The 288,358-nt window shown below is 45.5% G+C and overlaps 2 protein-coding genes, 1 long non-coding RNA gene and 2 pseudogenes across 12 annotated transcripts; 4 read left to right on the top strand and 1 right to left on the bottom strand.

Moving 5' to 3' along the window:
- Positions 1–13,724: 13,724 nt before the first annotated feature.
- LOC143441709 (uncharacterized) lies at positions 13,725–44,106 on the top strand. 2 transcript variants are annotated; one of them, XR_013109336.1, is made up of 4 exons: positions 13,725–14,089; positions 17,304–20,613; positions 33,581–33,915; positions 42,733–44,106. It is a non-coding gene; the product is annotated as an uncharacterized LOC143441709 (long non-coding RNA). The 2 variants fall into 2 exon arrangements; XR_013109335.1 differs by having other exon boundaries at positions 13,735–14,089; positions 20,379–20,613.
- Positions 26,004–32,441, bottom strand: LOC117705594 (serine/arginine-rich splicing factor 5 pseudogene; annotated as a pseudogene).
- Positions 44,107–63,806: 19,700 nt separating the features above from the next.
- LOC143441708 (M-phase phosphoprotein 6 pseudogene) lies at positions 63,807–71,595 on the top strand (annotated as a pseudogene).
- A 73,888-nt stretch (positions 71,596–145,483) lies between these two features.
- Positions 145,484–268,316, top strand: Spata13 (spermatogenesis associated 13). 8 transcript variants are annotated; one of them, XM_076930906.1, is made up of 13 exons: positions 145,484–145,640; positions 196,971–198,674; positions 213,071–213,433; positions 215,712–215,856; positions 249,989–250,125; positions 251,944–252,123; positions 252,455–252,640; positions 254,811–254,990; positions 256,471–256,703; positions 258,086–258,215; positions 260,302–260,674; positions 263,460–263,534; positions 264,598–268,316. In XM_076930906.1, the coding sequence occupies exons 2-13, from the start codon at positions 197,112–197,114 to the stop codon at positions 264,771–264,773; spliced, it is 3,741 nt and encodes a 1,246-aa protein (XP_076787021.1). In that variant the 5' UTR covers positions 145,484–145,640; positions 196,971–197,111; the 3' UTR covers positions 264,774–268,316. The 8 variants fall into 8 exon arrangements, with proteins under 8 accessions (XP_076787021.1, XP_076787018.1, XP_076787020.1 ...); XM_076930903.1 differs by lacking the exon at positions 145,484–145,640 and adding an exon at positions 145,688–145,808; XM_076930905.1 differs by lacking the exon at positions 145,484–145,640 and adding an exon at positions 147,399–147,463.
- Positions 268,317–269,026: 710 nt separating this feature from the next.
- On the top strand, positions 269,027–285,360 carry LOC117705874 (complement C1q and tumor necrosis factor-related protein 9). 2 transcript variants are annotated; one of them, XM_034498627.2, is made up of 4 exons: positions 271,676–272,241; positions 276,591–276,777; positions 279,931–279,993; positions 283,299–284,998. In XM_034498627.2, exons 2-4 carry the CDS (start codon positions 276,612–276,614, stop codon positions 284,072–284,074), a joined length of 1,005 nt encoding a protein of 334 aa, XP_034354518.1. In that variant the 5' UTR covers positions 271,676–272,241; positions 276,591–276,611; the 3' UTR covers positions 284,075–284,998. The 2 variants fall into 2 exon arrangements, with proteins under 2 accessions (XP_076787025.1, XP_034354518.1); XM_076930910.1 differs by lacking the exon at positions 279,931–279,993 and having other exon boundaries at positions 269,027–272,241; positions 283,299–285,360.
- Positions 285,361–288,358: the final 2,998 nt, after the last annotated feature.

The raw sequence follows: 288,358 nt of genomic DNA, 5'->3' as shown, positions 1-288,358 counted from the left end.
AGTAAATCTCTTTTCTTTGTAAAGCAATCTAGCCTCAAGTATTTGATTAGAAGAACACAAAAGGGACTAATTCAATAGTAAGAAGAATGGAAATCTGTATGTGTGTGTGCATATGTGCATGTGTAGATATAATACATACGTCACATGCATGTGTATGCTATGATTTAAGTCTCCATAAGTTCATAGAGTCCTCCCTAAAAGAGTAATAGTAGAGAAAGAAGTGTGAGATAAGCCACTCAGAAGTAAGGAGAGATGAGCAAATGCACAGGCCACAAGGATGGAGGTGAACGGCATCAAGATTGAAAGATCTTGATGATCTTTTAATTACATCAAAAGCATCAAGATTGCTTCTTAGGTGGGTATGTCATTTTGTTTTCTGTGAGTGTTTGTGTCTCCCAAGTTTGTATTGAAATCCCCTCTTCATTGGGCCTTTAAAGAGGGATTGTGTTATGAGGGTTGAACCACAGAGAGCAGTGCTCTTTTCTCAGGAGAGAGCACAGCAAGAAGCTTCCATATGTGACCTAAGAGCAGTCCTTACCAGCTACAGGCTCTGCTGATCTTAAACGTTCATCTTCCAGAACTGTGAAAAATAAATCTCTGCTGTTTACAAGCCATCTAGTCTAAGGTATTCTGTTTTAGCAACTCAAACAGACTAATAACTGTGCCAATAGTACATTTCCACAATTCTATTCCTCTCTGGGTCATACACACTTCTAAGCTGGATAACTATCCTTCTATGTACATGAGCTATGAAAACAATTCTCCGATGAGATGTGAGAACAGGTTTCTAGCATATGCTTTTCCATTCCAAAGTGTGGCTGCACACACATCTCTTAGCAGGGCAAGAAAAGCCCTTTAGCTCCCAGCCTTTGGAGCAGGGGCCTTGAGCAAGTATGAAAACTTAAAAGAGGTTTTTGATGGAGCAGACACAAACTAGACTTGCAAATGATGGAGCACAGGCTGCTCCTTGCTCACAGTTATGTAGTACAATGGCTTTGGGAACATGTCTGGCCTTGGATGACTGCACATGTAGAGGCAGTTTAACTCCTGTGCATGAGAATACAGCACCTGTTCCGCACCACTAACGTGGCACAGACTGATAAATGATTTGTTTCTACAGGTAAAAAGGAATGACTTGTGACCTACTAAAGTGGACTGGGGACACATGGGCACATGGTCTTGTTAAAGCCATATACCAAACGAGAAAAAGAAGAAGAGGAGGAGGAGAAAATAGAAAGGAAGGAAGGAAGGAAGGAAGGAAGGACAGAAGGAAAGAAAAGAAGAAAAGATAAAAGGCCCAAAAACTTTTCTAATATACCAGACCAACAAACCAAACGATACTTTGTCCTAGACTCAGTAAAAGAAGAGACAACCCTGCAGCGGCAAACATCCATATCATCCTACCAATGCTGTGTGTCAGTCAAGGGACAGATGGGCGAGAAAACCTGCTCTGGGGCTTCTGCTAAGCAGTGCCTGCTATTTGACACAGTTTAATTGCTATCAGTCTGTCCCTGCACTCATCCATTTGACAAGACCCATCCAGAACTCCCCTACCTCATGCTGTGGCTCTGTGCTTCCAGCACATCACCTGAGTTCCTTGGAGTTCATGGCCATCTTGTCTACCACCTCTAGTGACTCTCTGTCTATGATGTTTTTTCTGTCTTCAGTACAACCTTTCTGAACTCTGCTGGAGATTCCTTAACACCTTTATATTCATTATGTAACCTGTATACATGTACATATATAATACAGTGATTGTATATAATATGTTATATGTGATATAATTATACTTCATGTGATATATTCATGCTTTGTGAAATATCTGAGAGTTAATATTACTAAGTAAGACTAGAATAAAAGAGACTGTGATTTCCTCAAGAGAAATTGGGATTATTTGGTAAGCTATAGCTGAAGAAACCAATGTAGCTTGTGAGTGTATTGTTATTTGATAAATTCTGACATTGTGGAGAAACTCAAATGCATTACTTTATGTTTCTGACCGAGTGTGCTCATGGCACAAACATCTGAGAGGCTATCCATATTCCAGTGTGACTCATACTTGCCTACATGCCTATAGGTAAACCCAGGAAACACTCCACAGGATACAGTCTCTGGTGCTGTCTATGTCCACTTGACTGATGCAAAAAACATATGGCTTTTTGGGAAGTCAGCTGTCTTGGATTTCCTTCTCATGATATTCATGTGAGGTAGGACACCAGTGGTCATGGAAGAACTTGAGCAATTTTCACTTCAGTACATGAAATACACACACACCCTACAACACACACTTTCACACACACACACACTCCTGCATACCCCCTTTCTGTCTCTGTCTCTGTCTCTGTCTCTCTCTCTCTCTCTCACACACACACACACATACACACACATACCCTGCAAAGGTTAATTTTAACTATCAGCTTGTTGCAATTTGAAATCATCTGGGAAGACAGACTTAATGAAAAATTATCTAGATCAGATTGACCTGTGGGTCTATCTGTGGGGGATTTTCCTGCTTGTCAATTATGTAGAAAAAGCTGTTACGTTCCTAGGCAGGGGATCCAGTAGAGTACAAGAGAAAAGAAAGCTAGCTGAGAACAAGCAACCAAGGAAGCAGGAATCCATGTCCTTAATTTTTTTAATTTAAAAACTTTTTTGAGAATTTCAAACACGAGTACTGTATTTATGTCATTTTCACACTTCTCTCTCACCCCCCAACTGCTCCTGAGTCTCTCCCACTTCTCAAATTCAGTACCTCTTCTCTGATTATTAGTTACCATATGCAAATGTATATATTATGTGGCATACACATGCTTATAATCTGTTGAGTCCATATAGAATTGCTCATATGCACAGGTGTTTAGGGCTGGTACATTTAAAAATGGCTATGGAAAATTGAATGCTTGGGTAAAATATGTTAAATTAAAATAACTTGCATGGCAGAATGCCCCCAAGGACCAAGTATTTACCTTGAATGGAGCACAGTCCTATAAAAGTAAGCTACGTGGTAGCCACATTATAAGGATGTATAGAAGATAAGACCTCCCAGAAGTCTGCGTCTGTCTCTAGCAATGTAGGTCTGACAAGAAAAACCACCCCCCTCTTTATCTGTAGGGAAGATGAATTACTCCCTGTGTCTCGCATGACAGAGGAATGGATTCTCTTGTCCAGTGGAAGTATCTTACAATCTGCACAACATCCTCAATGTCTTAAACAACAGGGAGGCAAAAAGCCAATACTTTGCCCTCATACTGACGTATGAGGATGCTGTGAACAGGGCAATCTTGTACCTACCACTGGCTGATTAGGACTTGAATCCTTTCAATTGGCCATGCTCTTTACTCTGGCTTTCAAGTCTTCCTCTTAGCACAAGCTAATTCCAGGGTCTACACTCTACCCACTCATATTAAAGGAGTTAAAAGGAGACTTCCAGATACTCTCTCATCAAATTTATAGCTTTGGAAAGTTATTCGGAATATAGAAGTGGTGTCTTTTGAACTTTGCTAGACAATTATAATGACTCAATAGATTTCTATTCCTTTTAAATTGTCAATAAGGTGCTGGCTTTAACTGACTTCTCTTATTTATTTATTTATTTATTTATTTATTTATTTATTTATTGGATATTTTATTTACATTTCAGATGCCATCCCCTTTCCCCATTTCTCCTCCCTAGAAAACCCCTATCCCATCCCCCCTACTCCTTTTTGTTTTTATACAATTTTTAAATGTTGATCAAAGGCTTTATAAGTTTGGTAATGCTCAATAACAAGATGCCCATACAATCAGAAGTGTAACCCAATACCCAACCTAGATATACAAACTATCTTTCTATCTTTGACTGGTGGAGACACTCGAACATCTGCCTCCATCTCTCTCTCTCTCTCTCTCTCTCTCTCTCTCTCTCACACACACACACACACACACACACACACACACACACATCTCATCTCCTAGCTCCTTCTCCTCTCCTTACTCCTCCCACCTTAGCTCCTACTACAAATCACCCTTCTGGTTAAAATAAAAAATTTCTCTCAAAATACAATTAGAGTATCACTATATCAATTTGTGTCAGTAATGTACAAGATAGACCTAATACACAGTCCATCATTTTGTTGATTAACCAGAACCTCTGTCATCTCTCTTAACTAAAAGACTTAGTTCTGAACCTGGCTTTTTTCTTGGCTTTAGAATGAATGTTAGCTGTAAAACATCCTCTCAAATCTTTTCTCTCAAAGTAAATAGCCAGGATTGGCTATGAGACTATAAGTTTTCAACCCCATCAGAAATCCAGAATGACTGAGTTAACTGAAATTATGGGAATCACAAAGCATAGCTTCTAAAACTTAGCCAATTTATAGAGACCACTGAACACCTGGACAGTCCCTATGCTACAAAACGTTGGAGCATCTGATCTTCAGCCCTCTGGCCCAGGATCATCTGACAGACCTAGTGATGCAGGCCTTCTTAAAGGGAACGGGGGACTCTCTAGAAGGGTTAGGTAATTTCATTGATAGGCGCCAGGGGGTCACAGGTAGTCAGTGGTCTTCGCTCCTTTGTCATGAACATTTAACCGTAGGATGAGATAGGGCTGCCCAGCACAGATGGCCTGTCCTGAGGTAAGATATCTCTCCATTTTTGTGGTTATCCCCAGGCTGTTCTTTGGGAGGAGCTTTATGACATTGTTTCTGGATTCTATGGTCTGTTCCTGGAGCTGGTGCCTCATGGCCTTCTTTTCTAAATCAGGCCTGGTCCTTAAATGGAGACAAATGGGGTTCATGTTGTCCTCGTACAACAACAGTCCTCCTCAACAGCTAAGAAAGAATCCATGCCCCAACCCCTCTCCCTGTTTATATTTGTTTATTTAAATATCTCTTTAGGGTTTGGGATGATAGTCCTGCTAAAAGAGACTTCCCAGCCTCCCTTGCTGCCAGGCAAGGCTAAGGAGGGCTGAAGAACAGAAAACATGGGCTGTGTGCTGCAATCATTTCTGATCCTCACTCCACCCCCTATAAAGGGTTGCGACCATCCTTTTCCACTGGCAGATGGCTCAGCTTCCCATGGGTTAGAGTATGGACCCTCGCCATGTGTACCATTCTTTCGTTCTTTCACCACCTTATAGTTCTTCTCTCTTCCACCCTTATTCCAATCTTTCAACCCCTAACTTGAGGTAGGTGAGAAGGAAGTCCCTGAATCTAATTTTTTTCTTTTTGTTTCTTTGACCACAACTATCAAACAGCAACCAACCTTCCCAAATGACCATCTACGACTGACCTGTCAACAGCAACCCCACCTCTCGGAGCCCTAGCCTTTACTTATCCTCCGAAGAGTTCCTAGAATTCCAAACATCACACCATTGCAGAAACTATCTGCAGTTGGCAAACATCACACCCTACTGTAGCATGAGGCAAATTATAGTCAGCTACTGTGAACAATATGAAGCAATCCCATATCTTACACCTTGGACTAAAATGAAAACATATTCCCATAATATATGTGTTCTCTAAAGAAACCAGAATTCTCACTACAGCTGTGTATGCCAATAAACATGGTCTCATCTATTGAAGGTCAGGTGATGGTTCTGCCTTCCATCTCTTAAAGCTGCCTCAGAAATCTAACACTCATTACCTCTCAGCTTTGTGGCCCTATTTCATTCTATCCAAATTGCAACTTAGAATTAACTGAAGACTTTTGTAATGTAATTGTAAAATAATAAAATATGCTATTCTTCAAATTATGGCCTGTGCAGTCATTTTGAAGTAATAAACCCACTGGAATTTATCTGCATATACATGTTATCTACTGTATGAAAATGTCCTTAAAGACATTTTGCTTTTTTCTTATATGAGTTTCCAGGATACCTAGCACCTTGTCTCAAACTTAGCTCCTTAAAAAATAGCTGCTGAGTAGACAATAAACAAGACTCAAACTGAGGAAACAATAGTAGGGGCAATGTTCACAGCTGGTCACAGTGTTCATAGCTGGTCACAATGTCCACAGCTTGTCACAATGTCCACAGGTGGTCACAATGTCCACAGGTGATCACAATGTTCACAGGTGATCACAATGTTCACAGGTGGTCACAATGTCCACAAGTGGTCACAATGTTCACAGTTAGTCACAATTTCCACAGGTGGTCACAATGTTCACAGATGGTCACAGGGTTCATAGCTGGTCACAGGGTTCACAACTGGTCACAACTGATACTTTAGGGGAAATCAAAGGAACTCCTTGGGACCTAAGAGTTTACCAAAGAGTAAGTTCATCAAGAATCTGCAATTTACTCTCCACCCTGTCCTTATCTGCTGAAAACAAGGAGAGCATGTCTGCAACAGCATGTCGTGCAGGCCTACTGTGTGGGATATCAGGGGAATGACACTGTCAGTTTGCCTGTTTGGTTTATTGCTATATCTGGTGTATAATAAAAGTGATAGAAAGTGATTTTCTTAGTTGGGGATTTATTTCTATGAAAAGATACCGTGACCAAGACAACTCTTATAAAGGCAAACATTTAATTGGGGCTGGCTTATAGTTTCAGAGGTTCAGTCCATTATCATCATGGTGTGAAGCATGGCAGTGTGCAAGCAGACATGGTGCCGGAGAAGGAGCTGAGAGTTCTACATCTTGATCCAAAGTCAGTAGAAGGTGACTGTATCACACTGGGCATAGTTTGAGCATAGAGGATCCCAAAATCTACCTCTATAGTAACACACTTCCTCCAACAAGGCAACACCTCCTGATAGTGTCATTTCTAATGGGCCAAGCATTCAAATACATGAAACTATGAGGCCATTCCTATTCAACCCACCACAGTGACTATAAATGGAATCCTAAGGGGCATTGTATACTGCATGTTTAGAAGAATTCAGTGCAGAAGACATGAGGAACCTTAACTTTGATTCCCCACAGCCCCCACCCCCCCCCCACACACACAGCCTATTTCCTTTTATTTAATTCAAGGCCCAACAATGCATAAAAGGAATTCATGGGGTTGTATTACAATTGGAAATTCAGAAAAATTTCTGGGCCTATACAGTTTTCAAAAGGAAATCTTCCCACAAAATTAGCCTAATTCTCTTTGTGTATTTAATTTAGGACCCAGTAAAGGTACCTAATACATTTCTGTGTTTCAAGCACAGGAGACCTTTTCCTCCTAACTGGATAAGCATGGGTAATGGAAGCTCAGACAGGAATTAAACTAAAGCAACAGCAGAGACGAGAATCTCATAATACAGCACACCCATACCAAGGTATGATTTTCCAGCCCAGTGAAAAAAAGTTTACTCTTTGGTCGTGGCTTCTGCCAGCCCACTACAGGTAGAACACATTCAGAAGAGCATTGTTCTGGTGTTTAGCACATGTAAACTTCTCATTATTATTACAACACAGCATGTAACCAATTTACATGGCATTTGCATATAGTAAGTGGTCTGTAGACATAATGCTATTGAAAGACATGTGCAGGCTGTGTGAAAACACTATGCTACTTTACATAAGGAAACAAGTCATCTTGTATATTTGGGAATTTACAAAGGGTCCTGTACCCAATCCCCTGGGAATACACAAGGGACAACTGCACCTGCTGTTGTCTTTAGTGCTCTGCCAACCTGGTGAGCTATTGGCTTGGGAAGTAGTTGACACCTCAGGTGTGGTGGGGTGATGGGTAATTGCCGGAGGTCGGGCAGATCCATGGCATTCTCTGAGGCCCCTATAAAAGGACAAAGGCAGCACTAGTTCTGTGTCTTTGCTCAGGGGGTGACTTAGTAAGGTCTTGTCTGGGGATGGAACCAGAGCCTTGAAGGAGTTAAGTTTTTTTCTTCCTGGGAACTCAGCTTTCCCCTCTGAAGGGTTGTGATTATCAGCCCTAAATAAGCTGTACCTGAGGTGTCCTATGTTCTAATGTTTGCTAACATTTCTTGAAGTACCTTTCCACTGATCTTGGTCCAGTTCCCAGTGAAAACAATATATAAGATGTTCCACTTCTTAACAGTATATAAGATGTTATACTTGTGTGGTATAAGGTATATTTTGTGCAAGACCTCCTGACCCCAGCCTTCCTCTCATCTCTACCTTCTCATGGTCCACGCTCCCTCTCCAGAACCTGTCACAGAGGTATGGCCTGCTGGCCCAGGTCAGATGGTGATGACAGTCTGGTTTGACATCCCAGACTGTTTCCCATGAGGCTACATCACAGAGCTCATCACACCAGGTTTATCTGACATGCCAGCCCCCCAAACAGACAAACACCACTACTTCTCTGTTTAAGTCTTTGGGTGAAGCTAAAATCAAATCCAGAAGTTCTGTCTAAGCACATTCCCAGAAAACGTATACCCAGCATCAGAGACATCGTCCCCCTTCAACACTGAAGATGGTCTTGAATGAAGACAGAAAAAGAAGCATCTAAGAATGCCCAGTGTCAAAATCAGGACCCCAAAGGAAACAGTCCTGAGAGATCAGAATTATTAATATGAAAATCTATCATCTATGGAGTACATGCACATACACGTGCTCGCACATCAGATTATGTCTTGGGGAATTTATGGTGGGAGTTGCAATGATTGAATAAATTTCTTTTTGTATTGACATAAAAGTAAACCCTTAGGGGCTGGAGAAATAGCTCAGCAGTTAAGAGCACTGACTGCTCTTCCAGAAGATCTAGGTTCAATTCCCAACACCTACATGGTACCTAACAACCATCTGTAACTCCAGTTTCAGGAGGTCTGCTACCCTCTTCTGGCCTCTGCAGGCACTGTATGCATGTAACACAGACCCACATGCCAGCAAAATACCCATCCACATAAAATAAAAATAAAAATAAAAACAAATTCTTAGCAAAAGAAGTCTGTTCAAATAGATTGTGTAAGTACCTATGTGTACATAGATGAAAATATATTAGAAAAGGCTTTTTAAAAAATACTTATTTTATTTATATGAATACACTGTAGCTATCTTCAGACACACCGGAAGAGGGCATTGGATCCCATTACAGATGGTTGTAAGCCACTGTGTGGTTGCTGAGAATTGAACTCAGGACCTCTGAAAGAGGAGTCAGTGCTCTTAACCACTGAGCCATCTGTCCAGCCCCAGAAAAAGACTTTTTATTTGCTAGATTTTAATAATAAAGTTTATAACCGTTCTTAAAGCTTAAGAAAATAAGATATATAGTAAGTTGGAAAAACACCTTATTGCTACATTTTTCCCATGTGGTTCTGAGGTGGTCCTCACTGCAGCCCTACATTTATGTTAAGACTCTCTGGGCTTTGCCTCCATGTGGACCATAGTCTTCATGAAAGGCAGACAGAATATTCTCTTCTATATTTAATTTTATTCCTAATAATATTTAGTCTCCTAACAAGTCCCATAAAAGATTTTATAAACAAATGTTATTCTTATTTTGAATATCTGCAGTGTACCATGCTACTAATTCATGAGAGGTATTCTCTATCACAAATCATGATGCTGTGTGTTTTCTGCTTGCATCCTTTCAGCTCAGGAGATGTAAAGTGTACAGTAACAGTTAGAAACTTTCAATTCATCATATTCCTTTTTTTCTTGCAAATTTGACTACTCTGAAGTACATTATCTGTGTTGCTTGTACAATATAGATCTTGTGTAATATAGATCTACATTTTTGAATGATAAAACGTCTTGAGATCTCAGATCCTCAGGTGACTGTGTGCACAGCAATGCCCCATTTCGAAAAAGCAGTTTGGAGGTACATACTTGTGATTTTTGAGATGGACTGGTTGCAAAACTGGTACACACCAATTTCCATCCATTGTGATGTGTGTTTATACATTGTGCCTTGTGACACATTTCCTTAGGAACACATGGTCTTTTCACAGCTGCTCCACAGTGTGACTGTCATAATATCTGAGCATATGTTACTGTTGCCTGTTTTATTATGGAAAGGAGCCTATGAAGTGATCTGTTATGTCTTTGTTTCCCAAATATAACCCACTCTTTTTAAAAATGTAACTAAATATCTTAAAGGCATTTACAAAATCACTTTCAGCAGTAGTTTTAAAATGTTGGTGAACTTTTCTTATTGCTTTGCCAATATCTATCAAGAAGCAACTTAAGGCAGGAAATATTTATTCTGACTCACAGTTTGAAGGGACAAAGTCCATGATGGTGGAGGAGGCATAATGGCAGGTGACTTTGTGGTGGCAGGAATGTTGTGCAGCTGGGACCCTTTACCTTACATTTAGACAGAGCAAGAAGCTGAGAATAGGCAGTAAGTGGGGTCAGGATGTAAAGCGACAAGGCCCACCCCTAGTGAACCTCTTCTTGTAGGGAAGTTTCTTCTCCTGAAGGGTCCACAACCTTCCAAAGCAGAGCCACCAGCAGGTTATTCATGTGCAGGTGCCTACTGGGGACACTACACATTCAGACCACAAAACCTATGTAAAAAGAAGCTTTCCTCACTTTTCTATTGCTGTGAAGAGATAACATGACCAAGGCAACTTGTAGACCAATAAACATTGTTTAGTGTGGGCTTGCTTAGAGTTTCAGAGGGTTAGTCTGTGATCATCATGACTGGAAGCAGTCATGGCAGGCAGGCAGGCAGGCAGGCAGGCAGGCAGGCAGGCAGGCAGGCAGGGTGGTGGAGCAGTAACAGAGCTCACATGTGGAAACAATTACAAGGCTATGAATGGCTTGGACTTTTGAAACCTCAAATTCTACCCTCAGGGACACACCTTTTCCAGAAAGGCCACACCTCCTAACCCTTCCCAAACAGTTCTACCAACTGGGGCCTTCTCCACTGTTCCCTACAGTGGGCTCCAAAGACATGAGAAAGTCCATGGTTCCAAAAGGGTTTATTTTCATGGCAGATGGTAGATGAATCTTGCTGTACCCCTGCACCCCCAGGGCAGGCCTTTGGTTAAATACCATTTGTAAGGAGGAGGGTCTGGGAAAGAATACTTAATTGGCTACACCCTCTAGCCTTTAGGTATCTCATTAATATGGAAATATCTCTAGGCCCTGAGACCTGTAGTCACTCCCTTTACCTGTGGAGGGGCTGGTAGGGGCATTGCCCTACGTGGCTGAAAGGTGCGGGTCAATGGAGATCTTTGTCACGTGTCAGGAATCTGAAATCTGGGAACATGGTGAGATATGTGCTGTCTCTCACAGGCATAGACACCTGTTGGGTTTCCGGCTATCTCTAAGACAGTGCTCTACCAGAATCAGACCATCCTTTCACAGCCCCACACCACCACATACACATATACACACATACCATATACACATATGCATACATACCATACACACACCACACACACATACATATAAACACATACACATAACAAACATACTCACACACACTACAGACACCTACCACATATATACACACACATATACACACATCACATATACCACACACATACATACACATGCACATACATACATACATACATACACACACATACACACACCACACACATACATACAAATGTGTTGGGAGCCGACTCCTAGTAGAAAGCGGCTATCATCTTTGCAGCCATCTTGAGCCATATACCCTGACAAGAGACTTGTTTTTCAACAGCCTATAACAGCTGAGCACACTCAGATAAACATCTTGTTTATCCCACGTATCTTGTTTTACTGTTTAGTGGCCCCAGCTGCATGGTGTGTGTGGTATCCACGCCTGCAAGGCACATGGTATCCACGCCTCTAAGGCACGTGGCAAAGTATATAAATACCCCAGATTTCCTTTCAATAAAGGAGACTAGATCAGACCCTTTGTCTTGCCTCCATTCTTCACATCTCTTCCCCTCCATCCCTACTCTCTCTCTTGCTAGACCCTGACCTGCGGACCAGAGCAGCAGCTCCAGCTGGGACACAGTGGCCCCCAAGCCAGGTAGTGTGGGCCTCAACATAGTGGCCCCCAAGTGTGGGCAGAATGGTTGGCAACTCACATGTACATATATACATATACACACATACATACATCATATCATACCACACCACACACACATACACACACCACACACATACTACATACACACCACACACATACATACACACATCACAGACACCGTACACACATACATATATACACATACATATATACACACACCACACACATACACACACCACACACATACACACACCACACACATATATACACACACCACAGACACCGTACACACATACATATATACATATACATATATACACACACATACATACACCACACACATACACACACCACACACATACACACACCACACACATGCATACACATACACACATGCACAGAGAGAGAAAGAGAGAGAGAGAGATAACTTAAACTTTTTAAAAAGTGGCCTATACACTTTTGCCTGTCTTCTTCTAAACCACAGGGTGATGGCCAATTTAGAGAGGGCAGCACGTTTCATTTCTGCAACTGAAGGAGAGGTTTGTTCTTAGGTCTGTACAGGTTTATTTAAGCTCAACCCTTGCACTGGGAAAATCTAAACTGGGTAGTGTGCTATGTATTGCTGAAAAGGCAGTCTACTTCCAAGGCTCCTTTTGAACCCATATGTGCCTCCAGCAGGGGCTAAGACAATGATTAAAATATTCAGAATTCATGACAGCAAGGTGCCTTCATCTGCATTTCTGTGGTCATTGCCTGTGAACCTGAAGTGGCCAGCTGAATTGAATTCCATGATGTAAGCTAGTGACAGTTCCTATGATGAATGTTTCAGGATGAAGAGAGAAACTCCTGGAAGATCACTAGGTCCCACGTGGTGTTTTGAAGGTGATGTCATCATAGTGTAAGGCCATGGCTCTCAACCTGCGGGTCGTGTGACTCCTTTGGAAGTCACATATCAGACATTCTGCATATTGGGTATTTATGTTATGACTCATAAGAGTACCAAAATTATAGTTATGAGGCAACAGTGAGAGTGATTTTATAGTTGGGGGTCATCACAACATGAGGAACTGTATTAAAGGGTTAGGGAAGCCGAGGAACTGCTGCTTTAAGGCATTGGAACAGTTGGTCCCCTGTTTAGGTGCTGTTTGGGAGGTCTTGTTGGGGGGACTGGTGGACTCTGAGTCCCGGTTTATTCTCTCTGCTCACAGCCTTCAGCTTCCTGCCCCTGCCGCCATCTGCCATTTGGAAATACACCCTTCTATAAGTTGCCTTGTTCAAGTCTTTTTATCACAGCTCAGACACTGTTTAGAAACAGCTCAGACAGTGAAGGTCCTCAGGCCCTGCCATTTTTCTTAACCCCCGACCCCACCCCAAAGCCCATTTGAAAGCAACTTGACTGTGCATCAGAAATCCAGGCTGGGACGGAAACCATAGTAGGCTGCTCTATGTTAAAACTGAGACTAATCCATTACAATGAGTCCACTGAGTTCATGCAGTTACTAAGTTCTGCTCATGTTTTTCTTTAGCATGAGAGGCTCATCGTGACATCATGGACAAGAATGGAAAATCCTTCAGTTTCAATCCAATACCAAGGGATTTAATCAAGACTTACTTGAAACTTCATTTGCTCAATCTGGACATTGGGTAGGGGCGGCGGACAGTGTACGGGCACCCCGGCCTGAGGTGGAAGAAGAAACTGAACCCGAGTTTCTGTATCGACAATAGTGTCTCCCCACCTTACTCCCGTCTTCCTGATTTCTTCAGACATAAGTCTTCCCCGGTTATTTCCTGCTACACGTGAGACCCTGGAAGATCCCAAAGAGATGGACAGTGACCACACCTTCTTATGAATATTCAACAGCAAGGCTGGGAGGGAGCGTGAATGAAAACCCTTTGGAAGTCTCCCTGAGTCCAGGCAGAGGACGGCTGCCCCATCCTGGGCTGGTTCCTAGAAGACCAGACAGCAGACGGGAGTCTGGATGAGCCTCAGGGAGCTGCACCCTTTGTAGCCCAACTGAACTCCGGCCACCGGCCACCGTTGCAACAGCCACTCGGATGAACGACTTGGGGACGGAGTGGTCAGGCAAGTCTCGCCTTTGTGGAGCAGAGGAGGAGGGCGCGCGCCCGGAGAAGTTTGTGCCCATCTTCCGCTGGTGACTTTCCAGACTCTCGGCTCTGAGCACGATGGTTCCGTGGACGCCCTGCTAACGTGGAGAAATGCTGAGCAAGGTAAGAGGCGTTGCCTGCCGGCTGCCACCTCCCCAGTAGTGTCTAGCCGAAATCCTGAGTGACGTTTTATTTCCTGAAAAGAGGACATTAGTGGGACCTGGCGACTCTAAAGTCCCTTCCTTGGAGATTTGAAAAGTTTTGGCGGGCACAGCAGGTGCGAGGCGCCAGGGCGGAACAGCCCAGCACAAAGCCTGCTGCCTAGCAGGTTGCCATGGCAGCGGGAGCAGCGTCAAGCCACCGCGTGCCTGCGTTGCTGGGAGACCTTGGGGCTCAGGGGACTTGGCCCCTCTGGCCATTTTGAGCCTTCAAGTAAGGTTTCATTTAGCACGCGTGTCTGCGCTCCCTCACACTGTATGTAAGTAGCGCCTTGTCCTGTGGTTAGGACATTAGGCTTCTAGGCTAAGCCGCACATTCGCTCTGCTTTTGAAATCAGCTTGGATTGTAACCTGATGGCATGAAAAAGTTAGGTGGTCTTTTCTAAAGTTTAAAATAAGGCGTTCTTGGGGCGGGGCAGACGGCTCAGAGGTTAAGTACTGCTCCTTGCACCCATGTCAGTACCCAGTCCAGTGACTCACAGCTCCAGCTCCCCTAGTGCTTTCCTCTGGCATCTGTAGTAACAAGCCCTCCCCCCCCCCCCATAGTTTACTTTAGGCTTCAAAAGAACAAGGTTTGTTTGCAATTAAACACTGAAGTTTCCTGCAGTCAATGATTCTTCCCCTATGAAATCAGAGAGGTGGGGTTCTTTCAGATGAAGGACTCTCAAAGAAATTATTCACAGCTTTTAAAATCAGAAGCAATTTGACAAACATTTCAGATCCGCCATGAGAAGACAGTGAGGTGAGGGGACAGGGCCGCCTTTTAGGTGCATCATTTGAGTCATCCTTACACCTGGGAGATTGTAGAAACCCCAAAGTCCAGGGTCAGGCTTTACACGTTTACTGCAAACCTGATGGTGGGAAGGAGTTCTCCGTCTAACTCTGGGTCATTGGGCAGCTGGCCTTTTGGGTGACTGTGACTCTGATTCAGAACGTTTTGGATTTGGGGCCATCCCAGGTTTCAGGCTTTTGGGTTAGGAATGCTTGTCCAACTTTGCTCTCTACTGCTGTGGTGAACAGCATGAGCAAAGCAGCCTGGGGCGGGGGCGGAGCTAGGGGAGGGGGGAGGGACAGTGTTCTACCTTACAGCTACAGCCACCTGGGAGAGAGCAGGAGCTCAAAGCAGGAACTGAAGCAGAGGCCATGGAGGAGCGCTGCTTACGTGTCTCTGCTTCTTTTATACAAGGGGAATCACCTTCCGTGGAACGCTACAGTGGACTAGCCCCACCCACATCAGTCAAGACTTGCCTAAAACCAATCTTACTGCAGGGTTTTCACAGTTGAGGTGCCGGTTTTGTTTTTTTCCCCCAATGACCCCCGCTGTGTCAAGGTGACAAAAAAAAATTTACTAGCACACATGCGGGCATGCACACACACAATTACAAATAATAAAAATAAAAGATATTTTGTTTTCTTGTTTTCAAGGTTGTCCATTGCTTAAATATTATTTAAATATAATAAATAACACAGTTTCTATCCATGGCAATATTTTTGTCTTCCCGACAAAAGCACAAAGCCAAGATGGGGGGGAAGGGGAGTTGGGGGGGGGTTGAGGCTACCTTCTCCAGAGCCTCAAGACTGGCTACCGTTTTAGTTTCTTTTCCTTCCTTATTCTCATGAATGAAGACACTGTTGTTTTTAATTTGCTTTTTCAGAGTTTAATTGTGCTTGCCAAAGATACTGCTCTCGGCTGTTAAAGTATATTCCCTTACTGTAGCTGACTGCTTTCTCTGCCTGTTTGTTTGTTTGTTTGTTTTTAATAATGTGTAATTCACTCAGTCATTTTTTTTTAAAGCTATCTTAAATGCTCAGTGCTAGATTTGTGAGCAGTGGCCTTAGTGGTGAGGGTGAGATAAAAAATTCAGGTAGGAAAAACCTGACTGGGGACAAGGAGAGGAAAATGAATGGACAATCTTTTTATGCATGCTATTCAAAATCATAAAGTTTCTTATTTATTGAATGGTTATTATATTTTTCATTATTTCATATCATAAAATGCTAGGTTAAAAAAACTCGTTACAGTGATTATAACTCAAAATGTTTAACAATACATTATGTTGGAATTGTTTGGTTTCTGAGACAGAATCTTATGTAACCCAGGCTGGTCTTAAATTTCCTCCTGCCTCTGCCTCCTGAGTGATGGGATTACAAGCATACTCAAGCCCATGAGGGCTAGGCAAACACTTAATTGTATCCCACAGAAATCATACAAGAATGTATATTGTCATCTAAAAATATGGCTGGAAAAACAAATTCAGAAATGCTGAGTGTGCAGCCAAGGTGGCCCCAAAAGGGAGAGGCTTGTTAATGATGTACTGGGCTGATCCGACCCCTGTGAACCAGATGTACCTGTGAGCTTCAGGGGACTGACTTACCTCTCATTGCACCTGGGGGTAAAGGACGCAAGTGTCCTCACCTTTCCAAGGCTCCATCTCTGACTGGGAAGAGGAGTAAAAGAGAGAGCAGAGTGGATAGGATGAAGGAAGGGAAGTCAATAAAGAACCCATGGGTCTCAAAATGGGACAATGAGAAAGGGGGCAGACAAAGCAGTGAGTGGAATTCAGGCCTATTGGTCAGCATGGGCCACTGCGGCAACCAACCACAGGCCAGGAGCCTCCACATCTGCATGTGCTGGCTGGGCCTTCGGTGCTGGGGACTAGAAGCTGAGAGGTCTATTCCTCAGGTGGTCTCTTCTGAGACTTGTCTTATTGTCTGCCTTCCCTGCATGTCCTCACAGGATGGTCCCTCAGCTTGTTCTGTCTGTACCTTAATTGTTTCCTGGAAGGACATGGGTTCTATTGGATTAGAGCCTACCCTAATGACCTTTTTACCTCAGCGACCTTTTCCCAGGCCTTGCTCCAAACACAGCCACATTCTGAGGCACTGAGGATTAAAACTCCACCCCCAAGGGTTTTAAGGACCAGGAAGGTGACATTGGCCCATTGCCAGGAAGACTGACCTACATAACCATTCATATTCCTTCCTGGTGCACATGAGTGGTTTAGCTACATGTGGTTATCTCTATATACTAGTATGTTACTCTGACTGTCTGTTTTGAAGAAAAGACGTGTGGACATGGATTCTGCATTCCTGGTTTGGTAATTTGCTTTCATTCTCAGCTCTGCAGGAATGGCTTCAAGCCTTGGAAAGTTTGGACAAGGGCAGATGAAGTTAACAATGACTTGGTTTTCCGTTAGACATGACCTATCTGCCTTCCTTTTTTGAGCATTGGAGCCACAGTCATTGGCTGTTCGTCACGTTTAATAATAATGAAATCAATTCAATGGCAATGCCATGGGGATTGGAAAGAAAAGAAGTGACAAGAAGTGAAGCCAACAGTCAAGGCCACCTCTACCTACCCGATTCCACACTTCTTTCTAATGAAGTGTATCAGCATCCTGCTTCAGAATTCTGGGAAGATGGCCAGGGAACCTTGTGGGGTTTGAATAACTAAACAAGGTTGTAACTGAGATGTGTTCTAAAGACTTCAAATTGTTGAAATATGGTCATAAAATAACAGGAGCTAGGAGAAGCCTGCAAGTCTCAGGCCAGATTTTTGCTCTTGGCTGGGTCACACAGACCCTGCTTTGTAAAAGGAGTAATTGATACTAGACATCAAGGTAGCCAAAGAGGGTTCCAGAAATTTCCACAATAAGGGCTTCACTATCCATTAATACTATTCATCAGTCACCAGAGTCTCAAAGGACTTGTGTTTGTCTCCTCAGCATCCTTCAGTTCTCCGTGCTCTACCTTCAGTGAAGATAGGATGTTGTCTATCCTGCATTTTTGAAAAGAACTTTCAGTAGGTAGCTCATTGGCCCTTCTTCACAAGTTGCCTGGAAACCTTGTCCACAGTTTTGGGAATGTTCCTATGACAGAACTGGCCCTACACTGATTTTCTTGTGGAGTTGGCATCTTTATGTCTCTCTTGCCTTTCCCTGAGTCATCCTCCTTTGAACACTATGCTAATTTCTTTTGCATGTGAACCCCTAAACCAGTGATTCTCAACCTTCCTAATGCTATGACCCTTCAATACAGTTCTTCATGTGCTGGTGACCCCAACTATAAAATTATTTTCATTGTTACTTCATAACTGTAATTTTGTTGCTTTTATGAATCCTAATATTAATATCTGAGTTTCTTGATTATCTTAGGCATGATCCCAAAGGGATCATGACCCACACACAGGTTGAGAAAGGCTGCCTTAAAGTACTCAGGAATGTCCCTAGAGAAAAATTCCGGTCTGTGTACTTGGTGAGACCTTGTCAAAGAGCACTTTCCAAATGTGCTCTTTGGATGCAGTCCAGAGCCTGGATGGGTGGTTTTAGAAGCAGGCTTTTATGTGGACAGCTATTGCTATGCAGCTAAGAAGAATGCCTGTTCCTCAGTACAGCACATTCTTGACCAGTATGGGGATCAGTATCATGAACTTGTGTCTTAGTTAGGGTTTCCATTGCTGTGAAGAGACACCATGTCCAAGACAACTTGTATAAGTGACAACATTTCACTGGGGCTGGCTTATATCTTCAGAGGTTCAGTCCATTAACATCATGGCAGGAAGCATGGCAACACCCAGGCAGCTATGATGCTAGAGAAGGAGCTGAGAGTTCTACATCTTGCTCAGAAGGCAAACAGGAGAAGACTGGCTTCCAGGCAGCTAGAAGGAGGGTCTCAAAGCCCACCCCCAAAGTGACACACTTCCTCTAAGAAGGTCACACCTCCTAATTATGTTACTCCCAGGGCCAAGCATACTCAAACCACCACAACTAGAGTTTGAGATGTCAGGTTTGACAGGTGAGATAAATCTTGAAGGACAGTACAAGGTTGTTCTCTTTCTCTGAGCCAGAAGTTTGCTCAGTTGGTCATTATGCACAAGTGACAATTTTAGGAGATTGATAGGGTACTCAGTTGCTACTACTTGTAGCACCTTGTCACTAAATGCTCACCTCAGATGATGGCACAGAAGATCCAAACATGGGGGATAAAGGATGAAGAGACCCAGCTGTTCCTGATGTTGGTGGTGGTCTCAGAGTTGGACAGAATGAGCTACCTTTCACTGTCCTATGCCTCTGAAGAAAGTAATGGCTGAAGAAAGAAAGTGGCTTGGAGGCTCCCACTCATGTGCTGACTAACAGGGGCACGACACACAAGGTCACTGACTTTCTCCTCCAGTGATTTACAGTGTGGCTCATGATAAAGGGATGTGAGCACACAAAAGAACAATGACAGGCTGTGTCTCTATATACAATGACTTGTGAGCTCCTCTCCCCTCCTCCATTCATTTTTCAGCTAAGGTTTTGCTATATAGTCTATGCTGGCCCTGAACTCACAATCCTCCTTTCTTAGTCAAGGTTTTATTGCTATAAGCAGACACCATGATCAATACAAGTCTTATAAAGGACAACATTTAATTGAGGCTGGCTTACAGGTTCAGAAGTTCAGTGCATTATCATCAAGGTGGGAGCATGGCAACATCCATGCAGGCATGGTGTGGAGAGAGCTGAGAGTTCTACATCTTCATCTAAAGGCTGCTGGTGGAAGACTAGTGTCCAGGTAGATAGGATGAGGTTCTTAAGCCCACACCTACAGTGACACACCTTAGGGAACTTTGAGAATTGGGACATTCTCTACTCTGTTTTCTTTGTCATACTACTTTGTTTTTTTTTTTTTGGTCATACCACTGTCAAATAGTCTCCAAGTAGTCTTGGCTTCGATGACAGGGTGAGAGACCTTAGCTTTGAGAGAGCTTTGGGGCCATTCAGTAAACACATGGCCACAAGAATGCCACCCAATTCCTTTAGGCTGTTGACATTGTTATATCCCACCTCAAGTAGACTCTCTTACCCACCAGATACCTTGGGCTCCTTTGATTGGAAATGAAGAGGCACCTGCTACACAGTAAACAGCAAGACATATGGGTTCTATGGTCACCTGTCATTTTCCCTGCCGATAAAATCTCAAAGCACTGCAGATCCAGATTTATATTTGTATTGTAAATGAATGACGAATTTCAAGAAAATAAAACATTGAATTTGCTAATGAAACAAAACATTCATACATAATAAAGTGGGCCTTTTGTCTTAGAGACTGTCCATTCCTGGGATTGTATTTGGGAGAGTTCCTTTATGTAGTTAATTCTCTATTTAGATAGTAAGTATTTTGTTTGAGAAAGTATTGTCATGTCTTGCTCTTAGGATATGTCTGTCTCCTAAAAAGCCCTGCCTCCTGGAAGATGACCACATTTTTGGTGGGGTGGAAAGATAGATAAAACCATGAAGAAAACAACAGCTCCCATGACTGAAGGACTGTGTTATTTGGAGAGAGTTTAAGGACTTTTGAAGTTAACTACTATATTCACGTCTGTTAGTTCTGGAACCTGCCCCAAGGAGTCACTCTTCAACAGGATTCTTCTGCAGCCAGCTCAGGCAGGTGACTTTGAGTTTTTATTTTCTCTATCTAAAACACATACTGTCCAAAAATAATTTAGTTGTGCAATTGTATGTTAACTAATAAGAGGTAAAAAGTCTAGCATTTGGAAAGTTTGATATCTCGTTTTTCGTTTTTAAGTAGCAGTTTATTGAAACTGATCATATTCGTTATTTATTGTTCGGTCACCAACACCACCCACCTCCAGAACCCCACTAGCAAAGCCCTGCTTCTATAGTTATCCAAAGCCCCACCTCCATAGCCATCCAAAGCCCCGCCTCCATAGCCATCCAAAGCCCCGCCTCCATAGCCATCTAGCACTAACTCCCTTGTAACAATGGTTGTCTTCTGTAGCTCCGGACAGATATGATGACACAAGGAGCCTCAGGAGGTGCACACTCATGTCTGTCTCTGTGTATCTGGATTATTTCACTTACACGATGTCATTAAGCTTCATCCATGTTGCAGCATCTGTCTGAATTTTATTTCCGTTTTATGGCTAAACAACACACCATTATATGTATATCAACATGGATATGTCGATTGTTGATGGACATGTGGGTGGCTTGCACCATTTTTATTGGTGTGGGGGGGGGGAAGGGAAAAGGGGAGGGAAATGAGGGAGAGAGAGACAGAGACAGAGACAGAGAGACAGAGAGTCAGAGGATAACCTGGGCAGGGCTCTTCCACCGTCTTTGAGGAAGTGTCCCTTGTCCCTTTGTTGTCCAGCTCCAGGTACATGAGGTTAGCTGACCTGTGAGCTTCTGGGCATCTTTCTGTCTCTCACTCTCATCTAAATAGGCACATTGGGATTACAGATGTGCAGTTCACAATTGGCTACCTCCATAGCCCCCTTCTTCCTAATGACAGTGTAGAATTCTCTTATGTGGCTATAACACATTATATAAATTAGTTCTTGCTGACAGAATCTCAGTTTTTTCCATGTTTCAGTACATCATTGGGAACTTAATGTGTGGAAGGATATCCATAGACAGAATTTCTTGATATGAATTTGCTGGGCTGAAAGTGTTTGGGGGTACTAAACTTGGGGATGTTGCTAAACTGCCCTCTGTTTTCCCTGCTTTGCACCCTTGAGGAGAGAATCTGTCTCCTTGTCCTTCACCAGCAGCCTGTTGACACACCACCTGGCTCACTTGATGACGGGAACCGATGTCTCGGTGTCGTCTGAATTCACAGCTCTCCTGCGTGGTGCTTCATATTTCCAGGCTGTTGCACTTTACTTACTGTGCTCACTGTCTTTGTTCATCTCTCAGGCTATTGAGGATTTCTCTCCTTTCTTCTTTACACTGGCTGTTGTTGAGAGCTGTACCTTTGTCTGTCATCTTTCACATTGCCTTGGAGTCTTTCGGAGCTGGGCAGTGAAACAGGGACTTTGTCTGAGAATAGTCAAACCTGCATTTCATGACCACTGAGCAAGTGCTGGCTCGGTGACAGAACATTTTATTCAGAGGAATAGCTGGTGCTGTAGGGGGCTCTGCTCCAGGCAGGAGGCTTCTCAGAACTGGGATTGTCTCTGTAAGAGCATTACTCAGCGGGTATTATAATATCATTTTAGACCTATCCAACTTATTTTTTTACAAGTTCAGTCTGTACCTAAGATAATAAACAACAGTATAAATGAGGGAAAACAGCTTGCCATTAAGTTTCCTTTTGCTAAATCCATATAACTACATCCTGCACAACTAAACTCAACATGCTCCTCTGAGCTCATTTCTCTGACAGCAAAGTAATGACTCAATTCCTGATTTTGTGTAGATTTTCCAAGACACACACTCAGGCTCTTCCATGGCTAGCATATCACTGCAAGTGCTTTGAATGTGTCTTTCCAAAATTCTTTTGGTGGTACCTAATTTTAAGATGATGATGTTGGGATATGGGGCCTCTGGGGGATGGCTAGATCCTGAAAGTAGAACACTGATGAGGGACACCAATCCTCTTATAAAAAAGCACCAGAGAACTACCCCGACTCTCATTATGAGGTTCTCTGCAAACCAGAAAGGGGTCTTCACCAGACACCAAATCTGCTGGTGCCTTTATCTTGGATTTAGTGAGCAATTACTGTTGTCTATATGCCACCATATTTGTATTTTTCTGTGGCAGTATAGACTCAACTTTCCACCAACCAGACTTTACTTATTAATCAACATTCTTGGGTGTCATGGCCCCATGCCCCATTACACCCACCCTCTCTGCACTCTTCTGCCTTACACCCCCCAAATGACCCCTTACCCTATGCAGACTTAGTCACATCCAGTAGTTCTCTAAACTGTAACCAAGATTAATTTATAAAATGCAAACCTGTTCTCTGTATTTTTCATTAAAACCCTCTGATGACTGCTCCATTGCCCCCAATAAGCAGGGCTCTAAGGCCAGCATCCCTCCACCTGCCTACTGCCTCAGTTTTCTCACTGGCTTCTTCCTCCTGTTCTCCCAATGGTCCTTCAATTCCTTGAGCTTGGGGTTGCAAATTCTTGCTTCTGGGCTACAGAATCTGTTCTTCTTTCTAGAATACCCTTGCCTGTTCCTCTCTCCCAACTCTGTCACTGGGCAATGCCTACTCAGTCTCTTTCTAGTAATTTTTCCACCAAGTTCTGTTAGTGGCATCTCCTATGACCCTTCATGGCCCTTAGCATTTGTGAGTCTCAGTATTATAACTACCAGTTTCTTGTACAGACACTTTCCCAAGGGCCAAAGGGCAGGGTCACCCCTGCCTTGTTTCCCACAATCACCTTGGCATCTGCTCATTGCTCATAAACAGCTATTGATGATGATTGTTGAAAGTTTGCTGGAAGATGGAGGAGAATGTGTCCTAACATGGGAGATTGCTGCGTGTGAGTGGGTGGTAAGACAAGTATGCACCCAGCATCGCAGGATGAGTCTGTCGGCAGAGTCTGGAACCTGGAACAAAAGACAAGGCAAAGGTACTAGTCTTAATGAAAAGCCATGTAAACAATTCTGCTGTAATTCCTGAAGTCATATCGATCTATGACACAAACTATTGTCTTAAACTTACTATGAACTTATGAAATGTAAAAATACTCAGAAAACCATGTGATCAATTATCCTGAGAAAGTATAAAAACTAAGAACTACAGCCAAATTACGATGCAGCCTTCTTCATCTTCACCAAGGATGTACGTCACTGTGTGTGGCTAAAGTTTCCTCCCCTCCCCTCCCCTCCCCTCCCCTCCCCTCCCCTCCCCTCCCCTCCCCTCCCCCTCCCCTCCCCTCCTCTCCCCTCCTCTTTCCTTTCCTTCCCTTTCCTTTTCTCTTTGGCTCATGAAGAGTTAATGAACTCTGAGCCTCTTGCCTGATCAGCAAAAGGGCCCTTTCAGTGAAAGGGAAAGAAAATCTGAGTAACTAAACTTCTTTTCTTAATCCCCTGCTGCTATCAGCTAGAGTTAATTGCCAGAACCCAGGGCTTTTAGTCACAGAATAGCAAAGAGTTAAAGAATTAATTGCCAAAAATTATAAGGTTTTAGCCCCAGATCACCAATACCACCCTTGCTGCCTTCCTTAGGCCGGGGTGCCTGGCTGGACCTTGGCATCAAACCCTTCATGCCAGGTTCTGCAATGGCATTCTCAGCCAGGACACTGATTTCACATGCATTTGACCTGTACAGTTCCAACCTTTCCCAGACCACCTGCAGCGTAGTTAGTCTTTTCAAGTGAGGTAGCACTAACTCAGTATCTGCTCTGAAAAGCCCTTTCTTTGTTGTTGTTGTTGTTTTTTTTAACCAGTAGATAAATATTATTCCCTCTAATTACAAACCAGATTTTCCTTTGTGAAACCATCTTCTCAGTGCAGAGATTTTCCACAGGACTCACCTTCCTTTGGCTAGAGGGCATAACAGTACGCTTAACTTCCCAAGGGTCTTGAAATGTGGTTTGCTATAGAATGCCTCACTTGACTACCAGCTAACTGAGTTGACCCCAAGAGCAATGTTCTAGCTATGGCAAAGGGCTCACTTAGCCAAGACTTTTATGGCATATGAGTGATATCACTGGGTATATGAATAACCATGTGATTAGAAGTTCAATTCACTTCTTAGGCTCCAGACATCTTGTGAGGCGCAGCCTGTTGGTATTTGGGAAGTTGCAGGTATGCTTCATGCCCTTGGATCTTTTGTTATCTGTAAGAAACAAGGGGTTAGTGTGCAACAGCATCTCTTCTCAGTCATGAAGAGACTGCTACACTTTGAGTCAGCCCATTCTGGCAGACTGGGCACGTTCTTAGAACTCTTGAAGACTAGGGTAAAGGAGATGTCGTTCTGGGACTCTTGAATTCTAACTTGGAAAAGGTTTCAAAGGGAAACACTTCCTATGGCAGCCAGTAGCTATAAAGGCGATATGGGGGGCGGGGTGTCATGGTGTTGGCTGCTAAGAGTTTGAAATGAATCTTGAAATGGTCCAAATGGAAGGCAAGTCTTAAAGAGCTCCACTGTAAAGGAGGAATTTTGTGGATCCTGTCTGCATCTTAAGAACAGACTGAGAGTGGAAGCTAGGGATGACATCATCTTCCTGAAGCAAAGCCACAGTTCCTTTATGACAATGAAACAGGAAGCAAGGATTCCAGGCATCTTTTGGCTCTGATGTCCATGATGCCTTGCACTGGAGTCCTCCTCTGTATCTGGGAGCCTGACCTCAGGCATTGCTTATGGAAATGGTAGCAGTTGCAGTTCTTGAGTGAGAAGAAACAAGGAGTAAGGATGAAACTTATAAGGATGGATTTTTCTTCTCTTCCTCCTCCTCATTCCTCTTCCTCCTCCTCTTCCTCTTCCTCCTCCTTCTTCACTACCTTGAAAAATCAGTGTCTGAGTACAAAAGAATAAATTGCACTAATTATTAGAAATAGAATAATAGAATTTTTATAATACTTGATGTTTTACTATCAATAACAAACAATTGCTTTGATGTCTGTTTACAGCTGTTAATGGGTGAGAGGACACCCTTGACCCTAACAAGGGAAATTCATATTAGGCTTTTATGTACAAGTGAGTTTAGAGCTCTTTGAAAGTGTCCAAAGCTATTCATTAGTTTAATTGAGTAATTAAACTAATCTGGAGTGAACATATCTGAACAATGAACTAAAATAGTTAAAAGTTTTTTAGTACAAAAAAATAAATGATTTAGTTATAAAAGAACTCTATCAATATACACAAACTATATACTTCAGACAGTCACAAAAGTGTAGACAAAAGACATTTAATACAATTACTTTCCAACAACCCCTTGGTGGTCTACATCTACAAAGAATACAGCCCAACCCCCTCCAAATCCCATCCCACAGAAAAGCACATATATACCAGAATTTTTAGCAAGTATGGCTTGGAAATTTTTTTTTAAAAGGTCACAGGGCAAATTATTTACAGTTTAATTGCCACTGTCAACTGATCTGGACCTGAACTGAGACCTGGACCTCTGTCAATCCACAGATGTTTGAGATTTTTATCTACCTCAAGAATCATGTTTCTGGCTCTTCTCAAGCAGAGGAAACTGACTACCAGAACTGGACAGGCTCCAGCTCAGACTCCTGTTCCTTGGCCAGCTAGCTGTAAGACTTGCTCCTTGATTGGGAATGAGGTCAGCTATGGGACCTAGAGGAACTCCTGGTCCACGATTGTGACCTGCTTCTTGACCTGTGCCTTTTGCTGCTTCAATTAATTAGATTTTTCTCCCGTTAGTTTCCTTTTCAGGGAGTTTCTCAATAGCATTCTTTAAGTCACAGTAAGAGGCAAACTCAACTACCCATTCACTTAGTTTAGGTCGACATGCATGCACAGAGGTTACTTCCCCAGATTGTCTCATGAAATCTTTGAGATCCTGCCAGCTGACTCTTAAGGATAAATTCTCAACTATGGGTCTATGTTTTGTTCTTACAGGTGGAGTGTTTCGCTTATTGTTTCAAGGTCTGCAACTACTAAAATGGGCAGACCATCATCCTCTACCTCATCCACCTCAAGCCCGAGCCCAAACATGTTCAATAGTAACCCTTTCATGGTAAAGTTTACTCCATCAAGTTTGTCAACAGGACCATCTGCATCCCTTGGGACCATCTCATATTCCACAAAACCAAAACCTCTTTTCCAATCAATATATCCGATCTGTCTGTAACCCTTAAGAATCTTCCCACATCTTTCTCCCACACTGCTGGATTTAGTCCCCTGATGATCAGTCAGCAGCCACTTGTGATACCTGGCTAGTGTGTCCTACTGGACAGGGTCTTTGACAGCTGAGACATGGAAAGGTCTGTATTCTTCAATGAAGCTGTCTGCCTCTGTGCAGACCCAAACTTAACTCGTCTATGTCTCTCCACAAATGACTGGCTATAGGCTTTTAATGGTCCTTAGGCAATAGATTCTTCCCCCTCTACAGTTACTTGGAAATACTGAGAAAATAGCTTGTAACCAAGCCTTACATTTTAGGCTAAAAGGTACATTTAAGAGTTAGAATCACATCAAGTAACTACTACAAATGTTTGTTTTGATCCTTTAAAATAGAGTTTGTTTACCTCAGTGTTCCTGTAGGGGTGATTTTGTCTCCCAGTGGACATTTGTAAATATATGGGTTTGTCATGATTATATGTTAGAGGGTGTTAACTGGCACTTGAAAGTAGAAGCTGGGGTTAGTGCTAAACACTCCATAATGCACCAAGCAGCCCTTAAGAATCATGTTGTGTAAAGTATCAGTAAGGACAACTGTATCATTCTGTTAGATGTAAGGATGAGGCTGGGAAGACAGCTCACCAGCTAAGAGCTTTTGTAGTGCCAAGTATAAGGACCTGAGTTCAAATCCCAGAAATCCAAGTGGGTTTTACTTCTTTGTTTAGGTTTAAAAACCCAAAGAAATGGCTTTTCAATTAAAAGCATATAATGCTCTTGTAGAAAGCCTGAATTCAGTTTCCACAAACCACATGGGGTGGCTCACAACCATGTTTAATTAAGTTTCTGTTATGGTGATTAAAACAAAAACATAACCACTAGGTGGTGGTGGCACACACCTTTAATCCAAGCACTCAGAAGGCAAAGGCTGGTTTCCCATCATTTACCCCGTGGGTGTAGGCTCTCCTTTTCCTCATATGTGACCTACTTACTCAAGGATTGGGTAGACGTGTTCAGATTTTTAAGAGACTGCTAAACTAACTTTCAAAGACATTAATGTCATTTCACTCTCCACTGACACTGTCCCAGTGACTTTGCATTATTTGAAGTTTTATGTGTGTGTTATTGATTTCCTTTATCCTGTATTTTGTATTTGTTTTTTCACTAATTTCATATATGACCACTGTATATACATCACTCCCAATCTTCTCTCTCATGTCTCACTCCTCCCATGCCCCACTATTCCTTCCCAAATTCAAGACCTCTAATTCTTTATTATTGTTATTATATAAAGCATTGTAATATAATAAAATATTATAGCTATATTTGTTATTAATTAAATCATTATAACATAATGATTAAATAGTCATATAATTAGTAATTAAATAATTATAATAACATATAAGTAATGTGTTTGTTGATATTGTCAGTTTTCAGGTAACCATACTGTTGAGATTTTATGTGCGCATTTTTCTGTCATACCTAAAAGCAGGTGTCCTGGCTAGTTTTATGTCAACTTACACAAGCTAAAGTCATTTGGAAGGAACTTCAACTGAGAAAATGCCTCCATAAAATGCAGCTGAGAGGCATTTTTAAATTAGTGGTGTTGAAGGAGGGCCCAGTTCATGGTAGATGGTGCCATGCCTGGGCTGGTGGTCTCAGGTTCTAGTCTTTCTGGGCCTTCAGCTTTTTTGGTGGGGAGACTTTTAATGACTGCTGCTATTTCTTTAGGGTTTATGGGACTATTTAGATGGTTTGTCTGCTCCTGATTTAACTTTGGCACCTAGTATCTGTCTAGAAAATTGTGCATTTCATTCAGATTTTCCAGTTTTGTTGACTGTAGTCTTTTGTAGTAGGATCTGATAATTTTTTTTAATTTCCTCAGTTTCTGTTGTTATGTCTCCCTTTTTATTTCTGTTTTTGTTAATTTGGATACTGTCTCTGTGCCCTCTGGTTAGTCTGGCTAAGGGTTTATGTATCTTGTTGATTTTCTCAAAGAATCAGCTCCTGGTTTTGTTGATATTTTATATAGTTCTTTCTGTTTCTACTTGGTTGATTTCAGCCCTGAGTTTGATTATTTCCTGCTGTCTACTGCTCTTGGGTGTATTTGCTTCTCTTTGTTCTGGAGCTTTCAGATGTGCTGTCAAGCTGCTAATGTATGCTGTCTCCAGTTTCTTTTTTGGAGGCAGTCAGAGCTATGAGTTTTTCTCTTAGCACTGCTTTTATTATGTCCCATAAGTTTGGGAATGTTGTGCCTTCATTTTCATTAAATTCTAAAAAGTCTTTAATTTCTTTATTTCTTCCTTGGCCAAGTTATCATTGAGTAGAGCGTTGTTAGCTTCCATGTGTATGCAGGCTTGCTGTTGTTTTTGTTGTTACTGAAGATCAGCCTTAGTCTGCGTTGATCTGATAGGGTGCACGGGATTATTTCAATCTGTTGAGGCCTGCTTTGTGACCAATTACATGGTCTACTTTGGAGAAGGTACCATGAGGTGCTGAGAAGAAGGTATATTCTTTTGTTTTAGGATGAAATCTTCTATAGATAGCTGTTAAATCCATTTGGTTCATAACTTCTGTTAGTTTCACCGTGTCTCTGTTTAGTTTCTGTTTCCACAATCTGTCCACTGCTGCAAGTAGGGTGTTGTAGTCTCCCACTATTATTGTGTGTGATGCAGTGTGTGCTTTGAGCTTTAGTAAAGTTTCTTTTATGAATGTGGGTGCCCTTGCATTTGGAGCATAGATGTTCAGAATTGAGGGTTCATCTTGGTGGATTTTTCCTTTGATGAGTATGAAGTGTCCTTCCTTATCTTTTTTGATAACTTTTGGTTGAAAGTCAATTTTACTCACTATTGGAATGGCTACTCCAGTTTGTTTCTCAGGACCATTTGCTTGGAAAAGATTTTTTCCAGCCTATTATTACTCTGAGGTAGTGTCTGTCTTTGTCACTGAGGTGCATTTCCTGTTTACGTATCCAATCTGTTAGTCTATGTCTTTTTACTGGGGAATTGAGTCCATTGATGTTAAGAAATATTAAAGAACAGTGATTGTTGCTTCCTGTTATTTTTGTTATTAAGGGAGAATTATGTTTTGTGACTATCTTCTTTTGGGTTTGTTGAAAGAAGATTACTTTCTTGCTTTTTCTAGGTTGTAGTTTCCCTCCTTGTGTTGGAGTTTTGCATCTATTATCCTTTGTAGGATTGGATTTGTGAAAAGATATTGTGTAAATTTGTTTTTGTCATGGAATATCTTGGTTTCTCCATTTATGTTAGTTGAGAGTTTCTCTAGGTATAGTAGCCTGGGCTGGCATTTTTGTTCTCTTAGGGTCTATATGACATCTGCCTAGGATCTTCTGGCTTTTATAGTCTCTGGTGAGAAGTCTGGTGTAATTCTGATAGGTCTGCCTTTATATGTTGCTTGACCTTTTTCCCTTACTGCTTTTAATATTCTTTCTTTGTTTTTTTGCATTTGGTGTTTTAATTATTATTCTTTCTTTAGGTTAGGGAAGTTTTCTTCTATAATTTTTTGAAGATATTTACTGGCCCTTTAAGTTGGGAATCTTCACCCTCATCTATACCTATTATCCTTAGGTTGGTCTTCTCATTGTGTCCTGGATTTTCTGGATGTTTTGGGTTAGAAGCTTTTTGCATTTTGCATTTTCTTTGACAGTTGTGTCAGTGTTTTCTATGGTATCTTCTGCACCTAAGATTTTCTCTTCTATCTCTTATAGTCTGTTGGTGATGTTTGGGTCTATGACTCTTGTTCTCTTTCTATGTCCAGGTTTTCTATGTCCAGGGTATTCTCCCTTTGTGATTTCTTTATTGTTTCTACTTCCATTTTTAGATCCTGGATGGTTTTATTCAATTCCTTCACCTGTTTGGTTGTGTTTTCCTGTAATTCTTTAATGGATTTTTGTGTTTCCTTTTTAAGAGCTTCTACCTGTTTACCTGTTTCTCCTTTATTTCTTTAAGAGAGTTATTTATGTCCTTCTTAAAGTCCTCTATCATCTTCATGAGATGTAATTTTAAATCTGAATCTTGCTTTTCCGGTGTGTTGGGGTATCCAGGATTTACTGTGGTGGGAGAACTGGGTTCTGATGATGCCAAGTAGCCTTGGTTTCTGTTGCTTAGGTGCTTGTACTTGCCTCTCGACATCTAGTTATCTCTGTTGTTAGTTTGTCTTGCTCTCTCTGACTGGATCTTGTCCCTCCTGTGGGCCTATGAGCCTGTGATCTTAGGTGTATCAGCACTCCTGGGGAGACAAGCTCTCTCCTGGCAGTATTTGGGATTGGCAGAGGGCAGTGGAGTTCTATTTTATAAGAAAGTAGGCTGAGCAAGCCATGAGGAGCAAGCCAGTAGGCAGCACCCCTTCATGGCCTCTATATCAGCTCCTGCCTCAAGGTTCCTGCCCTGTTTGAGTCCCTGTCCTGTCTTTTTGATAATGAATGGTGATGTGAACTGTGAGCCAAATAAACCCAGGGTATCTCCCCACCCTTGCACACCAAATCTCTGCAGAAGTAGGCGCATCCTTTCCCACTGAGGCCAGACAAGGCAGTCCAGCTAGAAGAACATATCCCATGCACAAACAACAGCTTTTGGACTAGCTTTCCTCCCCCCCCCCACACGCTTCAGTTCGGGACCTACATGAAGGTCAAGGTCAAGCTGCACATCTGCTACAGATGTGTGAGGAGGCCTAGGTCCAGCCTACGTACATTCCTTAGTTGGTGGTTCAGTCTCTGAGAGCCCCAAGGGTCCAGGTTAGTTGACTCTGTTTGTCTTCCTGTGGAGTTTCTATTCCCTTTAGGCCCCTCAATCCTTCTTCCTATTTTTCCATATGAGTCCCCAAGCTCCATACACTGTTTGGCTACAGGTGTCTGCATCTTTCTGAGTCAGCTGCTGGGTGGAGCCTCTCAGAGCACAGCCAATCCAGACTTTTGTTTGTAGGCATAACAGAATATCAATAATAGTATCAGGGATTGGTGCTTACCCATGGGATGGGTCTCAAGTTGGACTGATTATTGGTTGTCCACTCCTTCAGTAGCAGCTGAAATTCTCAATCTTGATGAAATTCTATGCTGTTAGGTGTTGCTATAGACAACCCAACATGTGCCCCTCCATGCTCTGACACAGAGCAGTAGAAGCCATTAAGGGAAATCTCCTCTGGTCAAGGAATGGAATCTCTCTGGCCAGCATGGAGACCTGACATTTCAGCTGCCCATTAGTTATCTAGCCAAGGGACTACTGTAGGAAGATGGGTTCATCTCAAGTCATGCTAAGGATGGTAAGTCTACTGGCTTTTCAGAATTACTCAGAAAGGCATAAGTTGTAATTTCCTTCTCCCTCTGTTCTGAACATGTTTTCCCTGATACTTTGGACTTCCTTGATCTTTCTTTAAAGCACTTTCCCTCCCAATCCCTGCCATGTGGCTGCCTGAAATCACATGGCAGACCTCCACCCAGCTTAACTCAAATGACATGACCGTTTCCTCTCTTCTCTCTCCTCTTCCAGGTGGAGACTTGCCTGCCCTGGTCTTTTAAAACCAAGTCTAATAAAGTTTTCCTCAAGCTCCTATTTGAGGTCATTCTTAAATTCTTTTATTATGAGACTAAGATTCCAAGAGGGGACACCAGTTTCCTTAGTACCAAATACACTGCTAGGTTTCGCCTGTGAGCCTGTGATGCCTCTGAGCTGATTTTCACATATGGCACAGACATGATTGTGCTTCATCTTTCTGCATAAGAATGTCCATCTGGTCCACCATCATTTTCTGACAAAATAATCTGTTTTTCTACTGAATTGTCTGTGTGCTTTAGCTGAAAAAATCAATCAACCACATATTTGATCTATTGTTAGATCCTAGTCTACGCAATGACCAGTTTCCCATCTTTCCGATAATACCAACTTATTTTAATAACTGAAGCTCTCTAAGTCCCCAGATCAGATGCCCCACTGCTGGGCTATTTTAGGTACTTTATGTTTCATGTACTATTGGAATAGATTCTTATTTTCATCCAAGAAAGAAAATGCGTGTCGTGGGTATTGGCTTCTATTATGCTGGGTGTGTAGCTGGAGCTGGGACAACCTGAGGCATGCGGCAGACAATACTGAACCCTAGTCCTCAATAGGCTAGCCCTTGTCCTCCCAGACACCCAACCCTGCCCACACCTTCCCCTTGAGCTGCAGCTGGATCCCCTCTGGTCATTGGCTCTGACAATAAAAAACGTTTCTCTCTTTTGTGTCATTTCTCAGAAAGTCACTGCCACGAGTTACCTGTGATCTGCTATTTGAAAACCATAGTCTCATACATTTGAAACTATGGTTTTAGGTTTGCTTGTTTTTTAAAGTGAGAGTAAATCAGATACCTATTCTGCCTTTGTTTTTTTAGTTTTGAAACAGGGTCTTATTATTTAGATCAGGCTGGCCTTGAACTCCCTGAGACCTGCCTGCCTCTGCCTTATGAGTGCCAAGGCTAAAATGCATAACTAGCTTTCTGCTATGGACTTAATGTTTTCATTAGAAACACAAAAAGATGACATTTCACACCCCCTAAAATGCATAAAATTCACCATAGAGCTGTTCTGCACAGAGCAGAGAGAGCTCAGTGGGGAAGAGCCCTGTGGGGAGCTTCTGATAGGGTTTTCAGGGAAATTTTGTAGCTTGGGAAAATACAAAATGTCTACACAGCTTGAGTTGTAGACAGATAAGGCCCCTGTATTGCTCTTTGGGATATCCTCATCCCTCATGTCACTAATGAGACTACAAGGATGGGAAGAGTAGCAAGAAACTTCCACCATGAACTCTAGGGGCTCTCTGAAGGAAGATGATCCTCATGTCTTCTCTGCCTTCCGGGTAGAGACTATGGAGCACACTGGATCATTCTTCTGGGCCTATTGATGAAAATGAGCAGCAAGGTATGAGGTCCACTGGCCTTCCCTCAGAGCCTGGCTGGGCACTGATGGAAATATGCTGCCCTTCAGTGTGTTGTGAGATATCCACCAGAGAAGACCACTTGGACATGGGTTCGACCAACAGAATGTCTTTATTAGCTGGCCTGCAACTGCACTGGGTGTTTGGGACTGGAGTGCAATCCTGAGCCTTTCTCCAGGTGAACTTTTAAGACTAAAAACCACATTCTCAGGTTGACATACCTCAGCTAACAAGACCAGTCAGCGAGAGGCAGAACTACAGGTTAGTACATCTGGGGACTTTCCATTTTGATGGATGGGGTCTTTGTTCTGGTCTTGGTCTTTTGCTCAGGTGTTGCTGCCTAAGTGCTGGATTCCAGGGCCTGAATGCTACTTCCATCATGGCTTCAGTGGTGCTAAGGTCTGGGGATCTGTTACAAGTGCTGTTCAGCTGTCCTGTGTGCCTTATTGCACTAGCATCCTGCATACATCCCCAGTAAATGCCTAAGCTATAGACAATGGTGCCCTGGCCATCCACACTGGGAGTGAGACTCTGTGTTAGTCAACTGTGCCATCACCATGAACTATCTGTCAGATTGTTCTGTTTGGAGCATTCTCTCTCACAGTGGTCTAGAAATACAGCTGTGTGACTATGATGTGTGTGTGTGTGTGTGTGTGTGTGTGTGTGTGTGTGTGTGTGTACCACATAGTATATTAAGTTATCATGATAGAAACCCTGAAGGTAGCTTCACTAGAACCAGAAACAGCTTAATTTCTAGGCCTCAAGATAACCAGGCTTATAAAGGAAGATGATTGAACAAACATGACTTTTAAAAAGACCAGCTGTTCAAACAGGAAGTGGAGTGCACACAGGGAAGTACTGTGAGCAGCTTTGGAATCTGGCTCAAGTAGATCACAAGGACTGTATTTATTCTTGTTCTCTGGGCAGTTAGTCCTGTGTGTGTGTGTGTGTGTGTGTGTGTGTGTGTGTGTGTGTGTGTGTGTGTGTGTGTGTAAGTTAAGAGAACCATGGACAGAGGCTAACAAGAAGCATCCTCCATGGCCTCTGCTTCAGTTCCTGCCTCCAGGTTCCTGTCTTAAGTTCCTGCTCTGACTTCTCTCAATGGTGACTAATTTATAGGATAAAATACACCTTCCCTCCCCAGGTTGCTTTGCTCATGCTGTTCACCACAGCAGTAGAGAGCAAAGTTGGACAAGCATTCCTAATCCAAATGCCTGAAACCTGGGATGGTCCCAAATCTAGAACGTTCTGAATCAGAGTCACAGTCACCCAAAAGACCAGCTGTCCACTGACCCAGAGTTAGACGAACTCCTTCCCACCATCGGGTTTGCAGTAAACGTGTAAAGCCTGACCCTGGACTTTGGGGTTTCTGCTATTCTACACTCTCTCAGGTGTAAGGATGACTCAAATGATGCACCTGAAAGGTGGGCCTGTCACCTCACTGGCTTCTCATGGCAGATCTGAAATGTTTGTCAACTTGATTCTGATTTTAAAAGCTTGAAGAGTTTCCCCGTGTGAAGAATTCTCTGAGAATCTGTCATCTGAAAGATTCCCACTTCTCTGACTTGAGGCAGGGGTCAGACTGCAGGAAACATTATCAGGGTTTAGTTGCAAACTAGTATTTTTTCCTTGGGAACCTGATATAAAATGCTCCCATTTCAAAATGATTTTAATCCTCATAATGTTTGATAGCTGTATGAATTGATTGACGGATGGATGGAGCCATGTTTATAAAAAGACACACATAGGCTTAGAGGCAAGAATAGGGGATCTTCAATGCACTAGAGAATTGTCTTGTATCTTTACCATAGACTGACACACCACACACTTAGTGTTCAGCTGGTGCTTACTTCGATGGCTACAGGGCATGAGCTCATACTTAAGTGTGAAACATGGGATGTGTGTGCAAATATCAAACAAAATCAGTAACTGGGTGTGTGGCACATACCTGAAGGTATATGGAAGGAAGAAGCAGGAAGAATCAGGAACTCCAGGTTAGCCACTGCTACATTATGAGTTGAGACCAGCCTGGCCTACATGAGATCTTTTATTAAAATAAAAAGAAAAAATAATTTTAAGGATGTTTGGAGGAATACAGATTAGCTGTGACAGTTGCAACCCCATGACTATCTAATACGGGAATGAATCCGTGTGTTTCCATCACTACCACTTGGGATTGGGAATGAGGTGGGAGAGGCACAGAAAAAAATATTTTGCTCGCAAAACTCTTCAGAAAATCAAAATGATTAAGAACAGGTAAAAAACATCTTTTTAGTGGCTCTGAGGCCACTTAGAACATAGAGGGCTGTCTCCCAAGCAATGCACATTCCTTTCGATTTGCAAGCCAGCCTTAAAAATTGGATCTGGGGCAGAGCAAGTGGCAGTCTGGACATTTTTGACAATGGAGGAGTGGATTCTTGCTCTCACTCATAACAACATAGCTGACATTTTTCCTTCCTTAAAACTTCTGCCCTTTTGACCTTTTCAGCCAACCTTTGGCCAGACACTGCGCTGCTTCTTACACACTTATCACCTGTTTGCCTCCCTGGTGACCTGCTTGAATTTACTTCCCTGAGAATCCCGGGAAGGGGGCAGTTGGGTGGGAAGTGACGGACCAAAGGTGCCGGTGACATTTCTTCAGTTTCCAGTGTGAACTACAGAGGACAGCAGCAGTTTCGTGAGTAGCCATGATTCTGTCAGATGACAGATTAGTGATGTGCATGTTCCTGTCACGGCCTGGCCTTTACTAAGATCTAGAGTAGTATTGGTTCCCACCAGTGTAATAATGGGCAGATTGGAGTGCACAGGGTTGGGGGGGGGGGGTCAAGGGCAGGGGATGAGTGGGAGCAGTGGGGTTGAGGGCAAGAAGCGGGGGCAGGGATCACACAGAAAGCAAGTATAGTTAGTGCTCATTAGAACTTATTTTCTTGAATTAGTATTTTTTCTTAAACTGGGCATAGTGGTGTACACTTGTAGTCCCAGCTAATGTAAAGGCTGAGGCAGGGGATTCACTTGAGCCTTGGATTTTAAGTCCAGCCGTGAGAACAGAGCAAAGCCAGAGGTCCCCACTTCCCCCAAAGAAAGGACGTTTCCTGGTCTTGGGACACATGGAAGCTGTTACACTTGAACTTTTATGGGAACTTGGAATCACTAATTCGTGACATGTACGTGGTTCCTAGGGGGACTTGCCGCACATCATTTTAGGCTCATTACCTGGAGACACTTGTGACCCCAGAAAGAGCAAAAATGACTTGTGATTCAAACCCTTAAGAGTGAGTAGGAACTTCTGTGGCAGCTCCGTAGGACTAGGTTGTAGATTCAGGGGAACGATTTTGTAGGGGCAGAAACAAGCAGTCCTTTCCTCCCTGACCACAAGAGTCCTGCCTGTGGCTTGTTGCTGTGAGCTGCCCTCTGTCCAGATTCATACAAGGAGACCAGTCACTGGCTTAGGGCTAGCCCCCCTAGCCTCATCTTAACTAATTACTTCTGCAGCACCCCTATTTCCAAATGAAGACAGCCTTTAAAGTACTGGGGTTTAGGACTTCAACATGTGTTGTGTAGCAGATACAGTTCAGCCCTTAGCAGCTAAGCTGGCCTCTTAGATGGCCTCTGGAAGTCCGTCTGCCATAGAGAAGAAACGGGAGTCTTTGCTTTAGCAGCCAAAGTTGTCCGTTACCCTTCCACTGCAGTGAGGAGTCATCAGTGGATTGGAAGGAGGGGGAGCTCTCTTGGGGGGTGTCAGTTTCGATCCCTGTACACTCTGCTCGGGTGCTTTGGGCCTGTGGTTAAAGCAGACATCAAGGTATGAGCAGATGGTCCAGCAAGGCCTTTTGCATTAATTGAAGCCAGGAAGGCGAGGGGTGTGTGTGAGAAAGAGAGGAGACACACACGGGGGGGGGGGGGGGGGGACAGAAACAGAGACAATCAGAAAGACAGAGACACAGACAGAGAAACACACACACACACACACACACAGAGAGGCAGGAAGTGGCAGACAAACAAAGGAGAAAACAAAGGAGAGCAGGAAAGGGGGCGATGCTCTTTTCCTTTGACTACTTCCTGCCAATTAGGGGCATCAAGTTGCTTGGAGCAAGTTTGATCTTTGCTATCAGGTTATCTATTTTTTTTTTTTCTGATGGCTCAGAGGTTAAGAACACTGGCTGCTCTTCCTGAGGAACCAGGTTCGAGTCCTGGCACTCCTATGGTGACTAACAATTGTCTGTGACTCTAGTTGTCAGCTTCCTTGCTGAGCCATCTTGATGGCTCCTGAATACTGTTTGTAACAGGGAACACCCATGTCTCCATGCAAACTACAAGAACTGCAAATGGGCCCAGCTACATCTTGTTCGTGCTGTCTGTGGGTTTGTGCTTGTTTGGCTTTGTTTTGTTGTTGTTTTGTTTGTGATTCATTTCTAAGAGCCCTAGCTGTAGGTTTATGTTTAATTTGTTGTTTTTGTTCTTTGAGTCATGGTCTTGATCTGGCTGGCCTGGATCTCCCTGCACAGACCAGGTTGGGCTCTAAATCATGGAGACTTGCCTGCCTTTGCTTGCGTGCTGGGATTAAAGGCAGAAGCTCCGTTATAGAATAGTTTTAAATGTCATAAGCAGCATGGTTATTAACTTTTCTTTAGGAGAACATCACAAGATATAATCTATCTTGTTTTCTCCTATAACTAGGATGAATATCACTTTATAATTAGAATAAGTATCATTAATAGAGGTGCGTCTCTGAGGTCAGATTTTATTTTAAAAAATAAAATTATAAGCTTTATAGAATGGGACTAAAATGTTCTGTTGTTTGGAGAGAGTTTCTAGAAACCCCCGCAGATTTGAGGTTCCTTGCAGCAAAGGAATCTGGAAGGAAGTTTCCTGTGTGTAGGCAAAGCTAGTGGCTTTGATATCATCGGATTAGCGACGCCAGGTGTCAATTCATATCCATGTTGGTGGGGGTGGGGGTGGAAGCTTTGCTTTTCCGTCCCTCTCTGAGGTTTTCAGACCAGGCAGAGTCAATGTTCAGACACATTTCCCTGTACTGTGTGATGTGTGGAGTCCAGCTTGTTCTGTGGGAAACCCACCTAACAGCCCTGACGCCCACCAACAGCCAGGCCTGACCTGCTCCAGACAGCTTCTCCCTCTCAACATGAAACCCGCCCACTTTGGAGCGTTTTTGCTGTTTCTAGTGCTCAGACCTGTAACTTGCTCTTCATGACAACTGTTCATTTCAAAGCCTCCCAGCGCTGTGCATTGCCACAGAGTTACTGGATCTGTTCTGTCCCATGTGCTGGGAAGGTATACGCCACTTCCTGAAAGCTTCTCACTTTAACCTAATAAAACATTTTCCAATGCTTAAATAATAAGTATTTATAAGCACATTTTAAAATGTGAAATGGAAAGTGTTGATCTATATATTGAAACAACTGATATTTATTCTCGGCATGGAAATAAGACCTTTATCTTGAATAAAACCTTCCCTCTTGTTGTAATTGATCTAAAATCTCAAAACTGAAGTTGCTTAAGAACCACTTCTAATTTTAAGGTCTGAAAACAAATTGAAAGTTTGGCTTCACAGGTCTTCAGACTCACAAACTGTATTTCCTACATCAACCACAGGAGGGAGCTGTTTAACCTTAAACGAAGTGTATGCGCGTTCGGGTACTAAATCTTGGAATAAATCATTCAAATAATATGGCCTAGAAATTTTAATAACCATTAAAATAAATTAAATATGTGATATGTCCAAAGAGAGAAGTAAGGTGATAGAAGAGAGCAGTGGGCTGCATTTAAGAAGGTGAGCATGGCCGTGACCCATCCCTGGGGAGTCCGTAATCTTGGACCTCTAGGCTTGTTGATTTAGAAAGCTCTTTTCTGTAAGCGCGAGCAATGTCATCAGCTGATCCCACATCTTGGGTTGGCCTTCGGTCCGAGGGCTTTTCTTCTCACTGTTTACAGGCTGTGTATTCCTACAGGACTTTGTCCACACAGTAGTGCCCAGAGACTACGTTCCAGAACAGGTCCTTTGGGAGTTGGTCCAGATCGGCACTTGTCTGCCGAGGAGGCAGGGGAGTCATTTATGGTTGGGGTGGGAGTTGCCTTCTGATAGTCATTCACATGGCTGGCTAGTAGAAGAAAACATTTCCTTCTTGTCTTTTTTATAGCAGCACCGAACAAGAAGCTTCTTGGATGTGTAGCCCACGTTTAGCGAGGCCCTGGGTCCCATTCCCAGCACCATAAAACCATAAAAGCTAAGACATTAGAATTTTTAGAGCCTGAGAAATCCATGAGCAGAAGAATGTCAAAATAGCCACCACACTGTTTGATACCACCAAACGGAATGAAACTGCTCAGAATATAGACTCCCTAAAATGTAATTAAAAATGAAAGCCAGATGCAGTAAAAACAAATAAACAACAGATAGATAGATAGATAGATAGATAGATAGATAGATAGATGATAGACAGACAGACAGACAGACAGACAAAGGCAGCCAAGCACAGAGGTGTGCAGCAGCCAGCTCCTCCATATTGATTGATGTTTTGAGGGTGTCAGAGGTGACCACAGCCTTCACATCACAAAAACGTCCTTTCCTTTAAGGAGTGTGCTTGGGGGCTATAAAGGTCCACCATCATGTGGCAAAAGCACATTTGTAACCAAAGTGTGACACGAACCTTCCTTTGCTCTCTTCACTGGCAACTGTTCACTTCCTGGGTAAATCCCCAGCCCACCAGCTCGAACTGTGACCAGGGAACAGCAGGCAGAATGGCAGGCGCTCCTAAAGCCACAGGGGCAGCCTCGTCTTTGAGGCTGTAGACACAAAGTGATGTAGAAACACAAGCAGTAGACTGGGTACCACTCTGTAACAAGAGGACAGGAAAGTGCTTCGGCAACATGAACAGAAGCCATTAGTGAGCAGAAGCCATTGCTCTACCCGCTGACTGCTTTGGAAACTGAGGCTGTGAGGAGCTTCGGGTTGGCAAGGACTAGATCTAGTGTTTCCAGCATTAGATATTATAACTGGGAGGCTTTATATGTTCTTTTTAATTCCTTAAAAAGATAGTAATCCCATTATACAACTACATACTTATATAAAAATAACTGCATTTTCCAGAGCCAAAGATATTGCATAAGAAGGGCCCTGTTGGAATCCTGCAGATCTTTTCCGTGTAGGCTGTAATGGGAGACAGCTGAGTCTCCTATCTGCTCTCGGCTTAATTGGAATCTGCCGAAATATGTTGTCTTGGTTGTAGCTGATGAAGAAAATCTGGCCTCACCCAGATATGTAAGTGGAAAAGGAGGCACACTTAAGCAGTGTTTTAGATAATGACGGCTTTGTTTGAGCCCCTTCAGGAGTGGAGTTTAAGATCTTTGAAAGGGTCTAAGAGATGGTTCAGCAACTTAGAACACTGGCTACTCTTGTAGAGGAACTGAGTTGGGTTCCCAGAACACAAATGGTGACTCACAATGGCTTGTAACTGTCCCCACATGACCCGGTGCCCTCTTCTGGTTTCCTCAGACACCCAGAGGCACATGCACACACGTAGACATACATGCATGTACATTTTTGAAAGTTGATTGCCACGTGCAATCTGATAACACCGGGATGTTCGAGGTGGTGGCAGTTTTAGGCATGTTTTGAGTTTGCCCTGCTTGAGGCTCACACGTAGGGAGGTTACAGTGATGACTGAGACACCAGGATCTTCGAAGCCTAGTCACGCCCACTCCTCCTGGGGCATCTACACCCTTGGTGCTCTGGTCATAGGCCAATCCCACCTCTTCTGTGAATGTTTTTCTCACCTCCTTAAGCCTCAGGAGTAGCTTTGCTTTCTCATATCTAGTCAATAGTTTAGTTAGCACTAAACTGCAGATACTGTCGATTTTAGATTAATTAACTTAAAAAATTTGTCTAAGAATTAGTTTAGGTCCTTGAAGAGTTTCTTGAATAAATTTTTGTTTTTCCCACAAGAAGCAAAAGCAAAAATTATGTTTCCCAATCTAGGGTTCATGGATAAATTTGTCAGGTTTGTGTGCACACCCAGAAACTGTAAATAAAATTGTGGCTACCTGTGCCTAAAGCATTTTTCCTCTATGTTATTAATTCTTTCATTCCTCTCTCAGAGTTAAAAACAACCAAACCCTATTTCTGGCAGCTATATTCATCTTGGTCTTCGGAGGATTGAAAAGCACAGATTAGCTAGGTATGATCAGGAAAGGTACCGGATGGACTGGCCCTCTGACCTAAGAGCTATGCCTTTCCTCAGCTGTGACAATGGGCTCTCCTCTCCTCTGCCTTATGTTCACTGTAGAATTCCAACTACCTGGTCACTTCAGCAAAGGTGGTCTGCTTGGGAGACAACCTTCCATCTAGTCTGTCCTGTGAAAATACCTGGCTAGTTTCCTAAATAAGGGAAGCTGAACAAATGTCTTACAGATGGTACCCAACTTAAGATGAGACAACTTTCTCATCTGTAGAAGTGACACACAGTACTACTGGCATAGTAGAAAATGTTGGAATTTTGAATCTGGATTTTTTTTTCTTAGCTTGGACATATACAGTCTGATGCCCTCTCATTATGCCAGTCCATTGTGGCCGTGTCAGCTCCAGGCAGTGCCAGGATCCTGAGGTACATAGTTGGTAGTCTTCAGTGTGCTGTACTCTGAAATCTGCTGTACGTTAGCGTATCCCATAGAGTCTCAGTCTTTGGAGTGTACAGGAGCCCCTGGCAGGAGCGTGCCAGCTTCTCGCGTCACTCATAGCTAATCAGGATGCATGAATTCCCACTTTAGAATTAAGGAACACAGTACTGACGAGTTGGGTAAAATCAGGGCCTCTACCTTTCACCCACAACATGTAATGAGATCCTTGGCTAAGGAGTGAGCCTTCAAATTCAGAGGCAGTAGCTCCCATAGGCAATGGGTCAAACACGATGGCCTACTGATATTAGAAGAAAAATGGGGGCCATGTTTATGGTCCTGCCTCAGTTTCCACACACCCATTACGAGAGATAATAATAAACATTACTGTCTACAGCACATGAACAAGGAGAAGGCATGGAAACTCTGTTCTGCTCTGTCTTTGTGTAGTTTGGAGCCATTTCTTCCTCTGTCCCCTGCAAACAATGAATACAAGACCAGCAAGTGTGTGATGTCAACAGAGGTCTTCAAACAGTCCACCTTCAACTCTGATTCTGCACAGGCAGGAGCCAGAGCTGGAAGCCACTCCCCCAAGGACCAGCTACTAGTACCAAACTAATGTCGAAAACTGCCCCAGCCCTTTCCTGGTAGGAGAAAGCCTGGCATGATTCCTGAGAGTGGAGACTAACTCAACTCCCAACCAGAGTCATCCAGAGACAACTTGAGACAGCCAGGCCATCACATCTGAAAGGTGGCCCAGCCTTGGGTACTCAGCTCTTCTTTCTCATCCACTTTCCTCAAAGGCCCTCAACAGGCTCTCACAGTAGGAGGCCTTGTACCACAGGCATCCCATCTGTCTTTGCTTTGTGCCTCTTCCTTTCCTCTCTCTGTTTGTCATTAACGATAAGGAGCTATCTCTTCTTGCCCTTTCTGATTTGTCATTTGCTGTCCCGATCTTGCCTGCGATTAAGAGGAAATTCTAGAGATGGCCTGAGTCCCGAGCTCTGTGCCCCAGAACTTAGCTTTAGGACAGCCATGAATGTTATCAGTGCAGCTTTCCGAGAAATGCAGCCTTCTGGTCACCATTGTGGTCCCCACCAAGAGAAGACAGAAGGAAGACACAAGGAGACTTAGGACATGGCCGTGTGGGGCCAGCCCCAAGAACCTTTGGGCTACAGGAGCATTTCCAATGGACATCTCAGCTACCGTTTTCTCTAACCTTTTGCTAAAACCCATTCAGCAGGAAATCTCCCAGACTTGAGATGCTGAGTGGCTAGACCAGATGGCCAGTGCAAGGGCCTGTAGCTCACACAGCTGAACTGCAGGGCTCTGATCCTAGAGATGCAGCCTGGGGAAGGACACGAGCTTGCTGTCTCATCTGAGCAAGTCCTGTGATGGGATTATATTTGCATTGTTTGTGAAAGCTTGATCCTTGAGTGGCCCGTGGAGTTCTGTGAGGTGGAGCCACTGGAGAGTCACTGGTGATTCCATCCTCACAGAGATTAGCAGAGTTCTCATGGGAGAGCCCCAGCCGGTTCCCACAGGAGTGAGCTGTGAGAGAACAAGCTCTCCCACGGTGCCACCCAGCATGATGTCACTTCCACAGACTGAACAGTCTTGGCTTTGGGCCCTCAAACAAAATAAACCATTTTCCTTGCTGGGCATGGCATGGTGGGCCTGAGTTTAATCTATGCAGGAAGCAGAGGCAGGAGGATCTCTGTGCCTGGTCTACACAGTAAACTCCAGGATGGCCAGAGCTACTTAGTGAGACCTTATCTTTAATTTAAAAAAAAAGAAAAAAAGGAGGAGAAGAAGGAGAAAGAGGAAGAGGAGGAGGAGGAGGAGGAGGAGGAAGAGGAGGAGGAAGAAGAGGGGGGGAGGAAAGAAAGCAGGCAGGTAGGCAGGCAAGCAAGCAAAAAAAAAAAGTCTTTTTTTTTTATCAAGTACTCAGTTCTTGGAATTTTGTTTTAGCAACAACAAAAAATTGGCTTATAAATAAGAAATTGTACATATCATAAACTTTTATTTTTCAAGACAGAAGCATTGAACCTCTGAGTATATGGAAGGTTAAGTCCTGAAAGTGGCAGGTGGCTGAGCCAAGACGACTCCAAGTCTAATCACAGCATACTGAGCAGTAATTAGAGTGTTGGATAGAGAAACTGATCCTACTACCCCGAAGCCAGTTGTGAACCCACATCTGTGTTCTAAGGCCCAGGGAGAGTTGGAAAGACAGATAGCATTGTGAGCCTGTGGCCTCTGGAAGACAGACACAGACACCGCCATCTGGCTCAGTGAAAGAAGACAGAAAGACACAAAACCAGGCAAGCACCCACTGTGTAAAGTCCCTTCTCTGTTCCAGCCAGGGCTTCTCCACTGTGGATACAAACTGTACCAGGTGAGAGAAAGAAGCCTCTGGGCCTCAAACTTTAAACCCTGCAGTAGCTTACATTGTTTCTCTTGGGATTTGGGCAATTCTTTGTTATAATTCCTGTCCTGGTTAAGTTTTTATTTTTAATTTGGTACAACTTAGAGTCACCTAGTGAAGAAGGAACCTAGCTGAGGAGCTGTCCAGATCAGGCTGGCCCGTAGCCATGTTTACGAGAGACTGCACTGATACATGACTAACAACATGGGAGGGCCCAGTCCGCAGTGTGTAACAACATACAGAAGCAGGCAGTCTGGGGTGTATAGGAAAGCTAGCTGAGAGTAAGCTTGTAAACAGTGTTTTGCTGTGTTTCTGCTTTCGTTCCTCCTTGAGTCCCTGGTCTGGCCTCCCTCAGTGATAGACCTGTAAGTGTTAACTAAATAAAGCCTTTCTTCTCTGAGTTCTCTTGGTCAGTGTTTATCACAATGGGAGGAGAGCACACAGAACAACTCCTTTTACAGAGCTTTTCCCCTATTTTCGAGGTTAGGCTATGGTTGGTCAATCACAAGCAACTCTACAGAAGAGAAGAATATAGTATAACTGAAGACGCTGTGGTGTGGTCCACCAGGAAGCCTTGAGACAGTCTTGCAAGTAGAGATGGTAGCTGGGTCCTGGAGAATCATGGGAAGCCACTACATCAGCACAGGTACAAAATATACCCCTCCCTCAGCCTGTGCCATGTTCTAAAATGGCTGAAGTCTGTCCACTTAGCTTGAGTCAAGCCTTAAACCATTCCACAAAATTCCTCCAGCTATGCTAGAGGTCCTGAAAAGTTGTTTATTGTAATAAAAACAGCACATTCCCTTTCTTCACTCGCCTGGCAAATCAAGATTGGTCTTTTAAATAGGATCTATTTTTATGTGCACACGTGCATACACACATACATGCAAGTGTGTGCATGTGTGTGTGTGGCTCTGGTTGTGTAGCTGGCTGTTACATTAGTTGACTAATGTAACATCTGTGAACATACTATGTAATGTACTATGCCTTCTGAGGCCAATGCTTCCGCTTCAGAATCTCACATGCAAATAGTCCTGCTATCAGAAGTGTCGTATAAAACTAAGCCAACAAGCGAGTGGCAGCTTCATCCGATAGCCGTAGGTCAGGGGTTAAAGTTGTTGGAGATGCTGGCAAACTGACTTGGCTTAAGAATCATGGTGGTGATAAGAAATACTGTGTTCTTGCTCTCTTCACTCTCCTTGTCTCCATCACTCCTGTTCTCTTTCCTCCAGTTTGGGTAGGAGAATGTGAATCAGAGCACAGAGGAGAAGGGGGAGTAAGGGAAGAGCACATGGCAGGTTAGGGTGTGACATTCACTCCCAGTCCGTCAAAGAGAAGGTCACATCACACTGTGCCTCAAAGGGAGAAGTCCCTGGGCTTCTTCTGGACTGAGAAGAGGATAGAGAGAATCTGTGACCAGGGGCTGCTTCATAAGGCTTGTCAGCATCAGGAGCTAAAGGCCAGGCTTGGGGTCCCCTACCCATAGCACGAGCCTTTCAGGAAAGCTGCTTTACAAAGTTTTTTCTGAGAATACAGTAGAGACACCTTGCTCCTGGGTCACACCTGGCACACAGAGACAGACTCTATGTCACATAGGAGGTAGGTTGACTGTCTCTAGGACCAGAGGCACAGGTGCTGACAGTTTGCAGCAGAGCCTGTGTACATAAGGGCGAGCGTCAGCTGTAGAGCATCTGTGTGGATCACAAGACAACACAGCGGTCAGAAGATGCCATCTGTGTGACTCCTCCTGTTACTCCTACATCTTGGGGCTGTTGTATTTGTCCCAAAGGTTTATGGGTAAGTACCGTTGGTTTCGGTGGGAATTTTAAGTCTCCTACTGGTTGAGGTTATAAGTTCAAGGCATTGGCACTGGTTTGACAGCTGATAGAATCTAGGTGCAGATTTTATGTGAATCTGTCCCTGGGAAAAGATCAATTGGACTGAGTAAGCCATGGAGTCACTGATGAAGTATCTCATCAGCATCATCAATGCCATTCACCCGGATGGATCGCTCCTTGCAGGCTCATAGCCAGGGTGTCTTTGGATAGGAGTGTGGTCCTGTCTCTCCTTCAGCTCTGCATGTCCTCTCCCTACTCAGTACTACATCACTCTCCTGTCATAACTGCCTTACATGGGCATGAGCTTTGGTGGTGACAAATATGAGGGGTTATAGGCCAAGGTTAGGTGGGGGACAGGAGGCAGGATGAGTCCTTATATAGTGGGTGCTTGTTGGATTCCAACAAGCCTTGTATTAAAATCTTGGTGTTCAGCATAGGACCATTGGGAAATGGTGGAACCTTACAGGTATGGAGCCTCATAGGAGGTTTTAGGTCACTGGAAGTGTGACCTAGAAAGGGATTGTGTGGAGCTGGGGTCTTCCCTTTACATCCTCAATCACGATGGCTGGCTCTGCCCATGTGGGGCACCCTGCACAACTTGTAGGCAATTGGGTCCTTAGATAGTCTCCTTCCAGCAAGGTCTCCCTGTGTTTGTAACCTTGCACAGGGCCTGTATGATTCTTGCAGCTTCCTTAGCTGCCTGAGCTTTGAAGAACCACGAGCAACCAGAGTTGCACAGATCTTCTTCCTCCACATTGGAGGGGATTTTTCAATTTGGAGAAACCAAAGCAAGACATCAAAAAGAGATACCCTCCATCTCCCAGGTTCTGGGCTTGTGAGCACACATGCCCATGTAGACACATTTGCATTCCTCCATGCTCAAACCCCACAGTCTTAGGGTCATTACAACAATCATCATCACTGGAGAAGAAAAAAAACATTTTTCACTTTTGTTATTTATTCTATGTGCACAGGCATTTTGCCGGTATGTATGTCTATGCACCACGTGTATGCCTGGTGCCCATGGAGACCTTGAGAAGGCATTGATTCCCGCGGAACTGGAGGTAGAGATGGTTGCAGTCACTGCGTTGGCCCTGGGACTCAAACCCTGTCCTCTGTGTGAGCAGCCAGCACTTTTAACCCCTAAACCATCCCACGGCCCCAAGAGCGTGACTATTTGAAAAATAGGGTCCTCCTTGAATTCATCCTCAAGTTCTGTGCCTCTGATAACTTTAATGAGTAAGTGTGTGTCCTTTCAAAATAGAGAAAGGACAAAATACTGTGTGACTGCAGCTCATAGTGAAAGGTCACATTCTTTGCAATCCAATTTCGTAATTCTGTGCTAACTCACACAATACACTGGGATCTTCCAAGAAATACCCTTCCTGACAGACTTGAGGACCACACGCAGAACAGCGAGCTACTCCTCCAGACCAGGGCAGCAAGGAAGACAGTGGGAGCATTTTAACTCCACCTCTGCCCTAGGGACACAGAAGCGTGCACATTTCATTTCTCCTGTTTGGGTGATAGCACAGATAGAAGTTGATAGATTGTCATCGTGTATTTTGCTTTACGGGAGGACGCTGGAGAGCCCTGGCCTGTCCACTCTCCATGGTAGGAACACTTGACATAGAAAGTGAACGGTTTGCCCATACCTGTGACTCCAGGCACCTTGAATCAGGGCAGGTTCAGGGGCTGATCTGCTCCCAGCCCGCATTACCTGGGCCTCTCTTGTAATCCCAAACCTCTTTCCTCCATTAGTCTTCTGAATTTTTTTCCTCTTTGAACTTATTTTCTAAAAATAAAAACTCGAGGCTGCAGAGTTTGTGAGGTTCTCCTGTCAGTGGTATTTCCGGCTTCATCTCACCTACCAGGTGCCCTCCCTTCGGGACCTCCAGAAGACTTTCTTGGCATAATCTGCAACTGAAAAACTGTCTCCTTTTAATAACTGACCTACTTCCTGTTATCAAAGGAGATTTATAACTCTCTTCCAGAAAGCCCAGAGCTGAATTTAACATTCAGCCATGGCCTTTGGACCACCCTAAAGATGTTTTCCCTTCCCATGATGAGGGTCTCAGAGTACACTTCAGCTTTATTCTAGTTTGAGCCAAAGCTTCTTGGAAACATGCTCCTTTGAATAAGTGTTTTATTAATTAATTTTTAAAGTTAGCATACAAAGTTACGGGTTTTGTTACGACGTTTTATGAACACTAGCATTGTCCTTTGCTCATCTAAGCACCACCCCACTCTCTCTCTCTTGTTCCTCCTCTCCCTTTACCAGGCCTCTCCTCCATGCCCCAAACAAAGCCATAAGATTACTAAATTGAAAGCTGAATATGGTGGCACACACCTATAATCCCAGCTCTCAAGAGACTGAGGCAAAAAAAAATGCCCTGAGTTTAAGGTCAGTCTGGGTTACAGAATGGAACCTTGTCTCAAACAAAGGAAAACACACATACGTGTGCACACACACACACACACACACGCACACACACACGCACACATGCACACACATACCCCACATGTACATGCATGCACACACATGCACGCACACGCACACATGCACATACACACACAGGCACACGTATATTTGAACTGGGTAGACCACACAGTACGAGTTACTGTTGTTGTTTTAAGCACCCCAAGTGCTAATGCTTCAGAGTAAATGCTCTTATAGAAGAAATTTGGCCATGAGATGACACTGTGGCAGTACCAGGCTTATGACACAGAGCAGTGAAGCTAAACCAAGGAACAAGGAAAGCTCGCAGTTGGATGGAGGGACACTGAGGCGTAATGTGAGTTTTGAAGTCAGTCTAAGCAATTCATGTAAAATGTCTTGGGAGAAGATAGATCATCTTTGTACTTCACGAAGAAAAACTAAAAGGCAGAGTCACAGGCTTCCTGTGACTTGGGGCTCTAGCAGGAAAGCACGGACCCTGGTCTTTGGATGGTCTACCAAGGTGGTGCTGAGGGCTGCTGCCTTTAGTCAGAGAGAGTAGAACCAGAAGATGCACCCGCAGATGGATTCCAGGCTGGGCTCATTTTCACTTGTTTTTTTAAAGTATTGTTTGATTGAGTGTGTGTATGGGTGTTTGGTCTGCCTGTACGTCTTGCAGCATATGCATGCCTGGTGCCCAGAGGACAGAAAAGCCTGTCAGGTCCCTGACACTGGAGTCACAGATAGTTGTGAGTCACCATGTGGATACTGGGATTCAAAGCCTGGTCCTCTGGGAGAGCAGCCAGTGCTTTGAACCACTGAACCATCTCTAGCCCTTGAGTTTCATTTTCTTACTCTATAAAATGGGGTTACAGTCCTCCCGCCCACTGAGCAGCCCAGAAAAGGAAACCGTATGGCTTCTCAGAGAAATGAGCACAGTGCCTGAAGTTTCCTCTGAGATTTGAATGTACCTTGTAAGAAGACGAATCATGGCAGTTTCTGCTTCGTGGTGAATCCTGTGCACAGCTCTATATTAGATTTTAAATGATGATTAAAAACAAAGAACAAAATATTCGTGGGTTATTACATATGCAGAAACATTCATATCTCGCTAGTGTTCAGCTCCCTTGATTTCCCCAGCCTGCAAACCTATGTGCTACCATTTAGATTAAGAAACAGATTCCAGAAGCTTCCTTCTGCGCCCCACCCCCACCCCCGCTCATAACTCACCACTAGAGGGCACTGCTATCCTATATCCATTATCTAACATCTTATGGATGGTCTGTAATTTACACAAATGAAGGCATGCAGTTTGTACCATTTCATGCTTGGTTTTTTTCACTCTTGTTTGCAAGGTATACCATGGCATGTGTAGAACAATAGCTGGTTCGTTCCTTTGGCTCTACAGGTGCCCAGTGCCTGATACTTCAGTTCTTCATCCCAACTTTGATGGGATTCGCACTTGCAGACTGTAGCCATGCCACTGTGAAATGTGTGTGCCTTCTACTATTGAACCTGTCCTGCTGACCAGAAGGCACGAATGTCGGTCAGCTTCAGTCCATCCCATTTATACTCAGGGGAGTGTAGGTGGCCCTCATCCTCAACAAACAGTATGGAAATCTCCTTTCTTTGGGTTTGGAGTCTCCAGAGGAACAGGATCGTCGGAATATAGACATAGAGTTTGTGTATTTCTGCACAGACAGAGAGAAGGAGATTTACTTGGAGAGACTGGCTGGTACTATTGGGAAAGCTACCGGGTTCCAGGATCTCCTATCTGTAAGCTAGAGAACCAGGAAAAATGGTGATGTGCTCAGTCCACACCCTAAAGTCTGAGAACAGGGAAGCCAGCACCACTCCAAATGCTGTCCCTAGTCCACAGGGCCAAGAACTAGAAGTCCCAAGCCCAAGGGCAGGCCCAGAGTGGTCCAGCTGCCTGGCTTCCTTCTACCCTCTTGATCACTGTGAGTTTTGTTGCTGCTGTCTTGTCTTCACCAAAGTCACTCTACCTTGTGCCCCTTTGTCTTGACTTGGCCCGTGATTGATTGGACAGTGCTCATCATACTAGGGAGAGATGACCGCCTTCGCTCAGTTCACTGTTTAAACAACACCCTCAGAGACAGACCCAGAAACAGCAGTTAGTAACCTGCTACCTGGGCACCTCTGAGCCCTGCACGTTGATACATAAATTCCCTCTCACACATCATGTGCCTCATTGTACATTTTATTTGCAATCCCTGATGGCCCACAGACCTACTGCATGTTCAACATGTCATTTAAATAAATCAAAGCACTCGTCTATACCAACAACACAGGCCCAAACACAGGGAGCAACAGAAATGTAAACAGAACTTGACAGAGCACAGATGTAATGAAGGCTTTCCGTATCAAATAGTCAAAAATAGACTCTTAAGGCAGTCTTACTTTTTTCCATATATATTTTTTCATATATATTTTGCAAAAATATGTATGAAATTTGCATCACAAAGTTAAAAATATATAACTTTTTCTTGCTTTTCATCTTTCAAAAGATAAATTTATAGCTATAGCATTTGTAAAAATCCATTCAGAAATTTGATGATGAAGGACATTTCAGAGTTTAAGAAAGTAGAGTTTAGACTCATCAGCCTCTTCCCACTCTCCTTCCAAACAGATGACTCATATAAAAGTTCTATATTTAGAAAACAAAGTACGATCATTAAATGTTCCTGAGCAAACAGGAAGCCAAGGCTGAAAGTGTGTTACTTAAGCAAGCAAGCAAGCAAGCAAGCAAGCAAGCAAGAGAAAGATGGCTCAGCAGTTAAGAGCACCAGCTACTCATGCAAAGGACCAGGATTTGGTTCCCAGCACCCACACAGTGACTCCAGGGTATCCAACCCATCTTCTGGCAGTGACACGTGCACACACACACACACACACACCGAGGGTCATCACAGCAGACCTACACTATGCACAAAACATTGTATTTAGAGAAAATAGCTTTAAACACTGTCTTTAGTATAATAGAAAAATTTAAATGCGAGTTAGAATCCATCTTAAGAAACTAGAAGACAAAAAAAACAAAAAGAAATGAAAAAAAGAACTTAAGACAAGGGACGAAATTAAACAATTAAGCTGACAAACAGTGAGACTGACGTAGGAGCTAAGTGCTCAGCTACTCAAATTTAGGATTCAGGCTCAGAAACGTCTGAGTCTAACCCGGAACATGCTGAGGACCTAAAACCCCTGAATCTACAGTTGTTGAGTTCCTTCGCTGTAAAATATCAGTAACAGCAGTAATAGCAATGACAGTAGGGGCTCCTGTAAATGGTCATGAAGGGCACTAAAATGTGCATCCTGTAGTTCAAATTAGGCAATGTTGTACAGTAGACAGAAGTCTCTTTGGAAAGTCTACTGTATATACGTGTATACAGTTGGTACTAGGGTTCTCAAACACACCACAACCCAGAGATTGAAATGTTCCTTGGGTGAAATGGTGTCATATGTGCATAGACCCAGCAGGCATTCTCTTAAGCTTGACGACTTCTCTAGGCAACCTGGAATTTGCAACACAATGTAAATGTCACATGAATGGTCACTGTTGGTCAAGGAGAAATGACAGGAGGTGATGGAAATGTTTCAGTATGTCTTAGTTAGGGTTCCATTGCTATGAAGAGATACCCTGATCAAAGTGACTCTTATGAAGAACGACATTTAATCTGGGCTGATTTACAGGTTCTGAGGTTCAGTCCATTATCATCATGACAGGAAGTATGACAGCGTCCAGGCAGGAAGACATGACATTGAAGGAGCTTGTTCCAAAGGCAAACAAGAGAAGACCGGCTCTCCCACACTGGGCAGAGCTCCAAAGCCCGTCCCCACAGTGACACACTTCCCACACCAAGGCCACACCTCCTCCAACAAGGCCACGCCTCCTAATAGTGCCACTCCCTGGGCCACACATATTCAAACCACCACACAGTACAAACAGATTTAAAAAAAAAATTCTGCAGTGTGTGATTGGTTGAATTCAAAGACACAGAATCCATGGGGAGCCAACTGTTGAGAATATTACACACCGTTACAGGGAGGGTAGAGAACCTGTTTGTCATGTAGGCCTCACCCCACATGTGTAAATACTCTGGAGTCCCTTGACCGTGCTGCCAGCATATGGTACCTTCAGGAGCTTCCACAAGTTAGGCAGGAACAAATTACGTGACCTCGCTTGCAGACACTCCTAGGCTTTCTACCACCTAAGGGAATTCAAGGATTGACATAACCCATGTGTGTCTGAGGAACTGTCTGAATTAAACTTGTCAAATGTGACTAAGCAGTAAGTGGCCTGTGGTTGTTACAGAAAACAAAAGTCCTCCAGCTCAGAAGACTCTGGTTCCTTGAAATCTGATAATGCTGGTAAGTCACTTTCCCCAGAAGCTCTGCTTGGCCAGTTCTCCAAAAAGAAAAAGGAAAAGAAAAAGGAAAAGAAAAAGAAAAGACAAAACAAAAGACCCATACTAAAAGAGCTGATGCCAAAGCAGAGCAAACCAAAGGAGATGGCACAGTTGGTGCCTTCTGCCTTGTATGCTCAGAGGATGGCTCAGACATAGGAACGACCATCCAGGGGCCTCTGTTCCTGAGTGAAGCCAGCAGCCAAGACAGAAGGGAAGAGCCTAGCTGGTGTCCAGCCAGAACAGCACCAGGGCCCAGCGTGGCAGCTGCCAGGGCTCAGCCTTGGGCAAGAATCCAGAAAAGATGAAGTCATTTTCTGACCTGTGTCCCAGTCAGGAGTTTGAATGCAAAAAGGGTTATCTGTGAACTTTCTGCGTGTCTTCTGCGACTTGTTTTCAGCTCAGAGCCAGAACTCTGGCAGAGTGTGGGCAACCGTGGCCGGTGTGCCATGGGGCGCTGCCGCTTAGACAGCTGCAGCCATTACACAACACTCAGGTACTAAAACAGGGGCAAGTATGGACTATTTCCCTATCACAGGAAGCCTACCTTATTCTCCAAAATGTGCTGTTTTCTGGCTTTTGTGCCAAAACACAAAGACTGTGCTACTATTGTGGGGTTTTTTTCCCTCTAGAACACCCTTACCTGAGTATGTGTTGTGAGCTAAGCCTGGTTCTAGACCCCCCCACTGGCCTTCAGTCTCATCTCCAGCCTTTCCCAACTGTGTGTGGAAAGGACAAAGTTCATGGACTCTCAGGAAAGCTGCTGGGGCAGCCCTCCTGAGATTTCAGCACCTTGCATCTTCTTTCACATGGGTGCAGAGTCCGCTTGACCTCCCAAGAAAATGTGAAGGTAGCAAAGCTGTTTCCCATTGGAAACAGGGGAGGGCACTCACAGTCAGCAGGGCTGCGCTGCGGCCGGCACATTCTACCTTCTTTCTAAATTACCTCTCGCCTGTCTTGTTCCAGCCATGCCACCTCAGCCTACTTCAATACTAACTCTTCTAGGGTCTTTGCCTAAGAATGTTTCCCCCTTATCTCCTGTTTAGGGGTTCTGGAGTGACAGCCAGGACTGTATCCCAGGGAAAGGCACGTGAGTATATACACATATAATCTGGATTCAGGGATTCGCAGTGTGAGGGTTGGTAGAAGAAAATGGCTTTGTTACAATTCTGCCAGGCTCCTCACTGGCCCAGGACAGTGCAGTTATCTAGAGAGTGTTCTTCAGTGACAGCCAGGAGTGGAGCTCAGGAAATTCCCTAAGTGAGGTCATATGAGAGACTTGATGGGAGAGGGCGGTTTGGGGAGAGGAGAGGGAAAGACGGGCAGAAATTAAAGACAGCACCATCAAGAGCTGGGGTGGAAGACGCTCCTGGGGCCTGGAGGACAAAGTGTGGGTGCTGGGGGGACAGATGAGACAGAGGTGTGCTGGCTTGGGAGCTCCCAGGAGCTCCCTACTTGTTTTCTCTCCTCACTCTGGCCCACTTGCAGCTCCGCCCACCTATCGTTCCCAGTGTGTCTGTGCTCTACCTCAGCCTTCCTGTCCTTCATGGGGATGAGTCAGTTGACCTCAGGCTGGGATAAACTTTTTCTACTCACTCGCCCCCTGTGGGCTTCTGGGACATCAGCCTTCCTGTCCTTCATGGGGACAAGTCAGTTGACTTCAGGCTGAGATAAACTGTGGGCTTCTGGGGTCCCTCAGAGTTCTACTGTTAAAGCAACACCAAATGGAGGAACTAGAGACAAAGCCCGGGTCTGAAGGCTGTCTGACTCGGGTTTTTTTTTTTTAACTGATATTATAATAGTTACTTATTAATATTTAAATTCTGAGTGACCAACACTTACATTCAAGGTCACTACTAGTGAAACGGAGCAATATGTATGCAAGTATGTATTGTTGTATGTGTATTTATGCACACTCTCCATCCTTTTAATCCACCACAGGAGATGTCATGTTATAGTTATTTGTTAGGAATCCCTCTAGATCATCTCTCCCTGCTTCCTCATTTCTCAGTGAACACACCACCCTGAAGAAAAAAAAAAGAGGGAGAGGAGAAAAACATAAAGTGAGGTTACTTTAAGAGCTGTCTAGCACAGTAAAGTGCACTAACCTTCCATGTAAAGGACATTTTGTAAGCAGCACCTGAATATTCCATTTCTTATCATTGTACCGGATGCTGTCTTCTTCCGGCCAGGAAGGTCCAGCCTCTGTTCAGCCTCCCCTCTTCCGCTATGGCGCCTTGTCTCCTCACGGTTCTGCCCACCTCATTATTTATGAGATACATCTCCTGTTTTCCATAGAAGACTGTTTCATGGAATTTCCTGAAGGGCTGTTTTGGGACTAAGAACCTCGGCTTTTGTTATTTCCCCTTCACCTTGCATGAGGCTATAGTTGGCAGTTCTCTCCTGCTGCTCTTAGGGTCAGTCCTTTAGCGTTCTATTGTGGGTCTGTAAGACCTGTCTATATCTCCAGCTCAGTTATTGCCTCTGTGACATTTACTTTAGATAAAGCATCAAGGGTTTAGCTAGCAGCAATGTTTCTGATTTCTTCCATTTTTTTTTCAATCACAAAATTTAGACAAGGTCTTAGAAGAAATTCACTTGCTTGAAGTTTCAAAACCAGTCCTGACTCAGAATCACTGATGGAAGCTAAGCAACAGTGTTGAAGAATGCCATTGCTTCAGTCCTTAGCCTGGACTCCCTGAATGTCAGTATTCAGATAGAAGAGGCCATTGGTATTTAAGATCCAGCATCACCTAGTAGGTGTGTGAAATCTGTCAAGCCATTCTTAACCTAGACTGTACCAAGAAAAGAGTGATGAGCCAGCTGGGTACCTAACAGTCTTGTAAGCTTATCTAGTTACAGGCAGGGTGTGGAAGCCAGGGCTGGTGTTGCTCTGGAGCGCATTTCTCTCTCTAGCCACTAGATGGTGGAGAAGAGCACACTGGCACATCCGCACATCTAGACGTCTGCAGGGCTGAGATGGGGCTGGGAGGCATTGTTCCGTCTTTCTGCTAAGAGGGAAAGAGTATTGGCAGTTTGTATGGAGGTTAGCAGTTTGTATAGAGGCTGGTGGCTTGGATTATAATTCAGCTTCGAGTATTAAGAGATACACGGGGGAATTAATTGTTCTGCTCTCTGTTTGAATCCTGACTAGAAACCATTTCCAATCTCAGGAACTGATTCTTGTGTGCTCTGGGTAACCATTTATCCGACACAGGGGCTCACAGACAGGCAGGTCCAGTCCTCCTATATACATGTGACAGACGTGCAGCTTGGTCTTCACATGGGTCCCCTAGCAACTGGAGCAGAGGCTCTCTCTGACTCTGTTACCTGCCTTTGGAACTCTTTTAATAAGAGATGAGCTTATCCTACTGCAACTTGATACGTCAGGGTGGGCTGATAGTCATGCCTGCCCTTCATTGAGGAGAAAGGGGGGGAAGACTGGAGAAAGGGTAGAAAGGGGGGGCACTTGGAGGAGAGGGAGGGGAAGCCACAATCTGAATGTTAAATAAATAAATGAATAAATGGAAAAATTAAATACTATTGTCTCAAAAAAATTATAAGAGGCCTTTCAGACATCATCAGGCTGACAGAGCACAGAGGAAGAGCTATTATAGGTTATGTACTTACAGTACAGGTCCTAAAACTATAACAAGCTGCTCTGTGCCTCTAGACCAATGGAGGCCCTGCATAGCTTTGTCCATGCAGGAAAATGAAATAAATGCTGTCTTATCTGTCCACAAAGAAGAATGTGTTAGCGTTCCATTGCTGTAACAAAATATGCAAAACAATCAACTTATAAAGAGGAGAGGGTCGTGTGTGGCCAAGTTGCTTTGGGTCTCTGGCAGGCAGCACATGATGGCAGCAGTGTGTGACAGATCAAATGTTTTCACCCCATGGCCAGACTTGAAAAGGAAAATGAGGAGGGGGAGACTGGAGTCTTGCAATCCAGTATAAAGTATATTGTGGATATACTTTTAATAAAACCCTCCCAGGATACCCAACTCTTAACCAGGTTCCATCATCTTCAGTAATACTAAGCACACGTGAGCTTCTGGGGGACATTCCAGACACAAACTATAGCTAGGGGTCACTCTGAGACACTGTGAAAGGACCAGCAAGATAGTTCAACGGGTAAAATCATTCACAGCAAAAACCTGACATCAGTTTGATCCCTGGAACCCAAAGTGAGAAGAGGTGACTCCTGACACTTGTCTTTGACCCCCACATACCCCCGTGGAAACGACTGCATACACAGAGACACTAATACTTAAAAAAAAGAATCCTGACACAAAAAGAAAAAAAAGTGTATATATAAAAAAAAAAACCTGCCATGAAGGATCCTCAAACTCTCCCTGTGCCTCCATTCCCCCACACTGAAGAGCACACTGTAGGGACCAAGTGTGTAATCCCACAGGTCCAGGTCCAGCCATTAACCAGGAAGAAAAGCTACTCCCGGTGGCACTGCAGAGACCCGCAAATGCACTTTGCAGTCACCTTGGATAGACACATGTCAAGTTTAACAAAACGAGCTCTGTCCAAAAGAGCTTTTAAATAGGAGGTTTCCTGGGAATAATTAATTTCTAGGCTGCACTCAGAGGTAGCAATGTGAGACATTAAAATCCCAGCCTGCCAGCAGAGGCCTTCCCAGGTCAACTGCAGGAGACGTGCAGTCGCGTGAGGATCAGAACGCTGACGGAACACGCAGTGCTCCTGCTAATCCCTCTGATAATATGCCCGCCAGCGCTTAAAAAATAAGCAAATTTAGCTAACCCTTTCAGAGGGGACTTACTGTGACTGTGCACCCACACTCAACATTCAAAGTGTTTATGAAGAAAACAAGGCTGGGTAAGAACGGAAACGCTGTACCCTGTCTTATTTTACACTGCCTTGGGGATTTAGGTTGTGTGTAAACGACAGTCTCCATTAGCCCCAAGGCTGCATGTTGCGTGTAGGGCCAGGGGTTCGCGCTGCACTGCGCATGTGCCAGCTGTGATTCCACACTCATGTTCAGTTCATATCTTCTCACTGTTGGGGGGCGGGTCCCAACTGGTTTACCCAGTCCTCTCCTGTTTTCTCAGTGTTAAATATGTTGTGTATTCATCCCTTCTCCATCAGAACAACATTGTACACATCACAGATGCAGTTAGGCAGACATCTGAGTTCAAGTCTTGCCCCTACCTTTTCTCTCTCTCTTATCTCAGGCCAAGTCTCTTCCTTACCTTAGATGGAGGCTAAGATTACCTACCTCCTGAGACTATTAGGGGAGCAAATGTGCTAGCCCAGAGGCATTGAACGGGGTTAGCACACTGTCAGCAAGCATTCATTCACTTCAGCATTATTTGTGTTGTGGTGGACCACTGTGTACCAGACACGGTGCTAGGCTTTTTGTGATGCTCACAGAAAAGCACTAGAGTCTCTGGTACCCTGTCTGTCTCCGTGTGCTGCTAATTCTTACCAGCCTGATGCCTTTGGCTAATTCACTCAGCCCCCTCCAACTTTCCTCATTGGTGAAAGGAATGCACAATCTCTAAATGGTTTCCAACTTTACAACGTCCTGGAATGCTCTAATTTTAAGTCAAGTGTTTTCTGTCAAACACCATCCCAGCTGGCAGAGTTGTGATACCCAATGCACAAAGTAAGCATAAACTGATACATCAGGCAAATGATCTTTCCAAGGCTGGCCTTTATTGTGGAAAGTTATTTTTAGATGTTTGATATGAGGAGCTGTAAAGATAGCCCATAGTAACATCATCAGGTTGAATGATTTGGAAAGCATCCTAAGAGGAGATTTTGCTGATGGAAGAAGCCAGCACAGCATATTCCTCCGTGAAAAGCCCCTGAAGATGCCGCCATGGCTTCTTTGCAGGAGGAGGAGGGGACATCTTCAGCGTGTCATGGATGTTGAAACAACCAAATAGAGGGAATCACTCGCCTTTAGATGGAGAAGGGGGTGGGGAGGGGGGGAATCATGAGGAGACAGTGCAGGGAATGGCTTTGAGGTGGCATCCTCCTGGAGGAGCTTCAGGGCTCATTTTGAGGTGTCTCATATAAACTCAGCCTTGGGCTTGTTACTTTATTTTCTGTCAAGTCATAGCCACAACTATAGACTTCCTCTATAGCTTCATCTACAGATGCCCCAGAGCTCGCTGGCTCGGTCCTTGGTGTCACGTGACCACTTGTTCTGCGCTTTCTTTTCCTCTATAGTTTGAGCTCTGGATTACCTGAACTATTGAACCCTGGAGCCAACACAATGCTGGCACATAGGAGAGAATGCATGGACTCATGACAGTCTTGCACAAGTGGACAGAGTGACTTCTTTTAGAAGGCTCGCCTTCTGGTCTTCACTGGGGTTTCTATTGCTGCGATAAAACACCATGACCGAAATAAACTTGGGGAAGAAAGGGCTTATTTCAGATAACTTCCTCATCAAAATCTATTATCAAAGGAAGTCAGGGCATGAACTTGGAGGCAGGAGCTGAAGCAGAGGCCATGGAGGAGTGCTGTTCACTGCCTTGCTCCTCATGGCTTGTTCAGTCTGCTTTCCTGTACAACCCAGGACACAACGAGCCACAGTGGACAGGCCCTCCCACCTCAACCATTAATCAAGACAGTCCCCACAGGCTTGCTATAGACCAATCCCGTGGATGCATTTTCTCAATTAAGAATCCCTCTTCCCAAATGTGTCTAGATTTGTGTCACATTGACAAAAACCAACCAGGACCGTACTTAAACCTGGCTGTTCATGGTTTCTGTGTTCGGGTGGCTTTGCCTAGAGAGAACAGTGACAGGGGAATGAGAGAGCTGCCACATGTGGCTGGTAAGATTCCCCAGCTGAGCTGGACAGGAGTCTGATTGTCCTGCAAGTCCTTCAGATAAAAAGGGAGTGGCTTTCCTTACCTACTGCTGAGGCTTCCAGCATCCGTAGGACGCTTGGTCACACAGGGGTGGGGTGCATCTTCATGCAGCCATTTCCGTGGTCTCTGGCAACTTGTTATATCTTTGCAGCTATTGGTGGAATGCTTGAGTTTTCTCATTCTGTCTACAACAGTGTCTCTTTGCTTCTAGTAATGTGTTTTTCTGCTGCGCTCCAATGTGTCAGTGAATTCAGCAATGACTGGACATTTTCTCAGGGTCCTGTGACCTTGTCCTTGTTGGACTAGTGAAGTGTTCTCCGCAAGTGTCTGGTAATCTAAGGCACAGAAAACTCTGGTCCAGGACGTGGGATTTAATCTATCTTGTTGGAGCATACACTCGACATCTCTAGTCTCCTGCTATGACTTCAAAAGTGACTTGCCGAAGGTGTGTGTACCTGTTTTTGAAACTTTCACACAGTGTGCATGTGCTCTACTCTTCGCCCTCCTCTGGAACCAGGACTCTAAACCAGACCTGCACGTAGTGGGGGAGGGGGAAGGGGCGGTCTTAGCCAGAGGATCCTCTTAGAAGATGAGGGGGAATAAACGGGGACAGAGAATAAGGCTGAGGTGGACAGCAGATGCCTTCTCTGTGGTTGCCCTGGATCTTGGCACGCACTATGGACCCAAACGCCATTGCTGAAATTTCACTTCGTAGACCCTGTGGCAAAAAGCTACAGAGTAAAAAGAGAGATGTTCAAAGTCAAACCCAAACTTGGCAAACTGCTTCCTGATCAGTAATGTTCATCCAGCAGGGTGAGCTACAGCCCACCCCACCCGACTCAACCGGTGGCTCCCCTGCTGTGGCTCCTGTCTGTCCTCCCCACCCCCACCCTGTGGTTCCTCACTCCCCTGCACCGATTGCACAGTGGGTATTCCTTGGAAGGCTCTCTTTCTGCTTATTTCGGTTTTGCATGATAACAGTGATGCTCAGTTTACGGAAAGCTTACTTAGGATGAGGCAGTCATACGGGAACATGGGGTGAGGGTGCCAGGATAGGAAACCTTGGCACCGCCTGCAGCCCTTGTGGACGTCAGACCAAACCAGCAGTGGGAACAGAAACTGCTCTGAACTCCAGGACTGCGCCAACTTAATGGCAGGTGGTCTCCAGCCTAACATGATTCCCCTTTCTCAAATTTTTAAAGAATATACAGGATTTAATAAATCACACAAGATAGAGTCAACACCTAAGTAAAACAGTAGACTTTGTGGTAGATAACTTGACCAACTATGGGCTAATGGGCGTGTTCTGAGCACATCTGAGAGGCCAGGCTAAGCTTGGGTGCTCAGCAGGTTAGCTGTACTAACCTGTGAGATTCTCACCAACCTACATATTGGGTTTGTCAGGACATGACCCCATCACAAGAGGAGGAGCAAGCATCAACTCGGTCTTCATCCATCCCTCCGACAGGGTAATTCTGATGTTCCCAATTTTAAAATTGAAAGAGTGAAGACTAAACAGAAGACGTCTGAGGCCCTTACCAGGGGCCACTGTTGTACACAGGATGGAAGAAAGATCACAAAGTTTAGACTTATCCTTACTTCTTAAGGATTACATGTTATTTAACATGTAATTGTTGACTCAGATTCTAGCAGAAGAAACTATCAATTTAAAATCTCTTTTGGTTCGAAACTCCTGGCTCGCAAAGTGCCTACACAATTTAAAATATTGCTTATTTGATTATTTATTTATTGAAAATTATTTATTTCAAACTTATTGCTGAGTTATTATTTTTAAGTTTAGTAAAACATGGCACGCCAGTGAAGAACAGCTAACTTTAAGGAGAACTGACTGGTTCGTTGTGTGATGTCTGTTGCAGACCATGGTGGCTCACACTCATAATCCCAGACCTTGGGAGGCTGAGGCAGGAGACCACTGTGAATTTGAAGCCAGCCTGGGCACATGATTATCTGTAGGCCAGCCTGAGCTGCAGAGTGAGACCTTGTATCACAAACATGATGATGATGATGGTGGTGGTGATGGTGATGATGGTGATACATCTTGTATGAAGTCACTGGCTAACTTACAGTATTGCACATTTATTTTCAAACCTTTCCGGACCGTCCTTAATCTCACTCATTGTTTTAGTTACTGTTCTATGGCTTTAAATAGACAATACAAAGGCTACTTTTTGTGTTTGTTTTTTGAGACAGGGTTTCTTTGTGTAGCCCTGGCTGTCCTGGAACTTGCTCTATAGATCAGGCTAGCCTCAAACTCACAAAGATCCACCTGTCTCTGCCTCCCAAGTACTGGAATTAAAGGTGTGCATCACCACTGCCCGGCTAACATTTTTAAAAAGCATTTAATTGGGGACTTGCTTATGCTTTCAGAGGCTTAGTCCACAGCTATTGTGGTGGTCAGCACGGCACTAGAGCAGTAGCCAAGAGCTTACTTACATCCTGATCTGCAAGCAAAAGGCAGAGAAAGGTTGAGGCTGTGCCTGCTGTGGAATTCTGTAACCTCAAAGCCCACCGCCAGTGACTCACCTCTTCTAGCGAGGCCACACCTCCCAATTCTTCTCAAACGGTTCCATCAACTGGGGACCAAATATTCAAACACATGAGCCCATGAAGGAAATTCTCATTAAACACCACACAGATCTCTAAAGTGCTGCTCAGTCAGCCCTACACTTATTTGAACTGCAGTGTCTGAGGCCGATGCTCAAAGATGGAGGCAGACAGCATCTTTAACGCTGCTCTGTGTGGGGCGAGCACTCGACCATCTCACTTGCCTCTCCTACCAGTTTTGAACATTGAATAGCAAAGTCCCTTTGTGGTTAGTAATTCACTCTCCTGCAATCACGCAGGTATCCATTCTCAGCCAGAACCAAGACTGAACGTGGGAACCTTTGACTCAGGACTATGTCAGGGCTAGGGCGTACTCAGTGTGAAACACACACTCGGTATGCAATAGTCCCTGGATTGAGTTTGCACAGTTACTTTGCAGATTGCTTTATGATCATCGTTTGATTGGTATAGTTTCTTGTTTGTTCATTTATTCAATGGGGTTTTTTTTTTATTTATTTTCCTGAGATAGGCTCTCAATGTATAGTCAAGGCTAACCTCAAACTCCCACCTATGCTGTTCAAGGACTGGGGTTATAGGCCTGCAGTGTTGTCAAAACAGCACAATTACTGCTTCTTGTATTTTTGTTTGTTTGATTTCCCTGAGATAGGATATCAATATATAGCCCAGGCTAGCCTTAAACTTAAGATCCTCTCTCCTGTGCTGTTTAAGGGCTGGGATTATAGGTATGTGTTGTGTCGAAACAGCACAATTGGTGCACGCCTTTAATCCCAGCACTTGGGAGGCAGAGGCAGGCAGATTTCTGAGTTCGAGGCCAGCCTGGTCTACAGAGTGAGTTCCAGGACAGCCAGGACTACACAGAGAAACCCTGTCTCGAAAAAAAAAAAAACAAAAAAACAAAAACAAAAACAAAAAAAAAAACCAAAAAAAAACAACAAAAAAAAACCAAAAACAAAAAAAAACAGCACAATTACAGCTTCTTCTTCTTCTTCTTCTTCTTCTTCTTCTTCTTCTTCTTCTTCTTCTTCTTCTTCTTCTTCTTCTAATTCTTCTTCTTCTTCTCTTCCTCCTCCTCCTTCCCCTTCTTCTTCAGATTTATTATTATGTATATAGTGGTTTTGCCTGCACATATGCCTGCAGAGCAGAAGAGGGCATCAGATCCCATTGCAGATGGTAATAAGCCATCATGTGGTTGCTGGGACTTGAACTCAGGTCCTCTGAAAGATTAGCCCATGCATGCTCTTAACCTCTGAGTCATCTCTCCAGCCCGATGTATGTGTCTTAATCAGCCTCAGAGCTCACAGAGATGTCTAGTCCCACCTGTTCACCTGACCCAGGATAGAGTCACAAGCAGGCTGACATGTGTACTCAGGCATTTCATGTGGGTTCAAAGACCTGAACTTTGTTCCTCAGCCTTGCCTTGTCACATCCCCAGCCCCAGGAAGAACTTGAGTTTGCAGTTTCACAGTGGGGAAGCGTGGTACATTGGTGGTGGTGGGATTGGTTCTCCACAGACTGTAAGTTAGCTTGTTTGCATCTCAGCAGCTCACCAAGAAGGAAAGAAAGTTCAGGCAGAATGCTGGCCAAATTGAAATCAATAAATCCAGCCTTTGCGAGCTGGGCTCTATGTTCAAACCATTTCACAACCCCACAAGCCTCTCCAAACTGTGGCCAGCTGGGGGGCCAAGTGTTCACATACATGAGCCTGCTGGGGACGGTTCACATCCAAACCCTAACATACTTACACTCAACAGAGGGTCTAGGTCTGTGTGGGCATGCCTGCGTGGGAGTGCCCTGGCTTCATGCCTGCATCTGTCATCATCTGTTCCTCATGGTTCTTTTCAGGATTAAGTAATAGAGCAATCAGGATGTCTAAGCTTTGATTGGCTTGGCCAGAAAGTCAGACTGGAAGCTGCTATTGACTGTGAGCTTCTAGTGGGTTCTATTCTGGCTAAGGCCACAGTCTGGCCATCATCAGTGTCGGGCCCTCCTGATTCCCTCTCACCACTGGACCTTGCAGACATGGTTGGAGCCCAGGACCAAGCAGAGGATGAAAGATTCACTTTCCATCCCTTCCTTGGGGTCTATGTGGCAGCAGTCTTGAACAGGAAGGCTTTTCTCTGCAACTGGGTTAACAACCTGAGAGTCTGTACTCAATAGGGTGCCTGTTCCAGAGAACCTAGTGCCTCCTTCCTGCAGATAGAAGGTGGACACCTTGGCCTAGAGACCCATCATGATAGAGGTTGTCCTTTGCTGACACCACATCCAATCTAGGAACACTTCTGCTTTTGAGATGTTGATGAATTTTGGACCCCAATCCCACAGTCAGAGACTTGCCAGCTTACCCTTAGTTGACTACTGATCTGGACATAACTCTGTCTCTGAGAGACCTGGGAACCTCCATAGGTACAGGAGGACTGAATGCTGTAGATAGCCTCAAGCTGCCCCAGCACACCAGATCAAGTTGGCCATGGAAAGTCAGGCCTTAAAGCTACCCCAGCAAGACTTTGGCCTTGTACTGTATTCAGGATGAAGGCCAGAGACCAGGGCAGGGCTTCTGATCCTTCCTGCCTCCTCCTCCACATGTCTTATGCATAATGCTCCAGCATCCGAATTCTGATTGACAAGAGGGATGCCCTCCTGCTCGCCCCCACCAATTTGCTCAGTTTTTTTTTTTGCTTAAACATCACTCCTCTTGAGACATTCTCCTTAAGGGAGCAGCCCAGGTCCACATTGTTCCCTTACCTACCTGCTTCTCTCAGGTCTTACTCCACAGTAGGTCATCCCCTGAGCCCTCCCACACTGCATCTGCCTTCCCTGACCCCCAGTAGGTACAGGGAAATCGTTCAAGTGAATCAACCATAGTTCTCCTTTTAATTAACACATAAACCTGCATGTATTTATCATGTACAGTACAGTGTTTTGAAGTGACCAAATAAAGCTAATTAACACGCTCATTTCTTTACATTCTTATCAAGTCACTGTTAATTCATTTTCCCCTTGTTTGTGTATACATGTGTAGTGCATGGCACGTGTGCTTATGTGTGTGGGTGCTATGCTTCCAGTGAGAATGGCCTCCCTAGGCTCATACTTGAATACTTGATCCAGATGGAGGAACTGTTTGGGAAGGACTGGGAGGAGTGGCCTTGTTGGAGGAGCTGGGATTAAGGTTTCAGGAGGTCACGCCATTCCCAGTTAGCTCTCTCTGCCTCTGTGCTTGATCAAGACGTAAGCTTTCAGCCACTGTGCCTGCACTGTGCTTGCCTGCCTGCTGCTGTGCTCCCCACCATGATGGTCACGGACTCTAACCCTCTGAAATTGTAAGCCCCCACATAAATTCTTTTTTCCATAAATTTCCCTGGTCACAGCAAAGTAACTATGACAGTGGTTATACAAATATATGTGTCCATATGAGTGTGGAGACATCTTTGTCTTCCTCAGTCACTTTTCGTTGTACTTACTGAGGCAAGACCTTTCACTGAATAGTGGAACTCACCAGATTCAGTCTAGCTAACAGGTTTGCCCTGGGGTCAGGGGTTGCTTTGTTAGTGCTTCCTGCGTTGCTGAGGTTACAGGCAGCTATCACAACTCTCCTGTTTTAGTCATTATAACGATTCATCTATGACCAGATGCAAAGCCCTCCAGCCAACCACCTTCCCCTCCTGAAGGCTCCTTTCTCCTGTCTCTAGATCCTTAGCTGCCTGCCCTCTAACACGCAAGCTCAGCCCCGTAGAGCCCTCAATCCAGGAAAAACAGACATTCTTACATTCCTACCAAGCATCTGACCTCCTCTCTGAACTGAACCCTGGCTGTCACTCAAATACATTGCTTGTACAAAGCCTGCCACAGTGCCCAGGACTCCTCCCATGTCCTCTGTAGGAAGAGAGGTCAGCCCTCTACTTGTTTTTGTTTCATGCTTTTAAATAAAGCAAAATAACAGGGAAGAGAGCCGAGAAAGTGTGTCCTTGTCAGATACCATAGCTGCCAGCACCTCGCTCTTAGACCTCAGGCCTCTGAGAAGTCAGAACTGTGAGAAGTCACTCTCTTTGGTCTATAAACCAATCTATAAGGTATTGTTGCAGAAATCCATACAAGTGGAGACCACCATAACCAGCGAGGGGAACTGGCTGTACCAGAGGCTCCAGTGCACCCTATCATAATAGGACAACTTCACCTTTGGGATATCCTTTCCCAAGCTAATTATGAAAAGACCAGGCTAGCCCAATGAATGAATTTCTGTGAAATGCTTAGCCAGTGCTTACCTAAACTGTTCTGAAAAGCATGAAGAGCCCGTCAACCACATCTAGCCAGTTGAGACGGTCAGTTAATAGTTGTGTGATAATCCCAGTTTCATAGCTGTGACAAATGATCCACAGGAAGGAAGATGTTAACCATAGGGGACCCACAAGAGGCAAACCGGAGCTCTCTGTGCTAAGATCAGCTCTACAACCCCTCTACAGAAAACCCTTATTTAGAAACTCGAAGCCCATGGTTACCCCAACTCTCTACTGCTTCTGCTCATCCTCTCTCTCTCTCTGTGTTATGTCAGTAAAAGGAAAGCAACTGACAAGTGCCAGCTCCTTAAAGCCGGTAGAGAGAGGTCCTGGTCCCACCAGGTCTCTCGGGAGCTGAGCGGGATGGTGAGCAGTCCAAAGAAACACACCCTGCCGGGAGTCTTGTCAAAGCAGGAACTCAACTTTAATGTAACAGCCTCTTGTTTATATAAACTTGAAGCATAGGAAGGAGGAGTTTTGAAGGGGTGAGATGACATAGGGGGCAGGGAAGGGTGACAGAGGGCGTGGGGTGACTGACAGCAGGGCCAATGGCAAAGGGTTACATCAGCAACAGCTGAGCAGAGGCAGGGCCAAACAGGTCCTGTTGAGTCATTCCTATACGGAAGTGACTAAGACAGGTCTCAAACTCGAGCCAGGCTTAGGTTTGTCCTTAAGGCCCAAACTGGGGCTAAAATGGGGCCCAACAGCACACACCAGACAGGAAGGGCATGCACCGCACCCTAATGGCCCAGCCACCCTCTCCGGCTTGGGGAAGAGGGTTGAGTGGAATGCCCGAAGAGAGTGAGCCGTGTGGGGGCAGAGGAGCACCTGATGAGTCTGTGGAGACCTCACAGGCCACAGCAGGAGGTGCGTCCGGATTGGCATTCAGGCCAGGTGGCTGTGCCCCTGCCTTCTGCGCACCACCGGCATGAATGACGAGGAGAGATGAGGGGCCCAACAGACAAGAGCATCCTTGTTAACCCAGCTGCACACTTCTCACCCCAAACAACATATTGAACCACAGACAAAACCTGAAAGCAGAAAGAAAACCATACTCTAGTCAGAGATTTCAAAAGATCAGGACGGCCAGGAAAATTCATCCATCCATCTATCTGTCCATCCAAACATCTGCTCTTAGGTGGAAATAAGGAAACAGGAACTCAGAGATGGGCAGCATCAGTGGCTTGGTCCTTTGCCCCATGGGGTGTCTAGCTGCATGTCCACACGGCCTCTTTGCACTGTTTAGTCAAGTTTGATATCCTTTGTTGACATGGTTGTTGGCAGATGTTCGTCTGCTTTGCCTGCAATGGTGCTTAGCGAAGTGACATTGGTGCTCACATGGCTTTCTGCCTACATGCCCGGACGCTCTGTGTTCATGTCAGTAAAAGCATCAGCACCACAAGGCTTTGAAGAATTTATGAGTAAGAGAATGGCTAATGCAAATCCACTTTTATCCTCTGGTGCTGAGGTTTGAGACTATGGCCTCCCACATTCTGGGCAAGTCTGCCGCTGACCATATCGCCAGTCCTAATTTTATTTTGAAAAACTCCCCAAATCATTGTTCAAACTGGTGGGTTTTTTTTTTTTTTTTACACAGTCATTTATTGAACCCTCTTCACAATTTTCACATTTGAGTAAATCCAGCAGGCTCTTGCAGAAAGGTAAATGAGAAGCCAAGAGTGTATATGAGCTGGACACGGGCTTCTTGATCCCCCAGTGGTGTGTGCTAATGTCCTGTTTCACCTGCTGCAGACCACCCCTCCATCTCCACTGTAGCTTTTTGTCTTCTCTGAGACTCCTGTTGAAATTTTATCTCCACCACAAGAAGCAGCTCTTTAAAAGGCAGTTAGAGGAGCCGCAGAGTTGGCTCAGAGGTTAAGAGCCAGGGTCTCCCAGAGGACCCTGGTTTAATTCCCAGCACCCACATGGAGGCTCACAACTGTGTAACTCCTGTTCCAGGAGATCTGGCACCCTCACACAGACATGCATGCAAGCAGAACTCTGATGCTCAGGAAAAGGAATCATCAAAAAAAATTGAAGAGCTAATTAGAGTCCTTTCCTTACTCCTTCATTCAGTTGATGGTTAGGGGGTTCATGGGTTGTCTTCTGAGTGGTGGATCTGTAGAACAGCAGTGGATAGATAGTTACACATCCTTGGCCATGTGCTGCTGTGTGCTTCCTGGGACCCACCAACACAAGGGCCATCACTACCTCAGCTCCTTGATCGTGGGTCAGAACTATGAACCAAAACAAGCCTTTATTTACAAGTTATCTAGTTGGTGGTGTTGTGCTTTATCTCTAGAAATGAACAAAGTTGCCCTTCCCTATTTCCTTGAGGGATATACTTCATGATATGCTTGCTTAGATTTGATTCTCCCTTGTGTATGCCTGTCCTGTGCTTCCCAGCTCAGTTCCCTACATTCTGCATCCATTCCTGTGGCTCCATCACAGCTGTGCTCTGCAATCTCACCAGTGACCTCCTGTCAAACGTGAGATGCCTCTCCTCCTCAGCATCAGCATCTGCATGTACAATTTTCCAACAACCTGCTCCCCTGGGTCATTCCCCTGCTAGCTCTCCTAATAGCTTTTCTGTTTGCTTGCTTGTTTGTGGCCGGCTCTCATTCTGTAGCCCAGGCTAGCCCAGAACTCAGGGCTCATCCTGCCTTGCCATCCCATCTGCTGGATGGCATTTGTGTGCCCGCCATGTCCAACTGTGTTTTCCGTGGCTCGCCTGACATTCGAGGCTGGGCTCCTCCTCCTTTCTACTCTTTGAGTGTTTCTGGAGTCGACTCCTCAGCAGGTACAAGCTGCCCCAAAACTGATATACAACAGCTCCTGTGCTTCTGATCCGAGTCTCTCCAGATGAAGCCCTGTGCACATTTATTTTATGACACCATCTTTCTCTGTCTTAGACAATGTTGGAAGCCTCATTTTTTTTTTTTTTTTTTTAGATAAGATCATGGCCACTAAGTATAGACTGTGTACTTATCCAAGGTTTCAATTACCCGTGGTCATCTGCACTGTGAAAACAGTAAATAGAAATTTCCAGAGCTAGTAAGTTTAAATAGCACTCCATCTTGAGTATTATGATGAAATCCCATGCTGTCCTCCTCCAACACGCCTTGAACACGAATCCTTCTCTGCCCAGCATCTCTATGCTGTGTAAGTTACTCAGTCCAGGTTCTGAGAGTGACTGTACAGGCACTGTGGTGTGCCTTTTCAAGTGGTACACTGTAACTGGACACTGTCACACTGCCTGTGTCATGTGACAACACATGTCATCACACAACCACCATGTCCTCTCACACTGTTCCTCAGAGATGTGTATACAGGAGCTATTTTGAAAGACAGGCCAAGCGCGGTGTGGGAAGCCTCTGAAAGTGCGACCAACATGGCGTCAGAGCACAAGACAAAGTTATCCAAGAACCTGCTGCGCACAAAGTTCATGCAAAGGGGCCTGGACTCAGAAACCAAGAAACAATCAGAAGAGGAGGAATGGGAGATGATCAGTGATGAGCACTGGTACCTGGATTTGCCGGAGTTGAAGGAGAAAGAGAGCTTCATCCCAGAAGAGCAGAGCTTCTCCCTGTGTGAGCATCTTCTCTACGGAAGGTTGTCATTCAGAGGGCTTAATCCTGACGTGGAGAAGTTGATGCTTCAGATGAGTTCTAAGAAACAGGGCAGCGGCGGCAGAAGATGCAACGGCAGAGGTCGGAGTGTCGAATGAAGAAATGGCAAGAAGGTATGAAACTTTGGTGGGAACAATTGGAAAAAAGTTTGCCAAGAAAAAGGTCCAAGCCAATTACAAAGAAGATGAAAATGGAAATATAAAACCGATTAAAACGAAGAAGATGTTCTTAAAGCCCCAAGACTAAAATGGATGCCTCTGGTACAGTGGATGCCTGTGACCACAGCAGGGTCTGAGCTCATCTTCCTGTCATCTGTACTTGTTAAAACACTGTTTCCTTCTAAAGAAATGCATAATTTTGGAAATGTGCTGTTCTTGACACAGATGTGTAATAGATGTTATACATTCTTTTTACGATGTTCTTCAGGGGCTTCAAATATGTGGGCATAGGCCACTCCCTAGATTTTTTACCTGATTCTGTGTGTATATACACACAGACAGGGCATACACACACTGCTCTCCAGTTACTGTCCAGGAATGACTATTGTAAACTAATTATTGCCTTTGTTTAATTGCCCTTATTTTTATATTTTACTTTTTGAATCATGTCAAGCCAGTTCATACATTCACTTTGGGTTCAAATATTTGAGAACTTTTCAGAAGTGATTTGTCAGGAACAGACATGGCTCTCCAGCCTAGAATATTTGCATGCTCTCAGGCCTTTGTCATGTATAGTATTGTGGGATTTGTGTATTTTAAACAGTCATCTGGGCCATTTTTCTAATGTTCTATAATAAACATGTTTTCATTTAAAAAAAAAAAGACAGGCTGTGTTCACATAGCTCTTAACATAAAATTGTGGTAATTGTATTTTATGATTAGCCATTGTTGCTTGTCTCTTACTGTACTTTCCGAACTAGGCTTAGCCACGAATGTGTGTGTACAGGGACAAATACAGATTTAGTGTTATCTATGCTTTCCAGTGTCTACTCCTTGTGGGTAATAGTGCTCTGCCCTTTCTCCTTGCTATTAAAAAAAAATGTATCCAGATTTATGAATCCTACGACCCCAAGACAAGAACCCAGGAAATTCATTCTAGCCTGGCCCTTATCACCCAGGGCCCAGCCAGCTGCTGTAACACTCTACCCTTAAGTTGCCTATAAGAAGTGTCCATTCAAGCTTCAGGTATTCCATGCAGTAACTGGGCAGTAGGACTCATCCTAGCTGTTGCTAGCAACAGATAGTACAGGCACCTCTTGGTCTGCCCTCACACTGGAACATGTGTGACATCCATGGCATGGTTCTTACAGGTGGTCCCTCGGCTGCATGTGTTCTGTCCATCTGAGGCCCCTTAGGAACAACAGAAAGGGTGAGCTAGAGAGGGGTCTTAAACGATGCTCAGAATTTCTGTGACCATCAAGGCACACTGAGGACTGAGCTCTCATGGTACACAGATTCTGCAGGACCAGATCTACATGGGAAGTCTTGGTGAGCCAGACCCCATGCCCCATCAACCTCCCCTGCTACGCAGACACTGCACCCACTCCATGCTCATCTCAACCTTAACTTGCACTTAATACTCTTGAGGCATGTCGTGGTAAAATGCACTGTTACTTCTTAGCCATTTTAAGTGTGCAGTTCAATGATGCCCCATGCCTTCATGCTGATCTCTCCAGGACTCTTCGGTCTTATAAAACAGAAATGCTGGCCACATAAGCAACATTCTCCTAGGCCCAGGCCCTGGCAACCTTGATTCTGCTTTCTCTTTCTAAATTTGATAACTCTAGGTGCAGCACACAAATGGAATCACCCAGCATCTGTCCGTAAGTAACTGGCTTTCACCATTCATCAGTGTAGACTTAAAGTTCATCTATGCTAGGAATGTGCTGGGTCTCCTACGTTTTCAAGGTCAAGTCATATTGCATTGTATCTCCTCAGCAACTTTCCCCCAATTGTCTTTTTACATTATTTCCATTTGGGGGCTGTTGAGAAAATAGACTGTGAAAATGGCTACTCCGATTTAACCCTTTTAATTCTAGCAATGATGACTGCTCTGTGTAGTACTGACCACAGCACAGGCACCAGTGAAATATACATGAACTCTTTCAAGTGTTGTACCATCCCTGTGAGTCAGGAAGCATTACCATTCATACATCACCAAGTGGGAAAGAAGAGACACAAAACACGGGTCTCAGGGAACCAATCCTTGGGGGTAAAACAGGTTTCAAAGCCCCAGTCTGGTTCTCAAGCCTACTGGGTAGCTATAACTGCAGAATGTTGTCTTGTGAACTTCCAGGTAGCCTGTCTGTGGTGTGGTGTGACACACGGTCCATGAGGGTAGGAGTGGGTATTATTCCTGTGTTCACACCTCCCCAAATCAGCATTTGCTTAAAAGGACACAATTATTCTAGAATCTGATTCAGCCCCAAACCCTCCTTAAATATTTATAATTCTTTGCTTCTTGTTCATAACAATGCCCCTAAAACATGAGCCCCAACACGGCACAGCCTTCACACACTTTACACTCACATACCCCAAAGAGCAGATTGTCATGGAGCAAACAGCAAGGGCTCAGTTGGTATTTGTTGGCATAAGAAAGAAAAAAAGGAAGGAAGAAAAGAAAGAAAGAAAGAAAGAAAGAAAGAAAGAAAGAAAGAAAGAGAAAGTCAAGAAAGAAAGGCAAGAAAAGAGAAGCAAATGTTAGTACAAGGAAAGGAATCTTTCCATGGGGCAGGAGTTTTAATGAGCTCAGGGTTAAGCAGGAATCTTACTTTAAACTTACGCACTCCTATTTCTAATGCTCACACGGCAGTCTGGCACCTTAAAGCAGAGCTGCTGATTACACAAGAGACAGTGATGTTGTTTTCAGCTATGCAACCAGAAACGTAGGGACACACTGCATGTTTAGCTTCGTGAAAGTTAAGCACTTAATTCGAGGAGATGCTAAGTTCGTGTATCATTTTAGCTGGATTAAAGATGATGTAAGTTCCACCTTGACCTCCAATTAAAGTTCCAGAAAGAGCCTGGCTATAAAGCACCCGTTACCCCTGCACCGGGCCTGGAGATCGCTGTGTCCCACACAGGAGCGCCATGCTTACAGAATGATTGCTACCTCATCTTTTCTGTTAGTCCTCTCGTGTAGAATAGAAATTGCTATAGAAAGAATTTAAGTAGGAGACATATGACTAACAATGATCTAGAACAGAAAAACCAGACATAAAATGAGGAAACAGTGTGCAAGGAAATGCTAGCATCTTGAAATGCTGGAGTGCATGTGCACAAAGAGTGAACTGTTGCCTTTCCCACCCATGGAAACCCACTTTCCTACTTAAGAAGCAGAGGAAGACCTGACTTGGCTTTGTCCCGGGGTGTGCAACCTTTAGCATTCAAATACAATGTTGTCATCTACAGATGTGTTGGGCTCTGTTTGTAGCTGTTCTAGAATGCATGTAGTCCAAGGGCCACTGGCCATGTCTGAAGAAGAGGCATCACTGGATATGTGCTTTTGAGAGGAAAACAGAAGTGCTGTGTTCTCTCCATTCGAGACTTGCATCAAATATCATGTGTCTTAGGGTTTCACTGCTGTGAATGAACGCCATGAACAAGGCAGCTCTTATAAGGACAACATTTAATTGGGGCTGGCTTACAGGTTCAGAGGGTCAGTCCTTTATCATCAAGAGCATGGCAGCATCCAGGCAGGCATGGTGCAGGGGGAGCAGATAGTTCTACATCTTCATCTGAAGGCAGCTAGGAGAAGCCTGGCTCCCACGTGGTTAGGAGGAGGGTCTCATTGCTACTCCCACAGTGACACATTTCCTCTGACAAGGTGACACCTACTCCAACAAGGCCGCACCTCCTAATAGTGCCACTTTCTGGCCCAAGCATATACAAAGCACCACAATGCTTTTTTTCATGCCAGTTTTCTAATGCTGTGTGTCAATCTGTTTTTTCATGACTGTAAATATGCCAGAGATCACCAATCAAAAAAGAGTGGGGTGCTGTCTGGAGAGATGTCTCAGTAATGAAGGGCACATGCTTCCCTTGTAGAGGACTTAGGTTTGATTCCTAGTACCCACAAAGTGTCTCGCAACCATCTGTGAGTCAAGGTTTTGGGAAATCCAACCTTCTTTTTGGTCCTCTGAAGGCACCGGGTGTGCACATGGTACATAGACATACTTGCAGGCAAAGTAGATAGATAGATAGATAGATAGATAGATAGATAGATAGATAGATAGATAGATGGATAACACTGTGAGGCTTAGTTGCACTGGACCCATGGCAGTGCAGTGCAGGAGCAGATGGTACAGGAGATGTGTTCAATCCAAAGCCACATACCTTTATGGAGGTCTATAGGACATTGGATATAAAGTTTATCAGTCAGTGGGACCACAAGTCTATACATTTAACCTCTGTATATAACGTGTATAGTTCCTACACAGTGTCTGGCAGCTGAGACCCTTGGAAGGCAGGTGATACCCTTTGCTGTAACTATGTGGAGCCAGTTGTCATCTTAGTCAGTGACATCACTCTCTTCGATGTCTAATCCTGTAGTCAGTTGCCCAGCCAAGCACACGCAGCTTTCCCATCTGTCAGCCTGTGGAGTGGTGTGAGGTCCCCTCCAGCTTGCTCACTCCATCATCCATTGGCCCACCCAGCATCTTCCCTTACTGCTCTGGGTACTGTGGACTTACCTACAAGTTAGATTCAACTCTACCAGTTTGCCATTTGCTTGGTAAACCATGCATTAAATCATCCCTCCATGGCAAGTCTTCTAAGGATGGCTGGTGGTTCTCAGTGATAGCTGATGAATATGATCTAATCAGAGAATAAGAGAGGGGTTCCCAGAGGAAGGTCACAGGCCTGAGAACTAGAAAATGAGGGAGAGAAAGGACAAAGTGGGAGGGAGAGCATTGCAGGTAGTGCAAAGGCCCTGGGGTATGGAGACCAAACTGTAGTCAGCCACAGAAACTGGTGTGTGAAATGACCCTGACCAAACAATCAGGGACCAGGTTGCCCAGGGCCCTGCAAAAATAAACACTTCAGAGTTTTATCTGCATCTGCAACTTTGAGAAGGGCAGATATGAACCATGGTCTTCTTTGAAAAGATCATTCTGCCATCCTATTCTACAAGAGTCTCAGAGAGGCCAGAGCTGGGGAGAAGACAGACTGGTCTTTTCCAGTTGAGAGACTCTGCTAAGCTGTCTTGGCAGGTTTAGCTGAAGAGCCTGTTTATTACTGGTCTTTTCTTCTTAATCGTATATATTTTAAGATGTACAACATTGCCAGACAGTGGTAGTGCATGCTTTTAATCCAGCATGCAGCGGCAGGTGGATCTCTGAGCTCAAGGCCAACCTGATCTACAGAGCCAGTTCCAGCATGGCTAGAGCTATGCATAAAAATCCTGTCTCAAAAAACAAACAAACAAAAGATGTACGACATGAATTTCTGACGACCTTGGTTTGGTAGACACATCAGCTGTGACTATAGTCAAGTTAATTAATATACCTTCCCCGACATTTAGTCAGTGCTCCATACCTGGATTCAACCAACCACAGACCAAAAATACTCAGAGTAAAATACTGTGCCTGTGTTGAGCATAAACAAGCCTTTGTTCTTGTGATTATTCCCCAAGCATTACAACCCAGCACTGACTTATACAGGGATTGTATGTGGCAGTTACTGTAAATTGCATAGAGATTAGACACACGAGAGGCTGGGCATAGGTTCTGTGCAAATACAATGCCGTTCTCTATAAGGGCCTTCAGCATCTTCTGACTTCAGTTCTCATATGCTGCAACAGGTCCATTCTGGAGCTAATTTCCGTTAGATACCAAAAGACAACTTTTATATATAATGAGTTTGCTTTCTCCTGTCTTCCTTTTTTTTCTCTCCTGCATCATAAGAAAGAACTAAAAAAATTGATCTCTTGGCAAATTACCAGAGTTCCATCTGAAGTTGCTATCTCTTGTCTTTAGACCAATGGTCACCATATCCCTAGACAAATCGTTCCATGTACCTGACTTCAGTGTCCCTCAAGGACACTGCTGCTTCAGGACATCTCCATGCTGTTTACAATCAATCACAGGGCTAATCTCTCTCCTCAACACTCAAGTGATGACCTCAGCTTTTCCTGTGTAAGGCCTCATTTGTGGTTTCCAAAATTCTGTTATTTCAGAACAGAAATGAAGATTTCCTATGAAAGCTTCAGTTTCTCCAAACTGAAGGAAAATGAAAGGAGTGAATAATCTGGAATTCTTGAGCCTTTATCAAAAGCTGGCAAAGTTAAATCCTGAACCCTTTTAGCCTCAAAGTTCACCCTCACCATCTATCTCCTTCCGCTGACTGAATGTCAAACATAAGTGCTGGGATAAGGCCCTTAAAGAATGTTCCAACGCGTTTTATTGCTAGAGACAAACAAAGAGACATAACAGCAGCAAGCTAGAAAGTCCCCTGTTGTGGAAGAAAGAACTTTGGGGAGATTACATGGATGCCAATAGCTTAGAATAAGTGACTGAGGACTGAGCCTGGCGATTTGTCTCTGTCACAGGCCGTGTTACTTCAGAGAGAGGGAAATGCTCAAATGGCAAGTTCTCAGTTCAGAGATACTGACTTAGGCAGGATGGGAAAGTCAGGGATTGTGTGCACACATGCGATGTCTGGACCAGAGCCAGGCTGGACTCTGGAATCCATCAATCTTGGTGTGTCATATGTCACTTAGAAGGCAATTTCCCCCTACATGTGCAGTTAGGTCTGGGATGTGGCCTGTGACCTTGCTGTCACACTGTATCAATTATACTGTGTGATATACCATGTACCCCCCCCCCCGCCCCCAGCAGTCAGCGAGGGGAACAGAGCTGTCTCCTTTGGCATACTACTTGCTTGAAAAGTGAGTCCTTACTGTGCACTGCAGGGGCCTGTGAGGAAGATTGCACCATTCCAGCCTTTGCTCCTTGCTAAGAAAAGTCCAGCCTCAGGGATGAAAGTCAGCTCCTCTCTCCATCAGAGCTGCAAATACCTGAGCCTCCACAAAGCTCCCCATGCTTCCTTGGTTCAGTCCCAAGTTCTGCCCAGCACAGGGAGGAGCATCCAGCATGGAAAGTGATGTTCTGTTTTATTCCCTCACTGACATCTACTCTCTGCCTGTTGCAGTCCTAGCACTGGGCTAAAGATCGTGGCCATAAAATGGGTTAAAACATCAGCCAGGACCGAAAGAGAATTCCAGCTTGCCTTTGCCGTTGAACTGATAAACAAAATTAGACTTGTTAAAATAATAACAACAAAAAGAAAAATCACAGCCAAGCCACATAAAAGAAACCACCTTGTTGATTCTTGTTGAAGGGTTGATTATACCACATTCAGTAAGAGCCTGTACAAGGTCTTTATCCTGTTTTAATTTACCTCTTTCTCACTTCATCTGCATACCTGTTGTCCCTCTTCCTACCCCCACGACACCACAGCACGTTTGGCACATGGCTGGATGTGGATATCTGAACATCTGTGGGAGAGACAGCTGTTACACATGTGAGCGGATGTTTAAGCACACATCAGTTGTTCTGTGCTGGGGATTGCCTTGTGTGTCTTACTGTGTAAACCTTGCATGCAGATTTTAAGAGTACAGGTGTCTCCTGTTGTACCTCTGCTTTGGTGGTTCTCAACCTTCCTGCTGCTGCAACCCTTTATTTAACACAGTTCCTTATGTTGTGACCTCCAACCATAAAATTATTTTGTTGCTACTTCATCACTGTAATTTTGCTATGATTGTTAATTATAATGTGAATATGTAACCCCTGAGATTGAGAGCCACTACTCAACCTATTCTCCTATCTGCTCAAGTCTCCAGACACCTCTGCTTTTCTTGTCTGTTTCCATGGGTTGAGCCTCACATTGCTTTTACTTTGCAGCCAATACCCAAGACACTTCCCCAAGCCTTCTGGGGCCCATTTCCCTGCTACTGGTGTGCTCTCAGATACTCTCCCATCTGGGTCATAGGTCACATGCTTTCCTAAGTCACCGAAAGCCGCCATGTTGCTCTCAAATGGCTGAACCATTCTCCTTCAGTACAGCAGCCCACCTTTTCTTCATAAGCATCAAATCCGTGGCCACTGGTTGAGCAATCACCGTCTCCTGGTTCTATGTTCCTTATTCATACTCAGCATCATCAGTACTTCCATCTTTGCAAGGCCCAGCTCACTGTCTCATCAAATAATGATTCTGAGATCAGAACGGGTAGGCTCCTTACACAGAGGCACCCAGCTATGCTAAGGCAACGATGTGGTTTGCCCTGCCTCCATACAGCGATCAGTAGACCAGAGGGTAATTTGAAAGGTAGACACTAGCCAGCATGTCAGTTGCCGTCTTAAAACCAATAAATACAGCTGTGGTGTGGATAGGGCAGGTGGTCCTGGCAGAAAACTCTCCTGGCCTGGACCTTTGGAGAGTTTCATCCACTATGTAGGTCCTTAGAAGCCATGGGCACTCTTCTATTCAGCTACAGATAGATGTGTTGTTTCCATATAAATATAGCAAAAACTTGTAAGGAGTCTCCATGCAGAAGAGTCGCCTTCTCTGGAAAACCTTATTTTTTCTGGTTTTTATATGCTAGACATTCATACTAAATGTGCAGTGGTCAGACTCACCCAAGTCTTCTGTCCTCGACTGTTTTTGGTTACTGAGGAGTTTATTTGCCTTACACTTCTAGTTACAAAGATCCGTTGCTGATGGAAGTTAGGACAGGAAGCCAAGAGGCAGGACTGAAGACAGCACATGGGAGAAATGCTATTTTCTGGTTTGCTTTCCATGGACCACTCAGTTACCTTTCTTATACAACCCAGGATCAACTGCAGAGGATGATGCTGGCCCTAACCAGCATGCCCTCCAAGGTAGACCAGACATCACCCCTTCCACTTAAAACTGGAATTTTATTTTCTTGGTAAAAGAACATTTTTAAAAAGAATTTTCTTTTATGCATGTGAGTAGTACACTGTAGCTGTCTTCAGACACCAGAAGAGGGCATCAGACCCCATTACAGATGGTTGTGAATCACCATTGGTTGCTGGGAATTGAACTCAAGACCTCTGAAAGAGAAGTCATTGCTCTTAATTGCTGAGCCATCTCTCTAGCCCACTAAAGGATATTTTCATTGCTGTCCAAACCACCATGACCTTCTCCCTAGGACAGGGGTGTTTATAAACAGCACAATAAAACACGAGGATAAACCAGGTTCTGAGCATGCTGGCAGACATGCCTTGTGGTGACAATAGAGACACCCGAGGGCAAGTACACCCCCTCTTACAGGTCAGAGTGTAATACCTGCTTTGGGCACAGAAGGGTTTGTGGCAACAAGCCTGCTGGGCTCAGTCAGAAATAGCCTGAGCTTGTCTCCCCGGGCAAAGTTGGGTCCTGAAAGTCACTAGCAGTCTGCTGGGGCAAGGCGAGAGGGCTGCTGCCTTGGACTGCCCTCCCTGAGGCAGCTGGTACAGGTTCCTCATACTTCTGGGCTTCCGTTTTCTCAAGGAACTGTATTACAGGTGTGGGGGAGAGCCATTTTGTGATATTAATCAGGGCAGATTAAAACTGCTTTCGTTAGATCTGTTCTGCAATAGTTTCTTTGGAAAGCAAAGCGAGCCGCCTTTTGGGCAGACCGCCTTGTGTTGGCAGTGAAGCCAGATCCAACCCGAACAGGTACAGTGCCATTTCCAAAGGGGAGTGTAACTGCTTTCCTAGCAGTTTTGCCCCGGCAGACAGCCCCTGTGTGTAGGTATACAATGGTTTGGGGCTCTTCTTAAGAGGGCTGGATCCAATCGAGCAGGGTCTGCCCACTTGTGCAGTTTGCAAGAGCCGTGTGATGAAAAGTACCTCTGCCAGCATGTTCTGAGCAGGGGAGGTTTTTCTCCATTATAGTTTAACAAGCATTCCCTACCGCTCCCAGGGAAAGAAAGGGGAGCTAGAAAGAGCTGGTCGTGACTGGAATGGTAAAGAGCTCCCAAAGCTGGTCCTAATTGTCTTCTGTAACTTAGCAACACGCTGGAGGAGTGGAGTGGGGGGGAGGGGGGAACAATTCAAATTCCCTGGTAAACTGTGGGTGGAATGAGGGAGCGGTGCCCCAGGTGCAGCACAAGGAGGCGTTTTCCCTCGGGGGAAATTCTTTTGAGCACCCAAGGGAGAGGAGGAGCTGTGCCAGGAGTGAGGGGTGTGGCTGTTTTGCGATGGATAGGTGCCCAGGAAGGGACCCAGACCACCCACTGGCCACTTCCAAGCACACAGGCTCAGGCTTACCAGGCACAACGTGCTCAAGAGAGCATTTTCTGTCTCTACTTTCAGGAGCTGACGCGAGTGTAGGTTTCATGTTTTTCTTAAAGAAAGAAACCTGCTCTGCGGTTCTTTAGCTAGGGATGAAGCTATGGCAACTGCTCGGTGCCATTGGCAAGGTCTCTAGTGAAGCACCACCACAGGGCTCTGGAGAACACCTGTCAGATTTTCAAGTAGTCCAAGGTCACCAGGGACAGGTCTCACATGCTGTTGCATGCTGACCTGAGGTCAACGAGGTGACAGGGGGAAAGGAAGAACATCTTTCATAACAAGCAGCAGCAGGTTACTGTTGGAATCTCAGCTTATAGGCTTATGTGGGATATTTGGTCACCAGCTGGTGGTGGCTGCTCTTTGGGAGGCTCTGGACCTCTGGAGGTGTGGCCTACCTGAAGGAAGTAGGTGGCTTTAAAGGTCTTGCCTGGTTCCTATATCCTCCACCCTTTCTCTACTTCCCATTCTCCATGCCTCCTCCATCACACACACCTTCTCTGATGCCTCCTCCATCATACACACCTTCTCTGATGCCTCCTCCATCACACACTCCTTCTCTGATGCCTCCTCCACCACACACACCTTCTCTGATGCCTCCTCCATCACACACTCCTTCTCTGATGCCTCCTCCATCACACACTTCACCCTCCATTACACACTGCCTCTTCCAGGTTGTTCTGCACCAGCAATGGGACCAGGCCACCATGCACCAAAGCCTCTGAAACAGAAAGCCTCTTATGTGCACCTTCAGCTTAATTGTTTCTCAGTGACTGTTTCCAGGAGCTGGTTCTAATCCTGGGTAAGTCCTTCCTCCTTCCAATCACTTCTGTTCCCTTCTAGCCAGGTACCACCAAATTTACCTGGCCAAGAGAAAAGAAAATGGCAGAATTTTGAATTCTCTTGAAAATTTATTTATGGTAAATCCTCAGGAAAAGACTCGGCAAAAGAAGTTTAGGAAGACTGTATTTCAGAACAAAATGGATTGGGGCTGTAGGCGGGGTGGTCCCAAGGCAGTCCCTGAATCAAGCAGAGGGTAAGTCCTCAAGAGTGAGGTGAGGCTAGATGGAGAAAGAGCAGCTGGGAATGGGATAAAGCCAGGTCCTTGACTGAATAACAGGGGCTAGTTCTTAGTCTGGCCTGATAGGCCACAAAGTTGATTGCCCTTTAGCCCAAATTAACTGTTTGTTTTAAGTAGAGCTAGAGAATTACTTGTAGCTGCTTTCACAGACTCCTTGCCCTGGTCACAACGGGGTGATGTGGGCACAGATCTCTGCCCTAGCTGAACATCACAGGGAAAGCCCAGTTGTTCAGCCAGCCCCACCTACATGACAGAGGACATGCTTGCCAGGATGTGGAAGGAAGAGAGGCATCCTCCCAGCCGTGGCCTGAGCATCTGAAAGCTATTTCCAGCTTGCCCTGCAGAGTGCATAACTCACAGACAACTGTTGATAGCTCATTGCCCTCCCTCCCTCCCTCAAAGGACAGATAGACATACACACACACACACACACACACACACACACACACACACACACACACACACACGGTGAATGAGCAGTGCTTTCTCTCTGAGACTCTCAGCCATAGCTAGAATCCAGTACCTTAACAACAACTAAGCCAGCTGCAACTCTGCTGAAGGTTTGTGGGTCCTAAGCAGGTGACAGTCTCAGTCTTGTGTGTTTTAACCACTCTGCCTGGTGTTTGGGAATGGTTCCCTTTCACCCTGTGATTGACAGTCCAAACAAAGGTACTCACATTTTATATCCCCAACACGTCTATGCCACAGACAGATGGAGCTCCAGCCCCAGACTCCTCTATCTGCTACTTGGTCCATTTCCCCTGAGCCTGACTGTCTGGGAGGCCACTGAACCCCTATCTCTGAGGAGGAGCTGCTGGAGGTGACATAGCTGGGGAAGATCCTGATAAGGACCAGGGTCTGGCTGTGGGCCTCTGGCCTGAGGTCACCCCACTTCTGACATGGATCACATGGATCTGATGCCTCTGAGCTCTGACCTTCCTCCCACTCAAGCCACCTTCGTTCCACCCCACTTAGCAACTATTTTATAATGTTCTGCAGCCAGACTGGATGCTCTGATTTGAAATTTACCAAATGCCTAGCAGGGCTCCAACTCCAGGGATCTCGCATCACTGAGCTTGTGATCTTAATTTAAGGAATGATGGCAGTGTCCTGTGGGCTGAGGCTGAGATGAGGTCTCAGGGGACAAGGAACTATCCTGTCAAATGCTAGGCCTCTGTGTTACTCTCTGTTCTTATTTCTCACACAAGACCTGACAAAGGCAACGTAGAGAAGGGCAGGTTTGTTTTGACTCAGTTTGGGGGGGGGGGTGCCTGATCATCATGGTACAGAAATCACGGCAGCAGGAGCATGGGGTGGCTGGTCTCACTGGATCCACAGTCAGGAAGCAGAGAGGTGAACAGTGTTGCTCAGCTCACTTTCCCTCTTTATACGGTCCAGCACCTCATCCCCACAGGCTGGGATGATCCACAGCCACTGTAGATTTTTCTTGCCTCAGGTCAAACTTTCTAGAAACATCCTCATACCCAGAGGTGTGTCTCCCAGGCAACCTGTCAAGTTAACAATCAAGATTAGTCATCACAAACTCCAAAACAAGTTTACAAACCAGCAGACTAAGGCTTCGAACGTCCTAGAAATTACTGAGCTGGGATCGGGATTAGGGTGAAACTTGATGGACTTCAGCTTTTGAACTCTACTCCAGGACCCAAAGTGAAGCCCCGGTTCTCTTTTACTTCCTCCTGAGATTATTAAGTCTATGAGATGAGCATCTGTCTGGGCAGTCCCTGCTTCTCTCTGAGAGAAACTCAGAGCAGTGAAGCTTGAATCCTACCAAGCCAGTAGCCATGGTTCTGATTTTGCAAACAACAAAATAAGCCTACTTCTTTGGAGTTGTTGTGTAATAACTGTGTGTGGTTGTGGGGTACAATGTGGTGTGCCGGTGCAGGAGATAGACCTCTCTGTCTTGCTTTCCAATTTTTTTCCTTCATATGTGGAAACCCTAAGCTCCTGAGTCTCACTTCCAGTGACCAATCATAAAAGTCCAGTGCCTCTGGGCCTCCCTTATCTTCACTGGGCTCTTGGTCCTGCCTGTACGGTCTGCCATGGTTCTCTCTGGGGTGTGGCCAGGAGCTTCTTTCTGGTTTTGTTGACAACCACAAACCCCACAAATGCTGATAAGGGTAGAAAATATTTCTGCATAATTTTAGATGGTGTTACATGATGCCTCCCGTGGGCCTCTTTTACAGGTATGGCAGCCCTCCAGTCCTCTGTGGGTCAGGGCCACATCCCTTTGGCCCACCTAAAGACATTTCCCCAGGAGAAGGCACTGGAGCACAGGTACTGAGTGTCTCGTGCAGCTGTGGTCCTCGCCCTCTGTCTCTAGGGCATCTGCCTTTCGGACACTCTGGACAGATTTGTATCTAATGGCATTCAGCTCTATCTGAACCAGCCTGCTGTTTTTATAGCAGCCGTTTATTAGGTGGGAGTAACACACTCTCAGGGAATAAGACTCCCACACGTTATTTAGACACAAGATCCCCGCTATTATTTCAGTGCACCAAGGAAAGCCCGTGTAAATACAGCCAGTCCTGGAAGTTACCTGGGAGTAACTTCCTAGATCTCATTGGATACCAAAAATCTACTGATACTCAGGGCACATCTATAAAATGGGTCCTGTCTGCAAGACCTACCAACACCTTACCACATACTTTAAACCTTTCCTGGGATGACTTACTAAACCTAGTGCAATATAAATCTATGTGAGGACTCGTGTTGTGTAGATAAAGGTGATGAGAAAAATTCGGTTTCTATCCAGTGTAGACATGGTAGCTTTCTCTTCTGAATATTTATAGTCTGTGATTGGTTGAATGAGTACAGTGGCTCTCAAAATGTGGGTTGTGACCCCTTGGGGGTTGAATGACCCTTTCACAGTGGTCACCAAGACCATCAGAAGACACGTATTCACATTATGATTTATCACAGTAGCAAAATTACAATTATGAAGTAGTGATGAAAATAATGTTATGGTTAGTGGACACCACACCATGAGGAACTGGATTAAAGGGTCTCGGCACTAGGAAGGCTGAGAACCACTGGAATAGGGGCTGTGGAACAAAACATGGGAGGTCACTATGTTGGGTTTGCACCGCTGTGGACTCTCAGGGCCAGAGAAGCATAGGATTTTCCTGTTGTCCTATATTTAGCAAGTGGAAGCATCCGGGTTCAAAGATTGGTCTCATTCTAAACCTGGTGAGTTTTCTACACAATAGGTACTAAGACCCCTGGGGCCTCAGCAGCCACTGTAGTTGGGGCTGTGATGGAATGCACACAGTCATAGGAAAATAATCCCTAATGTAAGGTCAGTACATGTGATAGGTAAGGCATACCTAAGGGTTGCTATCGTTCTGGAATTTGGATGAGCTCAATTAGTCTATTTTGGCTATAACAAAACTCCAGAGACCTGGGTAACTTAAAACAACAGAAATTTTCATATTTTGCTGTCCTGGAGGATGAAAATCTAAAATCAACAAACTATCAGGGTCAGTGCCTGGTGAGGACCTAGGTTCCCTTTCTAAGATGGTGCCTGTAGCGGTGTCTTCCAGGCGGGACAAACTCGGAGAAAGGGACAGAAAGAAAACATTCACTTCCCCCAAGGCCTTTTGCAGGGTTACTCAGACATAAAGCTGTAACCTACTTATGTAATCACCTCCTCAGGGCCTTCCCTCCATCTGGTTGCATCGAGTTGCAGGACATTAAGTTGGGAGATGCCCAGCTTACAGGATGCAACAGCCTGTGCATTTTTCTCTCTCTCCCTAAATCTGGCAATTGCAACACTGAGGATGTCTGTCCCAGGCATTTGTAAGCTAGAGTTGCTGCTGGTATCAGTCAAAACTTGTACACAGGGCAACAGCTAAGTAGTTAAGGGCACACACTGCTCTTGCAAAGAACCTGAGTTCATTTTTCCAGTGCCCCAAACTGCCTGTAACTCCAGCTCAAAAGAATCGAATGCCCCATTCTGGTCTTGTTAGGGATGGGACACAACATGACAATATGCATGTACTCACACATAGACACAAACATCTACACATAACTAAAGCATCCCCTCATCCAGGGTGGGCTGTTGTACACAACCTTGCTGGCCTTGCCCATCTGTGTACAGCTTTATGAACACTATTGGATGTTGACAGAACTGCCACGTTTGTGTCAACAATTAATGTCTCTGCCCATCAGGTCTCCGTGCTCACCACTTACGTGGCCTCAGCACCTATGACCTCTGACCTTACTGGCTCCTTCCCTGGCCAGCCAGCCACTCCTTTCTACTGAGCCCCCATCCCTTCTCATTCTTTTGGTGCACTGTCACACACCAGGGTTGCATGTCCGCCATCTCTTGCCTGTATTTCTCCAACAACTTCCCCACTGGCGTCCCTGACTTCTCTGTCTATATTGCTGTATCCGTAATCAGATGGGAGGGGCTTGTTTATTTATCTCATTTGTTTATTTGGTTGTTTTCACACTGCTTGGAATGGAACATAAGTCCACATACATGTTGAGTGCATTATTTCCCATGTTTGACTATATTTCCTGTTTTGTTTTTTAATTTAAAACTTCAGTTATTATTGTTAGTGAGTGGTGTATGTGTGTTTATGAGCATATGTGTTTGTGTTTGTGTGTGTGTGTGTTTACATGTGCTATGGCACATGTGTTGAGGTCAGAGGATAATTTTGTGGATTTATCTTTCCCCTTCCATCTTTATACGGTTTCTAGGAAAAGAATGAAAGTCACCAATCTTGGCAGGCAAACACCTTATAGAAGAGCCATCATGCTGACCCTAATTTTCTATTTAGTTAAAGAAAACTAGGTCTTTTAAATACTAAATAAGTTAAATTTAATTTATTAATATATATTAAAAATTGTTTATATTACATTAGTTATTATATAATATATTATAATATTGTTTATATTCTAAATGTTATTAATATTAAAATGTATTTGTTTTTTAACCAAACACTATGTTAGGGACATGGAGGAGAACTCAAACATTTCTCCTCATATTTATACTTCTTTATAAAATGTTATAGCTCTGAATAGCTCTGGTCACTATAATGTTGGAGGAGGATTGTCACACACACGTGTGTGACACAAACAAACACACACACACAAACACACACACAGACACACACACACAAGATTCTTTTATCTCAAGTGTAATGAGTGTCCTATACTGCAGCCCAATTCTAATCTAGAGCTGCTGCAAATCAGCTCACCCTTTGAACATCCTGCCTATTCCCTTCAGCCCTTACATAACTACCATGCCACTTTCTGGGTCCATAAATTTGATACTACCTATAATTGGAATTGTTCAGGCTTTGTCTTTTGTAATGAATTTATTTCAGTTAGCTCAATGTTCAACCTCCATCCATGGTGCAGTATACAACAGAATTTTCTTCTTTGGAACTGAGAAATATCCCATTGTATGCATATACCACAGTCTGTTTATCTATTTGCCTATTGATAAATGAAGCTTGCTTCTCCCTCTTGGTCAGTATAAATAATGCTGTAGTGGACACTGGTGAAAGTAACTCTTCAGAGTGGTGCTCTCAATCCTCCTGGATCTAGATCAAAACAAAGGCTTGCTATACCAGATGATGATTCTATTCTATACTGTCCATACTGTCTGCCATGCTGGCTGCACAAAGACTCCAATTTCCCTGCATCTCCAGTGGCACTTCTTTTATGAGCTTTGAGGGCAGCCATGCTAAAGGCATAAATGATGTGGACACCTTGCTGTGGTTCTGATTCACATTTCTCTGATGATTAATGATGAGTTGCTTTAAAAAAAAATTCTTAGTTGTTTCTTTTTTTAAAAGATATTCTTGTTGACCTTTGTGGGACTTTTTTTTTTTTTTAAAGAAATGCCTACCTAATTGATTAGCCAACTACTTCTGTCATTTTGTTGAGGGGTGGATTTCTTTATATATGCAATGCTAACTGTGTCATGTCTGTGAGTGGCAGGCACTTTATGCTCTTTGTTAGGTTCTTGTTCCATGCAGCTGGTTGTTTTCTTTGCTGTGAAGAAGTTTTTTGGTTTGATGTAGCCCATCTATCAGTTTTTATTTTGTTGCCTCTGCTTTTGGTGTCGTGTCCAAAACACCATTTCCAGAAAAATCATCCTGCTTCCTTCCAGATGTCTAGGCGGCTTTGGGCCCTGCATTTGGTCTTTAACTATCCTGAGCTGTCTTTTACACAGGGTAAAGTTTGGGATCCCAAGTCATTCTTCTACAAGAGGAGATCCAGTGTTCCCACCACCACATAGTGAAGAGATTGTTTACCTCAAGGCAAAAGAGAAATGCTGAATCATACATTAAATAATTTCAGATGCTATTGAGAGGCAGAATCCAAGCAGAAGCATTTCATAAATGTCACTTTAAAAAATAAATCTGGTAGAGCAGAAGTTAAGGCTCTGTGGCAGAATACATGCCTAGCACCCAGAAGACCTCAGGTTTGATCCTCAACACAGAAACATAAAAGGTATTGTATTGCAAGATGATAATTCAGCAAACATAGAGTGCTTAATAAGACTTTAACAGATGTCACAGATGTGTTACAGTGTGACTGGCAGTTTGTGAAATTTTGTTGCCTATATCTGATCTTTGCACATGTGTCATTTGAAAATAACACATTTCTATTTATCGTAGGTAGTACAAACAGTCAATAGCACGGTGACATCAATCAACCATGAAGGTTCTATGCATATAATTTTGTCTCTGCAGATAAAGTTGTTCACTTGTGCTCCAAGTAGTGCCCTACTTGGAAGGTTTGATTGACTTTATTATTTCTCAGTAAGCAAACAAACCAGTGTCTTCATACGTGTGCACAAGAAGGAATGAGATGGGATTTATCCCTAGAGAAGACAACACTTGAGCCTGTGCCTGTGTTCGGCTTGAGGAATTGTTTTTTAAATTCTTTATTTATGTGAATACATCTGGTTGTGATGTGGGTGCATGCCACAGCACAAGTGTGCAAGTCAGAGAATAAAGTTCTCTCTCTGCATTCTGTGGGTCCCAGGGATCAAACTTGGGTCTTCAGGCTTGGTGGCAAGCACCTTTCCCCACTGAGCCATTTTGCTGACCACCATCTCTTTACAGACAGGATCTGAGGCAATGTTTTTCCAGCCATGCTGCTACATGCTGCACACTCCTTTCCCTGGGTTATTAAGAAAGCAGGAACCAGTGAAGAAGGCTGACTGAGGCAGTTTGCAGTAATTACTTTTATTATTCCTTTTAGCCATTCTCATTTTGAAGCCCCAAAATCATCATATTATATTAAAAATCACACCAGAAGTGGGCCTCGCTCTCAGCTCAATTACTGTATTACTGTGTCTTCTCCTATCATGGGCATTTTAATTCTAGAACCAAAGAATTTCGTGTCTTCCACCTAGATCTTTATTTACATGTAACATAAAGTGAAGGGTCCAATGTCCTGCATAATTTTTCCAACAGCATTTGTTGAGTGTCAAACCACTTTAACAAAGGATTGATTGATGGAAGAGGGGCCAGTCCATTGTGGGTAGTGCCATTCCTAGGCTGGATTCTGTAAGAAAGCAGGCTGACCAAGCCATGGAGAAGCGAGACAGTAAGCAGCATCCGTCCGTGGCTGCTGCATCAGTGCCTGCCTCCTGCCCTCTTTGAGTTCCTGTCCTGGCTTCCTTCAATGATGGATTACGAAGTAGAAGTGTAAGCCAAATGAACTCTTTCTTCCTCAGCTTGCTTTTGATGATAGTGGTTTGTCACAGCAATAGAAACCTTAGTACAAAGGGCAATTTTGTAATTGATGTTCCCTCCTCTCAGGTGACTTTAGCTTGTGTCAGATTAACATAAAACTATCCCCCACGTGTGCATACCCTTCATCAACCCATTATTCTGCTTAACATCTGCAGAGAGCTTTAAGGTATTAAAAAAGAAAAACACATGAAAGTCTTTTGGGTTTGTTTGGCTTTTGAGTCAGGGTCCCACTATACAGTTCTATGGGGCCTGGAACTGACTATGTAGCCCAGGCTGGCCTTAGGCTTGAACTGGTCTTGCCTCCGTCTCTGGATGCTGGAATTTTAAGCATGAGTCATTATACCTGACTCACAGTGCAGCCTCAGGGAGCAAGTGTTCCTGAGACGTTTGTGGCACAAACAAGTAGAACACTAGTAGCAGTGACAGTGTGACACTCCACAGTCCTGAGACTCAGCCTGGCTATGGCTGCATGAAGTGGAAAGCAGGAGGCAGCGAGTGGGAGGGTCTCCTGTGCGGCTGGCTCATGTCAGAATGCAGACAAGTGGGTTGCAAGGGCAGTTTATCTTGTATTCATGATCACCTACCAGTGATGTCACACAGACCTACTCTCTCTGTGACATGGAATCAAAACTGAAAATAACCAAACTAGGTAAGACTGGTTGTCCCAAGCTTATCTGACTTTGCTTACACCCCAGCCACAGACAGATTTACTGGTCAAATCTGGTGCTTCTCCTGTGTCTGCCCCCCAGAAGTCCCCAGCTTCTGTGGAGATTTTCATCAAGACTCTAATGATTTTCCCAGGAACTAGTAAATGCCAGAGAAATGGGTCCCTTAGGATGTTGGAAATATCCCCAATCTAAGAACAGAACTACACTGTAAAAATGTGTCTGGTTTGTGTTTCATTCATTCCCCACCCTTTTAAAGATTTATTTATTTATTTTGTGTATCAGTACACTGTAGCTGTCTTCAGACCCAGCAGAAGAGGGCATCAGATCCCATTACAGATGGTTGTGAGCCACCATGTGGCTGCTGGGAATTGAACTCAGGACCTCTGGAAGAGCAGTCAGTGCTCTTAACCATTGAGCCATCTCTTCAGCCCCCGTATTTTCTACTTTTTAAGTTAATTTATTATTTAGTTATTCATTTTGTGGTGTTGAAGATGGAAGCCAGAGCCACGTACATTAAACAAGCCCTCTACTGCTAAGCTACACCAATGTCCTAAAACTTATTATCTTTTGTTGTTGGTGGTTTTTGTTATATTTTTCTTGTTTGTTTGTTTTTAAGACAGAGTCTCATTATGTAGCTCTGGCTGTCCTAGAACTCACTATGTAGACCAGACTAGCCTTAAACTCAGAGAAATCCACCTGCCTCTGCCTCCCGAGTGCTAGGATAAAAGGCCACTATGCCTAGATGCTTATTATTTTAATAGAGAATTTTAAAATAGTTTTACGATTTTACCCTAAGTACTTAGAGTATGTCTTAAAGATCTTATAATATGTTTAAAACTACAAAATACCAATGTTATCTTATTCTAAACAAAAGCTTATATGTAACGTGTGTCTCTCTGTGTCTCATTTGACTGCATGTTTGGGTGCCTTGCAGAGCCCAGAAGAGAGCAGTAGATCTCCCAGAACTATAGTCATAGCCTGACGGATGCTGAGAGCTTTTAACCATGTAACTTCATCTCACACCTCACCTAAACAGGACTGGCAATGGGAAAGCCAGACTTGGTAATACATGCTTGTAATGGCACTAGGGAGGCTGAAACAGGAGGTTATGGTTTAAGGCTTGCCTGAGCTGCATAGTGGGTCTCTCTCTCTCTCTCTCTCTCTCTCTCTCTCTCTCTCTCTCTCTCTCACACACACACACACACACACACACACACACAGGAAAAATGTTTGTATTTGTGGTTGGGTTTGTTGTCTATTTGCTGCTCTGCTTGACTGTGTGTCAGCTAAACTTCAGTTTATAAAGGAACAGAGAAAACCCAGGCAGAGCCACGCTGGAGAGTTGGGGGGTGGAGAGGTGCACAGCAGGAAATGGGAGGGTGGATTCTGAAGTTGGAGAAGACCCAGCTTCTCCCATTCAGCTCTGCTGAGTCCTCCAAAGGCTCGTGTTCTCTGAGGCTCACATCCTCCCCTTCAGACAAGAGAGTGGCTCTTGCTTGAGGTTGTTTGAGACATCAGGAGACCAGAACACAACTTGCTGGGCCCAGTGCCTGCTGTGTATCAGGTCTCAGTACATGATCATCATTATTATTGGTTTTATTAACTATAATGGATCCTCTGTTGTTTCAACTGAAAATTCAAACTAATTTGTAATGATCCTTGAGCCTCATTACTAGAAACCAAAGCTTTCTGGGGATTCACCTGTTGTGAGAAGGTGAGAGCTTGTCTACTCACTTCCTCCCTCCAGCCCCATACACAGGGATGCTGAGCTAGGTGCCTGTGCCCTGGCACTAGAAGCTGAGCTGGGTCCCAGGGGCCACACCTCCATGTCTTGTCCTCGGTATCAAGCACTTTCCTACCAGCACCTGATACAATGGGGTGGGCTGAGGGAGAGATGCTGCCCGCCACCTGTGCAGGCTTCAGAGCTGAACACTAAGCTGGTGCTAGATCTAGGAAGCCTTCTTAGCTCCTGTCATGAAGACTGAGATCTCAGCCTCCCTTGAGCTCTGTCTAGGCTTAACTTCTTTGTTCCTCAAGTTATATGATCAAAATAAAGAAAGTAATGTTCCCAGGTTATTATAAGAACCGAATGTGTTCCTTATACATAGAGTATTTGTAGCACACGCTGTTTGTCATGTTTACTTCTGGTTCACTGGGTGCTGAAGGTGGTGACTTTAAAGACTTCATAAACAAAAGCGATAATAGGAGCCTGCCAGAAAGCAGCAGACAAGTATGAGGATATTTCTGACAAGCTGTCTATCATACCTGTGGGTAAGAAACTTTCAGTAGAAAAGGTCACATGGGGAGAGAGCTTTGGTTTTGTTGAGTAGTGTGAGGATGGAATGGGACCCTGTAAGTAAGTTTTCTAGTGCTGTGAAGAAACATGACAAAGGCAACTCTTTTAAAGGAAAGCATTTAGCTGGGGCTGGCTTACAGTTTCAGAGCTTTAGTCCATTTTCATCACGGCAGGGAGACATGGTGCTGGAGAAGAGTACCTGAGAGTTCTACATCTGGATCTGCAGGCAGCAGGAAGACAGAGACAGTGGGTCTGGCTTATGCGTTTGAAACCTCAAAGCTCTCCCAAGTGACACCCTTCCTCTACCAAAGCCACGCCTCCTAATCCTTCTCAAGTAGTGCCACTCCCTGATGACTAAGCATTCAAACAGGAGCCAAGAGGGGCCACCCTTATTCAAACCACTACAGACCCTTCCAAGGAAAGACTGTGAAGGACTTAACAAAAAGGATCAACCCAATGTTACTGCATGTTAATTAATTTAAAGGGACCCTGTTTCCCCATCTGTACAGTGAAGTGATCCAGACACCTGATTAATAAGTAGATACTGATGTAAGAATCCTTAGAGCAGACTTAAATCTACTTAACCACTGCCCCTTACATATGTTTTTCTTGTATGTGTACATGTGCAGGCATCTGCACCCTCACAGTAGAGCAGGCAGAGATCATGCTTCCCTAGGAAGGACAGGATTCCTCTCCAATAGCTTATTAATCTCATGCAGTAATGACTACAGAGGCATATGAATGTAATTAAAGTGCCAGAATGAATCCTCTGTCTTTGATAAGCTGAGAATCAGGCAAACTTTTACAAAAATAAATAACAGCAAGACTCATTCATATGCTGCAGATATAGTTAGATAATATGTAGATGAATCATTTGTACATAGTATCAGAAATCTAGATTGGGTACTTGTTAATGTTTCAAATAATTATCAGTCAGCTTGTGGGGAATCAGGCTATTCTATCAAATCATCCTTCAACCTCAACACCACCCCTACCTCCTCCCAGAGGTCTCAGCTCCCAGCCATGCCCTCTCCTGCTGCTGAATTGTATACTTTTTGTTTCTTTTTTGAAATGTTGTCACCATTTTCTTACCAGATGAATTCCAATCCTATTTCCTGTGTGTCTTAACTTGACCTCTTCTTGACCTCTCTTCTCAGACTCACTTGCTGCAGGCAGAAGGAGACATGGGTCTTGGGAACTCCCACACACCTCATTGCCATCACAAACACTGCTGGCCTCTCACTAGTGCCTATGCTGGGAATCTCGGGATTGCTTCTACTTTGATGCATGCTCAGTGTTAAGAGGCAGTGTGGCGCTCAGTAAGCACAGGCTCAATGTGTGCTGAGAGAAAAGAGTGGTGTGTGAAATTAAAGCAGAAAATGGCCAGGAATGTGTTCTCACACGGCAGAAATGAAAAGGAAAGATGTCTAAAGAACACAATGCTCACAGCCATGGGCTAAATTGTATTTCCTCAAGACTGAAATGCTCCGAAACAGAGTCTGTAAAAAAACATGGCTGTGCTTGAAGATGGGGTCTTTTAAAAAGGCACTTAAGTTAAAATGCACCCTGTGTGGGTCCTGGTCCCCTCTGATTACTATGAAATGAGACTGGAATACAGTCATAATGTGTTGGGAGCCGACTTTAGCAGAAAGCGGCTAGATCAACTTTGCAGCCATCTGGAACCATATACCCTGACGAAAGATTTGGTTTTCAATAGCCTACAACAGCTGAAGCACACTCTGATATCCCACATATTTTGTGTTGCTGTTTACTGGCCCCAGCTGCAAGGTGCATGTGGTAGTCACGCCTGCAAGACATGCAGTTCACGTGCTGTCCACGTGCTATCTACGCCATACATGCCTGTAAGGCGCACGTGCTATCCAAGCCTGCAAGGCATTGCGGTACACGTGCTGTCCACGCTATAGACACCTGTAAGGCTTACGTCATATCAACATCTGCAAGGCACGTGGTATCCACGCGCCTACAAGGCACGTGGCAAAAGCCTATAAATAGCTCAGAATTCCCTTCAATAAAGAGACTTGATCAGACGCCCTGTCTTGTCTCCATTCTTCGCGTCTCTTGCCCCAAGAGCCCCTCTCTCTCTCTTGACCAGAGCACTTAGCCCCAAAAGCGTTGAGGCAAAAGTGTTGAGGCAGAATGTGGGCCTTAACAATAATGTACTCAGAGAGACAACATTACAGACACAGGAGAAGAGTCAGCCCTGCTGACGCTTTGGTGATGGAGTTGGAGTCTTCGGGACTATGAGAAATAGATTTCTGCTGTTTAGGGTTTGATATTTGATATCACAATCCTTTTCTTTAAAAGTAGTCTCTAGCAACACAAATAGGAAAGGAAGAAATCAAGATATCTTTATTAGCAGATGATATGGCTTTACATATTAAAGACCCTAAAAACTCTACCAGGAAACTCCTACAACTGATAAACCTTCAGCAAAGTATCAAGATACAGAATTAGCACAAAAAATCAATAGCCTTCTTATTTTCAAGTGACAAATGGACTGAGAAAAAAATCAGGAAAATAATAACCAGCCTCAAAAAACAAAACAAAGAAACTTTGGTACAACTCTAAACAAGCAAGTGGAAGGTAAAAAGACTTGTATAATAAAAACCTCATGACAGTGAAGAAGCTATCAGAAGATGGAACAATCTCCCATCTCACGCATAAGTAGGAGTCAATATATTGAAAATGGCTATTCTATAAAAAGCAATCTGAGGATTCAATACAATCCCCAACAAAATTCCAACGCAATTCTTCCCAAAAATTGAATGGACAACTTTTAGCTTCATGTGAAAACTCACACACACACACACACACACACACACACACACACCCCCCAAAACAAAAACGAAACACAGGATATCTAAAACAATTCTGGATAATAAAAGAACTGCTGGAGGTATCACGATCCTTGGCCTCCAATAGCAATACAGAGCTATAGTAACTAAAACAGTGTGGCACTGGAATAAAATACACACACTGGTCAATGGAATCTAACTGAAGACCCAGATACAAGTCCACACACACCTGTGGACACCTAATTTTTGATAAAGAAGCCAGAAATACACACTATGAAAAAAAGCATTTTCAACAAATGGTGCTGGTCAAACTGCATGGCTACATGTAGAAGAATACGAATAGATCCATGTTTATCATCCTGCACAAAACTCAATTCCAAATGGACCTAAGACCTCAACATATGGCCAGATACTCTAAACCTGATAGAAGAGAAGGTTAGGAATAGTCTTGAACCCATTGACACAGGAAAAGACTTTCTGAACAGGACAGCACAGGCACTAAGACCAACAATTGATGAGTGGGATCTCATGAAACTATAAAGCTTCTGCACAGCCAAGAACATCATCACTGGACAAAGCAGCCACCTACAGAATAGTACAAGACCTTTACATATCAGATAGAGGATTAATATCTAAAATATATAAAGAACTCAAAAAATTGAACACCAAGAAAATAAATGACCCAATTTAAAAGTGGGGTACAGGCTAAACAGAGAGTTCTCAAAAGATAAAACACAAACAGCCAAGAAATATTCCACATTCTTATCCAACAGTGGAATACTAATGAAAGCTACTTTAAAACTCTGCTTCACATCAGACAGGATAGCTAAAATCAGTAAAACAAATGGCATCTTATGCTGGTGAGGATGTGGGGTAAGAGCCACTCCTCTGTTGTGGTGGGAGTGCAAGCGTATGCAGCCACTATGCAAATCAGTGTGGCAGCTCCTCAGGAAGCTGGAATGGATCTACCTTAAGATCCAGCCCTACCACTGTTGCGTACCCCGAAGGACGCCACATCTTGCTACAGAGACACTTGCTTATCTGTGTTTATTGTGCTATATTCATAACCAGCCAGAACTGGAAACAGATGTCTATCAATAGACCAATGGATAATGAAAATTTGGTATGTTTACACAATGAAATTATTCAGCTGTTAAAAAATAAAACCATTAAATTTTCAAGTAAATGGTTATAGCTAGAAAAGAATCATCCTGAGTGAGGTAACCCTGACCCAAAAAAGACAAATATGGCATGAGTTCTCTTATATATGGATGTTAGCTTTTAAACCTTTACTATGCATGCTACAATCCATAAAACCACATAGGTTAAGTATAGAGTAAGGAACTAAGGGGAGAGGAGGATCACTCAAGCCAGAGGAAATAGAATAGATGGCTACAGAGAGACAGGGGAGGGACTAGAATGGCAAGGGAGTGAAGAAGGAGAAGAAGGAGAGAGTACAGGTAGGGACAACTACCTAAGGTATATCTGAGGGATCATATGGAAACTGACAGTAGAAAAAATTAACATATATACATATATGAAAGAAATCTAAATAGAATCACCAAACAACAGGGGAGATAACACCCCAACTGGGCATCTTTTACCACCAAGAGAAACCTCAGTGCCAGGAATGGGCTACATATAATTGAGTTGTTGGCCAAAGGGGCCCCATGGAAACCCCAAACATGTCAAGCTATTCCCAAGCTATTGGTTGCTGTCTGATGGTAAGGCCCTATTGCTGAAGACCCCATGTCATCCCTCACTGAATATGGAGGAGTCAAGCTTGTGCCTAACTAAAGCCTTCACCCCTACTAACTTGTGTTCATGGTCCCTGGAGGTATTCTGCACTCTACCAGAGGATAAAAGCAATCACCCCACCAACTCAGTCACAAACTCTGACATCTACAGTGGTAACCTGCCTGCATGGCACACTGATACAACAATGGCACAGATAATGTGAGAGTAACCAACCACAACCTTAGTGGATTTAAGGTCCACTCCATAGGATGAACCTGTGCCCAATACTGCTAGAGCGGCCAAGAATCTGATGCTAGTGAAGCCATGGGCCTCGGAGAAAACCAAATACTACTGTTCTGCTAAAGGAACATAGAAGTCAAATGACTCCTAAAGACATTCTGCCACAGCCACAAATCAGTGTCTCATTCCGTCATCACCAGAGAAAGCTCCCAGCGGTGGTAAATGGGAACTAATACAGCAAGACCCACAACTGGACAATGCGCAGAGAGTGAGAGCCTTGGATCTCTCTGTCACAAATGGGATGTCTTGTCATTTTCCCTCCCTCTGAGGCTCAGGCAGCTATGCAGAAGAGAGGGCAGGAAGATTGTAAGATCCAGAGGGGATAGAGGACACCAAGGAACAGTGTCTTCAGACATACAGGCCTGATGTGCACGTGAACTCACAGAGACTGTGCAGCATGAGGGGTCCAAGGCAGATGCGGTCCCAGTGCTGAGAGGGCTGCTAAGTGGACATGAGCTCCCATCTCTAACCAAGAAGCCATCTCTAACTGACAACCACTTGCAAAAGAAAAACTTGTTTCCTCCAATGGAGTCTCACTGGGTTATATAGACTACAGTGAAGGGTGGTCCTCATGCCCAGTCGTAGATGGTCAGCACAAAAGAACTCAATGGCATCTTCATCTCATAATTCATCTCATAATGCTCTGTATGGGCTTTTTAAAAGTATTACTGTTCTTTTATATTATGATTTCCAATGTTATGTTTTTATGGGTTTTGCTGTGTGTGTGTGTGTGTGTGTGTGTGTGTGTGTGTGTAATAAAAAGAAGAAACACAGCTCTGCTCTCAAAAGGAATGAGATGGTGTTTTCTAGACCTAACCATGAGTGGGTATGGCCTGGGAACACAGGTTTGGGTTACTCCAAGTTCTATGTTCCAAAGTGATGATGGTTCTATGCCATTTTTACAGTTACAGAACAAAGATCATCAGAAATCAAGACACTTTTCAAATACCTTGATGGAAGCATCGGGTTGGTGGGTGTGCTGCCTAGTTTTCTGCCAAGTTGACATAAACTAGAGCCCTCTGGAGAGAGGGACCCTCAATTGAGGAACTGTCTCCATAAGACTCACCTGTAGGCAATTCTGTGGGGCATTGTCTTGATTAATGATGGATGTGGGATTGCTTAGTTCACTGTGGGTGGTGCCTCTCTTGGGCAGGCAGTTCTGAGTGGTAGAAGAACACAAACTGAGCAGAAGCGGGAAGTAAACCAGTGACCAGTGTTACTCCATGGCCTCCGTTTCAGTCCCTGCCTCCCAGTTTGTGCTCTGACGAACTATAATGAACTAAAAGCTGTAAGATAAAATACCCACCACTATCCAAGCCCCTGTTGCCAAATGTAACCCCTGTCTTCTGTTTCTCATCTGTTAAAACCAAGAGTCACTGGGCAGTGGTGACACACACCTTTAATCCCAGCACTTGGGAGGCAGAGGCAGGCAGATTTCTGAGTTTGAGGCCATCTTGGTCTACAGAGTGAGTTCCAGGACAGCCAGGGCTATACAGAGAAACCCTGTCTTGAAAAACAAAAACAAACAAACAAAAAACCCAAAACAAAAAACAAACAAACAAACAAACAAGCCCCAACCAAACAAAAAAGCTAAGAGTCATTTTTCTCTACAGCAGACTTGTCCCTGTTTGTGAAATTGTACTCAACTGCATCACGGACGGAGTTGTGGCCAACTCTCAGCTCCTGCTCTTCCTCTCAAGTCAGCCCAGGGATTGTGCTGTGGAAACTAAGCCTCTTAGTTTAGCAGCAGATCAGCAGGAGCCACACTAGAACAACTCTTACATTGTGTTCTGGCTCTGAGTTCCAACAATCCTGTGATTGTTTGCCATGTGGAACCTCCTGGAGCTGGGGCCATGAGAGTTGACTCGCAGACCAGGGAAAACTTAACAGACAAGTAAGTTCAAGGTGAGGACCATGTCCTCTTCATGGAGACTCTACATTGCAGTTCTAAAAACAGAACCAGCTAAAAGAAATGGAATAATAGCTCGTCTTGTCGAGAAAGAGACAAAAAAGAAAAACTCTTTATCTCAAAATTCACTGGAGATTCCAGACAAAGCAGAGCCACGGCCCTGAACAAGCCTGGGTTCATATACTCAAAAGACTACATGTCTCTGAGGCTGTGACTCCTGCAAACACTCTGGGAACTGGCAGGCTTGTAAATCTACTTCCTGTCTGAAAACGGTATTCCTGGGAACTTTCTGATTAAGCCCCACGTGAAGGGGTGATAAGAACAGAAGCAAAAAAAAAAAAAAAGGAAAGAACTTAATGTTTGCCAGAGTCGTGGAGGGATAAATGAAGCTTTTTATAACTCTATCAGGGAAAGGAAATCCTAGAAATTAAAGTAGCTGGACACAGGCAGTGTGGTACCCAGAGAGAGAAGCCTGGATGATCAAAATCTCTACCATGTAGTTCTAAGGAGCAGCAGCAGCAGCAACAACAACAGGTTATCAAGTAATCAATAAAATAAAATATAAAATAATCCAAAGTCCAAGGAAAGAATGTAATCAGTTTTTTTTTTAAATAAAATGGTTTCTTCAGAGAGTAGTAGATACAAATTAAATCATTTCTGAGTTTAGCAAGACATCAGGATGTTGACCTTTGCTGCACTGGGTCGATCTCCCAATATTTACGTATTTACATTCTTACTCTGTGTGTTCTGGTGTAACAAAACACCATAGACTGTGTGACATTCCCTTTTTATAGTTCGGGTGTCGCCTAAAGTCTAAAATCAAGACCCCACCAGGTCTGGTGCCTGAAGAACGCCAGGATCCGCTTCCAAGGCGCTGAGAAGCTCTTAATCCCCCCCTGAGGGTTCTGCCACAACATCTTAAGGCTCCGCCCCTGTGAATCCCTTCAGAAGAGCGCTGATTTGGAAATTTAACCATCACAGTTCTGAACGGCCTGTTGCCCAAGAGCTTTTTGTTTCCAGTGTGGATGTGACCTGTTTATATTTCAGAATATAGCCCTGGCTAAGCATCCTGGGAGCACCGAGTCTAAGATGGTTTCCCTTGAATTCTTCCTGGAATGCCCTCTGCACATGTAGGTGGGAAGTGCTGGCTCCTTCACTTCTCTTCAGGAGAGCCCTCTGAATCATTAAGGACTCAGCTGCTTTACACTCAGTGAGGCTTGAGGAGCCCCAGGCTGCGGCTCACCACACACAGTGAGGGTGGAGGAGCCTCGCTCTCATCACCAGGTAGTCCTCAGTTTACACCATGTCATCTTTGCCTTCTTCTCATCCTTAGCTTTATGGGCCCCAAACACAGAGCTCCCATGAGGTTTTGCTCAGAAATGTGTCTCTTATATTCTCCCCAGAGCTCTTTGAGGATATTCTGGCCAGCAACACTCCACCCTGTTCTGGGGGTAGGGAGTGCCCTAAGGTACCATCTGCTTTTACTCTGTCTTCAAGGAAGTTTTAAAATCTACCACTGATGTAGCACCCACCCACTTGGTTCTCTAGGCTGTTGAGGCTTGATTTCTTTTGCGGGTTTCTGTTACAATGTCAGAGTCTTAAGAGGGAGGGGAGACAGTGGTAGATACGACAGTGGAGACAGAAGAAACTGAGATTCAGTCTTCTTCTTCTACTTCTGTGTCCTGAGTCACCAAAATTGAACTATCCGGAATTCATTAAAAACACTTTTTAAAAGTAGCCATAGGATATATTTTAAAACTCCACCCCCCCCAATAGGTTTGGAAGTTTTACCCCTTATTGTTCTCTGAATATGGCAGTGTTCTCATGTCTGGGTGGACTGTAGTCCAAGCATGCAGAAATGCCCATTTCTGTTGAGCTTGCTGATAAACTTAACTCTCAGAAATAAATATGCAGTATAAATCTCAGTATAATCCACAAGCCTCTCGGCCCTTTGCCTCACATTCCCAGCAGTGAAATGCTCGGGACGGTGTTTATTTTATTTTCCGTGATACATAAAAGCATACAAAATGTTGCATGTGTTGATGGGGTATCAGGTGGTGCTTCATAGAGTGTGCACAGGGTCAGGTCCAAATGCACCGACTGTCATTAAGGCTTTTAGCACACATTGCTGATGGTCTTGTAGAGAGTTTGTCCCATCGAGGGCTAGGACTGATTTTTCTTCCAACTCCGGATGTTATGCTTTTAAACTTGCAAGTCTGACAGGGAACATACCACCTTGTTTCAACTTTGGGCTGCACCTCTTGTTAGCTATGAGAGTCCTGCTTGTATCGTGACTGGGTAGGTCAGGTGCACCTAAGGGCACTTCCTTTACCTTTGCTGGCTCCAGGTAGATAAATGGAGTTGTGAAACCAAAGCCTGCAGAATGGGTGCAGCCTGGGCTCCCACACAGCCTAGCTCACCCAGACCTTTGACTCCATAAGGGAAGATGGTGGAGGAGCATAGCTTGCAGGTAAACAAGTGTTGTCATGTATTCATCAAAATGTTATAGAATGTCATCATGCAGTAGGCCTTATGCTGGATCACGGGAACACTGAAATATAAGACACACACCTCTGTTGCAGGACGTTAGCAAGGTACTTGGAAATGAGAAATGACACTAGAAAAATGAGTTTATAATCCTGAAGGAGATCACACAAGAAGGGAGAGCTTCTGCTCAGGGACCAAGCTTGGGTAAGGAAACAATCACCATTTGGGCTTTGGAGCTCTTGCTTAGGGCTGTTGTGATGTCCACTCAAGTGTGGTGTTTGTGGAATATTGGTGGCACTGTTTGGAGAGGTGTGGGAGGTGCAGCCTTGCTGGAGGAAGTATGTCACTTGGGGCTGGCCCTGTTGGCTCATGACCTTGTCTGGTTGTCTATTTTCTGTGTGTGGATGGAAATATGATCTCTCTGCTTCCTGCTCCTATGCTTGCTACCACGTCCTGCTGCCTTCGTGACTCTTATTCCCCTGGACCCATAACCAGAACAGACTTTTTCTTCTACAGTTGCTTTTGGTACCATAACGAACAGTAACTGTGTTAGTTACTGGTATATGTTTGCTTTGTCTGTGAATGTGACATATCATTGATTTCTTCTTTATTAATAAAAAGGGAATAGGGAAAATGTTTCTAATTCTAACCAAATAAACTATAATGTTTTCCATCTTGTTTTTATGGTTTTATCTTAACTCAGACACTGCTTTCCAAGACAGGTCTTGCTTGCTGAATCCATCTTCTTGTAGAGACTTTTCTTGCTTCTGTATTGTTTTACACAATGAATTTACTACTTCCCCTTTTACTTTCTTCTTTGACTCCATCTTTGCCCTCCCTCCCCGGCCATGACAGCTGTATAAGATGCAGCTTTGGAGTCATTTGCTAGCATCTGATTTGAGGTGCTTTTTCTCCCTGTTTATAGTCCAAACCGACTCACAGATTCCCAATTTACATGGATTCTGGTATTCAGGTTAGACTAAATCTATATAATCTGGTGAGGCTTCTCACTCTTTCCATTCTCTAGATGGTTTGAATTGTAAATTCTCCTTGATTCCTGTCCTGATAAACCCATCTCAAGGCGCCTTTAAGCACACAGCCTGCCAACTATTAGCTCAGCAACACAGATCTGTAACCATCGTTACTCCCCAGCACTGAATGAGAAAGATCAAGCCGAGTCCTGCTGGCCAGGGATGGGGTGCAAATTCAAAACCAAAGATCAGTTTACTACTGAAGCACACAGCTTCGCCCTGTCATAGACTTGAGTATCCCAGTTTAGGAACCATCAGCATTCACAGGTCACTGTCCTGGGAGGTGGGGGTGAAAATGAAGGGAGCTTTGGTCTCATCCTTTGTTCTTTAGAAGTGGTGTTTGCACACTTGACTACACTTTCTCTGGAGTCCAAAACATCCTCTTCCTTCCTTCCTTCCTTCCTTCCTTCCTTCCTTCCTTCCTTCCTTCCTACCTTTCTAAAGATTTGTTTATTTTATGTATGTGAGCACACTGTCGCTCTCTTCACACACACCAGAAAAGGGCATCAGCTCCCATTACAGATGGTTGTGAGCCACCATGTGGTTTCTGGCAATTGAACTCTGAACCTCTGGAGGAACAGATGGTGCTCTTAACCACTGAGCCATCTCTCCAGCCCCACATCCTCTTTCTTAATGGTCCTTCAATCTTGCTATTTCTGAGCATCCCTGTTGGTGAAACGATGCTGCAAGGACAGGTTGTTCTGTCTTCTAGTAACACAGCAAAATTGTGCAGTTCGGCTTAAATATTTTCTACCTCTAATAAGACCAAAGCCTGTCTCTGAATTTGCCAGGCAGTGACACTGGTAACACTGAGCTATGAGACATGTGTGTGTCTTCTTCCCAGTCAGAACAAGAGAAAGCATACTTCACACTGTGCTCCCAGATCCTTGTAAATCCTGTGACTCCATGACTGTCTCCCGTTTCTTGTACCAGACACCAAAAAGAGGTAGTCATCATTTGTGGAATAAATGAACTAAGTGTTCTGATCTACTGGCCATAGCAGTACCAGTGCCTTGTACCAGTGTCTGAGCAGAGGCCACCCGTCTCAGCCCACTGCCTTCTCAGGTCTGGTCTGCCATGCTGTCCCTTTAGAAGTCGAGGACTGACTTCCAGCTATTCCTGGTGTAACACTCAGTTTTTCCTGCTTTTGTCCAGATTCTCTTGCAATATTCCCACTGCTCGGCCACGAAATCCTGTGCTCTCTGTTCAGAAATCTGTGGGCACAGTTTGAGCTTTTCGTTGTTGTTTAAGAAAAAAGCTTGGGCCTGGCAGTGGTGGCGCACGCCTTTAATCTCAGCACTTCGGAGGCAGAGGCAGGTGGATTTCTGAGTTCAGGGCCAGCCAGCCTGGTCTACAGAGTGAGTTCCAGGACAGCCAGGGCTACACAGAAAAACCCTGTCTTGAAAAACAAAACAAAACAAAACAAAACAAAAAACAACAAAAAACAACAAAAAACCCAGCCCCCCCCTCAAAAAAAAAAAAAGCTTGGACATAGATGGACTCATCTATCTCTGAACATCCCATGATATCTGCTTTGCCCTGGTGAGGGTCTTTCAGCTACATCACAAACTAATGAATCCCAGGATAGCATGTGTGCGAGAGATCACATGGAGAGACAGGGAGCTGGAGATGCCAGGGAGATGCCAGGCTTCTTTGAAGCAAAGCATCCCAGAAACTAACCAGTCTCCTGAGCTCGTTCATCCTAACGAAGAACAGAGGCCCTAGTGACCTAGCCACCTTCCCTTAGGCCTCGACTCTTAAAGGTACCACCTCCTCAGTACTACCAAACTGAACACTAAACTTCCAGCCTGTGAATATTGGGAAAGGACACGCCACATCCAAATCACTTTAAAACCTGTCTAAAACTCTGTCATCCTACCGTCCATGCCCACAGTCTTCACTTAACAGGAGAGGCTACTTATTGTGAAGGGTCACAGGCAGGAAAGCCTGGCTTCCAGGAAGTTGGGTTCACAGAAATAGCGTACTCTAGGAAGTAGAGTGAATGCTGGCATTAGGCAAGTCCTGGCTCTCCTACTGCAGTGTTCCTAAAACATGGCTTAGAAGGCTGGCTAGACCATGTTCACTTGAAGACTGAGTATAGCTGTTGAGTTTGCATGGTATATGCAAAGTAAGTAGCAACTTTTGCATCGGTTATTTAATATTGTAGGGAAAATATTTTGACCCATGTCTTCCTTTTTTTAAACACCAAATCGCTTTTGAATTGGCTGTTGATGAGAATCACTTCTGACTAGTGACTATGTTATCTTTTTAACTAAAACACAAACATAAAACACAGAGAATGTGCTATGTAAGTTTGCAAAGTGTTCCCTGTGGTTGTGGTTTTGGTCTTCTGTGTGGCTTGCTTCCTGATGGAAATGTGTTCTACAAGTCTGAATGCAGAACACTAACTTAATTTCTCATCTGTGGAGCAGTTCAGCAAGTTCCTGTGTGGCGCTGCTGAGGAATGATGAAGAGTCCTGTCAGATTTTATCACTCAGGCCTGCTGCCAGGCAAAGCGTCAGCTCTCCAGAAGCAGATTGTGACGACACTGCCAAGTAGCCCCTTGAAAGCCTGTGGAAGGCAGGTGGGCATGGTGACACATGCCTGAAATCCTAGCACTTGGGCAGCACAGAAAGCAGGATCTGAGCCTGGGCTACCTGGGGAGACCCTGAATGAACAAGCAACAGAAGCTTGTAAAACAGAAAACCTAAAGATGCCACATTCAGAGATCTCTGACTGTACAGGGAGGCCGACCCAGCACTGAGCGGAACCGACCGTGAATCCAGATGCTGAACTCAGCGGCTGTCCCAACCCCAGGAGCTCCTCTGCCTCCTACTCAGGCTCTGACAAATATTTCCTAATTATTAAGTAACTTGTTGCTAACTTACAGCATTTATAGTTGTTTAAAAATATGCAGAAGATGGACAGCTCTTGGCAGACATGAATTACTTTTTAATGTGTTCAGGAATTGAAGAATGTGGGGTGGTTGGGTTTTGTTTTGTTTTGTTTTTTTGCTTGTGTGTGTGCGTTTTGTTTTTGGTTTTGTTTTGCTTTGTCTTGTTTTGTTTTTTGTTTTCATTTTTTTGTTGGTTTTGTTTTATTTGTGTTGTTTTGTTTGAGACTGGGTCTCGAGATATAGCCCAGGCTAGCAGAAACTCAAACTCCTCCTGCCTCAGCCTCCTGAGTAGTAGGTACAGGCATACGCCTCCATACCTATGGAACAAAAGCACAAGTGTCTAAGCACAGGTACTCAATTCACTAAAGCTTTGCATCATCAAGAATACAAGTCAGATGGGTTGTGTTTTTTCCACTGGTGGTTCTCAGCTTATCCCAGAACAGTCTCGTGAAGTTAAATCACAGCTTGCCAGACCTCTGCTCCTGGGTGTGTGGAGTGAGTCCCGAGAATTGGCATTTCCTTGTTGATGGTGGCGTGTCAGGTTCTAGGACCACTGAGAGCCTCTGTGAAGGGACCAGGAGCACATGAGGTCTTGAACATCTGGCCCAATGCCAGCACCTAGCCTCTCATCCACAGAGAACATAGATGCATAGATAGGTAGGTAGGGAGAGAGAGAGAGAGAGAGAGAGAGAGAGAGAGAGAGAGAGAGAGAGAGAGACAGACAGACAGACTGACTCCTAGACAATGTTTTCTTTTGGCTATTATTTTCGAGTTTTTAACAAATTCTTGCCAAGGATATACTTGGGAATATTTTTGAAAAACGAAAAGTCTATAAAAATTTAAGAGATGTTTTCAAATTGATATATATGCCAAATGTATCTCTGTAAAGAAAATGCTGGATATTTTGGTTTTTTCCTAAGTAGCTGCAGGACATTAGGCCTACAGAGCGGTAGCATCTAGTAATCCCCTTCAAGGGATGTTTATCCAGGGCTTTAAAGAAGCCTTTGCCCCAAGTCAGAGGTGGCCTCTGCGTAGCATCAGCCACTGTCACTCCAAAAGGATCCTCACAAGTGGCCAGTGGCTCCCTCAGACAAGCAGTGGGCTCTCCAGATTTTCCTGACTGGCTTTTCTAATTTAGCTAAGGCTTTGGACCTGTCCCTAAACTACTGATGGGGCATCCTCTCTGCCATCTTCACTTTCAGCAGTTGTTCTGAAAGCTAAGGAGACAGCTGGCCTAAGGCTGAATGGGAGGCCAGAGAAGGGGACTTCAGCCAGAGCTGCCTCAGTCCCCTCCAGGGGCAGCAGCCTGGTTGAAACTGGGAGGCTGCACCCACAGACCTTCCTAGTGGTGATTCCTCTGCACTTAGACAGTTTTCCCACCAGCCTCTTAATCAGGGTCCAAAAGCTCGGGCTTACTTCAAATAGCTATAGATATGACCTGTCTCCCACAGACAGTATAACAACAAGAAACAGTTGCCAAATGGAGGGTGGGTTGATTTGTTTATTTCAGCTGTCTAGAGGCAAATGGATAGGCTCACACCCCGCTGTGATGGGTGCCTGGCATCTGAGTCGTCCAGGCTTCCTGCTTCCGCTGGGCTCTGGGAATCCACTTTCCTCCAGTGCTTAGTTTCCTATTAATGATTGCTGAAGAACCCGAGTGTGGCTGAGGAAATTTCAGAACCTCCTGGCCTCTGTGAATGAGCAATTCTGCGTGAGAATTGTCTAGACTACTGGCTACTGGCTCTCTGTCGCTGTTTTGCTTGGAGGGAAATTTATGTCTCTCATTTTCTTTTTCTTCATCTTTGTCCCTAAGGTACCAACAGCAGTGGCAACCACAGGGAAAACAGCTTTCCCCACATTTTCCACACCAAGAGCCTTTATGGGCGGCTTGCCGAGATTCAGATTCTAGCTTGGCCAGTCACTAGCTGTGTGACTTCCGGTAAGCTTCTTTACCACACTAGCTTGCTCACCTGTAAAACATATACGATGACAATACCCAGTTCCTGGAGATTAAACGAGATTAAATGTTAAGGGACCAGTGAGGTCCTGCCACTCACCTGCCACTCTGGTCAGACAGCCAAGGTTTGACCCCCATAAAAGTGGAAGGAGAAAACTCACATACCAGGGCTCATGTGCCCCTCCCTCCCTGACTGTGCACACATGCACAATAATAATAATGAAATTTCAAAACAGAAACAAGATTAAACATTAACACTTCCAAATGCTAACAGAAATTGGGCACAGAGTAAATGCAATCAGTCCTCCACATCCAGAGACTACAACCAAAGACAGGGGAAATGTGTATCTTTTAAAACTGTGTGTTTGCTTGGTGTTGGGTAAATAGCTCAGTCAGTAAAATGCTTTCTGTACAAGCGTGAGAATCTGAATTCAATTCTCTGTACACACATAAAACAATGGGCAAGGTGGCAGACACATGCTTGTAATCCCAGCACTAAGGAATCGGAGATGGTAGGTTCCTGGGGCTCACAGACCACCCAGCCTAGCCTAATTGTCAACCCAGGGTCTCAGGGAGAGACCCTGCTTCAAAAGACAAGGGCTTCTGAGATTGACTCATGGCTGACCTCTGGCCTCCAAAGACATAAGAGGACATGTGCAGGACACCTGTGCATACACATGCACTATTTGTGTGCCCATGCGTGTATATGATTGTGTGTGTGTGTGTGTGTGCGCGTGCTGACTCTGTTGTCATTCTTTAAAGAGAACAGTCTATTTACTTTGTGCTATTTACAGGTTAGCTACAGATGATGTAAGGTATTTGAAAGGAAGTGTGTAGGCTTTATGCAAAAACCTCACCACATGACCAAAGGCTTGAGCACCCTGGACTGGGTATCTGCACAAAGGAAGGCTCGACTCCTCAAATGCCATTGTTAGTGCAAATGCTTAACATGGAAACCAGAGTAGCCTTTGCAAACCTTTCGAACTGTTGAAGCTGGAGGGCATGTTGCCTCGGAGTCCTTGCAAGTTACTAGAAGAGACCAAACAGGTTTGCAGCCTTGGCTTCAGGAAGGTGACTGGAGTCGACATCAGGAGCCCTGATTGTGGGAAGTTTCCGGGGCTAGAGTTTCTGGGGCAGGAGGAGGCAGGATAACAATGAAGAAGAGGAAGTGGGGCTGCCTCAGCCTTGCTGGCTTTTTTTTTTTTTTTTCTCTTTTTAATTAAAAAATAAATAAAAGTTACAAAAGCAACATAGGTCCATTGGGAAATACACAGGAATGTTTAAAGTAGAAAATAAGTCCTTCAATGTTTCTCTACCCAGAGGTGCTATTCTTGTTAATTCCCTAATGTGTAGTTCCTGGTTCAGGCTTTTGAGATAACCTGGGCAAAACTTGCCTACGGAAATGGAAGGTTCCAGGTACTACCCTACAAGACTAGAGTTGGCAATGGGGCTGTGTTTCTAGAGCCTGGGCATCCAAACTGTCCCCACACTAAGAAGCCACAGGATTCATGAGAAGTATGTCCAGTAGCCTTTGCCCTGTTGCCTACCCCAGAATGTTTGGGGCTAGTCTGCTGGGCCCCAAAGAATATGTGACTTCAACACAGAAGGCAGCTGTCTGAACCTGTGCAGAGAAAGCAGCCGATGATGGCACAGTGACTGGAGATTCTGTTTTATTTTCAAATGCTGGAGACTGAGCCCAGGGCTTCCCACCTGCTGGACTGAGTTGGTGCTTTCAAAGATTTCCTTACAGTTGTGAGCTGCCAGTTTGGCTGTGTGACCTATAGAGACTACAATGGTTTAGATATAGTCTGGGTATGCTTGAGAAGTTCATTGCTGGGAGCTTGGTCTCCAGCGTGGAGGTGGTGGGACCTTTAAGAGGTAGAGCTTTGAGAGAGGTGATTATGTCATCAGAGGCGCCCCTCTCAGAAGGGATTCATATGGTTGCCAAGGGACTGCCATCAGTTCCCTCCAGAGCATTGGTATAGAGATCAAGTCTCCTCAAATCTCTCAGGTGTCCTGTCTCTCATGCACACTCTCATCATGGTGCCATCTGTAACATGTGGCACCGTCCAAGTTTTCTGAGTAGCATAGAACTACCCGGTCTCTAAGGCTGTGAATTTAAATAAAACATCTTTCCCTGTAAAGTGTCAAGCCTCAGATGTTTTGCTCTAGAAACAGACTAAAAAAGACCATGTAGACTCTTTTTCATTTTCCATCTAAGAGATAAGGCCCAGGAAGAGTGGCCATGCTTTTTGATTGAGAGATGGCCTCTCTGTGTGGCCCAGTCTGGCTGCAAACCCAAATCTCCCACCTCAGTCTCCAGGGTGCTGAGATTATAGGCTAAGTGCCACGCTCAGTTTGCAAGTCTCTCTGAAGATTCCCAAGGGCAGGCTGCAGGAACCACCCCCAACATGATCGGAAAGAACTTAAGACAAGTAGAGAGGAAACACTGGCCACACCTCCCTGTGTGGATGTCAGAGATGTCATAGAATGCTATGCTTGCTTCTAGATTTTAGTGAAGCAAGCAGCTCGAAGGTGGGCTTGTTCACTGGCTATCAAACAAGTAGACAGAGGCATTCAACCCCTTCAAAAACTGAAGTGTGAGGAGCTGGGGAGACAGCTCAGAGGGTAAAACGCCCACTACAAAAGGCATGAGAGAGAACCTGAGTCCAGACAGTCAGCATCCACATTAAAGCAGGATGTGGCTGCAGGTTTCTGTGAGCCCAGTGCTGGGATCCTGGACCTCAGTGGCCATTCTAGCAAAAGTAACAAACTCCTGCTTTAGTGAGAGACCATGACTAACAACTTACACAGTCATAAAGATGTACATTCCTGGCCTCTACAGGTGCACAGACAAGTGAGTGTACCTGAGTATACATATGCACACATGTGCACACAAATAAATATACACACATGTGCTTATATGCATGCATGCATGAGTGCGCATGTGCACACACACACAACACAACACACACATGGACAGATGCACACATGCATGCACTCATGCACATGCTTGACTGAAGAACCATGTGATCTCTCTTTTCAAGTTTTCAGAGGTAGGGAATATATATAGTCATGCTTGCTTCTCTTTGTTTCTCACAGACTACTCCAAACATCTGCAGTGGTGTCAGATGTGTAGGGTATTGTTGGTTTTTGAATTGGCAGGAACTGAAACTCCTTCCTGGGTGAGAAAGGGTGGAGGTGAGGAATCTCTGAGAACATGATGGCTTGCAGGGCTCTGCCATCTCCCTCTAATGGCTCCATTGTCCCCCTTTCCTTTGTTAGTGTCTCCTTTCTCCTCCTTCCCGAATGTGTCCTCTAAGGTTCACCCTAAGTTAAGCATGTGTACAGAAGCAGAAACATAGGTAATAGTTTCGAACTGGCACAGGCTAGCTGGAGCTGCCTCTTCTGTATTCTTCAGCTCTGGAGCCTATAGGGAGATTGGTGACAGCCACTTCCTCTAGCTAAAGTAAAGAAAGAAAGAAAAAGTCTCACCTTTCCAAATGAGGGCTTCCATACTGCACGAGAAGAACACAGGGACCATTTGGAGCCTCTGGGTCCAGGGAAGTCCCTGGGAGGCAGGACTGAGAGGACCCACCTGCTTGCTTCCTAGCAGACACAGGTGAGTGGTGGAGTTAGAGATGGAGTTCCGAAGGTCCTCTTCAAATAGCCTCTGCCTAGACAGAGGATGCAATTCACCTCCAGATGAGAGATGCATAGACCCTTAGCTTCTTCCCATACGGTCCAAAACCCACCCATGAGAGACCCAGTGTGTTAAGGAGTAAAGAGAGTTAAGCAGGGTGGCCAGTCTGCCTGGTGTAGATTATAGCCATGGAATTTCTTCCTCACACTTGGCTAATATCTCAAAGTTGAGAGATTTTTTTTTTTGAAAGGGGTGGGAACAAAAAAGGAGGCAAGAGTTCATTTAGAACATAATCAACAGGGAGGGCAGAAGCCGTAGGGGAAGTTTACCTGAAGAAAGGAGGGGAGGAGCCACAAGACAGATGGCCAGCCCTAGGCAGGCAATTTCATGGAGTTAATCAACATTCAGGAAGCCTGACCAGTTAACAGGAAGAAAAGAGCAAGTACCAGGAACGAGGAGAATTATAGTTGTCAAAGCTTGTCTCTCGACAGAGTAGGTAGGATCTGCACAGCAGAGCCACAAGCTCTGACCCAACCCTTACGGAGAAGTGAACCAGGTTCCTGGTGTCAGGCCTAGAGAGGTTTGTCCCTGCCACGGTGACCTAGAAATGACAGAACTTCCTCCCCTACTAGAGGAACTGCACTCCCTGCTCTCTAAGGCTGCAGGGGTGGCCCTGGAAGACCAGTGCAGATCTGAAAAGGTTGGCATCTTTTTCCAACCCGAAGGATCTGCATTATAATAAAATTCAGGTCAGTGAGAGAAAAATGTAGCGCCTGTTCACTCACACTCTTTCATGATGTGGGAGACTTCAGAAATGAAGACACAAAGGGACGCTGTTCGTTTTTCTGCTTAACTAAATATAGACTGGGCAGGTGTGCGGGAATGTAATTCAGCAAAAGGGTGTGTGGTCTGTTGATAACAGGCTAAGGGCCCCAGCCAGACCTGTATGCTCCTACCCTTGGCTCTGGGTGGCAGTCCTTCCCCCCAGGTTTGAAGCAGGACCTTTTACACTTTAAAGTTGAGTCTGATGATCCACTCTCAGACAAGGTTGGTGGACAGTTTCTTCCTAGCAGACTCCAACAGGGTCTGTTGTGGGGGTTGGGGGTTGGGGAACAGGACTGGAGTAATGTTCTTTGGCATTGGAGCTGGCTCAGGGCACTGTGGTTTTGGAAGACTTCATATCCAGCATTCCTCAGTTCAGAGACGGCATCCCTCAACACTGTATTTTGAGGCACTCCTTTCTCAGCACCAGTGTTCACAGAGGTATGGCCCAGGCCTAGGAAAACCACATGAATAGTGCCTAGCCCAGGTCAGTGACAGCAGAGTCACCTTCTCTGCATCCAAAGGGGAAACGGGTTATTGCCAGAAGCCTGGAGCTAGCCTTGCCAATGCCTGCAACAATTACTAGAGGGTTGAAGGGAGGGATCAGAAGTAAGGTCTTATTTCCTCCCCTTGTAACTTCCAGTCCCTGCTTGTGCCATGGGACCCTGGAGTTCTGGGATATAGCCATATAGAGTGGCCTCTGGGGACACAGCTGGATAGGAACAGGTGATCTGCAGGCAAGTCCAGAAGTCAGAAGGTGTCCCGCACAGGAAGGGCTGATGAAGTGAGAGGCGCTTGATGAGACACTTCAGGTGCATTGGACTCAGAGAGCTTTCCCAGAGGTGCCAGCCACCATGTCATCTCTCCCAAGCTGGGCAGGTGCACAGGACAGGTTGACCTCCCACCCCAAGAAGTTACCTAAGATATAAATAAATATTCTACCTTATATTGTGATCATTGCTTATAAAAACTACCAAATGCAGAGTAGTATCTGCTATTATAATGTTTAGGAACAGGGAAGTTGGGCTACATCTCTTATAAAATGGGATTTTAGTGGTGTGTGTGTGTGTGTGTGTGTGTGTGTGTGTGTGTGTGTGTAAGGGCAGGTAACTTATTTCTATTTTATGTTCATTGGTGTTTTGTCTGTATGAGGGTTTCTGAAGTCCTGGAACTGGGTTACAGACAGTTCCATGTGAGCTGCCATAGGGGTGCTGGGGATTGAACCCGAGTCCTCTGGAGAGCACCCAGTGCTCCTAACCAACAGCCACCTCTGCAGCCCCACTCTTAGTCTTTAAAACCTGCAAAAGGGTAACTTTAAGGAAAAAAAATTTCCACCCTCCAAAACCAAATAACATTTGTTTACAAAGCCTCAGTAAAACAGTTGACCTCATCTGATTGCTGTGACCATGGGACAAACATAGCACCCAGGAAACACTGTTTTTATTTTTGTGGTCACCAGCCCCTTTGATGGACTGGATTCTAATGAGCGTGAGTTTTAAAGAGAGGACTCCTGCAGCTTTAGATTTTAGATCTAGAATCCAGTGATTTTGGCTGAAAGAGGAAGCATCTGAAGTCCAGTGCCAGGGTGCAGGTCTGCCTTCCACGGCCCACACTAAAATGCCAGGGGTCAGGGGAACACCCAGAGATCAAAGAATTGCGGGAATTCTGTCCTGTGTGGGCGGCAGGGGGAGGGAGTGAGGGGACAAGAGCCCAACTCTGACTAATTCTTCCATTCCCATGGTTCATCCTTTTAACCCTTGAGTTTTGGGATTAAAAGACTGTCCCAGACGCAGACAAAGCTGGTCTGGAGACAAGTAAAGGGCAGGAGAGAAAGTTTGGATCAAGTTCTCATGCCCTTCACTGGGCAGGCAGGGCTTGGGGCCAGGGAGAAACTTGACCTTTGCTGGGGGCCTGAGGAAAACTTTATCTGATGCATACCTGCAGGAAAATGAATGGGAGGGACCCTCCATATCAAAGGGAGAGTGGTGGCTTTGATTCTTGTCATCGGGCTGTATCTTTGGGCACGATGCTCAAAGGCTGTGTGATGGACACATATTTATCGTTCATGACTGAAGTCAAATACACTTTTGTCCTTCTGCTGGTCAAAAGTCCTCAGTCCCAAACTTCTCACAGGAATCAAGCCAAAAACCAAGAGGAACCAGGCCTGTTTCTCAGCTTTAAAAAAAAAAAAAAAAAAAAAAAAAAAAAAAAAAAAAAAGAAAGAAAAGAGTCAATAACAATTGTTTAAAATTTGTTATTATACAAATTATAAAAATTGTAAGGCTGGAAATTTTGGTGGAATGTTTGTCTAGATGACTAAAATCCTGGGTTCCATCCTTAGCACTAAAGGAAAAAGAGAGGGAAAGTGAGAAAGGGAGGGAAGGAAATAGGAGGGAAAAAGAAGGAAGGGAGGGAAGGAAGGAGGGGGGCTAAAAAGAGAAATGTAAGGGCGGCTTTGTGCAGGACTGCAGTGACAAGGAGAAAGAGCAGAAGGCTGTCTCAGGATTATGGATGAGAAGCTGAGCCCAGGTCTCTGTGTGAAGCAGAAACAAGTGAGACTCCAGAGTTAAGGAGCAGATTGGGATCAGAGGAAGGAAACTGGCTAAGAAGAAGCTCAGAGACAAGAGGGCTACTGACTAAACCCACCCAACAGGATTTTTGCTGGAGACAGGCCTGGGTACCCAGCTGATGCCTGGGGGTGTGGAGCGTGAGCCACCTGATCAGACTTAGGAGGTGCTCAGATAAGGGAGAGGGTGCTCTCGCCCAACTAGCTCACAGGATGCCTTTGCTAAAAGTAGGCATTCTGTTTTGTTTTAGATGTATAAAGAATATCCTAAAATATTCTGGATCTTAAGTATGGCCCGCAGAGATTGTGTATTGTACCCCAGTGGCTCTGGGTAGGGGTAAAGGTTAAAATTGTCTCGTGACCCTGAGCCAGGGACCCAGACCTCAGCATTTTAGCTAAGTGCAGAGGGGAACAGGGGCCACCTGGAGGCTCCCAGCCCGACCCTTTCCTTAAGGAAGTCTTCTGCCTAGAGCTGGCAGTGAGCCTGCAGGCTGACATCATTTGATCTTAAGGCCAGTATTTGCTGGAGGTGTGTTTGCTCTGTGCCCTGTGTGTGCCAGGTACCACGTGTAAAGGAATGGAGCTTAAGGAAACCACAAGTCTCTGTGCCCAGGAGTCCACCCTGGAGACCACTGGGTAATGCAGTGGCTGAAATCTTCATCCACACAGCCTCATGGTAGCCATGACTAAAGAACAAACCCTTGACCTCCTGCAGCTAAGGCAGAAACCCTTTTGGTTTCTACTGTGGGTCACTGTGGGTGCCTACCCACAAATGAATAAGAGAGAATAAATTCTAATGCCTTTGGGGGCGGGGGACTGGGAGAGCCAGGTGAGGCCCACAAGGCACAAATGTTGCTGGTAGTAGAAAACAAGGGAAGAGAAGCGAGAGAGATAGGTCCCTGTGCAGATAAACCAAACCGCCATCCGTCCTAGTACCTCCCAAGAGGTCAGGGGGAAAACCACCACCTTCCCAGACTCCCTTGCTGCTGAGGTTTACCATATGGCAATGTACAGCCAGTAAGCTGGTGGAGTCAAAAGTGGGACTTCTGGGACAACTCCTTAAAGGAGAAGCCCTGGCAGGTACCAGTTGGATATTACCTAGTTCTTCTGCCTTCTTCCCGATAAATAGATCAGAGAACCATCCTGCCATCTCTTTTATTTGGGGGAAGGTGGTTGAGATCACACACTCAGTACATAAGACAGGCTGGCCTCAAACTTGCAGCAATCCTCCTGCCTCAGTCTCCTGAGTGCTAGCATACAAGCATGCACTGCCAAGCCTGGCTTCCCTTGTCTTTTACCGCAGACTTAAAGTCACGTGTTAGCTATAAATAAATCTAAGGGGCCTGGACCCTAACTGCATTGTGAAGATGCTACAGCTTGGGGATCATGTTAACGTGGTCCTCTGTGTGCTGGAGTGTGGAGTGGGTGGTTGTTAGGGTTAATCCCTTTCTCAAGGCTCTGAATTACTTCCCATGAAATTCGCTGTTACAAGTAAAGGCTGCCCCCATGTTTCATCTTAGCTACGTGCCTGTACATTCCCATCTACCTTTACATTATGTTATGACATTTTGTAAGGCCCAGACCAGATGTAGCCTCCTAGTCTTTGATAAGTAAGCTTAAGAATCATGATCTGTGGTCTACAGAGTGAGTTCCAGGACAGCCAGGGCTACACAGAGAAACCCTGTCCCAAAAAACCAAAAACCCAAAACCAAAAACCAAAAACCAAAAACCAAAAACCAAAAAAAAAAAAGAATCACGATCTGCTGAGCATGGTGGCACAAACCTTTAATCCTAGCACTCGGGAGGCAGAGGCAAGCAGATCTCTGAGTTTGAGACCAGCCAGGTCTACAGAGCGATAAGTTCCAGGACAGCTAGGGCTACATAGAGAAACTCTGTCTGAAAAACAAACAAACAAACAAACAAACAAGACAAAAATAAAGATCATGATCTGAGTAAACGTTTTTTAATAAGTTATCCAGCCTCACGTATTCTCTTATAGCAATAGACTATGCCTTGAGCCTCCTGTCTTGGCAGAACAGCGTAAATCTGTTTAGTTAAGCTACCCTCCACCCTCCAGCCCCCACCAGATCTCACACACACCATGGCTGGCAGAATACAACCTGACTCGGGTTGCCCTGTAATAGAGCACTCTGTCAGACAGCCAAAGAGCTGAGTCCAGGTCCTGGCTCTAGACTCGATTAATTAGTATACGACCTTGGGTAAACGCCCAACACCTCTGAGCCTCATTTCCTTATCTTTGAAAGTGGAAGCTGATGGGCTGCGAGAGAGCTTGCCTAGCATGCCCAAAGAGTGGTGTCAGATCTGTCGCAATAAATAAATAAATTTAGTTGGATATGGTGACACACACCTGCAATTCCTGCACCTGGGACAAGGCAAGAGGATTTCAAGTTTCAGGCCAGCCTAAGCTACATATAATGACCCTATCTCTCAGACCAGCCTGAGCAACATATTATGACCCTATCTCATACAACAAAAGCCAAAGATAGAGAATGGCTCTGGTCTCAGTATTGCTCTTGGGGGCAGAACTACAAGACAGGGGCTTCCCCTGTGCTGTGTGCAGGTTTCTCAGGAACCCCAATGAACAGAAAAAGATTGAGAATTCCTCCTGATGTACTGAGTTATGTTACAAGACAAGGGAGCTAAGGGACCTAAAGACACTTAGGACTGCGGCAAGAAGTGTCATGCATAAATGCCAGGATCAAAAGGACCGATGTCATAAATGTGTTTCTGCTACCCTTGGTGGAGGATGGGCTTGGGGCCAGGTATAAAGAAGGATGCCAGTATCCAAAGATCCAGTGGGATGAGACCGGGGAGGCCTGTTTAGGTCAGAGATAGCACAGGTCAGCTGCTTCTGGGAAACATCTCCTTGGCTCAGTCAATCAGGAAGGGTAAGAGAACCTGAAGTTTCTGAGTGTTTGTCTCAGTGAGATGAAGCCCATGGAGACTGCTCAAGCCTCAATAACCATATCAAGTCTTCTTGTGCCTCCAGGAGGCAGCAGCAATCTTAGGCTATCTGAATCAGCTTAAGGAATTAAAAGTATCATCCTTCTACGTCGATGGGTCCTCCATCTATGGATTCAACCAACAGTGGGTTGAAAGTATTTGAAAATAAGTATATCTGTGCTGAATGTAACAGATGGTTTCTTTTGCCATCATCCAATAAACAATATGGTATGACCACTCTGTGCACTGCAGTCATGCTGAATTAAGTATTCAGAAGATGTCCTGGAGCAAGAAGGCTATGTATATATTTCATGTAGACACTCTGTCATTTTATATCGGGAAATTGAGCATCCACAAGCTTAAGTGTCAGTGGGTTCTTGGAACTAATCCATCTCAAATACCAATATCTGTGTGCCTTTAACATGGGATGTAGACTATCATATTTTGCCCATAGCCACAGAAGGGTTAATGTCAGTGAGCATAGAGAAAACAGATAGAGCCTGGCATGGAGCTAGATACTCCTTGCTAGGAGCAGGTGCTAGAGACACCTCAGGGTGAGAGGGGAAAAGCTGGTCATGCAAGTAAAGTGCAATAAGCAGAGACTCGACAGGTGATAGGTAGACCAAAGGGTGCAGGTGACAGGTGAGTGGGTGGAGTAGCCCAGCTCTCCTGCTCCAGAGATATCAACAGGTGGCTGGGGTGGAGCTGACAACCACACCTCCAGGGCTCACAGGTGGGGCAGAGAGCAGAGTCAGTGTCACACAGAAAGATGCAAGAGAATATGGAGTTAGGGTCCCAGGAGCAGCAAAACAGGACAGATGGTTCAGACAAAGATATTGGCCTGGCCCATATCTCCAGGAAATAGCCTTTAGGCGATGTTTTTAACCAATAGCACATGAAACCTTGTTTCACCAGACCCTACTACTCTAGACCCCTGACCCCAGACAGGATTTGACTCCAGCACTGATACAAGGCTGAGTGTGCCCAATATTTGTGTAGCTGGAGAGGAGGAACAAAAGAGCAAGTATGACAGTGTCTGGGAGGACCAGAAGGGAGACATCAGTCCGGAGATCATTAAAAGCTACATCATAGACTACAGCTGGCAATAAATGTCCCCCATGTAATCTTAGGTCTTTCCTGCTTTTTGCCTCAACAGAAAGGGTCAGGAATGTCTAAAAAATAGTATCAACAAGCATGTGCTTTTTCACTCTATGGAATACCAATGATCAAACTTAATTTATAAAGTAGGTACAAGACATTAAGAACAAGAACTATTTTTTGAACACTCACTACTAACAATTACTATAGTAAAAGTTACATACACTTATGGACTGCTTATTTCTGTAATCTTCTATTTCACGTTTTTGGACCACAGTTGATCTCCAGGAACTGAACCACAGAAGATGAAAGCACAGAGAAGGGAATTACCACAAAGCCTGGCAATGTGCAGCGAGTCAAGGCACTGGTCTCTGGGGTCACAGTACCTAACAGGATCAACTTACAACAGGAAAGATTTATCTCAGCTCATGGTTTCAGACAGTTTAAGCCCACGACAGCAAGGGAAACATAGTTCTTGGTGGTGAAATAGTACGGCAGAAGCTGTTTACATAACTACAACTAGAACAGGAACCAGCTACCAAGTATGACCTTCAAAGGCCCACCCCTCCTGACCCAGGCCCCAGATATCCACAAGGTTCCCTAGCCTTTCTCATAGCAGCATCATTTGTAGAATAAGATTTCAAAACATGAATCTATGAAGACATTTTCATTTCTTCTTTCCCAATCCCCAGACAGGATCTCGCCATGTAGCTCTGGCCTTGAACTCACAGAGATCCACTTGCCTCTGCCTTCCAAGTGCTGGGATTAAAGGTGTGTTCTGTCATGCCCTGATATTTCTATTTCATACTGTTTTCCAACCTAGCGGAAAGCTGATCATGAGAGGTCCAAGTCCTCGACTCCTGCCCAGTGAGGGCTTTGTCCTAGGACGAGTCAGGTGCTCATGCACTCAGGGCTGGACTCATCCAGCTCTGTCCCTTGCTGTTATTGGTCTGGTGGCGGGAGGCAGGGAGGATTGTTTGGTGAACAGAGGGCTGCTAATTCCTGGAGTAACAATGCCTCTTCTTAGACCGGGATCAGTAAGCCACTCTCCTCCCCAGAAATGATTTCAGGAGAGAGAAACATAGACAGTTTTACAGTGTGAGGGACAACAGACCATCCCTAGAGACCTCAGACATACCATCCTGTTAGACCAGATGTTCTTTCTCGTTAAGATCCTCAGCCTGTAAAGGAAGCTTACCTTCCTGGAAGCCAGACACACGCATCTGTACTGTGCATGGCTTCAGAAGGGCAGAGACTGTGTGGAGCCTCTTTGTTAAGCTGGAGTACAGACTCACTCAGCAACACAGGGAGTCTGGACTTCCCAGCCGCATGTTCACGTGACCAAAACAACAAAAGGAGGACAGAAGAATGCTCAAGTCTCTACCCATGGTTGTGGAAGCTATGTTACGAAACATTTTAGCAGAAATTTTCTCTTGATTATTTTCAATCCCCTCTCAAAAAGCTGGGGGGACTACTTTGATTAACTAGGTCCTTGCAAGACTTCCCTGAGAGGACACAGAAGGCAGTTGGGGGAAAAATGTGATGTTCTATGTGTATCTTGTCCTCCTAGGCTTCTAGCCCTCAAGATAAAGTTGGTCGGGACAGAAGCTCAGTGGGCAAAGAGTTGCCTAGCTGAGGCCCCAGATTCAAGGCCTCAAACCGGGGAAAACTAAAACAAAACAAAACAAAACAAAACAAAAAAACCAAACCAACCAACCAAACAAACAAACAAAAACAAAACAGCCATTCTGAGCCCAGCAGCCTTTCCTCTCACTAGGCCCTTGTCCAGTCTCTGCCAAGCTAAGGGTGAAAATTTTGCATTGCTTAGCTGTAATCCACTGGTCTAGCCATTGCTTTGGCTGTTACAGTTCCCTGAACCATAGGGACTTCTCAATCCCCAAAGCCTAAGAATATGACCTTATTTGTATTTTTTAAAAGGGGGCAGGGGTTAGTTGTAGATGTAATTAGTTAAAATGAAGTCCTTAGGATAGGCCCTGATCCCGTATGATTGATGTTCTTGGAAGAAAGCATGTCTCCATGTGGACATAGAGTCAGATGTCCAGAGGAAAGTGCAGGGAGGGAAGCTGGCCCTCCATGAACCCCCCAACCGCTTGATCCCAGACTGTAGCCTCCCAATACCAACCCATAATAAATGAGTTTCTGTTGTGTAAAGTCCCAGGTTGGTGATACATTTGTGAGGCAATCCCAACAAATGCACTAAAAATCAAACAAAACAACAACAACAAAACAAAAAACTATTCCTCTCCACTTTGAACTCTAGGCAATCCTCCTGCTTCAGCTTTCAGTGCTAAGATGTTTTTTTAGGCGTGCGACCACCATGCCTCAGACTCCTGATTTGCAATAATTAGGTTCAGGGCAATGTAACAGTTTTAAATATCTGTAGTTTAAAGGAAGGTTTAAAATTATCTGCTCAGGAGTAAAATAATCTATGGGGACTTTAGTTCCTCTTAGGAAAAAAAGTCATCTCTCAGAGATCGAAGCGACATCACGTGTGGTGACAAACATTTATAATCCCAGAACCAGGGAGGCAGAGGCAGAAGAGTGTGAGTTTGAGAACAGTGTGCGATAAATGGCAGGTTTGAGGCAGTTCTGGGTTATATAGCAAAATTCTATCTCACAGAAAGGTAAATGATTTAAAGATAATATTACACAATGTGCTTCATTTTCTGTTTCATACTCAATGGTATTTTTAGGTCGAATCGGTTTGCCCAACAATGAGCTCCCCACTAATCTGAGAATTAGTGCTGGCTGACTTCTGCAATGAAATGCTAATGATGCTGAGAGGGACCACTCACAGTCTAGCATCCTCTGCAGTGATGGATTTGCCTGACCCGAGGCCAGTTTATGAGTCCCACAAAAGCTCGCAAATCTACCATGATGAGGAAGAAAGGAACCGGTCTTAGGACCTTTCTTGTTAGATGGAGCTTTTGATCTCTGGGAAACAAAGTGCTCACTTTCCTGAATGGAATTCAAAGGGTTCTTGGTTGAATTTAAGAAGGGGTCAACCACAGAACTGACTCAGAACACTGAGCTTGGTGGGCAGCTGTGGCCAATAAATTTTTCTAAGTAGAATTTTTTGTTGGTTTGTTTGTTTGGGTTTTCGCCATTGTTATTTTTGGTGGTGGGAGCGGGGCAGGTACTGGAGATGGAAACCAGCTTGACAAATACTCTGCCACCCAGTTACACCCCAGCGTTAAGTAGATTGTTTTTGTTGTTTTTTAGTTTGGTTTTAGTGTTTTCAGTTGTTTACTTGTTTGAGACAAGAACTCACTGGCTTAGACTGACATTGAATTTATGGTAATCCTCCTGCCTCGGCCCTCCTGAATACTGGGATTATTAAAGGGAAGTTGTTTATCTGAAGTTTTGAAGGGTTTCATTGCCAGACCAGGCCTTTTTTCATTTATTTGTAACTAGGAGAAAACGGACTGAAGGACATGGGACATTTGCATAAGTGTTGTGTGAGCTCTGGTCTTACTTTCTCAAGCTGAGCTGATGGGCTCAAGATTAAGGACCACAAAAAAATACTTAAGAAATGCCAAATGACTGAACGGATTTGGGACATGTCCCATTTGACTCTCTATTGCTGTGATAAATACCATGACTAGCTTGGAGAGGAAAGGGCTCATTTGGCTTACACAGCATGGAATATGATCCATCATTCAAGGAAACCATAGCAAGAACCCAAGGCAAGAACCTGGAGGCAGGAGCTGATGCAGAGGTCAGGGAGGAGTGCTGCTTATTGCTTGATCAGCCTGCTTTCTTACACAACCCAGGGCTACTTGAACAGGGGTGCCACCATCCGTGAACTGGGCTCTCCCCCATGACTAATTGAGAAAATGCCCAACAGGCCTGCTCGCAGCCTGAGCTTATGGAGGCATTTTCTCAGTTGAGGTTTTCTTCTTCCCAAACGACTCTAACTTGTGTCAAGTTAACAAAACTAACCAGCACAGAGCACAGCAAATCTGTATAGTGGTGAAAAATTGATTCTATGTGTTCATTGTTTATATTACATTTACTTATTTATTGATGACGTATATGGGTGCACTCCTGTGTGTGCATGCGTGTCTGTGTGAATGCCTATGTGCATGCACTCACACCATAACACATATGTGGAGATCAGAGAACATCCTGAGGAATTAAATTCAGGGTGTCGGTCTCAGTAGCAAGGTCCTTTACCCACTGAGCTATCTCATTGTCTCACTAGGCTTCATTATTTTTTATGAACAGTGTGGTCATACAACTCTGAGACAGGTATGGGCTTCTGGCAGTCACTATGTAGACTTGGCAAAACTGTTCTCAGACCTCAGTTCTCTCATCTGTTGGTTGGTTTCACTTAAAGCGAAAGTGTGAGTAGGAGACACTCATGCAGAGAGAAGAGCAGCCGTCTGCATTTGGGTGATAAGGCACTGGGAACCCATGCAGCTGTATTACTGCGTGTCATAGACAGGCACTGCCAAGAATCACACACCACCTCTGAAGTGATTTGGTTTGGCTGTATGAAAGGCAGAAAGCATGTTGAATTGAAGGAATTGAAGAACTTTTCCTGCATGTGTAGAGCAATTCTCCTGACAGCTGCAGCCATTTGTGAGGGGGGCAGCCACATCTTAGGCTCCTTTCAATGCCAATCACGGAGGACCGCGCAGGCATTAAATCCACTGGCTCCAGCCTCCTCATGAGTCAGGAGGGGTGGCTCGCTCTTCCGTTTTGTGTTTAGGAAACATGGGTCTAGTGGGGCAAGTTAATTTAAGTCTATGTTAGAGTTTCTGCTGTCCTTGAAGATGTCCTTGAATGAGGACGGTCACAAGCCCTAATGGGTAGTAGGTGTCCCCACCATCAATCCTGGCCCTTTCTCCAGAAAGCAACTAATGATGTTTTTTTTAAATATATAGGACTAAAATGAAGCTCTGTGGGTCATTAAATCTAAACCAAACAGACAAACAAAGAAATCAAAGACTATAAAACGGCTAGGTGGGGCCATGAATTCTGGGCTAATTTTCTAGCCTGGTAAGTGCCAAAAACCAGGATGCATTTTGGTTGATGGAAATCTGCCACAGCTTTAACATTAAACCCAGCAGAGTTTGCCCGTGTCATATTATCTTGAGGGAGAGTGGTAAGAATTTAAAATGTTTGGAAGTTAATATATTAGATTCGCTGAGAAAACCAATCTATGAAGGGAGCTTGTTTGGCCATGTCAACTCTTTTGGCTTTTTCTACTTCCTTGCTGTTTGTTCTGGCCACACTTGACTCATGAAGTATATTGTGAATATCCACAAACCTTTATACTTGATGGTGTCCTATCTCAGAATCTTTCTTGACTTTTCTCATGGAACTAATCCTTCTGTCTTCTGTCTTCCAGCAATACTTTGCGTGTCCCTTCCCTCTGTTCCAGATGTTTTGGTTGTAACATGTCACCCAGGGCAATAGAACATGAATACAGTTGCCACACATCTGCTGGAGGATGGGCTGTGGGACCCCACATCCCAGGATAACAAAATCTGTGGATGCTCAAGACTCTTTTGTACATGGAGAAACATTTGCATAGAACCCATGTACAGGGCCTGTGAGTGACTGAGTTACTTGCTTGTGTGTGTCTTGTCTCCCACTCTAAACTCACTGCATCACAAAGGGAAGCACAGAGCACACTCATCACCAGGGTTCACCTTTTCTAGAAACTATCTGCCTACCTCATGCCACCTCTTGCAGTGACTTAGTCCTAGAAGGTCTGACATGGGCCTCCCAAATGAGGTACAGAAGTGGGGGTTCACCTTTAATGCTTTGCTTTCTGGCCAGTGGTCTTAGAAAAAAAGTGTTTACTCAAATTTCTCAAGTGTAAAATGGAAGAGCAGCTTCTTCTCTGGATGCCCTGAAGTTGATATCGAATGATTACAAGCTTTAGAAGGGCCTAGACCAAGGTCACCAGAGGAGTCTTCACACGTCACACTCTGAGAGACGAGGAGGGTGACTTCCCACTGTGTATCAGTGAACCCTCCCTGCTCTGTCCCAGACAGTCTTCACCACCCTGTGAGGCCATGACCTTTTATTCTCTCTTTTGTTGCTATTGTTTGTTTGTTTGTTTTTTGAGACAGGGATTCTCTGTGTAGCAGCCCTGCCCTTGAATTCACTTTGTAGACCAGGCTGGCCTTAAACTCAAAAATCCATCTGCCTCTGCCTCCCAAGTGCTGGAAATAAATGCATGTGTCACCACCACCTGGCTCTGTCATGACTTTTATTCTCACTACTTAGACAGAAGCTCAGTTCCCACACCAATGAAGCCTCTGTCTCTGGTTAAAGCCAGGCATGTCCACAGCCAGGAGGTGCTTTTCCCCATACCTGGCACAAAAGGACAGGCCCACACAGGAGGGATGAGAAATGGGTGTTTATGAACCCTACAGCCTCTGTCAGAATGAAAAAAAGGACAGCAGCTGTCACCCAGCACCCTCTCTGTCCTAGAAGTGCATTCTGTTTTGACAAAAATATATTATAGAGAAAGGTCTTATGTAAGAATCAAAGTGGAGAAGTACGGCTTAGTGCATTTGCTCAGGTCTGTTTTGCTCACTCGTAGCAGCTCTGAGTGTGCTTTGGCCCTGTGAGTTCCTGTACATCACTGGAGCCTGGCTGCAGCATGGCAGACATCAAATGTCAGAATTTGTCTTCCTAGACTCTGAGCATGCCTTGGGTGACATGCCATGGTCCGGGTCCAGAGACATTGAGACACCTGCCGTGGGTTCTGGAGCTGCAATGTGTGGAACCAGATCACATTCTGACTGGTGTCCCTACCTGGTTATGGCTCTCCCTGCTTTAACCGTTCAGCTCCTGCCCAACCCTGTCTTGGACTTAAAGCTCTGGGTCCTTGCCAAGAAACCCTCACTTCCTCCTCAAATCTAGACTAACTCTGTGACCACATGGAAGGTGTAGTGGCAGGAAGTCACTGGGTAGAATGGGTTCATAGGAAGGGAAGAGGAACGAAATCTGGTGGATACGGTAGGACCAAACCACTCACTGTTTCCAAAGCCAGTACATCAAGAAGCCCATTGCTAAGCTATCTTCTCAAAGCTCTTTGCAGTACCCTGACAGTGCAACCACCTCCTCAGGAAATGTAGTTTTAGGCCAACTCGACTAAAACTAGAGTCATCTGAGGAGATGCCTGTAAGGCATTTTCTTAATCAGTGATTGATGGGGGAGGGCCCAGCCCATTGTGGGTGGTGCCATCCCTGGGCTGATGGTACTGGGTTCTATACCAGAGCAGGCTGAGCAAAGCCAGTAAGCAGCATTCCTCCATGGCCTCTGCACCAGCTCCTGCCTCCAGCATTTGGCCCCATTTGAGTTCCTGTCCTGACTTCCTTCAGTGAGGGACTATAATGTGAAAGTGTAAGCCAAATAAACCCTTTCCTCCCCAACTTGCTCTTGGCTATGGTGTTTCATCACAGAAATGGTGACTTAATAAAAAAAGTAAAAAGGCGTAAATCCTGCTGCCTTGTGGACCACAGAACCCAACCAGCTGGATAACGGGAGGAGACACAACTGCTTTTCAACTAAAAGTTATTAACTAGGGTCTTCATCTAGAGTGGGGGGGGCACTGTGATTGGGTGAGAAGATTTCAAACCAACTTTGCAGAGTCTTTGAAGTATAGAGCCTGACCCTTTAGGGCAGCAGTTTTCTTTTCTTTTCTTTCTTTCTTTCTTTCTTTCTTTCTTTTTTCTTTTTTCTTTTTTTTTTTTTTTTGTTTTTGTTTTTTGTTTTTTGTTTTTTGTTTTTTGTTTTTCAAGACAGGGTTTCTCTGTGTAGCCCTGGCTGTCCTGGAACTCACTCTGTAGACCAGGCTGGCCTCGAACTCAGAAATCCACCTGCCTCTGCCTCCCAAGTGCTGGGATTAAAGGTGTGTGCCACCACCGCCTGGCTAGGGCAGCAGTTTTCAACCTGTGGGTCGCTACCTGTTTGGTAAACCCCTATCTCCACAAACATTTACATTACAATTCATTGACAATAGCAGAATTACAGTTCTGAAGTAGCAATGAAACTAATTTTATGGTTGGGGGTCATTACAACATGAGAACTGTATTAAAGGGTGTAGCATTAGAAAGGTTGAGAACCACTGCTTTAGGGGAAAGGAAATATGTCCAGAGGAAGTGCCCACACTGCCCTTCCTGTGTGTCCCTCTACCTGGCTCATCTGTGGGCTCAGAGGACACAGTGACCCATTTAGCAGGCCTAGGTAAGCAAGGGTAGAGAAGAGGAGAATGTGTGGTTAGCAGCTGTGGGAGTCTATTCCTTCCTGGAATGAGCCAAGTTTCCTTTTACTCCCTCTGCCTCCCTTCCTCTCCTCCCCCTTCCTCCTCCCATCTCCCTTCCCTCCTTCCTTCACTGCCTCTTTCTTTTCTAATATCTTATTGTGTATGTGTGATGTATGCATGTTTGCATGGTGGTGGTGGTGGTGTATGTTCACACACATGTGCTTTTGCACATATGGAGGCTGGAGATCAATGTTGGGTGTCTTTTTTAAAATTACCCCCTCCCAGCTAAGAATCAAACCCAGGTAAGCACTCTACCACTGAGCTAACTCTCCAACCCCTCCACCTTATTTTTTTGAGTCAGAGTCTCTTACTGAGCCTGGAGCATACCAGTTTGGCTATTCTGCTTGGCTGTGAGCTCTGAGTTAAACATGTCTTTGCCTCTGCCCTCAGCAGAGATTCCTGGCACACTAGCTTTTATGTTGGTGGTGTGAATTTGAACTGGGGTCTTTATTCATATGCACAAGCACTTTACACACTAAGCCATCTCCCCAGCTCCTTTCTTCTTTCCTCCTTTGCTGTGCTGAGCTTTGATTCCAGGCACCAAGTGGTACACCAAATATACTTGTGATTGCTCCTGGGCTTTCCTGGAGGCAAGCCTACCAAGAAATTATTGGCTTCCATTTAGAGACAGGAATTGTTCATGCCTACTAAGGTGATACAGTGCCATGCAGTCTGTAGTTTGAGCTACAGAGCTTTAGAAAGAAAAATGCATAGGCCTCTGTGATAATCCACATAGATATAAACACAGTTTGCAAATAGCTTCTGGAATGTTCTTATTCATGACATCATTTTGGAAAGCTGGAGAAATTTTTAATAATTGCACACAACTTTCTCACTTGTCACAGGTATTTGGAAAAAACACTATGTTGTACATTTAACTAGCACATATTTTTGTCCCTGGAGGTTTTCCACTGTGTTTGGCTGTGTTCTGTATGTTCTGAAGCTCTCTACCTACTTACATTTCTCTCTGTGTCTGTCTGTCCATCTGTCTGTCTGTCTGTCTGTCTCTCTCTCTTTCTCTCTCTCTCTCTCTCCCTCTCTCTCTCTCTCTCTCTCTCTCACACACACACACACACACACACAGACTTCAGACAGGCTTAATATCTCCCCTCATTTTGAGCATCCATGCAGTTTCCAGTCTTAAAAGACCATGCCTAGACACTGTTTTTGTCCTAGAAAAAAGACTCATTCACATGGAGGTTGAAAGGACATGTGTTGGGATTCTCGATGTGCATCAATGACTTCTTTTCCTAAGGGTTTCTAGAGCAATATTCACTGCCAAGGGAGACTGACAACACTGCAGAGGGAGTCAAAGGAGATGCATGGCAGAGGGCTGGACTCTGGGCTGTGCACTGAGCCATCACAGGCTCAGCCAGCAAGGGGAGATTGTTCCTCCATCTGTGGCACTTTCTCTGTCTCAGTCTCAGCCATGTAAACCCACCCCACGCAGCCCATTTCTTTGAACTAGCCACAGCATTTTTAAAGTGTAGTAAATACACTCTGGAGGTTTGAATATGCTTGTCCCTTGGGAAGTAGCACTATTAAAAGGCGTGGCATTACTGGAGGAAGTATGGCCTTGTTAGAGGAAGTGTGTCACTGTGAGAGTGGGTTTTTCTCAAGCTCTGCCCATTGCGAAAGATAGTCTCTTTCTGCCTGCCTTTGGGTCAAGATGTAGAATTCTCAGCTCCTCCGGTGCCAGGCCTGCCTGGATGCTGCCATATTTCCTGTCATGATGATAATGGACTGAATCCCTGAAACTGTAAGCCAGCCCCAATTAAATGTTTCCCTTTATAAGAGTTGCCTTGGTCATGGTGTCTCTTCACAGCAGCAAAACCCAAACTAAGACATACACAGAATATAATTTATTACAATGGCAGCTTTAAGTGTAGAAATACATACACTCACAAGGTTCTGTACCACCACCACTGTCCATTGCCTGAGATGCTGTATCCATTGCGTGCTTGTTCCCTCCTCCCTTCTCTGCAGGCTCCCAGTGACTGCTATTCCACTGTCTGTCTCAGTGAAGTCACACAGCCCGTGTCCTTTGAAACTTGCTTATCTCGTTTAACATAATATGGTGGTAGGGTAACCTGTAGGAAGGTTTTTCTTAAGGCTGAATGACATTTAAACTGCCTGATGTTAGTCAGCTTTCTGTTACTGTAACACGTTCTCAAGAAAATCAATTATGAAGAGAGAAGGGATTGGGGCTCTGCGAGAAGAATGACTGCCTAGCACATGTGAGGCCCTGAGTTCCATCTCTAACACTGAAAAATAAAACAGGCTTGCTAATAGCAGCACTCTGGAAACGGGCCCTTTGGCATACAGGTCTTTGGAGGAACACATCTGACCCAGCCTTTAGCATACAAGTATTCTATTGCTGCATCTGTCTGTCCACGGCTATTTGAGTTCCTTTCATCAGTCAGCTATTGTTAGAATGCACTGGGGAGCAAACACTGAGTCAAGACCCGACTTTCAAGTCTTTCCTTTTTAAATTCCATTAGTGTGTGTGTGTGTGTGTGTGTGTGTGTGTGTGTGTGTGCGCGTGCACATGCCTGTGCCATGACCTGCATGTGGAGGACAGAGGACAACTTATAACAACTGCTTCCTTTCCACCATGTGGGGCCTGGGGATCCAACTCAGGTTGTCAGGGCTGGAGGCTGGTGCTGAACTCAGTCCTTTGTGGCATATACCCAGAATTAATAAACTGTGTGGTTGCCCACTTTAAAAATAAAAAAATCTTATATTTACTGTTGTATTCCTTTGCACAGAACAAAGCATGCCTCGTCACTGTAAGATTCTAATCTTTTAATTATGGTCTATGGGATCTTCATCAACCTTGCCTTGTTTTGAACCCAGGTACTTTTGTGTTCAGTTTTACAGAGTAAAGCTTTGTTTCTTTTTCCAGAAATAAGCCTGTTAAATCAGAGCAAAAATTGGAAGCCAGAGTCGAACAGAAATCAACTGGCTATCTTAGTTTGTTCCTGTTGCTGTAACAACATACCTGAGACTGGGTACTTTATAAAGAAAGAACATTGCTTTTGAGACTACATCTGTAATCTTATTAGTCCAAGTCTGGTGTCCCCCATATGCTTAGTTTTGGTGAAGGCCCTGGCTGCGTCTCATCTTGGTGAATGGCATCACATTGGAAAAGAATGGCCTTCCTGCCCAGTCTCAGGTATTTTGTTACAGCAACAGAAAATGGTGTTCTGCAACTAGCCCCTTCTCTCTGCATCTCTGCTTCTTCTTCCAAAGCTGATTCAGCTTCTGTCCTATGCCTATCTTAAATGTGTGCTGTTTTCCTTTCTTTGGTAAACCCCATCTATAACTCTGAGCTCCTGGAAATCTTATTTATACAACGATACTGTTGTTACATGTTCTCATGTAACTAAAGAACCAAAGCAATACCTCTTCTGGTTCAGCAAGGGCCTGATTCCAGTCCTGACTATCCCAACAGAAGTCTCATTTAGCAGGCCTTCAGGATGACAAGGGTTAACTTAAATCCTAGCTGGGCCTGTGGATCTCTCAGCAGCCAACTACTTCAGTCACAATCACTCCTTCCTTTGGTCCCACACAGCATTGAAACCCTCATGCTGCCTCTTTGTTTGTGGATGGAGTTTACATTCCTTGAGGGCTAGTCACCACCAAATCAGAGTTCTCTCATGCGGCACACTGCAGAGCCCTTCCCAGTAGAGATTCATGGAGACCATGAACAATAAACAAGGACTCTCATGAAATAAACACCAAAGCCTGTGCCCTTCCTCACCATCCCCAGGCCTCCCAAATCTCTCTACCCAGCAGTGCTTGACTGGAATTCTCTTGTTGCCACGTTCTTCCTTCTACAAGTGGTTTGGTCCATGAAGCCTCTCCCGGCCAAAATGTCAACAGCAAGACTGAATCAGCAGCTTGCTGAGGGTCTCAACTTTCCAACCAACTTCCCTTTGTTTTAGCCTCTGCTCAATCATATCAGGAATCATGTTTGTGACACTGGTCACCTGTGTGTGTGCACCAAGTATTTGTGTTTCTTATTCAGGTCTGGAGTCCTTCCTGAGGTAAAATGACAAGGAAGAGATTTGAAGTTGTCAACAGTTCAAAGGTAGGCAGGGTGGTTGAGCAAGGGCAGCACAGAGGTGCACCCCAGTGCTACGACTTAATTGTGGTGGTGCGTGGAAGGTCCGGTGTTCACTGTGGTGTTGTTGAGGTAGTGAGACCTTTAAGAACTATGTTTAAGCTGGACCCAATGGTGGTGTAATCCCTGTCAATCCAGAGACTGAGGCAGGAAGATCACAGGTTCAAAGCTTTCCTGGACTACAGAGTGTGAGCTTAGCTTGAGCAATTTAGGGTGAGGCCCTATCTCCACATAGAAAGTGAAAGTAGGTCTAGGGATAGAGCTCAGGAATGGGATACTTCCTAACGTCCTAGATTCAATTTTAAGCATTTCAAAGGGCACGAGGAAAAGGAATCTGGCAAGAGATTCATGGGTTACTGGGGATACTGCTCTCAGAAGGGATAACAGATGTTAGTGGATTTGTATCATTGTTGTGGTTGTGGGTGCTTAGAATGAACAAAGGCTGGTATGTTTGAATGCTTGGTCCTTGGTGAAACTGTTTGGGAAGGTTTGTTGGAGGAGTGTCCCTAGGGGTGGGCTTTAAGATTGCAAAAGACCACACCTTTCCCAGTTAGCTGTCTTCTGTCTGCTTAATGGTTATCATCTCTTGACAGCCAAATCCTCTTCTTTGGGCAATAACAAACTTGGCATTATTATTATTATTATTATCATTATCATTATCATTAAACATAGGTTATTCTCTCATATAACACGTCACAACCACAGTTTCTCCTCCCTCCACTCCTCCCAGCTGTCCTCCACCTCCCCTCTTCTCCAGATCCACTTACCCTTCATTTCCTCTTCAGAAAAGAGCAAGCCTCCAAGAGATGACAGCCAAACAGGACAAAAACACAATACACTAAGACAAGGTGAAAGCCCTCATATCGAGACTGGACGAGGCAACCCAACAGGAGGAAAAGAGTCTCAAGGGCAGGCAAAGGAGTCAGAGATACATCCCTTCCCATTGTTAGGAGTACCACAAAAACACCAAGCTAATAGTCATGACAGATATGCAGAGGATCTGGTGCAGGCCCATGGAGGTCCCGTGCTTGCTGCTTCAGGCTCTATGAGCCATGTGAGACATAAGATGGAGAATTCCAATATAGACTGATTCTCTCTCTTTCTCTCTGCATAGTGTCTGGCTGTTGGCTGTGGGTCTCTGCACCCTTTCCCATCTGATGGATTCCAATCATATTTGACAATCTTGGCTTTTAAGGCCTTCTACTGACTGGATATCTACTACTTATATTATCAAGAGTCATCTACTTTACTTAAAGTCCATAGACTTAAGTGTTAATTAAACCTTTAAAATGAATTGCTGGCAGCATCTTAGATTGGTATTTAACTAAACCACTGGGCATGGTGGCTTATCCAAGTTGACACATAACCATTGCAAGAGTCCTACTTGGGCAATGGCAAGTCCCCATCCAAGCCTTCGAATGTTTGAATCCATTCCTAATGCGATTCTGGGAAGAGATGAAATCCTCATTTCACAAATGAAAATATAAACACTCACATGGGTTAGGAGACTTATTGCAAATCATTCACCTTCAGAAACAAAGTCTAGGCTGGGACCTGTAGGCCCCAGTTGCTTTCTGCAGCAGCCCTGAAAGACCTAACCGGTGAGCAGACAGGATTCCTTTTACAGCTTGATGTCCAAACTGGGTGCACATGACCTTTGAGAGCCAGGCAGCTCTTTGCTGGCTTATTTCTGTTCACTGTGCTGAGGTTAGAACCCAGCTGTCTTAGTTACTATTGTTACTACTTAGGTTCTTAGTTAGTTACTTAGTTACTATTTAGTCTCTATTGCTGTGATAAAATACCCTGACCAAGGCAACTTATGAAAGAAAGGTTCTAATTGCAGTTTACAGCTTCAGGGCATTAGACTCTGTGATATCAGAGGCATGGTAGCAGTAGTAGCTGGGAACTCAAGCTTGACCTACACCAATGAGACACAGAGGGGGAGGGGAACCGGAGAATATTTTGAAACCTCAAAGCCTGCCCAGAGTGACACACCTTCTCCAAAAGGCCAAAACTCTGAATACTTCCCAAACACTTCCAATAACTAGGGACCAAATATTTAATCCTCTGAGCCTGGGGAGGCCAGTCTCATTCAAACTGCCACACCAGGGTTTTGCACATGCTGGGCAATTCCTATCAATGAACTAGATTCTAAGCCCCAATCAGTTCTCAGTCCCAGGCCTGTCAACCACACGCAGCTGAGGACCAGAAGCTACTTGTTTAACTATTCTCTGGCCCCATTTTCCTACTATAAAGATGAAAGTAACAATGAACTTTCTCTGTAGGACAGTTTGAATCAGGAGATGAAATTGCACGCTGGTAAAGCATGCCCCAGACAGCAGCTCTAAGCTAGTAAAACCATGATGCAAAGGCTCATGCCAGTGCATTTGGAAAAAAATGAAAATAGCCACTTTTATAGCTTAGAGCTCGATCAACACCAGCCCCTGTGCTTAGGTATGTTTATACTTATTTATCCCTGATGCCTCTGACCCTACCTGATGGCCCTTTAATCATTTTTTCACAACTAGTCTTTTGTTCTGATTTCAGTTCTACTTACATCCCCAGAAGGCAATGCCTGCTTGTGAGCTCGGTGTTGTAGGAGAGTAGAATCTGAGCTCAGACACCTTGGTTCAAATATTAGCTGGGGCTAAGACATCAGCTTTAGCACACACATGTCATCCCTGTGTTGGGGAGACAGAAAGAAGTGGGTAGAGCTCTGCGAGTTTGAGATCAATCTGGTCTACATAGTGAGAACCTGGTTTGGAGGCTTTGATTTTGGTTTTTGATGTTGTTGTTTTTGTTTTTGTTTTTGCGATGCTAGTTTTCTCACAGAGGCCTCAGCTTCTGCATCTATGAAAAAGAGAATTTATCGGTTCCTACCAAACAGGGTCAGTGTGAGTACTGAGTGAGTTCAAACAGGTAAAATGCTTCCAGTAAAGCCTGGCATGACTGCATATGTAAGAGAAGTGTAATCATAGCTCTCAGGAGGCTGAGACAGGGGGATCACCATTTCAAGGCTAACCTGAATAAGTTGCCTTCACCACAGTTTCCTGGCCAGACTTCACTGTGAGACAGTTTCAAAGGCAAACAAGTGTAAGTTGGGTACGGTGACTTGTTTGTCTGAGAGTTTGGGAGGGGGAGGCAGGTCAAGGGCATTCTCAGCTACAAGTCGAGAGTTTAAGGCCACCAAAGGCTGTGCAAGTCAAGGTCTCAAAAAGGAAACAAATGAAACAGTACTCTAGCACATACTAGGTATCTGACCAGCCTTGCTGCCCATGATTAGGGGAAGCAGATGAGGGAGGCAGATGTGGTGCTGGTCAGTAGTGCTTCTCAAGGGACACAGTTTGTAAGGCTGCTGGGGACCTCCTGGGGCAGTGACCACTGATGATGTGTGGTATCTCTGAGTCAGTCCAGGCTGCTTTCATCAAAAGGCAAGTTTGGGTGCACCACACACACAGTTTGGGAGGCTGAAAAATCCAGCATCAAGGTATTGGGAAACTTGGAGTCAGCCTTCGTGATGTAAGGAGCAAGATAGTTTTCTGGGGTCTCTTTTATGGAGGCAGTAACCGCACACACAAGGGAATACTCCCCCTCAAAGTTCCACCTTTGAATTTAGGGACAGCGTAAGCAATCAGCCTGTTCCACTCTCTTTTGGCTCATTCGGATGCTGCAATAAAATACCCAAGAGTGGGCAATTCATAGATAACAGGAAGCCATTCTCCTCTGGTTCTGAAGGCTGAAAGGCTTCAGATCAGGGCTCCATCAATCTTGCTGTCTGGGAGATTCCTCACAGAATTCACATTTGTAACCTTGGCCTACAGAAAGGGCAGGCAGCCTTCCACAAGTCCTTTCACAAGGATATAGATTCTACTCATGGCCTCATGATCCATTTGAGCTACAGTCTGAGGCATAAGCCTGACCAGGCAGGGTGGGCAACGAGAACTTACCTGGTAAAAGATTGGTACGCTCATGTCTTTCACAATGTACCATCATGCTCCTCTTGTCCCCTAGAAGTCAGAAATCACATCACAAGGCATGACCTCTTCCTGGCCCCTGGAAATCAGAAAAGGCAGCTGGAGGAAGGAGTCACAGCCACGTGAAGATTAAATGAATACAAATTACCAATGTCCTTCACACTGCCTGTGAGAATGTTCGTGATAAAAAGCGTAGCAAAGACCCAGTGTCCATAAGCACTGGAAAAGGGCACAGCATAAAGAATACTCCATACATAAAAAGAGAATCAGTGCTACACAGCCCCCACCCCACAAACAAATCTCTCACACCTCTTGCTAAGAAAGGAAGTCAGATGTAAAAGACTTCATCCTGCATGATCCTCCGAATTGTAGTTCAGAAGCAAGACAAACAGAAAGGGATTTATGGTCACAGATGTTAGAGAAAAGCTTGCCCATGGGACATTGGGAACGAGGGGGTTTTCCTGAGAAACTAGAAATATTCTGTATTTTTTTTAAAGATTTATTTATTTATGTTTATGAGTACACTGCTGTTCTCTTCAGACATAGAAGAGGACATCTGACCTCATTATGGATGGCTGTGAGCCACCATGTGGTTGCTGGGAATTGAACTCAGGACCTCTGGGAGAGCAGTAGGTGCTCTTAACCTCTGAGCCATCTCTCCAGCCCCATATTCTGTATTTTTAAAAGATGTATTTTTATTTATTTGTGTAGGGTGTGTGTGTGTGTGTGTTTGCCACATATGTGCAGGGCTGATCATGTAGGTCAGAAGAAGGAGCTGGATTTCCTATAATTGGAGATAGATACAGGGGGTTGAAAGCCTACTGGTGTGCATGGTAGGAATTGAACTCAGGTCCCCTGGAAGAACAGCAAGGAATCTTTGTGGCAGAAATTTGCTGCCCAATGTGTTTGCAGCGAAATCCCTGTCATTGGACTTGGAAGAGGGAGTCAGAGCTAGGAGTTGGAAGGAGAGAGGAAGAGAGAGAGGAAGGGGGAGAGAGAGGAGAAGTGAGATGGAGACAGATGTTACCCTCATGTCTCTAGCAATCTCAGGTAGTTATTCATATCAAGGCTAGATAATTGGGATAACAATTCTAATTGTGTGGGCCTCTTGTGTACTGAGTATCTGCTGATATATAAATCTATTTGGCTAATCTTTAAACATTAAGAGTCTTATTTCTACTGGGTATTGAAAATTGTGATATCTACAGTGAGGATAGAGGTTATTGTCTGGGGTTAAACCAAGCACTATGGGAGTGGCATGGTTGGCCCAGGGGCCATGCCTGGAGCCATGGAGTCCACAGAGCTGACCGGTGGAGGCAGCAGCCACGCCAACATATTGTGGGTCCCTGACCAGTGCCACTGGCCAGCCAGTGGCACCATTAGTGCAAGAACTTAGAAGTGGCTGCCATATTTTCAAATACCTCTGACAACAGATCTTAACCACTGAGCAGTCTCTCCAGCCCCTGTATTTTGATCTGAGTGGTAGTCACATTGGTATTCTGTTAGTTTTCTATGTGCTGGAACAAATTACAAAAAGCATAGTTGGTAAAAACAACACAGATACACACAGACACACAGACACACACACGCACACGTACACGCACACGCGCACACGCGCGCGCGCACACACACACGTTACGCTCTCAGTTTACATGGGTCAAAAGCCTATGTTTACCTAGCTGTATGTTTACTCAGACTTCACAAGGCTATGATCAAGTCATGGTCCAGGGGTTTTGAGGGGGAAGGGTGCAGGCAGGTGATGCCACCCATGACAATGCCCGTTATCAAGCCTGACAACTGGTGTTCTATCCTAGGGTTAACATTGTGGAGAAAAGAACCAATTTCTCCAAAAGTTGCTATGAAATGCACACACTCACGCAACTAATGATGATGATGACAACAACGACGATGATGGAGATGTTAAATAGGGCAGACTGTGGTTTTGTTCCTTTGGAGCTGTGTTATAATCACTGTAGCTTCCTATAGCTGGTGGCTAGAGACTGCCTCCAAGACCCAAAGGCTGCCCACAGAGCCTTTCAGGTAAGCTTTCCTCAATGAAACCACTTCATCAAGCTGGTAATATGCTAACTGCTACGTTGGGTTTTGTTGTTATTTGTTTTGTTTATTTATTTACTTAAATTCAATTATTTAGAGACAGGATTACATGCAGCCTAGGCTACCCTCAAATGTACTGCGTGTATCTGAGCGTGACCTTGAGCTTCTGATCCTCCTGCCTCCACCATCCAAGTGTCTTGGTCACAGGCTGTGCCACCATACTGGGTTAAGATGGGGTTTTATATAATGCAACATAATCATTGCGTGACATTTTACTCCTTACCATGTCCTGTGGTTAGGTTCAAGCCACAGATTCTGTGTGCATTCGGGGATAAGGGGTTGTATGAACACACAAAGACCAGGGGACAGGCATCATTGGAGTTAATTCTACACTCTGACATACACACTCACTCAGCTTCACAGGATAGATTAGGTGCTTCATTGCTCCCAAAGGAGAAAGGTAAACACCAAGCCAGATCCACAAGAGTGACCTGCCTGCAAGATACACTGTATAATAGTGACACTTGTGAAAGTAACCGACCAATATCTGATTTGACTTAAGGCCCAGTCCATGAGAAGGAACCCATGCCCAATTCGGCCAAGAACCTGAGACTGGATAGGCCAAAGACCTAGGAGGAAATTAAATACTACTGCTCTGCTAAAGGAACATAGCAATAAAATGATTCCTAAGGACAGTCTGCTATACTCATAGATCAGTGTCTTGCTCAGTCATCATCAAAGAAGCTTCCTCCTGCAGCAGATGGGAACAAATACAGCCAGAGATTTTGTAGAGCATGGGAAAGCTTGGCATACTCAGCTCTATAAAGGGTGTCTTCATCAAATCCCTCCCCACAGGGCTCAGGGAACTCTTCAAAGAGGAGATGGAAAGAGTCTAAAAGCCAGTGTGGATGGAGGACACCACAGACTCAAGACCTTCTAGACACAATAGGGCTGCTGCACATATGAACTCCCAGAGACTGTGGCAGCATGCACAGGGCCTGCACGGGACAGCACCAGACACCGGGGGCCTAGAGCTGAAAGGGGAAGTGGACACATGCTCCATCCCAAACCCAGAAGCTATGTGGAATCCATAGGCACTTGCAAATGAAAACCTAATTTTCTTCAAGGGTATTTCACTGGGGAAACAAACTACTCTTACGGGTAGGCCAGACACCCAGAAGCAGCTGACCAGACACTCAGAAGTAGCTGACCAGACACCCAGAAGTAGCTGACTGACGTAAAAGGAACGCAGTGGCATCTTTGGAGGGTCTTTGTCTCAAAAGGTTGATTCAACACGTTTTTGTTTTATTGTGTTTTCTATCTCACAGGGCCTTTGTATGTGTATTATGACATCTGTCTTTCTGTTTTTATGAGACTTCGGAGTGTTCAGGCATGTGTCTCTGCATCCATATTCATTTCTTCTGCCTTTTCTTTGCCTTTTTTTTTTCTTGTTTGGCTGTTTGGTCATATTTGTTTATTTTATTTTAATTTAATCTATTATTATTTCTTAGATACCTGCTTGTTTTCTAAGGAGAGACAGAGAGAGTGTGTGGATCCGGATAGAGGTGAGGGGAAGAGAAACTGGAATGAGGATGAGATGAGAACTGTAACAAAATAGATTGCATGGAAAAAACCTATTTTCAATAATAAAAGAAACAACAACAAAAAAAAAGATTTAGGTGCTTCACAATATTTAAGTTATACCTCGACAGCAACAACAACAAAATCCCCCAAACCCCAAGACTATGGGAGATACAGTAGCTTTTCCTAAGTCATACAGCTACTCGGTAGGATTATAACTCAGCTCTAATGTCAAAACCTGTGCTCTCTTCCCTAGGCTGGCGAGGCATGTAGGTGTTCCGACTAGCCATCACTGTCATACTGATTGGATTTAGAATCACCTAGGAGACATGCTGACTCGGCTATGAAGGCGTTTCTGGAGGTGATTAACTGACTAGCCTCCTTCTGCTTCTGCTGTTATACCGCTCACACTAAGATAGACTACGTCCTGTCAAACTGTGAATGAAAATGAACGCTTCCTCCCTTCAGTTGCCCACATTCTCTCTGTCTCTCTGTCTCTCTATCTGTCTGTCTCTGTCTGTTTCTCTGTCTCCTCCCTCCCACAGTGTGTGTGTGTGTGTGTGTGTGTGTGTGCGCGCGTGTGTTCGCACATACATATTCACATGTGATAGCTTAGTTACCCTCAGGTGTCTTTCCTGGACCAATCTCCACTTTAAAAAAATGCTTTTGAAACAGGATCTTGCCAAACCTGAAGCTCTCTGGCTCAGCTAGGCTGGCCTGCCAGGTGCTTCACAGACCCACCTACCTCTCCTCCTCAACCCCACCCTCCCCAGCCTGGGATTACAGTCAGTTGCTGTTCCACTTCCTGTGCGGATTCTGGAGATCCAAAGTCAAATCCTTGTTTGTGCAGCAGGCACCTTACAGACTGTGCCACTCAGCCATCTCCAACCGTGCTTATGATACTTTTTGTCAGGCGTTTGGTCACAGCAACAAGAAAAGTAACTTGACAGTCGGTAAAACTTAAAAGACCACTGTGGCTCAGGGCTAGGCACCAGTTTTATTACATGTAAACATTGCCAGGTTCACTTGGAAACATGTTCAGGGTTCGCACATCTCAGTGCAGGTGCCAGAACCCTTGTTCAGATGTTCACCATTACCACATCGAGTCACACTTCCAAGAGTCTGACTGATGCTAGTCCACTTTCCTCGAGCCTCATTTGTTCATTGCCCTGGAGATCCCTGATGCTCTTATAATGAGTCTCCCATCCTCCAGAATACAAATCTCTTTGTTTTGTTCGCCATTGTTCGAGGCTACTTACAAGCCAGCAATGAGTCATCTTGTCCTTTCCCATCTGTTCTTCTGGGCTTTGGAAGTTGGTAGGAAAAAGGAAAAATTTGCTTGGGGTTTAAAATGGAAGATTTCGGTCAGGGGTGAAACTCAAAACAGGTCACGTGATCCACTTCATACCACCGTCATGGGCTAGGGTGCTTTTTGAGTGTTTGCTCAGAATTTTGGAGTGGTAAGAAATCATTGTTGAACATAAAACATAACAACAGTCAGAAAGAACTGGCAACCAGCCCTGATTTGTCGGAGTCCCAACTTCAGAAACGGGCTCGACTTTGTATATTTTGTTAATAACATTCTTCAATTAATATGCTTTAAAACACATACCAGTAACAAATAATGTATTATCATTGATATTTTGATTATTTTATCAATTAGCTAATATCTAATCGATAGTTCTATGGGAGGCCTCAAAGTCAATAAAGTTTAAAAAACTAATGCCCCCCTCATTAATACACTATCTTCCTGGTGCTAAGACAGTGGGTGTGTTTCATGCTTTGTAGTGTTGGCAAATACGAAGCCATGTCTTTTTTATGATACCCAGGGAAGTCAGGGAAGGGGTTAGTGAACTTGAAGCAAGGCTTTAGAAATGCCATGAGTTTTAAAGACAGAGCTGGGTCTGTGTGTGAGGTCTTGAAGCAGTTTTCTCTGCACACTGTGACTGGCCAATCATGATTGTGCACCTGATGGCTTTGAGGGGGGGTTAACTAATACAGTGACCCTGTGGTTGCATCTGTGGTAGCATTTCTAGAAATGATTAAGTCATATGGGTTCTGACATAATAGATGGATTAGTCCCTTGATAGCATCATTATTAGGAGGTGGAGAAATGCACTGGTTGTGGTCTCTTTGGAAGAATTAGGCCACCAAGGAAGATTCTCAAAGAAAGAACCCTAAAATCTCCAGAAAGATGCTTCCCAGACTCCCTTGTTCCCTCCTAGAAACCACTGCCCATTTGGGGATGGGAGGGAGCTTTCAGTAAACCGAAAGCAGCAGCACCCCCTGAACCCTGGAGGAGTCACACACCACCTGGTCCTGCTTAAAAGCTGGAGCATATGATCAAACCCTGGCGGCCTCACTTACTGGATGACCCTAGGCCACTCATGCAACCCCTCTGAACTCTCCTCTCCCCTTCAATTATGAGTGAAGGGATGACAGTGCCTGGAAGATCGTGTTGTGGCTTTTAGTAGACAGCCAGTTTGAACCATGTAGTATATTAAGCACTCAATAATACTAAGGCAAAGAGATCCTGATTTCAGAGAAGATAGAACTGGGGGCATTTTAGATTTGGTGAAAGGTAGGAGCTTCTATCCTCAGACATTCTCCAGCCCCAAATACCCATGTTCAGGGAGGTGGAGTAATTTCTCTTCTGAGGTGTAGCCACTGGCAGGTTGTCCCTAGTTCTGGGGTTGGCCTCACATCTATGCACATACAGGCATGGGACTCAGTGTGTGTGTGTGTGTGTGTGTGTGTGTGTGTGTGTGTGTGACATAAAGATGGGAGTGAGAGATGTTGGATTGAGGGAGTGGAAGGAGGGAGTTGAAGGTGAGTGTGATCAAGATACATTGAACATATGAATGGCATTATTAAAGAATAAAAAACTGAAAAAGAAAGAATCAACATGGAAATGATAAATCTTGGCTGAAGGAGGACTGAAGAGGACAAGATCAGTGCCGAGGGAAAGCTGGGAGAGACCTTGGTGTGGTTGCCACCTGTGGGAAGTGCAGGTATCAGGGCTGTTTGCTGGGCTATGGGGCAGGCAGCCGCAGCAGCAGCAGCAACAGCTCATAGAGACTTGGGGCAGAATTTTGTTCTCTGACTCATGTTTCGTGGAACATATCTGTGGAATGATGGAAATGGAAGGAAGTTTTAAGATCTCTGGTCCTGGTCTGTTATTTAATAGATGGGCAAGAACTGGAGTCATATGCTGTTTGCTGACACGATGGAGGAGGTGCCCAGCCTTTTTCTAACATGTTTAAATCAACTTCGGGGCTTTATCCAAGGAGTTCATGCAACTCCTACGGAAACTCTGAACATGTGTCTTGTTTTAAGGACCAAGAGCTCACACTGTCAAACACCTGTGCATGACAGCAAGCGTGAGACTCGGTACAGTTTTAATTTTCTGATTAATTCAACTAGGGAAGTCTTGCTGTCAAATATCTACTGGAAAGGAAGCTTAACTTGGCAAAGTAAAGGGCTTGCCTGGGCCATCTAGAGTGTCAGGGAGGCAAAATGGCTTTCAGCTAAGTGCATAAATCCACTTATCTGAGAGCCAGGCAAAAAGCACTGCATATAACTGTTAATAGTGGTCTCTATGCAGTCAACAGTGATTGTTTGAAGCAGATTCTTTAAAAACAATCTGCTCCCCACATGTGTGCTAATTCTAAAGGAATAATTAAAAATATACTGACAGTGCTAAAATGGATGTCATACATCAGGGCTTCATGTGGATTTTGTTAAGCTTGTGCAAGACAAATCAAATATGAAATATCTAATAGTATCAGCCACTCATGTTATGTCTCTAAAATTCGGTGGTGGTGCATGCCTTTAGTTCCAGAAAGAAGCAGGTGGATCTCTGATTTCAAGGCCAGCCTGATCTACAGAAAGAATTCCAAGACAGCTAGAGTTATTCAGAGAAACCTTGTCTTGAAAAACAAAAGAAAACTAATAGTAATTATTTTATGCGCATTTTAGGTGTTGGTTTGCATGTATGTCTGTGTACAACATGTGTCCCAGGTTCCTGCAGAAGCCTTAAGAAGGCCTCAGAGTCCCTGGCACTAGAGTTACATATGTTTGTAAGCTTCCACAAATACATATGTGTGTGCTGGATCTCAAACTCAGGTCTCCTGGAAGAGTAGCCAGTGGTTTTAACTTCTGAGCCATCTCTCAAGCCCTGTAGTTTATATTTTCTACTATAAATATATGTTGGCTGTCAAAATCTGTAGGAGGTGGATTTCAATAAACATTAAAAGAATAAAATAAAATTTTTTCATATTTTCACAACCCAGGGACACTACCTAATATTTTTGGTACCTGTTTTTAATTAGTACAGAATTTCTTGTAGCATTTCAGAGTTACAGAATATGGAGTGGAAATCAAAGAGTTTTGACACACTCACGATTTCTTGTCATTAGCATCATAGTGCGTTCCTGCTCCTGGGCCAGTAGTGGTAGGACCATAAGGAAGCAACACACACACAGCCTGTTTACGGGGTTCACTTTGGCATGTGTGCCATGGTTCTCCACAGATGCGTAATGGCATGGACTCCTCATTAAAGAGTGGGGTTTTCAGTATTTAAAAACATACACAAAATTAATTTAGGGATGGAGAGCTGGCTCAGCAGTTAAGCCCAGTTCTTACCCTTCCTGAGGACCACAGCTTGGTTCCCAGCACCCACATTGGGAGGCTCGCAATCTCCTGTAACTCCAGCTCCAGATCTGATCCCTTCTTTTGGCCTTCATAGGTAGACACACACAAACGGAATACACTCACCCACTCATACAGACATACATGTACATAGACAGACACGACGTAAGAGTTGGGGTAGAAGTGAGGGTGAATGTGATCAAAATATGCTGTATAAAATTCTCAAATATATCATTGTATGAAATCTAAAAGTTAATTTAAACTTTTTATTGGTGTATACTTTTAAGTGTTCTTTTGTCTAAAATAGTGATTGTTCTTTGGTTATAAAGTAGCTTATAATATTTAGAATGATCATGCTGGCATATTGTTGCCATTCAAAGGAATCCTCTCTGCAAACCACAAGTTTTAAAAGAATGCATTGTTTTATGAATTCCTCAGAAATGACCACAGCGCATTTTGGGGAGGGTGTGTGTGTCACAGATCCTGGCATTGAAGAGCTGCTTCCCTTTGCCGTGTCAGTTGAGCCAAGTTAGGAAACTAGGAGTTCTTTGAGAGTTCATAGTCTAGGCTCTAGGAAAACAGAAGGTCAAAGCATCTTTATGCTGCGTTTCCATGGATTTAAAGGGTGAGCCCGCACAGAGAATAGCCCTGAGCCTGAGCCTGAGCCTGAGCCTGAGCCTGAGCCTGAGCCTGAGCCTGAGCCTGAGCCTGAGCCTGAGCCTGAGCCTGAGCCTGAGCCTGAGCCTGAGCCTGAGCCTGAGCCTGAGCCTGAGCCTGAGCCTGAGCCTGAGCCTGAGCCTGAGCCTGAGCCTGAGCCTGAGCCTGAGCCTGAGCCTGAGCCTGAGCCTGAGCCTGAGCCTGAGCTGAGCCTGAGCCTGAGCCTGAGCCTGAGCCTGAGCCTGAGCCTGAGCCTGAGCCTGAGCCTGAGCCTGAGCCTGAGCCTGAGCCTGAGCCTGAGCCTGAGCCTGAGCCTGAGCCTGAGCCTGAGCCTGAGCCTGAGCCTGAGCCTGAGCCTGAGCCTGAGCCTGAGCCTGAGCCTGAGCCTGAGCCTGAGCCTGAGCCTGAGCCTGAGCCTGAGCCTGAGCCTGAGCCTGAGCCTGAGCCTGAGCCTGGAAGTACCCACCAGGAGGAGGTGGGACGGTGGTCGTCAGGCGGTCGCCCAGGCAACGCAGCAGCTCTTACCCCGGCGGGGGCAGCGTGTTGGCAGGTAGGGAGCAGAAAAGAACCGGTGTGTGGTGCCAGTGTGTGAGTGGCTGCGGTGATCCGAAGTGGGACTGGGAGGTGTGGGACAGAGTCCCGGTCTTAACCGAGAGTAATCTTTTGGGAAGATGGAATGAGAAAGAGGAGTGGCTAGAGAGGGTAGTAGGGCCGAAGGGGCGGAGGTATGACTTGTAGTGAGTGGCACGAAGGCACAACTTGGAGATGCGCGCGGGTGGAGGTAGTGAGGGGCGGGGCACGAAGTGAACTAGGTTGAGAGTGTCGACTGAAGCCAAAGGCATGGCCTGGTTTGGGGGCTTGAACCGCAGGGTTGGGGCTTGGTCATGGGAAATAAGCCCCTACCCGGTAGGGACGAGGAGGAGCTGGGGGCGTGGCCCCTGGAAGAGGAGGCTGGCGGAGCAAGGAGGGCTGCGAGGACCTAAGGAGCGAGCTCGGGGGCGTGGCTTCAGGGGAGCAGTGTGGAGGCGTGGCTTCGGGAGCGGGCTGGGGGCGTGGCCCGTGGGAGGAGGCGGCTGTGCGCGGGAGGGCGGAATCGGCGCTGCTCTTTCTGTGGAGGCCACGGCGCGCAGAGCCTGGCGAGCTCGCGGCTCGATCCCTGCTGGTGCCGGCTGGGCAGCAGGACCTCTTGGATACGCTGGCTTTGGAGCTTCGGTGGAGTGGGGACCGCCGAGGTGAGGCTACCCAGGGAGGCGCTAGGCTCTGCGGGACGCGGGCTCTCGGATGGGTACCGCGGAGGAGCTGAGCGCCAAGGACGGCCTCTGTGATCCGAGGGTGTCCGGCTGCCAGCTCCTGCCTGTGGCTCGTGGGACGGACCGGGGCTGCTCACCTGTTGCGCCACGGTGAGCGCTCCGCCTGCTAGCGGCTGCTCTGGGCTAGCCCGGCAGCGCCCCCCGGGGAAGGTGCGGTGTGCTGTTCTAGCTGGTGCCTTTCCCCTGGGACGTCAGGGATTACCCTGAAACTCTATCTACCCGCGCTCCCTGCTTGCTGGGCGGGCTGCGGGGTTGCGCCAGGACGACGGACAAAGGTTGGCCGCCACCGGCCCCTTGAATGCTTCCTTCCTCGGAGGGCGTGACCTGTGCCTGGAGGGGGATTGAGAGGTTGCATTTTAGTTGGAGCACTTAGATTAGAAAAGACGTTTCTCCTCAGGTCCCTTCTGAGACGCAGCCTAAAAGACTTGGGGACTTTATCGTCACTTGTATAGAGAGTGAGTTGGCAAAGTTAGTTTGGGTCCATTTCTGTTCAGGATATGGGGAATTGCTATACTGGCCAGTTTCAGGATGGGACCGCTGCAGCAGGCGTCAGAGAGGAATTCAGGTGGCTTGTGCTGGCAGACCACACTTCGTAACTGCAAAGTTGCAGAGTCGGAGCAAATTTCTTCTCCGAGTGAAAGAAAACAAAAAAAAAAAATCCCTGTAGCACACACAAGCAAGCCAAGCTACTATAGCTGCTGCCCAGCATGGGATCGTGGCATTGATAAGTAGAATAGTAATTTGAATTTATTCTCCGCTGGTTACCAAGGCTTCTAAGAGCCGTATCTCTCCCTCCCCCCACTATTTTTTCAGGCCCCTTCCACCCCATTTCTGTTGTCTAGTGCTTAGACCTTCTGGGTTTTTTTTTTTTTTTTTTTTTTTTTTTGCTCATCTTTTTTGATCCTCCTTTTCAAAGCACAGAAATTTCATCCAGTTTGCTTTTTTTTTCTTCTCACTCTTGTTTTCTTTTTTCACCTTTCCTAACAAATGTGCCCTTTCTCTTTCTGCCCTTCTCCCCCTTTCAAACTTCCTCACAGCATTGTTCTCTGGGTACCGGTTAATTATGCACCCCCACCGTGTGGGGCTGAACCTTGTTCTCTGCCCCTCCCCCATCCTCCAGAGCCTGTAGGGAGGTTGCTTCCCATCCAGTGTTTGAATTATTTTTCCGCTTACCTCCTTGCCCCCAATTTGCCGCCCCAACCCCACCCGTTTAGTGAGCCTTTCCTTTATTTGTGACCTGTGTGTTACTGGGCACTCTTTTTTTCCGGCCTTTTTACCTGTTTCCTCCCCAGCCACAGCCTGCCAATGCTTTGGTGGCTTTCCCAGCTCACTTGGTCTCAGATCCCTCTTGTGGTCCTCCCTCCCCCACAGGCCAAGAACACCACTAGGCTCAGTTTCCTCCTTTCCAGTCAGCTCTGAGTTACCTCACAGATATAGGTTTTTTTGTTTGTTTGTTTGTTTGTTCTAGAAAGTCTGGAAGTGTCACAAGGGCTTCTGCATTTCCACAGGAGCACACTGCCTGGCTCTCAGGCCTCTCCATCTGCCACTGTGTCTGTCTGTTGAAGTAGAATTGGACATGCAGTCCTAGAATGATGACATTATCAACATTAATGTGATGATCACACAGCATTTGCCAAACACTGTGCCAAGCAGTAATACTCATTTGAAATCTTCCTCCAGTCTCTGTAAAGGAAGATCCACCACTGGCCCCTTTTGCAGATGAGGAAAGGGTGTGTTCAGAGAAGGTAAGCCTGCCTCAGTCATGTTTGTCATGGCTGTGTTGTTTGACTTAAGTCTCATGGGGCCATGTGACTTCTTGACCTCAGACAGGCCGGGCATTCAGCTTTGGAAATGAGGTTGTTATTTGACATGTTTTGTTTATTTTGCTGTGTGTGCCAGTTTAGGGCACAGAGTCTACTCTTGTAGGACAGTGCCTGGGGAAAAGTCAAATGGCTGATGTCCTTCAGAAAGCCTGGCTGTCTCTTCATCTATGCCTGCAGCCTGCTTCCTATCTTTGACGTGGGACGTTGGGAAGAAAACATCATAAAAAGTATATTGCTAACTGGCCCCTGTGTCAGTTGTCAGTTCAGTTTCACTTTAGTACAACGGACCTTTGGGTCTCTGAGAGCCCTGTGGCTTCATGAGTCTTTTAATTTCTATTTCATTATGTAGTCTTAAACCTTGGTCAGTCTTCTCTTCTATGAGCAGAAGGCAAGATGACTGAAGGAGACTGCTGGAGGCATGAACTTTACTAACTGGAAGGGACCTTAGATTCTACATAGCAGGAAACATGGCCCAGAAATAAAGAAACAAATTTGTAGAGCAGCCAGCTGCATCCCAGGACTGGCCTTAGGACTCGGGGCTTTGTACGCCTGGCCCGACAGCTCGGTGTGGAAAGCAGCTTTATTTTCCTTCTTTTTCCTGAGTGTAGAAGTAGAACTAACTGCACATTTAGTGTAGAATCATCTGTAGTTTTCCTTTCTCTTTTGGATGAAGCCTTAAAGATTTAAGAAGAAAACGTTCGCCTTTGAGACATGTAATGGCATAATTGGAGTGAAACATCACAGGAATATGTATACGTTCAGGTGTGTTAGAAGACTGATTCTTCCCAGAGCAGCAAGGATGAACAGCTTTCTATAGGCATACGTTTCATGCAGGAGTGGTTATGGGCTTCTTGGGAGGAGGGAGAAAACATCTGTGCATGTCGTCTGTTCCCTGTGGTTCAGATGGTGGCAGCTGGGTTTCACTGCTCCACAGTGGAATCTGGAGGTTCAGGGAAACCGCCATGTCCAGAGCCCCACTGTCAGCAGTAAGATTTGAGTCCATGACTGTCTAGCTTATTAGAGGCATATGAATTCTCCTGTGTATCTGTGACTGTAGCCTATAGTTTGCTGGGGCAAGTATTTCACCTCAGCGTCTTCTACAGAGGTAGATGGTTCTGCTTGCTGAACTGAAGAGAAAGAACAGGACAGGGAAGCAGGACCTGTGAGTGTGAGGAGCCAGAGGAATCTGTACCCTGTTTTGGCTCTGCTAGGGTGTGATGCTTGACATGTCCCCAAGGAGCAGTGGCGTGTGGCAAATGCAGAAATTGGCAAATGCTGTTTTAATGTAGTTCTGTCTATTTACTGTGGCAATTGAACACATTGGTGGACACAGGTAAAAGTACCCATAGTAAGTGTCTCAGACACGAGACTGTTGCCTCTGTGGATGAACAGCTTAAAGAACCTGGTTTCCTTGTCTGAAAACACAGTCACACACGGTTCAGGAGCAGTATCAGTTGGTGCCTATGTAGGACACGAGGAGCTCAGACACTGCTGATTTTGGAGATCACATATTTGCCTCTTGGGAGTTAGCTATAAGACTGATGAGCTTGCAGAGAAGTCTGTATATCTACTTGGATAGAGAAGGGCTAGCCAGCCTTGCTTGCCCCTTAGCCCCTGTTAATGGAGTGACAGAGTGGGTTTCCTGGTGTCCCTGGCAAAGAATCAGAGACTGGCTTGGCAAGGCCAGACTGGGATTTGGAGTGGGGAGAGTCTTGAGAGATCCTTAGCTGTAAGCAGCTTCCTTAGGCCACCAAACTGCCTGCTCTCTTCTGTCCCTCCTAGTTAGCATTTCACACATCTGTGCCTGGTGCACATGGTATTGAACTAGGAAAGAAGAGTCCTTGTCCACATCTGAAGCAAGTGCAAAGGGAGGGTGAGATCAGACCTACTGTGTGATGGCACTAGATGGGAAGCCTGGGATAAAATGGGCCCAGTCCTGTAGCCCAAACCTTAAAAAGTGCTGGAGTAAGCTGGATGGTGGTGGTACACGCCTTTAAACCCAGCACTTGGGAGGCAGAGGCAGGTGGCTCTCTGAGTTCAAAGCCAACCTGGTCTACAGAGCAAGTTCCAGTACAGCTGTCTCAGAGGTAGTGGGGAAGGTGTTGTACTAAGTGACCCAAATGGGTCAGTGTGCTGTGCTGGAGTGCTAACATTCCAGTTCAGAGCTCAGGCCCTGGTGCTCAGACAGCAAAGGTTCTAAAGATAAAGGGACCTTGCATCCCAGTTTACATGTGTACTTTTAAACACATCTGAGTGGGTTGGGACTTTTCTGTGGCAGAAGAAAAATAACCTTTGCTTTAGAAATGTGCTTGGTTGCTACTCTTCAAGGGGATGAAGTGTGCCCTGTAATGTAAGAGCTTTGTTCTTTGTTCTAATCCGTGAATGGTGCAGCGATGGTCGGAGCCATTCAGACTTACAGTACCTGCCGTCTGTCACAGGCGTGTGTGGTTGTATTGTCCATTTTGGTTTGCAGGGATACGTGTACTTAGCGTGTGCTGGGTGTTGTTTATGTGCTAAATGCTAACCAATCCGACGGTTTTCACGAAGAGGCTCATCATCTTGTTTAGCAGGAGATGTGGGCGTGTGAAAAGTGAAGAGAAAAAGTGGTGGTCGTGGGAGGGCGTGCAGCTCCCAGGAGTTCTGAGACCAGGGAAAGCCCTCCAGAAGACGAGAAAGCACAGGTTGGCAAGGGCAGGAGCTGATAGGATCTTCTACGCAGCATAAGCAGAGACTAGAGAGGAGACAGCCAGGACCCCACAGGCTGCTTCTTACGGTTGCATGCCAGTGATGTGACTCGTAATCTAGGTGTGGGGACATGTTGGTCCTCATGGGGGACAGGTTGCCCCCATGCCTTTTAAGTAGACACTTGGGAATGCAGGCCAGTAACCTGGAAGTATGTTTCTTGTTCATCTTTTTTTTTTTTTTTTTTGTGATACTGGAGGAGGAACCCAGGGCCTTGTGGATGCTGGGCAGGTGCTGGGATATCTGTATGATAACCAACCTCCTGTATGCCACAGGTGTCTGACAGCCGTGGCTCTAGGATATGTGAGTTCAGGACTTCCCAGGTAGTTAGTTTCCTTTTCTGTTGTAGTGAGAAAATGCGCTTCTGGTGCTGTGGTTTCTCTCAACTCAGCAGCTGTCCGTATGTCATCATGTTTCCTTCTTTCCTATACGTTTTATAATGGAACAAACCAATGAGCTCATGTGGAAGAGATAGAAGCAAATCAGACCCCTTATTTAAACATGACCACATCCCCAGAGGTTAAAAACCTTCAGCTCCGTCTGGTAGGGTTGATGGATGGCTGTGACTCGGCATAAACCACTGTGTGTGCGTCCTTGCGCACTCTGCCTCCTCCTCCAGTGTCTTCTCTTGAAATTAGACCTGAATTTGTTACCAGTTTTTATCCAAGTACGTTTGAGGGGATAGGACGATTTTGCTTCTGTTTCTTGGCCAGGAGTCACTTGAGGCTGAAAGTCTTCGGAGAAGACAGAGCAAGAAGCTGAGTGGGCTGTGTGGTACACGACGTCAGAGGAAAGGAGAATTTCTTAGCATTTCAGTCCTTGGCCTCATGGTTTGTCAGCTGTGTGATCTGTGAAAGTGTTAACCTCTCTGTGCCTCAGTTGTCATTTCTAAAAGCTGGAGATAGCAGCTGGCTTAGTCTTTGCTGCTATGACTGGTGTGTGTAGTTTATAAAGAAGAGAAACATCTCTTTTCTGGAGCCTAGGAAGCCAGGCGTCAAGAACACAGACGTTTCATGTCTGGAGAAGCTTTCTTGTGGTAGCCTCACAGGGCAGAACTGATGGAAGGGGCTAAAGGTACAGGCATTATATGTTCCCATGTCACGTAATGGCAAATGGAGGGGCCAGAAGGCTCTCTGAAGCCCCCACCCTTTGATGTGTGTGTACACACACATATATGTAGAGACCAGAGGTCTATATCCAGTTTCTTGCTCAAGCATTCTCAAAAAAAAAAAAAAAATATATATATATATATATATATATTATATAACATAGATATATAATATATAAGACATGTTAATTTATAATAATATATTCTATATTAATATATGTTATATATTGCACATAAAATTTATATATATAATTTTTCTTGAGGGGATCTCACTTAGCCTAGAGTTCACTTACTTGCCTAGACTGGAAGCCAAGAAAACCCCAGGATCGCCCTTTTTACCCTCCTCAGCTTTGGGGTACCACACTGTGTGTTTCACATGAGTGCTATGGGGCTGTGGGTATGAACTCAGGTCCTCATATCTGAATGGCAGACACTGACTAAGCCACCTCTCCAGCTCCCTTGAAGCTCCTTTTATAGGGATCTTAATCCATTCATGACTTAACCATTCATTCTCCAAAGCCCTCACTTCTAACTGCCATCACTCTGGGGATTATATTCCTTTTTTTTTTTTTTTTTTTTTTTTTTAAATTACCATTCGGGAAAACCTTTTATTAGGACCTGATGTTGCTATGTTGCAATATGGAAAAAAAGTTTCCTGGACACACATTGAAAACTGTCTCAGCTGAAGGGTTCAGAAGCTCTGCTGTATGTTGGAACTACCTATCATTAACAGATTGATGGCTGTCCGCTCCCACAGCTGAAACTGTGGTTAGTTTCAGATGAGACCTAGGCATTGGACTGTTGTAAAGCATTCCACACACGGTCACGTTTGGGAAGTGCTGCTGCCAAAGGCGGAGTGTTAAGTAGAACGATTGGTAGACGGCTTAGAAGTGTTGTTAGGCATTCTGGGAGTTTTGAGGATGTATCTGGGAATGCCTGGGTGGCTTGTGACAGGAGGCTGCAAGAGGTGTGTTACCATTGCATTTCTGAATTGTCCTAAGCTCCACATGGAGTACACTCAGTTTGCAGATCTGTGGTTCTCTGCTGTGTTCTGAGAATTGGGAAGTACGACAGGCACTGCGGCTCATCACCAGGTCTACTCCTGCAAGCTTCTCCTGGGGCACAGTTTGGAAGATGCTGTTGTGCACTGGGAACAAAGGCCTGGTGTTGGAGAGCATTGGTGCCATAAAGCTGATGGGAGTGTTCCAGTGCCTCTAGGTCTGCATCATTCCAAACCAGTGCCACTTTTCCCACACCCTGTCTGACTTGGTCTCTCTTTAGCATCAGATCTATTGTCTAGAATTATGTTACAAACTACCTGTTTCTAGTGTATTTGAAAGAATGTATAAACTTTACATTGTCTGTCCAGCTGTGCAGGTTCATTCCAGCTTCACTTCTTTTACTCACTGGACAGCTGCTGCCGAACTAGCAGGTTGTTTGGTTTTTAAAGATTATTTTATGTATTTGGGAGTTTTGCCTGCAAGTATATCTGTGCTCTGTGTGTATGAATGGTGCATACACATTGAATGTTGGATCTCCTGGAACTGGAGCTATAAATGGTTGTGAGCCACCATGTAGGTGTTGGGAACCAAACCCCGGTCCTCTGCAAGAGCAGTAAGTACTCTTAACAATGGAGCCATTTCTCCAGCCCAGGGTTGTTTGTTTGTTTTAGGTGGTGAATGTAGATGCCAGGGTTCAGTCATACATGGTGTGCAAGTGCTCCACCTCTGAGCTCCACAGCAGCACCCCCCAGTCCCCATCCAGTCTGACTTTTTCTCTTTTTGAGACAGACTTTCTCTGTGTAGTCCTGGCAGTACTAGAACTCCCCTCTGAAGACCAGGCTGACCTTGAACTCAGAGTCCTCCTACCTTTGCATCTCCAGTGTTGGGATTAAAAGCATGCACCACCACTGTCTTGCTGTACACCAGTGATTTCTTTAGGTGTGTGTATATATGTGCTTACCTCAAGCATGTATAAAGGCCAGAGGACAACTTTCTGGAGTTGGTTCTCTCCTTCCACCTTGTGGGTTCCAGGGACCAAACTTGTGTCATCTGGCTTTGGCTTAGCCTTTATCAGATGAGCCATTTCCCTTTACTTAGGTCTAGGTTTGCAATGGTGGCATTCGTTATACTTATATGGTAATGTGATTATTCAACTTTTAATAATAGAACATCTGAAGGACATTTTTCATGTTGCCCTTATGGGCTTTCTTTGAACCCTGCTGAGATTAATTAAATCAAATCCCATGCAACAATTATCCCAAAATATCCTGGCAAGTAGAAGAAATATCCTGACAAGTTATTAAAAACTAAGTTGATCTGAGACACTAAGGTTTGAGCAAGTGGCCCACAGCAAGCATAGTGCGCCCTCAGAAGGAAGCCTGGAATGGACTGCCTGCTCCCAGTTTATTTTGGTGCTGAATTAGCCCTGGCTATGTGGTGACACTAATTATATAAGGGAGAAGTTTGTGAACTCATATCCTGCTCATGATTTGTTCTTTCTGTGGAAAAGTTAGACGATGGTGTTAGTTTGGTTTTGCTGGGCAGTGCAGAGCTGCAAATACTGGGCGTTTGCTGTTAGACTGACCTCACATATTTAAATGCGGATTGCAACTGGGAAGAATTGATTCACTGTATTTGTTCGGCTGCCCAATTACTAAGTGAGAGGGAAACTTTTGTATAGCCAGCACACAGGCCACTCAGTATGACGGTAAAGACTAGCTGCCATTGTGTGGATTTAGCCCTGTCAGAGGCCTTACCCACAGCTTGAATGGGGCTTAGAAAGCAGGCCTTCAAAGGAATGGCAGTTGCTTAAATGTTCATGGATCCGTCTGAAATAACATCCTCTCCGTGCTCATTTGAACAGTAGAGAATGTATTAATATTTAGTGAAGGTTTAGTTGTATTCAGAGTGAGTTTATATATTTCAATGAGAAAAATTAAATGTTAATGCTAAAGAATCACAGTAATGAAGCATTTGTCAGAAGGAATGAGCAAATTGCTCTTTTAATGCTGGGTTGAGAGTTACTTAGCAGCTTTCTATGCTTTTTCTGCTCTTAATCTCCTGAAACAAACCTGAAATCCCCAGGGCCAGTGCCCGGCCCTTCTTGTTGAAGGGCCTTCTTGTTTTACCAGGGTGAACTAACTGAACCTTGGTGTTAGAGCCTCTCTCTGTGTCCTTGTACTGTCAGGACTGTGGGACAGGCTTCTTTCCCATGTGATGCCTTGGTCCCAGGCTTGGCCATGGTCTCGGTCCCAAAGAGGCACGGATGGGGACCATGATGGGACACCCATCCAGAAAGATGGGCTCTGCTGCTCCAGAGTGCTCAGGAGTGAGCTACCAGCCATGTCAGCTCCCCTGCACATGGTCTCAGGTCCTGGACACGCTGTCATTTTAGCAGTGGAATTCTGAATAAGCACTGTGGAAGCTTCTTTGGAACATTCATTTAGTGGGTAGGTGTGGTAAGAATATGAAAGAAAAACGAGTACTCTGTCCTTAGATAATACTGTTTTGCAAATGTCAGAGTGTACTTACACAAAGCTAGGTGGCTGGGGTCACAGGTAATAGAACTTTATGAAATCCCCATCATGTATGTGGTCCTTTGTTGCTTACCATGTATGTCAGTGCATGACAGGTGATGTACCAGCCAGGAGTTTTATAGTCTGTTACTGCTCTCTGGATTGCCTCTGGATTTCTTTTGAGTTTGATCTGACTTTGTGATGTTTTATTTATCATGGCCATGGGAGATGGCAGGCCATGCTATAATACAGTATATACCATGCAACCTAGTTTTTTTTTTTTTTTTTTTTTTTGCCATGGTACTCTGTCATCTCATCGCAACAGAACTGCCTGATGACAAGTGTTGTGTGTCAGCTTTCTAGGGAGACTGGAACAAATGTCTATTTACCCTCCCCAAATAGGGAACCAAAGTATAGACACCACAAGTTTTGTTGGGGCTTCTTACAGGAGTAGAAATGAAGCCCACCCCAGTGTGGGTGACAGCTCAAAAAGCTGGGCCTCTGGAACATACTACACAACCTGTAAGCAGATCAATGGGATGGAGAGTGTCCTTTCTAGAAGGCTCATTTGATCTCAGTCTCTTCCAAGCAGCTCAGCTGGTCTTTTCAAGGGTGCTTAGCTGGTCTCTATTTCTTCTAGTCAGCTGAGCTTGTCTGAGAGTGACTGTCGGGAGTCCTTACTATTTGTATATTCTTGATGAGGGAGGAGCCTAGTGAAGCTGGTCAGTTTCAGGGACTTCCTGAACCTATTTTTGTGTTGTTTACTTCTTGTCTTAAGGCACTTCCCTTCAGAATAGAGTATTTTAGCTCCTCCTGGAGCATCCTATTGTTTCACTCCCTTGTAAACATCCTAACCTAAAAATCCTGTTGTTTTACTTCCCCCTTACACTCTGTCTTAGTTAGGGTTTTATTGTCAGACAACTCTTATAAAGGAAAACATTTCATTGGTGTTAGCATTTAGTTCATAGTTTAGTCCATTGTCATCTTGGTGGGAAACATGGCGGCAAGCAGGCAGACATAGTGCTGGAGAAGGAGCTGAGAATTCTACATCTGGATTGGCAGGCAGCAGGAAGAGAAGGTAGGGGAGAGGGGAGGGGAAGAGGGAGACAAACAGACACTGGTCCTGGTTTGATCATTTGAAACATCAAAGCTCCATCCCTAGAGATACACTTCCTCCGACAAGACCACACCTACTCCAGTAAGGCTGCTTATTCAAATACTGCCTCTGCCTATGAGTTTATGGGGGCCATTTTCATTCAAACCACAGTGCACTTCTAAAGAAGTTTCCCTCAAAGATGGAAGCTTTCAACCTGGAGGGAAGCTGATACACGGCAGTTGTCCTAATGACACCTGACTATCTCGCACTGCAGTTCTTCCTAACCAGCAACAGACACAGCAGCCATGCTGTCCATCTGAGAGCAACTCCTTCTCCAGGGACCCTGCAGGATATCCCAGGCACCCACCCCAGGTCCCTCCAGTCCCAGGGCACCATGCAGCTGTGCTGACCTGAGTATCAGCATATCAGAGGACATGTTCCCATGATCTAATCTTAGTTGAACTTGAATGATAAATAGCTCATCATCTCTTACTGAATCCCCTTTGCTGAGAGAGGGAAGGAGGAAGCCATTCTAGACTTTTCCTTCTCAGGGAAGCTGGGTTAGGAAGTGAGATTGTGGGTGACCCAGGCAATACAGGTGACTCTCCTGCCTTGTTGCTGTGCCTGCAGATGGTCTGTGCTGCTTTTTGTTGGCTCAGCATGCAAAAGAATGTGCAGGGCTTAGAGCCCGCTAGGCATCTTCTCACAGAAGTGATCTTGGAGGAGGAAGAACTCTTTCTAATCCTTGTTTGTAATCTGACCTCTTCATACAAAGTGCTTACCCTCAATGGGCTCTGACCTAGAAGCCTTCTGGTAAAACACAGAGGCAGAGAGGTCTAACATTACAAGGTCATGTCTTTAATTTACCACATTGCAGTACTCAAATGCTAGCAGGTGGATGGGTCAAACCTTTTATGTTCATGGCTTCTTGTGACTGTAACAAAAGCCTGAGATAAACAAGTTGCGAGGAGGAAAAGTTTATTTGAGGTCTTCACTTCAGAAGTTGGTCTGTCGTCCGGGGCCTGTGGCAATCATGGTGGTGGGCATGTGCATGAGGGGAGCCTTAGTGTCGGCACAGAACATAACCAGACTCCAAGTTCTCTGCACAAAGGAGACTTTATTACCCTGAAGGGACAAACAGGAGGGGGTGTGGGGAGCAGCTGCCTCTGCAAAGGCAGCAGCAGGTGTCTCTGCAGAACTGGTTTTTAAGGGGAAAAGGGAGAAGGAAGTCTGTGCTTGGATGAGTTGATAAGTCCTCATTGGACAGGTTAGCCAGTGTAGTTAAATAAATGAATTTTGATTGCTGGACCTTGATGTTTAGTCTCAGGAATGAGTCAGTGACCAAATAAGGGAATAGACCTTGGGGGCTAGCTTTAGGAATGTAATCTAATGGGAAAGGGAAGGGGAAGGGGCAACGCCTGCTGGCACCATGTTTGCTGTGCTTGGGCCTGTGAGAGAGCCCATCAGTGTGATTGTGCAGAGATGCTCAGTTCATGGTGGTCAGGAAGGGGTCGGGCCTTCAAGGACATGCCTCCAGTGACCTACTTCCTCTCACTCAGTCCTACGTCTTACACCTTCTAATAGTTCCATGGGCAGAGGATGGAGCACAGAGCACCCTTGAGAAACATCCCAGAGCCAAACCACTGCAGCTCGTGATCTGCACGTCTGACTTGGAAGCCGAATTTCTTCCATTTCCAGTTCTGCCTAGGACTTTTTCATGTCTTCCTAGGGCTTCTTTTTAAGCCTGCTGAGATTAATTAAATTAAACCCCATGTAATAGCTATTCTGAAGCAGAGGGGCTTATTAAATTTCTGGATTATTAAATGCTGAACCACTGAATTGGCTGACTCAAGATTATCACAGTTTTTGTTTTTTTGGGTAGACATTGCTGCTGGCCTCAGTTTCCCTTCTGTTCTGGATGGAAGGGTCTCTCTAGGAAGGAGGACTTGCTAGCCATCAGAATGGCTCTGTTTTTTTAGGCTTTCTTGAAAAGTATGTAGAAGCCACATCTTCCCCTCCACACAGGGCATCTTTGTCCCCAGGTTGGCGCGTTTGAGCTTTACCAATGGGATGCTCTTCTGAGATGAAGACAGTAGTAATCTGTGCAGATCAGCCTGGGATAAAAGATCATTGTGAACTGAGACTCAGTCAGCTGGAGAGCTTTGGGTCCTGCTGCTCTGAATTGGGACAGCTACCCTTTCTAGACATCCCTCCAGGTCACTGGAAAACTCCCTGGACACATTTAGTAACTTTTTTTTTTCTCAAGACAGGGTTTTTCTGTGTAACCCTGGCTATCCTGGACTCTGTAGACCAGGCTGGGCTCTAACTCAGGATCCAGCTGTCTCTGTCTCCCAGGTACTGAGATTAAAGGTGTGTACTACCACGGCCTGCTTACATCTAGTTAATTTTGATAGAGAATTCAAAGGGAAACAAATGTCTAGAATGCATGTTTGTTTTTTTCCCTGGGATGTGCAGTGTGAGGAAGACTGGGCCTAGTGAGCCCTGGTTACACGTGCACCCCTATACTCCTCCAGGACACACCTTTCTCATGGAGTTGGGTCTGAGAAGACACTTCCCCACTGGGACTGGAACCAGCTTTTGCCTCAGCAGGGAGAAATTCAGAAGCTACTACTAGCCAGATCTGCATGGTCTTCCCAAGGATATGGCTCCTCTGTCATCCATGCCTGAAGCCACATGGAAAGCATTGCCCATAGGCTGTGTTCTGTCCTCAGCACCTACAGTCCTGCAGGACTGAGGCAGTGACCCTCAGCTTAGAGCCCACGGGACAGATCTGATTGATCTTACTGTTTCTGTGTGGAGGGTGGAGCTGGAGAGACAAGACTGTCAGGATGACAGGATGGCCATGGATCTATCTCAGCAATGGTTTTCAAGCTTACTCACTGGACTGTCTCTTCCCATGGTTTCAAGTACCCAGAGTCAGCTGCAGCCTGAGAATAAATGGGAGAAAGTTCTATAGAAATAACATACATTTTAAGTAACTTTTCCTTAAGTGTATTCTATTGTATCGTTATTGGTTATTGTGAGTCTTACTGTGTGCCCAGCACATAAAGTAAACTTTATCATAGTATGTGTACATATGAAAATACAGTACATATAGTCCTCTATATGCAGTGTCTGCAGCACCATGACTCCTTTGGGACTCGTGGAACATAGCTCCTGTGGATATCGAGGGGGACTCAATAGTAGCAACACCTTGCTTCTCTCCCATGCAGCCATGTAGGTGACATTGGATGTTACAGGTGTCTGGGGGATGATTTCAAAGGAAGAGGTATAGGGGGCTAGTGACTCAGGGTTTGGTGGGTGGCTCAGGTTTGATGGTGGGCGTCTGGGTGATCTCTGTTGGAATGCATACTCATACTTATCCCTGGTTTGCCTACTGAATCTATATATACCTGTTATGAGATCAGAATATTAAAAATACCAACAATAACAACACCAAAAACTCTGGCTTTGGGTGTGGTGGTACACCTGTTATCCCAGCTCTCAGGAGGCTGAGGCAGGAGACCCCAAATTCCAGGCTGGTCTAAGTTATTATAATGAGAACTCTACTAAGAACAAAGAAAGGGAAAAAGAAAGAAAGGAAAGCAGAAGGGAAAAGAGAAGAAAAGACAGGCATACTGGGAATTCATGCATTCATTCATTCATTCATGTTTGTTTGTTTGTTTAGAGTCTCACTTTGTATCTCTGGCTACTTTAGAACTCACTATGTAGACCAGGCTGGCCTTGAACTGACAGAGATCCATCTATCTCTGCCTCCTGAATTCTGCAATTGAAGGCATGGGCTACTGTGTGAGGCTTACACTCCTTTGATCTGCCTTTGCTGTGACACTGCATTCTAAGAATTACCTGCATAAGTTATGCTGAACTGCAGTACAACAAACAGGTCTGAAGTCCATATTGAGGTCACTTCATGTCATTTATTTAACCTCTTTCACCAGATATGGCTTTGGGAGGGCCCCTTAGATCAGATCTGTTACTTGTAACATAACCCCGGGCAGAAAGTTGGAAAATACGGTAAATTATGGTATCTCTCTTCTCCTCATGACATTATAGTTTCCTTTTAATGTCTACTTTTCATGTCACACACACACAAACACACATACTCATGTGTGTATGCATATATACACACACAGCACATGTGCAAAGGTTCACATGTACATGTACACACACATACATACACACAAGCAAGCAAAACTGTTATTTTCTGGGGAAAACCAGGTCTCTTGTTAATGGGTCCAATCAAGTCCAAGGACAGGTTAAGTGCACTGCATCCTGGCACGAGACCTTAAAATGACCCTAGCCTTGAGGTAATTGACTGAATCTGCTTTGTTTTCTGTAAATTGAAGCCTGGTATTCTTGAAAGAAGGTCTATTTTTTTCAAATAATAATAGCACAACTATGGGCTGATTGGCTGCTAGAGGTTACTAAGCTGGCAGGTCCACAATGTGCTGCTGCTGGCTAAGTTCTTCCTCTCTTCCCTGCCTGTGAGTGGACTCTGGGCTTATCTGTGTTAGAAGTCATAAGTTACCATTTGTCCTTGGTTAGCTTTCTAGCTCAAGTTCAAGGTCATACTGTTTGGCTCCATTATTCCCTGAAGTCTAGTGGATGTGAACACCACTGTTCTGGATTCATCATTGCTTTTAACTACTAAGAATTAATAAGAGCTAGATATGATGGGTCACTCCCCTTGTCTCAGCACTATGAGGCTGAGGCAGAAAATTTGTCCTTTCAAGGACAGCCTGGGCTACTTGAAGAGGGCTTGTCAAAATAAGAGTCCCCTCCCCTTAATATGTGGATGAAAATAACACTCTTTCACGAGAGTGCAGGCAGCTGTTAGTTTGACCAACATGGCATGCCTTAGGTAAATCAGAGGAGTGATTCCTTTCATTCTTCTTTGTTCTCCCAATAAAATGTGTCTTGCTCAGGGTGTGACCTCCTCTTGTGTTGCTGCCTCATCTCTTGTGAGTCTGTGAGTGCTTCACACTGAGAATCAGGACATTGTCATCTTTGCATCTCTGGTTTAGATGGACATGCCTCTTGGGGCCATACTGGACAGAGGAATTACTAGTTAGCATTGACACTATTTGCAGAATCAGGCCTCCACTAAAGCTTTTGGGAGACATATGGGTGGAGTGGGGTGCTGTATGGTAGCCACATCCCGCTTCTCTCCCTGAATGCCATGCAAGATGACATTGGGGACATTATAAGAATTTCAAAGGAAGCGGTGTAGACAGTATCTAGTACCATGTCCACAAGGCAGTATGTCTAGTGTTCCAAGAGAACACAGATTTTTTTTTTTTTGGTGGGAGGGAGACACTATATGTGTTTATGTGTGCTAAGACACATGTATGTGTGGTACATGTATGTGCTTGTGCATAAAGAGATAGGAGATCAGTCTAAGCTGTCGTTCATCAGGAGCCATCCACATTTTTTTAGAAGTTTATTTTATTTATTATTACATGTATGCATGCATGATGTGTGCATGCGCACGCACATGTCATGGTGCTCAAATTGAGGTCAGAAGTCCACTCACAGTAGCTGACTTTCTCCTTCCACCATGTGGGTCCTAGAGACCAGACTCAGGTTGCTAGGCTTAGTAGTAATGCCTTTACCCTGAGTCCCTCATTGAGTCCACCATCTATCTACTTTTCTAGATTTAAGGTAGGGTCTCTTACTGGCCTGAAACCCTCCAAGTAGGCTGGCCCGGCTGGCCTGGCTGGCCAGAGGGCTCCCTGTCCTTATCTCATCAGCAGTAGGTTCGAAAGCATGTACCAGCATGGCTGAGGTGTGTGTGTGGTGGGTCAGGTATCTGGAACTCTAACTCGGCCATTATGCTTGCAGGGCAAAGGGTAAGAACTTTACTTTCAGATTTTTAAATGAAATGTCTATGTTAGATATAGGAAATATTCTGTGTTTTAAATTTCCTCAGTGGACCATTCAGCTTAGATGGTATCTTAGTCTGTCATCCAGAATGCTGTTATCAGCATACCATATAATGAGGTGTCCTGGGCAGAAGTGTATTTGTCACAGGAGGCTGTAAGGTCAAAATCTAGACATGACAGATATGATGTCTGGTAAATAATGCTTCGTGATTCACAGAAATTCTCACATGACAGAGGGACCAAGGGACTTCTTTGCTATATATGACTTCTCTTTGCCTTGTTCACTTAGGAGAGACTCAGTCTCTCTCTCTTCTCTCTCTCTTTCTCTCTCCCTCTCTCTTTTTCTCTCTCTCTCTCAGTTTTTTTTATTTTAACATGAGTGCCTTTGCCTGCATATGTATGTGCACTGTTTATTTGTGTGACTGGTGCAGGTGGAGGTCAGAAGAAGGCAGAGACATCCTAGAGCTTCAGTAATAGATACTGTGAGATTCTGTGTGTGCTGGGAACAGGACTCAGGACCTCAGGAAGAGCAAGCAGTCTGTTCTAATCACTGACTTATCTCCCTGAGACAGGGTCTCTTACTGAACCTGGAACTTAATATTTGTTGGCTCTGCTGGTTTGCCTTCAAGTCCCTTCTGTCTCTGTCCCCCATTCCAGGCAGTGGGGTTACAGGTGTGAATGGCCACACCTGGCTTTGTGTGGGATCTGAACCCAGTTTCTTATGCTTTCACAGAAAGCATTTTACCTCTGAACCATCTCCCCCATCCCTCTGAAACTCCACCCATTAAGTAACAGTTCCACATTCGCCCCTTCTCCCACTTCTGGCATCCATCATAAGTCCTGCTGTCTCAGTGCAGGAAGCATGGCCTCCTTGGTTTTGAGATGCATTCCCTTGATGTGTAGTGATGTTGGTATCTTTATATGTGCTTATTGGTGATATGTGTCTTTCCATATGTGTCTGATCAAGTCCTTTGCCAGTTTAACTGGGTGATGTCATTTTGTTGTTGAGCTGTGTTCCTTATTCTTGATTTTAGACTCTCACTAGACCAATAGTGTGCAGTCATCTCTCCCATTCCAGATTGTCTTTTTAATTAGTGCTAGGTGTTGCCTGCCTCAAATTTCTAATTTCAGTGACTCCATTTGAGCCTTTTTTGTTTTAATTGCCTTATATATCTGTTCTTATGCCAGTACCACCGTCTTGATTTCTGTGGCTTTGTGGTAACATTGAAACTGTGTGGTGTAAAATATCTTTTTCAAAAACATTTAGGCTCTTCTAGGTCCCTTAAATTTGCATATGAATTATGGCCTGAGCCTTCGGATTTATGAAGTGTAATTAGCTGGGATTTTGGTGGTCTTACATTGAATCTTAGGTTAATTTGAGGCACGCAGGTTTCCATTCTGACTGTGGTGAATCCGTTTATTGAGGTTTTGAATTGCAACATTGTTTTATAGTGTTTGAGTGTAGTTGTGCATTTCCTTTGTTAAAGTATCCCTGAGTGTTTATTCTTTCTGATGCTGTTTAAATGGATTTCTTTCCTACAGCTCCCCTGGGAATGGTTTATTGCAGTAATGTAGACTTGGGGCTTACTCTTTTTCCATTCATCTTAACTAGCAGGCTCACGGAGCTCATGGACTACTAGCTAAATGGTTTTTTAGTGTTATCCTTAATATATTTTCTGTGTGAGATTATGACACATGAAAAGAGCGATGGTGTTACTTCTTTTCCTGTCTGAACGCCTTTATCTCTACTTTCTTTCTGAGCTGAGCTGGCAGAACAGCGTGGTGTGAGCTAGGAATGGTGGCTGCGGCATCCTACCTACCCTTGTCCTGAGGGAGTGTGCGTGTTTAGAGACCAATTTCGTCAGCTAGAGTATCTTTCTGGCTGCTCCTTTGTTTATTGGCTGTTTCTGTCACAGATAGGAGTTTAATTTTTAAAGTGAAATGATTGTATAACCTTTCATTAATGGTAATAATGTGTTCTATTAAGGGTTTTTTTCCCTTTATATACATTTATGTTTTTAAAAATAGTATCTTTGTTAATTTGGACAATGTATTTTGATCACATTTGCCACCCTTTCCCAATGCAAAGGTTTTTAAATACGTTCAAGGCACCCTTCTTTCACAGATCCCGCCTGTCAGAGTGTATAATCATCTTTCTAGCTCATGGATTTGGCTGGCTAGTGCTTTTATGACTTTGGTTTCTAAAGTCATAAGGATGATTGGCATATGGTTGTTGGGCTTGGCTTTTCAAGACATGTTCTCACTACTGAAGTTGTCACCAGGCTGAGCTTGACCATGAGACCTTCGTGCTTTAGCTTCCTGAACACGGGGATCTTGGTGGATCACCATGCCCCAGGTGCTGTTTCCACCTTTTGTAGTATCTTTTCCTGGCTTTGTTGTCAGCGTATTCATATGAATATATATCTGTAGGTGCCTGTGGTTTTGCATGTGCAGATGTCCATGACTTGTGCATGCATATGCATACCATGACTGTTATTTTAAACATGGGCCTAAGTATATCGGAGAGTGGGACAGGAGGCGGCATCCTGGGATCCAAGCCTGGCTGTTTGGAAATGAGTTGAGTGTTCTGTTCTGAAGCTTGCCTTTTGTCTCTTCCCCCAACTCTTACTACAAAGCTCAGGAATAAAAGTATAGATTATCTGGTACAATATCTTTTACTAGTAGGCACTTCGTAAATGATGACTTACAGACATATCTTCAACTCCTCAGTGAATCTGATATTAGCCATATCCTGATATCTATTTATTATCTACTATGTTCTGGTATTAATTTAATTATTTCAGTGAAGTCTTAGATTTTGCTTATGGCTGAGTAGCTGAAATCCCCCTTTATTCAGATTTTTTATTTTTTTATTTTTTTTTTAGCAAAGGAACATCCTTCTTTCTCCCTTTAATTCTATGGGATATCTTTGGAAGCTGCTGTTAAAACCATCGTTTTTCCTTGGCCATAGGAATTAAGAGTCTGAAAAAGTCCTCAGGAGCTGCAGTGTACAAAAGTTCTCACGCTCACTGTGGGACACCATCTGCCCCCTTCCTCATCTGTCTCCTGGAGATAAGTCCATGCCTCCTATCGCCCTTCTGAGAACTCAGAGAGACTTGGGTGACAGGCCTTCAACACTGTACATGGCCTGGCAGAGGCTGATAAGTAGGTGCAGGAGGCGTGTCCTTCATTCTTTCCATCCCCGGGGCATCAAACAGTATTTGATATATAAGAAATATTGGAACAAGAGCCAGCAAGGTGGCTCAGTAGGTAATGGCACTTGCCACCCAGTGTGACAACCTGAGTTTGATCCTTGGAACCCATATACTGCTGCAGGTTGTCATCTGACCTCCACATGTGCCCCTGTGGCACAGACATACAAGTGTGCATACAGCAGTAAGTTAAAAAATACAGCAACAATTAAAAAACATAATAAAAGGTCTTCCTGGGGGGCTGGTATTCTGTTTGCTTTTGTAGTGCTTAGAATTGAACTAAGGGCTTCCAGATACCAGAATAGGCTCTGCCATTGAGCTTTCCCAGCCCCGAGTGAAATGTTCTGTTGGCAAATTGTTTGTAAGAAAATTCCCGTTTTTCTCTGCCTGTCGCAAGGGTTCCTGTGTTTGGAAGGCAGCCCACCTGTGTGAGATCAGTGTAGAAATAGCCCGAGACGATGAGCATGGGAAGAATGCTTTCCCAGGAGCTTCGGTTTACATACAGGAAGAGTGGGGCTCTGGGCAGAGATCGTGATGTACTCATTCCTGTCCCATTCCTGGTGGTTCTGCTAGGGTTAAAGCATTGAGCTGTGCAGATGGTATCGGTTTTGGGAAAACTCAGCGTGTTGCTACACTTCATTACTCAGGACGGGTAAACAGAGCTGCTCCATTAAACCAGAGCCGGCGAGCCAGGACCACTCTTGCAGGGACACAGGGGCAATGGTGCCCACACTAGATGAGTGGCACACAGGTCCCCAGTATTTATTTATTGTTGCCGCATTTGGGGTCAGAGTGTATGGAGCATCTGTAGCAGATGCCTAGTCACAGGTACATTCCTCCCTTATGTAGCCCACTGGAAAAGCTGGAGAGATTCTGCTGTGAAGCTAATAGCAAAGGCACCGTGTTTCCGGTGTTATGGCTGCTGATATTTCCAGTGCTCTACATCTTACTAAATGTAATTTTTTCCACCTGTTTTGCTTTGTTTGCATATTTAGATGCTCTTTAGGAGGGCCGTGTTTTTGGAGTATAAAATCATACCAATTGAACATAGGTTTTGTTACATATGCCAAATGTTCTGAGAACAGGAGTCTTCTGGACAGTTGGCATTCTCCCTGATTTCCCTGTGGAAAACTGCCCTCTCACCCCACCAGGATCAGGTGGCAGGTGGTAACTGTGGTCAAGGGCATCATCACCCCTTAAACTTTACACACAAAAGAGCAGTGTCCTAATGTTGGAACTCTTGCTAAACAGTTTTCAAGGAGGTACAACTAAGGCTTTTACTACCTTAGGATCCTCTGTGCTGAAGCAGTGGCCTGCCTTGCTGGTGCATCTGGGCTGTGAGAGGAAGAGACAGAGGTGGACTCCTCTACACCGGTGCTAGAAATATGGAAGTTATTTATCCTAATCCTGATTTGTTATTTTTAAGAATTAATGCCCAAAAGTGTCCTGAGACATGGTGGTGGTGTTTTTCTCGGTATTGTTTTGACCCTTAAACACATGCATTGATCCGATCTGACATTGTTATTCCTGGGGAAATTAAAGCTCAGAGAGCTTCAAGCAGCCTGTTCAAAGTCACCCAGAAATGCCTGGGCTGTTGTAAGGGCTGATGAGGAGTAAGCATGTTGTCAAAGTGCCTGGAACTCCATCCTTTCCTCCTTGTGGTGGTGGGGTTGACTGCTGTCCAGCTAATTTTTATTAAATAAGGAGGGACGTGGGGGCATCAGTGCTGACTGAGAGCGAGTTATTTTGGGAAATCTGTGTTAAAGCCATTTGGAGCATTCTCTGGGAACCACTTGATACTCTTCCAGCATAGCCAGATCACTTTGCTGTGTCCCTGCAACTCTGGGCCTAAGCTTCACTGAGTGGGTGCAGTTTGGACCAGGAACCATTGGCACAGGACCATCTCATTGCCAGCAAACAACTGCACATATGTGGGAAGCATGGATGGTGCAGATGGAGCCTCCAGAACACCAGGATTGTCGCTGGGTTTTGTTGATTTGTTTTTTGGCAGTTAATGCCAGTTTTGGTTTCTCTAGAGTGTATGGTTAAACTGTTGGTTTTCCCTCTCTCTGATGTGTGGTTGTTGTTATATATTAACTTAATGCCAGGCAGCAGCACAGACTTCCAAAACATACTGGCAGATTTGTATTCAGAGCAGGACAAAGTTCAGATCCCTGTTAATTTCATGGTCTGGACTCCCCAGCCTAGTGACTGGCCCACAAATAAAGCCATACCTACTGTAGTGTGACCCTGTAATCAGCATCGCAAAGAACCTGAAATGGATGGTCCCAGTTTGTTGCTGATTTGTTTTTTGTTGTTGTTTTTTGTTTTGTTTTGTTTTTTGGAATTTTTAAGATAGAGATTTTCTCTGTGTAGCCCTGTCTGTCCTGGAACTCACTCTGTAGATCAGACTGGCTTCAAATTCAGAGATTTGTCTTTCTCTTCCTCTGCCACTGGAGTACTGGAATTAAAGGTATGTGCTACCATTGCCTGCCTTTGATCCCAGTTTGTTGCTTTTAAATAATATTGTTCTTTAGTTATGTTCAAGAAAGTCAGATATGAGAATGCATATGGAGTGAGTATTGTTCTGAGTCTAGAGTCCACTGGCAGACCTACAAGTCCACCCCTGCTCTGCTGTTTTAGTGTCTGAGCAGATGCCATGGTCATCTGTGAAGGTCTCTGATGTCATCCAGAGCAGGACCCAGATAAGCCTGCAGTTTCTGTTTTGCTTCTATAGAGACCTGCTTCATAAATGTGTTTATTGCCAGTTTGGGCTCCCTCCACCTTGTGAGGTTTAATAGAAGCCTTTCCTAATAAGAATGGCTGAAGCCCTACACTGAGACCCTCTGTGGGGTTGAATAGATACCACTTTCCCCTCCAAAGACCTTGCGGTAAATGCTTTGTTCTTGCACAGGACAGATACCCAGGGACACTTAGTGCTTGCTTTATGGAGGGTTTTCTTCATGAAGGATTTTATTTATTAGCAAAATACTGCTGTGAGCATGATTCTTAGGGACCAATAATTTAGATTCTGCTGGTTCAAGGCTGTAATTTTTTTTCTAAAGCTATCTGGAGATCCATTCACTAAGAAATAAGCTTTTGCTGAAAATTAGGGATTGAGACTTGAAAGAGCTGAATGAAGTTATGACTTTTGTATTACCCCTGGAAGTAATTGCTCCTTTAACTCAAAATCCATTAGTAGCCTGGTATAATTTTTTTTGACATCATGATTATTAATGTCTTTTAACAAGGTCTCATTTCAGTAACCTTAAGCAAATCACTGATTTTAATATAACAGGCATGGTATTTTAGAAATCAAAGGATACATTTATTGAAGGTATCCAATTGCTTTGGTTTAACTTAGAATATATGTACATAAATAATAGTTTTCTTTCATGACCCATGTATTAGTCAAAGTTCCCCACCAAAACTAGTCTGTAGATTGTATGCATGTGTGGGCAGATAGTATGTATCATTATCTGGAATTTTTAAAGTGTTGGAATATTTTCATAAACATAATGAGATATGCCATGGAGAGGGAACGCAAGTCAGAACACAGTTCAGTTATATTTCAAATACACATTGCACATTTGGCCCCAAGGAAATGAGATATAACCATTTTAATAATTTTGCCTATGATGCAAAGTCCATGGTGTGGAATCCTTGCCCAAGCTATGTATTAGCTTCCCCATTAGCCCAACAAAATGGCTGTGGCAGAATACTTAAGAAGGAAAAGGAGTTTAGTTAGTTGATAATTTGAGAGGTTGGAAGTCCAGACAGCATAGGGTCTCTCTGAGGAAGTGTGGGCTGATTCACCTCATCTTGGATTGCAGTTAGGGAAGCCAGGGAGACTGTGTGGGGCCAGGCCTTTTATAACATCTCTGTCAAGAGAACTGACCAAGCTCCTGTAAGGAATACCTTAAGCCGGTAGTTCTCAACCTATTGGTCGAATCTCTGGGGTCAAATGACCCATTCACAGGGCTCGAATATCAGATATCCTGCATATCAGATAATTACATCACAATTCATAATAGTAGCAAAATTATAGTTATGAAGTAGCAACAAAAATATTTTTTATAGTTGGGGTCATGCCAACATGAGGGTCTCAGCATTAGGAAGGTTGAGAATCACTGCCTTAAGCCCTCCTAAGGGCACACTTTCATTAGTCTCTCCCCCACACCCCAACAGCTCTAGTCCCCGCTACTCTGGGATCAAGTTTCCAACAAATGGGGAACATTTATTGAAACTGTATGAGGAGGCAAATATCTATAGTATGATGCAGATCTGTGTTCACAAAGTGTCACGTTAGGGGCTGCTTGTCCCATCCTCTCTCTCCCGCCCTCTCCCCATTCCCTTCCCCCTCTCTCCATGTGCTCATGGCTGGCCTCTACTTCTCTTCTCCTCCCTCCCTCTGTCTCTCTGCCTCTCTCTGCCTCTACTACCCTCTTGACTCCCCTCCCCATACCCTGAATAAACTCTATTCTATACTTAAAAAGTTTCGCTTTGGATTTTTTTTTTTTTATTTCAGATTTCCACATTCTGAAAATTCAACAAGGTATGTGGTGAGGGGGGGATGACAAGAGACAGAGACAGACACAGAGAGACAGAAAGACAGAAATGTTGTTCAGCTTTGAAACGTAAGCTTGAGATTAGGGACCCTCACAAGCATAGAGCCAGCAGGGTGGGTCAATATGCTGGGATTCCTGGTTGGAACTGATGTCTGAGTCTGGACACCAACAGTAATATCATCGGGTTTCTATTGCTGCAGTAGACCACCATGACCAAGAACAAGTTGGTGAGGAAAGGATTTATTTAGCTTACACTTCCATACCTCTGTTCATGAATGAAGGAAGTCAAGACAGGAACTCAAACGAGGCAGGAACCTGGAGGTAGGAGCTGCTGCAGAGATTATGGAGGGATGCTGCTTACTGGCTTACTCCCCAAGGCTTGCTCAGCCTGGGCTCCACCCACAATGGCTTGGGCCCTCCCACATCAATTAAGAAAATGCCTCCTACAGCTGAATCTTTCAGACATTTTCATAAATAAGGGTCTCTCTTACCACATGACTCTAGCTTGTGTCAGGTAGACATAAAACTAGCCAGGACAAGCAGTCCCAGGCTGAAGTCCCTGTGTTGAAAAGCTCCGTGGTTCCTCTTATGTTCTCTCTCTGTTTGGATGAGGTTCACTCACACTGTGAGGGATAACCAGCATTTCTCAAAGTCTACAGACTTAACTACTACTTATAACATGTCCTCACAGGGACATCTAGGCTGGCATTGGACCAAAAAAATTGGCACCCTGGCCTAGCCAGGCTGACACATAAATGTTACCCTTTGCTACCAGATGAGGAAATGTAGACATTGCACTCTGCTCAAGGTGGTGAGATGGAGGGGATTGTCCTCCATCTGCTGTGTGGTAGAGTTGGGCAAAGAAAAATTGGAGAGCAGCTGGCAGGTGTGGGAGTAGCATCAGGAGCAGTGAATGCTATGCCAGCAAATTGAAGTTAGCTATATTTACAGAAGATTTCTCGGCCTGTCAGAGAACTGCAGTGGTTCATACCACATACCTGCTGGGGACTGGTAAGTTGCAGCAGAGAGAAGGATTGAGATGAGGGAATATTTTCAAGGGCCTCTGGAAACCAGTGCCAGGAAATCTGAGATTCCAAAACTGAATAAAAACAGAAGCAGCTGGAGAAGTGGCTCAAGTGGGAAAGTGATTCCAAGACCTGAGTTCTATCCTCAGAACCTATGCAAGAAGGTGGTGGTGCATGCTTGCAACCCCAACGGTGGGGAAGCAGAGGGACGTAGATCTTCGGGCCTGTCTCAAAAAAAGGGTGTGTGGGTGGGTGGGTGGCTTTGGGTGAGGGAGATGGCTTAGTCAGGACAGTGTCTGCTCAGTAAGCATGGAAACTTGAGTTTGGATCTCTAGCAACCATATAAAAGCTGGGCATACTGGTGTATGCCTGTAACCCCCAAGCTGGCAGGATGAAACCCCAGATCTCATTGGCCATCTAACCTAGTGGAATTGGTGTGTTCTAGGGTCAGTGAGAGATTGACTTAGAAACTAAGGCAGAGATTGATGGAAGAAGACACCTGAGATCAACTTCACACAGATATGCACCCTCAGGTACATGTTCACACAGCCCACTAACATATACACAGTACACCCCACCCACATATGCACACGCTCAGAAAGGTAGATGGCATTCCTGAGGAATGATAACAGGTTGTCCTCTGGATCCCACAGGCATGTGTCACCAAACACATGTATGTGCTTGCAGTCACATAAATACATACATGTATACACACACACACACACACACACACACACACACACACACACCTACTCCCAAATACAGAATGCTAAGTGGGGAGTGTGACCCAGTGGTTGAGGTTACCTGGCATGCTTGAGGCCCCAGTTGGATCCCCAGTGCTAGAACCAAACAAACCAAAACTACAACAAGCAAAACCTTTCTGTGATGTTGTCTGAGTCAAGTTTCTAGCCAAAGTGACTCCACAATGTCCTTGGATTCTGAATCATGTCACCATGTCAGATCTGGTACTTTAACCTTTCAGAATTTCTCAACCTTCAATGTCTGGGAGCTGAAAAAAGATGGCGATGCTGCAGGCCTCCGGCTTTCTGCAGGGAGATCGCAAGCTTTAGAAGTGCTCTACAGGGCCACCCGTTAGGAAGGAGAGGAGAAGCTAATGAATCCCTCAACCCATTGAGAAGAAGGAAGACCAAGGAAGCGAGTGCATTTGGCTTTGGATATTCTTGGGAAATGCTACTTGGTGTATTCATCAAGAACCTGGTTTCTCTTCTGTCCTGTGACACTTACCGTGCTGCTTAGTGGGGGTTAGGGTGACTCAGCTCTGTGGTGTATGTTTATGCAAACTGAGCAGCACCAGTGAGGAGATGCTGTTCCACTGTTCGTCCTTCTGGGGGAGGCTATTCCAGCAAACACTGGGTTGCATATAGTCACCCTGACAGGAGGGACATCTTCCAAGGTAGTACTCCCTGATTCATCACTTGTTCTTAGACCCTATATGTTGCTCACACAGCCAGCTTTCTTTGGCTTACAAATTATCTGCTCTAAAGTGAAGCTTGGGTCATTGCTGAGGTTTAGAGAAGTAGGCAGAGCCACTGGTTGTTGGTACTGTCTTTTGCGACTGGTCTTTGCACTATGGTTCTAAGCTGCTTTCACCCACAGTCATTGTCCTGTGTGTCTTTCTACTCTTTTTGGAAGCCTAACAGGAGCATGGGATGCAGCCACCACTCCGGGCATATATCCCAGAGGTCTTTGCATCGACTTTTTGCCTCTGCAGAGTAAGAAAGCAATTCTGAATACATAGTGGTCTCTCCATTTATATAGTAGCAACCTTTACTTGGGACATACTAGTTCTCTGCAGCCTTTGACATTATCAGTCTCTCTACCCTTCTTCCTACTTTACTTGGTGGAGGTGACACTTGCTATTCTAGCCCTCCTCTAACCCTTCCACCTCTGGGCAGCTCCCCTTAAATATAGATGTCTCCCAAGACACTGGTCCCCAGCACTTTGCTGTGTCTTTTTTGAGTCGAGACTTGAAATCCTGGTTATTAGTGTGTGTTTCATGTGAAGGCTCTTGATGTTAATTTCTACTGTTCCCTCCTCTCACTAGGGCTGAGGCCCCTACAAAGGACACTCTGCTCGGGCTCCAGAGCACATGATAATCTCATTCATTTCCTGATTATACTTACAGGATGAAGTATTGTGCTGGCAGACCTTGAATTTCATTGGATTTTGAGAAGCTACATGGGAAAAAACATGGTCTTCCACGGAACACTAGTGAAAGGAGTCAAGGGGATAGACGTTGGTCTCTGAGACCAGTTTTCGTTTGTTTTAACTGATCAAAGCCTACAGTACTGTCCTCACTTGTGATGAGTGCTCTGGAAGGGTTTTAAGAATTCCTGCAGGCAAGGGCCATTTTGCATTGATAGAGACCCCGAGGGTTGAGCTTTCTCCAGGGAGGGACATTGGGCACAGATCTGTGAAAAGGGCCCTGCAGCAACTCTTAACTGAGGGCATTGGATGGGTAGACTGTAGAGTTGAAGCATGGAATAGGACTTGAGAAGGTATCTAGCTCTGGGTAGAGTGCCAGGGAGTGGACAGGAGGGAGTGACAGAAGGACCTGCGTGTAGTTTGGAAATAGGTGACTCCAGGAGACGAAGATGATTGCCATACAGGCATTTCTTGACTTGAGATAGTTTGTTAAGACAGGGCTGCTATTGTTGGGTTTGCTTTATGTTCATTGCAATTCATGTTCAGAAGTAACTTCAGATTTCCAGTTTGCCTGTCCCTAACCCAGGTGTCATGTGGCCAGCTTTCTCCATGCTGAACTGTGGAAGTAGTCTCTTCTTCCAATCAGTCCCTAACTCATGAGGAGGAATCTCTGATCCCTATAGTGCTCTGTGCTCCAGTGTGGGATGCCTGGTAGGGTACGTGCATGTGGTGGAGTTTTAGCTTGGCATTTCCAACTTACAGTGGCTTTTCAGGATACAACCCTGGGGTTAGTTGAGGAGTATTTGTGTTCTCAGGGTGGTAGGTACAGGTGACGATGGTGAAAGGCTCTCTCTCTCTCTCTCTCTCTCTCTCTCTCTCTCTCTCTCTCTGTGTGTGTGTGTGTGTGTAAGAGAAGGCTTTTGCTGGGCATGTTGATATACCCCTTTAATTTCAGCACTTGAGAGGCAAAGGCAGGTGGATCTCTGAGTTTGAGGCCAGCCTGATCTACAGACCAAGTTCTAGGACAGCCAGGCTTACACAGAGAAAGCCTGCCTTGATAAAACAAACATAAACAAGCAAAAAGCAACAAAACTGGAGGCGGGGGGGGGTGTCTATATGGCTGGATGATACAGAGTCTAAATGGTCTATATAGTACAAGAATGAGCCATGGTGGAGACATCCCTGGTTCACAGGCATCATTGCACCTAGAGCTGGAAAGTGACCACCGAGGCACATCAGTCCCTGCAGAAACAAATTGCAAAGAAACTAGGAAGCTAAGGGGTGGAGGATTAGCATGCGGGTGCAAAGGCTCCACAGAGGCCCTTGCATGGCTAGGGAAGATCAGCATCAGAGGTTTCAGGCAAGGCAGCTGGATTCTCCCTGAAGAGTCTGTTTGATTTGACAAGATGCACCAGGCGTTCCAGGAGTCTAAGGAAGTAACACAGCGAGTTTGGCCACATAGCTACTCTCATGATCTGTGGAGCTATGCTGTGTGCCAGGCACCCTGCTAAGGGATGAAGCTGTACTTTGAAACAGAATGGGTGTGGGGAATGCACAGTAGATGTGACCAGCAGTGTAGGAGTCAACGTTCCCTGAAGGAACAGAACCCATGGCCTCTACGTTTACTGTATAATGACATTATAAAAGATTGATTGAGCAGTGGCTGTCTTCATCCTACAGAGGTTAAGAACCTGGTGGCTGTTTAGTCTGAGAAGCCGGACTAGTTTGGCACTGAAGTCCTGGAGGCTTTTTCCTGTCAGTTGCTGTTGTTGAACTCACATTGAAAGGCCAGAGGAGCCAGCGTCTGAGATCAGCAAGGCACAGCAGTGTTGGCAGGTGCATGGTGTAGGAGTGGAAGTCACTTAATGGACTGGGCGTCTGCTCTCACAGACTTGTTTTCTGTCTTGACCCCCAGACCATTGGGTGGCATACATTTAGTCTTTTCTGAAAATATCCTCACTGGCACATACAAAGTGAGCTTCAGTAAACATCTCTCAAATCAGCCATGCTGACAGTCAAGACCAACACTCCCCACTCCACACAGGGGTGCCAATACAGTGTGGTAAGTCAAGAAGGGAATTAGTTGTAAGAACTCTGAAAGTGCCCAAGACACACAGGAATTTGGAGCGTTCATAGAAGAGACTCACCTCCTTCCCTCAAGTCCCAGGTCCACTTTCCCATTTTTGAATCCCAGGGTCAATAGTGTCATCACATCTCACTGGTTATTGCTTCTTTCTGTGTTTGAGCCCAGCCCAGCAGCTGCACCCAGAGACCTTGAAAGGCCTCTTGGTCCAGAGATCCCAGACTGAGGACTTCGGTGCTGCAACAGAATGATTAAATGGCAAAGTATACAAGATAACTCATTGATATATGCATTTTTAAATTTCTTACTAGAAATATCCCAAACTTTACATCATTTAAATTATTTGATTGAGTGAGGACCAGGAGGTGTTGTTTATGCAGCTAAATTAATGGAAACTCTTCTTTCTTGGGTCCTTTAAGAGTGGGATAGAAGCTCTATGGGAAAGCTCCTAGGATCTTTTCAGTTGTTGGGTTTGTGGAGAACCATCGGCAGGAAAACGCTGCTCACAGTGTGAAGGGACAAGATGAAATGGATGGAGAGCTAGGATGGTGTGTTGTGTTTCCAGGTATGGTTCATCCCAGGCTTAGGCCACTCTGCAGATAGGATTAATGATTCCCTCCTCACCTTGCTCCTCAGACAGAATTTTAAAGGGTGGTTTATACAAACCTGGAAGTTAACTAGTAACAAGACAGTGGACTCCCTGCGGGGTCTCAGTGAACACTTCCCCCCAGGACTGACTTGGTCCCTGCATTCAGCTGGAAAGACAAGGATTTCCTTTAACATGCCATTTATTCTGTGGCTGAGCTGTTGCCCGCGGCAGTTCCTAATGTACTTTCTGCTACATTGTGTGTGCCTTTTCTAGACATACCACACAAGCAGAATGAGAGTGTGTGCGGCAGTTTGCAATTAGCATCTTTTCCTTGGAACAATATTTCCCAGGTTCCTTTGTGGTATAGCATACGTGAACACTTCCTACTTAGAGTGGAAATGCTGTTTTATGGGCAAATTCCAAATTATTCGAACATCCATCAGTAGATATTTGGTTTGTTTCTACTTTTTTATTGTTGTGGATAACACTACCATAAACCTTGATGTGCACACACTTTTGTGTATTCATAGGTTTTTAGTTCTCTGGAGTCAGTCCTTAGAAGGACTGTTGTTGGTGGCTGTTTTATTTGAGGACCTGCCTACTGGCTTCTCTCCCTTGCCCCGAGGTGGTGGCACCCTTTGACATCTGCACCAGGAGTGCAAGAGACCTCCAACTCTTCCCCAGCCTGGGCAACACTTGAGGTTGTAGAGAATGGTGCAGCTCTGTGACAGGCTCTGCTCCAGTGCCCATTGTCTGTAAAGGTGGGTTTGCAGTTCTCACTATCTGGCTCCTAAGTTACTGATTTGTTGGCTCCACTCCCCTTTACTCTACTGGAAACCGAGGTTGGAAAGAAGAAGGGAGAACTGACGCTGGTTAATGTAGATACATATTAACACCTGTTTACAGGTTGCTAGAAAAACCCAGTCGGGAAAGGCTGCATTCACCAGCTTAAGTAATGCTTTAGATTCATGGTTAGCAAACCCGTAGGACTGTAGGTGTATCCTTGGAGACTATGATACTTTGTAATTTTGTTTTCATTTGTTAAAAATGTAAAAACACAACAGTAGCTGAGGACATATTACCAGGATGATCACTCTTAGGGGAAACTGCAAATGTTTCTGTTAATACTGAGGTGTGAAGAAACTCTGACAAGACACAGCATGGACTTGTCTCCATGGACTCGGAGTGGGTGTTTTCTAGCAGCCTTTTGTGTCAGGTACTGGTAGGGGTTGCTAGCCTCTACTTTGGTGGTGTTTCTGCAAAGTCCCCATAAGGGTGGATAGAAGCAGGGAGCTTCCCATCGGGCCCCAGACATAACACCAAGTGACCTGTTGTGAGTATTCTAAGTATCATTCTCCAGTCTTTTAGAAGTCACTGGTGTTTATATTGTCTTGTAAATTTAATTTGCATATAATAAGTACTATTTAATAGTAAAACCATAACTTTATCACATCAAATAAAAATAGCTGTTTCTCTAACACATCATGCTCTTTATGTAGAACAGATGTTCATTATTCTTTTCACGTTATCTATTCACTTAATACTTTTTAAGTATTTATTGATCCAGACACTAGGTGTCTTAAGATAGAAAGATGTTGTCTGGTCTCTTTCGGATTATGCATGATGCACAAAGCAGCATCACTGAGATATGGTGTTAGAAGTCAGGTGCACAGGAAACAGTGGATGCACACAAGGATGCTTTGAGAGTTCTGAAGGCAGGGTGTGTAATTGCAAGTAAATCACCGAGGGTGACAGTTTTACAGCCAGCAGTTCTGACATTTCCTGTATGACTCTGGCCAAGATGCCCACTTGCTCTTTCTGAGCATCATTAAGGGGTTGTGCATGATAAGATCACAGTGTAGAATGAGATGAGTTTTGAGAGACACTGTTGTATGGTGGAGAAGAAATCAGGCTTTGTTATCCCACCATGTGTGGCCTTGGGCCCCTTTGTAGGTGTCTAGGACTTGGTGACCTCATATGTAGTAAAAGGTAACTGTAGTCACAGTGGACCAGAGAACTATTGGGCTGTTCCTGGTCTTTTATATCTATGGGTATTGGGGTTCTGGGGAACATACAAACAAAAAGAACACATTTAAAACTACAGAGCTGAACAGGCCCGTGTAATATGTAATAGTAGGTTAATAAACGGGAAAGCCAAAGAGGCAAAAAGATACAAAGGGAATTCAGAAATGGAAACAAGAAGAAAAGAGGCTTTTGAGAATTCCCCTTATGCTGGGGATGTAGTTAGGTGGTAGCATGCTTGCCTGGCATCGGCAAGACCCTGGGCTTGATTGCCAGCCCTGAGAAAAATGTGAATCAATTATTGGTTGTAATATTTTTAAGAGTCCTTTGAAGTTTGAAATTCATTTGGTTTTTGTTGTTGTCTACTTGTCTATTTATCTATGAGCAGAATGGTCTTATTCAGTGTTCTCAATATGTGCCGTTGATTTTCTGAAGAAAATGTCAGATAGGTTTGATTTCTCAGGTAGGAAATAGGATTGGGTAAAGAATCAGCACGAATTAAAAGGAAGAGATGAGCAAAGTGAACAACAGGCTGCCTGCTGCGGGGAGGAGTGACCCAGGAGTGCTGCAAACACATGGTTTTATTTATTGCACACCTTAAGACTTATCTTTCTAGTCTCTAAAAATCATCCACAACTGCTTGTAGTAATTGTGTGATTAATGGAAAAATAAAAACAACAGTGACAAACATTTTGCCACCATATGGTCTCAGTTGAAATATTGTAAAAACAGAATGTGTGAACCACCAGTAGTGATTGAGCAGACTGTTACTGCGTGGCTCTCCTGAAAGCATTTCATGAACATGTGTCAGAGCTTTGGTTAACTCCTTAATGTGGACTCCACAGGATGTTGGGTTGGCTCCCGAATCATTGAAAAGATTTATTTATTCTGTTCAGAAAGACTCAAAAATTGTGCCAAGTTAGAAACCAAACTGGAAAATGTCCTATAGGTAAAACCATAGTTTTTGCAACAGTCTTCTCTAAAGGGTAGAAACTATTTGCATCTCTAGGGGACAAAAAGAAAATTCTACAAATTAACTTGTAATCTGCCTAAATCATAATTAGGTAGCCAGTCAGAACAATGTAGCTGTGCTGGAGAGTGACAGCCCCTTTGAGTAAACCAGTTCTACTGTTCTGGTTTAGTGTTGGTTAGCCATCCATCCATCCATCCATCCATCCTTTATCTCTCCTGTGTGTTTTGGCTAATTTAATTAGGAGTAAAACGTAGCCATTGATGCCAACAGAATTACTAAGAAGTTTAGGACTTGATGTTGATTCTTTAGTTCTCCCAAGGACATAAGGTCTCCTGGGAGGCAGTTTTCTCTTGGGCTGCATGCTCTGAAAAACACAGTTAGCCTTCATATATATCCCTTGTGTTCTATAGTCTCAGATCCAGCCAGCTACAGATTGGAAACATTGTAGAAAAAAGTATGACAAGCATTTCCATGTCAGTGATAATGTGTGAGTGGTGATCTGGAGCGACTTAAAGGATACAGGACAGTGGGTCTGGGCTATATGCAAACGCTGTGCTGGTTTCCATAAAGGATGTCTGCATCTGGGGACTGCAGTTCCAGGTGAGGGAGATGTTCAGAACCAGTCCTCCACAGATGCCCAGGTAGCTTAGCATCTGCCTGGTATGCACAAGGCCAGTATTGAGTCCGAGCATGGCAAAACAGATGCCAGCTTTATCTTCTAGTCCTCCAGGTTCCCCTCCTCATTTCCTCTCTCCTCGCCTCTTTTGCCTCTATATTCACTGAACTAAATGTCAGGTCCCTACAGCTTCTTCTTGTTCTGAAATCAAAAGTTGGTATTTATTTATTTGGAGTATGTTTTTGTGGTTCTGTATCAAGCCTGGATTTGCTCATGATGGACAGGGACTATACCCGAAAGCTCACCCTCAGTCCTTTATTTTGATGTTTTAAGACAAGGTCTCACTGTGAAGCCCAGGTTATCCTCAAACTCAGACTGCTCCAGCCTGTGCCCCCTGAGCATCACATCTTTATACATTGCTTAGAAAGTTGCATTCTAGAAAAGCAGAAAGCCTGAGGGGCAGAGTGTCTCAGATGCATAGATCTCAGACCCAGGCAGTGCAATCCACAGGAAACTTTCACAGATGTCTTTTTGAGTCTCTCTGAGGTTACTATAAACCTGGTATTACTCTTTTTTTATTCCCCTGGCAGTCCATATTGCTTTCCTAGGAAGTAGGGATTAAAACTGAAAACTGGACCAAAGTCAGGCAAGGAGGTGAGTGTTTTACATTTTGTTCTCTTTGTGCAAAACCCGGACAGTGGTTGTGGACCTGCCACACATGTTGCCATTAGGATACAGGAACTAATAAAGGTTTTAAAGTTCATCAAAGGTGAATGCCAGCCACAACAGGTCTCTGGTAATTACCAGAGGGCATCTGAGATGCCAGTCTCCTTCTCAAAGAGAGACCCAGTGCCCTTCTGTTGTTGATAAAATGTTTATATGTTTAGAGGATCTGTTTTACATCCTTAAAAACTTAGAATTAGCGAAAACCTCTATGGTTTGTAGCACAAGATTTGTCCTCAAACTCAAAACTCCATCCCGCTCTGTGACTCCACCCTCTGTGCCTTCCTTAAGGTGGGAAGTTGAACCTTGCTGGACACCTGCTTGTAAGCATCCTTAACTTTAGTTTTCAGTCACAGACTGAAACAGTCTTGCCCTGCCATTGATTTTTGCCAGAGTGCATATCAGCTAAATGCTAATCTCTCTTCCAGAAGAAACCATTGTTTCGTCTGTTTTAGCAGTTGTATTTTGAAGCCAAGTGTTGCACAATCCTTCAGCTCTTTCTGAAGGATGTGAATGACAAAACTTTTGTTCAAGCCAGTGTTTGGTTGGCCCCTGTTTGCTTTAAGCACTGATGGCATATTTCTGTAATACCTGCACTCAGGAGGCTGAGGCAGGAGGATTTTGAGTAAATTCCAAGCCAGGAATTTTTTTAAAAGGCAATAAATAAATAAAACAATTTCTATTCTTGCTTATTGTCTTTTTTCAAAGGCCAGGCTAAACTTGCACGTGTCAAAGGATGGAGGAGCCAAAGACAGAAGAGTCAGTTCTTTCGACATTCTAAACCATATTGCTACAGCATGGGTGAACTTCAAAACTGCTGTACCAAAGACTGGGAGAACGAAGACCACGTGCTGTGTAATTCAGAAGGTTCCTGTCCATAGAAACAGGAAAGAGCTCAGCTGTTGTGAGGGAGAGAAATCAGCTGACGGCCTTGGGAGACTTGGGAAAAGAATAGATCCAGAATTCTGCAGAGACTGTCCCAGTGGATCATAATTTGCTCCTCATGTCTTTGTGTGTTTCTTATCCAAGGGAAGAAATTTTCATGAAACCAGAGGAGCGAGGTGCTCCTAAGAGATGTGAATGGTGTGATGTGCACTAGTTGTTCTGGGAAACAGGGACTGATGAAGATGGAGCACCGTGCCTGCTCACCGTGTTAGCAGTGGGGACTGAGAAGGAAGTCGGGATGGGGGACACAGGCGAGATGCTTCTCTTAGATTTGTGGTGGGATCTTCAGAAGTAAACTTGGAGTTTCCAATTATTTACTCCATATCCTCTGCCCCAAAGCATCAGGACCGTGCTATAGAGGGTGTGGCATAAATCAGTGCAGGATCATTAGTCAAGCTGACATCCCTTTCACTTTACCCACATCTCAGGATTCTGCATGCAGAAGTATCAGATGCTCTAGCCAAGCTTCATAAAATCTCTTTCATGACTGACTTGTCGGTCAAGGGTCAACTGAAGGAAAAGTTTTCTGGGCCCTGCATTTTCTTAAAGCTGCTGTTAAGGACTTGACATGTGTGAGGATTTTATTGTGTGGTGTTTGGTGAGCAGTTGTGCGTGGATGAAGGGTGAAGACTTCAGTAACACAGGCCTTACTATTATCACCTCATGGCCGGTTCTTGAAAGCAGCAAGTGGGGTAGGGAGATGGTGATATTGCTTAGCAGGCAAAGGTACTTGCTGCCAAGTGCTGCCAAGTCTGAAGACCCAAGTTCAATTCCCTGGAACCCACATGGTGTAGTGTCATTTTTGAGACTTAAATTCACTGGGTCTGTTAGTTCTAGGACTGAACTTTTTTTTCTGCTAGATGCTGTGTGAGGGAAGAACCTGGAAAGGAGTTCTCTAAGTTACAAAGTACAGGTGATTCACAGGTTTGTGTGTCAGTGCTGTGGGCGGAGACATGGAGCTTCCATGTGTCATGTTAGCACTCTATCCTTGAGCTCTACCGCAGCCCGTCAATTTTGTCGTCTTCCCAAAGAAAAATGACTTTACCTTGTTGGCATCTAAGGCCAGTGTTTATAGAGAGGCCCTGAAAGTTCCGTAAAGTCTTTATTGAGCTTCTGTTTATTGAAGACTGTTGTATACACACGCTGTGGCTGCGGATGACAAAGAAAGGGCCTGTCTTTCTGGGGTTTATCTGGATGGAAGTGTGCCAGGCATGCAGAGGCATAGCCTTCGGTTGCTATGGGAATGGGCCCCAGGATCTTGGCACATATCATGGTTTAATGTAGGGTTCTCAGTTCCAGTAAAGCTGTGGGGGACCTGCATTTCCCAAAACTGAAGCTCAAAGGTGAGTCAGGATAACCCAGGATCCCAGCAGGGGTCAAGGTGGAGACAGACCAGGGACTTTGACTGTGATAACATCTAGCAGTCAGTAAGGTTAGACATTGTCAGTAAATGATACTGTTAAATCCTCACAGCAGTCCTCTGGAATTTCTGTTGCTAACACTGTTAAAATGATGGAAAATATAAAGAAACAACCTTCAGGAATATCCAAAACTCATTACAAATCTCCATGAGTTCAATACAGTTTGGAAATTTTTTAATAATTTGACTGGTAAATTATTAAAAACATTGTTTCATGAGTTCTATCTCAGCCAGCCATACTTCAGTGTAGTAAGATCTTTTTAGCATAAAATGTACTGTTTTGAGCATTTTTAGATGTACAGGTGCTCGGTGGTTCTGTACAGCAGTCACCATCTCCATCCAGAACTTTCTTCTCTGTATCTTTGAAGCAATGCCATGCTAATGCTCCCTGCCCACCCAGGTTCTGACGGCACCATTCATTCTATTTCATGTCTGTACACATTTGACTCATTGGGTACCACATAACTGCACAATGCTTGCCGCTTTATGAATTGTTTTGTTTTGTTTGTTTTCACCCAGCCAAGTGTTCATCCATGTGTTAAAGGGCCCTTACTTTCTAAGGCTGAATATTTTTTTGTGTATACACCATAGTTTATATGTTCATCCATCTGTCCATCTGTTTGTCCATCCACCCATGTACACACACTTGCATCAAGTCTTCTGTTTGGTTATTACAAATTAGGCTGCTGTAAACTCATGGCTGTAGATACCTGTTTTAGCTTCTGCCTTCAGTTCGTTTGGGAGTTTATCCAGAAGTGGTCTGCTAAGACAAATAAGAATTCTGTGTTTATTTTATTTTTTTTTGAGGACCCTTCAAAGTGGTTTCCATGGTGGCTATAACATTTTACATTCTTACCAACTGCCAACAAGAATTCCAGCTTTTCCACGTGTTCAACACTTAAAAATAGTCATGATAAATGGATGTGAGCATTGGTGTGGTCTGTGTCTACACGTACGTATGTTCATACATACATACAAACATACATACATACATACATACATACATACATACAGGTCATATGAAAAGAATTTATTTATGTGACTTTGAAAGTGAATCTCTGGTTCTGTCAAGGGATTTTCTCCTCATGGCCTGAGGCAGTGTGGCTTGTCTGGTGAATCTGTCATTCAGAAGACAGTTTTAGTGGATTAAGAGGTCATACTTCCTGGTGCAAGTGGCCACTCTCATTGTTGCCCATGATGTGATTTCAGGACTTGGATTCTTACCTCTGTAAAATGAATGTGATAATACAGGATGTAGTAGCTTCACTTTTCTACACAATGAGTTCCAAGTCTAGTGGATGCTTGTAACTAACTGCATAGTTCCAACCTGATGTATAACCAGTATCATGTCTCTGCCCATTCGTCTGTCTGTCCCTCCTTCCTCCTCTCTCTGACAATTGATCTATCCACTAATGAGTAAAGACTGTTGCTATTGGTAGTTATAGAAAGGAAAGAAGTTCATTGGCTTTGCAGAGGGAGATGCTGTGGAAGGGTGTTCAGTGGAGAAGTGGGCCCCTTATCTTTGTCAAAGCTGCTACAACTATTTGAGTGTAAAATCTTTGTCCTCAGGCTGGAGGGAGGTGATTGTTGTCCTGTGAAGCCCATAGTTACCGAGTGTTTTCAGAATCAAAGACCTGATACTTTCTGTAAATATGGACAGCTTGGGGCAGGGCAACTGAATCCTAGTAGAGCATCCATCTCAGAGAAGGGTGATGGGATCTTCCAGGTTCCTGTTGGTTATGCACAATGTTTCTGGCATCAGCTGGCATGACTATAGAATCAAGGTTAGAGTTAATCTCATCACCTCAGTACTGCTAAGAAGCCAATGAACAAACACAATCAGAGCCAGGGTTTCAGAGAGCTACCTTTCTTTCCTGTGGATGGTACCCCATGTTAGCCAGTACGTTATGCATTGGGGGAATAGTGAGAGGTGTCTCAGTGAATCTTGATGTAGGCCCTTGGTTAAAAGACGTACTTGATGGTCCCACTGCCTATGTTGTTTTAATTAACTGCCTGGAAAAGGATATTTCTTTTTTTTTTTTTTTTTTTTTTTTTTTTGGTTTTCGAGACAGGGTTTCTTTGTGAAGTCCTGGCTATCCTGGAACTCACTCTGTAGACCAGGCTGGCTGGCCCTGAACTCAGAAATCCACCTGCCTCTGCCTCCGAAGTGCTGAGATTAAAGGCGTGCGCCACCACCGCCCAGCAAAAAGGATATTTCTAAGTGCAGAGTGTGAGGAAGTGGACCATGCCACCAGACAGAAGAACTGATAAGGTAGTTGTCCAGGCCAGCTGGACAATCAAGTGGGACCCTTAGACCCGGTGGATAGGACTGAGATGCACAAGACAATAAAAGGCACAGCAAGTCAAGAAGTCTGATCAAGCTGGCAAAGATTTTATTGTTCACACAGGTTATATACTCTGAAAACAGGATATGGGGAGGGGTAGGAAAGGAAAGAGGGCTTTGCAGGTGGAGGAAGCTAGCTGCATCTGTGAGGTCTAACTAAGTTATTCTCACAAAGCCTTTCCATTACCAGGGGTTCTAAAAACATCTATCTAGCAGGATGTTGGCTAAATTTAGAGATCAGGAGGAAGGGTTACTAAGGTGGGTTGCTATGAGGCCTTGTTTGAAGTTCTGAGAACTGACAAGTGAATCATGGAAGGTAAGCAGAAAGAAGAATAGTAGACAGGAGAGCCAAGGGTGAGTGTTTGCCAAGAGTAAGGCCTTGCCATGGCTTCCCACAGTAGTAGCAAAGTTCAGAAGCCCAATAAAATTCACAGTGAAAATGGCAGGAGTTTGGACTAGTTCCCGACCAGGTTCCTGTCCTGGAGCACATGACCATGACAATCTGTCTTGTAGCATAGAGCCTCAAGTTCTCCATGCTAATGAGGTACCTAGGGGTCCCGAGTTTTTAGCCAATGAGCATCCCTTCCTAGGCATCCCTTCCTGCAAAAGGTATTTAATCTTTGGTTCACTCTGAGTAAGTTGTATGCATCTTCATCTGCTCGGAACAGTTTGGACAAGCAAGGGCCTTCTCCTTCATCAAGGACCAGGGGTCCAGGGGCAGGAGGATGCTCTCCTAAGTCTCCCGGAGAGGACCTCTCTTCCAGGCCCTCTGCACTCATGCACTACTCACTCAGAGATAAGCTGGATCATTCCTCCCACCTGCCACGTGGGTCCTGGAATCTGAACCCAGGTTAGCAGACTTGACTGAAGGTGCATTTACACACTGAGCCACCTCACTGGCCCGTGTGTATGTGAGCTTTAAAGAGCTATTAGTCTGGTGTGGCGATGCACACCTGTATCCCAGCACTGGGAAAACTGAAGTAGAAGGATTGTGAGTTTAAGGCCAGCCTGGCTACATAGTGAGGCTCTATCTCAAGAGAGCATCAGCAACAACAAACATAAAAAGGGAGAGAAAACCGTCTGTCTGGGCATTTCTCCATTTTGAACTGGATTAACCTGTGGGCTTATTCTTGCCACTGAGTTGAACTCCACATGATTTTTTTCTTCCTTTCTCTTTCCTGAAGCAGAGCCTCACAGTGTGTTCTTTGTATTCAGAATCCTGCACCACCTTCCAGGTGCTGGCATTACAGGTGTGCACCATACCTGGCTGTGATTCCAGTTTTATGCTGAATATTTTGTTTTCTTTTTTGAGACAGGGTCTCAGTGGTTAGCTCTGGTTGTCCTGGAATTTGCTATGTAGTATGGGCTTGCCCCGAATTCCCAGTTATCTACCTGCCTCTGCTTCCCGAGTGCAGGGATCCAAGGCATATACTATTATGTTCAACCCTTATGTTGAAGTCTGTAATGGATCTTGAGAGTTAGTGTACTCTGTAGGATTCAGCCTTGTTGTACGGTGTGCAGTGTGCAGTGTGCAGTTTTGCAATACCATTTTAATAAATGACACTATCTCTTCCCCATTTTTGGTCAATTATGGTACCTCGTCAATTATGAATTGATCCTTATATAAGTGATGGAGCATTCATTGCAAACTTGATAGAATCTAGAGTCACTTGGAAACATGCCTGTGGGAGGTTATCTTGATTACATTCCTTGATATGGGATAGCCTATCTTAATTGTGGGTGAGATTGATGGTACCCCAAATTATTTATGTGTTTTCCGATTGTGGATGTAATGTGACTAGCTGCCGTAAGGTCTTGCCTTGGCTTCCCCTCCATAATAGACTGTACCTTAAACTAGGAGCTAAAATAAACCTTTTCTATCATAGGTTGCTAATGATTAGAATATTTTATTATAGCAATGGGAAACGAAGCTAAGACAGCTCCCTGCCCTGTTGTGTTGCTCCCTCTCTCCATTTTTATGTCAGTATCATGATATTTTACTTGTGATAGTTGAATAATATAATTTGAAATCAGGTGTCTGATCTCAAAAATAGCTTTGCCTGTTTGGAGCCTTTTATGGTTGCATATGAATTTTCAGATTTCCACCCATTTCTGTTGTACAGATTGTGTGGACTTTTATAGATCACACTGAGTAATAATTTAAACTATATTAGTTTTGTATATTAATAATCTTTTGTTTTATTTTTATTCAATTCTTTGGTTTAAATTTATGTTTAATTTTTAAAACTGTTCTTGCCAATAGGATCTTTTTCTTGATTTCTTTACAGATAAGTCACCGTCAGGCTGTTGATTTTCATGTGGTGCTTTTGTATGCAGCACATTTATTCATTTTAACCGTTTTTGCTATAGTCTTTGTAGAATTTTCTCTACATGCCATTCTGCAAGCTGGGTCAGTATCATTTCCTTTCTGAATCTTTAATTTTTTGATTCTTGAGACAGGTTCTCATATGACCCAGGTTGACCTTGAACTTACTGTGTAGCCAAGGATAACCCTGAACTCCTGATCGTCTTGCTCTCTCCTTCCCCACTCCCAAGTGTTGAGAGTGTGCATATGAACTGTCATACCTGGCTGATTCCTCAACTCTTGTTGCTTCCCTAACTGTTTTAGGTTGGCATTGTGGAACCCAGGCACCTTCCCTTGTTCGTGGTCTCAGAGGGGTAGCTTGTGACTGTTAACTATTGACTGCATGGCTTGTTAGGCATGGCCTTTATAACGTTGGCAATTGATGTTCTTGGATGCCATATTTAATGAAGTTTTCTCCTAGATATTGAATCCCATCCAAGGCCTTCTCTGCATCTATTGTGATGAATGGATGAATGACATTATGCTTCACTTTGCCAGGGATTTGTACTCATCAAGACTTGAGGTTTTCTTCCAAATTGGGATATTTAAAATCTCACCCCTCTTTACTTGCTTCCCAATGGCCTCTGTCAGTCTTCAGGCTACCCCTTGGAACCTTGCCCGATGCTAGATTCATTTTTGTCTCCTGCCAAGCTCCTTCAGACACATACACACGATCCACCTCCAGCCATGCTTTAGTCACAAGCCCGTGCCACTATTGTTTCTCCCTGAAGCTTTGGCAGCCTCCAATCCTGCCTGACAGTCTTTGGTCTGCAGATTTTCTTTGCTGCCCAGCCACTGCTGGATGCTCTCCTGTCTAAGAGTGGGTCCTAAGTCCACCTTGTCTCACCCACCTTTCTTTAACCAGGGTCTCTGCTTCAGACTGTTGGAATTTCCAGTTGTTTGCTGTGACAGCTGTCCTGGTGCCTCTTCTGAGGGAGGCTGTTCAGGACCTAACACTACCCATACTGTTTAAGTCACATACCCTTCCCCAGACACCCTGGAGTGGCTAGGATGGGTTTGCTGGCCACTGTCCTTGTACCACTATGTTTGACCTAATAACATTCAGGCACGAGGAACCTAGCAAGCATTTGGTGTGTGACTGAACAAGGAAATGAACAACTCACTCCTCACTTGAAATGTGCTGTTGCTAAACAATGAAGAAAACAAGCAAATCAGAGGAATCTTACTTCCACAGAGAAGGCAGTGTTCCCCCACCCCCCAATCTGTTTGCTAGAATGACAACAGTCTTGGCTGTCTTTACAGGCATCCTTACTGCCTGTGGCTCAGAGCTGCTTAGTGTCTACTTACTGCCAGGGGCAACCTGAGGTGGTGATTATTGCCAGGTCTCTAGGTTCTCTTGCATCAGGATACTTGGTCTAAGAGGGACCATTGGGACTTACAGAAAGACTGCCATTTCATTGTATTCCTGAAGAGGTTTTGGGAAAGAAACGAGCCTGACAACTTTGACAGATTGAGGGTAGGGAAATGATGCCAGGCTCTGTTTTTGCTTTTTAAATGAAATTTAAGTATAATCCTATAGGTCACACTATATGACACGCAGAAGGCTTGGACCAGAATAAGAAGCAGATATTACCTTCTCAGGATCTGCCCCAACAACCCATTTCTGCTAGTGTGACCTCAGTCCCCAGAGCTCCACACTCACACTGTTCCAGTACAGTGCCACCAACTAGGGATTAAGTGTCCAAACACATGAGCCTGTGGGGGACAGTTTATGGTCAAACTCTAACAGGGACCTTGAAACCACAGTGACCCATGTAACTAATGTCTTGGATCCTTTACAGGGAGGTTTCTGCATGGTCAGCACCTACATGTTGTGTGCAAACTTACAATAGCACAACTAAACTCATCAATAGAATGTGTTGCCTGTCTTTTTTTTTTTCCCCTAACCCAGAGCTTCTGAGAGAAATCGGTGCTGGGGCAGGCCCTGAGAGTTCTGTGGTAGTTTTCTTCCATGTAACTTTCTCTTACTGGAGTTTTGTTCCAGTTCCCTCTTTCCCAGTTTCCCCATTGTTGGGCCCCATTCACTCTTTGACTCAAAAGAATGAGAATGTGGCATACTGATTGGCTGCCAGAAGCTTTATGTTTGAGCACAATGTCCCCAAGGATGGGCTAGAGACCAGAGCCTCCCCTTCAAACTAAGTGACTATAGATCTGCTTCTGCCAGACCAAGACATACCTGTGGCAGGGGGAAGGGTAAGCTGCCTAGGAGTTACGGGTAGCTGGTTACCACTGGCTACAGTCATTGGTGGTGTCATTGCACACTATTGTCAAATGCCTCTTTAGTAAGGTCTCTGCCAAGACTTGTGACGGTCTCTGTGAGAAGACATGGTCCACTTGTCAGTTCCAGTAGAGGAAGGCAGTTAAGTGTGACAACAGAAAGTGTTTTGGCTATAGTGTAGAGTTGAGGTGGTGATCTGAGCTGCCTGAGTGCACGGGGCAGGGAAGGGCCCATTCTGGACCCTTGTTTTTTATGGTAGAAGGACACTCTACTGTTACCTTCCCTGAACCATGGACTTTCTTGACTCTTGGATGGAAACCAAGCAGAAAGTTGATCTCTCAAACCAGAGATATAATTTATACAAAAAGCAAAGCAAACCAAAAACTCTCTGAAATAAAGTCCTGGGGAAACACAGTACATGCTGCTGTAAACAGTCGAACTCTGGTCATGCACTGTCCTGTTCCTCTTGGGCATTTCTGTGTCAGTGGCACCATCAGCCTGAGCCTGAGTTCACTGGCACATAGCCCGAGTCTGACCAGTCTGCCTCCAGCAAGCTGAGGCGATTGCTTTTGGTCCAGCGACCTTCCAAGTGCCTCCAAGATTAAGGCCACCCATCTGGAAAGCTTTCATTGCTCTGAATGGTGAGTGCAGGAGGCAGAGACACAGGCTCCATGGTGACTTCTGTCTTGGCATTGGTGCAAGCCTTAGGTGGCCTTGGCTGGTGGCCACTTCAGTTTTCTCTGCTGTCACAGAGGCAAGTGGAGGATAGGGTGGACTGTGGGTAATGAAGACAAGCCACTGGACAAGGTTGAATGGCACCTTTTCAAGATTTTTTGAGCCCCTGAGTTCATATGAGGTAAAGGAAGGAAGGGACAGAGCTGGTACCTGTTCTGAGTGTTAGTGATAATGCCCTGGGTGGACATTACCTGCCTGCTTCTGTGTCTCATCCCACACCTGCCTGAACCCCTACTTCAGAGACAGCAAGATTTTCTTTAGGTTTAAAGCCTCCCTTTGAAATCCCCATTTTCTTCCCAGTTTCACTACAGGAATGTAGTTTAGCCCCATAACCTAGATGAGGAAAGCCTGGGACCATGACATACTTGTATGAAATTGACATATTTTTCAAACACACAGTTAATGTAGCTTATCCAGTTACCCAGTATCACCTCTAATGCATAAACATTTAACTTCCGCCATTGACTATTTAAATGAAGCCATGGCACATGGCTTCAGAAACCACAGTCTCCTTACGAGAGAGAGAGAGAGAGAGAGAGAGAGAGAGAGAGAGAGAGAGAGAGAGAGAGAGAGCTGAGTCCCGGATCCTTAGGTGAAGCCCCCCTCCTCTTCCCTGAGCTGCTTGTGCATAGTGAGGCTGGCAAGAGGGAGGGAGTCCTGTGAGTGAACCCCTGGAATTAGAAACTCAAATGCATGTGACTGCAGACACATTGTAAACTGTGATAAAGTGAAAGCTGGATTATATAGATATGACATAATCGGATGGGATAGCCTAAACTACAATAGTGAATAAACAGAAATTTAAAAAAAGCAACACCCTCCCATAGGCTCTGTCTTATATGGAAATAGATTATTTATTTGGATTACAACCAGTTCTCAGAATGCAGGGTGCTAAAATGTTGGCTTCTGGCCCCTGACTTTACCAGTGCCCTGAAGTAATACTGAAATAACAGGAAGGTGAGAGCTCCTTTGGGGAGGCACAAAGGCTTGCCTGGCAGGAGCATAAGTCATTTTGTGGACCCCACACTGGGATGGACCACGTGTTGATGCTATGAGATGCTTAGAATTTTAGCGCTTATCTAGATGCGTTTGAGCTGCAGGACTTCTTGTTCCCTCAGCTGTCACAGCTTGCTGACACAAGCTGAGTAATTTGGTATTCAGACGGCATAGAATAGGCATCTATACTGTTTGCCAAGAAATGGAAAGCCTTGAAAAAGCCCAAATATTGCATGCATTCGCGCACAGCGTCCTGCAGGAAGGGATGCAGAAGGTGTGAACTGCTACTCCTTCTTCCTGCGTTTTACATGTCACAAGGTGTGCTTTGACAGGCAAAGGAATTAATTGCACATTTACAAAATCAGCATACAAATCATTAACTTTGATCAATAAATTGATTACTAGTTAAAATGAAAGGCCTGGGTGTGGTAGCTCATATCTGTAATCCCAGCACTTGGGAGGCTGAGGCCTAAGGATTCTTGTGAGTTTGAAGCCAGCCTGAACTACATACTGAGTGTCAGGGGCAGTGTGTGATACACAGTTAAGCCTTGTCTTTAAAATAGAAAGTGACTGAACATTGCCATTAGCTTGGTAATTATCAGCATTTACCTGTTTGTAGAAAGACATGCTATTGCTGTCACAACATGAACAGACCTGTTTATAGCATAATTAAAACATAGTCAGGACTACCAAACGATAGAACCTTCAGTTTCATGGTTGAAAGTAAAGTCCAGTAATTTCAATATTTACCGTTCTGGGACAGTTTTCATAGCATTTCTTTCTCTCTCTCTCTCTCTCTCTCTCTCTCTCTCTCTCTCTCTTTTTCTCTCTGTTTATCGATTTATATCTATTATCTATCTATTTATCTGTTATCTATCAATCATCTATATCTATCTTTCTATCTATCATCTACCAGTCAACCTATATCTATCATCTGTCTTATCTATCATGGTGTTTTTGAGACAGCATCTAGTGTATAGCCTAGGCTGGTCTAGAACTTGTCATATAACCCAGACTAGCCCCAAGCTCAAGATTTTCCTGGATTAGCTTCTTAAGTGGTGGAATTACCTTGAGCCTCTACACCTGATGTAGTCTTTCTTGGTCCCAGTAGCATTGATAGCCACCACTGGTAAGAAATACCCTAGGGGACACACAGGACAGTTCCCATAGGAAAACTATGTGACCTCAGACTGATATATCTGATGTATGCAGAATAAATAGTGTTATCCTCATCCTCTGTCTGCCAGTCATTTATCTGGTGCATGATGAGGACAGTGAAATCAGACTTGATTTTTTTCCTTTAAATCACTTTTCAAATTTCAGATATACCTGGAGAACGCAGAGAAGGAGCTGAATGCCAGGGTAGGGTGGTAAGCAGTGGGAACAACTGAGCAACATACAAAGTGCTGGGAACCAGAGAAGGGGCTCCTGTGTTAGAGACGGAGGATGAGTTGCTCAAGAGCCTCCCTTCTTGAGTTAATGAAGTCCAGGGGAAGTACATGCCTATTGAACAGGCAAAGAGAACGGCCTCTAGGTGTTGCAAACAGAGAGACCCCGAGACAGGATCATGTGTATTCAGTTGGGAAAGTTGGCAGATGTGCAGCTGACCCTTATGCTGGAGGAGAGAAGGAGTAGTCACTTGAACCCACAACCTGACAGAATCTGGGACATAAGGGGGCAGAGCCAAAGCAAAGACAGATAGGTGCCACCCACAGAGACACTGGGGCCTCCTTCCTCCCACTCTCAGATCACCTCCCACACTTGGTTTCCACTGATCAGACCTATCAGATGCCTTTAGTCTTGGTAGTTAGGAATTGTGATCCCCTGAAGTGGAGACAACAGCCACTGGAGAGAGAATCCAAGAGTAGAAGAGGACCTGCAGTGGGGTCAGCTGTGGGCTAGAGAAGTAGCCCAGGGGTGGAGAGCTGGCTTTGCTTGCACAAGGCCCTCAGTTTTCATTGTTATTATAGTTGCTTGTTTTAGTAAGCACCACAGAGCCTAAACAGAATGGAGCCTGGCTGGGGTGAGATCTGGAGAGCTGCAGCCAGTGACGTAGCATTTCAGTGATAGTTCCATTTGCAAATCAGGAAGTACACTGGTGACAGAATGAAGGATGGATGGGAATGATCGGGACTACAAGATGAGAGGAAGCCAGGAGCAGACTTGTCTAGGAGGAAGGCGCCTCAGCCTAAGGATAGGTAGTGTGCCACTCCATACTTGTGGAGCCAGTGAGCCAGGCAGCGATGGTCTCTTGAGACTTGGTGACCACAGACACTATGGGAAGAAGGGCTGAGACGGTCTCTAGGTTCTGACTGATAGGTGACAGTGCTGGACTAACTCCATGCCCACCCCCTGTACTCCTACTGCTGGTTCCACATCCCCACCCCACATGGAACAGTCAGACTCCTGGAGGATGACTGAGACCTCAGATCATGCTGAGCTTAAAATGTAGAATGCTTTTTGTTGACATGCATACCCATGGTAAGCGTTCATCTTTTCAGGTGAAGGAAGTGCTTTCCTTAGCATGTTTGAGTTGCTGGCATCTCTCCTTTTGTGCTTCCGGGCTGTTATTAAGTATTAAAAAAAAAAAAAAAAAAAGGATTACTTAACCCACCACTGAGTGCCATGCACAACTCCTCTGAGATGGCTACTGAGTGACTAGTAGGAGGAGAGAATGTAGTGTGTGTGGCGTGGGTAAGCCAGACAGAAAGATAGTTTATATCCTAGCCAGGACAGGGAAGGATGGTGTAAAATGCAAAGAAAACCCTATGAATGCCCGCTTTGGAACATTGCTTTTAATGACATTTGGGTCATTTGTCTTAACAGCACTAGAACCATGGAAATGAATGGGGACGGACGGACAGAGGGCTGTTGCACGGTGGTCCCCAGCCTCGCTGACTTCCCTTCGAGCATCAGATGTGCTCCAAGGTGGCGTCCGTAGCCCAGTAAAGCTGGTCCATACTTTTACTCCTTTAACATTTCTGGTTCCAATTGAAAATTGTTGGTCACAGCTGGGTTTTTTTGTTTTTTGTTTTTTGTTTTTTTTTTTTTTTAGAGATTTCTCATTACAAGTGGGGAGAAACATTCCGCTATGAAGTTCCTTCACCCCAAAGTCCAGCTGTGGGCAGCTGCATTTCATAGTATTCCCATCCCGGATTCTTCCTTTTAGTTCCCTTCATAAGCATCTCTGGCAGGGGTCCCATGATTTATAAGTCTTGCCATGAAGCCAGTAATTGAATCGCGGCCCTTGTTAGTTAATGGGGGTCAAAGCGTCAGTTCTGAATACTGCAACTTGGTGTGTTACTCAGAGATTCTGGGAAAGCTTTTGTTCCTTCCTGTGATTTTCACTTTCCACTCTAAGGCAGTAAACAGGAATGGCCTTGTTTGGCTCGTGAACAAACAGTAAATCGTTAGTTTTTTAAATCTGTTCAGATGGAGTCTGAATCTAAATTTAAATGTTTTAAAAGTAAATACTTACCAGTGTAATAAAAATGTAAGCATCTTCAACCTAGAAAAATAAGGGCAAGCAGGGCCTTGAGTGCTGCTTGGGTGGCTGAGGTAGGAGGATTGCTGTTCAAATACAAACTTATTGAGACCATGTCTCAAAGGAAAAGAGTAATAAGACAAATAACAACAAAACAGTATCATTGAACAAAAGGGTCGTGACACAGCTCAGTGGAGGGACACTTGTCTGGCATGTGTGAAGCCTCTAAACTGAGTCAGCAGTTAAAGAAAAATACAGAGGTATGTCATGACCTGTCACCTAAATAAATATACAGTCAGGAAAACCTATACAGTCTTGTATCAAGATAATAATCTTGAATAAACTTAAGTGTGCAGTCTCATGGTTCTCACACCCATGGATTTGTTCCTATTACCACCACATCATTATACTTTGGTAATACACGTGGGAAGGCTCCAGCCCCGTGGAAGCACTTAAGGATTTTCTTACTCACTTTAGTGGTACAGAAGTGACCCCTGCAATTGGTCTTGAAGAAAGATTAGGTTTTATACTCAGGGTATGTAGATACCCTGCCCTATTTCCCATGATTCTCATCACTCATTGCATTGGGCTACCCCTCCAATGGCAGGCACTGTTTTGCTTGCCTACTGTTTGTTAAGACTCCCCCTTACCCCCAGCTGTTGCCTGAGAGTGGAGACTCTTTACCTTCATTCGCCTCCTCCCAGGTATACTGTGTTCCCAGCTGCCCTTTCCTCATGCCCCTTCCTCTCACCATCCTGAACTCCTCATGGGGCCTGGCCTGCTGCTTGTACACTGGAGGATCATGATATAATGATTGATATTCTTATTTCATAGATGGCATGAAGCACGGGTTGCTGAGTTGGCTTACTGGAGATTGTGTGACATTAGTAGGTTTAGTATCTAGGCATAGCCCCATGTCTTCCAAGGAACATTTTCAAACGTCCCAACATGCTTCTCTGTATCCCTTGAACCTCCAGGGTCCCCTTAACACAGGCTTGTCATGGGCTAAAAAGGTCTTGTGGTGACCTCTACTGGTGTCACTAACTTCAGCCACACTCTAAGGCGGAATCCTGTCCCCTGTGTGACTGACACAAGTCCAGTAGTCAGTTCTTGCCTGTGAACTGGACTTGGATACTTCACTGTGTGATTCATTTTAGAACTCCAAGGTATATGGAAGTAAGCACACACCCACAATGCTGAGGGGCAGACAGGCAATCTAACCGTCGACCCCTTTCATCTCTCAGGCAGAATCGAGACTCGGCTCATATGGCTTATTCAAATGCGACCCACAGCCCCTCCCCAGCCCCATGCCTCTCACACAAAGTCTTCTCCATTAGATTTGTGCACGGCAGAGGGCACAGTAGGCCATCAGTCTTCCTATTAGTAAAGTGCTGACAGGCTAAGTCAGTGGAGACTCCCACATCCTGGGTGGCATCAAGCCTTTATCTGTTTTCCCGTGGCTCTCCCTGACAAGCCTTCCTCACTGGGTATGATACAGGGGCCAAAGGGAAAAGAAAGCGGTGCACAGGGGCAGGTAGAGCAGACTGTTTCTTCACCTAGATCAAATCCAGCTTGAAAAACGGTAAGCTAAATAAAATGGAACCTCAGGTCCTCACTAAAGTTTCCTGTGAATGCTCAGAGATGCTGTAAGGCCCTCAGCCCTATATTATACTTGGCCTTAGTCAACAGCCTAGAAATGATGTAAGCATTGTCTGACCCATGGCCTTTTGTGGTCTCATAACCTGAAACTCAACTATTAATCTATTCATTGGAAATAGAAGGGCCATGACAATTAAGCCATCCTGTGAAGGCTGAGAAAGGCTGAGCTGGGCTTGACTGATGGGAAAGGTTAAAGACTCAGTGTTCTCACTTTAGGGAAGGAAGTAGTGTTGTGGGGGAGGCTTGGGCAAGGGCAGGAGGAATGGGCAAAGGTGTGTATAGAGGTTTGGATGTAAGACAAGAGGGAAGAGGGTATTTTATTCATACGCCTATCTCTTCTGTTTCTAACAACCCCATGTGCTTCCTCACGTCACTCTGTGGACAGGTAGAACTTTCTGGGTGTCTTCTGCACACAGCCTTTCCTCATGCTTCCCTGGCTTGGTGTGTTGGGCCCTGAGTCCCTGTAATGCCATCAGGCTCTCTCGCAGCTTTTGGTAGACCTGGCCTCCGTCAGAACTCCCAGGAGTCCACTAACCGAGCCCCCTGCTCATACAGGCTGGTGTCTCAATACTCGTGCTTGGAATTCACTGTGGGGTTGATGTTTGATAACACACAAAAACAAGGTCTCACCGTTTATGTTCCAGCGGTTTTCTTGGGATTTCAGGGTTTCAGCACATCCCTCGCTGTCTTTTTCATTCCTCCCTTTAGGAATCTATATTTACATGCCTTCCACTCTTGCTTTGATGAAAAGTAAATTGTAGAGTAATTCTTAAGAGATCAGCCTTGTCTTGGAGCTTGGGGTTTTCTTCTATTAGCAGTCGTTAGCTTGAGCGATCAGCCTCTATAGAGGCTCCTCCTTGGGGGCAATGGTTAAATGCCTGCTTTGTTTTCTGCTGCAGGCAGTAGCTGTGACTACAGATCCAGATGCACACAGCAGATGTGAAAGCCAGGCTGCTGTCCTTGGAGATGAAGGTCTGGAGTTGGGACGACCGGTTACCGGCGTGAATGGGGTTTTGAACCAGGCTGCCCTCCCTAAGAACATGACAACAGCCCAGGATGGCCATGGGCAAGGTGTCACAGCCACTTGTTCAGCCTCCAACCCGAAGGCCCCCAAAATGGTGACATCCTCAGCATGTCAGAATGGAGGCTGCAAAAGCAGCCCCAGCAGTGATCCCGAAGCCGGGGAAGCCAGGCTCAGCCCTTCCAAGCTGGTACGTCTCTTCTCTGGTAGCCGGAAGAGGATGAATTCGAACTCTGAAAGGCCTCGCTCGGTGGTCCTTGTGGGGAATTCCTCCACATGGAATGCCCTGGCCTCCTTCCGTAAAATGGGCTCTTTTAAAAGATTGAAATCTTCTGTTCTTCAAGGAATTCAGAACCGGGAGGGGGCAGAAGTTTCCAAGGAAGAGCCAACAGGAGACCTAGGAAAGGCTGCTCCCAATGGCACCATTGCCACCCTGGGAAAGGGCCTAGGCAGGTGTACATCCTTGGGCCCTGTAGGAGATGGCGCTGGGTCCGACTGCTCAGACCCTGAGGACATGGAGGACGCCTTCCAGAGGAGCACGCACCGTTCGCGCAGCATCCGCAGGGCCTATGGCCTGGGCCGCATCAGCCTGCTGGACCTGGGCCGGCAGCCAGTGCCAGAGCCCGCTGTGTGTGAGATCCAAGTGCGTGACCCAGAGCCCAGCAGGGTTGTGCCTCTGCCGCGCAGAAGTAAGAGCATCGACAGCTTGAGCGTCCTGAAGAGCTCCTTCAAGCGCAAGTCTGCGTCCAACCTCACGGAACTGCAGGGTGACAGACAGGTTCCCCCCAGGACTCTGAGTGGCTTCTTCACAGACTCCGAGAAGCCCGGTGGCTCAGAGAGAAGAACCAGACGCTGGAGGAGCCCCATCCGGGCCAAGGACTTCGACAGAGTCCTAAGACTGGTGAGCAACGTCAAAGATGCGGCCTGGAAGAGGGAGGCCCCCAGGAGTGCAGCCCCTAGCCCTGGTCCTGGTCAGGGGGATGCGAACCCACTACTTGGGCCACGGAGCAAGCTACATGATGACTACTCACGTCGTACCAGCAGCAGCGTGGAGCCAGATTCCAGGCGTGGTGGCTCTTTGTCCTCACCCTGTGTCCCTTCACCATGCACCACTGCGCCCTATGCGGCTCCAGAACCCCACCTAGATGTGGACACTGCAGTATTTCCCCTGGAAACTAAAAGTGCCCAGCCACGGGGAAATGATGGACCTGGTGCCAGCAGTCCCTCACCAATCCCCACAGACCCAGAAGGGTTGAGCCAAGCCTCCAGTGAGACACATACTGCCGGTCAGCATCCCTTTGACCCCGTGCAGCTTCCCACTCCTCTGAGGCCCACCACACCCAAGCCCCAAAGCCCTCAGAGCCCAGGGAGTACTAAATGCCCCAGTAGTCTAAGTGTGCTGTCCCTCAGTTCAGCGGACAGTGAAGAACGGACCGAGGATGCTGGGCACAGGCAGCCAGGACCTGTGTCCCTCCAGGATACTGTCCTCACCACTGCTGGTGACGTGAGGGGAGAAAGTGGTGACAGCTATCTTCCCTCGAATCTCGACGGAGCCACCAATCCAGAAGAGAGGAAGGAAGAGGTAAGGGTTCAGGTGGAGGCCCTGTGATGGGTGACAGTGTGGGAGGGGCGCTTGCCTGGTATTGCTCTGCCATTCACCCAGAGATTTCCAAAGACTGTGCCAAACTGGTTGTATTAAGTTTTAGTGGAGATGGAAGTTATTGGCTTAGTTTGCCTGGTTCTCGATGTGCCTCCCTGCCAGGTGTTTACTTGGCACATGCAAGGTTCCAGGTTAGCCCCCTAGCACCACACCCCCAGCACCACGCCATCCCAAATGGTAATCTTTATCCCACTTAAAATTGAATTGCTAATAAATACGATCCCTTGGTGTAGTGTTTGCCACACCATTCATGGAAAAGATATTTATTGAATATCTACTATGTGCTGCTAGGTCCTGGGAATTAATGTGACCACTAGGGTTTCTCAGAGTTTTCACATTGTGAAAGAATTTTATTACCCCAGTATCATCCGTGTATTTTAAACTGTTGCTGTTATCCTTCCCAACAGAGCCCTTGTACATGCAGTTCTTTGTGTTAGAGAACATTACATGCCTTGAGTCTTTTATTTCCTAGAAATGAATTAGAACTGTGCTGCTCAGTACCTGTCAAGCCCAGGATGACGCTTCTTCAAAGAGATTTTAATGATGGCCATTGTACTTATTTTTAGGGCAGAGCTCCAAGCAGCTCACGGATCGGATCAGCGATAGCTGTCAGAGCTGCACGAGTTCCTTTTACATCCTGTCAAGCAACCAGACAGTTTTACCTCACTGTGCAAGCTCACTTTATAAGGACATTAAGTAATATCACCTTACATAGCTAACAGACAGATGTGCATCCGCCTGTGCGTGTTGTAAATGTTCCGTGCATGTATTTCTAGACTGCGTTACAGCTGTGAATTGGTTCTTGCAACAGGAAATTACTCCTTAGCAACTGTTCCCTCACACCCAGCCTTGGAGAGGCAGATAAATGATTGCACGATTGGGTTTGCAGAAGCCTGGACGGCCTGTGGACTTGCTGTTATAAATTTACTGAGATGATGCCCTGTAGCCCAGGCTGCCCTCAGAGTCACACTCCAGAGTGCTGGGATTATTGGTGTGTACCACACTTCCATGGCTGGCAAGTCTCTATTTTTGACCTTTACTATCCAGAGACATCTAGGTCATAGGGCCTTCTGGAAAGGACAGAGAGAGTAGAATTGCGTTGCTTTAGGGAGATCTGAACCAGCTTTTAGGATGCCCAGTCAGCAGATCTGCAGCTCCAGTGCTCTAGGCCGGAAGCCCAGTCTGTCAGAGCTTTCCAGCTTTGAAGAGGATTTGCTCATTTGCATTCTTAGAAAAAGAACTTCGGATCCCTTGCAGGAGACAGGCAGCCCTGGGAAGCAGTTGCAACTCTGCTGACTCTGTTTTTTTGTTTTTAAAATTGGCCAGAGGTTTTACTCAATTCTGATCATGATCCATCAGTTTTGCATCTGTAGTATAAAATGCATGGGCCGCTGGCTGGGTGTGGTTATACACATGTGTGAGCTCGTTGCCAGGGAGATGGAGGCAGGAGAACTGAATTCGACACCATTCTGTTATATAGCATGACTGTTTCAACACAGTGTTTTATTTTGTTGAAGGTTGTATCAAAGGCTGGGGCAGTCCTGCTGATTTGGCCCTCTGACAAAGGTAGCCTATCATGGCAGGAATCCATGTCAGAGTGACAGATCATATCTCAAGATTGAAGACAGAAAGAGAGAAGAGGTTGTTAAGGTCACACAGTCCCCATCAAGGACATTCCCCAAATGAGCTGACTTCCACTGGGGTCCCCCAGAGAATTCCACAGCACCCCCTAATACTCTCACCCCAGAGACTAAACATTAATCTTGAACTTTGAAGGACATGGGCCACCCATACTAGCCTTGGTGAGACACTCACTGCGCAGACACTCTGCCCTGCCCCCATGTTTGATGCCCCATTACTCTAGGAAAGGACCTTTATAAGTCTCACAGGTTCTGCATGTTAAAGGTAGGATCCTGAACCTGAAGAATGCTTCTTTCCTATGCTGAGTGTGGTCTTCAAGACTGTATAAACCCTGTTTCAAGGGGGAGAGACAGGAGGATCAGAAATGTAAGGTAACCATCAGATATGTGCTTGGCTACACGGAACCCTGTATTAAAGCAAAACAAAACACAAAATAATTTTGGGGAAATTTTTAACATTTTAACCAGATAACTATGAAGAGGAAATGCTGCTGTCATTTGCAAAACATGGCCTTGTCCTGCCCCCTGGTGGTGATTCTTGGTAAAGCACAGTGCTGGGTTCAGTGTGACTCTATACATTATTCAGAAGCTGATTGTGCTTGCACACATCTGTAATCCCAGCACTTAGGATGCAGAGGCAGGAAGATTTTGGGCTCAAGGCCACCCTGGGCTGTATAGCAAGATCTGTCTCAGAAAGACACATATACGCACGCACACAGAGTTCAAGGCCCAGGACTGCCACCCTGTGGGAGAGTTCTTGCTTAGCACTTGCCAGGCTGTGAATTCCATCCTTGCATTTGGAAGATAAAGGCTATTTGGGATTTTTCTGTTAATAGTGTTCCTCATTTTCTGAAAAGGTTCAGGAGTCATAATTTAGAGTATTATTTAGAGAATTTCCAAAAGGAATATTGTTTTTCTACCTGTCTGCAGTCTAGAGTCATTGGTTGTAAGGAATGAGCACCAGCTGTGAGCCTGTCCCAGGCACTGTGGTGAAGCTTTCGTAAATGCTTCTAGTTTGGTGGGACTCTGGCTCTGCTCCTCAAAAAGCACCAGTTAGGGATCTGGGCACACTAGGAAGTCTTGAACTTCTAGGGTCTCAGTTGTCCCTAGAGTAAGGACATTATGTCAAACACTTTGTTTATCTAGCATCTTAACATTTTCAAAATTATTATTTTAAGTATGTGTTTTGTCTGTATATGTTTGTTTGTGTACCATGTATGTGCCTGGTGTGAGAGGAAGCAGAAGAGAATGTTATTATAGATGGCTGTGAGTTGCCATATGGTGCTAGGCATCTAACTGGGGTCCTCTGGACCTCTGCAAGAGCAGCAAGTGCTCTTAACCACTGAGCCATCTCTCCAGACTCTACCCTTCAACTCTTTTTGTATGTAACACTGCATTATAGTTTTACAAAAATTTGAGAAATTCTTCAAATAATTAGATTGGTCTCACATTAATTTTATTATAAGACAGAATCTTATTCAGCATTGGCTGCCCTTGACCTCACCATAAAACCTTGAACTCCTGACTCTTCTGCCTCCACCTCCCAGATGCTGAGACGACAGGCATGAACCACTGCACCTGTTTATGTAGTACCAATGATCAAACCATTCATACAGGGCAAGCACTACCCCAGTCCTTTTTAGGAGATGAGTCCCATGATACCCTTACTGTGGTGTGTTCTATTCAGGGATGGCACCAAGCCCAGAATGTTTTGAATCTACCATGTGCAAGAGACTGAAGTTGGGTAAAGCCCAGTAAGGCATACATGTGACACTGAGATGTAGATGAGAATTATCTGTCATGGGATAAGTCCCACAAAAGACACAAAGAATGGATAAAGAAGAGTTGTGGTTATCAACCACTTGTGCTCACAGGTTTTGTTTGTTAAAGGTAGGATCCTGGGCCTGAGGAAGAGAGCTTCCTTCCCATGCTGAGTGTGATCTCCAGAACTGTATAAACCCAGTGTAGTGTCACCTGTTCTGCAGTCTCACCCATCTCTGCCAGGGGCAGAGACAGGAGAACCAGAGAAAGGTTGAAGGTAATCCTGAGTTTACCTTAAACTAAGACCACACTTGACTAAAAGGAGTTGGGTTCTGGGAGGTGTCGCAGATCTATGACATTGCAAAGAACAAGGAGTAGCATCGTTTGGTTTGATGTACAACAACCCAGATTAAGATGCAGGAGTTATGGTCCGGTCAACCACAGTCTCGGTCTCTGTACAGAGAATCTGTGTTACCTGATGAACACCAAGGAGCCAGGAATGTGTGTGAACAGAGAGTCAAGCCAGGCTCAACACTTTGGAGAAGACATTCAGAAGGAAAGGGACCAGAAGGAAAGCTGCCAGTTTATATCAAAAAGCCTGAAGGTGATGAGGTGAGGCAACAGTGGACAGGAGCTAAAGACTGAGCCTGAGGGAGAAGAACACCTAAGAGCTGATCACATACCCTGGCTGTGAACACCTGCTGTGTGCCAGAGTTAGGGAATGGGGGTGTTGCAGTTTGTTTACTATAGAGCCATCACTATCCTCAAAATGAGCATGAGGTGCCAGCTGTTACCATGGTGGCACTTGTGGATGAGGTGCCAGCTGTTACTGTGGTGGCACTTGTAAAGCTAGGCTAGAAGGATCACTGACTTCGAAGTTGGACTGGGCTACAGAGTGAGGCTCTAATCTAGGGCTGACCAGTCCCTCCACACAGACTGCAGTGAAGATAAAGCAAGGTATTGCAGGTGTTTAGCACACCTGACTTACTGTGTCTATCAGAGGCTTGCTTGCATATGTCGACGCCAGATGACTAAACTGCTGTGCTTGGGGAACTGCAGATGGGCTAGCTCACTTCTGTGCAGCTGTCTGGGTGGAGAGATGGGAGATAAGGTTGGTCAGTATATCTGGATATGATTAGAAGGACCTGGCTTGCAGCTGTGCACTTGGACTTTACCCTGTAGGCAGAGGAGATAGAGGGAGTATGAGCAGGCTTAGCAGTGGGGGCCTGTGGAGTCAGGGTCGACTGGTCCAGCCTTGTAGAGGAGCTGTAGCCCTCCCGAGTCTCTTCCACAGGTCACTAAGCCTGCACTTAGGGGAGGAGGGCGTGGGCTGCAAAGTCCTTTAGCATTTCTATACACAGTGAGTCATTATGGGTGCTTCTGGGGACAGAGGATCAATGGTGCTAGGTGCCACCTGGGAAGCACTTTGTCTTCCCATTTTGCCACCCATTAAACAAGCCACAAACTTCTTGGCCTGGGAAGCAAAAAGTGAGGCCTTCTTTGGCACTACAAGGACCCTGCTGCTAAAATAGAGTGTCCCTCCCACTCAGAGCAATAGAGTCATCCAGCAGGGAAACAGTATGAAATTTCAGCTTGAGTGAATAACTCCAGAGGCTTCTGATGCTGCTGCTTCTGTGCCGTCCAGTGGAGGGGCAGGAGACCCTGGCATGGTTTAGGCACCTGGCAAGTCCTCAGGTGTTGCTTCTGGGAGGTTTTGATGGCTTAGCCATTAGGTCACATAGCCATTCCTACAACCAGGAAGATGATGTTACATCTGCAGAAATGTAGCTGGGCATATATGAAGCTCTGGGTTCCAGCACCCATAAACCAGGCCTGGAGGTGCATGCCTGGAATTCCATCACATGGGAGGTGATCTGTTGCTACATAGTGAGTTCAAGACCAGCCTGGACTATATAAGACCCCATAAAAAGAGGAAAGGCAGGCAGGCAGGCTGGCTGGCTGGCTAGCAGGCTAGCTGCCTGGCTGGCTGGTGAGACCACTCAGTAGGTGTAGGCATGTGTCATCAAGGCTGACAGCCTGGGTTCTAACCCCCAGAACCTTCATGGTGGAAGGAGAGAACCAATTCCCACTACTTCTTTGAGCTCTCCTCTTTGGCCATGGCACTCATGTACATACACACATATATAAGCAACAAACATAGATGGTTTTAAATCCATGTTTAAAAAAGAAAAGGGGGGGGTGGTAAGGAAGAAATATAGTTATTCCACAATGTCTGCTCAGGATGAACTTAGCCACTTTACGGAGGGATACTAGGAGGCCTACAGCTTGATGATTTAGGAAATGGGCAGCTGCTCTAACAGCCCAGTTAGTGCTGTTGCCTTCCCCACATGTCCCCCAGGCCTGTTTCGAGTCAGTGTATGCTCACAGCCCAGAAGAGGCACCTGCTGATTGCCTTTGTATCTCTGTGCAGTTGTAGTTCAATGCCTTAGCCACTGGCCAACACAGCTTCTGTAGGTTTGCTGTGGGTTTTCTTTTCTTTTTTCTTTTCTGTTTTGTTTTTCAGTCGGGGCTTCACTGAGCTGGCTAGAACTCACTCTGTGGATCATGTTGGCCTCAGTCTCACAGAGCTCGACCTGCCTTTGCCTTCCTAGTGCAGGGATCAAAGACATGTGCCACCATGCCAGGCTGTGCTTTTTAAGTGAACATTTGGTGACTCTTGTAAATCTGTGGGCTAAGGGACCAATCATGTGACATGTTATCTTTTGAAACCAATGTTTTTCGATGGCAGACTGTCCTCGGTTGTGTCATACCAGGTTTCATGTTTTAGTTCTTTATTCCTTTTTTAGCTAAATAGTAGGTAGATCACATCTTGTTTATGCACTAGTGAGACAGGTAAGAGGATGTCTGTAAGTTCAAGGCCAGCTTGGGCTATGTATTCAAACTTGCAAATAAAACAAGTAAAAGTATTGGACTTTCGGAGAGATGCAGAACCAGCAGGGATACAGAAACAATATACTCAGGAATGGCTGCTTCAGGGATGGAGGCAGAGTCCCAGCATCTGCCATGGCAGGATGGAGACCCAGCAGGCTACTCATGTATTTCAGTCTCAGTTTGAAGGCCTGAGAAGAGAGCAGAGATGGGAAAGCTGCTGTCAGTCCTGGGTTGATGAGCCAAACTAGCATCAGATAAGAGATTGATAGCCCTACTCAGTGAGGAGTACCCCGTTCCTGGGCTCTCTGTGGAACAGATGGAGTCACGGAGAGGGAGGATCTCTTTACCTGACCCATTGACTCCCATGCTGACTGGAAACATCCTCACAGAAACACCCAGAAACAAGGCTGTATTGACTACCGGGCACCCCCAGCCCAATCAAAGGGACATACACTGTTAGCCACCACAGATGATTACAGAGAATTGTTCCTGCTTTGTCCTGTCTTGTTGCTAGTCATGCCTTCTGAAGTACTAAAATTTCATGGTTCTTTTCTCCCAGTTCTGAACATCAAGCCCAGGCCTCATTGAATGCTAAGCAAGCACTCTCACTGAGCTCCGCCCACAGCTAAGCTTCCTAGGGCTGCTGCTGCCCTTTGTCTTATGAGATAGCCCCTCTGTGGAACTCAGGCTGGCCACAAACTAGCTGTCCTCTTGCCCTGGCTTGCTGAGTGCTGGGATTACTGGTGTATGCTATCACACCTACCTTAGATGTGTTTTTTTTTAAGGTGTTTGATGTGTACCACAGCATGCTTGTGGTGCTCAGAGGAAAACTTGTGGGAGGAGTAAGTTCTCTCCTTCCATTGTTCAGGTCCCCTGGAGAGAACTCAGGTGGTTAGGTATGGCAGCAGGCTCCTTTGTGTCAACTTACATTCCTGTTCTTCTCCTAAGAGGCTTTCACCTGGTCTCCCCTTTATTTCTATTTTTTGAGGGGTGGGGGCAGTAGCTATAAAAAAAAAAAAGTCCAGAGTGTAAAGGGAACCAAACCTGGTGGCGCATGCCTGTAACCCCAGCACCCCAGGTTGAGGTAAGACAGTGGCCATACATTTTAAGACAGCCTGGTTTATGCATGAAGACTCTGCTCTTTAACTTCTATTCCCACCACACACCCCCCACCACACCCCAATTCCCAAAAAAGGAAAAAGGAGGAAAACAAGAAAAGGGTTGTTTGCAGAGACATGATTAGACGTTCAGACCTTGAGTCCTTGTGAAGTAGCCTTTATTTGTGCGATAGAGTCATTTTCCAACTCAGTCTTTTCAAAAGTCGTTTCCATCTGCTCTGAGAAGCTCACTCCCTGTTACTCCACACAAAGACGCTCTTTTTATGGTGATAGGTTTCACAGTGTTCCGATGGACCCTTAGGGTCTGACAGGGTGGAACTCCATAAACTTAGTAACCCTTCTAGGTTTGATGGCACAGTCAAGAAGCTCATGGACGGCCAACCTGGGCTACATAGTTCCAGGCCAGCCTGAGCTACATGTGAGACCCTGTCTCAGGGAAGAAAAAAAAAATCCTAAGATTATCTCTAAAAGCTGAAATCTGAAGAGAAGCCGACGTGCATGTGGCTGTCAGGCTCCCCATGTCTTATATCTAGGTTAGTTTGTGTCTGGTGAAATGTCTTCAAAGCGATTTGCCTCTTGAAAACTCCAGGGGCAAGGCCTGTGGTGAGCACCTGTAGTCCCCTAACTTGGGAAGACACGGCAGGAGGATCATTTGAGTCTGTGTGTCCTAGGCCAACTGCAAAGCATAGGGGAGACCTCACTTCTTAAAAGAACTACGGGGTGGGGGGTGGGGGGGGCAGCAGAGGGAGAGGAATCAAAATCACACAGTTGCTTTCCAGAGCAGATCCTCATTCCCACCTCTTAGCATTTACAAGACACTTACTGAGTAAATGTTTCAGTCTGGTTCATGGATGCCGTGTAATTATCATAGCAAGGAGACAAGCTGTGTCCGCTCCCTTTCCCACTGTTCATTATCTGTTTCATTTTGTGGGACAGGGTCCTTGAACCCCCAATCCTGATATCCATCCTTTTTCGGGGGGAGAGCAGAAGAGTATTCACTATGTTGCTCAGGCTGGCCTCAAGCTCTTGCTTCAGGCCTTCCTACCCCAGCCTCCTGACTCAGTGGGACCACTTTTGACTACTCCAGGCCCAGGGCACTGGACCCAGCCTACGAAGTATTTACTTTTTCACCCTTGAATCTTTTTTTAATTAAGTTATTTATTTATGTTGCAGGCGAGTGGACAAAATTAAAAAGTTTTTTTAATCATTGAAATTACTGTTTTCTCTTTCCAATCTGGGGGATTGAATTAAAGGCCGATCATAGCCATGGTCCTTCCCCAGGGTATCATATTAATGTTAGGAGTAGCAGTAGTAAGCTTTCTAGTGCCTATTATCAATAAACTCTTAACCATTCTAACATCTATGAGAGACTAGTATTTGAGTGCTTTGTCTAACACATGCTGGGGCCTCAGCACTGAGAAGGATGTGTAAGATAATCACGTTCATGTGAACCTGTGAACCTTCGTCATGGTATTTTGACAGTTTCCTTTCAGTTAGTGGCTTGTTTAATTTGGGGCTAGAAAGTCATAATTGGTTACTGAAATCCTAAAATATGAAAAGTCAATTTCAGTATTCTTTTCTAAGGGAAATTCTGGCTGATGGCTAAGAAATGTTCTAGCATTTATGTTTTTGTTGCCAATTTTCTCTTTCTAAGCTTTTCCTGTGATAAGATCAGAATGGAGATTCCTTTCTGGCTGGCAGGGTGACAGATGTGCCATCTGTTTATGTCTGCTGTGGTTATCAGACAGTTTATTAGGTTTTTTTTTTTTTTTTTTTTTTTTTTTTTGTTTTTTTGTTTGTTTGTTTGTTTGGTTGGTTTTTTTTGAGAATGAGAGGGTAGTCCTGAGTAGCCCAGGTTGGCCTTGTCCTCTCCACCTTTCTGTCTCTACCTTGTGGGTCATAAGTCCTACTTATGTCTCTGCACTTGCTTTGAACTCTGAAAAACTGTCATTCATCTGAGATTTTACTCTTACTTAATATCCTAAGACATATATGTAAATATATGTAAAACTCACACAAATGCACACCAATGCCATGTTGCTCAGGCTTGCTTCAAGAGTCTGGAAGCCACAAGTTCCAGGTCACAGTGTGTCAGAATCCAGTCTCTGCAAGGCTCCACCTTCTCCAGCTTCTGGTGGAAGTGACATTTGTCAAGGCTTGTTAATGTGTCACTCCTTGTCTGGGGATAGAACTCAGTTGTTAGAACTCCTGCCTAGCACTGTGTAATCCCCCAAATTGGGAAGTGGAGGCAGAAATATCAAAGTTTAAAATCATCCTCAGCTGGGGGTCAAGACTGAAGCTAAGTAACTTGGGCTACGTAAAACCCTGTGTCCAGATAGATAAATCAGCAGCACTCTCGAGTCCATCCACAAGTGGCTTGCTTCCTTTGTGTTTGTATCCAAATTTTCCTTAGTGTAGAAAGTTAACAGACATTGACTTAGAACCCACCTAATCCAGGGTGAGCCCATTTGAAAGTGATCACTCTGCAAAGCACACTGGCAGATACTCGGAGTGGTTAGGAGTCCATCTGTCTGGGGGCACTTGCCAGCTAACCCTGTGCCCACTTACTGTTTCTGAATAGATGCTATCATACCAGGTTCTTTTAAGCATTTATCTTTAATCTCCAGTTAATAATTTCCTTTCACAGAAATGTTCCAGGAAGCTGTTTATATTATATTAGTTTGTATAAGTCTTTCATTTTTGGAGCTGGAAAAAAGAAGTCCTGTATAGGAAGAAAGTACTGCTCACTGACCAGGAAAGCCACTTTACAAGAGTTCAGCAAAGCAAGAGTTAAAAGGGCAGTCCCCAGAGTGCAAGGTCTGTTTACAAAGGTTTATGACTTGGGTGTGACTTGGTGGCTCAAGCTTCAGAGACTTGGAGACAGTGAGTTGAGCCTGCTAGACTGGACCAGTCAGAGCTCTGCTTGGCCGTGTAGGGCCCTGATCACAGCCTTTAAAAGACCTGAAAAACTCTGGAACACATGGATGTGGTCAACTGCCTGTTCCTCCAGTGTGTTTAAAACTCTGGAACACATGGATGTGGTCAACTGCCTGTTCCTCCAGTGTGTTTGTGGGCCGCCCCTGCCCATGGCTAAATCTCAGGTAGGTTTCAGCCTGCAGGGAAGGATGCTTGCTGGAATATAAAGGTTCTAAGGATGGGCCTGTAAATCTGTAGTCTTTGCAGTGAACCTGGACAGTATCTTTAGAAGCACAAAAGTTTTGCTTAAAGTGAAAAAGTACATAGTTTAGAACAGTGCACCTATGAGCAGAGTCCTTGCCTGGCATGCCTGGGTCCGTCTGTGTGTAGCCAAGTCCATGCTGGCTTTGGAAGGGACCTGTTGTTTTTAGCTGAGGAGCAGCATTTGAATGTGAGCTCCAACTCAGGCTTCCCCGCTAAAATGCATGTTTCAACTTCACGTGCTATCAACTAGATTTTGAGGTCCCTAAGGCATGTTGGTGCCTTTTAGAGGGTGCCGCCTCTGGCATCTTCAGGGGAACTGTGCAAACACTGAAGTCCGGTTACAGTGGATTCCACTCGTGCTGCCTGTGTTCAGACAGTAGCTGGCACAGAGGCACGTCAGGAACACATGCAGGGCTGCTTTGCCTGTGCCTACCTTGCCCAGCCCCGGTCACTTCCTGGTCTATTTATTTTTGGCATCAGTAAGAAAATACAAGCTGCATGTTGCATAAGCAAGCACAAAGCAGCTTCTAACCATTAAAAAAAAAAAAAAAAAAAAAAAAAAAAAAAAAAAAAACCAACTGTGGTGTTTCTTAATGTTTGTGAGTAGTTTGACTACTCTAAGCCTCTGGTTTTGTTCCACGCACTTCTGTTTTTCTAGCAAGTTGTCGCTGACTCCTTTTAAATGACTTTATATAAGTGGATTTATTCTTACTGTGTATTTGAGTTGCCTATGTCATTCCAGTTAGTAATTTGTTTTAGTCCCCCCTTAATAATCGAGTTTTCATAAATTCAGAAAACAATAACTTTATGATTTTTCTTTTTCCATAGTGATGTTAGGAAGGATAAAAACATATATATTTCCTCCTGGGTGTGTGCTGATTTCACAGAAAAATTATTCTAGTAGGTGGTGAGGATCTGAAGTAGGAGGGGAAGGAAGTTGAGTGGGAATGAGTCTCTTACGAGAAATAGGCCAGTAGGAGAGTAAACCAGGAAAACCAGGGCCGTGGTTCTCCCCTTCCCCAGCAATATAAGAAAATGGGATTTGGAGGGGGCCTTAGGACCATGGAATTCACTGGGGAGACTATTGCATCCAGGTAGCAGAGTTGGGGACAACTTTTCTCAAGTGTCTTAGTCTCATATGACTTGTGGCGTATAATGTGCCCCTCAGTGTCTGGAAGGTACCAGACTGCAGCACAGACAGACAGGCACAATGGAAGTTTGGAGGTACCCTGAGTGGCTGTGTGGCCCTGGGCAAACCACTACACTGCTTTCTCTTTCAGTGTCTGTAATTTGAAGAATGAAGAGACGAATTAGAGTGTCTCTACATTCCAATATAGCGCGACTTTCTTGAACACGCCAGTGGTATAATTAATTACATGAGACTTCTGTTATAGTCTAAAGCATAGGCCTTTCGCTTAGGCAGTCTTGCAGCTAGCTCATCTAACTTACCCTGACCGTTCGCCTACAGCCCACCATGTGGCTGGCTCTGAACCTTTCTCTGCTCTGCTGCAATGCCTGTCTGTTCTTTTCCAGGTCAGCTCTCTTCCACTTCTCTTCATTAGCCCTCCATCCTTTTCTCTATGGAAGTTCTGCCCCCTACTTCCTGCCCAAGATTCTGGCCATCAGCTCTTTATTATAACCAGTCAGTAGTGAGACAACCTCTGATACGTTATAGACACAGTACATCACCTGTTGTAGGCAGGCGAGGAAGGACAAGCATTTACATATAGAAAACCTGGTGACGGCTATAGAATGGCAATATTAGAACCCTGCCAGCACTTAGCTCTCTGCCAGCACAGAGTTCATGATTGAACATACACTGGTGCACCTTCACACAAGGTAAGAAAAGGTCACTCCAACATTCCAGCTGCTGTGTTAGCTCAGGTTTTCTTGGTTGATGAGCTGTACTTCTTTATGGGGTTTAGAATTCTAATTTGATACACGTATACTGTATCTTTTTTCTTTTGAGTTGTGAGTTTTACTGTTACTCAGACTGGCTTTAAACTCTAGTATAATCTTAGTGAACACTCAAACATGCCAGACTGGAAATTAAACAAGCCTTCATGTTAGGACTCTGTTGTTACTGGCACGAAGTTCCTCTTCCTGGGCCTCTACTGTTTAACTTCCTTCTGGCTCAGACTCTCATGGACAGAGTGGGGGCAGACTGCCTCAGATTACTGTGTCATCCCTTGGCCACCTGCCTTTGACAGCCACCCACTGCCTGCTCTGCTGCCATCTCTGGCTTCCTGTGTAGTCTTTTCTGCCTACTCAGCAAATCCCAGCATCCTCCCCCAACCTGTGGCTTCATACCCTGTTTGATTTGTGTTTTTTAAAAAATGAATAGAGACAAGCCAGATGGTTAGCACTTGTTTGTAATCTCAGCACTTGGGGCAGGAAGATTGCTGCAACACACACACAGTATTGGGCTGGGTACTTAAAGAAGTTCAGGCTTGGCTCACAGTAGCTGTTGTGCCTGGTACTGACAACTACTGCCAGTCTCTGGACCAGCCCAGTCCTTTCTTCATCCAGATTTGGGGATCTGTCAAGTAGATGGGTACCTATTTCCAGCAGGGCAAGCCCTGAGGATTCTGCTCTGTGACCATCTTTGTAAAGTGACAGCTGACTATATCTGATAAAGCCTATCCTGTCTGTCCTTCTAACAGGCATTTCAGTCACTTGCCTGAGTTTGCTCAGCCAGTCCCTGGCCCTCACAGGATATGGAAGTCTGCCCAATTCCAAACTATGCATGTTTTCCTGATTGCTTTTGTGAAGGTATATAGCCTGGGTGGGCCTGGTGGTCCATAACTGCTTACACAGGAATGGCAGGGAGTAGGTTAGAGCTCAGAGCCAGTCTGGGATCCATAGCAAAATCCTGTCCTCCTTCCCCAAAAAGACGGAAAACTTATTTGAAGAATTAGAAGTGGTGGGTGTCTAACTTGGTGGTAACACTTGGTGGCATGCTTGCTCAGCACCCACAAGGCCCTAGGTTTGATCCAGGGACCACTTGCAAAGAAGTGTGGCCTCTTTTAGAGTCAGGGATCTTTGTCTTCTTTAGCCCAGGCTGGCTTGAATCCACTGTCCTTTTGTCTTTGTCTCCCAAGCACTGAGATTGCTGCATGGACCACCGTGCTCAGCTGAGGGGCATAGAAAATGGGATTGTGTAATGTATCCAGTCTGAGAGCCAAGGTTAGCAGCCTTGACTTGTCCAAGCCTACACAGTGTTTGTAGTCTGATAGCTCAGGAACTCTACCTAGTTCAGGCCACTCCCATCAGACTGTGTCTATGGGATGGGGTCCTCCTATGTTGAGCCCTCTCGGCCCTGGATATAATCTCATTGCACCTTCTATGTGTTAGTATCGTCCACACTGAAAGAAGATGTAGATCTTGTTACACATTTAACTTATTATACAGTCACTTCTGGCTGCTGTGGCTAACCTCCTGCTCTTAAGCATATTTAGGGAACACCCACCTTAGTTATATATTCATTTTATTATTGTAGACCTGCTGGCATTCTTAATGTCTCCCTGTAGCTCATCTCTGGTCCCCCCAAAATTTCTTAAGCTTCAGAGTTAATTCAGTCTGGAATAAAATTCGGCTCATCTAATCCACAGTGAGTTCTGTTCTCGCTGTCTGTGGTTCTGCAGAGTGGGAGGGGACAGCAGGCGGCTGCTCCACTGTTCACACCTGGCTGGATCTCTGAGCTCACTCATCCTGTTCATTTGCAAAGGTGGTGACTGAGGATGACTGGCAGCAGGGCTCAGGCCTGGAGGAGGAGCAGAATGAGGCACCTCGAATCTCCAGGAGGAGGTGGGGCTCAGGGAGGCGCACCCGGCCACGACCACTGTCTGACTACGGCCAGCTGGCCAGCAGAAGCTTGTCCATTCCTGAAGATGCCATTGCTGCAGACCCTCCAGATGAAGACCACACGGACAGAATGCACCCAGCAAGTGTGACCACCACCAGCCAGGATCCATGTGTCCCCTCAGGCTGTTCCAGGGGAGGCCGGAGAAGGCGACCTATATCTGTGATTGGAGGGGTCAGCTTCTATAACAACACCCAGGTAGAGGACGTGGAGAACCTCTTGGTCCAAGTAAGAGCTGGTCTCTTCAACCATGGCGAGCAGAGACCCTCAGCTCCCTGCCTCTGTCCTCTCTGCAGACTAAACTGGACAATGCTTTTCCTTCTGGAGGAGGACATACCTCCTCACCCCTCTTCTTCCTGACTTTGTAACCTGCTTGGATCCACACTAACAGTCTGCTCTCTCATCATCTGCTTTCCAATCTCCTTTCCTGGAGCCTCAGCTCACAGCACAGACTTGCCATTTATCTGAAAAGCCCTGAGACCTGAGCCAGGGACCATAGCCTGGCTTTATCTGGTTTACTTCCCGAGGGGAGTGATTCTCAAACGACAAAGTGGTCCGTTGTTAGAATGCAAACACAGGAGCAAAGTCAAGATGAAAGAGAAGGGGCTGAGGGTGGATGTGGCTCGGTGATAGCGTTCGTTTTCATGTAGGAAGCCCTGTGTTTCTTCCGTCCATTCCCCAAAACAGATCAGAGGGCCATGCTAGGAGGAGAAGTAATTTCTCTATCTTCTAAAATCATGTCTGTCCCCAGCAATTCATCACCCACCATTCCTAGAATGGACCCAGGCTTGGAAACATGCTGGGCGAGCTCTCTACCACGGAGCCACACCACCTTTCCTTGTTCTGCTTCTGGGTTGCAGGTTTGACCATGAACATCATTGGGCCCCAGCACATTTGGCAAGTATTTCTCAAGTGCGTAGTGAGCACTCTCAGGTCGTGGAATATTCATGTAAAGGCTCTGTCTTGGAGAAAGTCAAATTCCTTTGCTTACCTGTGCCAGCTAACACATGGTCATGCTCATACAGTCACAGAATAGTGTATATAATAACTTATATGCTCAGTTTCATATTAAAAACGGGCTAGGTACTTTCTTAAATTACCTGTAAAATTCTCTGGGAAAAAAGAAGAAGAAATTCTATATCGGGCTTGGGCTGTGTGTTAAGTTTTTCCTGCCAAGCTCAGCACAATGTCCTGCTTTAGCAAACACTCAAAAGCCCTTGCTTAGTTCAGTTGAGTTGAATTCTTGAAGTAAAGTTGTAAGCCCAGTGTGGTGGCACATGGCTGTGACCCCAGCTCTTGAGAGAGGGAAGTGGGAAGGGTTGGGGGGAATGAGGAATTCAGGGTCGTTCAGCCAAGGGAGTCCAGCGTGGGTTATGAGGCCTTGCCTCAGAAGCAAGCAAAAGACACAAGCAAAACTGAAGTTAAAGATACTACAAGATCTTTAAGATCATTTTGTTTTAAGGTGCTCCACTTGTTGGGAAATATTTCTGAACTAAAGCAAATGTATCTAAATGCAAGACACAGTTGAGGGATAGTCTGAGATACTTAGAACGTACTGTGTTTCTGAAGGTTAAAATAGTATTGTGTCCAGAATTCTATTCTAGAATTATATTCTAGAATATAATTCTAGAATTCAAGAGGCTGAGGCAGAGAACTTGTGGGATTGAAGCCAGCCTGGTCTATAGACTGAGACCCTGGTATACACCCTAAAGCACAGGAGGGGAGACAGCTCATTGGTAGGGGAGACAGTTCTTAATCCTCTTATAGAACACCCATGTGAGGCAGCTCACATCTACCTACAACTGCAGGCCTCTGAAGGTACCCACTCATAGGTCTCTCCCCCCTCCTCCCCACATACTATGTAAAATTTTAAAAAGTATTTTTTATTTATTTATTTATTTTTAACTTTATGTGCATTGGTGTTTTGCCTGCATGTATGTCTATATGAGGGTGTCAGATCCCCTGGGACTGGAGTTACAGATAGTTGTGAGCTGCCATGTGGGTCCAAGGAATTAAATCCAGGTCCTCTGATAGAACAGCCAGCACTCTTAACTCCTGAGCCATCTCTCCAGCCCTCCAAATAAATTCTTTTTAAATAAAAGCAAAGTGACTGGAGATCTGTGACTGTGCCTGTGTGCTGTGGTCCAGCCCTTGCATCCTCAGATGCTACTGTGGTCACAGTACTTTCCTAACTGTCACTCACAGCTCTGCTGCTGCCTCAGCCTTCCTCTCCCTCAGAGGCCTCTCTTTCTCTCCCTGTTCCCCACTGGCATGTCTCTCACAAGTGGGGAGAAGTGTGACAGAGCCAGCTTTGAGGCTGCCTGTTGGAACTTTAGAACAGCATATTGCCACTGATCTTGGTACAGCTTGCAGCTGCTGGCGGGGGCTTGAAGAAGACACTCCACATCTGCCAGTGGCTTCAGGGCGAGAACACAGAAACGTTTTGTGGCTCAAAGGAGCTGAGACTTCCTGGCACCTTCTCACAGCTTCTCACTTCCTTTCACAGCCAGCAGCCAGGCCTCCCGTGCCTGCACACCAAGTTCCACCCTACAAGGCTGTGTCTGCCCGCCTCCGGCCCTTCACCTTCTCCCAGAGCACTCCCATCGGGCTGGACCGCGTGGGGCGTCGACGGCAGATGAAAACATCCAATGGTGAGTCTTGGGGCTTCATAGACTCTTTTGTCTGGGATCAGGGAGCTGAGGCACCAGGCGACTCTGCACTTTTCCCATCTTGTGGCCAGGGCAGTGTGGCAGTTGTTATCTGGGTTACTCTGGATCTCAGACTCCTTTCAAGTCTCCACCTATACTGAGTTGCTGCAGAGTCATGTGCATGTAAACCGACAACGAGGCTAGAGACCTAAGGTTCTGGTGTAGAGGATGTGTTTTGTTGTTGTTTTGAGGCTGCAGGAACACCGTGCTGGACCTCTTCTAGCTTCTGCCAGCCTCAGGGCTCCCTGGCTGGCCCGTGCAGCCTGTCTCTACCTGTACACTCTGTGGCATTCACCCTGCTGCAAACCTATGTGCTTCCTTTTGTAAGGACACCAGTCTCACTGAAGTGGGCCCCCTCCCCTCCCCAAGGCCCTCATCTTAACTCGCCACCTGCAAAGACCGTGTTTCCATCTAGGTCACAATTAGGGGTCTGGAGCAAGTATGTCATCATCACTTGGGGGTTCAGTTCAATCAAAAGTGCTTCAGCAATTGTACCGATTTATGTAACTTTTTTTAATTTATGAAAGAAAAACAGACACAAAAAAATCTTAGGGTTCTTTGATTGGAAACAGCAAAACTGACTAGTTTAAGAAAAGGGGTACTAGGGTGCATGGCTAACATGTCATTCATTTGGTGGAGTGCTGGCCCAGCATTCACAAAGCCCTGAGCTCAGGCCCTAATATAAAACAGTGCAGAGTGGCACATGACAGGATTCTCAGCACTTGGGAGATGGAAGCAGGAAAAGCAGAAGTTCAAGGTCCTCCTCAGGTACATAGTGAGTTTGGGGCTAACTTGGGCTACAGGAGATTCTGAATTGGAAGAAAAGGAGAAAAAAAAAAAAAGGTGTGGTGGTACATGCCTTTAACCCCAGCACTTAGGCAGATCTTTGAGTTTATGGCCGGCCTGAACTATAGACTAGTTCTGGGATAGCCAGGACTATACAGAGAAGTCTTACCTAGAAAAACCAAAAAAGAAAAGACAAAAAGGGGGTGGGGGGATGAGTTAGGAGGGGTTTGGGTACTCCCAGATAAAACATTGATGATATTAGGATGGCTTCTCAGTAGTCACTGAACGAGAAGCAGTGTCACAGAAGGTAGGGCATGGCACCGCCAGGAGAAGGGCAAAGACTAGCCTGCCCTGCTCTCCTGTTGTACTTGAAAGAGGCAGGCTCCCAGGATGGAATCTCTAGCTACTTGAGCTCAGTGGCCTGTTCATGGTAGGTGGCAGGACAGGGTCAAGGGCTGGGGGGAGTCCAGCCCCCCCCCTCTGGATTTGTGCAGGTGTTTAGTCCCCTGCTGTCACGTCAGTGTTAGTACAGGAAAATGGTAGGCCAGTGGTGTCAGGAACAGATTGGTCCTGACAAGTCCTCCCTTGTCTGCTCATCCTCCCTGTGTCCCTCTGTAGTGAGAGAATGATTAGCAGGGAACTATTAGGAAGGGGCACCATGCAGAAGACAGAAAGCAGGGGGATGCTCATGGCCAAACCATGTTACCCCACAGTGTTGTACCTACGCCAGCTACAGAGTTAGCCCACTGGAAATATCCAGAAGAGTTCTAATCATTGAACATGCCCAGGCTCCTCTCTCTTGAGCATGAACCCGGGTCTCACACATGCTACATACTCCAGCCCCAGCCTTTTCATGACTTAGTCACCTGAACAAATGTGCACATGCTGTTTACACTGTACTAGTTTTGTGAGCCATCTAGAGATGATTTCAAGTATTCAGGAGGATGTGTGTATGTTATGTGTTAAGGTTCCTATTTTAAGTAAAGGGGCTTGAGTATCCACAGAGGAGCTTGTCATCCAAAGGGCCCTTGGATACAGAGGGGTACTATACACCCCAGCATTTGAATGTCTTCCTGGTAGGATTCCCTACATCACTAGTGATGCTTGTGAGGAAACGAGGAAGGGTGGTGGAGAACAGGAAGGGGCAGGATTGACCTGGGCAATGAGGAAGAGGTAGTGAGGTCCCCTGGAGCAGCAGCAGATACTCCACTGAGATTCAACAAGGAGACCAGAGTGACTGAGCTCAGGAAATATGGGCAGAAGAGGGCGCTGTGGTCAGGGGTAGTGGCTAAGTGAAAGAAAGGCATCTCATGTCCTGAGGCCCTGGGGTTCTAAGTACAATATAGAGACGTTGTCAATTGGAAAATGGTGGGTTCTAGTTTGTGCTCCAATTAAGAACAATAACAACAGAGCTGGGCATGGTAGGACACCCCTTTATTCCCAGCACTTGGGAGGCAGAAACAAAGGCAGAGGCAGGTGGAGCTGAGCTTGAGGCTACCCTGGTCTATAGAGCAAGTTCTGGGACAGCTAGGGCTACAAAGAGAAATCCTGTCTAGAAAAACAAAACAAAAGCTAAACCTCTTTGTGTGTGTGTGTGTGTGTGTGTTGAGCATTTGGGGAGTGTGTGTGGTGTGTGTGTGTGTGTGTGTGTGTGTGTGTGTTTTGAACATTTGGGGAGTGTGTGTGTGGTGTGTGTGTGTGTGTGTGTGTGTGTGTGTGTGTGTGTGTGTTGAGCATTTGGGGAGTGTGTGTGGTGTGTGTGTGTGTGTGTGTGTGTTTTGAGCATTTGGGGAGTGTGTGGTGTGTGTGTGTGTGTGTGTGTGTATGTGTTGAGCGTTTGGGGAGTGTGTGTGTGTGTGTGTGTGTATGTGTGTGTGTGTTTGTGTTTTGAGTATCTGTGGGCACAAACGTGCCATACAGTGTATATGGCGGTCAGAGGACACCTTGCAGGAGTCCAGTCTCCCTTTTCACCACATGAGTCTTGGAGATCAAACTTGTGGTCAGGCTTGGCAGCCTGGGTCCTGGTTTGTGCTTTGGAAGGGAAGGATGGCTAGGCCTATGTGGTGGTGCAAGTCTGTAATCTCAGGAAGCCAAGTTAGCTTGGGCCTCGATGTGATTTCCAGATTAGCCTGAGCAGTACAGTAAAACCCTAAAGATGAATAAAAATTAAAGATTAAAATCAGAGAGAGCAAAGGAAAAAAGCACGTACAGTAGTTTGGAGTAAGGCAAATGAAGAGAAGAAAGATAGATATAGGCTGCCCTGATTCCTACTGAGTCTCCTCAGTATCAGTGACCATAAAGGCCACCCACAATTCCCATGGGTGTTCATTTCCCTGAAGCAAGAGGAGGCTGAAATGACTAGCTCTGGCTTTGTCTGACTCTGTGGCTGGAGCTGGGATGTCCCATGGAAGGACTTCCCTTGGAGATGAAGTTCAGTTTGAGCAGAGCAGTGCTTCTGGGAGGAAAATGTTTTGCAAGTGTGCTGTGGAGTAAAAGAGTAGCTGCTTCTATGTTTACCCATGGTTTCCCGCTGTGGCTTAGCACCCTGTGGCTGTGACATGAGTCACAGGTTCACAGCATGTGCCCCTGCAGGGTATCATGGCAGCACCAGGGTGTGTCCCCAGGCTTCCTAAGCAATTGAGTTACACCGAGATGATGTTGGATGTGAGCCAGTCACTGGGAAGTTCTAGGTGGCATCTGGGAGATGCCATGGCTGTCTAGGAGCCTCTGGTGAGGCCAGTGAAGGAACATGAATAGTCTGTGTCCAGCAAGAGTGGCTTTTTCAGTGAGGACAAATCACTACCCACTTCTGTTATAAAAATGTCCATTGTAATCAGCTTTCCACAAGTAGCTATCTGGTTCCTACAGAGAACCATATGATTAACCCTGGTGAGGGCAGACCCTGTGGTCTAGCTCAGTCTGGGCATTCTTTCTGCAACTGTGGCCTGGTGTCTGTTTTGTTTCATCTTGAGTCCACTGAGCCATGCATCAAGATGAGTAGAGAAGATTGTTAGCCTATGTCTGCATTGTGAGCATCATGCCCACATGGTTATTAGATAGCATCTTTTGTGTTTCACTTTGCAAGCTTTGAGGGTCTTCTGATATGTCATTCATACCCATGGCACCACACCAAGGCATAGTCACCCTCTGCTCTCCTTCCTCCAGCTATCCATTCAAACCATTGGCTCCCAAGTTCACTCTGAAGAATTAAAAAGCAAGTCTTCCACTGAGAGTTGCTCTATCCTGGGTAGAGGTAAATGATAGAAGCCTGTCAACAGCAAAATGACTCACTAAGTAAAATGTCTGTGCAAAGATGACCTGCTCTATGGGGAACCCTGGATGCAGGGGTCTGGTTTCCCCATTACAATGGCTGATGCACAGATTTTCTGCTTCACTAGTCAAGTGATACCTTAATGGAGGTGCTCATCAACTTTGTTAGGACCCCAAGATCAGGGAGGCATAACCAGAGACTTCATGGGTCAGGTAATGGCCTTCCTATCTAGGACAGCAACTACTCACTATCCACAACAGGTGCTTGCTTCACTTGCATAGCATTTGGCGTCTGTAGCTTATAGAACCTGCCACCATGCTCACTCGATGACTTGTGGCTCCTGTTGGATCGTTTTCTATCTCTGTCTGCCTAGTTAGGGATCCTTTCTTTCTAGATGCTAAGACGTTGTATTAGTTACTTTTATGATGCAATGACAACATAAACAATGTATGGAAGTCTATTATGGCTTACTGTTCTAGAGGAATAAGAGTCCAACCTGACAGATGTGGGAGATTGGGGATTGGGGGTAAGCATGGCAGCAAGCAGCATGCAGCATGCAGCATGCATGGCAGCAGGAGCAGGAAGCTCAGATTTTCAAACACAAAGTAGAGCAAATTGGAACTGGGGCAAGGCAGTTAACTCAGGCCTCACCTGATGTACTTCCCCTAGCAAGGCTATACCACCTCCCTAAATAGTATGACCAGCTGGGCACCAATTCTTCATGTACATGAGCCTATGGAGGAACTTTGTCCATTCTAACCATCACGTTCCACTACCTGGCCCCTAAAGACTGATGACAATATCAAATAAAAAAAATGCAGCCATATTTTGCAGCCAAAATATCACATGAATGGCCTCTAGCTCAATTGCTGTTAAAGTCCTTGCTGCTCTGAAACCACTTGAGCTGAGCATCTCCGTTCTCATTGATCTCAGCACTCCTGTGAGGATAGACCACCAAGCTCTGCCTGCTGCAGGCAACTGCTTTTCTAGTCCAAATTTCAAAGTCTTCCATATTCCTATCTCACACCCCTAAATCAACATGCTCAGGGTCTTTATAACCATCCCATTCTTGGTCCCAAGTTCTATTTTAGTTACTCTTCTGTTTGGGGGATCAGATACCATGATGAACAGCAACTTACAGAAGAAAGCTTTTTATTTTGGCTATGATTCCATCATAGAAGGAAGAGGAGGGGCATGACAGCAAGAACATATCTTAAGTAGCAATTGGGCCTTCAGTGGCACAGCACAGAGAGTGAACAGAAACTGTGGAAAGGCTCTGAACTCTCAAAGTTCACTTCCCAGTGATGTACGTCCTCCAGCAAGGCTGCACCTCATTTCTAAACAGTACCACCTTCTGAGGGACCGCATGTTCATATATCTGAGCCCATTGGGGACGTTTGTCATTCTGACCGCCACAGAGGTGTTTGGCACACAAAACAGCACCATTATGAATTGACTACCAGCTTTATGAGCCTATGGATTGAATACAGATACTACCCAAACAGATGCAGCTGGTTGATCAAAGTTACTTTCATTAATAGTGTGTGTGAACCCTAACCCTAACCCTAACATAACAGAAACATAACACTAACCCTAACCCTAACCTAACCCTAACCCTAACCTAACCCTGACCCTAACCCTGACCCTGACCCTGACCCTGACCCTGACCCTGACCCTAACCCTAACATAACAGAAACATAACACTAACCCTAACCCTAACCTAACCCTAACCCTAACCTAATCCTAACCTAACCATACCTAACCCTAACCTAACCCTGACCCTGACCCTGACCCTGACCCTGACCCTAACCTATAATCCAGCACTGAAGAGGCAGAGGCAGGAGAATAGTGAGTTCGACAGCCTGAGCTACACAGTGAGACCCGTCTGAAGAAGCCCAAAACAAATTTTAAAAAGATTGTGGCTAAGAGATGGCTCAAAGGTTAAGAGCATTCATTGCCTTTCTAGCATTTGAGTTCCATCCCCAGCACCACACAATGGCTCACAACTGTCTGTAGCTCCTGCCCTGGGGGATCCAAGGCCCTCTTCTGGCTTCCTCAGGCACTGCATATACAAGGTGCAGAGAAACACATACGCCTAAAATAAAGATTAAATTAAAACAGAAAAAAAGTTAAGGATTATTTTAAGAGCCAAATTGGGATGTTTTTATAGGAACTGAACTGTGAAAATATTAATCATTAGTTTTGTTAGCTAGGACAGAGACTATATCAGCTCTTGTGGGAGTGTTGGGACATCTAAATGCCTTCTAAGTAAGAGTTAGCAGTTAACGTCCAGACTCGGTTTCCCCTCAGTGGAAGAGTTGGAGAAAGAAGGCAACAGAGTGTGACAGGCAAAAGGTAATCAGGAAGCTTGTTTACAGTCCTGCAGTTATTTAAGGTTGTATATGTGAAATGTGTGAATGGTGAATGTATGTGCACTCTCCCTCTCCCTCCGTGTGTGGTGTGTGTGTGTGTGTGTACAAGAGCTCAAGAATCATTAGTCAGCAATCTTCTACCTTGTTTTTATTTGTTGGTTTCTGAGACAGTTTACAAAGTAGTGTAAGCTTGCTTAATTAATTAATTAATTAATTAATTTTCACTTTGAGTGTCTCCCTAAGTTTTCTAGTATAGAAATTATGCCTAGTTCTGCCTCCCAGTCCCATGCTCCCGGAAATAAGACTCAGACTCAAAATATATTTACAAATACCTTGACCATATAGCTAGACTCTGCTCTGATTAGATATAACTAGAGATACCCATTTATTTTAACTTACATTCTGCCACATGGCTGCTTACCTGTGCTCACTGCCATGTGTCCATCTCGTCACATCTTTCTGGTGAATCTTCCTGCTCTGGCTCTATCCCAGGATCTTTTTTTTTTTTTTTTTCTCTCTCTCCTGGATGTCCCACCTCTATTTCCAGCCAAAGCCATAGGCCATAGGCTTTTGTAATTGACAGGTGATACATCCATACAATACACAAGGTAGTCTCTATATCCTAGGCTAGCCTTGAACTCACTGTGTATCCTGGACAGGCCTTAAATTTAACTCCATCTTGCCTCAGAGTCCTAATTGCTAAGATATAGCCATGTGCCTGACCTTCACAGCCCTCCCACTTTAAACACACACACACAGACACATACACACTCACACATTCATACATTCATACACATACAAACATGTATATAATATACATCTCACACACATGAAATCATATCTAGGCTGAGCACGGCAGAGCACCCTTGTGATCTCAGCACTTAGAAGACTGAGGTAGAAGGGTTGAGAATTTAAAGCCAGACTGTGCCGCATACCCCCTCTCCTCATTTAGAAAATATCTTAGTCTCAATTATGTGTCTATGTGGGAGAGGGTTACATGAGAGTACTGTGCCTGAGGAGGCCAGGGAGTTTTCCTGAGTTACAGGCATTTGTGAGCTACTGATGTGATTGCTGAGAACCGGACTCCCTTCTTCTGAAAGAGCATTCCGAGCTTTTAACCACTGGACCATCACCTCAGCCCTGTTACAGTTTTAAAAAGTACTTTAGTGTAATTTAGCGGGACACTTGCTTAACACGTGGGCTCAATCCCCAGGTCACTTTAATTAAGTAAGTCAATAAAGCCTCAGTTAATCAGTACAGTGTGTTAAAGCACTACTGGTTAGTAATAACAAGAAGTAACAATGGATGGAGAGAGTGGTGAGCTGGTTAGATACAATAATAGCAACTAGAGAAAGAACATCTCTCCTGGAGGCAAGTACAACGTTTGGTTTTCTTTTAGGATGTTTTGTTTTGAGAGAGGTTCTCATGTCCTCTTGCCAAGTCTGCTGCTGCACCCAAGTGCTGGGATTGTAGGCACATGCCATCATGCTGGGATTGCTTTTCCAACCAAAAAAATTAATTAGTTATCATTAATTAATTGTGCACGAATAGGTAGGGAGGCTGGAGGACAACTTGTAGGAGTGCTTTCTCTCTTGTCTGTGTGGGTGCCAGGGATTGAATTCGGGTTGTCAGGCTTGATGACAAGTGTGTTTACCTGCTGAGATAGGCCTCTCTCTGTAGCCCAGGCCTCCTCAATTATATAGCTCAGACTGGCCTCAGATTGACAACAATCCTCCTGCTGTAACATCCCAATTGCTGGAATTACAGGTGTGAGCTACACACCCACTGTGAGTTGACTTTTTATGGCTTTATAAAAATCCTTCTAACATACTCCAGTAATCTCTCATTACTTAATTGTGTGTGTGTGTGTGTGTGTGTGTGTGTGTGAGAAAGAGAGAGAGAGAGAGAGAGAGAGAGAGAGAGAGAGAGAGAGAGAGAGAATGTGACTACCATCCCTCCAAGTTAGAAAAGAGCATCAAATCAACTTAGTCTAGATTCCTAGTGTACCATGCTGCATCTGTCAGTCTTCTTCAGAAGACCATGTGTTTCTAGCAACATGGTCATCACCAGACAAATAGAAGCAACTGCGATTTCAGTCGTCACCTGCTGCCACCCCTGCCCGGGTTCCAAACCAGGGCCTTGCCAATCCCATAGCTGTACCACTGAGCCATGTCCAGCCCTTCAACTTCAGTGCTTTCAAGGCATGATACAGATAAAGAACAACTTTATCTACAAAGGATACCTGGGTAAGATCACAGCTGTCCTTCCTTACCTGAGTGATCCACACTTACAGAACAAATCTCAGATAAAAATATTTGGAAGAAAACTTGCAGAAACTCAGTAGATTGAATATAAATAAACATTGCCCTCATTACTCTGCAAGTAACCCAGCGTGACTCCTTTCACACCGTGTTTACGCTGCTTTGGGTGTTGCAAGTCAGCTAGGAATGACTCAAATCTGGGAGAGGATGTGTAGAACTTCTGTTTTAGGGATTTGAGCATCCCAGGGGTCTAGAAATCAGCCCAAGGCATATGTGGAAAGAGCTGGCCAACTGTCTGTGAGGTGCACCAGCACAGCCAGTGTAAAGCTAGGGTAAAGGATGGAGCTTTGGAGACCTATAAATGCCATGTTTGGCTGCTAGGAAGAAGTCAAGTAAAGTTGGGGCAGTAACCACATACAGAAACACACACACACACACACTCACACACGCTAAGAGACCAGGAGTTCAAGACTACACTGAGTTCCGTGGGGGCCTATTTCAAACAGTGAAAGTATTATAGATGAAATTGGTCACTGTGTTTTACAATGGTCTACAAAACCCATACAAAGCTAGAACTAAGCATGGAGACTAAGATTTACATTCTCAGCATAAATTTCTATTTTCTTTTGTTTGTTTGTTTGGTTGGTTGGTTGGTTGGTTTAGATTTTTGAGGCAGCATCTCTAGAGCCCAACTAGCCTGGAACTCGTCATGTAGGACCGGCTGGCCTGGGATTTAAGGCAACCTTCTAGCTTCTCCCTTCTGAGTGCTGGAATTACAGCTATGTAACTCCTATTTCTCAATGATTTAAAAAGAACATAAAAAGAAGAATGTGTGAGAACTGTTTTTAATTTTTTTTTCTTGATTTTCTTTTCATTTTGTGTATGTGTATTTGCACACGTGTACACACACACACACATGTGTATATATGCCACATGTGCCTGTGTGTATATGCACATGATCGCAGGTACCCTAAGAGGCCAAAGGCATTGTGGCCTCTTAAAACTAGAGTTCTGGAGAAGCAGTTCTGAGCCTTGGGACACAGTTGCTGAGCATCAGATCGGGTCCTTGGCATGACCAGTACAGTGTGCGGGCCCAAGGGATGAAAGTCACCTAACCTAACCGGTGGGCACTTACAGGATCTGAAAACACTAGCATTCCCTTTGGGGTTCCGCTGGCTAACCTTACTTAGGCGACTCTCCAGCCTTTGGGGACCGTTTTTAAAGAAATGTTCTGCCCTAAAAGAAAAAATGGCAGTGCCTTCTACCACAGAGAAACGTGCTGCTTTTCATACAGTTGACACAGCGGTTTCCCCACAATTACCAGTGTGGAAAAACTTGCCAGGAGCGTTTGCCAGGGCCAGGAGGATGGTCAGAAGAGGTATCCGGGGAGCTCCCGTGCTACCATTCTATGTGGACCCTGTGGATGGGTCGAAGTGGTTCTGGGCGTGGCTTCTGACCAGCATCTTCAGTCTGGCTTGGCGCTCCTCCCAAGCTGCAGGGAGCAGAAACCTTGGGGTATCCAGCAGGGATGCGTAGGCTTAGCCTTCTAGAAGCCCTGTGAGATGAGAGCCACCCAACTAGTGGGCACTGACGGATCTGAAAACACTAGCATTCTCTTTGGGGCTTCTGCTGTTGCCTCCCTGTCGCGCCTCTCCCTGGGCCCCGCCCCCGCCCACCTGGCCCCACCCCCACGCAGCTGCTAAGCATCTGCCCGGTGCCTCCCTTGTTTGCATCATCTGCTGAACATTTCCTTCGCAGACTAAAACTTGGTTTATCTAAGTAAGAAAATGTACCGGGTCCTTCCCAGTGTTTAAGGGCCAGTAGTTTCAAAATTCAATCGAGTAAACACAGGGACACTCCCAGACTTTCTCATTTGATAGTGAAATGTACACCTAACTCAGAAGCACAAAGATTTATGAACATACTTACTTTCTTTTCCCTAATTAGGAGCGGGTATCAGTTGTAAGAACACCTTCGTACTGGCTCAGTGTTTGGGTTGTTTGTGTTTTTTGGGCAGGGTGTTGCAACCCTGGTTGGCCTGGAACTGACAGAGATGTACCTGCCTGGCACAGCATGGTGCCTGGCACTGGTTTCGGGTTGTTTTTTATCATCAGTTGGTAAGTTTGGAACTTTTAGGAACTGCTGTCTGACCTGCCGTGAAGGCTTTTCTGGTATCATCTCTGGAAGTGCCTTGGCTCTTCTGAGACTTCCAGAGTTGGACTGATTTATTCTATTTTGTCTTGCTACCGTCTTCTGTGTCCTGTAGCTGTGGAGGAACACCAAGCCGTACTCAAGGGGCCTGGGAGAGAGGCCAGGGCTAGGCCCCAGCCTTTAGTTTTGTTTGTTTCTCCATCTGTCTCACTTGAGTGACATTTTCTTCCTTTCTCTTTTGTTTTGTTTGTTTATAAGTTAGACTTTAAATGTGCCGTGTTCAAAGAAACTTCTTTTTTAAAAAATGGGGGCATGGTGACACACACCTGTAACCCAGCACGTGGGAACTTGAAACTGGAAGATCAGGGATTCGAGGATGTCCTTGGCTACAGAGTCTGAGACTATACTCGGCAATGTAAGACCCTGCCCCAAGCACATATAGGGAAGATACATTGTATACATCTATGACATTAACAAAGAATAATCAAATATTAATTAACAAAACAAGTAAAAGCCAGGCATGATGGCATATGTCTGTAATCTCAGCACGTGTCATCAGCACTTGAGGCAGGCGATTGTAAGGAGTTCAAATGGACCTGGGCTACAAAGTGAGTTTCAGGCTAATCCCGGTGACAGTGTAAGATTCTGGGGAGGCAGCATGAGGAGACGGCTAAGTGGGCAAAGTGCTGGCTGAAGAAATACAAGGACTGGAGTTTCAAACTCCTAGAATCCCATCTGGGGGCTGTGTCACATACACCTCTAACCCCAGGGCTCCTATAGGAAGATAGAAAGTGGAATAGGAGAGACCCTGAAAGCTTATGGGTCAGCTGCCCTGGCCTCCACAGAGGGGAAACAAGAGCGCCTGTCACTGAATAAGGTGGAAGGTGGGAAGTGACATCCAGTTGACCTCCATCCACATTGGTACTTTGTCATGTACAGTGTGTGTGTGTAAAAGAGAGACAGAGACACAGAGACAGAGGGAGACACACAGAGAGAGACAGACACACAGATTTTTAAACTCTGTCCCTACTATAAATGAGACTCTTTGCCATGTAGTACTTTTTTTTTTTTTCATGAAAAAAAACCACAATCAAAAGCAGGGGGCTGGGAATTAGCTCCCATGGTCCTGAGGAGAAATCAGAGTGTTTTGTTTAGGTTTTTTTTTTTTTTTTTAGGAAGATGGGTGGGTCTGGGAGGAGTTGGAGGGGGGGTGTGTGAGATTCTCAAAGAACTACTATAAAATGAGAGGAGGAAGAAAATCAAGGGATCTTACGTGAGCGGCCACACCAGTGTCTCTGGATCCACTGCTGTCTAAGACACCGGAACTTCAGGTCATAACTGACCCATCATGGTGTGGATTGGGCAAGCCGGCTTGTGCTCAGGAAGAACTCGTCCTTTGTCACCGCTGTGGATGAAGGTGAACAGCTGCACCTTTACTGTTTGCAGCTGAACCACTTATGCAAGTGTGTGTGGGTCAGTGTCTGTAACCTGCTTCTGGGAGGTGGGAGGGTAGGCAACCCAAATTGCTCCTGGTGGGAAGATCTGAGTTTAAATAGCCCTCAGGCTTTGTCAGGGGGTGGGGCTTAGAGGCCAAGGTAAACCTGAGATTCAGCTACCAGAGGAGGGAGGGGCTGGGGAGCCAGGAACTGCTGTGGGGTTGGAGCTGGAGTGAGGTGGTCAGATTTGCACCTCTGCGGTCCTTGGGCTAGGTTGTGGAGTGGGAAGTGTTCCCTAATTAGGTTGCCATATAGCTCAAAAGTAGGAAACATAGCAGTAGTATTGGAGGAGTGAAGACGAGAGGGAAGTCTAGCAAATTGCCTGGATGCTGTAGGCAAGGGAGCAGTCCATGATGACAATGATGCCAGGGTGACAGAGAGCAGGTTCCCAGCCCTGTGGGCGGAACTGGAGCCCTCAGCTCAGTCTTTATTAGGCCCCAGATCCCAAGGCTCTCTTGAGGGAGAGAGGGACCCAGGCTAAAGGTAAGGATTTTTCTGGATCGTTGGGGGAGGACAGGAAAAGACACGAAGATAGAAAATACTTGGGGTAAGTAGATCCCCAGGAGCCTGGAGTTCTTTGGTGCAAATGAGATTGAGACCCTTATGGTTCTGCACTAGAGCAGGACACTGCAGCCAGGGAGGGGTCAGGATGTTACCATTGCACTAATTGATATATATTTGCTGAACCCATGTGATACTCTCCTCATCTTCTACTGGAAAGATCCTGTGAGTGCCAAGGATCCATTTGTAGTGATTAAAAAAATTCTAGCCCTGTGGGAGAGCATCTGAGAGCTCATTAACACGCACATTGCTAAATGGTTTTGGTGCAAGTAACAACATGAGCATGTCAGGAAGTTTGGTCTCTAAGGAGGCTGTAGCTCTGCTGAAGTGAGCTGACCCAGGATGCCCACAGTCCAAGGTTCCATCCTCAGCACCACAACATAGTGGGGGCATTCCTTGATTTAGGATTATGATGTAATCTCCTGACACCCTGAGACATCATCTCCCTGGTCTGTATTTCTATAAGATGTTTATATATTGATTGGCCATTTAGCAGACATGACCGCTTGGGATTTTCGCCTAGTTTTCATTTTGTTTATGTGATATTTTTTGTTGTTAAATTGTGTGAATTTAAAAAATAATATACTCTGGATAGCAACAAAGCTCTCCCTCTTCCCCTAAAAGGGGAATGGAATTTATTCATAGGAACTTGCTCCTTGTGTCATGTTTTATTTGATTTCTCAGTTAAATAAATTGAGAGGGTATAGAAGCATATTTCTTTGCAAAGGTGTGTGTGTGTGTCTGTGTGTGTGTGTGTGTGTGTGTGTGTGTGTGTGTTGCTGGGGATCAAATACTGAGTCCTGGCCATGCTAGGCAGAACTCTTTCTGCTGTGTTATATCCCCTCCTTCCTACAAAAGTTCTGTAGCACTGGTGATACACATATAATCCAGGCACTCAGGAGGCTGAGGCAGAAGGATCAGGAGTTTAAGGTCAGCTTGGGCTACAGAGCAAGACCTTCTAAAACCCAAAGTGAAATTTAGTACAAGTCTTTGGAATTATTTTTATTACATTTCTTTATTTCATGTGCATGGGCCACAGCATTCAAGTGGTGGTCAGAGGATACTAAGCAAGAGCTGGTCTCTCCACTAGCTCGTAGGTCTTAGGACTCAAGCCCCTTTATGTCTTACGGGACCTTGAAATTGTTGGATGATCATTTCCCGCCTTTGTCTGTGTGTATATTCAAAAATCTGCTTCTAGTATTTTGGAAGTAATGGATTTATGTATTGACAGTTCATTTTAAAACAGGCCACGTGTTTTTGGTTTTCTTTGGTACAGTTAGCAGAATGAAGCAATGCGGTTGGGGAGGAGAAGAGGCATGCACAGCTGGCATCACTGTGACCTAACCTCTGTTGGAATGAGTTTCTGGTGGACAGACTATTGGGTCAAAAAGCCAAAAGAGGATCCACTCCTTCACTGAGACTTTATGGCAAGGGGCAAGTTACTTATCTCAGAGTCTTAAAACCATCTGTGAAGGAAGAACTGACTTAATCTCTGACTCAGAGCAGAGCCCTGGCCTGGTACAGTGTGAGTAAGTATCCTGATTCCTTAGGAGCAGCTCACAGGGCAGGAGCAGTGAGCGAGCCATTCAGCCGCTTATCTGACCACACCTGCCAGTGGCCCATTCTGGACAGCCTGCCTTATCTACAGAGTGGCTTAGAACTCTGGGTAGGACACTCAGATATAGCTCAAGCTAATTTAAAACACATACACTCAGGTTATTAGGGGAAACCTTTACTGAACCTTTTCCTTTGATTCGTGTGACCCAAAACCTGAGTAACCACGTAATTGCCCATGAATCACCTAAAAATTTATTATCCTGAGACTCTATTTGGCATTTTATTAGAACAAAGGGCAAAAAAGAAAGGCTGTGTCCAGTGCTCGGGGCGTGTTCAAGTAAGTGTGAAACACCCTTGTGACTCCTCCAAGTGTAGCTTTTGGCAAGGCATTGGGGTGTGTGACTCTCTCAGTATGCCAGAGATTGTGAATTTGAGACTAGCCTGAGCTGAAAAATGATTGCCTAGCATGGATTCTACTCCCCAGCTCCCAGAAATCCTTTTGGTTTGGTCTCTAATATCATTATTACTCAGGGTGTGTATGCTTTTGTTTCTTTCTTTGTTGTTTTTTAAAGTCCATTCTTACATAGTGGGCATTCACCGAGCACTGCAGCAGTCACGTGGTGCTAAGGGCAGAATTTGTGGGATCTGGGTCTCTCCTTCTATTTTATGGGTCTCAGAGATCAAATCAGGAGGAGGCCCTGTGGTAGGTGATTAACCAATGAGCCGTCTTGCCAGCCTCATTGACCCAGGATGGCTGTAAAGTTGCCCTCCTATCTCCAACTCCTAAGCCCTAGGGCTATAGCATGACCTGCAATACCCACCCTGCTGGGCTACAGCATAACCTGCAATACCTCCACCCTACTGGGGTTACAGCATGACTCTCTATGCCCACCCTACTGGGGTTACAGCATGCCCCTCCATACCCTCCCTGCTGGAGTTACAGCATGCCCCTCTTTGCTCAGCCTGCTCCTGCACTTCCTTTATGCTGCTTTTTCAAAAGTTTTCAGTCCTAGCCAGACAGGGTGGTTTACACCTATAATCTCAGACGTTAGAATACCAAGACAGAACTGCCAAAAATTCAAAGCTAGCCCAGGCTACAGAATATAAACTGTGTCAGGTGGGGAAGGGGGAGGAAATGTGAAATCTGATCTGAGTTGCTTAGCATCTGAAGAGGGTGACAGTAACTGGGCTATAGGACAGTTGGTTGAGGCTGCAGTGACCCCAGCTCTGTCAGGCGTAGAGGTCACTGTCCTATCCTGTCATCCCTTTCCCTGCCTGGATTATACTGCATACCAAGGGATTCCGTATGGTATTGGCTGTACTTAACTTGTACAAGAGGACGACTCCATTTACTTATCTGTAGGCATGTCCTTGCTGTTAGTGCTTTGCTCGATGCTAAGTCCAGATAGTAGAATGCTGTCCCCAGTTGGGAGATAGTGTGGATTCCTCAGAGTCCGAGGAATCTAGAAATTGTGCTTCCTTTCAAAGAGAGGCTTAGGAACAGACCATAACTGCCTGAAGCCTGCTGCCTCTAGGCTGAGATTACATGAACTCCGGTAGCCGCTCCCCAGCTGGTATGTCGTGGCTTATCATTGCCCATAATCAAGGGTTTTAAAAAGGAACAGAGTGTTCTGTCTCTGTCTTAGAAAAACATGATGAACAATTTAACTTTTTATTATTTTTGTAATAAGGTGCAGGGTCTTGCTATGTGTGTAACCCAGACCGGCCTGGGCTCTCCATCCTTCTGCATCAGCCTCTCCAGTGCTGGGATTATAAATATGCACCCCGATATCCATCCCAGAATTGAACACTTTGCAGCAAACTCATCCATAGCTTTTCATCTTCTAGCAGTTAAAACAGTCTGTTTGACGTCTAGTGTTTGTGCCAGTCGTTGCAAAGTAGAATCAGAAAGGAGAACCTTCTCAGATCATGTGTTCAATTTCCAAGTTTCAGAAAGCAACTTTTAAAGAAGAGAGAATGTTAAACACCCTAGGAAGTACACACACACACACACACACACACACACACACACACACACACACACACCAGATTGATCTTAGAGGGAACTTGAGGCCTGAATGTCTGTGCTCAGGGACTTTACCCAGCTCAGCTGTCCCACTGAAGAAGTCAGGAGTAATGCTGGCACTCAATCCAGATCATGTAGGGATAGGGTTTTAAATAACAGGAGAGATACTAAAAAGATAAAGAGGTGAAGTGTATCCTTCACCTATAACTGCCTCAGACTTCTCTAGTGCTGGAATTATAGGTGAGAGCTACTTTAAGCCAGCATCTTTTCTACAATTTTACTTTCATTTATTTATTTTGAATAAATTTGGGCTGCTATTTAAATGCCTGAGCCCATGGGAGACATTTCTTATTTTAACCACTATGTTCCACTCCCTCACCCCTATGATCATATAATGCAATGTGGTTTCAGTCCAGCTTCAAGATCCCTCACTGTCTTTCACAATCTTAGTGCTTTTTAAAAGTCCAAAGTCTCCTTTGAGACTGAAGCCATCTCATAAATATACCCTCCAGTAAGATCAAAAAGGAAATTACATACTTCGACATATAATGAATGCCACAGAATACATATTACCCTTCCAAAAGTGAGGAACGGGGACATCGTGGGCAAACACTGGACCATAGCAAGACTGAAATCCAGAAAAATAAATACCAAACTCTGTAGCTCCATGACCAATGTCAGTGCTTTAGATGTCTATGCCCCTCCAGCTCTGCTACCTACAATCTGTCTCCATGTCTCTGCATCTCTCCCTCTCCCCCCTTTTCTCTCCCCCCCTCGCTGGCTGGTTTCACCCCCTGTGTGCAGCTCTCCCCCGCAGATGTCTCACGACTCTGGCATCTTCAACATCTGGAGTCTCCACTGCAAACCGGGCTTCATTTCTACAGCTTCACACTATAGCTTCTCTCAGCTTCCCACCCTCTGGGCCTTCATGCAGAGGCCTGTCTTCCGAGGCTCTCTGACACCGAGGAGGAAGACTCGATGGCCTTCACTCTCAAACCCTTCATGCCTCTAAAGCCAACACCATGTGGACAACACTGCCAAGTTTGGCCCCCACTTCGAATGGACCCTGCCCCACTTGAACCTCATTAGCAGTGACTTTGTCTTAGGCTCTCTTTCAGTTTGGAAATTTAGTGGGGTGGAGTCTTGCTTGAGGGCATCTTTTCCTCTTTCCAGTGAGGAGCCTTAGGCTTCTTCTTCATGGTGTTAATCTCTGTAAAATTTCATCCTTATGCTTCGGAAGTGTCTCTCCAAACTGTAGATGGTGTGTTCTTTTAGCCCCTACATGCTCTTTTTTCATTGTAAACCTCCATAAGCATTATAAAAAAAATAACCATACCACAACGTCAGTATTAAAGTCTTGACATGTCCTTCACCAGAGAAATTAGTCCGTTACTTTTTAACTTAGCCCCAGGAAAGTTCTCAGGTCACAGGCCAAAGTTAGCCAGAATCTTTGGCAAATATCGTATGAATAGCTTCTAGTCCAGTTATTAGTATTTTCCCCTCTGAACCATCTTGAACTGCCATCCACATTGCTCTCAGCACGGCCGTCTTCCAGGTTCCTGCCGGACAGCCTGCTGGCATTGCTCACAAGATCCAACCACCTTTCTTAGTTCAAAATCTTCTAGAAAATTACATGGCTCGCTTCATCGCAACAGCCGTCTTTCTGACTCCAGTTACATGAACAAGGCAACTTAAAGGAAGAGTTTATTTTGGCTTATGATACCAGAGAGATAAGAGTCCAGTCATTGTGGAGAGACAGCCACAAGTACAAGGCAGATCAGTAGGAATAGGAGGCTGAGATACCATGTCTTCAAAAACAAAGCAGAGAGAGCAAACTGGAAATAGGTGAGACTGTATACTCTGAAAGCCCACCCGAGTGACACATTGCCATCAGCAGGATGGCACCTACCAAACCTCCACAAATAGCACCACCAACTAGTGACCCAAGTGTTCAAATGAGTCTCTGAGTGATATTTCACACTCAAACCACAAGGCCTGTGCCCCCAGGCCTGACTTACTTTCTCCTAGTTTATTTCTAAGTATTTGCTATCAATATGTGATTTGTGAATCCGTGTCTGTGAATTATTTCTTGACTTGGTGTTCTCTGTGTTGCCTGCTATAGTAGATATCTAAGGAACAAGTTTCTTTGGAAGGACAAGACTTTTATTTTCACCCTGCTTGAAGTTTTTTTTTTGGTTGGTTGGTTGGTTGGTTGGTTTTGGGGTTTTTTTGCACTGGCAAATGTAGCCTGTAATCCTCAAACATTGTATAAAAGCCCTAAAATCAAACCAGTTTGTTCTATGATACTTTTCCCCCCTCTGAGTGTGTAGGTGTGCACACACCTGAGCAAGTGTGCATGCATGTGTGGAGGCCAGATACCAACACTAAATATTTTCCTCAAACTCTCTTCCCCTTATTTCTGAGACAGGGTCCCTCATTGGTTGGTCTGAAACTTGTTCCCAAACCCCAGGCCTCACAGTGCTGAGTAAGTTCTCCATCACTGAGCCATGCTCCTTCCAGTCTTACATCATCTTCTGAGGAAAGATTTGAAACTGACTTGGTTTATGTCTGTTTCCCCTTTATGTTTATGTTGCTGTGTTTTCATGTGTATGGGTATGTTGCCTGCACACATGCATGTTGGCCACATGTGCCCGTGTTATCCAAGAATGCCCTTAGAGGACATCAAATCCTTGGTCCTGGAGTTACAGATGAATGTGAGCCACCATGTGGTTGCTGGGAATTATACCTGGTTGCCAGGGAAAGCAACCAGTTCTCTGGACCGCTGAACCATGTCTCAAGCCCCTTGTCTGGTTTTTAATTAAATGAAATTTATTTCCAGTTGTTTTGGAGGCCAGGAGTTTCTGTGTTAACCTGCTAGCAGCAGATGACGGCTCTCCTGCTTGTATGATGAAATGTGACGTGACCAGAGCCTGCACAATGTAGAATTCTGTTGATGTTTGTTTGGTTTTAACAATTTATTATTTATTTTATGTACATTGGTGTTATGCCTGCATGTTTGTCTGTGTGGGGGTGTAAGATTCCCTGGAACTGGAATTGTACACAGTTGTGAGCTGCCATATGATGCTGGGAATTGAACCCAGGTCCTTTTGGGAGAGCAGCCAGTGTGCTCTTAACTGCTGAGCCATTTCTCCAGCCCTATTGATTTATTTTTGAGGCAGGGTTTCTATCAGTCCATGTAGGAAAAAATATGGCTGGGGAACCCAGGGTTCCTCCAGCCATGCTGTGGGTAGTCGGCTGGAAACGCTCTGGGTTCCTCCAGCTGGAAGTTGGGCCCGGCTGCTCATTAACTAAAGGCCTCCCCACGGTTCCTCACAGTGGCACAGCCCCAACACACAAGGAAGTCCTTGGGTTTCCAAAACCGGTTTATTGACATGGTGGATGGTGGATGGATCTGGATGCATACCCCACAAAACCCAGGGCAGACCTGAGTTAAATAGGGAGGGGAAGGGGGGGGCTGGGGAGGAATGCTTAATTGGCTCCACCCTCTGGCCTTCAGGTATCTTATTAGTATGTAAATCTCTCTAGGGCCTGTTCATCACAGCCCTCCTGTGTAAGTGACTGAAGAGTGAAGGTAGAATGGAGATTAGACCTTGTGTTAGGCCCGACAAGTCCAGGCTGGTGTCCAAATCACTATGTGTTTGAAGATGACCCTGAACTCTTTTTTTTTTGGGGGGGGGGGCATTGAGACAGGGTTTCTCTGTGTAGCCCTGGCTGTCCTGGAGCTCACTCTGTAGACCAGGCTGGCCTCAAACTCAGAAATCCGCCTGCCTCTGCCTCCCAAGTGCTGAGATTAAAGACCCTGAACTCTTGATCTTCTTGCCTCAGCCTGCTAAGTACAGGTGTGAGCCACGACTCCGCCCCTTGCCCCCACCGTGTGTGTGTGTGTGTGTGTGTGTGTGTGTGTGTGTGTGTGTGTGTTGCTGGTGATTAAACCCCCAGCCTTAACATATTGGTAAGCCCCACTGAGCACTGAGCTGTACCTTAAGCTTTGAAACTGTTGGATTGATTTATTTTGAGGCAAGATCTCACTACCACAAATGCTTTGGACTTACTGTTCTCCAGAGTACAGGGTTCATAGACATGCACCGCCTGATCTAGCTTGATGCTGTGACTCCCCAGGGACCTGGATGTTTCTAGGGTCCCCCAGGTATTTACAAGCTGCAGTGGCCCAAGACAGCTAACCTTTTTCAGTAACCAGGGAGGTGGCCCAGGTGCTCCCGACACTGGGTCAAATCTTTCAGACAACCAGGGAAGGGTCCTGAGTGCCCAGCTTCCCCTCCTCGGTGTGTGAGGAAGCAGCAGCCAGGTAGGAACTGGCTCTAGTCTTATGAAGAAAGCCCCAGTGAGTTGGCTCCCTGAGGTTTTGAAACATGAGCTTACAATTGCCACTGCATTTTACCAGCTACCTTTATCAGTTTTTTAACCCTTATGTTGAGGATGGTCACATGACCAGTGGTTTTGTGCATCTTAATTTGTTGTTCATAAGGTTTAAAAGACAGTGGCTTCCTGTCTAGAAGAAATGAAGAAAGCACACTGTTGACGGCTGGCTGTGTCGAAATGTAAAAGAATCACCTGCTAATTGCTTATTTGGGAAATACAGAAAAGCATGGAGGAATTAAAAATAACTCACCATTATTTAATGGAACTGCTTTAAAACAAAGCCCGTATTTTACCTAGTAGTGGATACAAGTATTACTTTCATAAAGCATACACATACTTACTATGTGTCTGTCTTCATCGCTTTGCATTTTTTTTTAAACAAAAGTCCCTTCTTTAGTGATTCCATAAATTATAGTTAGTGTTATGTAGCGTCATAACTCAAATTTTTGGCATTCCGTGCTGTGAAATCCTAACTCCATTTTCAAACCCAGCGACCTCCGTGCTTTTCTCTCTGAAACAAACGGCTTTGGGAAAGTGCTGTGCAGGGCTCCAGTAGCCCTGGGGGGGGGGGTGGGTTGGAGTTAAAAGCAGCCCTTTTCCATCACCGGTGCTGAGCCGCTCTGTGGATTTGTGTTCGCTTAGAATTTCCTCCCAAAAGTCAGCGCGTGGCGATGTCGCTGGAGCGACTAAGCCTGAGTCACGGGCAGCAGGCTGTTAGTTTCTGGGCAGCTCTGGCCAAGAGAGCACACAACAGGCAAGAGTTCCCGCAGCTGCCAGCCAGAGCTGCCTGGCGGCCACCCTCCAGGATGAGCTGAGGACCGGCTTCCTTGGTCACACCCTCTACCTGCTGTGTTTAAACAGAAGGATGGTAGCTAAAGGGGAAATAGCGAGATTTTGGAGTCTGGAAAGCCTTCACTTGGGTATGTGTACGACTCTCCTGTGGGCAGCCTTGCTGACTATGCTCTTTCCGCATTCTTCCTCTCCCTCTGCTCCCCCCTCCTCTCTAATCTGGTGAGAGTGTACCTGGAAGGAAAAGGGAGACTCTCATTTCTCCCACTAGAGAGTCCATCAGAGAAATTGATCTTGGGTATGGCAGGGAAGTCAGAATAAATGGTAGGGAGCAGGTGTGGACCGCCTCTTGTGAGCAGTGGGAGCGGGTGTTTGCCACTGTGATTGTAATAGGCTGTTTATGTTTGATGAAATCCCTTTCTTTTAAAAGGCGATACCTGTGTGCTCGCGGGTAGAGATATGCAAGCGCTCCCTCCTGCGCTAGGGGGAGGGGGAAGGGCTAAAGCTGAGAATTGGTTTGAAATGTTTACTGTTTTGAAAGTAATTTGGCCGAGTTCAGTTTGTGCATTACATTCATCTTACTGATGTTTCTTTCATCAGTAACCGGACCAGACTCTAAATGTGCAAGAACTGTTATTCTAGGAAGTTACAAACTCTAATCCATGCACTCCTAAGGAAATAAGAGGGGGAGGGAACTTCACAGGAAGAAGTCTCCCCTACTGCAGATGCTCTAAAAACAGATCTTGTCTTTGGTCTTACCTTAAATAGATGCCAGACCCTGTGCTGGGGATGAATGGGAATTGTAGCTGACAGCTTGAAGGAAGGCCAGCCAGGCTGTTTGTCGCGGCTGCTTTCTTCCTTGTTTGGATAGCTTTCCTTGCCAGCTGAGACAGGACAGGGATGTGGATATGGCTTCTGTCTCTAGCAGACTATCCAGTAAGATTAGTGTGAGTGACAGGCTCAGTCACAGCGCCATCAGACGTGGCACAGCAGAGGAAAGCCAGGAGATTGGGTTGGGGAGACTAAGGGATGATGGGATGATGGTCCTATCCTCCTGCAGCTTCCTTCACCTTGGGGTGCCTGTTAAGAAGAATGCTCTCTCCTCTCCCCGTGTTACTGGAGGTGTGTAGTACTCCAGGGCCTTTCATGAAGGCTTGTCCTTTGGGGAATGAAAGGATCGGTACTCAGCCTCTGTGACCAGCCTAGCTGTTAGTACTCCTCTGCTGTGCCACTACTATGAAGGGGCCGATCTCCACCCAGCCTGTTTTACTACCTTCTCCTGTGACTTCACACGAGCCATGAGCTCCCCAGAACTGTCTCGGAGTCTTGACATTCTGTGCACATAAAGTGCACAAATAAAATCGTGTCAAGTGGTGTGATGCCTCGTAATAATAATTATCCAAATAACTGAAGCCCCTTTGACCGGTTCCTGCACAGGGTATTCTGAGAGGACAGGAAAAGGAAATGAACCTCAGGGTCAGCTGCTGGATGCTTCTGCCATTTGGGAGCAGTAGATGTGACCCCCGTTTTTTAATTTCCAGGGCTTTTTTTTTTTGTCTTTTAAGATGGGATCTCGTAGTCCAGTCAGTATGGTCCTGAATTCAGGATCCTCTTGTCTAACCCTCCTGAGGGCTTATAAGGCATGGGGACACCACAGCAACTAGTTGACACCAGCTGGCAGGGAGGTTGTCTGTGGTTGCCACTTTCTTCTCCTAGATACATGAGTGGAGCTGATGATAATTCAGGACAGTCGTTAGTGTTGAATTCCATGAGGAGTACACCTGAGCAACCCGCCTTCCCTGAGAGATTCCTCCAGCCAGCAGGATGGCAGGAGGAGCTGGTCAGTGGTAAAGGGGACGCAGGAGGGACGTAGCCTTGCAGGTGTCTGTCAGCAAGGATGGATGTGGCCAGCCGCCACCAAAACCAGGGATGTACAATAGTGGAACATCTCAGACACTACAGACTACAGACACTCCAGGACATGCCACAGGACAGGCCATAGGTAAACCTGGGACTTGTTACAGGGCATAGAGAGGCCAAGTTCCTCCTGGCTGCTGGCCTAGGGGTGCCAGCTGCCCAGGCTTCCCACCCCAACTCATCCTGTCTGGTCAGTTTACAAATGAGCACAGTGATCCAGAGTGTGGATGGCAGAACTCCAGGCAAGCTGATTACACTGGGGCTGGGGGGCGGGAGTGGGGGGAGAGGAATATTCATTGGTAGCTTTGATGAAACTGAAGACTTACCAAGCCGTCTGTAGAAAAGTGAACCCACTTGTAGGAGTTTGGAATGGTTAGGTTCAGTTGTGATGCGTCTCCCTCCTGTCAGCTCTGGACAGCCAGGCAAATGTCGAGTGCTCGTGATAGTTGAATGTAGAGAACTGCTTTTTAAAAGAACCTAGACCTTATAGAGGATAATCAACAAGGGTGGTTATTTCTAGAGTCTGAGTCTTACTGTTGGCTTGTATGCTCCATAGATGCAAAGATAACTATTTTTTGAAGAATGGATTTCAAGGCAGCAGGACATGATAGTTATAGTTTATATTCAACTGTGAAAGATGTCTCGTGCTTTACTTAGTTCAGTCTGCAGCACACAGTGGCTCACAAATGAGTCCCTGTCCTTAAGGTCTGTGGAACATAGTTGTGGACATAACTAACAGAAATAGAGTAACAATAATAATGGTTTTGGATAATAAACCAGCCATGTACATGGGGAGGAATTTTAAAAGAGATTAAGCCTATGCTTCTAGCACGGGTCAGAGATGGTTATTGTAGGGGATCAAAACATAGATAAGAGATAGCTAGGAAATCGGGGACCCCTCTGCTAAAAAGAGACAGTTGGCCTTTAAGAATGATTCAGAACTCTGAGCTCTTGGGGAGGGAAGGAACAAAAACAATTTCTCCCTTCAGAACAGGAACCGGGAGCAGTCCTCAGCAGCAGAGCCTTCCATTGCTGTACATACAACCTGTGGTGTGTGGTGTGGTGTGGTGTGGTGTGGTGTGGTGTGGTGTGGTGTGGTGTGGTGTGGTGTGGTGTGGAGTGGTGTGGTGTGGTGTGGTGTGGTGTGGAGTGGTGTGGAGTGGTGTGGTGTGGTGTGGTGTGGTGTGGTGTGGTGTGGTGTGGTGTGGAGTGGTGTGCAGGGAGGTGGGGTGGGTGTGGGGTTAGGCCACAGACACACATTGTAGAGCAGGTCCATGAGTGTGCTGCCCTGTGAGGTTAACCTGAAGGCCCACTGCCTCAATTTTGTCTGACACCAAAGCCACCTGAGAGGCTTTTAGAAACAGCTCTCACCTCAGTCCTGGCTCAAAGGCTAGAGAATAAGGTGGGATTTTCACTTTTCTAAGCCTTCTCCAATGAGGCAGGGAGCCATGTCCTTGGGTGTTGGGGGACCCCTGAAGAAGAGTGGATAAGGTATGCCTGCAGCTGTGTGGGCATTGCTGGTTCTCTCTGTGGGTAAGGAGGTAGCCTGAGGCTGGCCCTCTGGGCTGAGGGGCTGGGCCCACCCTCAGCTGTAACCACAGCTGCCGGCCCTCGAGGTCATTTCCGCTTTTGAAGAGGGGAAGCTGGAATAGCTTATCTCAGCCTGGAGGAAGTGTAGTGAGCTATGGGAGGTTTTCTGAAATGTCTGTCTTTAACAGACTACTCTAAGCACGGGAATTTCCCCTAAACAAAGCCTTGGGGAAATCCCCACCCGGAGCTGCCTGACTGGGAAAGGGCACTGTGCATTAGCAAGTCAGTGGGTGACAGCCCTTCCCTTCCCAGCTGTGCCACCTCCAGACCCAGCCCTACACTAGCTGAAAGGCTGGGTCCTTCTCACCTTGCTCCACATCCGCCTCAGACAGTGCGGCTCAGGGGTGTTTTTCTCAGTTACACAAGAGAAAGCAAAGGGCTCAGAGATCATGGCTTTCCCAAGGTGGCCTCACTGGGACTCTGCAGTTCACTGCTTTTAAACCCTGACACTTTGCCACAATAAGCCAGCAAGAAAGAGACTTGTTTGTTTGGAGAAGAAAGCCACATCAGGCGTGGGAGTTGGGGGAGTGGGGGTGGGGGGACACAACACTTGTTTCCCAAAGAATAGCCAGGAAGGGAGTACAAAGCATGCCTCCAGTACTGATGCTGTGTGAGCATTTCTTGCTGTCAAAACTCACCTTCAGAATCAGATGCTCCATCAAAACTGTCAAGTCTGAGGTCTGAGAGGATGGTCTGCTGACTTCACAAGGAGTGGAATGCCCTTCACTGTGTTTCTGATTGTGTTCCTAACAGTCCTAGGCATTGGCCCATTCTTCATAGGTAGCATGCAGCCCTCTGCACCGGTTCCTGGGGTCCTGTCTGGCTAGAGTTTCTCAGATGTCTGATGGAAGGTTGTTCCTTCAGCCAACAAAATAACAAACATGGAAGTTAGAAGATGTCTTTCAGAACAAACTTCTAGAGGCCATTATGAAAGGGACAGGACAATTGAACATGCAGATGGTGCCCCAGAGAAACAGCCTGCCTAAGGGTGGTAGCTTACCATGCTGCTCCAACCAGAGTGTGCTGAATCCACCGTGTTGTATATCTGAAGGTGGTGGGCTCTTGAAATCCTTCCAGCATTGTCTCTAGCCTGAGGTATGTGCTGACCTCTGCACAGAGATCTGACAGAAGGTAGGGACTCTCTTAGCATACTCAAAACCCTGAGTTCAATCCCCAGCTGTTCAAAAAATCAAACAAAGGAGAGGAGTCCTTCCTGAATTTGGCCAAAGCTTTAGTTAGCAAGTATTTAGAAATATAACTTGTATGTTCTTGTGGTGGGTGAGACCTAAGAGTCTGGGATCTTAAAGTGACTTTGGTTTTGAGCAGCCCTGTCTCCATGTGTACAGAATTATTTTGCTGAGAGGGAGAGTTAGTCTTCCCCAGGGATGAACTCTGAAACAGTTACACAGTACCAAGCTGGCAGCCTTGTGATCAGTACACAGGAACAACACTAAACAGACTCAGAAGGTTGTATTTATGTATTTATTTGTGTGTGTGTGTGTGTGTGTGTGTGTGAGAGAGAGAGAGAGAGAGAGAGAGAGAGAGAGAGAGAGAGAAAATAATTAAAGAATAAGGCTGTGAATTTGTGAGGGAGTTGAAGCCTGGGAAGGATTATAGGGCGTGGGAAGTGATGTAACTGTGTTTTTAATTAACAAAAAGAATGTCACAAGAAGAAAAGGTATCTCTTCCATACTTGTAATTTTCAACAAAAGACCATATAGGTGGTAGCTGGGCCCCTGTGAATTGGTGGTGGGGATATAAAATGATGTGGCCACCTTGGAAAACAGTATGGAAGCTCCCAAATCTTACAGCAGAAGGAGCAACATCACCACTATCCTGATAAGTTCAGAATCCAAAGAACTAAAAGCGGGGCTTCCAAGGCCTGGTGAGTACCCTTGTGCAGGCGGCCCAGAGGTGAGAGCACCTGTTGTGCTCAGCACATGGAAGCAGACACTTGGAACCGAGAGGGCGGCCCACACAGGACAGAGGGAATTCTGGCAGGGCCCAGAACGGAAGGACCAAGAGTGTGTTGTGCTGAGTGAAACACTTGTCACAGCAAGGCTGATACTACATGGTCTGGACACAAACCGTCTGAAATGCTTACAGAAACAGGAAATAGAGCCGTGGTTGGCAAGGAGTAGGCAGGGGAGAGAAGAAGGAAAGGAAGTTAGTGTTTGTACAGGGTTTCGGTTTTGCAAGATGAAAGAGTTCTGGAGGTCCAAGCACAGCTGTGGAGCACAACCTACCGCTACTCAACTGTGCTTTAAAAAGGGCTTAAGCTGGGGTTTTAGAAAATTAGAATAAACAGAAAAAATTACATGTTTAGTTATTTATGGAGATATGCACATAATCCCAGCATTGGAGAGGAAGGAGGAGATAGAAGGAGGGAGCCTGGGCTGCATAGTAAGACTGTCTCAAAACAACTAGCCAAGACAACCAGTTCTCTTTTTACATATGTATTTATTTCTCTTGGTTTTGTGGGAGTATATTTTGAGAAATCATATTAGTTCTTTATTACTCAAAATCACGTAGGTTAACAAGTTGCCTTTACTAACTCCCAAGGATAACAGGAATGTGGAGCCTTTTGCAGCTTGTAGGAAGTGACTGCAGAGGACCAGGCCTCAGGGAAGAGACTCCCCAGGCCTCAGAAAAGAGCCCCCCCCCCAGGCAAGTGTGGGTTTTGGCATCCATCAGGCACACACCAGGGCTTTCAGTTGTTCTTTCCCCATTAGCAGTGTTCAGCTCAGATGAAAATCGTTTACTGCAAGTGTCTGGCACCAGTCATACCACTGAAGCAGAATGAAGTCAGCCAAGGCCTTGGATACTGCAGGGGGGAAAGAAAGACACAGTGGAGCTTTTTGTAAAACCACGAGACCCGGATTCTGAATTTCTGTGGAAGCAGCATAGGGCATGGCTAGGGAGTGAGATGCAAGGGATGTGAAGACCTGCTGTGGAATTTGCTGGCCATAATCTGAGACGGGTGCTGGGATTCGAGCCAAGGAGACCTGGTGTCCATTCTGGCCTGGCCAGGCACGCTGTTACTCGGTTATGTAGCTTCTTGGATCCTTGCTTCCCTGCTGGCAGTTTGCATCCTCTTTGGAAAGCACTGGTGTCTTCTCTGCAGCAGGTGTTTACATGGGGTGCTGAGCATGCAGAAACAAAGCATCCACCATCTCTCACCCCTGGGACTGGGAACTGGGAGTCCTTAGGTTTAGGGGTACTTAAAGTTGTAGATATCTTTAAGGTCACAGAAGGCAAAGAATGAATGGAGACAAGCTTAGGAGGCCATTAGGCCTCACTGGGAGGAGCAAGGCCTAAAAGGGACAGGAGCCTAGCAGTTACTGTTACTACCAAAACAGCCTGGAAGTATTGAAGCTTTGTTATCAGCCCGCGTCTACTGTTTCTCACACAGATTTTCTGTTTTATTACCTGTCATTGGCATCTGATGGCCAGGGCTGCCCTGAGATAGGAAGGAGAGGAACACTCCATTGAGATCCCAACACATAGCGCCCAGTCAAAAAAAAAAAAGTCTGCACTTTTATATGTTTTCTTAAAAATCATTTTACTTGTTGTTTATGCATGTATATCTGGAGGTCAGGGGACAGCTGGTGGGGATAGAATGTAAGTCCTTGGGCCTGACTGTGGGCGTCTTTACCGCTGAGCCATCTTGCCAGCTCTCAGTTTCATTATAGAATGCATTTAGTTAGATTGATTGATTGATTGACTGGGACAGGGTCTCCTCGCTTAGCCCTTGTGTGATTGGCCCTGAACTTACGGCAATCCTCCTGCCTCTGCCTGAAGATGTGGCTTTTAAATGGAATGGTTGAGAAGCACGAGTCTTGTCTGAGGAAGGGTGTCATGTAGAAGCATCAGGATGCCATCAGAACCCTGATGACATGGTGTGTCTCGGACCTGGGGCTTTGACTCTCCCTTGAGGCTGATAAGTAGTAGTGCAATTTGAATTACATTAGGAGTGATGTAATAGCTGCCTTGGTACAAACCCTAGGTAGTGAGTGGGGTGAGGCAGGAAGGCCAACAGGGGTAGCTGAGTGGGCCTGTTAGGGGACCCAGGCTAAAGTGTTGAGAGATAGGTGGGAATTGGCTGGGTTTTTGTCCTCTTTGGAAAGGAAGGTAGAGTCCAGGTAGGCTGTGAAACGCCAGAGAGGAAGAATGACTATGAGTATATGAAACATGAAAACCTGTTCCATTCTAGTTGCCAGGGCTGAACTTGAAAGGCGTCAGGTGTCTTCTTCGCCCAGGGTTCTTTAGCCAGAAAGGGAAGCCAGCACAGCAGCCCGTGGAGTATTGACATAGACTCTTACCTGTCTTGCAGCTTGAACTTGGTACCTGTGTTGTGATGGATGCAGGAAGGTTTGTGTGGTCCTCACGTCCAGCTTTTGTCTTCTCATCTTTATGCTAGCCATTCTTCCCTACAGGCTGCATGTCTTCTGCCCTAGCCACACCTACCCCAGTTTGTAGGTGGGGAGCTGAGTCAGGGTACCTGGGCTAATAGAAGCCACCTTGCTTCTACAGTGCTCAGCAAGAGCTCGCTGTAGTATGGAGTCTGTCCCATGACCCACCTCATTCTTGTGAGCATTTAAGACAGCAGCTCAGGTCATTTGTCACTTGCCCTTGTCACTTTGCAATACCTGTGAAGTCTGGCACTTTCCCAGTGAATTCTTTATATTCCACTCCTGTAAATTATGGATTGTAGATGATCGCTACTGGCTTTAAAAGAAAATACTGATTTTTCCCAGCAACGGGCAGATCAGGTGGCAGAGTCCTCACTGGGCCAGCATTGTTTAGTGGTTCTTTGAGAGAACAGTGTCACTTTCAGGGTTTTGCTCTAAGAGGCTCCAGTCCTTTTCTTTTTCTTTTTCTTTTTTTCTTCTTTTTTTAAAATCTGGCTCAGCCATAGCTGAAACGTGATAAGGAGAAATGCCAGTGGTGTTGGGCAGTGCCAGGTTGCTGCTGGCCGACAGCCAAAGATTCCTGCAGCTCTGGGCCCCAGCCAGACCCAGGGTTTGTCTAGTCTCTACTCACCCACAATCATTAGAACCTTTTAGCTTCAAACCCAGGCAGGCCTCTAGGCCTCACTCAGGCTGCTGTTTCCACTACAGATCCCTACTCCCGTCTCCCCCCCTCCCCCCAGTTCCCCCAGTTCACAAAGGCTTTTATCTTTAGTGCTTTTTCTGGTGCCTGAGACAGCTGACTTATGCATGCAGAAAATCTACTCTTATTTCCTGAAGACTTCCTTCATCAACATCCTATACACATACCCCGGGAATATGTACTAGACCATCTACGTAATAAGTAGCCTTCAGTTCTGCACCTGCAAGACCTGTGACCACAGACGGGAATGGAAGCTACAATTTAAAGGAACAGACTGCTGAGGCCTAGCTTCCTCAAGACCTTCCATCCTCTAGCCCTGCATCCCTGAAAAGAGGGGAAAGCTTGTAGGTGGTGAGGACTCCTATCACACATGTACACATGGCTGGCTACCCCTGGCCACCACCTGGCTGCCCTTTCCCTAAGGAGTCAGAAAGATACCGGATTCAGGACAGTGTAGGAGCTCCTGAGAGTGACCTATGCATCTTGGCTTTGGGTTCAAGATCAGGAACAGCTTGGCTCACTCCCTGAGGCACTTCCAAGGCTGCTCACTACACTATAGCCAGAGCTTGCCTGATTGCAATCAGGGATGGTCCCCATGGTCCCCTGAGGCTTGGGGTGGGAGGAGGGACTGAACACTGCAGGCAGCCGCAGCCACTGTGGGCCAGAGCTCCGGCTCAGCTGTGTCATATGAGCTTGTCCAACGTTCATGGACTCATTAGTATCGAGAACCTAGACGCTGCTACATCCTCGGGATTGAAGGGAAAGCTCTGAAAGCAGGGTCACTACAACAACACTGTGAGGCTTGCAGGTGGCAGGGAACCCCAGCCTTAGGGAATGGGACAAGAAAACATGGGCTTATGAGTGTACCCAGCCAGGTCACGTGCTGCTGGAAGAAATGGAGTGGAGCTTAGGCTCGTGGGATGGGGCAGCCCGGGTTGGGGGTGGGGTAGCTGTAGCAGAGAGGCCTTCTTGCCACCTCACTGCCTCTTCTATGCTGTCCCTTTTACCAGTCCCTCCAGAACCTTGTGGAGCTCATCTTCCCTTGTTCCCAGCCTGAGGATGATGTCCATCACCCAGGGACTCCCGTTCTGCTCACCTTTCCAGGGCAGTACCTTGTCCGTTCACTGCGACAGCCCCGTCTCTGCCCACCACTTCCTTTCCTATTGTAGCGGAGTCATTCAGTCCTGCCCTTTCACATTCTGTAAATGTTATTTTCTGAAACCTACAGTGTAAGGGGTCCCTGGACTACAAGCTCATTATATCCTGACTTCAAACTCAGAAAGAAGCTAATTGGTATCACATTCCTGTGACCCAGCCCTTGGCCATGGCACGGGGATATGAATTCTAGATCAGCCTGGGTTGTGTAGTGAGACCGTTCATAAAAACCACACACAGAAAGAGCAGTCGTGGCTTTCTGTGGCCCTGGGAGTCTCCTGCCTCCGTCTCCCCATCTTCACCTTTCACCCCATGCCCAGATGCCTCCTGGCCACAGGAGATCCATTCATGGATACGAGAAACCCCAGATCAAACCTGACATATACTATGCTTTTCCTACTTGTGCATACTTCTGATGTTGAAGCTGTAGACTACAAACAAGGTCCAGATGAACAATAATTATAATAAAATATAACAGTAATAACAGACATATACTGAAGGGATCAAGGCTATGTGCCTAGTGGGCATAAAGCCCTGGCTCTGTGTGTAACATGGTAAATATAAGCCAGCAGGCAGACATGGGGACTGTTTATTCCTAGAAATTTCCATTTAATTTTTTTTTCAACCACGGTTGTAAGTAATGGAAACCTTTGGAAGTGAAGCTTTGTATTACAGGGGACATGGTGTCACAGGGGACATGGTGTCACAGGGGACATGGTGTCACAGGTGATGCATGCTTCAGATTTTGCTCCTCTTTGCTGGTGGTCCAGGGCTATCTTGGTGTCGTGGCTGAGGTGGCACCCCTCCCTGACCCGAGCATTTCTCAGTGATATTATTTATTCCCTAAAGCCTCCCTACTACCTTTCGCAAGTCGGTGTGTGGCTTGCATGTTAGACCCTGAGCCCCTTTGCTCCCCTCAAAGCTCTAGCTCACCAGCTGCTGGTCTTGGCTCCTTGAGACAGATGAGCTCCCCCACCCTACCCTGTGTTCCCCAGCACTCAACAGACCCCCTGCAGGAGAAAATGGTGCTGGAGATGTCCCTGCTCCTGTAGCAGAGGGAGGCCAAATCAGTATGTGTCCATCAGTCATCGATGCTGAGAGGAGCCCATTGTCCTAAAAGAACATCTGTGTACTGTGGTATTCTAAATAAACCGCTACCCCCACCTTTTTTACTAATTTTTTTTTTTTTAAGTGTTTCAATTTCCTTTCCTCTTTCCAGGCTCTCCCATATACCCTGTCCACTCTCTCATATGTATGACGTTTTCCTTAATTGTTACATACATACATGTATATGTATACACAAATATATTCGTAAATACATAAACACGACCTGTTCAGTCTGTAAATGTTACTGGTATGTATGTTTTGCGGTCTGACCATTTGGTATTGGATAATGCCCCTCGGTTGCCTTTAGTTCTTCCGTGTACAGCCCATGGGTCCATTGCTTTTGTCCTTTTCTGCTCGTGTTTCGAACTTTATGTGTGGTTATTGCTAGGAATCACAGTGTTACAGCAAACTCCCAGATCCTCTGGCTCTTACAATCCCTCTGACCTCTCTTCCAGAATGTTCTCTGAGCCTTAGGTGTGGGGGTGTTTTATAGACTGGGACTCTGAGACTCTGTGTTTCTATTGGTTGTGGTTTCTGTAATGGGTCTCTGTGAAGAGAAGTTTCCTTGATGAGGGGCGAGGACTACACTTATCTGTGGGTATAGGGCCAGTGTTTAAGACATAGTTAGGGATTATGCTGGTTTAGTAAAGCGGAAGTTTTAAGTTCTCCAAGATCCATGACCTCACTAGTCCTGGTTAAGCCCTCATCTTTGAAACTCCTTTCTGTTTTGGTAAAGATGCCCACAGTTTCCTGTTGTGCTGCTGAGCACCGGTTCTTGTGGATGGGTGGACTGAGAGGAGGAGTGGCCCATCCGACCACATGGAGACCTCCTGACCCCAGCTCTACGGTTCTTCCCTCACAGGCTGCAGAAGAATGTTTCAAAAGTGATGGAAGTCTCCGACTCCTCACTTCCTCAAGAATATCAACACACTGCTTGAAAACATCATTCTGTTTCTTTTCCTTTTAAACAAAGTCTTATTTAGTAAATTAGATTGGCCTCTAAGCCATGGTAATCCTCCTGCCTCAGCCCAGGTCCAGGAATCATAATAATAGCCCCCATCTTTGGCTATGATCTGTATTCTTTATATCCACTCTGGTGTGGATTTCCTGCTAACTCATAAATAATTCCCTCTCCCTTGACTTACAAAATAACACTGCTGGCAATACCTGAAATGTTCTACTTCAAAGGTGCTGGGACACTGGACCCCGGCTGCTGTTGGCACCAGCTGCCTGCCACCTCAGACTTAAGAGTGTCAGTGGAGATTGCCTAACAGTTTCCTACTCTGGATGAGATAAAATAACAATTCCCTTGAGGAGTGTTTTGCCGTATAAATTGGTTGTTGTTAGCTTAGCTGTGTCCTGTTCTGTAACCCTGGCTGGTCTGGAACACTTTGTGTAACCCATGTTGGCCTCAGATTTGCTGTGATCCCCACTACCTCTGCCTCTTGAGTGCTACGATTGCAGGTGTGAGCCGCCATGCCCATGTCTTTTTAAACATGCTCTCTCTGGCCTTTCCCCTGCAGTCTCTTCAGATGGAGGTGCGGAATCTTCGGCCTTAGTGGATGATAATGGTAGTGAGGAAGACTTCAGCTATGAGGAGCTCTGCCAGGCCAACCCTCGATACCTGCAGCCAGGCGGAGAACAGCTGGCCATCAATGAGGTAAGCCCACATGTACCAGAGCCTCAGCCCCCAAGGCTGTGCTATCTACGTAGTTCTTACCTAGTGTATCCTGAAGCCTGGGACTCTGCTAGCTGGTTTCCAACACTGAGTTTCTGTCATCGTCCAGGGACATGTCTGTAACTGAGCTTTGCAGGTTTCTGACAGTTGTCCCCATAAGCACTTAGATAAGCAGGGGCTGGTCTTAAGCTAGCTCTTCAGCTTTTTAAATGTGTTCATTAGCTGAACAGTGGTAGTGCCGACACTTCAGAGGCAGAGGCAAGGAGAAGTCTGAGTTCGAGGCTAGCCTGGTCTACAGAATGAATTCCAGGATAGCCAGGACTTCATAGAGAAACCTGTCTGTCTCAAAAACCAAGAAAACCAAAAACAACAACAAAAAGTGTTCGTTATCGCAGGTGATTCTCACAGCTGATCTCTGAGGTACGTGAAAATACTGGTCTGAATTTTAACAAACATGCTTAGGCGTTTGTTAAATAAAGTTATACTGGGCCTGGTCTATGCATGGGATGCTAACTACTCTGAGAGCTAAGGCAGGAAGCTCGTAAGTTCAAGTCCTCCCTGGGAAGCTTATGGGTGACTCTGTCTTAAAGAAGGGTTGGGTAGTTGAGTCACAGAGTTCACCAGGCTCTGGGTTCTATCCCCAACACTGCAGGGGGTGGAGGGGGAGCAAAATGCTTTGTTAGCAAATGGCAGAGCTGGAGTTAACCCTGTGTTCCTTATTCTCAGTCATGGTTGGTTTGTTTGGTTTGGTTCCACTACAACGAATTATTAGCACTCGGACTCCCTTTTGGTGTCCCCCCCCCATGCCCCCCCACCTGACAGGATTTTTCTGTGTAGCTGTCCTGGAACTCTCTCTGTAGATCAGGCTGACCTCAACCTCAGAGATCCATACCTGCCTCTGCCTCCCAAGTTCTGGGACAAAAGGCGTGCGCCACCACACCTAGCTCTGCATTCTCCCCTTTTGTCTGGAACTTTCTGGAAGGCATCTCCACATCTCAACACTTTGGTGTGGAGCCTGTGGGGCATGACCTCACCAAGGTGTCCACTTAACCACTGTGCGGCTCTGACATCAAGTGTGGTGGCACAGAAGACATTTGTAAAGCAACATCCCAAATAGTGAGTTTGTTAGGTAACTAGTCTCCAGCTTCCTTCCCTGCTCCAGATTTCTGACTTTTCCACGGCATGAAAGCTAGATGCCTGTGTAGGTTTGTCATTTTTGGATTAGTTGTGTGGAATGACCATTCTGTTCTCCATCCCTTGTGGTACAGTGCTCAGAGACTTAGGTGACACTTGGAATCTCATCATGTGATGCACTTCCAGTTAGACAGGACTGTAGGGGTGTCCTGGGCTCTGCTAGGAAAGGCTGAGTAAGCACAGGCACAGTGGCTAGGTTTAGGGAATGCATGCTGGGTTTATGATGGTTTTGACTTAGATGACTTAGTATGAAGTGACTCCATTGTGAGCCAAGGAGTTTCTGCACAGCCCAAACTAGCCTTGAACTTGTCAGCCCCCGTCTCAAACTCCTCCCACATGGCAGGATGACAGATATGTGTTACCACATCTAGTAGGTATACATACCTTTTTAAAGTTGACCCGGGTTGCCCTTTAAGAGCAGGGCACAGACACCTACCGAATACTGTTTTCCTTCACTGATTTCATACAACCAGTTTACCTAGATAGGACGACTGTTTGCAGGTGGACTAGAACACATCAGTCACTCAAAAGCATACTGAGCACCTGGCTCCTTTCCGTCTGCCCACTTTGTTGGATGCTAACCATGTTCTCCTGTCTCCATTCCAGCTCATCAGCGATGGCAGCGTGGTGTGTGCAGAAGCACTTTGGGACCATGTGACCATGGACGACCAGGAACTGGGCTTCAAGGCTGGGGATGTCATCCAGGTCCTGGAAGCCTCTAACAAGGACTGGTGGTGGGGCCGGAATGAAGACAAAGAGGCCTGGTTCCCTGCAAGCTTTGTTAGGGTAAGTGTAGCTCTTTGAGTTGTCCAAGGTGGTGTACATAGGCAGGGGATTGAAGTAGAGTTTCAGCAGACCTCAGTCTTCACCAAGGCCTCATTCTTCTGTCGTTGTGTTTAATACAACCCATAGGAAATAAGGCTGGTGGGAGTAGAAATCTTAATAATCTTAATGGAAGCCAATAAGCTACTTGGCATTGCTTTTGCCCATGAGCACTTATCGACGGCACTGTGAACTGATAACTCGGCACAGAGAGTGAGAGCAGGGAAGTCTCTGGCTTGGTCCTGCTACCGCTCCCTCTCCCCTAAGCCACCTGCCTCCTGTGTGTGGCCTGCAGCTTCGAGTCAATCAGGAGGAGCTACCGGAGAACTGCAGCAGCTCCCATGGGGAGGAGCAGGACGAGGACACCAGCAAAGCTCGCCACAAGCACCCAGAGAGCCAGCAGCAGATGCGGACCAATGTCATCCAGGAGATCATGAACACCGAGCGCGTGTATATCAAGCACCTCAAGGACATCTGCGAGGTCAGTCCCAGTCAGAGGTTGCCACCTCCTCTGACCCAGTGCATCTCATCAGATGCTCAGGCAAGATGCTGGGTTGTTGTCACACAGGTGAAAATATGGTCCTACCTGGTGATGCTGCCATGGTCTTTTCGGTGATAAACGGTAGTCTCTTTACAGTGGAGAGTTGGGGAAAGACAGTGTGCAACTAACTAGGTAGCAATTGCTGGGATTACGGACACTGACAACCATACCCAGCTTGTTATTCAATAGTCTCATCTGGTTTTGGAGAACTGACCATTAACAGATGGGAGGCTGGAAGGCTGCTTGCTCCCAAGCTGGTTGTTATTTTGTGGATCATGTGAGCTGGGTGCTGATGTCAGCACTGCTCATTCAGCTGTGAGCACTCGGTACTAGTGACAGGCTTACATCAGGACAGCCTGTTCTGGCATGGATGAACATGGCCTGCTACTGCTCGCCTCTCTGCTACACAAGTGTGTGTGTGGTCTTTAGAGTCACAGTTTCCGGCTGATCATTGAGGAGCACAGACCGTGGACTGCCCCGTTCATTACCCGGCTCAGGTCAGTTTCTCTCAGCATCATCACCAGGCACACATCCTCTTAGTTGCCTGTTGCAGATGAGGGAACTGAGACCTTGAAATTTAGGTTGGAAGACAGTGTGCCCCCTAAGCTTAGAATCTGCATTGTCAAAGTGTATGTTCTCTTAAAATTCATACAAGAGTAGAGTGGTTTAGGGGATTGCTGCACATGCACGAGGATGTGAGTTTGGTTCCCTAGCAACCACATAAAAACTGGGCATGGCAGCATGTGTCTCTAACCGCAGCACTAGGAGGCAGAGATGGACAGAGCCCATAGCCTCTCTGGTCAACCAATCTAGCCAAAACTGTGAGTCCCAGACATTCTGTCTCTCTGTCTTTTTCTGTCTCTGTCTCTTTGTCTCTCTGTCTGTCTGTTTCTCTGTCTCTCTCTCTGTCTCTCTCTGTGTGTCTCTCTCTCTCTCTCTTTCTGTCACACACACACACACACACACACACACAAATGTGTAGAGGTGATGAAGATTAAGGTCACATGTCTGAATGTGTAAGCCTACCCTCACATTCTTCTACCACATATGCATGTTCACATGTTCCACTCCACATATGAAGAAGAAGGCAGTGGTTTATCTTTTATTAAATGGTCAGTTCTGTTTAAGCATACAATGCTATTTAAGAGGTAATCGTATGTACATATATGGTCTTTCCTTCCTATGCCACTAACTTTCCCAAGCCGGAGCACAGCTCTGATAATGTGCATAGGGAAGTAGTCGTTCATTAGACCTCTTAGTAGGCACAGGCCTCAGATTGAAGATGTACAGATTCCTGTTGTATCATAAAAGCAGGTGATGATGGAGTTCGTGGCGTGGACGTTCTTGGGTCGTTGCCATGATTTAACAAACCAAAACCACACTGACTCAGGTTATCAGACTTGATAGCAAACCTTCACACACTTAGCTTCCTTCATTTCCTTAGCCGGGAAAGTTAGACTCTAGAAGTATGGCAATATGAAGCCAGACATGACACACATCTGTAAGTCTGGCAGTGGGTAGGTAGAGATAGGTGGATCCCTGGGCTCTTTTGACCAGCCAGCCTCATCTACTTGGAGAGTTCCAGGCCAGTAATGACTCTTTCAAGTGAAAGGTTTCAACCCAAGGTTGGCCTCTGACTCTCATACAACTATGAACACACACGCACCACACCCCACACAAACACATGTCCACACAATACACACGGTGGCAACATGCATTGTAAACTCTTCTGTTTGAAACTCTTCTGGAAACTTGGAAGCTGCCTATGTAAAACTCTTCACCTTCATTTTGTTTTTAAAAGTATTTATGGCGAATTATAGTTGTAGAAGTCTGTCTCATCAGCCTCACAGAGATAAAAATAATCCTAATTAAAACTCACCCCACTTTGGGATTGGTGCCACACACCTGTCATCTCTCAGTGCACGGGCCTCTCCATCAGGAGGATTGCAAGTTTGAGACCAGCCTGAGCCACATAGTGAGGCTCTATCCTAGAATTAAACTAAAATTCAGTCCAAGACTACGGCAGTGGGCCAAAACACAAACAGAAACAACAAACTGCACTGATCAACTGTCTCTAAACAAATAAAACCCTTTGCTTTGTTCTTTGCAGGGCTATATCCGACAGTGTCGTAAGCACACGGGAATGTTCACTGTTGCGCAGCTAGCCACTATTTTTGGAAACATTGAAGACATTTACAAATTCCAAAGAAAGTTTCTGAAAGACCTTGAGAAACAGTACAACAAAGAGGAACCTCACTTGAGTGAAATAGGATCCTGCTTTCTTCAGCACGTATGTCACTGTTCCCCCATTAATCACATCCTGTCAGACAATAGTGTAGAACGATGCCTCTGCCAAAGACATTCCAGAGGGTTCTGCCTTGCCTCATGTACTGCCATTAGGTAGATGGGATTTTTCTTCCCGTGAGAGTGAGTGATCCAAGGTCACATGCTCATAGGCAGATAGCAACACAACCTCAGAGTTTCTCTGCTGGTGACATGAGTTATTAGCACTTGCTATTAGATTGACCATAACTGACAGTGGAAGATTTTGGAGATTTTATTACTGTGCTTAGAGAATAGTTCTAGTAGTGCTAACAGTGGCAGCAGTGTCCCCTCACTCCCTGGGTGCTGGACCTTATGGTTTTCTAGAGGCAGGAGGCTGGAACTGGAGGAATGGATGGTCCTTAAAGTGCTGAGCCTGGTGGTTCCTTAGAAGTGCAGGCAGGAATGGATCCTGGGTATCCAGGCATCTTCGAGACGTGTGTGACTGGAGTAGCCTGGTCCTGTGGGTGAGCAGCTAGGGAGAGCCTTTGGAGATGAGCAAAAGCAGGGCAAGCGCAGACAGGTGAATGACCTCAAGCACAGATCTTAACTGCTGATTGCCACCATGGTTAGGCCTGACCGGCGATGGCCCAGGAGACAAGGAAAAGGAGACTTGTTAAAAGGGATATTTTTGAGGGAAGTCTGGCAAGACTAATTGTAACAAAAAAGGAAGAGCAGTGGTTCCTAGTACCTGTGTCATAGAGTTATTGGGGAGAGTCTGGGGAATGACATGCTAGGGAAAGGGGATTTGGTGGGATGCCTCCTGCATTTACGCCCAGTCAGGCATGCATGGTGGGATGGGGGAAACGAGAAGGAAGGGCAGTTGTGAGCACATGTGCCAACAGCTGAAGCTGGAGGAAAGGTGCTGGCCAGGGATGTAGACCAGCACCCACTTTTAAAGCAATGTTCACCCAGTCCTGAGGGAAGGATTGGTGGGCAGAGGAAGGAGTGTAGTTCCAATCCCAGGAGAGCAAACAGCAAGAGAAGGGCAGGGCAGCAGTGTGGCTGCCCCTCAGAATGAGACGTCTGAGAGAAGGGAAGTGGATAGGGGCCTGTCAGTTGGAGAAGGTATAATGCATGGAACTAGCCCTAAGGATTACTTAGGCAGTGTGTCAGCAGCATGTGGTACCTCCAAGCCAGAGTTTATCAGTGGGAGGAAGGGGATGAGGATGTTGGTCCAAGCCTCAAAGCACTGCTTTGCCCCTCCTCTGTAGCAGCTGTAGGCTCAGGAGCTGAGTGAGCACAGTGGCAGGGTACCCTCTACCCACCCTTAAAGAGAGCCCAGTTATCCACCCCCAGACCACAAATTATCTTCCTACTCACCAGCCATGAAAGCCACTGTCAAGCCTGGATTGCATCTTGGGGTCTTGACCTGTCCCCCTCTTCTCCAGGCGTGTCCTCACAGTCAGCTCAGAGCCATTGACTGATGAGGTTGTCTTCCCTTCCAGCAAGAGGGCTTTGCCATCTACTCTGAGTACTGCAACAACCACCCCGGCGCCTGTGTGGAGCTGTCCAACCTCATGAAGCACAGCAAGTACCGGCACTTCTTCGAGGCCTGCCGCCTGCTCCAGCAGATGATCGACATCGCCCTGGATGGCTTCCTCCTCACGCCTGTGCAGAAGATCTGCAAATACCCACTGCAGCTGGCTGAGCTGCTCAAGTACACCACACAGGAGCACAGGCAAGCCGGGGGCCCACTCAGCGACTGTGGAGCTGAGCACCAGCCAGCCTGGTGCTTCTGGGATGGCAGGGACAGGTGGTGGTCATGTGGTAGCATTGAGGTTTTCAAGTGTTTACAGTGTTTATCACTATAACGGTATCTGAAGAAACTCCATGACATCTAGAAGTAGAAAAACAAGATAATTCTTTTGGGTTTGTTTGTTTGTTTGTTTGTTTTGGTTTTTTGTTTGTTTTTTTCCCAGACAGGGTTTCTCTGTGTAGCCCTATCTGTCCTAGAACTCATTCTGTAGACCAGGCTGGCTTTGAACTCAGAGATCCGCCTGCCTCTGCTGCCCAAGTGCTGGGATTAAAGGCGTGAGCCACCACAGTTGGCCTTTTTTCTTTCTTTTCCTTTCCTTCTCTTCTCTTTCCCCCCCATCCCCCGTAAAACAAAAAAATAAAACAAAACTTCTGGAAAAAGGCAACAACAAAACCGCTTAGATTCTGCCCCTCTTTGGGGACTTTTAGCAGAAAGATTGTCCCTTTTCTTTGCGGGGTGGGAGGGGGCCCCACTTCTTGGGCAGTTCCAGGTCTTGTTTGTTTTGCCTCCTGCTCTGCCTCTGAAAATAGGCCTGTGAAGACAGGATGTGCTTTGTGGACAATCCTGCAGACTTTCCAGGACTTGTGCTCCCCTGTGTTTGGTCCACTGTCTCTGTTCTTAAGGCTGTTGAGGATTCTAACTTAGTCTACCAGGGTCCCTGCTGTGTCACCATGTGAGCTCAAGTGGTCCGGCCTATTGACTGAATTGCAGGTTTACACATCCCCATATTACTTCCACTTACACAAGACACACAGGGTTATGGCCTCCATGTAAATTGAGATTTTGATACCTGGGTTTTCCGTACTTGACAGTTTTAGAGACATGGGCCAGGACACTGCTAGAAGACCGTCAGACTGCATTGCTCATGGCCTTTCATGCCCTTCCCTAAACAAGTAAAAGATGAGACCTGATGCAGATAATTACTTTCGAAATGGCTAGTGGTTTTTAAGCAGCAGCAGCAGAAGTGGTTGTGTTGAAATCAATGCCGAGATCAAGGACAGTTCTCTGTACTGATGAGAATAACTCACAGTTGCTGTGACTAACACTTGATTTCTGTGGCATTTACTTTCATTCATGGTGATTTCTGGGAAATGAATGGCAACATTCTTATTCCAAAAGAATTGTGAATCATTTTCCCTCAGCTAACTTAACCCGTGCAGAACTGTGCTCTATTCATGGGAACAATGGCTCTTGCTCAGTGCCTTGTCTAGACCATTAGCATACAGATCAGGGACTGAGCACATTGTTTTGTCGGCCCTCAATCACATATGCCTTTCAGTTAAAATGACCTTCTCACTCCGCAGTGATTACAATAATATAAAGGCAGCCTATGAAGCCATGAAGAACGTGGCCTGCTTGATCAATGAACGCAAGCGGAAGCTGGAGAGCATCGACAAGATCGCCCGCTGGCAGGTGTCCATCGTAGGCTGGGAGGTGAGTGGTGCTCACACGTGCCCAGTGAGGCTCGATGCTCCCGCATTCGGACCTAGTGACAGCATACTTTAGCCTCCTGTGGCTGGCACTGTTTGGTCTGGCTTTGATGGAATATTAATTTGTCCATTTGGAGGGATTTTGATGACTCTAAAAGACAATGATATACAATGCCTATAAAAAAAAAAAGATTAAGTCTGAGTAGGCAAGGGAGCTCAGAGAGTACAGGTGCCAAACCTAGAGATAGATGTGAGTTAATCCCCAGGCCCAACGTGGTAAAAGGAGAGAACTCAACCCTGCGAGTTTTCCTCCAGCCTCCACGTGAGCAACGCGACTCATGAATGCCCATACACATACAGTTATGCATACGCACTAAATAGTTACAAGTAATTTTTAAAAGAAACAAGGTCACTAATATATTGCTTAGTGTCTGGTCCTCTGACAGGAAGAGCCAGCTCCCACACAGCCATAGAACACAGTGGTAGTAGCATGGGGGGCTCGAGTCATGGTGACATCTTTGAATCCTATATAATCCAAGCAAATTATCTTTTATTGTCTCTAAGTTGAGGAGGAAAATATTACTTCTTAGGCTACATGATCATTATGTAACAGTACAAATAATCCTACCTGATAATAATGGTCCAATGGGTATACTTACCCTATTTGCACATCCATCTGCAGATGTGCACGCGTGCACGCACGCACCCCCCCCCACACACACACACACAGAGTAGGTAGTGCCCTACCATGTTCATTGCTAATTACATTTATGAACTCAGTGAATCCTCTCAAGGCTCTTTAGAAGTAAACATCACTCATGGGACAGAGTGAAGGCCCTAAAAGGTGTAAGTCCCTCCTCCAGGCCCAGGAGCCTAGACCGGTCACCTCTGCACCGCACTGGCAGCTAAGAACAAGCTAGTGCCTTTCAAGTTGTTGCTGAACCAGATAAGGGTCGCTGCATTTACCAACTGGTCAGAACTGGCTTTCACAGACTGAGAAGATGTTGGGTGAGAAGGCAGGAATAGGGCTGAAGTTACTGAGAGCAGAGTTGGCTAAAGAGAAATGCTTTTTCCCAGGAGCCTTGAGCATACCTCCGACATCGCTGTCTGATCCCTTGTTTTTTAAGTGAAGAATCTGGGGCACAGAATTGCTCTAGGAAAGGAAATAGAAGAAATATTTTGGAGTCAAGCACTTTTGCCTCCAAAACATTCTGTGTGTTATTAGGATTAAAGGAAAATGAAAATTTTATAAATGAAGTCCAGTTTCATACCAGATTGACGTCCATCCACCCTAGGTGTTATAAAGGGGTGCTTGCTTTCCAACCTTAGATTCTAACATTTAGGGGACCATCTCCTCAGAATTTACTAAGTTCTTACTGGTAGCCTGGCCTTTTGTTTCCAGGACCCTAAGCTAGCTATACCAGAAAGTAGGTAAATACTTGACTTGGGAGCCATATTAGTCAGTAATGCCATGTTTCTGCGCAGCAAAACCTCTGATTCTTCTTTATTGTCATGAAGTCAAGTCTTTATTAGCTCCCACTCCAGAAAATGTCTGCATTCCATTGTTTGTTTCTCTGTTTATATTTTATTGGTGTTTGAGGATGTCAGATTCTCTGGAGTTGCAGACAGTTGTGAGCTGCAATGTAGTTGCTGGGAATTGAACTCAGGACCTCTGGAAGAGTAACCAGTGCTCTTAACCACTGAACTCCAGCCTCCAGCATTCCATTACTTTAACGTGAGTTTTTAGATCAGGAAGACACTTTGAACAGGTCACTAGATGGCCTTCTCTGACCTCCACATGCATCACCCTGCCAGGAACAAATGCACCACATACATACATGCACCAAAAATAAATACGTAGAGTTAGGAAATAAGGAGTAGAAAAGAGAGATTTCATGACACGGAACCCATGAAGGCAAAGTCTGAACAGCCTTTGAGGCCCAACCTGGCTGTGTGTAGGGCAGCAACGCCTGGTCTTAGGAAACTGGGTGGAGTATTCTAGAAAGACGGTATGGGAGGCCCCTTCTGTATCCCTGTTGTTGGAAACAAATCTGGTTTGGAAGACTCACGGTGTCCTTGCATTCTCTTAGGGCCTGGACATTCTAGACCGAAGCTCTGAGCTGATTCATTCTGGAGAGCTAACCAAAATCACCAGGCAGGGCAAGAGCCAGCAGCGAATCTTCTTCCTTTTCGACCACCAGCTGGTGTCCTGCAAGAAGGACCTGCTGCGCAGGGACATGCTGTACTACAAGGGCCGCATGGACATGGATGAGGTGGAGCTTGTGGATGTGGAGGACGGGCGGGACAAAGACTGGAACCTCAGCATGCGGAATGCCTTCAAGCTGGTCAGCAAAGCCACCGATGAGGTTCATCTGTTCTGTGCTAGAAAGCAAGAAGACAAGGCCAGGTGGCTGCAGGCCTATGCGGATGAGAGGCGGCGGGTGCAGGAGGACCAGCAGATGGGTGAGTCCCCTCAGCCTCCTCCTCCACTGGCCATTTCTGTCCAGATGCTCCCTTAAGAGCTGATCTGTGGACAGCGCTGCAGGCATGTGCTCTGTGTAATATTAGCAAAGATAGCCCATAAAGCCCAAGGGTGTGCTTACCTCTCTTATTCACACTTTACAGATGAGACACTCTTCCAGGATGGCCCAGTTTGGTGTGGTTACAGGGACTGACCACATAGTGGTAGTGTGTGCACGCATGGCGCGTGTGCATGCACGTACACACACACATATATACACACTCCCTCACCCAACCAGTAGAAGTATCAGATGATTCTCTTTATTTCTTCACATACGTATTTATTTATGCTGCATATGAGTATGCGTATGATATATTTGTTTCTGGTGAGGTGATACATGTGGAGGTCAGAGAAAGACATCTAGTGACCTGTTCTATCACACTCTGCTTTTTTCACTTGCAAAGGGTCTCACTGAATCTGGAGCTAGGCTTGGAGCCAGTGAGCCCCAGCTGTCAACCTATCTCAATCCTGCACAGTGTTGGGATTACAAGTACACACATGAGCACACCAGCTTTTTACACGAGCACTGGGGATTTGAACTCAGGACTGCATACTTCAGAGCATGTACTCTTTCCCACTCCTGAGAGGCCATCTTCCTAGCCCAGAATTACCAGATAGTTGTCAAGGCTTCCCCTTTATCAACACTGTTGCAAAACACTCGACATTCACCTCACTGTCTGGGTCAGTTCAGATGCAGTTCCTCCTGTGCTTTTCCCCATTGTGGCAACCGCAGAACCTGTACCACATGCCAGGGTGAGCTCGTGCTTCTGATGGTCAGTAGTGTAGTTGTACAGGTAGACCATCTATAATCCCAAGATCAAAATCTCTGAGCATCAACAAGGAGAATTTCACACCTGACATCATGTGAGGGACCCAGTCAAAATGCAGATGCCCCAAAAGTATATAGTTTGGAATCACCCTCAGGCTGTGTATAAATAAGATAAAGAATCTATGAAGCATAACTGAATCCTGTGTTTAGACTTTGGTCTCATCCCCAGGATACCTTATGTACTGTGTACGTGAAAGCATTAGGAAGTCTGAAGAGTGGCCTGTGCTGGTCCCACACATTTCAGATACGGGGAATTGAGCCTGTACTTTGGTGTGTCACCCCAACTTCTGCTGGCCTTTTTTTTATTGCATGATCTTGTGAGAAGAAAGCTGCCATGTGGCATTAACCAGTGCAGCGCTCGCGGTTTCTGTGTCCACGCTCCAGAGCCACCCACACAGATTGGGAATGTGAGCATGCACTGCCAGATGTAATCTGCAGTGCCCAGAGACCAGGGGTGCACAGATGGGTGCCAGATGGGTGAGAAACGCCTGTGTTGCCCAGATCTCAAGGACCATGTGTCTGGTGAAGTATCACCCACTGCTACAGAGCCCAAGGGGCTTTGAGGGTGGTCCCTATGTCTCCTGTACCAAGCCACCAGCTTTAGATGTAGCCTTAGATTCTGCAGTTGGCTATAGAAAGCGTCCTGGGGTCCCATGTTGAGCTCCATTAGGCTATCTTGCCATTAAAAGTAAGAATTTCTTCAGAAACTACCAGAGCTCAGAGCACACAACTCTCAGCCTCACAGATGGGATCTGCTACTTTGTGTGGCTGTTCTTTAGGCCCCAGGAAATCTGGACCCTCAGCAGTCACCCCATGCATTGGTTGCTGTACGGCAGACCCTGTTGCAATAAGGTGTGCCACGAAATCCTTCTCAAAAGCCTGCAGGTCTTTACTGAAACCTGAAGTGACGGGGTCACCAGCTCCCGGGTTTACTGAGTCATTCTGCACTGTCGTTTGCACTCCTTCCCCTGAGGGTTCATGACAATCACAGCAGAGTCCTGAACACGCAGCTCTGTTCTTCCTCTTGTGTATGTCATTTGCTTCATGGGCTCCTGTGGCAAGTGACTAGTGAGGTCAGATCCTCATGGTCCCCGTGGAGCAAAACACCAGCCTCTGCATCTGGGTATGGGGTGGGAAGGAGACCCTTGCCAGTCAGGCACGCATTGAGTATGTCACTGCATAAAGGCAGAACAGCAAAGCAGCCAAGGTAGAGTGGGTCCAAGACAGAGACAAGGGTCAGTTGAAGCTGCTGAGGTAGAGTGTGACTCAGCTCTGCCACAGTGCAGTCTGGCTCCTCACCTCCCACTTCTGCATCCACTTCTTACCTCAGGAGAAGCAGCCATCTCAGCCACTGCAGTTGCTCCGTTGCTGTCTTACCTCTCTCCAAAGCCAGTCTGGCCTCTTTCCTGGTGCAGCTCCTTTCACCTAGTTGGCCTACCACATGTTGACAGCATCGCTGTCCACTGCATAGCCAGGGTGCAGAGTCCCAGTCTGAGGCTTCAGGCAGTTAGAATCTAACCCACAGAGCTCTTAGCACATGTGAGCCGCAGCCCTGAACCCCTTTGCCTTGAGCTCTCTTCCCAGAGCGTCATGCTTTAGACCTGCAATTGGGGTGACCCCCATGTGGACATTGGCCTGGCAATGTCTGTCTTGAGACACCAAGGGTCTGTGTGTCACAACAGTTGTACTTCATATCACTCTCTAAAACACGTGGGCTCAGAGGTCATCGTGAGGCACCTGGTGACACTTCCGGCGCCCTTTCTTTTCCTCATGTCACAGGGTTTGTTACTCTAGTCTGTAGAGAAGAGAACACCTCAGCACTAGTGTGTGTTCTACAGTTTATTCTGAAAAAGGTTTTCTGGGTTCTGAATGTAGACCACTCCTGTTTCCACATCCAGGAATGGAAATCCCAGAAAATCAGAAGAAACTCGCCATGTTGAATGCTCAGAAGGCAGGACATGGGAAATCTAAAGGTAAGGTTGGTGGAGGCTTCACCTCCTTCTGTACATCTTTTGATGACCTGGAGTCTGTCCACACAGAACCTTTTTGCAGCTCTGAGTGGAGAGGAAAAGCCAAGGATGCTTAAGGAACAGACCTGAATTGATAGGCAGGTGGAGAGTCTTCAGGTTTGGATTCAGGTGCATGAAATATCTCAGGTAGCAATAAAGGCCTTCAGGGCCCCTGGTCTGGCCAATGTCCTCTGTTCCTCACGGCCCTAGAGGATCCACTGGTCCCCAGTGGTACCCACTGAGCCACCAGTCAAGTTAACCCCTTGCAACTTTGATTTGAGGAAGAATCTCCAACACCAAGGTGCTTGCCAGCTACAGGTGACTGCACTGCATTCCAATGAGGTGAGGTCTCAGCTATAGGAGACTGCACTGCATTCCAGTGAGGTGAGGTCTCAGCTATGGGAGACTGCACTGCATTCCAGTGAGGTGAGGTCCTAACATTCAGAGCATCAGTAGATAAGAAGACCCTGGGCTTCTCCTAGAGCAGTTCCCCACTCTTATACATTCTAGAATCACTTGGCCTTCATGGCCAAGCCACACCAAGGTCACCATTGCTCACAGTTAGTGTCTCCCCAGGGTAGATAATGCCAATGGATGCATTTATTCTTGCTACTGTGACTCTCATATTAGAGATTAGGGAACTGAGGTACAGAGAAATCAAAGAATTTCTCTCAAATACTCATGGTCAGCAAGTGTGGGGTAGCATTTGGGCTAAGGGAATGTTGGCTCCAGGCCTTGGTTCAGAACATGTTACTACTTCCAGTCCATACCAAAAAGCCCAGTTCTGATTCTTACTGATCTCACTCATGGTGGAAGTTGACCTGCTCCATCCCCTGGGCTTCCTTCTTGGGAGGTTTTGGGTAGGCTTCATGAGGTAACCCTTGCTGGTCCCATACAGGGTATCTGAATTCTCATTTTGTAGGGCAGTTATTAGATGTCCCCTTGATTCCTTGGAATTAGCTAAGTACTTTGAGTCCCATTGTAGCTTCCTAGTGACTGGTCTGTTCTTCTGTCCTTCCTGAGTTAGGCTACAACAGCTGCCCCGTGGCCCCGCCCCACCAGAGCCTGCCGCCTCTTCACCAGCGCCACGTCACCGTACCCACCAGCATCCCGCAGCAGCAGGTCTTTGCCTTGGCTGAGCCCAAGAGGAAGCCATCGATATTCTGGCACACCTTCCACAAACTCACCCCCTTCCGGAAATGAGCCTTCCCCGGGGTGCGCCTCTGAGGTACTGCGGGGAGGAAGACCAGTTTTGTCTCTTCTGCATGATATCCAGGGATGGCTTCTTGCTCAGTGCTGAACACTTAGTTTGGGGATCCATGAAGGGGAGAAGAAGTTGGACTCAGCTTTTGACCTTGAGAGGCCCCAGCACCCTTGTGGAAGGAAGGAGGCCATGAAGCCCACCGGAAGCCACACTCTCTGGTGGCCATGATATAAGGGCCAGGGCCTTTCTGCATGGAGACTGCTGACTCGGCTAACCCTGCGAGTTTCCCACTGAGGGTCACACTTCTGCTGCTTTCCAAACAGTATCTGGAGCCTTTCAGTTCCTCAGGAGCAACTACATTAAAGATGGCTTCTGTGTTTCATCTTGAGAAACAAATTGACAGGGGTTGGTAGGTTATTGGCAGACATGGGATGACCTGGGTCAGGTCAGGTCTGGGAGAGACCATGAAGGAGCTAGAATCAGTGGGGCCCGTGCCCACAGTGCTCCAAGGTGTAGCAGATACCACGCCAGAGTGTAGATCTCATCCTGCAAGGTTCCTTATTCACAGGAGAGTCAGGAGGCCCTGTTACCCCAGCAGTGCTCTGGATGATAGCATCCTCGGAGCAGTGCTTCTCTCCAGACTGGAGGGCAGGTTGCCACCACCTGACTTGTCCCTCTCACTCTTCAAACAGAGGTCACACCCTGCTCACCCCTCACAGCCTAAGAACCTGCCATTCACGGAAGTAAGGGTAATGTGAAATGTCTTTGAGAATGTGACACTGTGCACCTGTACATCTTCATCAGCCATTTGCATCACTGATATGATGATGAAGACACCGCCATCCACAGAGAAAACAAGGGGCAAAACTGTCCTGCTTCCTAGGGAAATGGAAATAAATGCCTCTGACACATGACCGAAACAGTACCTGACTGTGGCAGCTGGAGAATGGTCTTGATGACTCCTTAGCTCTGAGAGAGCTGTCTCTTAACGAGGGCCACCTGAGCTGACACCCACAGAGACACCCACAGTGTCTGTTGACATTGTGTTTGTTACTTGATGAAGATGCCTTTTAACTCCATCTAAGGGAGACTGGTTCTGCATTTTAATCTACACAGTGGGCTGACCGGTGCGTTCCTTTGGACAAGTGAGTTCTTGTGTGCTGTTCTTGCAAGGTTCTCACCTCTCATCAGCTCTCACTTGAGAACAAACAAGTGTGCAGTATCAGAGGTGAAGGTCCCTTAGCACAGTTCACACTGTCTCCAGGTCTGTGCCTGAAACAAGTGACGTCACAGCAAATAACCTTGATTCTGGGCCTGGGATTAGCCTCAACCCTGCTGTGCACCCTGGCATGGTCACTTACAGGTCACTTACTGCTGGGGACTATAGTCAGTGGCCCCACAGCTGTGTCTGTGTGCTATGAAGTGGCTCAAGTGCACAGAACATGTGCTGTGTGTGTGTGTGTGTGTGTGTGTGTGTGTGTGTGTGTGTGAGAGAGAGAGAGAGAGGGAGAGAGAGAGAGGTGGGCATCAGTTTCAGCTGCATTTATATAACTGACAGGTTTGGTTGGTTGGTTTGTGTTTGGTTGGCTTTTTTATTTGTTTTCTAATAGAATGTAACCATATATTTTAGAAACCACACTTTGTGTACTTTTCTCTGCTCCAGTGTGTGTGTGCAGCAATTCCCACAGTTGTGTTGTTAATATGAAAATTGCTTTAAAGAAGTGAATAGTTGTTGGTCCTGTGCACTTTCACTGAGGATGCCAATTGAGTCAGAGCCTCACTGCAGGCTCCATTTGCTGTTACAGCTGACGACAGTGAAGAAGTAATATGTTATGTTTGCGACCAGTCCAAATAGATTTCCCAGCTGCCCTAACTTCCGGTTCCCACCTACCTCCACAGACCTCCTAACAATCCCGCACATCAGGATGTGTTTATATCAAATCACATTCAAGACCTGGGCTGGCCCTGGGTGATTTTAGACAGCCTGAGAAGTGCTTGGTCAAATAAAGTCTGTCCCAGGTGACTCGTACTTGGAATTTCTGAGTGATTTTGAAAACTATGTGTTTTTAAAAGATGTAATAGCCTTTGACTTTGTAAAAATCTCTATGTCAGTATGCATTTTATTACCAAATACAGAAAGTGGGGGGAAGGCCTTTAATAATTCTCCAAACTTCCTTCTTGATTTAAAGCATGCGCTCTACTTCGGAAGCAAATAGAAACAACAAGGAACCTCCTGCCCTAATGGTGTCCGCACTCGGGAACAACATTTCCCCCCTCTTCCTCAATGGGCCAAAAAATACTGGTGATTTAAAATTTTGATGAATGTCATTTGTTCTATTTTTAGCATTCCAGAATTTGCTGGCTCTGTTAACGAGTTGGAGAAGGCCTCCCTGGTTTAGATTGTACCTATAATGTGTAGACGCCATGTGGTAGGTGAAAAGCGATCATGACACTTGAAAGTCTAGAGAAAGAACATTCCAGACTCTGTCCCCTAAAGTAAGAGAATGGTGTGAAGCTGACAGGGGCTCATATGAGCCTTCGCTGCCCCCCTAGCTGTTGTCACCTATTCGGATCTTTCTTGCTGCGTGGTAGATCACCTCTGCAGGTGAGCGCCCCCACCACTATGGAATGCCATTTCTAACTACTGTGCCTTTTACTATCCAATCCACTGAAGACTGATTCCACATCCTATGTTGCTGTTGTTACATGCAAAGCAAAAATTGTATTTAATTCGAAACCTGTTTCAAAGCGCAAGTCTTTTTTTTTTTTTTTTTTTAAAGCCCCAGTGCCCCAGCATTGTGTGCATGTGGAAATCTGTAACTGGATTGCTGATGTTTCTCAGAGCAAGTCAATCCTGTTTCCCAGCCAGAGAGAGATTCCTGGAGCCAGGGCATGACTTCTGCATTGTGGCTTCATCACAGTTAATAGCAGAAACATCCTCAGGCCAGTGCCAAGAAATAGAAGTCAATGCCTTTCAGCAGCTGGCAGGATGCTGGGCACAGTGTGCCCACGGATTGTTTCTTCTCAGGATCCAGGGAAAGGGGCGTTTGGAAGATTTAGGACAAAGTAAGTAGAAACTTCTAGCCAGTCTTAGAGATGGGAAAGAAACATCAGCTTATATAATGTATATAAATTTGCTCAGCCACCCCAGAAGCCCCATTATTGCCTTTACTGTTGTCCCAGACATTGCCAATTATATTTAGAAAGTACTTTGAGCCGCTTCTATAATTTAATAATTGGTCCCCCTTTTTGGGTACGTATTGGTGCCCACTGTGCGTGACTTGCCGATCTTGGCTGTGCTTTTGATGATACCTAATCCATGCTGCGGTGCTGTTGTCCGTGTACGTCAAGTGCTGCTGCTGAGCTGGTGAGCTGGCTTTGACCCTGAAACAGGACCTGTGTGCTAGATGTGCATTTTTGCTGAATGAAGGGTTTGTTGTTTCTTTTTTTTTTTTTTAAACTGTTATTTGATTTCTTGTAAATGCTGTGAATCTCTTTTTGTCATTTTGTATCTGTATATTAAAATTAATTTGCCAAACTGGTTCCAGTGATGCATCTCCATAGTCAAATAAGATAGATACATTATACAGAAAGAGGAAGGCTGGGCCAGGCACAAAGCCCTAGCTAGGTCTGATTGTCAGCACTGCATAAAACTGGGTGTGAAAACACATACCTCTAATTCCAGCACTTGGGATGCAGAGGTAGGAGGTTTTCTCTGGCTACGATAAGGGGTTCAAGGTCAACCTAAGCCAAATGAGACTCTGTCTCAAGAAAAGAACATTTTAAAACGGCAGCCAATTCTGGAATTTACAGATTTACAATTCTTTCTTGCCTTGAGCTTGCTGCTTCTTCCTAAAGACTCATTCCTGATGGGTGGGAGGGAGTCACTGGACTTCTAAAGCCTTCAGAGTAGTAGATGAGCCAGAGAGAGCAAGTGACAGTTTGAGTGGTTTTTGTTAGCCTCTTGTGGGTTTAGAGATGTAACCAGGAGCTGCCCCACCCTTTACCCTCAAGGTCAAGCAGGCCCTCTACCACTGAGTGACAGCCCAGCCCATTGTGGTTTTCCATGAGTGATGGAATGTGGGTGACCAGGCCTCTATGCCTCGGGTGGTCAGAGCTGCTGGCAAGACTCTTTACTGGGAGGTAAGCCTGCAGCCTTGGCCTCCCTCACCCAGGGTGTGGGGTGAGTAAGAATTTCCTCCTCTCATTAGCAAGCTCAGAAAATCCCAGTAAACAAGCCATTGTTTGCTGTGACTAATCAGAACATGGTTCCTCTGGGTTGCCAAGGCTGCCTCTTGCTTTCTGGTGTTTAATCCCAACATCATCTGTCCACTTGTACCCTTGCTCACTCTACCATGGAGTCCACTGACAATGACAGCCCTGGGGACATAAGGGTGGTCCAGGATGGCACCATGCACAGAAGGGGGCATAAGGGGAAGTACATTAGAAGAGTTAGGAGGTGAAACAAGCATTTTTAGTTGTCTGCTATATGCACAGGAGAGACCATGTCCCTTTGGAGGAATGTGGCCAGACAAACCCAGTGATGTTCTTGCATCAGCAGCACTAGAGATGTGAGATAGGCATGTGACAGCCCCTAGAATGGAGTCCACTCCTTAACAAACATCCAGGCCCAGACTTAACTCCTAAGGGTTTTTTGGACAAGCACACAGGGCTTACCTAGAGCAGTGCAGTTCCTCTGCCGGGTCAGAGCTGAGACCATGTGGTGTCTGTGCAGCTGCACTTTAGCAAATGACCAGGACCTGCAACACCTGTGGTGGTTGACTTTCCCCAGTGTGGCTGAAGAGCTCAAGGCCAGCTATGGCCAGTGTTGCCTGCATAGGCTGTGATGAGGAGAAATTTCAAAGCCGAGGCAGAGGGGTTCCCAGGGAGACAGCCTAGCAGGCTGCATAGTGATCCCAGCAGGCCTTGGGAAAGGAAAGGGACACTGGTAACCAAGTCCTCTTCTTATGAAAAGAATGAATAGAAGTTCCATAAACTGAGACAGAAGAGTAGTGTCAACAGTGTGCCAGGCTTGGTTCCTGCTAACTCAGGAGAGAGGGCAGGACTAGGAATACAGTTGGGGAGGATTCCCCATGGCCAGGGTTACCAGGGGAGCAGAAGGGCCTGTGGCAGTCTGATGCTGAGTGACCACAGAGGTCCCTCTAGCAGCCAGCTGCGCTACCTACACATGAAGGGACTTGGGATCTTGGCTGTAGTAGTCAGACCTAAAGAAGCCAGACTGTGCTCAATGGATGCCACATAGCTTAATGGATGCTGCCAAATCCAGTCCCACCTCCTCTTGGGTACATTGCTGGGGCTGTCTGCTGGGCTGAGGAGTGAATGTGGAGTGTGGTCAACTCTGCTGGTAAGGTGAAGCTTCCCAGTACCTGCACACCCCATCTCCAGATGGTTGCTAAGGTTGAGCTCCTGCCCTCAAAACAAAACAGTATTCTTACGCTCTTGAAACTGCTGCACCTTTGCCTGCCTGTTTAGAGACTTCTCAGGAGAAGCTACAGTGCTGCAGTGTGCTCCTCGGCGGGCTGAAGGTCGGGGACGGGATATGCCTGGGCTCCATGCCTGGGCTAAACTGCACACATGTTAGGGCTGGTCATTTGCCCCATCCTGTGCACCAAGAGCTAAAGCTTGGTGTTCCTGGAAGAGAAGAGTAATCGTCAGGTCCAATGGGAACCTCGGTTCCCCAAATAGCAGTGGATAACCCTGAGATGACAGCGTTTGCTCAGCTCAGGGTGAACTATAGATGAAGCAGCGTTCCTCAGGAACCCATGAAAGGGGTTTCTACCTGGCAGGAAGAGTCCCTTCCCTTGGCATATTCTTGTGGTTGTGTATCCTTCAGTTCCTATCCTTGTGACCTGTTCCACATTTCAAAACCCACACTAGCATCCTGACTTTACCATCCATCTCTGCTCCAAGTTCTAGTTCCCTCCCTCAGCTACTTGTCCTCTTCATAGCCCAGCAACTTCTCTAATCCTGGCCTTGGCCAGTGGGCCTCTTTTTCTCTCTGCTCTAGACTCTTCCGATGCCTCTGGCTGTCCCCCTCTCACACCTGTGATAGAAACCTTTCTAACTCTGGAGAAGCTATTTCAGTAGTTTATGGACTGGGCCCCGACTTACAGCAATGACTATGAGTAAACTCGGACAGACTTCCTGAGTTCCTTTTGCAGAGAAAGGAACTTTTTTTCCCCTCTGTTTTTTGTTTGTTTGTTTGTTTGTTTGTTTTTGAAAAAGACCCTCTCTGTGTAGCTGTCCTGGAACTTGCTCTGCAGACCAGACTAACTTCAAAGTCACAGAGGTCTACCTGCCTCTGCTTCCTGGGTGCTGGCATTAAGGGTATGTGCCACTATTGTCCAGCTGATTTTTTGTTTCTTGGGTTTTTGTTTTTTTTAAGCTGAGGACTGAACCCAGGGTCTTGTGCTTGCTAAACAGATACTCTACCACTGAGCTGAACACCATAAATACCCAAACTGAAGAAGATAACTTTATTTTACAGTTTGGTATATTTAAAGGACAGAGCAGGGTCACTGGGTGCCTCAGGCCTTATCCAGCTTTAGGAGTTGCAAGGGCTGAGAGCTACTTCATGAACATCCCCCAAAAGCATAACTGAAGGCCTTTTCCTCCTGGCTGTCAGTGCCAGGCAGTATTCTACAAAGACATGAGTGCCAATGGGAGGATTAATTGAATCATAAGTTGCCCTTAAATTTAGTTTTGCTCTTGATGAGAATTACAGGCAATAATGACTGTCATTATTAAAAGTTCTATGTAAACGAAGGGATCCTAATGATCTGTACTGCAAAGACCACAGGTTACAGGCTCTGGTCTGTGCTGCAAAGGCCGCAGGTTACAGGTTCTGGTCTGTGCTGCAAAGGCCGCAGGTTACAGGCTCTGGTCTGTGCTGCAAAGGCCGCGGGTTACAGGCTCTGGTCTGTGCTGCAAAGACCACACACAGGTTACAGTCACTGGTCTGTGCTGCAAAGACTGCAGGTTACAGTCACCGGTTTGTACTGCAAAGACTGAAGGTTACAGTCACTGGTCCATACAGTCAAGGTCCTCCTCATTGTCATGTTTACACCTGCTTCCTTGCTCACGATGGACTCAAGGCCAAGGAGAGAACTGTTCATATTAAGGAAAGAAATCTGCAGCGGGGATCTCTCCCACATTCCACCTGCTGGAACACCTGGAGTCCCCCCAGTTGATTTCAAAGGACAAAGAAGAACAGGAAAAAGTTTTCCACCCTGCGTGCTGTGAAGGGATGGTACTGGATCCCAGTGTTGCTGTGATTTTTGAAGCTAATCCAAAATATCTTGTGCCTCCCCTGTCCCCTCCCCTTCCTGCTATTTTGCGCTTACGTTCACTGGGGAGTTCTATGGCAGGAAGGCTTGATTTTATTTACAGTGCGAGAGTTCCCTATTTACATGGTGCCAGTATCCAGCCTGCAACTCCAGGGTTCAGGTAAGTACACTAATGGGTATTTTTTCACATTCACCTGAAGGCACCTGGGTTCTGAGGTGGCCATGTGTTACAGTATAAACCTCTAGGTTAGAACAGAGGTAATCTGCTTCTAAAACGTTTTTTTCTAAAGAACAAACCAGGTGTGGTGGTTCATGCCTGTAATGTCACACTGGAGAGGCTGACACAGAAGGTTTGATCTATAGAGTAAGTTCCAGGACCAATAGCCTGGGCGACAGTATGAGACTGTCATAGACACACAGATGCGCACACACAGGAAGCTGGGAGGAGGCATAAAAAACAGGATAAATCACAGGAATAACAGACCTTTCTGGAAAAGCTTATAGATTATCAGCTACAAATTTTAATGAGTGTTTTAATAGTTATATATATGCTAATTTATATGGTTTATAAAAGCAATATATGTTGAAGAAAAGATGCATACTGTAACATTGTTTCAAGTGCATGGGAGAAATAAATAAAGCCAACTTAATGTTAGGGGTGTCACCCATCAACACTAAGGCAAGCTGAGCCTCAGCGAAGATTGTTTGCAAGCTGGTCTGGTGCAGCAATACCTGTCCCCAACACTTGGAATGCTGGGACAGGACCATGAGTTCTAAGCTGGCCTCAACTGCATAGAAAGATCCTGACTGGGAAAAGTAAGATTGTTCCCTTGATTTCTGTTAAGTGTTAGTGTTTGGGGGCCGCCCAAGGATTATGAAGTGCTTGTGGAGGCATAAGGAATCTGGAATGTTTGAGAATATGTGACTATAAATTAGAGAAAGTCCAAAGAGGCACCAAAATTGACTTTAAAAATATATATATGTGTGTGTGGAGTGTTACGCCTGCACTCTGTGTACCACACCGGGAGCCAGGAAAGGGCGTCCCACCATCTACAAGGGCTATGAGCAGCCTCGTGGTACTGGACAATCAGCTGTCTCTCTACCCCACAAGTGGCTTTTCACAGAGAAGGGGGGATGTGAGAAGGACCGCTGGCAAAGCACAGAAGAATCAACCGAGAATCTACCAGTCGCTCCTGCATCCAGCAGCAGAAGTGACTGTAGAGAACTCATGGCTCTAAGAAAACTCAGCTGCCTGGAGTGAGTTTGTGACTGAGGGAAACAGCTGGGTTTCCTCTTCCAGAAACACTTTCTGTATCCCAGCAGCTTTCACCAGAGGGCGACACCATCTTTTGGATAGCAGTGTCTAGCTACAGAGGGTCTGGAGAGATGGCTCAGGGGTTAAGAGCACCAGGAAGAGTAGCGTTCATTTCTCAGCACCCACATTTAGTGGCCTGTAACTCCAGCTCCAGGGACGTCTGATGCTCTGGTCCCACAGGGTCTTTACATTGGCGCGTGCGTGTGTGTGTGTGTGTGTGTGTGTGTCTATGTGCACACAAACAATTTAAAATAATAAAAGTAAGTAGCTACAAATGTGTAACTAGCACTACAAAGACATTTTCCTCACAGGAAAGCCTCTTACCACCTCATTCTGTACATTAACATGTTTGCCTATTTGCATATATTTACTTCTAGTCTTTGATAATATACATACATTAATATTTTCACAATGTGCCTGATACTTTAGTTTTTCTAAAAGTCATTTTAAAAAATTTTAAACCTTCTCTCTCTCTCTCTCTCTCTCTGTGTGTGTGTGTGTGTGTGTGTGTGTGTGTGTGTGTGTGTGCTTGTTGTATGGATACCCTCAGGGGTCAGAAAGGGGGCTCAGATCCCCTGTAGTTGAAGCTATAGGTGGTTGTGAGCTACCTACTATGGGTGCTGAGAGCTGGATGCCAGTCCTCCACAAGAGCAGTGAGTGAACTTAGCTGCTGAGCCGTCTCTCCAGCCCTGATTTTAGTTCTTTTTGTTTGGCCGGGTCTTTTGAGACAGAGTCTCATCTATACCCATGTTGGTCTTGGATTCACCTTTCTTTGGCCTTAATGCATGTTTTACTTCACTGACCTTCATAACTACCTCAGCACTTACGTACTGGTCCACTCCCTAAGTCTATTCTCAGGCATTACATAATGTGCCCTTTTCCATCCTAACAGAAAATACTGCAGTTACCGTTGGCACACAGATCTTTGCTGTATATGAATAATTGCAGAGATGGTACCACTGGGTCAAAGAGACAGACACCCTGGTTTTTTCCATCACAACAGTTTATGGACATCTATATTGCTGCCCACGGTACATAGGATCTAGGATCTGATGGACTGCATTAACCCATGTGTTCTTCTTTGGTTGGGGGTGGGAGGATTTTGCTCCTTAAATATTAAAAAAGCTGCCATCACATCATCCTTGCATCCACCCATCATGGCCCAGCCTGCTGCTCTGTACTAAATATCATGGGCTGGGGATGTAACTCTGAAAATATAGCCAGGTGAGCTTTTGAGTCCCATGACCTTGTATCAAATGCAGAACCCCTGCCAGGCAGGTCCTGGGGGACAGACGGGATGACACTTTTCACACTTTCAGGAATCCTCAGCTTGATCTGGAAACCCACTCATTCATATCTCAAAGACTCAAGCCTCTGCAGGGGCTTGCATGCCAATCCTTTTACGGGAGAGCCGTTTGCCTACAGATCTTCCCTTCTTACCCAGATCTCAGCTGAGACAAGACAATCCTGAGGCTGAAGACAGATTAAAATAGAAACAAATACAAGCAGGCAAGAACCTAAGTGAAAAGACCAGTGTCTACAGAGGAAAGGTGCTGAGAATGTGCTTCTCACAAAATCAGATGGTGTGTGCACACAGGCCTGTGCCTCAACCTGCTGTGTGCTCAGGAACGAACCACAGCAGGCTCAGGTGCACCAGGGGTTAAAACCAAGAACACAAGTGCTCTAGCATTGAGCTATAGCCGCACCCCAAATGTGCAGGTTTGGTATGCTGCTGTTAATGCATTGTAATTTTTCGTACCCATATGTGGTACTAGGATGGAACTCGGGGCTCTGTGTGCGAGGCAGCTTTTCTACCGCTGTGTCACATCCTCGGCTTTAATGTTTTGTTGTTGTTTTTATTTATTTTAAAGATTTATTTATTTCATTTATATGAGTACACTGCAGCTGTCTTCAGACACACCATAAGAGGCATTGGATACTATTACAAATGGTTGTGAACCACCATGTGGTTGCTGGGGATTGAACTCAGGACCTCTGGAAGAACAAGCACCCAGTGCTCTTAACCGCTGAGCCATCTCTCCAGCCATTGTTGTTGTTTTTATTGTGATCAAATATATACACAAATTCAAACTTACTAGTTTAACCATTTTAAGTGTATGGCTGAGTATCAGTAACTACAGTCACATACATCATCCTGCAACCATCGCCATCTTTGACCTGCAGAGGTTTCATCTTTCTTTGAACAGCGCCCCTACCCTTCAGCTTCTGGCACCTGCCATGTTGCTTGCTTCACGATTTGGATCATTTTGCATACACATCAGATCTGTCTTTCAGTCTCAGATTGTCACCACCTAATGTCCTGGAGGGGGGAGCAGGATTTCCTGCTTTTCTGGGGTCAAATGACATTCCACTGTATTTACATACTAGTCTAGATCCACTCGTCCACTGATGTGCATCTGGGCTGCTCCCCCTAGTGGCTGCCAGAACATTGCTGCTAGGAACCCAAGCATGTTCAAGCTTCTCTTAGTTTTTGCTGTTGTTATTGTTGTTTTGGGGTGTTTTTTATTCCCAGGAATAAAATTGCTGGATCAGATGGTAATTCTATGTGGCTTTATTATTTTTAGTGTGCCTTTTCATATGTATTGTGGTCAAATTTGATCTTTACATTAGCCCCATGGACTAAGAAAAAAAAATATTAATGTAGCTTTTAAAAAGTGGCTTACTCAAATTGAAACAATAAATAGAAGAGTCTCCTGACCTCCAAACTTGGCTTCCACATTCATTGACAATTAAAAATGGTCCCAACCACGTTACCTACCACCTGAAGACAATGTCCCTTTCTTTTCTTTCTTTTTCTTTTTTCTTTTGCAACAATGGGGGGTCTCACTGCATAACCATATACTGTGCTGACCTGGAACTTGTGATTTCTTTCTCAGCCTTCTGAGTGCTGGGATTGCAGTCAGGTGCCATTATGCCAGGCTTTGTGACAAGCTCCTTCTAGTTCAGCTTGGTCAGCTGGTTTTTCCCCTACCCTCCCGTCCATCTGACCCAGTGAGATCTGGTTCAGGCCTTTGTCAGTGCAGAGACAAAGTCATGTCACTCCTCAGAACCTCTGTCCATGACCAGAGACCAAGACCTGTCCCATTGCAGAAATGAGAGGCTGTGTTCATGCCCAGCAGCTGTACCTGCACCCAGCGGCCATGCATCTTCCAGTTTCTGTTTTCCTCTTTCAGTCCAGACCCTGCTGTCTGACCATGAAGATTTGGTGGCTTCTGCTGGTTATTGGTGCATGCACAAGGAGTATATTCTCCCAGGACACCTGCCGGCAAGGGCACTCTGGCATCCCTGGGAATCCAGGTCACAATGGCCTACCTGGAAGAGACGGACGAGATGGTGCCAAGGGTGACAAAGGAGACACAGGTACTTGCCACTTGCCACTTCTTACGGCCTTCTTTTATACCTTCAGCCACTCACTTGCCACTGGTGAGTGCATTGTTCCACCTGCCCACTGAGCTCTCACCCACCAATGTGCCCTGCAGGCTCTGCTCGAATGCCTGCTTTAAGCCACATGACAGTATGCTAGGTGCTGAATGAAGTGCAGGACAAGGCCAACAGCACCCTGCCCCCACAGGCTTCTCATCTACAGGAGATGACTGTTTCTGTAAACATAGGCATTTGAGTGGGATACTACAGGCGTGGTGCATCATTGGTATCATGAGGCCAGTGGAGCAATCTGATGACTAAGTACAGAGGCAACCCCCATCCACAGGGAGAAGGCCCACAGTGGGTGCCTCTAACCATAGAAAGCACAGAGCCCTACCCATGTCTTGCTTCCTCCTATATATACATAATCTATGATAACGTTTAATTTCTACACTAGATAAGGAGTAAATAATCATTAGAAATAAAACAGATTAAGCATTACACTTTACTAGAACGTTGCCAGCATCGATGCTTTTACACTTTGAGAAATGTATTGAGTACAGTTAAGGTTATGTGGCCATCAACATTGTGAGACTGCCTTGGCCATTCGAATAACTGAGATGTCTGAAAAGTGACTGACGAGGGGGCAGCATATCACTTCCCAGGAGCTGTGACCATGGCATGTGCCACCATGTCTGGGTCTGTGTTTAGTTTTGAATATATGAAGTTTTTTATAGTATTTTTATTTACATATATTCTTAGTGTATGAGTGCTCTGTCTGCATGTACACCTGTATGCCAGAAGAGGGCATCAGACCCCCTTTATAGATGGTTATGAGTTATACCATTTGGTTGCTGGGAATTGAACTTAGGACCTCTGGAAGAACAGTCAGTGCTCTTAACTGCTAAGCCATCTTTCCATCCTAACTCATTCTTTTTCTTTCCCTCCCTCCCTTCATCCTTCCTTCCCTCCTTTCTTCTTTCCTTTTCTCCACAGTGTTGCATGTATCCCAGGCTAGCTTCAAACTTGATACATACCCAAAGATGAACTTGAAATCCATCCTCTTGCATCTGTCTCTTGAGTACTGGGATTATAGGCATGTATTACTGTACCTAGCTCAAAATCAACTCTAACTCTCTCTCTCTCTCTCTCTCTCTCTCTCTCTCTCTCTCTCTCTCTCTCTCTTTCTTCCTATCCATCAATCCATCCATCTATCAATCACCGATCTATCCATCTTTTTCCTTGTCTGTCTTTCTCTCCATCTCTCCTCTCTTTGGGGTGTGTGTGTGTGTGTGTGTGTGTGTGTACATCATTTTCAAGTATCTCCCTCTATTCTGCTCAGCTTTACAGAGGGCAGGGTCTTTTGCAGAACCTGAAGCTTTCCATGTTAACCAAGCTGACTGGCTGGCTAGCAAATCCTCACGACCCCACTGTTATTCTCCTCGGATACCCTCCCCCAGTGCCTTCACTCCTTACAGGCTGGAACAGCTATGCTTGGCTTTTAACATGGGTGCTGGGGATTCAAACTCCAGTCCCTCATTCTTTCTCTGTCATTGAACTACCTCCCCAGCTTTATCAAAACAGATTTTTTAGAAGCCAGGTATGGTGTTACGTGCTTTTTAATCCTAGCATGCAGAAGGCAGAAGTAGATGATTCTCTTTGAGTTCAAGTACAGCCTGGTCTATATAGCGAGTTCCAGGACAGCCAGGGCTACATAATAGAGAGACCCTGTCTCAAAAGCAAACAAACATCTGCTTTTTTTCTGTATTTGTCCATTCAGTTCATACATTCATACACATATGTATATGTATATATATAGAATATATGTGTACATATAATACTTGTGTACATTTCTATCTATCTATCTATCATGCTATTTCTTTTTTTTTTAAGATTTATTTATTTATTTAATGTACCACCATCCCTGTCTTCAGATACACCAGAAGAGGGCATCAGATCCCATTACAGATGGTTGTGAGCCACCATGTGGTTGCTGGGATTTGAACTCAGGACCTCTGGAAGAGCAGTCAGTGCTCTTAACCACTGAGCCATCTCTCCAGCCCTAATGTGCTATTTCTTGAGAGTGATGCTAACCCATGGTGCTTGGCAGCAAGATCTGCTGCTTCTTTACCTGGTCCTTTGAAGATGTGCTATGTGTTTTCTATAATCAACACACAGTACAGTGTCCAGGACATACATTCACAGTTGTTCAGGTAGATGTTCATGCTCTGGTCCGTATGATCATAAAAGCTTTGAGATCATGCTACAGAATGCAAGAACTGGAATGTAGGCAGGGAAAAGGAGAAGCTGGGATAGGAAGGCTCAGGCTTTGGGGTGGTGCAGAGGGTTGGGGATAGAGGAGTGGAGGCTAGTTTCAGCCATTCAGTGGGATCCAGGACTTGCCTGGGAGCTTCTGTAACACCAGGTGTTATTGATGCAGATCAGCCTGGGTCACTCTCCAGTCCTGAGGGCTGAGGGCTGCCCCAGCTGCTTGTCACCCTGCACCTAGAATAGTGAGGTTGAGATCTTAGGGTCTTGGCTGATTTGAGTGAGATAAAACCTGGAGTAAACCACAGCCCAGTGAGCTCTGCCATCACCGTAGTCTGGCCATTTCACCTTGCTTATGCCAAGTGAAGGAGCAACTTGCTGTCCTGCTCCCAGCCTTGGGACTAGTGCATGACTAGCAGACTCCATCAGGGCTCGTTCAGTGGCAGTCACCCCTAGTCCATGGAGCCTTTTCTTCCCCAACAGTCAGATCATGGAGTTCCCTGATGTTTTATGGAATCTGGTGAGCCTTCTGTTCCACTCTGAATGAGTTGTTGGAAGACAACAGAATGAGAGATATGTCTAGCACCGCCCAGATCACTTCCAAGTCTTCATCCTGAGACAAAATTACAGCGTGGCCCTCAGTGTCTTAGTTTGCCTTGCCTCATACACCTGGTGCTCAGAAAGTCACCAACCATTTCAGATCATGCTTGTTCTACATGATTCAACACATGATACTCGCTAGAGGTTGCCACCTTCACCTATGCTGGTGTGAAAAGAGGTGGGCTGGGGCACCCCAGGACTTCCTGTATCAATCACCCCTGGAGACTCTACCAGTAAACTGGGATCTCAGCTCCTCTGTCTGCTTTCTTCTCTTCCATCTAGGAGAACGGGGCCATCCTGGTGGCCCAGGGAAGGATGGAATTCGTGGAGAGAAAGGAGAACCAGGTCAGTGGCTTTGCACTCACCCATGCACAGTGCACTAGTATGAGGCTGAGCTGACTGCAGCTGTCTGGTGCTCCCAGAATGATTCACTGTAGTCAGGACTCTCTAAAGGAACAGAACTGATAGAATGAATGTATATGAATTATACATATGCATGTGTGTGTGTACACACACACACATACACACACACGGGAAGGTGAAGAGAGACAGGGAAGGAGGGAGGGAGGGAAAGAGGAGGAGAGAGAAATGGAGGGAGGGAGGAAGGGGGAGAGAGAGAGAGAGAGAGAGAGAGAGAGAGAGAGAGAGAGAGAGAGAATGAATTATAAACTGGGGTCTGAGTAGTTCAACGATGACTGTCTCCCAATGTAAAGGCCCATAATCTGTTAGTTGTTCAGTGTGTGAGAGCCTGTATTTCTCAGCAGTCCCAATCTGGTGCTGCAGCCCTGGGGAATTCCTAAGCTGCTGGTCTTCATGGTCTCCAGTCTAGGTTGGAATGGTGATGAAGTAGATAGAGTCTAACACCAGCAAAGGAACAGCCCAGCAACAGGATAGATATATTTGCCAGTAAGGGCAAGGCAATGCTTTCTTCTTCCGTGTCCTTTCACAGTGGGCTGATGACAGAAGATGTGTCCTAAACTTAGGGTGGGTTGTCCCATCTCAAATGAGCCAATCAAGACAATCCCCACAGTCTTTCCATCTCAAATGAGCCAATCAAGAGAATCTTCACAGGCCTGCCCAGCTGCCTGGGTTTTAGTTGATTCCAGATGTTGTCAAGTTGATACAATCAGCCACCACAGCTAGCAGCAGGTTCTCTCTCTGCTACCAATGTACACAGGTATCAGCACACTCTTCCTGGAAAGGTCCAAGTGGGAATTAATCTCAGCTTCTTTTTGTGAGCTGTGGGATCTGCCCCTGTACAAAGGCAGCCACAGCTGCTACACAAACGGGCGTTGCCAGGTTCTGGGGGAGCTGCACCCAAAAGTCCAAAAGTTGTGTTTTCTGTACTTTTGCATAGTATGGAGTCTTACTTGATTTTGCCAGTACCATGGATTAAACCTAGAACTTTGTGCCTGCTAAGCCAATGCCGTGCCACAGCCTTCTTCTTACAAGACACTTGTTAACATATATTAATAGATAACCACGGAGTTCACTATGACATTGTCATATGTGTATGTGATGTTTCAATCACAATCATTGCATTATCCTCTCTTGGCCAGTCCCACTGAGCACATTCTTCTGCTGTTGCTTCTCCTCTCATGCCTTTCTCTTTTCTTGTGTGTGTGTGTGTCTGTGTGTGTATGTGTCTGTGTGTGTATGTGTCTGTGTGTGTATGTGTCTGTGTGTGTGTGTGACCCAGTGTGTTCATTAAAGTGTTTATAGGTGCATAGGTGAGTATGTGCTTATAGGAGCAAGTGAACTTTACTGATGACTAACTACCTAAGAAAATGGGTCTCCCCTGACATTAAACACTGACTGCATATAAATCCTCAGGGAAGTGTGGGCTCCCAAGGGCTCCTTTCTCTTCCATGGCAGAGTGTTGAGGGGCCCAATCTCGGGCAGGTTGTCACAGCGGCTGTGAGCTCAAGAGTACAGCAGCCACGTCACTCCTGAAAGTCGGTGTTCTTCAACACTCCCCACTCCATCCTCTGGCTCCTACGTTCCCTTTCCAAACCCTCTTTCACTGCATTCTCTGAGTCTTGAAGGGATGGCATAGGTGCCCCATTTTTGGCCAAGCACTCAATAGTTTTCTCAACACCTCTCTTTTTTAACTCTATTTTGAGATGGAGTATCATGGAGTTTCTGAGGCTGGCCTGGGACTCACTCTGTAGACCAGGAAAGCCATGAGCTTGCCACCCTCTCTGTCTGCCTCCTGAGTGGCTGAGATGATGGGTCTGTGGCCACCACACCATGTTGGGATGTTATTTTTGCCCATTTAAACATTGTGACCTATTCTTAGCTTATGTGCAAAATCAGGTAGGAGGGCAGATCTGGGCAGCAGGCCACTGTGTGCTGACCTCTGACTCAGTGGATGAGCACCAGGAAGGTTCTACTAGTGCCTGGCCCTCCTTCAGGGAGAAAGTGGCACTCAGGTGGGACCCTGGGCTGCAGGTAGAGCTCAGCGGCAGGTACTTTCCCGGAATGCATTGCAGCCTGAAGAGTAGAGAATACCGACGGGAAGAGAGGTGACTGTAGTGTCAAGCACATGCAACTCATTCTGGGCATTAATCTATGGCTTTTTATAAAAATGCAGGAGTTCTCCTTAGGGGGCATTACTGTCCCAGCTGTGAGGGGGCATTACTGTCCCAGCTGTGTAGATAAGGGGCAATATGATGGAAGCTCACCACCTGCTGTGCAGTGTGTCCAGTGTGCCGGGGTTGGAGAGAGGGTGATGTTCTGGCAAGTAAGTCCAGGCTCTGTGCTCATAAGTGCCATTGTCTCAGCCAAGGTGGAGAAAGTGAGCAGTGTGGACTGTTCATGTAGATTGTGGAAAAGTGGGTGGAAAGGGCAGGCTAGGACTGGACTGATGACATGTGGGGCACAATGAACACCTGGCTTCAAGCCCACTCCTTAAGGAGCCATCACTTTCCTGGGGACTGAAGTCTTGTTCTTCAGCTGCCTGATTGACCTGCTACTTGTCATATTCCATCTCTGATGTGTGCTTCTCCCAAGGGTGGCCTTGATTTTGGGTCAACATAGGTCACTCTGGTGGTACAGTTGTCATCGATCATAGGAGCCCTGGCACTAAGGAGTACTTTTGGAGGCTGGGAATGTGGCTCAGTGGGTAGTATGCTTACTTAGCATACTTAAAGCCCTGGGTTCTGTTCCCAGCACTGCATAAACTGGGAGTGGCAGAAAATAGCCACTGTCCCAGAACCAGGAAGCACAGTCAGTAGGACCAGAAATTCAAGATCATCCAGTCATTCTTGACTATAGTCATCCTTAGTTATAGTGAGTTTAAGGCCATCCTGGGCTACATAAGACTTTGTTCTCCTCTCCCAAACAAAAACAAAAGCCAACTCCACCCCCCCCAACAACAACAACAACAGAAAAAGTAGATGTGTGTGTGTCTGTCTTCTGTCTGTCTATCTGTGTGTCTGTCTCTGTGTGTGTCTGTCTATCTGTCTGTTGTATGTTTACATGTACATTTCTTCGTGTGCAATTTGGGAGTTTTTGAAATTTCAGACTCTGAGCAGATCTTGAATTCATACCCTACTTTGTCTTAATTAAATGCTTAGTGATAGAAACTCTAACATTGCTTATGAGGGAGTGTTTTCTAAGCCACTTCTTCATTATCTTCCTCTATTCAGGAGCAGATGGAAGAGTTGAAGCAAAAGGCATCAAAGGTGATCCAGGCTCCAGAGGACCTCCAGGGAAACATGGTCCAAAGGGATCCATTGGTCCTATGGGAGAGCAAGGGCTGCCAGGAGACACTGGTCCTCAGGGGCAGAAAGGGGATAAAGGCGAGGTGGGCCCCACTGGACCCAAAGGACTAATGGGCAGTACTGGGCCTTTGGGTCCCAAGGGCTTACCTGGCCCAGTGGGCCCTATTGGCAAACCAGGTCCCAAGGGAGAAGCTGGACCTATGGGCCCTCAGGGGGAGCCAGGAGTCAGAGGAATGAGAGGCTGGAAAGGCGATCGAGGCGAGAAGGGGAAAGTTGGTGAGGCTCCCATTGTGCCCAAAAGTGCTTTCACTGTGGGGCTCACAGTAATCAGTAAGTTCCCTCCCCCAGATGCACCCATTAAATTCGATAAGATCCTGTACAATAAACTGAACCACTACAATGTCGCAACGGGGAAATTCACCTGCTATGTGGCAGGTGTCTATTACTTTACCTACCATGTCACTGTGTTCTCCAGGAATGTGCAGGTATCTTTGGTCAAAAATGGGGTAAAAGTCCTGCATACCAAGGATGGTTACATGGGCTCTGAGGACCAGGCGTCTGGTGGCATTGTGCTGGAGCTGAAGCTCGGGGACGAAGTATGGATGCAGGTGACAGGAGGAGGAGAGAGGTTCAATGGCTTATTTGCAGATGAAGATGATGACACCACATTCACAGGCTTCCTTCTGTTCAGCAGCTCTTAACACAAGGGCTCTGCACGTGGGCCTCGCAGAGGGCTCTGCTGGTGGATGTGGTGCCCAGAGAACCAGCTTGGTGAACGTGGGATGTAACTGCATCCATTCCTTCAATTATCGCACCAATCCTAAAATGTACATGTGGGAAGGGAATCCTACAGATTCCGTCATTTAAATATATAAATAATAAATGAAGAGTCACCAGGAATGCATCAGTGTCCCGTGAAGGCTTTCCCTCGGTGTCACTGAACAAGGACTGAGTCCAGATTTGAACTAGTTCGTGAATCCTGTGTCTTCCGTCCCCGCATCTGCTTGCTGTATGAGTTTGAATCCATGTCTGCCTGAAGACTGTCTTGTGATTCTGTCCCTGTCTCCAACAAAGGGCTTTTCTGTCTCTTTTATTGAGCAGCAAAAAAAGCAACACACAGAGGAAGGGACGAGGGATTCTTCACAGACATCTTCAACAGAGTTTTACAAGAAACTAAGTCACTGACTCCAAGTGTTCCCAACTGACCCAGACAACAAACAAACACTATTAAGTGGGGTGAGGTAGGGGGCAGGAAGGAGGAGAGGAGAGATTGGACCTGTTATGTGATTTGAAACCTCAAGGGCCACTCCCAGTGACACGGGTCCTCTAACAAGGCCACACCCAATCTTTCCCAAACAGTTGCACTAACTGGAGATGAAGCATTCAAACATATGAGCCCATGGGGGCCATCCTCGCTCTCCTCATTCAAACTACCACAATAACGTAAGGGATATGTTTATCATAATGCATTGCCACAGTTGCATGTATGTAATCTGGACTCTCTTAAAGAGCAAAAGAATAAATAGTGGTCTTGTTTGTTGTGATTAATGTTTTGTGCTGGAGATGGAACCCAGGGTTTGTGCATGCTAGGCAAGTGCTCTGCCACAGAGCTATCCTCAGCCTGGTTGTTATGATGTAGTTAACATATCACCATTCCCTTGCCCAGGACATCCTTTGCATGCATGTGTTGCGGTAAATCTCTGACCCAAACACCTCTGGTCAAGGAAAATACAACTCAATATTTATGATTATAAACTGCAAACCTTGGATTGGGCAGATTTACCATTGTACTACTCTATTCCCCAGCTATGAGATCCCTTAAAACCTGCGGTTTTCTAAGCCATGTTCTTCTCCTCCTCCTTGTCCTTTCACCAACGGCTCCAATGGCTCCTCTTGCTCTTCTGGCTCTCCCTAGCCTCCCTCGCCTCTCCCCTGGCAACTTCCTCTTCTGACTCCTCCCCTAAGCCTTTTTCTCCACCTCCCCTTCTACTGCCCAATCACTGGCTCTAGCCTTTATTTTACAAATTCAATTGGACAGAAGGTTCACAAGATGCACTCCTCCTCGGCAGCCCCTTCCAGGAGTGGAAAAACCACGAAAACAAGAGGGTGGGGCTATCCACAACATGCATGTGCGATGGAAAGCATTCTGATGCTACTTTCCTGCTCTAAGGGCCGTATTATGTCTGATGTTAGGGAAAAGTAATGGTGAATGAGCTGGGGTTATGGCTGAGCATAGCATTTGTAGAGCACGTGTGGGTTCCATTCTCAGCACCACAAACAAATATTTATTTCATTTCATGACCAACAGCGTTAAGCTGATGTTGATGAGACACCCCAGGAGGCTTCAGAAAATACTTTATTTTCTAACTTAGGTGCCTATGCTACTCAGCTGAATGAATAGTTGGGCTGAATCTATACTAACTATCTAGTGTTGAGAACTGCACTACCCCATGTTTGGGGGCCAAAATCTCACGGACCACTCTATCAAGGTTGGAACCCGCACTGCCAAAAGCCTTGGGGGCTAAATTGTTAGAGCCTGCACTGCCCCAAGCTGCTCCCGGTCTGCGGTTCAGGGTTCAGCAAGAGAGAGAGTGAGGATAGATGGAAAGAATGGAGACCAGACAGATTGTGATTCAATCCCGTTTACTCTTCAGTCTCTCTTCTTCTCTCCAAGTCCCTAGTTCCAAGTCCCAAGTTCCTAGCACTAAGTCTCAAGTCCTAATTCCAGTTCCTGCTGTAATAAGTCTTAAGTCCTTATCCTAGTTCCAGCTGTAATAATTCTCAAGTCCTAATTCCTAGTTCTAGTTCCTAGTCTCTTTCCCAGTTCCAAGTTCCTTTCCAAGTTCCAAGACTCAAGTACCTTCTTCTATCTGCCTCTAGCCTTTTATATGTCTCACTTCTAAGTCATGCCTTTAAGTCATGCCTTTAAGTCTCACACACCCAAGGGAAGATCCTGGGTATCTAAAAGAAGATGTTATCAGAGTGTGTAGACTGTTGTAAACAAGTCTCTTGTCAGGGTATATGGCTCAAGATGGCTTCAAGGATGATAGCTGCCTTTTGCCAGCTACCCACAATCTAGGACTTCCATAATCAAGAGGAATGGCTTAAAACATCAGAATGTACCCTGTCATGGCTCTGGAAGCAGAGGTCCAAGGTCTGCGTGTCAGCAAGACTGAGACTAAGTCCCTGAAGAAGGTCCTTCCCTGCCACTTCCAGCTTCTAGTAGCCCCTGGGGTCCCTTGGTTTGAAGCATGTCACTTCATACCTGTTGCACTGCATAGGTTTCTCTCTGTAACTTCATATGTCCAAATTTCCCTCTTCTAATGAGGAGTACACCAGTCATTTTGGATTCAGACTCATCCCAATATAATTATATCTGTAAAGACCCTGCCCAGATAAGGTTTGATTTGCAGGTACCAGAGCTTAGTACTTTTAACATCTCCTATAGGGAGACACATTTTACCCACAATAGTCTGCCCTCTAGACTTTCCTCCAAGTTGAGTCCTTCTGATGTCCTATAGGTCAACAGACCTGCCCTAACATACGAAATTCCAGCATTATCCTCTATACCAAAAAAAGTCATCATTTAAGTCATTTAAATCAGCAACAGGAGGAACTTGTTGTGTGTTATATCCTGGGCAGAATCTAGGGAGATGGAAATCTTTAGTTAAACAAGTCATTTGCTTTCAAGGTACATCGGTAGGTTTGGCATAGGCTTCCCAATAAAGGGACACAAGGAAAGGCAAAAAGGGCCTGGAGTTTCAAGCCAGTCTGAAACCCAGCAGGGAAAAGTCCCAGGGTTTGAAATGGTCAGTCTTGCCACAACACTGTAGTTCTTTAAGCGATCTCACTGCAGGACTGTTGGGGTGTGTTTCAGGCAGATGTTCTTCCTACCCACCTGGGTAGCTGGCAGCAGTGGTGAATTGTCCACATATATTCCCAACTCATATGCTCACTGGAATAAACATGCTTCCTCTGATGGTTTCCAAGCCCTGGCTGTGATGGCTAATCTTCACTGTCAACTTGACACTGTCAACTTAGACACTCTTGTAAGACACACCTCTGGTCATTACTGTGAAGGCTTTTCCAGAGAGGTTCAATTGAAGAGAGATGGACCTGTCCTGAAAGAGAGTGGTACTGTTCCAGAGGCTGGGATCCAGACTGAAGAGAAGAGAACAACGGAAGTGGTACACTGAACTCAACTCTGCTTCCCCATCCACCCCATTGTGAGGAAAAAGTCATGCTATCACCACTGTGAGCTACTCCTGTGTCCTCTCTCTCCCTCTCCCTCCCCACAACCCCTCTCCCTCCCCACAACCCCTCTCCCTCCCCCTCCCCCTCCCCCTCTCTGTTTCTCTCTCTCTCTCTCTCTCTCTCTCTCTCTCTCTCTCTCTCTCTCTCTCTCTCTCTCTCTCTCTGTCCTCTCAACCCTAAGCCTTCCCAAGTCTGCATTCCTATTGTCAGTCTGCATTCCTACTTCCCAAGTCAGTCATTCCTACTGTCCTGGGCTCACAATTTCCCACCAATGCCCTCCCTCTCAGCCTCTGCCCTCCTTTCATTCCTGCAGTAGGACTGATGTTAGTCCCATCTGTACTAATTTAGATTTCAGACTATTGTGAGACACTGGGAGTTAGACTCCCTGGTGGACAGGTAGATAGAGAGAGGGGGCCACCGATCGCTAGGTGATGATGGAGGCCAATCTCCAAGATGTCCAGCTTCTTCCTCAACCTACAGTTCTTGTCTTTATCATCAGGCCCCATTGCTGATGGACCCGCTCAATGAAATCAAGACTGGGTCAGGATATCTCACACAACAGTTTGGGCCAACCAACCACCCTAAATTTCTTCAAACAGCCCAATCCTAAATTAGGGGAGGAAGGCTTTGCAGAAGCTTTAAAAAAACAAAACAAAAACAACAACAACAACAACAACAACAACAAAAACAGCCCCCGAGAAGAGACTCTGTTTGTTTTTTTGTTTTTGTTT

The sequence above is a fragment of the Arvicanthis niloticus genome, chromosome 3 (assembly GCF_011762505.2).
Source record: "Arvicanthis niloticus isolate mArvNil1 chromosome 3, mArvNil1.pat.X, whole genome shotgun sequence".
Classification (NCBI taxonomy): Eukaryota; Metazoa; Chordata; class Mammalia; order Rodentia; family Muridae; genus Arvicanthis; species Arvicanthis niloticus.
This window is presented reverse-complemented; position numbering and strand designations above follow the sequence as displayed.

Excerpts from the sequence above, each read along its gene's own strand:
- Spata13 (XM_076930906.1), top strand. The coding sequence starts at position 197,112 with ATGACAACAGCCCAGGATGGCCATGGGCAAGGTGTCACAGCCACTTGT. Across the intron at positions 250,126-251,943 it reads AACAGCTGGCCATCAATGAG|CTCATCAGCGATGGCAGCGT; the intron begins GTAAGCCCACAT and ends TCTCCATTCCAG. Across the intron at positions 252,641-254,810 it reads ACCTCAAGGACATCTGCGAG|GGCTATATCCGACAGTGTCG; the intron begins GTCAGTCCCAGT and ends TGTTCTTTGCAG.
- LOC117705874 (XM_034498627.2), top strand. The coding sequence starts at position 276,612 with ATGAAGATTTGGTGGCTTCTGCTGGTTATTGGTGCATGCACAAGGAGT. Across the intron at positions 276,778-279,930 it reads GGGTGACAAAGGAGACACAG|GAGAACGGGGCCATCCTGGT; the intron begins GTACTTGCCACT and ends TCTTCCATCTAG. Across the intron at positions 279,994-283,298 it reads TGGAGAGAAAGGAGAACCAG|GAGCAGATGGAAGAGTTGAA; the intron begins GTCAGTGGCTTT and ends TCCTCTATTCAG.